General features: G+C 41.8%; 1 protein-coding gene and 1 non-coding gene across 2 annotated transcripts; one reads left to right on the top strand and one right to left on the bottom strand.

Moving 5' to 3' along the window:
* Nucleotides 1-149,957: 149,957 nt before the first annotated feature.
* On the bottom strand, nucleotides 149,958-150,033 carry Trnat-ugu (transfer RNA threonine (anticodon UGU)). Its single transcript has one exon. It is a non-coding gene; the product is annotated as a tRNA-Thr (tRNA).
* An 18,382-nt stretch (nucleotides 150,034-168,415) lies between these two features.
* LOC126191431 (sodium channel protein Nach-like) lies at nucleotides 168,416-287,738 on the top strand. Its single transcript, XM_049932340.1, has 11 exons — nucleotides 168,416-168,522; nucleotides 181,259-181,465; nucleotides 192,895-192,911; nucleotides 206,641-206,783; nucleotides 206,896-207,041; nucleotides 226,782-226,977; nucleotides 242,698-242,899; nucleotides 273,681-273,734; nucleotides 275,013-275,175; nucleotides 284,672-284,778; nucleotides 287,521-287,738. Exons 1-11 carry the CDS (start codon nucleotides 168,416-168,418, stop codon nucleotides 287,736-287,738), a joined length of 1,560 nt encoding a protein of 519 aa, XP_049788297.1.
* Nucleotides 287,739-288,358: the final 620 nt, after the last annotated feature.

Below are 288,358 nucleotides of genomic sequence, written 5' to 3'. Positions count from 1 at the left end.
CTCGGAGACCATGGTTGCGGGTACCCTTGACGCCGCATCACACACAGGAGCGCCTGCGATGGTGTACTCAACGACGAACCTGGGTGCACGAATGGCAAAACGTGGGGTGCCATTGGTTACACGTCTCGGTCACCTCTTGTTCGCATTGACGGCACTTTGAACAGTGGACGTTACATTTCAGATGTGTTACGTCCCGTGGCTCTACCCTTCATTCGATCCCTGCAAAACCCTACATTTCAGCAGGATACTGCACGACCGCACGTTGCAGGTCCTGTACGGGCCTTTCTCGATATAGAAAATGTTCGACTGCTGCCCTGACCAGCACATTCTCCAGATCTCTCACCAATTGAAAACGTCTCGTCAGTGGCGGCTGAGCAACTAGCTCGTCACAATACGCCAGTCACTACTCTTGATGAACTGTGGTATCGTGTTGAAGCTGCATGGGCAGCTGTACCTGTAGACGCCATCCAAGCTCTGTTTAACTCAATGCCGAGTCGTATCAAGGCCGTTATTACGGCCAGAGGCGTTTGTTCTGGGTACTGATTTCTCAGGATCTAGGCACCCAAATTGCGTGAAAAAGTATTCACATGCCAGTTCTAGTATAATATATTTGTCCAATGAATACCTGTTTATTATGTGAATTTCTTCTTGGTGCAGCAATTTTAATTAGCAGTAGTGTACTTTGGAGACAAAACACGAAAAAAGTTAATATCAAAATACACTGACGGGAAATTTTCGTAACACCACAATATCATTAATGTAGATTAATGAAATTTCGGGAATGCATTTGCCTAGGTCGCATAATTAAGTGGTTAACATTGCAAGATCACGAATTAATGTACGTGCTAGGTAAACCATTTCAAGTATGAAATGCTGGTACACTGACAACCAGTGTACCGCCAGAATAAGCATGAAAAAGGACATTCATTTTGTGGTACAGATGTCGGGTGTCAGATCTTGGGATGGAGCTCCATGCCTGTTGCTCTTGGTCGGTCAATACGGTTAACGCTGTTTGTGGATGACGCTGGAATTGTCGTCCAATGATGTCCAGTATGTTCTCGATTGGAGACAGATCTGGTGATCGAGTAGGTCAAGCAAACATGTTGACACACCGTAAATCTACAACAGCAGTATGTAAGCGAGAGTTATCCTGTTGGAAAACACTCCTGGCAATGCTGTTCTTGAATGGCAGCCACAACAGGTCGAATCACCAGACTGACATACAAATTTACAGACAGTCAGGGTGTCTGGCATAACCACGAAGGTGCTCCTGCTGTCATACGAAATCACACTCCAGACCACAGCTCTAGGTGAAGGTTCAGTGTGCCTAGCACACAGGTTGGTTGCAAGCCCTCACCTGGCCTCCACCTAACCAACACATGACTTCACTGGCACTGAGGCAGATCCAGCTTTCTTGAGGAAACGCAACAGACCTCCAACCTGCTCTTCAATGAGCTCTCGCTTGACTCAACTCAAGTCGTAAATGATGGTAGTTTGGGGTCAGTGGTATCAAGCTACCACCACCCAGAGCTGTCCTTGAAATAACCGATTTGTAATTGAATGAGATTTTCACTCTGCCGCGGAGTGTGCGCAGATATGAAACTTCTTGGCAGATAAAAACTGTGTGCCGGACCGAGACTCGAACTCGGAACCTTTGCTTTTCGCGGGCAATTGTTCTACCATCTGAGCTATCCAAGCACGACTCACCGACTCACGACCCGTCCTCATAGCTTCATTTTTGTCAGTACCTCGTCTCCTACCGTCCAAACTTCACAAAAACTCTTCTTCTGGTTCGCAGAACAGCTTCTGTGTAGTATGGAAAGTAGTAGACGAGGTACTGACAGAATTGAAGCTGTGAGGACGGGTCGTGAGTCGTGCTTGGGTAGCTCAGATGGTAGAGCTCTTTCTCCCGAAAGGCAAAGGCCCCGAGGTCGAGTCTCGGTCCAGCACACAGTTTTAATCTGCCAGGAAATTTCCATTTGTAATAGTTCGTTGTGTCACAGTGGTACCAACTGCTGCTGAAACTGCTGCTGCACATGCAGTGCAGTGAGTCAGTCATACGCCAAACATTATGGTCTTCCCTCCCAGAAATGCCACTTGACCGTCCGGAGCCCGGTCTTCTTACGACCGTAAGTTCTTGCGACCACCGTTGCCAGCAATCATGTACAGTGGCTACTTTCCAGGCACGTCTTTCCGCATTCATGCTTCTCGTAGCCCAATTACACGACCCCGTTCAAACTCTGTGAGGTGCTGATAATGGCTTCTTTGTCGCCTTCAAGGCATTCTTGACTATCAACAGCTCACCATGTCCAGTCTCAAAGGCAACTAACGCCCACGACTGTTACTGCGTGTATTTAAAGAAAATCTCATTTGCGTACTTGTGGTGACACGACTAGCGCCACTCTTATGCGACTGGCACGAAATCTGAACAGACATCATCTTTCAGATGCTGAAACATACCTACCAACTTTCATTTATATTGCACAACTCCCTTTTGGTTTCCCGATTTTTTCCGTTAGTATGTTCGAAAATCCTTTGCTTTGGAATTATCAGTGAATGTTCACGTCCATCGGCTTTCCAGGTTCAATCCAGTACCTTCATTTATCTATTCATCCGTGTGCTACATGGCATTGTGTTGCCAGAGAAACTTTTTACATTCGTCATTCCTCTTTCTTCACCTTGTCAACCGATTCGACCAATATTTAGTGCTGTGCATCGTCCCCGTTGCCGAGACAGGCTCCGTAGCACCACAGATTATGAATTGGGTAAGACCATATACTGCTCGTTCGGCTGAGTAGAGAGAGCACGTTCTACAGCCTTTCGAAGAAGAGCCAGGTATCAGCGTAAGGCAGGTGACCATGGTAAGTGGTACATCTCTAAGTTCAACATGGGGAATACTTCAAGAGCAGCTCGTCTATCCGTATCATCTTCAATGTGTGTGGGACCTACGCCTGCTGATCACCCAGCACGTGAGAACGTTTGGAGATGGCTTGTTGCGCGAACTGCCAGTTCTTCAGTTTTGTTTACACACGAGGCAATATTTGGAAGACCTGCAATAAGGAGTTTCCACAACCAACACATATGGGCTGACCGCAGTCCTCGTGCTACTATGCAGGCTATACAGCATCAGTCTAAGGTTGACGTGTGGGCTGAAATTGTAGATGACTGTCTGGCAAGGCCTTGCATTCTCACAGGATATTTTACAGGTGCTGCCTACAGGGACTTTATTCAGAACACCCTCCAAGCCCTACTATAAGATGTGCGCCTGCAAATAAGAAGAAACACGTGATTTATGAATGATGGAGCTCGAGCAAATTTCGGTCTCAGTGTTAGAGATGCACTGGTCGGTATCTGCCATGGCAAACGAATAGGTAGAGAAGGACCTCGTCCCCCCGACCTCAGTGCTTTGGATTCTTATCTATTTGGGCACCTCAAACATTTGCTCTTTGAAGCAGACCATCTGAAGGCAGAAATTTTTCATTGAAGTGTCATGGAATCTCGGAAAACCATTCGAAACCGTCAGGGAGTATTTTAAAGAGTACGACAGTCCGTGGTGCGACGAGGGCTTGGGTCTTTAGCAGCAAGACGAGGATATCTCAAGATTTTATTATAGTTTATGTGTAGACTTGCTCCAATCACCTAAATTGTAAATTTCTATTAATAACTCGAAAAGAAGGAATTTGTGACAAACTTTTACATGAACTCGTTCCGATCTAAGGAGTCTCTCCCCATTGTTTGTAACGAATATTTGAAACACCCTGTATACCCTGTCTCTGAAAGGTTTGAAGAGGGCGGCCACGAATTCCTCTCTTGTGTCAGTCTCTTCATCTCAGATTAACGCTTGTACCCTATGAACAGTATTATTTGCTCTGTTTATACCAATCTCTGTCTCCCCCCTTTCTTTTAACTTCCCTAGAATCCTCTAGTAGCATTAGATCCTGCAGCCTTAGCAGATATCCTATCATCTTATCTTTTCTTCTTGGCAGTATTACACATTTGTTCCTATTTCCACCGATTCCGTGAAGAACATCCACAGTCATTGTCTCATCAGACCATCTGATTTTCAACAGCCTTCTATAGAACCTCATCTCAAATTTTCGATCCTCTTCTTTTCCGATTTTTCCACAATCCGTGATTCACTAACATAAAATGCTCTGCTCATCTTCAAATTAAGGTCTATGTTTGACGCTAATAGACTTCTTTCGACCACATATACCCGCTTTGTCTGTGCTAATCTACTTTTTATGCCCTCTTTTCTTCGGTGGTGTTGTGTTATTTCGTTTCCAAAGTTTATCGTTAATCTCATTTCTCCTACTCCTGATTACTTTCGCACCTCTTCAGTTTACCCTCAGTCCATATTCTGTACTCGGAAGAGTATTCATTCCAGTCGATAGATCTGTAATTCTTCGTTTTTACTAAGAACAGCCATGTGATCAGCGAATCCTATCAATGGTATCCTTTCACCTTGATTTTTGATCCCATTCTTCTTTCATTTCCGTTGTTGCTTCTTCGATGTATAGACTGTAGACGGCGAGAAACTGCATCCCCGTCTTACACCTCTTTCAATCTGAACATTACCTTCTAGCTATGTCATTCTTTTAGTTCTCGCTTGATCCTTGTACCTACAGTATATTACCCGTCTTTCCCTACGGCTTACTTCTATTTTCCTCAGAATTTCGAAGATCCTGCACTATATTGCATTGTCGAACTTTTTCTCCTAAGTCTTGGTTCCATTATCAAGCACAACGTCACAAATGCATCGCTGGTGCCTTTACCTTTCCGAAACGGTTTAAGGAATTCCTAAGGAGTTGTCTATCTCTCGCAAGTCTCCCAAAGCTTTGTTAAACTCTAACTGTATTATTCTATCCCCGTTATATCCGTGTCGATGCCCATTTCTTTCTCTGGCACGTCCTCAGACATGTCCTCCGTCTCGTTCGCCCTTCAGTGTACGACTTCCATCTATCGATTCTCTCCTCTGCATTTAGCAATGAAATTCCAATTTCACTCCTAATATTACTGTCCTCCGTTTTAGTTTCCAAAAGACTGTTTCGATTTTTCTGTATGCTGCATATGTTCTTCTGACGACCGTTTCATCTCCGATTTATTCACTTTTTCCTGCAACCATTTCGCCTTGACTCCCGTGCACATCCAGTTTATTTCATTTCTATGTGACTTATATTGCTTATCTCTGTCTTTGCCTGAAGATTATTGTACTTCTACTTTCGTGGATCAACTGAAGTATGTCACCTGTTACCCAAGGTCTCTTCGCAGTTATCTTTCTCATACCTTTATCTGTCTGCATAATTTCGTGATCGACCTTTTTAGAACTGTCAGTTGCTCTTCAATTGTCCTACCTCTTGCGCTATTCATTATCGCACCGTCTACAGTCTTGGAGAACTTCAGAAGCATCTCAACAGTGTCCCATTGCTTTCCACATTGATCCTTCCCGACAAACTTCAGTGTACGCTTCATCAATACTAGACTGTGATATGGTTCTATATCTACTACTGGATATGCATTAAAATCCAGTATCCGAGTTTGGAGTATCTATCTGACCATGATGTAATCCAGGTGGGATCTTCTCATGCCCCAGTGTTTTTTCAAGTACACTTCCTCCTCTTGGATTTCTGAACAGTGTATTAGCTATTACTTGCTGAAATTAATTGCAGATCTCAATAAGCCTTTCTTCTCTCTCAGTCCTACTATCGAGACTATATTATGCAGAAACACTTTATTCTATTCCTTGCTCTTCTTCCAACATCCAGCCCCCCATGTTTATTATGAGGTTACTTCGAAATATAAATTAAACAATTATTATGGCAGCCTAAGTAAGTTTTATTGAATGCTTCATTATACCTTAAAGAGACATGTATACATGAGACTATTTTTCAACGTAGTTAGCAAGGTTCTTTAAACAACAATCGGGGTTTTGTACCAATCGTTCATTTCCTCTAGAACGGACATCCAATCCTTGCTTACTGAGCCATTCCAGAATCGCTGTGTGAACATTCTCATCTTTAGAAAATCTCTCATTTTTGCAAATCAGCTCCTCAACTGTTGGGGCGTAATTGTCTGTGGTCGATGTTCACGGATTTCCTTCCTGATCAGCAGCATCTATGTCTGTGTGGCACGGGTCAAATTGTTGGCACTGTTTGACTACAACTGGACACAGCATTGTATTTTGTTCATATATCGCCAGAATTTCACGGTGAATCTACTCCTCCCCTCCACAGGTCAAGATCAAGGCTATCTCTCCCCCTCCCCGCATCCCTCACTGCAGATTGGTTGTTGATGGAGACAAAGTATTGCCCCCTTAACCCTCTCCTTAACTGGTTCTGGACCCGCATATACTTATGTCGGAAAACTGTTCTTCCCTCAAAGTCAAAAGATCGGAGACGGGGTTCCAAGGTTGCTGGTAGCAGACACACAATTTGAGATCAGCTGGTAATTCAAGGATTTCCAGGTAGTCCTTGTAACAGAATCCTCACCCCCTTCTGCCTCCTCCAGAGAAATTTCAAGGTTACAGAGCGGATTTCTCCGTAACTTCGTGTTAAAATCCGAATCCCTTGTATAACCTATTATGGGGGCCCCTTGCCATGCAAAACGCAATCAGTCATAGAGACTAAGTAAAAAACTATTGTGACTCTTCTCGCAATCATACATTTTCTGTTCAAATTGTGCCCACCGACAGTCGTTGAGACATTATTATAAACAGTAATCGGCATTACTACACTGACTTGCAGCAGTTATGCTGTGACAGAGCCACCGCATCTTGTGAAGGCATTAAGCATGCTGCGAGCCATATGCGTGAGACACACTGCACGTGCCCATACGACCTCTCACATTCCTGTGTTTGACAATGTTGTCTCATCAAACCGGTTCGCCGTACCGTGCCCCATCCCGCCTTCCTGTGACAATAGCGCAGCCAGGGTGCCAACATTCTATACATCACCCCCCCCCCCCCCCTGCTACCTCCTAGGCTGCCAGCGCCTCCACCCTCACAAAGGCAGGGCCCCTGACAGACAGCTGCTGTCGCTGGCCGTTTCTCTGTCGTTTTGTGGCTCATAAAGTTAGTTACAGTAACACTCTTAAGTAAACATTGCTTTAAAGATTTTCGGTTTTTAAAACCAGAGATAAGCTTTAAGAACCGTGTAATTCTCTGCCGCTGTTGCCACCACAAGCAGAATGCTCTGTGTTCGACGGCTGCTGCCATGTATAAGTTTCTTAAAATTTCTCTCTCACCGTAATTAGACACCCTTAAATGTGCAATATTTCTATGTCGTATTTAAACAATTAACGTCATGTTTCATAGAACCATCACCATTCAAAAAAAGGAGATCGACAGTAAAGCATTTATACTGGCATTATTTTTAATAGCATAATTGCAGCATCATGTTGCTGACTTTGATAGCATAAATTACACCAAAAATGACACAGTCCTTAGCAACAAGAATTTAAATGTGGTTACGTCTACCACAGAACCGTTTTATGACAATATAACGGTGGTTAAAATCTATGCTTAGGTAAACAATCACCAAAAATCAGAGAATAGACAGTCCGTCATGTTAAAGAAGGTTAAGCTTCGTGCATTTAATCGTTATCTATACGACAAATTCTCCAAATTCATCTGTGCGAGCCACAGTGTCAAAATCAAAAATACCATTTCTCCTAGATAGGAACGATAATGTGAGAGCAAGAGGAACACTGCGCAAATTAAGCAAGAAATCACCTAAATGTCCTGTGCTCGTGTCACATAAAAGCGGAGTCGGCTTATGTTAAAATGGGTTTTCTGATGGGTCAACCACCTCAAATATTGCAGCAGCTTTTGGCTCATCAGCGCACGGGTTCAACATATGGGCACAGGACTGCATCCCTGTCTTACAATTTTTGATCGAAGTACTTCTCTCTTGGACTTACATTCATATCCGTATCATGAATCTTTGATTTCATAACCATGCGTAAATTGGAACAGTTTGGGTATCATCAAAAAATACTTACTTTTTTACCTTTACAAGCCACACATGACATTGTTACTAATCTAATTTACAGGATAAAAGGACGACTTACGCTGTCATACAGTGGAAACTATATAACGCTTCCATGAAATAGCCTGCTGACTACTAGTACTACACATTTATACATGCCAGAAATGAGGCACGTTATGCTTTCAGCTACCCGCTCTCAACTGAAAATCACTGAGACAGTGTAGCCGCTCCATCCTAGCATTTTAACTTCATCTTGCAGTACAAAACGCTTTACTTCTTCTTCTGATAATGCTGACATATGTATTCGCACAGTACATGACATTTCGCCACATATATCGTTATTTCACATCAAAATTATAGCAAACTGGCACCTATTTATCGGCATATTATAGCGAAATTTCAACGAAATACCCCATACGCCTTCATGTTACCGCACACTTGTAGCAAGATCGTACGAAAAATATTTGTTGCTGTTTTTCCAGTTTACATTTATGTGCCTGCATTCTCAGAGTATTGCATTCCTGGCTGGATATGTATCTTGGCATTGATTTCAATTATGTGGGTTCTATAAATAGATCCTGCAACATTCCAGTGAGGCTACATTTACCTATCTGTGCTATCAGGATGTCACATTCCTGGACATCCGAACTTCACAAACTGACCCGTACATCACTATGTTATAAAAATTGTAACAAATTACCCCTTACATTATAATGTCACAGCAGAATTGCTACAAAATGCACCATAAATCGCCATCTTACAGCAAGATTGTAACAAATTGCCCCTACACCCAATACATCACCATGTTGTAGCTAAAACTGTAACAAATTATCCCACGCTTCATCACTGCTACATGAAACTGTACAGATACATCGACACGTTTCTGCAAGGTTGTAACAAGTTGCCCTCCCCCCAGTACATAACCATGTTATAGCCGTAACTGTAATGAATTGCGCAATACATTGTTGTATGCTTCCTGCATTTTTTGTCTTAACTGTTTTCATTAACGTAATTCTCTAGAAGCTTAATAAGCCTAGTTACCGCCTTCAGTCTCAGTTCTCTATAATTAAATTTAATGTTCTTCCTATATTACACGTACTAGATCAAGCTCCCCCTGTTCCATGTAAGCTGCTGCAACACATGAAGCAGTATCACTATACACATCTAGTACATATGCCATGATTGTCTCCTATTTGCCTTCATTCAAAATCTGTGACGTCCTATACTATCGTTTATTAACACCATTACTATGGTACCAAGTGTTCTGACATCTGCAGAACAAAGTGTGGGTCTTACAGGAAAATTCCACTTCAGAGAAAAGGCGTTATTCATGTCACTTCTTACTTGCCTGACCTATATAATTTTGTATAGAATTTTTAGCTATGTAGTTGTGTTTATTTTGAGTCTGTGACGGAAATGATGAGGTTCTGCATGCACCATTTACACCTTTTGCTGTTGTTATGTCAGCCTGTGTGATGCACATTGATAACAGCAATCGTTGAGAGTTCTCTTCGTAGCCCTATACAATCCCTCTCCAGTGACAGAGGAAAACCATTAAAATTTCATAAATTTGTGTTGTAATTCGTTGTCTGTATGTACTATACTGTGTATGACCATTTTGTTTGGATAGTTGGAGTCACTCCTACTGTCGATGTTTTTCATTCGTTCAGGTGTTCACACTGTCTTACCCAACGTAGTTTTGCAAGAATTGCGTCGCAATTCTTTCAAGGAATACCATTTAAGTTCCACTGAGCATTTATGTTATATTTTCCTATGGGGTTGTATCGACCTGTTACAATCCTGCCGGCACCCCTCTGAAATCGATGTCTGTCGTCTTGCCTTATTGATAAGAGTTCTAAACACGAAAAAATATTCCAGAATAGACAACACTAGTGCACTATATACAGTTCCCTTTACGGATACATTCCATTTTGTCCCGACACCTCCATTCACTTTCTCACGAGCTCCAAACACTGGAACAATACTCCAAAATAGATAACACTAGTCCCTTGCATACTGCTTCCTTCACAGATGCACTGAATTTTCCCAGAATACTTCCGTTCTCCTTCCGTTGGACTGATTTTTTGTGATCATTCCATTTAATAGTGTTTTCCGTAAACATGTGCACAACATCCACAGCTAATCATCTAATATGATTCTTTCAGATTTCAGGTTTCGCGTCAGCGAATTGTTCCGATTACAAACAGTAACGCTTGCCGAACAAAGAATTTCACTCACACTGAATGTCTTCGTAGGTTTCTCATCGTGTCCTTTAAACACGCTAAAATTTCACTGTAACTTAAGCCAAGAGTTTCTATTTCGGAGTCTTGCTATTTACCAAACACAGTTATTTGTCCCTGCAGATCTCATTATTACTCACGGAATTAAACATCTTTTCATTGTATTTACGTAAAGAAATGAGTATTTCATATTTTTTCTACAATTTTTATTGTCCTTTGCATGGGTACTTACATTGTACATTTAACTTGGTGAGAAAATGTTTATGCCAGATTAACCCGATTTTGTCTGAAAATTTGCTACTGTGCAGGCTCAAACCTATTCAAGGTTTGGACAACAGGCATTACCCGTGTCACGGGGAAAAAATAGCACACCGTAGCTCCAACAAAGAAGCTTTATATTTTAGCAACTTTGCATTGAAGTATATGTCCATTATCGTTAGTTACAAATACGAGAGTCGTTCAATAAGTAATGCCCAGAGATTTTTAAAAAGTCATTAATATACATAAACAAACGTCCCTGTTGGTGCTTCACATTTGATGTTTGTTCAGTGCACTGGTGAAATTTCGAACATTTCTGGCAGATGGGAGAGCCGTAGTACAGCGCCAAAATGGCGTCCACATATGAACCACGTTACAAGCAGGGTGCTGTTATTGAATTCTTGTGTTCAGGAAACTAAGCCGCCGTGAACATCCATAAACGTTTTTGTGCAGTGTATTGTGATTCTGCAATTAATACGAGTACAGTTGGGCGACGGGTAAAGAAAGTTACAGCCTCAGGATATGCTGAAACAGAGCTCGGGAAGTCCTGCCACAGCCACTGCTCCAGGCGTCCAGAATCCTGTGTATGACATTATTCGTGCCGACCGGCCCATCACAACTCGACAATTGGCTCTACAGTTGTTGGTCAACATTGGAAGCACGTCTACACTGATCGAGACAAGTCTGAGAAACCGGGAACACATCGCCAAATTGAGTTTGACATCATTGCCTGCCGGCCTCGGTGGCCGAGCGGTTCTAGGCGCTTCAGTCCGGAACCGCGCGACTGCTACGGTTGCAGGTTCGAATTCTGCCTCAGGCATGGATGTGTGTGATGCCCTTAGGTTGGTTAGGTTTAAGTAGTTGTAAGTTATAGGGGACTGATGACCTCTGATGTTAAGTCCCATAGTGCTCAGAGCCATTTTGAACCATCAATGTCTCATCCACCTTATAGTCCAGACATGACACCCGCAGACTTCCATCTCTTTGGGCCGCTAAAAGGTTCTCTACAGGGAACACACTTCGAAGATGACGAGAGTGTCAGTTATGCAGTGAAAACATGGCTACGCCTACACGACAAGAGCTTTTACCGGCAGGGAATGCATGCTCATCCACGACGTGGGCGTACAACCATGGAACGTGACGGAGACTACGTAGAAAAATAGGACATTGGCAAGACATGTTGATGTATATTGGCAACAAATGCTTACTCTTAACAATAAACATGTTCTGAGGAAGAAAATCTGGGGCGTTACGTATTGAACGAACCTCGTACTTAAATTATTTAAAGCCAATGAATTAGGTGTCTCATCTAGGATCAAGAATTTCATTTTATAAACATAAAATAGGAAAAGGTAGGACAACTACACCTAAAATATTAAAACCATTAGAAATATTTACATTTTACTTCCAGTGGTTGTCTGAAAAGCTCATTTTAATTTTAATCAGTTCAAGGTCGTGGTTAAAAGTCCGTTTCCTTGCGTAATAGAACTTAAATACATGCACAATGTCATAACAACTGTTTGCTTATAGAAAGGCAATAATTACTTACGAAAAGTTAAAACTGCTATTTAGTGCTATGCAATGAGGCTTTGGTAGGTCACTGGAGGGAATTGGCACCACATCTGCACACACAAGTCACCTAATTCCCGTTAATTTCAGGAAGGGAGCGATGAGCTCTGAGTCACGTTCAATCACACAACATATGGGTTCGATCGGGTTCAGATCTGGCGAGTTGAGGCGGCACTACATCAATTGAAACTCACTACTGTGTTCTTCGAACCACTCCATCACACTTCTGGTCTTGTGACATGGCGCATTGTCTTGTTTGCAGATACCGCTGCCGTCAGGAAACATGATCGCCATGAAGGGGTGTACGTAGTCTGCAACCAGTGTACGATATTCCTTGGCCGTCACGGTGTCTTGCACGAGCTTTACTGGATCCGTGAACGCCTGTGTGAATGTTCCCCGGAGCACAATGGAGCCGTCGCCAGCTTGTCTCCGTCCCGAAGAATAAGTGTCAAGGATCTGTTCCCCTGACAGTCGACAGATTCGCGCCTTCCCATCGGTATGACGGAGAAGGTACTGGGATTCATCAGACCACGCCACGCTCTGCCACTGCGCCAACGTCCAGTGCTGACGGTCACGTGCCCATTTCAGTCATAGTTCCCGATGTCGTGGTGTTAACATTGGCACATGCACGGGTCTTTGCCTGTGGATACCTAACCTTTTTAGCGTTCTGTGCACTGTGCGTTCAGGCACACTTGTACTGTGCCAAGCATTAAAATCTGATTTTAGTTCCGTCACAGTTCGGCGCCTTTCCTGCCAGCCTGTCTGCACATCTACGAAGTCCGACATCTGTAATGAGGGGTGACCGCTCAACCCTAAAATGCCTGGACGTGGTTTCATTTCGATTTCGCCACGTGTTGAAGACGCACTTCTCGAACACCTAACAAGTCATGCTGCTTCCAAAATGCTCGTGGTGAGCCTCTGGGCCATCACAATCTGCTGGATGGCCCGCCTTCCCCATTCTGCATATGGACAGCATGCTCATCGATACTATGTGCACCGTGCATGTGTCTTTCCTCGCCAGGTGACACCGCTGTCTTCTGAACGGGTTTATATCGATGGTAGGTCGGTGGTCTTAATGTTCTGGTTGATCTGTGTGTACTGTGGAGAATAGGTGGCAGAAGACATGACATGAGTGATAAGGGTAACTAAAATTGAGACCAGATCAGGATTACGGAGGAAGTAGAAAAAGATATTATGGAAATGGACTAAAGAGCACTGACGTCAGAAACGATAGGGTGTATTTAAATTTCCCTCACTAGGTAAGGTGATGGAATTGGTGTCGTGTTTTCGGAACGTATAGGATACACACAGACGTTCACTGTTCGAGGGTTGTTCAGTAAGTAATGCAACACATTTTATCCTCGGCCAATTTCGGTTAAAAATGCAGAAATTGTTGTGGGTCATCGTGGAGTATTCCCGCTTCAGCCCTTAGAGTTTGACGAAGTTCCGATGTGTTGCGAAACCCAGAGCATCGCAAATATTTGCAGGCGCTCGCAAAATAACTACGGAGACCTAGAAGTGAAGAGAAACACGGTGAATCGTTGGACGAGGTGTCTGTCATCATCGCAAGGTGGTGCAAACTTGACCGATTTTTCGCGTGAGGACCAGCCGCTCACAGCTGTGTCTCCTGCAATGCTGGAACGTAACACCTTACTGCTCAACTGAACATATGTACCACTGTGATTTTGGAGTTTCTCCCGGCGTATTTGATAGTCAAAATATCCACGGGTGTACTGCCGGTCTATAGTGTCCAACGGGCACAATATTTCGGCGATCATACATGTCGCCATCATCATGTGAACTGACGGACTGAGCTCCTGTGAACGTGCCGGTACGGAGATCCGTACGCTATGGCTGCTCAGGGGGAACTGGGTTCGGTCGCGGCGGCGGCCGATTTAAATACCCTCCGCCCGCGGCGCACTCCCTCCGCCGTCCGAGGCCCACGTCACGGTGATGTCGTTTGCTAAGTACTCTTGCCTTTCTGAAGAGATGTCGTTCAGAGAATCATGTACCAAATTTTACTATGGTTATGCATCACATCGATTCTGCAGCAGCTAAGAGAATCAAGAAACGAGCCAGCCTCGCATTGGTACGTGAGAGAGTGCAATTCACCCGCCGGAGCCTTGAGTTTACCTCACAGGAATTACTCAAACTATATTTGCAACTGGCTAGTAATTTCACTTCTTTTTCCTGGGATTGGGTTGATGGTGTCACCTGGGTTGCAGCTGATTCCGCCCATAAGAAGGCAACGGGACGTCAAACAGCTAAGTTCTCACGTCTCCTTGACAAACCATCTCTGCAGGTTCCGTGCAAGACAGTCATCAATTTGAGTGGCATGGTATTGTGTGATGATGTGGTCTCGGTTTTGCAGAAAGGTCTCAACTTTGCTCCCACCCCCAAGTTCACTCCGGTCGCAGAAATTGTTAGTGCTGTTGAACAGGTTGCAGCTCGACTTCCGCCTGAATCAGTTTTGACGTCGTTTCCTTGTTTACGAGGGTACCCCTGCGAGAGTCACTAGAATTGATTAGTCAGAAGTTTGACGAGAAGACCACTGAATATTTTAGTGATATCTTGACTTCCACGTATTTTCTTTTTAATGGAGAATTCTACGAACAAACGGAGGGAGTCGCCATGGGTAGCCCACTCTCACCGGTGGTAGCGAATTTGTACATGGAGAACTTCGAGGAGGAAGCCCTGTCGTCATCCGAATGGAAACCTGCTTGCTTTTTCCGTTACGTGGACGACACGTTCGTCATCTGGCCACATGGTATGGATAAACTCCTTGACTTCCTTACACATCTAAACTCCATACACCCCAACATCAAATTCACTATGGAGACTGAAACGGAGGGTAAACTACCTTTCCTTGACGTCTTGGTCAAGAGAAGGGCTGACGGCACCGTGGGTCATGGGGTGTATTGGAAGACAACGCACACTGATCTGTATTTGCACGCAGACACCTGCCACCACCCTTCACAGAGGAATAGTGTACTTAAAACTTTAGTACATAGGGCGCGCACTATCTCTGACGCAGAGAGTCTACCCCAGGAATTGGAATATCTGAGAACTGTATTTCGAAAAAATGGGTACTCAGAGTGGCAGATTCAACGTACTCTCCGCCCAACCACTACAGCACAACCCGTGGAGATGGATGAAATTACGAGGGAGGAGGTAGGCACTGCGTTTATTCCATATACAGGCGCACTCTCGGGGAAAATCGCCCGCATTTTGAAGAAACACCGGGTCGGAACTGTGTTTTGTCCTCCGAAAAATAGATGATCTCGGTTTGAGGAAGGCCGGCGTGCACCAGATTCCGTGTCAATGTGGCAAGTCGTATATTGGTCAGACGATGCGTACCGTCGAGGATCGATGCCGTGAACACCGGAGGCACACTCGACTGATGTACCCGAGCAAGTCGGCGGTCGCTGAACATTGTTTGTCGGAAAATCACGCTATGGAGTATGAACGCAAGAGGATTCTGGTACAGACATCGATATACTGGGACAGCGTTGTTAGAGAGGCCATCGAAATTCGCACCAATGACGACCTCATAAACCGTGACTATGGCTATAATCTTAGCAAGGCTTGGGAACCAGCGATTGGCTTAATCAAGAGTAAATCGAGCAAACGTATAGTTGTGACGACCACGGCGGACAGAGCCATCACACCGACGTCATCTCAGACGCCGTCGCAATCTGTTCCACCGCGCGACCGTGGTGCGGGCCGCGGAAGGCGGAGAGAGTGCGCCGCGGGCGGAGGGTATTTAAATCGGCCGCCGCCGCGACAGAACCCAGTTCCCCCTGAGCAGCCATAGCGTACGGATCTCCGTACCGGCACGTTCACAGGAGCTCAGTCCGTCAGTTCACCTGATGATGGCGACATGTATGAAAGCCGAAATATTGTGCCCGTTGGACAATATAGACTGGCAGTACACCCGTGGATATTTTGATCTCTACCTCTGTTGGTAGAGCTGAACACACTTCTACCAGTTGAAGTACTAAAAGATGTGTGCCCCCTGGGTTCCTATCTACGTCACACAAGACCACAGAGGGCAACGAGGGACTGTTGGAAATACTTGCGAGTTACGAGGCTGACGGTGACAGTATCCGACAAAGATGTCGGATATTGGCACAGGTGATGAAACATTGTTTCATCACTTCGAACCGGAAACAAAACGGCAGTCCATGAAGTGACTTCACACCACCTCTCCTCCGAAGAAAAAATTTAAAGTCGCACCCTAGCTGGTAAAGTCATGACGACGGTCCTCTGGGACTCTGAAGGGGTTGTTCTGTTTGATGTCTTCCCTCATGGTGCAACGATCAACTCTGAAGTGTGTCGTGCTACCTTCAGGAAACTGAACAAACGTCGCCACAAAAATGCAAACGAACTGCCACTTCTCGGTGACAAGGCAAGGCCTCGCACAAGTCTGCCAACCCGAGCTCAGCTCGCACAACTTCATTGGACTGTTCCTCCTCATTCACCTAACAGCCTGGATCGCCTCACCTTCCGACTTTCATTTGTTTGGACCAATGAAGGATGCACTCCGCGGGAAGCAGAACGTGGATGAGGGAGGTTACCGATGCATCAAGTCGTTGGCTCTGAAGTCGACCAGTAGAGTGGTACCATGCGAGCATATGGGCTCTGCCAGTAAGGTGGAATAAGCCTATCGCATTGAACGTAGATTTTGATGAAAAATAGGGTTTTGTAGCCAATAAGTTGGTTCAAATGGCTCTGAGCACTATGGGACTTAACTTCTGTGGTCATCAGTCCCCTATAACTTGAAACTAATTAAACCTAACTAACCTAAGGACATCAGCACATCCATGCCCGAGGTAGGATTCGAACCTGCGACCGTAGCGGTCGCGCGGTTCCAGACTGTAGCGCCTAGATCCGCTCGGCCACTCCGGCTGGCAGCCAATAAGTGGGGAATAATATGGCGTAGTGGAATCCTGAATAAAAACAACCTGCTTTCAGAAAAAAAGTGTGGCATTACTTATTGAATGCTCCTCATGGAAGACGAAAAAAATGGTTCAAATGGCTCTGAGCACTATGGGACTCAACATCATAGATCATAAGTCCCCTAGAACTTAGAACTACTTAAACCTAACTAACCTAAGGACATCACACACACCCATGCCCGAGGCAGGATTCGAACCTGCGACCGTAGCAGTCCCGCAGTTCCGGACTGCAGCGCCAGAACCGCTAGACCACCGCGGCCGGCATTGGAAGACGAGGACGGAGAAATTTATGAGATGGTAAAGGTAAAGGATAAGGGTTAGTTTACAATATGTCATATAGGCCTAATAGTGAATTTGATAGGAGGGATATAAAATGATAGGTGGAGATTATGGGGATTGAAACTGAGGCTCGATTGTACAGATTAATGCCAGAGTTTTGAAAAAAGTTTACGCTGAGAGTACTGGTTGCACTCAGGAGGTAAACTAGTTATAATGTACTTGGAGTGTAACTGGGTGCCCTATTTTGATGCTCGTCAATTGTCAGGATGAGCATTACTGCAAAGGGCATTTGATTCTAATGCATTATGTTAGGGTGAAAACGTTAAATAATTTACTTTTTCTCTCTTAACAACAAGTGGGCAGGGTGGGTTCTTCCTTGGCTCGGGTATGAGGTAGAATGAAACAGCATTTTTACATAAGATAACATTTATTGAAAGTTTTGTACAACGGTTTCCTTACTGGATTGTTCTGGCTGGGAGAGCGGCAGCTGTGTCGTCTGCGAAGCCTCTGCTGCGTGAGCGGCGGCGCCTGGTTACACCTGGCGGTGTGTATCTCGTGTCACTGTTTCGCCCAGTTGACTGGAGACGCGCATCGTGCTGTGGCCCGTCTAATTATTGAGAACGAAGTCGTGAATCGGATGGTGATGCCTTGGATGTGGCGTCCCAGTGTTTCTCTTCTCTAAGCGGCCGCGTGTGTCAGTGTTGTGCGTCGGCCAGCGGAGCGGCGCGGCGGGGGAAGGCCAGTGTCCCGGACTCAAACAACATACTCCAGCTTGCCAGTCCTCGGCTGTCAGATCTTCTTCCCAGCTCACAGGTGACTGCTGATGTGAGGCTGTCTCCTTCCCGTCCTCACGAGTTACCCGGGTACGTAAAAATCAGTCTTCAAATACCTTCTAACTTCTGTCTTCTGGCGGCGAGGCTGCTGCTTGCTGTTCCATTACAGCAGCGGACTTGGTTCTTCTGTGTACGATGTAGTCTCTTCCTGCATGACGGTCTTCAGCACCGAAACTCAACTGAAAACTACTCCGTCGGGCCCACTGCGTCTCGCGTATTTATTTACTTCAGTTCACTGGAGGTGAACGACTTCATGGTCATTGCCTCTTCTGTCACGTTGAAAAGCTTCTCGAAGAATCTTCTTAACGTCGGTCATTGGCTCTTGGAATGTAGGCGAGGGCCTTTGATCACATGTGACAATTGAGAAACACGTGAGCTGGTCGGGTGATGCCCTGATGGCTGAATTGACAGCGTCTGCTTATGTGGGGAGGGCGATGGCTTCTCCTGAACGTGCTGACTTCACTTCTGCTCTGCCCGCTGTTTGCCAGTGTGTAATTCTTCTAAACTAAACTAAGCTTTTCATTTATTTTCTAATTTCTACTTCACTTTACATTGATATCACTAATTTATTTACCTATCTTAAGTACCACTCAACAGAAGTGACCGTTGGAATTTCTGGAGGACTGCAAGGGAGAAAGAGAGCTGACTGTTCGAACCTTTGACAGGTGTGCCGATCGCAGCGCCACCTCTCCATGGAGACAGCGGCGGCGGCCACCCACCTGTCTGAGGACGAGGCAGAGCAGCTGGTGCTGCGGGCGCTCGCCAGGGGCGCCATCGACGGCCACGTCGACAGGTCCACCCTCTTCGTGGAGCGTGTGCGGCCCAGTCCCGTCGGCGTATTACAGGTAGAGTGTTACTAGCGCACTTATCGTGAGCTTCAGCTTACTGTAGTCGTGTCTTACCTCCTGCTGCAACCAGTGGCTCATCATCATACACGCCAGAACCCAGAGATTAATGATAGGACGAACCAACTGTAGCTTCCAATCAATCAACGACTCCCGCTCCCCATGTACAAGCATCGTAGCCAGCTAACAAATACACTAAAATATCTTGGTGTCACCCTCGACCAGAAACTAAGGTGAAAACCACACCTACTAACATTCAACAGAAATCTCACAATAGATTAAAATTAGTAACGGTACTTAATGGCCGAACTTGAGGGTTACACTTCTCTACTGTCTTCCGTACCTACAAACCAAGCGAGGACTCGCATTTGGTAGGACGACGGCTCAAACCCACGTTCGGCCATCCTGACTTGGTTTTTTGTGATTTCCCTAAATCGCTTCACGCAAATCCCGGGATGGTTCCCTTGAAGTGGAGCCGCCGATATCCTTCCCCATCCTTCCCTAATCAGACCTTGTGTTCCGTCTCTAATGACCGCGTTGTCGACGGAATGTTAAACACTAATCTCCTCCTCCTCCTCCTCTCCCTCCTACTCCCGGCTACAAAACCATGATCTGACCCTATTTTCCGAAGAAAATTTTGTTGCATGGGTATCCACTCCATCAACGATCTATCAGTCTCTACAAAATCCTCGAACATCATGCACTACCCCTTGCTTTCCGCTCCGTTTATCTTTGAAAACATGGACCCTTTACCATCTCATCAAAGTCACATCTCTTCTCGCTCACATGGAACACCTGAGCGACTCCCATTTTTTAGAGCTCCAAGCGTCTCCTAGTATGGCACACGGAGCAATAGTGATAAACCTTTTAAAACACGTGACACTATTACGACGGTATGTTTCAGTTGACTCCGAATTTCACATTGTAATTGGTCATATGTAAGCAGACACATTTATCAGTGTACAATCTTTAGTTTTTTCCTATTGGCCATTTTCGACTGTGTAGTCATTATCAAGCAACCTACAAAACACACCAATTATGGAAAGAATAAAACATGTAACTTGATATAAAAGTCCAAAAAACTGGAAAACAATCCAAATGACAGATTAGTCGTAAATTCGACACACAGATCATATGTATGCAATACACGCAACGCAACAGAAGTGATTTATAAATTAATCCACGAGTATAACCACATATAAACGTTAAAACGAACTGTATCGAATATAAACAGAAAGTTTATAGGCTTACATCTGAGAGAATCGTTCAAATGGCTATGAGCACTATGGGACTTAACATCTGAGGTCATCAGTCCCCTAGAACTTAGAACTACTTAAAGCTAACTAACCTAAGGACATCACACACATCCGTGCCCGAGGCAGGATTCGAACATGCGACCGTAGCGGTCGCGCGATTCCAGACTGAAGCGCCTAGAACCCTCTGAGAGAACCATGTACAATACAGCTTATGTACGTATTTGACAACCAAGCACTGAAAATTTACATTATTCCATACATGAACCTCAACTTATTCTCTTGATACATCCGTGTTCAGATTGGAGTCTAATCAGTTGCTCTAAAGTATAATAAAGTTATTGTCAAACACAGGACACGTGTATATCTATAATACACTGAAGTGCCAAAGAAACTGGTATAGTCGTGCGTATTCAAATACAGAGCTATGTAAACAGGCAGAATACGGCGTCGCAGTCGGCATCGCATATATAAGACAACAAGTGTCTGGTGCAGTTGTTACATCGGTTACTGTTGCTACAATTCCAGGTTATCGAGATTTAAGTGAGTTTGGACGTGGTATTATAGTCAACGCTCTAGCGATAGGACACAGCATCTCGGAGGTAGCGATGAAGTGGGGATTTTCCCGTGCGACCATTTCACGAGTGTACTGTAAATATCAGGAATCCGATAAACATCAAGTCTCCGAGATCGCTGGGGCCGGAAAAAGATCGAGGAAGAACGGGACCAACGACGACTGAAGAGAATCGTTCGACGTGACAGAGGTGCAACTTATCCTCAAATTGCCGGGCCATCAGCAAGTGTCAGCGTGCGAACCATTCAACGAAACATCATCGATATGGGCATTTGGAGCCGAAGACCCACTCCTTTACCGTTGATGACTGCACAACACAAAGCTTTACGCCTCGCCTGGGCCCGACAACACCGACATTGGACTGTTGATGACTGCAAACATGTTGCCTGGTTGGTCTCGTTTCAAATTGTATCAAGCGAATGGACGTGTACGGGCATGGAAACAACCTCATGAATCCATGGACCCTGCATGTCAGCAGAGGACTGTTCAAGGTGGTGGAGGCTCTGTAATGGTGTGGGTCGTGTGCAGTTGAAGTGATATGGGACTCCTGATACATCTAGATACGGCACTGACAGGTGACATGTACGTAAACATCCTGTGTGATCACCTGAACCCATTCATGTCCATTGTGCGTTCCGACGGACTTGGCAATTCCAGCAGAACAATGCGACACCCCACACGTCCAGAATTGTTACATAGTGGCTGTAGGAACACTCTTCTGCGTTTAAACACTTCCGGTGGCCACCGAACCCCCCCAGACATGAACATTATTGAGCATATATGGAATGCCTTGCGACGTGCTGTTCAGAAGAGATCTCCACTCCCTCGTAGTCATAAGGATTTATGGACAGCCCTACAGGGTTCATGGTGCCAGTTCCCTCCAGCACTACTTCAAACATTAGTCGAGTCCATGGCACGTCTTGTTGTGGCACTTCCGCGTGCTCGCGGCGGCCCTACACGACATTAGGCAGTGTAACAGGTTCTTTGGCTCTTCAGTGTATATGCCTATGTATTATACATAGTTGAATGGAGTTATGAGAGGTATAATTGGATGTTTCGTTTCTGAAAAACACTATCTGCAACACTGGTTACAACGTCAGTGTAAAATAATCCTAACAACAGGAAAGTGATCTATGCAAAACATATAAAAAGAAGTATATGTAGATTTTATACTTTGCACTCACTTGGTATGTTTTGTGGGTTGCTTTATAATTACTTACAGTCTAAATTGGCCAATAGCAAATGTTCAAATTCAAATGTGTGTGAAATCTTATGGGACTTAACTGCTAAGGTTCCAATAACAAATAAACTGAATATTGTGCAACCAATAATGGACAATATTTTATTTTAAAAAATACTTATCACTGAACACAGATTCCTTTCCTTCACACATAAATGAAATGATGTAAATTAGGTTGGACAATGTTACCACATGTATAACAATGACTTAGTCAGCAACGAGGCGCGTATGTATTTTCAGTTGTATAAAAAAAAAAAAAAAAACAGGTAAGGCCACTTGTTTAAGTGCCTTGCAACATAGAAATAACTCAAACATTCTAACTGACAGCCAGCGAGAGTGTCTATATTATTAATGATTCCACACTTTATGCGTTTTAAACTACAAGTTTAGCTGCTTTTAGCGCCCTACAGAAACGGAATTTTTGTCCTGTGCAATTAAAATAGGCTTTTACCTATAATTCATCATACCTCCTACTATATTCTACCGTTATGTAGCACAGAATCTACGTCAAAGGTTCAAAAATTCACATTACTAGGTAATGATCCTGCGTGTGTCGGTTACATATTTTTGTGTAACCCCATTCACATTCCCACTCCACTAGCAGTGGTGCACTGACTTCGGGACCTTTACTAATCAGCCAAACATCCGTAAGGTCTTTGTATACGACACTAATCTCCGTCAATTTCGATTACTTTCAGTGCCACCACTTTTCCACCCCAATCCCTAGGTCTAGTGTTGTTACAAATGCCTTATTTCTAGTGGTTTCCCGAATAGCAACTCTTATATAACTTAAATTTGGTTGAAATTATCCCATATTTTAGCGGCCATTTTAGGGGTTGGTTTTAATTGTTTCTTCTTTTTTGTTTAATAATTATTATTGTTTTGTTATGTTCCACACATATTTTTGTTTATAATAGAAAGGCCTACGAGAACTTTGACCATATTTAAAGAAATCGCTTGCTAGAAACGGAAGAAATGAAAAAGTACAGCTTGGAAAAGCAGAGAAAAAGACAACGAAATAAATATAGTTCGCAATTTAACTCTATATGTGCAGTGAGACTGTTTGCAGTGTGCGAGTACTTACATTCTGAGTGATGCTGAGGAACTATGAATGAAACACGGTGTCGCCTGCATTTGATATACAAACTTGTTTGAAATCAGACTACTGGACAATTTAGTCATCGATCTTACAAATCGCGCTGTGCTGTTTACACGCAGTCCAGTCACAGCGATGTGACCGCCTTTTGCAGCGCAGTCTGCTGCGAAACGTGCTGGGCAGAGTGTCAGTGAGGTTCTGGAAAGTCAGGGATGTGAAGCCGTACTGATTCCACTGCTGTGGCCAGCTGCACTAGGCTACGCGGTTGAGGCTCCGTGGTGCGACCAGCCCGGTCGAGGTAACCCACAGATTCTCAAAATGGTTCAAATGGCTCTGTGTACTATGGGAGTTAAAATCCGAGGTCATCAATTCCCTAGAACTTAGAACTACTTAAACCTAACTAACCTAAGGACATCACATACATCCACGCCCGTGGCAGGATTCGAACCTGGGACCGTAGCGGACGCGCGGTTCCAGACTGAAGCGCCTAGAACCGCTCGGCCACAGCGGCCGCCACAAATTCTCGGTTGGGCTTAAATCTGGAGACTAGTACAGTAAACTCATACTGATGCTCTTCCGACCACGCACGTACACTGCGTTTCATTGTCCTTTTGGTAGATGCCATCGGAACGAAGAAAAACAAACTGCATGTAGACGTGGACATCATCCCCGAGCACACATACACAATTTAGTTGATCCATCGTGACTTCCAGAATGACGAGATCACCCAGGAAATACCACGAAAACTTTCCCCAGACATTAACGCTCCCTCCTCCGGCCTGGACCCTTCCGACGATTCTTGTAGGGTTCAAATGGCTCTAAGCACTATGGGACTTAACATCTGAGGTCATCAGTCCCCTGGACTTAGAACTACTTAAACCTAACTAACCTAAGGACACCACACACTTCCATGTCCTAGGCAGGATTCGAACCTGCGACCGTAGTAGCCGCGTGATTCCAGACTGAAGCGCCTAGAACCGCGCGGCCGCCGCGGCCGGCGATTGTCGCAGGATGTTTGCTTCTGTCCGAGGGGGCATAAAGCATTATTCATCTAGAAAGGAAACCTATCACCACTCAGTGGACACCCAGTTGCGAAAATGGCACGCAACTTCCAGCCTTCGCTGCCGACGAAGAGCAGTCATGGGTGCATGAAACAGGCACCTGCTGCAGAGTCCCACGCACAGGAAAGTTCGCTCAAAGGTAATTCAGGAGGCACTGTTCGGAACCCCTTAGTCTTTTTGGGTGGTCAGTTGCTGAACAGTTGCACGTCTATTCGTCAGTACACATCTCCAAAGCCGTCGTTCACCCCTGTCACCAATGGCCCTTGGTGAACCACAGTTGCCTCAGCGCCTGTTTTGGATATCAGCAATTTGTCGTGCTCGGTATACTTTAACCACGGCCACACGTGAACTGTTTACAAGTTTGGCCATTTCGGAAATGCTTCCGTCCTTGGTCCGAAAGCCTATGATCATGCCCTTTTCGATATAACTCACTCTTTTTTCGCATTAGGACAGCGATTGCACTGTTTTCCGCTTACCCCCTGACACGATTTATATACAATTCACTGCTAGTGTGGCCGAGCGGTTCTAGGCGCTTCAGTCTGCAACCGCGCGACCGCTACGGCCGCAGGTTCGAATCCTGCCTCGGGCATGGATGTGTGTGATGTCCTTAGGTTAGTTAGGTTGAAGTAGTTCTAAGTTCTAGGGGACTGATGACCTCAGATGTTAACTCCCATAGTGCTCAGAGCCATTTGAACCATTTCACTGCTAGTGCTGCCGCTTGCCGTCTGTGAAAGGTTATTGAATCTTGACATCCAACAAAGGTGGCGATCACATTAATGTAGCTGGACCGTGTAGAAATCTGTATTTCATACTACATTAAGCTGTGTCCACTGCATTTTTCATTGCTTTCCAGTTATCGCTCGAGCGAATTGTCGCAATGGTAAGGAAAGAACACGGCCAGTTTCCTTCCCCATCCTTCCCAACAATACTCAGCGCTCTGCTTTCATCTGCTAAGAGACGACTACCGTGCTATCGGCGAAAGTTATAAAACAACGAACACTTGTACGCAAAACCGTCTTAGATTTGTTTTTCGGCACATTTACTGGAGCACATAAACCCTCACAGTACATGTTCACATTTTTAGAAGTCAGGTACGGGTAAAGGTCACGCGAAGATTACGCTTTCATATTGAAGTACACACAACTTGAATTACACCGTATGCTGCATCGTCACTTTATACTATGTGTGAGTACTTTGAACGTACACAGTGGCCAGTGATGATTGTTTCTCTTATCTTCTCCCCAAATACTAAACTTATATTGTCTTATTTTTACTTGCAGCTCCTCCCTGACATCAAAAAACTGGACAAGTGGATCGAAAACATCTCCGAGCAGGACACCAGGTTCGCCGGCCAAATGGAAAGCATCATTTCTCTGTAAACCTACTAAATGCCTTCGGGGATAATAAATCTAATAGTTAATGTCACGATTTAAAATTCTGCACTAAACTGTACTATCATGTACGCTACAAAATCTTAAACTGTGGCTGGGTAATCTAAGTTCTGAAATGAAACCCAAAAGTAGGTAGAATTTCTTTCCTGCAAATAGATGCGTGCTAACAGCGGGTTCTTCTCCTGGGTGGAATATTTTTCAATAAGTTTTTACATGGTTCAGACTCTACATAAAATATTAAATGTAGGAGCGAAACATTTATCATGTATTTAAGGAAATACTCCACATCATGTTGCATTACGTATTCATTATCTGATCAAATGCATCCAGACAGTGGACGTTAATATGGAACGCTTCGACCCTGGACTCTGCTGGGGACATTTTCAGTCAGGTGTCTGTGGACAAGTGACATCGCGTTATTCGTCAAGAGCAGAAGGTAGTGACGTTTGACGCTGGCGTCTGGAGCGAAATCTACGTCCTAACTCATCCCAAAGGTGTTCCGTTGGGTTCAGGTCCGAACTCTGGGTAGACCATTGCTTTTGATGCTGCTTTATGACGGGGTTCATTGCCATACTAACAATCATCGTCTACGAGCTGTTCTACTGCACGCAGTACAATGCTGTACAATATGTTCGCATCCTATGGCATTTAGCGTTTTCTTAAGCGCTATAAGGGGTCCACTCCCTAACCACGAAAAACTCACTCATGCCATAACAGTGGCTCCTCCTTTCTTCACTGTTGGCACTACACATGATGGCAGGCTACGCTCTCCAGGCATTCGCCAAACCCGAACCGTTTCATCGGATTGCTGCAGGGAATAGCGTGATTCATTACCCCAAACCACTCGTTTCCGGTCACCCACACTTCTGTTGCGAAGCTCTTCACACCATCTCAACCATTGCTTAGGAATGACCGTAGACATGTGTCGCTTACAAAGAGCTATCCACCTACTGTACCCTGTTTTTTTCAACCTTCTGTGCATAGCCCTTGTGCTAGTTGGACTGCTGGTAGCACTCTGTAACTTACATGTGAATCCTTCCGCTTTCGCGTTTTCACATCACAGTCACATCACTAACAGTCGACCTGGACAGCTTTAGGTCAGTTGGAATGTCCCTGAAGTATTTGTTACTCACAATCAGGTAACATACAATGACTAGCCCACATTCGAAATCACTGAAGCCGGCCGGAGTGGCCGAGCGGTTCTAGGCGCTACAGTCTGTAACCGCGCGACTGCTACGGTCGCAGGTTCGAATCCTGCCTCGGGCATGGATGTGTGTGATATCCTTAGGTTAGTCAGGTTTAAGTAGTTCTAAGTTCTAGGGGACTGATGACCTCAGAAGTTAAGTCCCATAGTGCTCAGAGCCATTTTAACCATTTTGAAATCACTGAGCCCTCCTGACCAGCCCGTTCTGTTGTTAGTGATTCTCTAATGACAAACGATACTCCCCGACTCCTTTTATGCTGACGTGTTCGCCCCTAATAACATTTAGTGGTCAGTTCCGCATTACATAGGGGTATCCTCATACTTTTGATCAGATAGTCTATGCGATATAATGAGTGACGTCAGGCCATCGGCTGCTGAAGTCTATGTGCCGTATTTTTCTCTGTACAGTCCTTTTAGAAATGTGTTCCTGACGGCCTCTGAAGCAAGTCGGCAGCGATCTGCCTCACAATAGACTGTTAGTCGCCCCTTTTGACTCCGTGGAGGCAACGGAACGTTGTCAACAACGCGCATTGCACCAAATATCAGCTCATCTTCAATGTGGATTAACTCTTGACGTGTTGCCATGTTCACCACACATCTGCTTGTAACAGAATGCTGAGATATCGTCTCTTCACTCACGCCACATGCCCTCATCAAGCGCGAAAGATCGAGCGTCATACTCCCTTCGCCAGGAAAGTTTTATTTATGAGTTTCCAGCACTAAAAAGGAACAAATGTTGTTATGTTACCTGGTACATATGAGTCCTTCAAATGACTTGGCTATTTTGCCTCCCAAACTCACTAGGTGGCAGAGCTGTGCTTAGCAACACACTGTTTGGGTTCTGGGCGCATTAATTACCGTGACACAATGGATGCTGATTGTGAGAAAAGAGTGAACATTAAGTTGTTCTTTAAGCTCGGGAAATGTTAACTGTGGACAATGATTTAAGTAAGCATACGCAGGCGAGGCACTTTCAAGAAGTCGTGTTTTGGAGTGGTTACGTGAAGGTAGAAACTCAGTGTAAGACGATCCCAAAGCTGGTCGCCCGTCTACAATACATATCGATCCAAACATGGAGCGTGTAAGACAGTTTCTACAAGAAGACTGTCATGTAACTGTGCGTGCGATATCAGAACAACTTAATTGATATGGCGATGCGTGTCTTATTTTTTTACGCGTAGATTTAGGAAAACAGAAACGTAATGCAAAATTCGTCCCTCACGCTGTACAGAGGAACAGAAAGACGAAAGACGAAGAATTTCTGCTGAAGTACTCACTAAAGCCAGACGTGATCCTACATTTCAATTGAAGATTACTATTGGGGGTGCAAGCTGATGGTACCAGCATGACCCCCAGACGAAGCGTCAAAAGTGCTGAATAGTGGGGTCGAGTATCACCAGCCTCGAAAAAAGTAACGACAGCCTTCGAGGACAAAGACAATATTGGTCGCATTCTTTGATAGTAAAAGATTAGTATGTTCCTCGATGTCAAACAGTGAATCAAATACTTTACATCGAAGTCTTGAAACGTTTGCGAGAAGCAGTTCTATGTCGTCAGCCTGATTTGTGGCATTCTTGGACTCATTCTTACTGTATGACAAATGCAGGACCAAATACTGCTTTATCTGTTACTCAGTATCTGGCCAGACATTCGGTTATTACCATCCCACATCCCTCATATTCGCCCGACCGCTCACCTTCGCTTTTTTCTTCTTTCCGCGAGTGAAAAGACGGCTGAAAGGAAAGCTTTATCAAGATATCGCATACGTCCAACTAGCTGTGACATAGACTACAAGCATCGCAATTGAAAACTTCCATTCTTACTTCCAAGAACGCCAGAAACGTCGCAACTGTGTATACCGTAGACAGCCAAGGGGACTACTTCGTTACGATCTAGGGTCACTACTTGTTAAGTGCAATTATCTATTTAAAAATCTGTCCTGGAACAGTTCTGAGAAAGGGTATATCTTCGTCGCGCCACGGCAAATCTGCTTACGCAAACCTCAACATTTCCCACTGTAAATAGCAAATATGATCGTAATCAATGCTCTTCTCACGTCGTCTGTAATGCTCTGCTATCAGGAGTTCACTTCGCTGTCGCAGTTTCTTAACACCTCAGTACACACAGTGTCCAAACCAATACATTACTGGCCAAAATTAATTTGAAGTACCATGCCTCTTTTGATAAATTCGGCTCAACATAAGAAGTTTCAGATCCCGCTAAATCAATCCCTACGATCCTTTTGTAGCTGATTTTTCTTTTATTCTTATCAGAGATGAACCCAAGGCAACACAATCACTCTCACTCAGTTGCTCTTACAGCACAATGAATACAAATAAATACATATACCAACATAAATATGCCAATGTTAAATAATTCCACTGCGACGATAATTGCTAATAGTTAACTATTCGCTGGACAGGTGCTTCAGTTATTGTCCCTGTTGTTGCTAATATCACTAGATTTTCAATAAAAATCTAAGGTTGCAAATACTAGCTGCGAGCGTATATCCATTAAAAGTGTCAGGTTGCAAATTCTAGCTCCGAGATAGTGTTATTACTGTTTTTGTAATGGATATTCAGTGGAATATTAGTTTCTAAATAGTGACTTTACTCAAGTTACTTTTATTTCATATACTTTATTCCAAGTATCAGACAAATGTTGTTAAGTAATGTAGAATGAAGGCAGCGGTGGATTTAGAGTCACTTATACTTACACTCTCTAACGCGGTATTGCCGCTGAAGTGAAGAAACTTCTCTTCAGAAGATGACTGATCTATACGGATATGGCGACTGTGATCTCGTTAAGTAGCTAAATTAAGTACCAAAACTGGAAATAAAACTTTTCGGCTGTCGCAACGTGCCGTTTAGTGGCAAATTACACTGCAAATAAAAAAAAATTAATTTTTTCCAAGTAGGATGCGAGACGGAATGATAGGATAATTAATATTGTGAATTGATTTATAACTTCTAATATTGACGACTGCTGAACTGTGAGTTTAAATAGGAAACAGTCATATTACCATAATTTCGCCCTGGTTCCATTCCCGGGAGGGGACTGGGTGTTGTGTGTTCTTCATCATCACTTTCCTCACCACTGACACGCAAGTCGCCGAAGTGGCGTCATCCTTGCAGGTGTGAAAATTACCGAATCATCAGTTTAGTAACTCACAATTGCAAACTATTAACACAAATTCTTTACGGAGTAATGGAGAAACTGGTAAAAGCCGAGCTCGGGGAAGATCAGTTTGGATTCCAGAGAAATGTGGGAACACGCGATGCAGTACTGACCCTACAACTTCTCACAGAAGTTAGGTTAAAGACTGGCAAACCTACGTTTAAAGCATTTGTTGACTTGAAGGAAGCTTTTGACAAAGTTGACTGGAATACACTATTAAATTCTAAAGATAGCAGGAGTAAAATACAGGGAGCGAAAGGCTGTCTACAATTTTTAAAGAAGCTAGATGGAAGTTATAATAGTCGAGGGGCATCAAAGAGAAGCAATGGTTGAGAAGGGAGTGAGACAGGGCTGTAACCTATCCTCAATGTCATTCAATCTGTATATCGAGCAAAAATGAAACGAAAGAAAAATTTGGAGTAGGAATTAAAGTCCATGGAGAAAAAATTAAAACTTTAAGACTTGCCGATGACATTGTAATTCTGTCAGAGACAGCAAAGGTCTTAAAAGAGCAGTTGAACGGAAATAATAGTGTTTTGAAAGGAGGATAAAAGATGAACGTCAACAAAATCAAAACGAGAATAATGAAATGTAGTCGAATTAAATCAGATGATGCTGAGGGAATTGGATTAGGAAACAAGACACTTGAAGTAGTAGATGAATTTTGGTATTTAAGCAGCTCTAAAATCGGCTTAGGATAGTCTGCAGATTTACCATGTAGGTAAATCAGTGCTACAGTGGATTCTTCCAGGTTTATGGTTCAAATGGCTCTGAGCACTATGGGACTCAACTGCTGTGATCATAAGTCCCATAGAACTTAGAACTACTTAAACCTAACTAACCTAAGGACATCACACACATCCATGCCCGAGGCAGGATTCGAACCTGCGACCGTAGCTGTCGTGCGGTTCCAGACTGTAGCGCCTTTAACCGCTCGGCCGCTCCGGCCGGCTTTCCAGGTTTCCAGAGGCATAAAACATCACATGTATGAAGCTAAGTCTAACGATATACACTATGTGATCAAAAGAATCCGGACACCCGGTTCAAAATGACTTACAAGTTCGTGACGCCCTCCATCGGTAATGCTAGAATTTAATGTGGTATTGTCCCACCCTCAGTCTTGATGACAGCTTCCGCTCTCGCAGGTATTCGTTCAACCAGGTGCTGTAAGGTTTCTTGGGGAATGGCAGCCCGTTCTTCACGGAGTGTTGCACTGAGGAGAGGTATCGATGTCGGTCTGTGAGGCCTGGCACGAAGCTGGCATTCCAAAACATCCCAAAAGTGTTCTATAGGATTCAGGTCAGGACTCTTGTGCAGGCCAGTCCATTACAGGGATGTTATTGTTGTGTAACCACTCCGCCACAGGCCGTGCGTTATGAACAGATGCTCGATCGTCTTGAAATATGCAATCGCCATCCCCGAATTGCTCTTCAACAGTGGGGAACAAGAAGGTGCTTAAAACATCAATGTAGGCCTGTGCTGTGATAGTACCACACAAAACAACAAGAGATGCAAGCAATCTCCATGAAAACACGACCACACCATAACACCACCGCCTCCGAGTTTTACTGTTGGCACTACACACGCTGGCAGATGACGTTCAACGGGCATTTGCCATACCCACTCCCTGCCATCGGATCGCCACGTTGTGTTCCATGATTCGTCACTCCACACAACGTTTTTCCAGTGTTCACTCGTCCAATGTTTACGGTCCTTACACCAAGCGAGGCGTCGTTTAGCATTTACCGATGTGATATGTGGCTTATAACAGCCGCTCGACCATGAAATCCAAGGTTTCTCATCTCCCGCCTAACTGTCATAGTACTTGCAGTGGATCCTGAGGCAGTTTAGAATTCGTGTGTGATGGTCTGGATAAATTTCTGCCTATTACACATTATGACCCTCATCAACTGTCGGCGGTCGGCCTGTACGCTTTTATGTTGTATGTGTCCCTTCAAGTTTCTATTTCACTATCACATCGGAAACAGTGGCCCTAGTGATGTTTAGGAGTGTGCAAACGTCGCGTACAAACGTTTGACACAAGTGACAGCCAATCATCTGACCACGTTCGAAGTCCGTGAGTTCCGCGGAACGCCCCATTCTGCTCTCTCACGATGTCTAATGACTTCTGAGGTCGCTGATATTAAGTGCCTGACAGTAGGTGGCAGCACAAAGCACCTAATATGAAAAACATATTTTTGGCGGTGTCCGGATACTTCTGATCACATAGTGTAAAAGTCTGACAACAAGTGGACTAGGAGGGCTGAGATATGAAGAAGTGTGGAAGAACTAAATATTTAGAGTAGTCACAGGGAATAACACGATAATTTCATATGTTTAGTAATACTTTATGTCAAGTACACTATGTTTACATATTAAGTTGGTGGCACAGCTTTCAAACTTGTGGAAGTTTTGAGAATGATACTGTACACAGTGTTTCCACATCCCAAACCTGGTTTTTGTTTTAACCCTTGCCTGCCGTACACTGCCAGCTTCTCACAGTTCGACATCAGCTGTACTTATAAAAAGCTGACTGCTATCAATGCAGAGCTCACTTATCAACCTGGTCAAAGCATGCTCCCTGACGGAAAGAAACGAATGCAGGGCATCAGCATTTGAAGTCGGAACATACAGTATTCTGTTGATATTGTATTGGACAAGAACAGTACTCTAGATCAGTCGAGTGTCTCTCTCTCTCTCTCTCTCTCTCTCTCTCTCTCCCTCTCTCAATAATTATCAAGCAAATGGCTAGAGACATGTGTACATAGTGCTGACAGAATCACACTATTTCCTATCAATGCCTGAAAATCACTATAGCTATGAAATTAAATTACTCAGTTAATGTGTAAACTGCTTAAAAGTTCACCAGGTGTGACAGAGAAGATTCTCTTAGGAGTTTGATGCAGCTTTTCACAGTTGTACAGTCCTTGCAATTCATCTGTACATAACTCCGCGTCCTACATCCAGTATCATAGTCAACATAGTGAGTAGCAGGGGTGTCATGACTGCAATTATTAGACTAGCATTTCTATGAGGTACATACACCGTCAGACCAACTTAAGATGATTCAACATTGACGACAACAAACATTTATTTTTTTCAACAATAGATCCCCTTTATGAAAAACAGACAAGGAAATTCAAAGTTAATTTGCCATGTTAAATGTTCACACTTCAAAGCATTCATAATGTTGAATAATAGTCACTAAATTGCAATAATAATGGCCTTAATCAAGACGCATGAAGATAAGACCTTAACAACATTGGTCTTTAAAAATTTAAATACACCAGTAAACAGAAATAATTAAAACTGAGTTCTAGATAAAGTTCTGCAAACGAGCTCAAAACTAAGGGATTAGACTGACCCCCAAAAGATAAATATTAACTAGTGAACAAGACAAAACATTTCGCCTATACGGTTGTCCAAAGTGTTTGCAACAAATAATTTTAAATAATATTTAGAACAGAGGTACAGTATGTATTGAACATCACAATAGCATCAAAGGGGAAACTCCATGTAGCTCTTAATATTAGATGGAGGTCATAACACATAAAACTTAAAGGGCTCGATAATAGTAATACCAGAGATCACACCAGCTTTTAAAACATAGTGAAAACTTATATCAAAATTCAGAAACAGTTTGTTCTCTCGCATAAAACAATTGCGAAACAAACGCAAAATTTCAAAATACTAGATAATTCATTGGCCACTGATATGTGGTGTGTCTAAAAAGTTTGGTGAATGCTGTCAGACAACATGCAAACAAAAGATACAAAAAAGTGTTCTTTATATCCCTTCAAAATAGTCGCTACCCGCTACAACACACTCCTGACAACGTTCGTACAGCTTCTGGCAACCATCAGCAAAGTCCTCCTGTGGAATCGATCGCAGAAAAGCTTCACAAGATCTTTGATGTCATTCACGTCCTCACAACGTATACCTTTCATTACCGCCTTCAAGCGGGGAAACAGGAAGAAGTCCGCAGAAGCCAGATTAGGGGAGTACGGAGGGTGTTCAAGAGCAGTTACCATCTTCTGCGCCAGGAACTGGTGCACAAGGATCGCACAGAGTGCAGGGGGATTGTCATGGAGCAGCATCCATCTTCCAGTCCTGTGCAACTCTGGCCGAACCCGTATAGCGTCCCCAGTGCCATATTACGAAAAGACTTAAAAACAATATTTATAAAGAAGAGACATTCATAAATTGAATAATATTTTTTTTTTCATGTAGCCATAAAACAATAATTTCTCTGTCGAGAAATGCAAAGAAATGCAATGCAAAGAAATATAACAAAGTGATCTAAAGAGACGACAAGATACGCTCTTTTGTTAATTTTTTAGTCGTCTTCACTTCTTCTCTTGTCTTTATTGTGTATCGACGGACATCTTTCGAGTGCTGGCAAATGTAAGCATATTTGTATGTATATAATATATGTATGTATATAATATTTGTATGTATATAATATAATATGTATATATATATATATATGTATATAATATAATTTTTTAATATTATTGTGCACTTTTAATTTGTAAGAGGTGATCCCGATTTCATGTCCGCCTTCCTTGAATTAACCTACATTCAAGTAATTTACAGCTCAACAATTGCAGCGGCCGATGCAGCCAACGACGCCATTACGTGGCGATATTAACTTATGAAAAATTAGCGGAAGCGGAAAACTCGCCCGCTATTAACATAATATTAATTTTTCTCCACAGCCGCCCGACGTTGCAGAAAATACTTAGCTTTAAGGTTCTTATTTTCAGTACCATAGCCGAGACCCAGAGCCAGGACTCCGACTACAATATAATGGTTAACGGAGGTAAGAAAAAATACTCTCGCGCGTGTGTGGGCCGCAATTGTAATTAATAACTAAAGATCTTTTGCTTTAAAGTGAATTGACTAACCGAGGAAATTAATATGAAAAGTTTATTACATTGTTCAGCTTGTATGCTCATGTTTTAAGATGCCGCGAGTCTAACATTCATTAACGTAACAAATAATTTGAGATTAATATTGTTAAAAAGGAGAACTTCAGGAAGGCATTTAATCGTAAAATCAAAATTAAATGGAATATCATTTTTATTAAGGCCCACCACGTAAGTCGGCAACAATAAAATAATAATAATAATAATAACAATAATAATATATTAAATTACGACGGCCGACGGACGCGAGACCCGCCGGATAGGCTGTACAGCAATCGGTTCATAACGGACTGGCAAAATGCAGCGTTAATGGTTTGACCTACAAGAACAAATTCAGTCTGGATGAGGGTATAGTTGTCGAAGGAGCCGATCAACAGTGTTTTCATCTTCGATTTCAGCAGTTATCTTTGGTAGCGGGAAAGACGGTGAACACCACGACATCGATCGAAGTTTTGATTCCGGATCGAACTGGTAGCACCACGCCCTATCTCCCGTGACAATGGTGTTCAGAAGCAATGGATCCTGGTCACACACGGAAATGAAATAACCATCAGTTTCCATCCGCCTTGCTTTCTGCTCTACTGTGACCTTGTGCGGCACGAATCGGGAGCAGCTATTCCTATTACACAAATCATCGCGAACGATGGTGTGCACCGTGTCCTTGCCGATGCCCAATTCCTCCGCAATCAATCTGAGAGCCCGTCGCCGATCTTCTGCCAGCATTTGTCGCACTTTCTCGATCTTTTCTGGACTTTTGCCTGTCGATGGCCGACCTGAACTTGGCTCATCCTCAGTTGTTTCCTTCCCTTCACGGAAGGTTTAACCCATTCGTAAACTCATTTTTTGCTCACGGCTTCCCTCCCGTACACCTGTACCAACATTCCATGTGTCTCCGTTGCAGTCTTCCCCAATTTGTAGCAGAACTTGAAGTTTACACGTTGCTCCATTTCGCTATCCCACTTCCTCTCACATTGAATACATTCAGGTGGTCACAGTCTGTTTACAAAGCCAGTCACATGCAGGTTCAAATGGCTCTGAGCACTATGGGACTTAACTGCTGTGGTCATCTGCCCCCTAGAACTTAAAACTACTTAAACCTAACTAACCTAAGGACATCACACACATCCATGCCCGAGGCAGGTTTCGAACCTGCGACCGTAGCGGTCGCGCGGTTCCAGACTGTAGCGCCTATAACCGCTCGGCCACTCCCGCTGGCCTTTTATGTGGTCGTAGGTACTGTGCCAGGCCTTCAGCCGTGTATTAATATTGTCTGTTTTATGTTTAGTGTATGGCCTTCAGCCGACTTCATGACAACTGTTTTAAGACTAGGGCTTCAGCCGTGTTTTATTTAAAATTCTTGTTGCTCTGTATTTAGGCCTTCAGCCGTATTTGTTTCGGAGTCTGTGGCTTTAACATGTAAATCCTTGTCTGTAAGGTTTCACTTTAATTATCTTGAATTCTTGAAACGGCCTTCAGCCGTGTTCTGTAAACTTTTATCTTAAGGTGGTCTTTAATTATTCTTGAGTAATTGTCTGGGCTTTCACCCGACAAGATACTTCAAGTTTTCTTAAGGTGTTTTTGTTGTACTGCGTAAGAGCTTATCTATAAAGCCTCTCTTTTAGTGTGTAAAAAAAATTGTTTTGGGTTTTCAGCTGAAGAATTTGTTTGAATTTTCCTTAATACGGCCTTTAGCCGAAAATTGTAAATGCTTGGCTTCTGAAGAATTTCCTTAGCTGGTCTGAAATATTATTTCGGCATTTAGTCTAGAAGATATTGCAATTCTACTCTAAATCCTGGTGTTTTAATAGTTATCATTTAAACTTATTCTGGAGAAGTTACTTGGGCCCTCAGCCGTGAATTGACCTTCGTTGTTTTAAAGAAAAAACTGTGCATTGGTTTGAGGAATAAAGTTGTGTGTGTGTGTTCTTGTATAACTAACTGTAATTGATCTTGGCCCCTTTCCACAACCTGATCCGCTCTGTCCTGCGACAGCCAGGATTTCAGTGAGCACTATATTAACCATGGCAAATTTTTAAAGGGAACGCCCGCAAAAAAGAAACGAAAAGAAAAATACATACACAGAGCAGATGGCAATAGATTTGTCCTAGGATCGCAAGGAATCAAATAACCAAGGCGTGCATGATGATTCGAAGAATATAGACACGAAAATCTGCTCAGCCGCGTGGGATTAGCTGAGCGGTCTAGGCGCTGCAGTCATGGACTGTACGGCTAGTCCCGGCGGAGGTTCGAGTCCTCCCTCGGGCATGGGTGTGTGTGTTTGTCCTTAGGATAATTTAGGTTAAGGAGTGTGTAAGCTTAGGGACTGATTACCTTAGCAGTTAAGTCCCATAAGATTTCACACACATTTGAGCAAAATCAGCTAAAACAGCTTGCGGACCAGTAAATCGGTGCACCGAGCTGAACAACCAGATACGCACAGCATAGACGACCCTAACCTTTGCCTTCTACCCAGTGCTGGTGAAGAAGATTGAATGATGACCTGGAGAAGACGTCGTGCCGATCTGCACTGCATGTCCACTGCTCCAAGCATTGCTGCAGGCCCCAGCTTCACACAGCGCGGAGACTGCACGTAAACTGCCTGCACCGTGCTTTCCAAGGCCTCTCCCGACGCCACTCTGTGGTCGCTTTTGAAGTCTACCCGTGGCAATGATAACCGTACAAAGCAGTAACTCGCGCCACCTGTTGAGACGCCAGCTAGAAGCTGTTAGTAGTGAGAAGGTGAAATAAGTTGCCACATATCAGTCTCCACCAATCAAGCCAAAAACCCTGCCCCCCGTTTTTATTTATTTTTTAAGAGAGTAAAAGCAGAGTAACGAATCACTTTGCTAGTTTTTTATTTGTCTGACATGTACTTTCACGATATTGCCAGTCACAAGATTCTGCACTAGGAAATTAACCGAACTTACGATCTTAACAATTGCACAGGGTCCCACAAACCTAGGAGCAAACTTCCGGTTAATTCCTTTCCCCTGATTACCACCCATACATTCTGCACAAAAACCTCATCGCTAACTCGGCCGCAAAAGGGACATATTCGCTGATCATGTCATTTGTCTTGAAGGCGATGGGCTAGGTCGATGTCTTTCCTAGCTCTCTCCCCGTTTTCTTGAACCAGACAAGAGGTATTCCGATCGGGCAACAGATATTTTACATTCGACAAATCAGCCAGGGGAGAATTCAGGGAATAAGAAAATATCAAAATAGCATGAACTGCTTTCGAAGCCTCGTGCAGTGCTGAACTGATGGCAGCATTAATCCAAGGGTTGGAAGTGTCCCATTTGGCCTTATTCTTAGCGTTATAAGTAATTAAGGCAGCCTTAAGATTACGATTAATCGTCTCAGAAAAGGAAGGGTGAGGGAAGTAGTGGGTGGTAGCAATGTGCTTAATGCCATTATCAAACAAAACGGCTTAAACTGTCTTGAAACAAAGGCGCTGGCATTGTCACTGACAAGGGCCTTTGACGGTCCGAACTAGGTAAATACTTGAGTTAAATGACGAACAGTTAGCTAGACGGTAACCCCTCTACTGGGCAAAGGCCACACAAAACGAGAAAAGCCATCAACAACAACTAATATATAACAGATCCAGCTCTTATTCGTGGCAGGGAACCCACATAATCAATTATTACTTATAGGGTTTCGCTCCTCTTCGGAATGCAGTAAGCCTTTACGTGAGTTGCAACTGATCTTCGCCATTTGCAAGATTCATCCTCCTGCACCAGTCGGCAAATATCCTTATACAAGGACGGCCATGTAAGACGAGCACGAACCTTAGCAAGGGTTTTATAGAGGTCCAGATGACCACCTGGTAAGGAACTGCGAAAATAAACTACAGACGGCACGAGTTCAACTCGTAAACAAATCTTGCGGTCGGCTTACTTCGTAACTTCACGACAAAGTATGTCCTTTCTCATGGAATAGCCGGGAAGTTGCTTAGGCGCCAACAACCGCCTTCTTATAGGCCCCGAATGACGACTTCGGTCCTGCTTATTCCTGAGATCAGAAAATAATTGAGGTATCTCAGTTAACACGTTATAAACAGAAGAACTGATGGCTGAACAACACTCCCCGGATTCGTGGGAGCCATCCTCAAACATGTGGCTGAGCCTGTCAGTCACCTGGTTGTATTAACGCCTCATACGGCGAAGCTTGAAACGAAAAGCAGATATACGGATCGCCCACGTGGCAATCCTGCCAGTCTTTCTTGGGCGGACCAAAACCCAACTGAAGGCCAGGTCCCAACAATCTTCCTGAGGCAAAGGCAATAGATCATCTCTAACCTGAATCTTCCTGTAAAAGGACTGCGGCCACTCTGTCATTACACGCATCGTTATAGAGAACGAATTTCATCTCGAAATTAGGAATCGCTAATGCTGGTGGGTTATTTAGAGCTGTCTTAATCTCTTCGACTGCGGCCTGCTGGCTCTCTACCCAAACAAATTCCCATCCTTTCTTACGAAGATCGTTAACAGTGGCAGCTAACTGAGCGAAATTAGGGACAAACTTCCCAAAGTAATTGGTCATGGGGCGACGCCTTTCTTATTCTGAGGAGGAGGAAACTTCTTGAGATCGGAAGTACGTTCTTGATCAATTGCGATAACCAGATGGCCCAAAAGGAAATCTGCTGTTTGGCGAGAGTGAACTTAGTTGTCAAACGTTCGAACCGTGGTGAGCCACTTCACCTTCCCGCTGTGGATAGCTTCTAGCTGGCGTCTCACCAGGTGGCACGTATTAGTCCCTTCTGCGGTTACCGCTGCCCTGGCTGGGCTTCCAAAAGCGACTGCTAGAGCAGCCTCGGGAGGGATCTTGGAGCAGCGCACTGCAGCCAGTTTACCTGTAGCCTTCGCGCAGTGTGAAGCAGGGGCCAGCGGCAATGCTTGCAGCAACGGACACGTGGTGCAGAGCGGCACGTCGTCTTCTCCGGGTCGTCGCCCACTCTTCTTCGCCAGGACTGGGTAGAAGGCAAACGTTTGTTTCCCATATGCCGTGCGTATCTGGTTATTCAGCTATGTGAACAAGTGTCCTGGTCCACAAGCTCTTTTAGCAGTTGTTCGCGTTTATATTCATTGGGCCATCATGCACGCCTTTATTATTTGACTCTATGTGATCCTAGGACAGCCCAGTCTACTCTGTGTGTTATTTTAAGTGACTTATGTTAACCTGTTGGCCAGTGTTCTCCCTAAAAATTAGCCATGGTTAATTTTGTGCCCGGCTTTTGGAAGCATTCTGGGCCCATAACCCAGACGTTCGTGGATCGTAACCATGCTCTGTTACCATTGAATCAGGAAACTGGCATGAAAGGTCTAAGTCCCTTTAACTAACTTAATTTATACTTTTGACAAGAAACATTTTTTTTTTCAAAATAACAACAGGTCCGCTTAAGAAAATCAGATAGAAAAATTTCAAGTTAATATGTCGTGTTAAATTTACACACTTGAAACTGTTCAAAATGTTGAATAATGCAGTCACCGAATTACAATAATAATGGCCTTAAAGAAGATGCAAGAAGATAAGACTTTAACATTACTGGCCTTTAAAAAAATTTAAATTCGAAACAAATAAACCAGGCATTTCATCAAACAACTGTAGCATTATCTAAGCCTTATGCCACAGCCGATTGTAAGTGTACTTGCGCAAAAGGTCATTTGCTGATGACAATAGCAGTTTCACGAGATATGATGTAAAACAACCACACATGTGGACTTGTGGTGGTGAGGGGCCATTTTTGAGTTTCTGGGAAACTGAAATATGTTCAACTGTAGTAAAATATTTCTGACAATTGTCAAACTTACAGTTATATAAGCTCCAGAGGACGCCGATTTTATGAAGGCTACTGTGAAATATTTTGGAAAAAGTTTGAACTTGGCATGAACCATACGAAGTAGCACTGTGGTGGGAAATTGAGCTATTTGAGCGTCGCACAGAGGAGACTACATAACACTTCACCTTATACATTTACATGTTACAGCAAAACTACAAAAAAATTCCCCCAGAATTTTTAAAAAACTTCCTGCAAACTTCAACAGTTTACACATGTTTAAATAAAAATCGTAACAAAATGTCCCAAAAACTGTAACAAATTGCTCCAAAACTATAACACGTTGCCCCAAAACCGTAAAGAAGGTGATTGACCCTAGCGCAGTCGGCATGGTGACCAACCAAAACTGACAGGGCCGATTATACTGGAGCAATCTGCATGGTTCTAGGTTTACAATTCAAGATTGTCTTCCAAAATTGTCTTCCAAGATTGTCTTCCAAGATTGTCTTCCAAGATGACAACCCATTATGTCATCGATGAAGTCAGAACCCATCACAGCAATCCAAGCGGCGCACCTAAAGATACACTCACAGTCCAAAATGACTGTTCTAGGTTCTGAGGCGTTGCAGTCGCTTACTTCCACCACTCTTCCACACCGTCCTTTCATCAGGTGAACTTGATAAACACGTCCAGTACACCCTTGTGAAAGGCTGATGATCCTGAAGCATCATTAGAGGTCCATAACCATCACACAAAAAAACCTCATATAGTCAATTGTAAGCAGTAAACTATATCTCTCTCTTAATGCTTATTATTATTATTCATTGTGTGTGTGTATATATGTTTTCATAGTTTCCATGTATTTCTTCCTCCTGACATAGCCAATTCAGTACCTGGTACATCTAAGCAGCAACAGAAATCAAGTCAAGATGAAGACAGTCTCCATGACACAACATCTGTTATATCGGAGCAGGGGAGAGAATTACTTCGAGACTTTAAGTTTCCAAGACACCCAAAATATGAATCAATTTTAGAGCCACCAGCATTGCATTGCGTATCTGATACACTGGAGCAGAAATCAAGTCAGCATCCAAGTCAGGAATCAAGTCAGCAGTATCTACATCCAGAGCCTGATGAGTGCTAACTCAACCATCCAATGTGCAGTGTATTAGCATCTTGGGTGGCGGCCTTATACTATGGATTTTCATAAATTCCTGGCATGCATTTACAAAGCTAATCCACCAGAACACTTCAGAAAAAGACCTTGCTACTAATTTAGATGCATGGTTTGCTTCAGTACGCAGTATGTGTGATCCACCAACAATACTACCTAACATTACTTTAGTATTAGTGCATATTAGTAAGTCTTTCTATACCTTACTACACTCCTGGAAATGGAAAAAAGAACACATTGACACCGGTGTGTCAGACCCACCATACTTGCTCCGGACACTGCGAGAGGGCTGTACAAGCAATGATCACACGCACGGCACAGCGGACACACCAGGAACCGCGGTGTTGGCCGTCGAATGGCGCTAGCTGCGCAGCATTTGTGCACCGCCGCCGTCAGTGTCAGCCAGTTTGCCGTGGCATACGGAGCTCCATCGCAGTCTTTAACACTGGTAGCATGCCGCGACAGCGTGGACGTGAACCGTATGTGCAGTTGATGGACTTTGAGCGAGGGCGTATAGTGGGCATGCGGGAGGCCGGGTGAACGTACCGCCGAATTGCTCAACACGTGGGGCGTGATGTCTCCACGGTACATCGATGTTGTCGCCAGTGGTCGGCGGAAGGTGCACGTGCCCGTCGACCTGGGACCGGACCGCAGCGACGCACGGATGCACGCCAAGACCGTAGGATCCTACGCAGTGCCGTAGGGGACCGCACCGCCACTTCCCAGCAAATTAGGGACACTGTTGCTCCTGGGGTATCGGCGAGGACCATTCGCAACCGTCTCCATGAAGCTGGGCTACGGTCCCGCACACCGTTAGGCCGTCTTCCGCTCACGCCCCAACATCGTGCAGCCCGCCTCCAGTGGTGTCGCGACAGGCGTGAATGGAGGGACGAATGGAGACGTGTCGTCTTCAGCGATGAGAGTCGCTTCTGCCTTGGTGCCAATGATGGTCGTATGCGTGTTTGGCGCCGTGCAGGTGAGCGCCACAATCAGGACTGCATACGACCGAGGCACACAGGGCCAACACCCGGCATCATGGTGTGGGGAGCGATCTCCTACACTGGCCGTACACCACTGGTGATCGTCGAGGGGACACTGAATAGTGCACGGTACATCCAAACCGTCATCGAACCCATCGTTCTACCATTCCTAGACCGACAAGGGAACTTGCTGTTCCAACAGGACAATGCACGTCCGCATGTATCCCGTGCCACCCAACGTGCTCTAGAAGGTGTAAGTCAACTACCATGCCCAGCAAGATCTCCGGATCTGTCCCCCATTGAGCATGTTTGGGACTGGATGAAGCGTCGTCTCACGCGGTCTGCACGTCCAGCACGAACGCTGGTCCAACTGAGGCGCCAGGTGAAAATGGCATGGCAAGCCGTTCCACAGGACTACATCCAGCATCTCTACGATCGTCTCCATGGGAGAATAGCAGCCTGCATTGCTGCGAAAGGTGGATATACACTGTACTAGTGTCGACATTGTGCATGCTCTGTTGCCTGTGTCTATGTGCCTGTGGTTCTGTCAGTGTGATCATGTGATGTATCTGACCCCAGGAATGTGTCAATAAAGTTTCCCCTTCCTGGGACAATGAATTCACGGTGTTCTTATTTCAATTTCCAGGAGTGTATATAAAATCAAATTAACAAAAATGAACATAAATGACCGTCTGTCTTTCTAAACTGCTTCGTTTCACCAAAAATCTCAGACGTATTTATTACAATATGCAGTTCAGATTTCTAAAATGCAAATGGCGTTTAGAATGATTTACATGCTGAGTAATCTAGATAAAGAGATAGTCGAGACATATTTCAAGGAGGAACTAGAAACACTTACCTACAGACAGGAACATGCAGAATAAACATCGATCAAGTTTAAACATAGTTGTCCACGCGTAGGATACACACATATCTAGTAGAACAGTTCTTAATGTGAGGATCCGATGGAACCTAAAAGTTCAGCTATTTGCAGTATCAAAGTTTGGCGGTTGCCCCAGAGCAGTGAAAATATACAATGAGAAAACCTGGCAGTCCGTAAATTTTCAGTTTTTGTTGCACTTGGCGGTTTATTATTACACAAGGAAAAATGACGAATGAAAATAATGCAGTTAAACATTTTATTTGTGAAAAGTATTGATTGGTACTGAATTTATTACGACAAAAATGCTCCTACTCTATCTAAAATAGTATTCCGACACATAGCACATGATGAAACAGAAGGTATACATTTATCACTAATAGCAATGTGTCTGCATGGAAAGAATAGCAGTCCCACCTTTTCAAGAAATCGGTTGCGACACAGTTCAACGTTGTCGATAACCTCACACGTTGTTCAGATGACAATGTACTTCATACTTTAGGACTGACAACTCTAACAACTTCCTGAAGTTAATATTAAATTCGCTTATTGATATAATTTTAATTGATTTGTCTTTTTTCTGACATACGGTATCCATAAAATATTTTTTCACGAAATTTTCTCCGCATATGACTTCTGTAACATTCATACAGTACAGGTGACAAATTCTTCACAGGTCTTCGAAATTAATAGGAAAGCAATTACGATGAGAGGCCGCCTCCTTTATGGGACTCATGTATGTGGCACAACAGGTAAGATTACAAGCGAAGTATTCTGTGAATATTGAACAAAATCATTCGTCAATGTTTTTGAGCTGACTTAACAAAAATTCGAAATACTTCTCCAACGATAATCCTCACGTGAAATTTTCATTTTTTCACAGTGCTGTTCATTTAAACCCTTCCTGTACGCAAACGACACAGCCAGTTCCAGAGCCACCACTGTTTTGTCAGTAATAAATGACAAATTTTAAAACAATAGGAATGTCACATCTAGTGGGTATTTGTAAGACATAGAGGTGACCCGGTTAACAGCAAGACCGTTCAACCACTGAACCCAAATTATTCGAATTTGATCATCCTTCTCATGGCGTGTGTTATAGATTTTTGGGGAAGTCATCAAAAATGTGGGCTTTCGGAGTTTGTAGAGTGAGTGTCTCCGAGATGCGCAACGTGTTTATAATAGCTTCTCCCCCTGAACTGAGAACTTCTATGACACTTCTAAATTGGCAAACGATCATGTCAAATCTTTGATATCTTCTTTGAGTCTGCTCTTCTCTTACGTTAATCCAAACAGCTAAGAAGCCCTGGCTGACGAGCAATACATAAGTACATGTCATTCCAATATATGGCAGGGCTATGTTTGCAATACAGTGTTTGGTTACATGGCGCATTTGTTATGGTGACACAATGGATGCTGACTGAGAGCGAGGAGTAAACATTAAATTCTGCGTTAAGCTCAGGAAAGCCCTTAGTGAAACGTGGACAGTGATTAAACAAGCATACGGCGGCGAGGCACTTTCAAGAAGACGATTGAAACGAAAGCTTCATCAAGATATCGCAGGCATCCGACTGGCTGTGACAAATGATCTTACAAGCAATGCAGTTGAAAATTTCCCTGCTTGCTTCCAAGACCTCCCGAAACGTTGGCAACTATGTGTAGATAGCCAAGTGGAGTACTTCGAAAGGAAGTAGTATCATTACTTGGTAAGTGAACTTTTCTATTTTAAAAAAAATCTGCTCTAAAACTACTGTGACAAAGGGAATAGTTACCGCACATACAACAAAGTGCCACGAGAGTGGGAATGCGTTGGTCTGTGAAGCTCAATGACTACCCGTATTCGTCGGTGACTGTCACCAGTGTAGTAGGTTAGTGTAAACTTACAGCCATTAACCTGTTACTTCTATCTTATCGCGACGTGGAGAGGTGACGCAGCAACTTCGTTATTATGGGTATTTTCTGTCACAAGTGTATACATAATCGTTTTATAAATTAAATTTCGTTATCTTGTAGCAGCGCCGCGCGGGATTAGCTGAGCGGTCTGGGCGCTGCAGTCATGGACTGTGCGGATGGTCCCGGCGGAGATTCGAGTCCTCCCTCGGGCATGGATGTGTGTGTTTGTCCTTAGGATAATTTAGGTTAAGTAGTGAGTAAGCTTAGGGACTGACGACCTTTGCAGTTAAGTCCCATAAGATTTCACACACATTTTTATCTTGTAGCAGCTGTAACACTAGATTTCCAGGCACGTTACGTCATTTATATAAATGTATATACGGTGGACCTTTTTATGCTTCTTGCAAATACTGATAATTCACTTCACTTGAGAAAGTCAGGCTTAAACAAGTTTCGAAATTTCTTTAGTGAAGTGGTAGCACTTATTTAACCTATGAACACATGATAAAAAGCGCAGAAATGCCCAGGACACGCAAAAAGTAACTAAAAATCCACTGAAGGCACATATAAAATGACAACCGTAGAAATTGTCAGTACATGCAAAGAGTAATTAAAATTCCTTCAATATAAAAGATCAAACCCATCTAGAAATGAAACAGCATTATTGCACCAAAGAAAAGACGTTTAATTTGTAAAACGAGATAGCGACGCTGCGTTTGTAACCTAAAACAGGGATGACTGTAGATATCCTTCCTCTTCTTGATACAGATGAGTCATTAATACTTTATTTCTGCTCCATAACAGTCTCCAGTTATCTAGGAAACTTGTCATTATCTAAACAGCAGAACGCGATTCAGATAACTGAATTTTCCTAACTGAACGCATAACGTAGTGTATCCTACCTAGTCCGTCACGAACTATAGTGTATATCCATCTCACTGTCACTTAGGATTTCAGCGTAGGCGCGTCTGGAGATCCTTACAAAACTAAATCTGGAAGTCTTAAAGCAAGAAATTCAAAAATATAATTAATGTGAGTGATTGGGTGGTCATTTTTACTTTTTCTGGGCAAATATCATTTCACTTTAATAACTACTTACTATCATTTGCGACGGGTAACTGAATTTTAATTTTAATATTTATATTAAAAATTTTAAAAGATCCTGGTACAAGTAATATTCCATAAGAGAAAAGAAAAAAAAACGAATTTTCCAGTACAACGTTAACATCAGTACGTTCAATGGCGAAGAATTCTGAACGCAGGCTTTGCCAGTAAAGAGCTATTAGGAGGCAGTTCGAACTAATGTACGATTGTTTCAGTAAAGCCAGGGAACTGAGTTATTGTTTTCTTTCATAGCGGTCAGATAACTTATCGAACATAATACTCCGATTACGCCCATGAAAAGACGTACGAGGCAATTTCTGGTTTCCGGAAGGCGCTGTGGCGTAACAACCCAATGAGCTACTTGAATACGCCTCTGCGTAGACTACACACGACATTCTGATAAATAAACAGTGCAAAATTAACGTATCGTCTGTTTCTCTAAATTATACAAAATTGTGGCATTCACTGTTTCTCTTAAATTTTGCAAAGACGTCTAAATATTTCCAAGAACGTTCGTTATTATGAACAGAATAAAAGCGGGCTCAGTTTCACAATATATTGTTCTTAACTTTGGCTTGTGCTGTCTGCTTTCCTCGAAAATAATGTTAAATTAAACTTTTCTGGTGAGTGTAGAGCAGTATTCCCTTAAAACGGTTGCGTCGGCGAAGGCTGCATTTCTCTAAATTGTCTCATAGATGAACATGTACTATTCACAAATATTAAAGTAAAAATGGTATCAATAAAAAATTACTGATTTATTAAAATTATGTGCTCCAGATCTTTATGTTTTACTGACGAAGTTACGTCAGATTTGGGAAAGTAATCCTCTATTTTTGAAAGGTTCATATGCAAAACATCATCTTCAGTATATTTTGCAGATTGTTTAATGTGTTTTTAAACGGTACACCGCACTATAATTTCTGTACAGATTAATAAGAAAACCAGAGAATAACATTAATGTGTGTTAGGAACCAAACAGCAGAGAAAATAATGAAATAAACTAGCTACAAATGTGACCTTCGTTAACGTAGTGGACGATCTTTGACGGTAAGGTGGACTGTTCCACAAAATTTTATGGAAAGCGAAGTACTGATTACCACTTGTTACTGGATCCTTAGAAGACGCCCAGAAACAAAGCTAGTACGGATATACCACAGATGGACTTCCTAGGTTTCTTTCATTTTTCCTGTTCACGTGCGCACAAAACAGATGACAAAAACATGAAGTTAAAAACTCAGAAGTGATTGAATCAACACTGAAAAAGAACGAGATTCGACTACTAAGATGATTGTAGTACCGGTGCTGTCGCAACTGTTAAGAAACTAACAGGGCACCATGAAGAATGTAGGAATTCCTACATCTCAAGTTGTGTGAACTATCGATGTGTTCTGTTCTGTTGGTTACCTAAAGGAGAAAATGTGCTGTTTCTGATGCCCATACAGCTCTATCCTCTCGCTAGTGACCGTAAAATTACTAGCAGTTTCATGCTAGGGTGAAATCCGTTAGCATACGCTAGTAGGAGAAAAGGACCTCTCCTTCCATGACCGTCTCAGGAGAAGATTTTCTCGAATAGAATGTGCTAGTTTGAAAGACAGAAGCTCTGCTTAAAAGCCTGGTTTCGAAGAATATTCTCCCTCTATGTTGGCATGTTTTGTCACTAAACAATAGCGCCGAATGTTAATTTCATACAGTGGGCCCTTCCGCACAGCTATTAGTACATTGTCCTACGACTGCTTGAACTGCAGGAGGGGGCCGAACGGATTTATCGAACGAATGTTCACAAGAGGCAACGTAACGTACTGTGCAAGTTCCACCTACTACAATCATGTCGGCGCGAAATAATTGCAACCCTGGCAACACATAGCTATAGTACGGATTTTCGAAGACAGGGAGGAAACGGGACAGAGCTGAGACTTTTTTTCACAAACTGTAATTACTGCACTTACGTGTCGTTAGCAGCCAATACTCAGTCTTCAGGAACACGATTTATAATTTTGGAATCGAATTTCTTTGTTTGTTCTCACAGTGGAGTGACATGGCACATGGGTCTGGCCTATGTCTCATAAGTTCACATGGCATCGCAGAGAGCACAGCTCAACGCGTAAATTTTGTTGAGTTCTCCTTCCTTAGTGCAATGGATGTGGCAACAATAGTGAGGAATCGAAAAATGAAAGGTGAGAACTGTTAATCTTTTACTTCCATGATGAATTCAAAAACCGCAAGTAGGAAATTCTGGAGAGAAATGTCTGTTAAGGCTAGGTGTCTACTAGATGCGTAAATATGCGACAAGCGAGCGGCGACGAGAGCGTTCGAATGACTCCGGCTGCGGTCACGCCGGCAGCATTCGGCTGTTGCTGCGGGTAGCAGCTAGGGCTATTGACAAAATATCGATATTTTTCCAAAGTATATTGATATATTTATATCAGCTGGACTCTCGACCAGCATAGCGATATATCGATGTCAAAACCGCTATATCGAGTGCTGAAATGGTTCAAATGACTCTGAGCACTGTGGGACTTAACATCTGAGGTCATCAGTCCCCTAAAACTTAGAACTACTTAAACCTAACTAACCTAAGGACATCACACACATCCATGCCCGAGGTGGGATTCGAACCTGCGACCGTAGCGGTGGTGTTGTTCCAGACTGAATCGCCTAGAACCGCTCGGCCACACGGCCGGTTATATCGAGTGCCGATATTTTTATTTTATATTATATATTTTTCAGTATTGGTTAAAAACAGTCTTGGCTGCAATTTTTATTTTTTTATTTTTCAAAGACGCGTTTCGCCTTATTTAGGCATCTTTAGGTTATCTTTTCTAGACGGACGCGAGAGACACCAAGATCTGCATAACGCGTTCCCGTTCACAGGAGCGAATAACAGAATAATATGGGGGCTCAGGTAGTAAGATTGGAAGAATTTAAATATTTGTCACAATTGTCGGTACATATTTGAAGTAGTTGTTTTGAAATTGTAGTAGAGGGTATTTTTCCTTTCACTGTGTGAAGGAACCATACTTGAGCTTTTCATGACATCCAGTCTCTCTTTTTAACTGTGTGAAGCAAGTATATGTGGTCCAAAGGAGAAATCCGATTGCACTGGCGGAGTGAAAGGCATAACAAAATTGCCGATGTGAAGAAATAGCGCACCAGTTGCGTTAAAAACCATTTTCAGCCCAACTAGTGTGCTTTTCTTCCCATCGGTATTCTCATAGATCAGTTTCTGAAAATGATGAACAAAAATCTAAATGACATGATTGGTCTTTGCGGTGGGCGGAGACGTGTGAGGGGAAATGCTGACGTAATCGGCACTCGGTGCTACCAACAGAAACTGCAACGTTTAGCTTCACCATGCAATTTTGACACTACAGCTGCTAGGTCGCTGGCACCGGCAGAAATGAAAAAAACAGGGAATTCGACGTGAAGTGTTTCAGACAAATCCGATATGTGACGAAACCGAGCGAAGGACCCATCGGACACCTTTTATCGTGCCACTTACATGCAGTTACCATTGTTAGCTAAGTGGATATCGCTAAGCGTGAACGTGTTTCGTTTTCCTTTCAGTTCTTGCTCTAAGGGGAATAAACAGGCTGCTAGTTTGTTGATGTACAGAATATCTCATAATAAATGAATACTTAAATATACAGATCTAAAACCGTCAATATATTTACAATGTGAAGCCGATATTATTATGGGCCTGTACGTCGATATTTATTCCATCGATATATCGATACTTCTGGCCGGTATTTATAGAGCTGATAGATTATTATTTTTTAAATATCGATATATCGGAACTCCCGATACTTTTAAAAATATCAACAGTCCGAACAGCAGCGGTAGTACTGTTTCTGGCACTTGGGTTCCTTTCGTTGTGCTGTTGAGAAAATGGCATCGGCAGAAGTTTTGATAGCAGCTTTTTTTTTACTTGGCGTTCTTTATGGATTCACCCAAACAACTATCATCACAACTGATAAATTTGGAACAAGTTATCTGATGAAGTGGCTTCAGAATTAAAGACTACAAGTACCGAGTGCATTCCATTAATCTCTTATTTCTCTCACTGTCTTAAAACGAGAGGCGATAATAAAGTTGAAGTAGCATACCTAAGAAACAAATCTTACATTATTATGTCAGAAAAAGTTTTCAAAACTCTTTGATTTGCACAGCTTCATTTGAAGATCTGTTGAAGTTTCATCCTGTCTGATAAATGTCTCGTGCAGAATGCTCTATGTCTACTGTATCTTCCTCATCAATAGGTCAATGGCAGTGCTGTGGAGAATACGTACATTTCACAATATCGTCCGCAAAACTGGTGAAGTTTCTGTGGTGTCACCGCCAGACACCACGCTTGCTAGGTGGTAGCCTTTAAATCGGCCGCGGTCCGTTAGTATACGTCGGACCCGCGTGTCGCCACTATCAGTGATTGCAGGCCGAGCGCCGCCACACGGCAGGTCTAGAGAGACTTCCTAGCACTCGCCCCTGTTGTACAGCCGACTTTGCTAGCGATGGTTCACTGACAAAATACGCTTTCATTTGCCGAGACGATAGTTAGCATAGCCTGCAGCTACGTCATTTGCTACGACCTAGCAAGGCGCCATTACCAGTTACTATTGATGCTGTAAAACATGTACCGTCAAGAGCGATGTTCACCATTTATGGATTAAAGTTAAGTATTCCACAGCTACGTCCTTTTTTGCTAGTCTAATTTCCTTGACCTGTGCCAGACCTCACGCCAGCCTGCGTGAGCTAAAACGCATGCCTCTCGGCTTCCTCTCATACAGGGTTGGCTCTCTTGCCAATCCACAACAGTTTCTATTGGCTTACGAAATATGCTCCACTTAGCGCTCATTATGCCAAAAGCACAGTCAGTTAATCGTTGTGGTCTGTAACAGATTTGTTGAAATATTCATACCATGGATCTAAGACACATTCACTGTAACATTTGATAAAATGCCCCGATAATGGGTATGCCAATCTCCAATGAATACAAAAGGCAACCCAACTGATGTATTTCGTATTGGAGAGTCCGGCAGTATATTAGCTCCCATTCTTTAATCGAGCGAACATATACTGGAGGAATACAATGTACCACCTTCCCTTTCCTTCCGAGACCCCCAACATCGATTGTAACCAATTTCCCCTGAGGATCTGCAACTCCTTACAATACGATTGAATGAAAATTTTTATGCACTACTGGCCATTAAAATTGCTACACCACGAAGATGACTTACTACAGACGCGAAATTTAACCGACAGGAACAAAATGCTGTGATATGCAAATAGTTAGCTTTTCAGGGCATCACACAAGTTTGGCGCCGGTGGCGACACCTACAACGTGCTGACATGAGGAAAGTTTCCAACCGATTTCTCATACACAAACAGCAGTTGACCGGCGTTGCCTGGTGAAACGTTGTTGTGATGCCTCGTGTAAGGAGGAGAAATGCGTACCATCACGTTGGTCGAGATCCAATGACTGTTAGCAGAATACGGAATCGGTAGGTTCAAGAGGGTAATATGGAACGCCGTACTGGATCCCAACGGACTCGTATCACTAGCAGTCGAGATGACAGGCATCTTATCCGCATGGCTGCAACGGATCGTGCAGCCTCGTCTCGATCCCTGAGTCAACAGATGGGGATGTTTGCAAGACAACAACCATCTGCACGAACAGTTCGACGACGTTTGCAGCAGCATGGACTATCAGCTCGGAGACCATGGCTGCTGTTACCCTTGACGCTGCATCACAGACAGGAGCCCCTGCGATGGTGTACTCAACGACGAACCTGGGTGCACGAATGGCAAAACGTCATTTTTTCGGATGAATCCAAGTTCTGTTTAGAGCATCATGATGGTCGCATCCGTGTTTGGCGACATCGCGGTGAACGCACATTGGAAGCGTCTATTCGTCATCGCCATACCGGCGTATCACCCGGCGTGATGGTATGAGGTGCCATTGGTTATACGTCTCGGTCACCTCTTGTTCTCATTGACGGCACTTTGAACAGTGGACGTTACATTTCAGATGTGTTACGACCCGTGGCTCTACCTTTCATTCGATCCCTACGAAACCCTACATTTCAGCAGGATAATGCACGACCGCATGTTGTTGGTCCTGTACGGGCCTTTCTGGATACAGAAAATGTTCGACTGTTGCCCTGGCCAGCACATTCTCCAGATCTCTCACCAACTGAAAAAGTCTGATCAATGGTGGCCGAGCAACTGGCTCGTCACAATACGCCAGTCACTACTCTTGATGAACTGTGGTATCGTGTTCAAGTTTCATGGGCAGCTGTACCTGTACACACCATCCAAGCTCCGTTTGACTCAATGCCCAGGCGTATCAAGGCCGTTATTACGGCCAGAGGTGATTGTTCTAGGTACTGATTTCTCAGGATCTATGCACCCAAATTGCGTGAAAATGTAATCAAATGTCAGTTCTAGTATAATACACTCCTGGAAATGGAAAAAAGAACACATTGACACCGGTGTGTCAGACCCACCATACTTGCTCCGGACACTGCGAGAGGGCTGTACAAGCAATGATCACACGCACGGCACAGCGGACACACCAGGAACCGCGGTGTTGGCCGTCGAATGGCGCTAGCTGCGCAGCATTTGTGCACCGCCGCCGTCAGTGTCAGCCAGTTTGCCGTGGCATACGGAGCTCCACCGCAGTCTTTAACACTGGTAGCATGCCGCGACAGCGTGGACGTGAACCGTATGTGCAGTTGACGGACTTTGAGCGAGGGCGTATAGTGGGCATGCGGGAGGCCGGGTAGACGTACCGCCGAATTGCTCAACACGTGGGGCGTGAGGTCTCCACAGTACATCGATGTTGTCGCCAGTGGTCGGCGGAAGGTGCACGTGCCCGTCGACCTGGGACCGGACCGCAGCGACGCACGGATGCACGCCAAGACCGTAGGATCCTACGCAGTGCCGTAGGGGACCGCACCGCCACTTCCCAGCAAATTAGGGACACTGTTGCTCCTGGGGTATCGGCGAGGACCATTCGCAACCGTCTCCATGAAGCTGGGCTACGGTCCCGCACACCGTTAGGCCGTCTTCCGCTCACGCCCCAACATCGTGCAGCCCGCCTCCAGTGGTGTCGCGACAGGCGTGAATGGAGGGACGAATGGAGACGTGTCGTCTTCAGCGATGAGAGTCGCTTCTGCCTTGGTGCCAATGATGGTCGTATGCGTGTTTGGCGCCGTGCAGGTGAGCGCCAAAATCAGGACTGCATACGACCGAGGCACACAGGGCCAACACCCGGCATCATGGTGTGGGGAGCGATCTCCTACACTGGCCGTACACCACTGGTGATCGTCGAGGGGACACTGAATAGTGCACGGTACATCCAAACCGTCATCGAACCCATCGTTCTACCACTCCTAGACCGGCAATGGAACTTGCTGTTCCAACAGGACAATGCACGTCCGCATGTATCCCGTGCCACCCAACGTGCTCTAGAAGGTGTAAGTCAACTACCCTGGCCAGCAAGATCTCCAGATCTGTCCCCCATTGAGCATGTTTGGGACTGGATGAAGCGTCGTCTCACGCGGTCTGCACGTCCAGCACGAACGCTGGTCCAACTGAGGCGCCAGGTGGAAATGGCATGGCAAGCCGTTCCACAGGACTACATCCAGCATCTCTACGATCGTCTCCGTGGGAGAATAGCAGCCTGCATTGCTGCGAAAGGTGGATATACACTGTACTAGTGCCGACATTGTGCATGCTCTGTTGCCTGTGTCTATGTGCCTGTGGTTCTGTCAGTGTGATCATGTGATGTATCTGACCCCAGGAATGTGTCAATAAAGTTTCCCCTTCCTGGGACAATGAATTCACGGTGTTCTTATTGCAATTTCCAGGAGTGTATATTTGTCCAATGAATACCCGTTTATCATCTGTATTTCTTCTTGGTGCAGCAATTTTAATAGCCAGTAGTGTAACTATAAAACATTGTAACAGAATTTTCTGGGCATTTTAGACGACTGTTTTCTGCTGACATAACCAACTGCAAATGGGAAGTTCTGCATGTTATATAAGTACTTAACAGTAATTACAAAAATGCAATCGCATGTGGCCTGGCTGGAGGCAATGCCACAACTTTTTGGTAATTGAATCCATAACACTTACAACGGTTGTGAATCCTATTGTGAATATCAGAGCCGTGTCTCGGAAACTCCTTCTGGTTTCTAGGAACCTGTAACAATTCTCGTTTCATCAGATTTCGACAGCCTTTAAAAATGATATTTCATTTAAAAAATCTGTAGTTACTTGATTGTCGGTTAGATATGGAAGTTCCGCTTATTAATCATATGGCGAAATAGTCTCCTTGCGTACTGTCATTTGCCAAAATTTCGTTTCGAATGTTCAAACCGTTTACGCGATACCGGTATGAAGATTGTTTCCAATATTTCATTCTCGATTTTTCGCTGTCATGCAAGTTCGGGTCGAAGTGCGATCACTTTTCTGGAGACTGCTTATAGATAGCGATACCCTTGAAAGCTTAAAGAATAATTCAGTATGTTACCTACATTTGATACGCAGAAGATATGACCTAACATGAACCAAACGCAAATTCGTAAGGACCCCTATTTTTCAATGCAAATTTTTCGAAATTCTTGCAGCAGCTTACTTAATTTTAAAATATCACAGTAACTATGAAAAACTGAGCTAAACTCCGCCTGAACAGGCCATGAAGGCCCATAGGCACCGACCGGCCGCCGTGTCATCCTCAGATAACAGGTGTCACTGGATGCGGATATGGAGGAGCATGTGAAGAGCTTATTTCAATAGTGGTACAAGTCCATTACCTCCACTTTTCTGTCTATAATGCTTCTGAAATTAATTGTCCAAACAAACAGAAAGGAAGGTTCATTTCTAGCAAGATGCCATATGCTTCAATATTTCTGATATCTCAACTGCAGATTTTTCAGCGCTCATTTAACTTTAGGACTCTGTGTCTCAGAATGAACAAAAATGGACTTGTACCACTATTGAAATAAGCCCTTGATGTGTCAGCGTACTGCTCTCCGGGCCGTGTGTCACTTCACGAGACCGGAGCCGCTACTTCTCAATCAAGTAGTCCCTCAGTTTGCCTCACAAGGGCTGAGTGCACCCCGCTTGCCAACAGCGCCCCGCAGACCTGATGGTCACCCATCCAATTGCTAGTCTACCCCGAGGGCGCTTAACTTTGGTGATCTGATGGGCACCGTTGTTACCACTGCGGCAAGGCCGTTTGTCTCAGTAACTAACACCATTAACGAAATGATAGGTAGTTCATCACGAAGCTAACGAGTAAAGCTAAGATATTCGCTACAATCTAATTTTTTTCACCGAATACTTTCTATAAAATCGGTTGAGAAAGATAGCAGAAACGGTTTCACGGAGTTAAGGGTGCCTGTCAGTTGCCCCGCCCCTCTGTGTCACACGATACCTGGGCGCGAAGCAGCAGTGGGGCAGCTGCCCGGCGCGCGGCTCCGCTTTGCGCTGTTGCACCGCACCTCAATAATCCGGGACTTCGTGTTACTAGCCTTCGATCATAGGGCTCCGCGCCGACGACCACGGTGATGTCGTTTCTTCAGTTTCCTGATTAGCACAATACCCTTCACAGTTGCACCATGAGAGAGGACAACAAACAGAATAAGTCCTTCAGGGGCCCAGGATACCTTTTTGGAAGGTTAGTATCAACAGCCGTCAAGTAACGTATAAAATGGATGTTTGACCAATAGCTGCTTTTGAGTACTGATCTGTGTACACTTGGTGTACGTATGTTTGCTTCTAAAAGTCCTGTCTCGCATATTTATATTCATGAAATGCTATAACCTTATTTAAGTAGTGACAATTGTAATGTGGTGACTTAAACCGTTTTAACTCTTATCCATGAAGGTGGTCCATGACCGAAACCGGTTGATATTTGGGTTTAAAATAAAAGCAGCTGATAATAAATTTTGTTTTATACATGCCAGAAGACCGTCGCCATGAATTCAGCGGCTGGGGGCCTGGCTTTGAACCTTTTCTTCGGAAGAAAGGTGTTGTGGTTCCACTCCATGGATTGCAGTTTTGTTTCATCACCTGTCACGATGTTCAAGAAAAGATTGTCACGATGAGCCTCATAACGCGGTAGTAACTCTGCTCAGACGGTCCTTCGTTGCTCCCTGTGGTTTTCTCTTAGACGGCGATGGACACAACGGGCACACGCCTTTCAGCTCCCAAACTGGTGGACGACTGTGTGAACAACAGAGACGTCCAGTTGGGTAGCTGGAGTTTGATTGTGATCCATCGATCACCTCGAATGAGGGTGTCCACACGTTCCCACATTGCAGGAGTCACAGCTGGCACGCAGAGATTGGACCGGACTGCAGGACCTTGTTACGATGATGACAGACACCTCGCCCAACGACTCACCGTGCTTTTGTTTCCAGCCAGGTCTCCATACACACTGCGAACGCCTGTGATTATCTACGGTACTCTAGTTCTCCGCCAAAAGAAACTCAATACAGCTTTCTGCTTGGAACTCACCTCTGTTACAGACGCCATTTTCAAGCCGCCACCGACTGTAACTTGATGAAACTATAGAGGTTGAAGCGGGAATATTCCACCATGTCCCACAACGAATTATACATATTTTCAACCGAAACTGGCCGAGAAAAAAGGTGTTGCATTACTTATTGAAAGTACTTTGGTGTCTATTAACCCACAACTCATGGACGTTGGCGAATCCGCAAGATGGATGTCATGAAGTTTCGATTTTCCTGTTTACTGCCATACTCCAAGTAGTTTTCACATTTGATGGAAGGTGACTGATGATACTGCAGATGTTTCTGTTAAACCATATTTCTGCTTTTATGTTCCATTAATTTCAGGTGTATGTCCTTAACTTTTATTATATTCGATGCAGACTGTGATTTGCAAGTAACTAAGCTGTATTAAAACTTTTTTAAAATGATAAAGCCATTAGGAACGTCTCGGAAATATTTGGGGGGGGGCAGGGGGGGGGGGGGGAAGGCAAAGGCAGTCATTTCGTCTAGTAAGTGAAACATTAAACTGGTGGTGTCCTCTCCCACGGCTTCTATGTGGGACACACGATTAAAGCTTGTGACTTCCGACAACTTTCTATTTTGCTTTCTTTTGCCTGTGCCTTTTTACCCGTGGATACACAGTGTCGACATGGGTAATCGGATGTGTCAATGTTAGTTTAAAGGGTGGCTGGATGCCCTCCCGCCGCCACCCCGTACTCCCTGGGGAGGAACTAGTGTACCCCAACTGTCTACGACTAGAGTAATCCATGGGATAGGGAAAAAGTGTTCAGATGATTGCAAGCCATGTAACTGACGCGGGACGTGGGGACCAGCCCAGTATTCACTTAGGGGGATGTGGAAAACCGCCTAAAAATCACAGCCTGGATGGCCGGCACACCGGTCATCGTCTGTAATCCGCCAGGCGGATTCGATCTGTGGCCGGCGCGCCTACCCCAGTCCAGGAAGCAGCGCGTTAGTGCTTTTTTTTCTTTTTTTTTGAAAGCCCCTTAATAAAATGAAACTAAAAAAACCTAAGTGCCACCGCCATTTTTCATCCTATAACAAAAAAATCTGGTCCACTTCAGGTGTTGGCTCCTGGCTAAGCCTACTCCAGAGAGCTGCCTATATACCAGGGGAAATATGGGAAATCAAGGTTAGGGCTATCCTTACAAACAACAAAATCTTCCTTTTTTTTAATTTAATTTTTTCTTTAAATTCTGTTTTGTGTAGTTTTGTTGCGTATTTGATCAGAGGCCTTCTGCGCCCCGCTGGTAATATGTTGAGTCACGTCTTCTCGAAATTGATGTGTTCCGTTGAATTGTTCAGAAATGTTCATTGGTTCAATCAGGAAACCTTCTTCTCTCTTGGCTTAACACATTCCAGCTGCGAGGCGGCTCGTGGAAAGCACTCCCAAGGAAGTTCGAGAAAAATTGTCTGTATTTTGGGTGACGGACAACGACATAATGACGGTCATTGAAGTATGTCCAAAATTCGAGTACAGAGTCTACAGTTTGTCCAGATAGGTAGTGAATGGCATGTCCGCGAATCCAATTCACAGCATTGGTCTTTGTCCGAGGAAAATAGTCACGTTCTGGAAATAATAATGAAAGGGGAGTAATCCGATCCGGAATGTCCCGCGTTAGAAAAGCCACAATAAGTCGAACCAAGTGCCAAACCTCCGCCGCCGGTCCGCAAACAAACCGATGTTCATCATTGTCGGGCACTCCACACGTGGAACATAGAGGTGATTGGGCGAGGTGGATACGATGAAGGCGAAATTGGTTGATTTGCTTACCATTGACAGTTAGGTACCAGACAGATTGAACATTCGTGTCAAGGTAACAGGCGAAAACCGCGCGCCATACATGACGCCAGTCAACCTGGGGGAACTTTTGTTCAATCGGGTTAGGTGGACGACCTAATTGGATGACGTTGTATACTTCCCTGGTCTTGAGTAAAAGCGGTCTTGGTAAGGTGAGGCGTAGATAACTGAGTTCAAGAAAGAAGTACCGTATATAATGGAACTGGGCCGGAACATCCGAGATCATTACTGGGGCTGACAGTGAGACCGGCGAATATGCCGACAGGAGGAGACCAGTGAGGCTCGTTGGGCAACGTGTCCATACCGTCATCTGGGAGCTGACAAATAGGGCGCGAGCTCTATCCGGCACGTGAAACAGACCTATCCCACCTCGTTCACGGGGAAGAGTAAGGGTTGCATAGTTAACTTTGAACAACAGCCCAGAGCTGACGAAAGATGCCATCGCTGCCAACATGCGACGTGCCACAGTAAGCGGGAAAGGTAGAACTTGTGCTACATGGAGAACTCGGGGTGCGATATATACACTCCTGGAAATTGAAATAAGAACACCGTGAATTCATTGTCACAGGAAGGGGAAACTTTATTGACACATTCCTGGGGTCAGATATATCACATGATCACACTGACAGAACCACAGGCACATAGACACAGGCAACAGAGCATGCACAATGTCGGCACTAGTACAGTGTATATCCACCTTTCGCAGCAATGCAGGCTCCTATTCTCCCATGGAGACGATCGTAGAGATGCTGGATGTAGTCCTGTGGAACGGCTTGCCATGCCATTTCCACCTGGCGCCTCAGTTGGACCAGCGTTCGTGCTGGACGTGCAGACCGCGTGAGACGACGCTTCATCCAGTCCCAAACATGCTCAATGGGGGACAGATCCGGAGATCTTGCTGGCCAGGGTAGTTGACTTACACCTTCTAGAGCACGTTGGGTGGCACGGGATACATGCGGACGTGCATTGTCCTGTTGGAACAGCAAGTTCCCTTGCCGGTCTAGGAATGGTAGAACGATGGGTTCGATGACGGTTTGGATGTACCGTGCACTATTCAGTGTCCCCTCGACGATCACCAGTGGTGTACGGCCAGTGTAGGAGATCGCTCCCCACACCATGATGCCGGGTGTTGGCCCTGTGTGCCTCGGTCGTATGCAGTCCTGATTGTGGCGCTCACCTGCACGGCGCCAAACACGCATACGACCATCATTGGCACCAAGGCAGAAGCGACTCTCATCGCTGAAGACGACACGTCTCCATTCGTCCCTCCATTCACGCCTGTCGCGACACCACTGGAGGCGGGCTGCACGATGTTGGGGCGTGAGCGGAAGACGGCCTAACGGTGTGCGGGACCGTAGCCCAGCTTCATGGAGACGGTTGCGAATGGTCCTCGCCGATACCCCAGGAGCAACAGTGTCCCTAATTTGCTGGGAAGTGGCGGTGCGGTCCCCTACGGCACTGCGTAGGATCCTACGGTCTTGGCGTGCATCCGTGCGTCGCTGCGGTCCGGTCCCAGGTCGACGGGCACGTGCACCTTGCGCCGACCACTGGCGACAACATCGATGTACTGTGGAGACCTCACGCCCCACGTGTTGAGCAATTCGGCGGTACGTCCACCCGGCCTCCCGCATGCCCACTATACGCCTTCGCTCAAAGTCCGTCAACTGCACATACGGTTCACGTCCACGCTGTCGCGGCATGCTACCAGTGTTAAAGACTGCGATGGAGCTCCGTATGCCACGGCAAACTGGCTGACACTGACGGCGGCGGTGCACAAATGCTGCGCAGCTAGCGCCATTCGACGGCCAACACGGCGGTTCCTGGTGTGTCCGCTGTGCCGTGCGTGTGATCGTGATCATTGCTTGTACAGCCCTCTCGCAGTGTCCGGAGCAAGTATGGTGGGTCTGACACACCGGTGTCAATGTGTTCTTTTTTCCATTCCAGGAGTGTATATTGACATATCGAGCTCGTTGGAGAATATCTAGGGATCGAAGGTGATGGTCCATAAGACCTGCTGGGATCATTAAAAGGAGGCGTCGGCAGTTGATGGTGGCTGAACGCCGGAGATCAGATGAAAAATCTATTCCCAAACAGCGAGTGGTATCAACGGTGGTGAGAGGTGTAACGCACTCCACGGGAAGTCCCGTGCCAATGAACATAACTTGTGACTTACGTACGTTTAAAGAGCTACCCGACGCCTCACCATAAGTCGCTACCCACGTCAAAACAGCTCGAACCTCGTCGGCATTACGTAAACAGATGACTACATCGTCAGCATAGGCCGTGCAACAGAATCGGTAGCGATCTATGGACAACCGTACCAAACGTTGTCTTAGTCCACATAGCAAGGATTCCAAGGAAAAGGCGTACAAAATTGCTGATAGAGGGAAACCTTGACGTACGGATCGACCTATTTTTATCGGTGGAGTGAGTCTGCCATTGTACATAATCCTGGACGAGGCACCCCACAGAAGGCGCATCACGACCGTGATATCGGCGACTGGGAAACCCATATGGTGGAGAACGGCCGTAAGGAACGAATGGTCAACCCTATCAAAAGCTTGACTAAAGTCCAAAGACGCAAGTGCCCCAGAGAGGCGTTGTGCCTGGGTAACGGCGATCATATCCCTGTAGCGGCATAAAGCCGTGCGGATATTATTATCCCCTCCCAAAGATGCTTGGTCTGGCGACACAACATATCGGGCAACGTTTTTATGTCGTGCCGCCAAAAGGCGAATGAAGATTTTCATATCACTGTTAAGGAGGCTGAGGGGCCGATAATCACTGATATTGTAGCCACCATGCGGTTTATGTACAGGAATAATAATTCCTTCCATGAAAGCGTCCGGCACAGGTACTTCCGGAGACATCAGTTCCCGACAGATGGAGGTGAAGGTGGACTCTACCAAATCACGGTAGGTGCGATAAAATTCGAGGGGAAGACCGTCGGGTCCTGGGGAGCGATTGATGGTTCCTGCCTGGATCGCATCGTGGACTTCCTCATCAGTCACCTCTGACATCAAGTCAATTGCCGCATCTCCTGGGATACTACCGACGTTGAGCTGTGACTTCCTCGATCAACTCTGGGGAATGTGGAATTGCGGCGTATAGCTGCTGGTAGTGGGCGTGAAGCACATTCCCTATTGCAGATTGAGTTACGTAGCGACGCCCTTCTTGATCTGTTAGGACGTGAATCAATTTTCGGCGTCGATTTTGGCGTTCTTGGATGATATGGTACATCGACGGATGTTCATGAGGCATGCGATCAGCAGTATGAGATCGTACTATCGCTCCTTCCAAATGCCTTCGCATGAGATTGGAGATTTGGGCCTTAGCATGGTTCATCCTTGTATGGCGCTCAGGGGAGGCTGGCATCGTGGAGCATTCTCGTAGGATCCTGTAATAAAAGTCCATAGTGCTCTTCCTCCAGGCGACAACATCTTTGCCATACCGGATCAAAGTTTTTCTAAGAGCAGGTTTTGCACACTGGATCCACCAGGATATGGTAGACGGATACGTGGGTCGGCGTCTATTACATGTGATCTAAGTGCCTTCTATTAGAAGTCGACAGTCAGGTGAATTAAGAAGTGCCGTGTTCAGTTTCCATAAACCACGTCCGTGCCATACTGCCTGTCTTGTGAGAACAACATCACAGAAGTAAGCCGCATGATCTGAGAAAGCAACAGGCCAGATTTCAGCCGGTCGAGTGTGTTGAATTAGGGACGCGAGATGTAGATGCGATCCAATCGGCTAGAGGAATGCGCAGTGTAGTACGTAAAGCCCAAAAGATCACCTTGAACATGTCTCCACGTGTCAACAAATTGTAGCCGCGTGACGACTGTTTCCAGAGCTGCGCATAGTGAGTGACGCGGCAATTGATCCTGAGGTCGCTGGGTGCAGTTGAAGTCTCCACCCATGACCCAGTCATCGTGTGGTCCCATAAAAAGGGGTGTAACTTCATTCGCGAAGAAGGCATTGCGTTCAAGACGGTAGCTGGAGTACGACGGCGCATAAATGTTGACGATGCGTACACCACAGAGAGTAAGGGCCATACCACTGCCGTTGGGGAGGTATAGGACATCTTCGGCAGGAAGACCTTCGCGAAAGATGATGGCAACACCACTACCGGTGTCCGAAGCGGGAGAAAGATGCGCCGTGAAGCCATGCGGTGGTGAAAAATCGGCGACATGCACTTCCTGAAAAAGCGCAATATCTATGTCCGCATCATAAATCATATCGCGGAGCAGCGCTAGTTTGTGGGGCGCACGAATGGTCGCGAGGATAATCGTTGCGACACGATAATGCTGGTGCTGGAGTCCCACAGGCACAGGTGGGGCTTCTTCTTCAGGAGCGAGAGGTCGTCGATCTTGCCGGTCCGCTGAAGAGGCTGCTATTGTGGAGAGTTTGCGGGCGCGGGCGCAACCGATGGGGGCGCCCCATCATCAGCACCGTCCACCCCAGTCCCGTCGATCTGTGTGTGTTGGGGTTTATGGGCGCTCAACATCGAGGTCATCAGCGCCCCCGTCGATCTCCACGTCGTCTGCCCAGGAGATGCGGTAGGGCATCGGCAGTGCACATCATCCACGTGGAGAGGAGACGTAGTTTTCGTCTCATCGGATAGGCTCTCTTCAACGTCGACCTGTGGGGGCGACGGCGCCAGTAAAGAGGGGTGGTCGTTGCCAGTGGTCACCTGTGGCGGGCCGTTCGCATCAGACTTTTGGTCATCAAAGAGCGGTTTGCCGTCCATCTTCGGGTCTGCATCCCTGGTATCCATCCGTAGAATGGATTCATCAGGGGGTGTACGGCTACGTTTCTTTCTCTTTCGTGTCGTCCCTTGTTTTCGAACATGTCGTTCAGAGTCCGATTGCGGGTGGCTTTCGTCTGACTCCGGACCAGTCTGAAGGAAAGCAGAAGTAGGTACCACTCCCGGATCAACGTCCATCTCAGTAGCATTTTCAGTCACATTACTGCGAAGATTCGGCAGGTCAGGATCTGGCGTCGGTGGCACCTCAGAAGGATTCTCAGTAGCGATTGCATCCACCTGATCAGACGACGTCAACGAAGCAGGAAGACCCTGTGGAGAGGTGCTACCTTCTTTGGCAACCTTGGCATATGTGACAGGGATCTGAGTGATCACCGCTGGGGACGCTTCCTCTCCGACCGGCGTCTGAATCAGGCGGCGTCGCATGCAGGCGGATCTGACGTGGCCTTCTTGTCCACAACCTGCACATGTTCGGGGTTGGCCGTCGTACATGACAATGGCTCGCACCCCGCCAATTGTCAGATATGATGGTATATGTTTTTTCAGTTCAATTTTGACCTGACGCACACCATTAAGGACGTGGTAGGTCGTGAAGGTTTGCCATTTTTCCTCTACGTAACCGATGACGTTACCGTATGGTTGTAACGCAGAGACAACTTCGTCCTTCGGCACTTCAAAAGGTAGTTCAAACACCCTAATCGTGCGTTGACCATACTCTGCGAGTTCAAGTGTTACAGCTCCGACGTGACCATCAGAGTATTTGAACTTAAGTCCATTGGCATGGCGGCGAATAACATCTTCACACACCTCGGTGTTTGTCATTTTAATATAAACGACACTACTCATGATCGAAAAATGGATTCCGATAACGTGGTTAGGATCTAAACTTCTTCACGTATGAACGTTTCAACTTCATGTGCACGAGGTCGCGCGTGTTCAGCTGGGAAGGAAACTTTAAGGGTCGCACGGCGGTAAGCGCTCGACATGTTGTTCACGGTGGACGGACACAAGCCTTGAAGCTATGACGCGGAAGTAAACAACGCCTGCAGCGGAGCACTGGCCGGAGCGCGGGGCCGTCCGCACGCTGCCACGGCTGAGAGCCGACTGAGTGCTCTCGGCTAACCTGGCGCGTTTGTGACTGTTGACAACCTCTGTGAGATTTAATCTGCCCTTCTCGGCAAAGAGGGTCAACGTGTCAAACCTGACTTTGAAAATGTTACCACGTCTTACAAAATAGGCCAGACCTGAGAGAATTCGTGGTACTGTTTTTCGTGGTACCGTCAAAAACCTGTGTCATATAGTTGATTTTGGAAAGCGTGTACATATTTGCAGAGGCTGTGTTTTAGATGTCGTATAGTTTTCCCGCGCTATGTTCTTTGACGCTCGCTCGCGCCCTTGCGAGGATTTTCCTGGAGTTTTCAGCAACAGTATGCTTTATATTAGACCTATAATCGATACCTCTAAATTGCATGTGGGAGATCACATTTGGTTCTTCCGTCTTTTGCGAAGACATTCCACGCCTTACGCTCGTAATCATGGAGGTACGAATAAGGGGAGATGGCGCTACGTATCCCAGCCGTACTACGTTTTGAAGCCATGGGGGCGATCTCGCTGCCATGACACTCTGACCAAAACATTGCCAGTGTGCTATAGCGCTGCGTGTATTACAGTCGCTAATTGCACCATATACGCATGTAATGTCATCAGATTGGTTGTTTCAAAGTTTTTGTTTAAAATAAAATCTCGTGAAGGCGAAATTCCGCGTTTCTTCTGATTAAAAAAAGTTTTTAATGTAATATTACGAATAGCTAGCCTTCAATGTAAACAATACAATTTTGTTAATTCAGTAATAAACGTGTATCACAAACTAAATAATAGAAACTGAAAACTAAGTTAGCTATACCCTCCCTCCAAAGCCCCATAAATACATCTTGTTTGTAATACGTACTGGGAAATTTCAGTTACGTTACACTACTGGGAAACACTGTTCATTACCACCAATATTTACTGAAATACGGTACATAGAATGGCAAATCTACACAGTGTCCTGTTTAGGCCTATACTTTACGCCAGTTAATGTAGTGTTAGCTTTTAATTTGGCACATGATGAAAACAAAGTGAGTTACTCAACACTTCGATTATCGACGATACGTACGTATTATACTGAAACGTGAACTTGAAAACTAAGAATTTAATTCTTTGAATTAACATACCTTTTGCAAATGTTTTGGGTGTGTAGGGAAAAGTGATGGTGCCGGCCGCGGTGGCCGTGCGTTTCTGGCGCTGCAGTCCGGAACCGCGGGACTGCTACGGTCGCAGGTTCGAATCCTGCCTCGGGCATGGGTGTGTGTGATGTCCTTAGGTTAGTTAGGTTTAAGTAGTTCTAAGTTCTAGGGGACTTATGACCTAAGATGTTGAGTCCCATAGTGCTTAGAGCCATTTGAACCATTTTTGGAAAAGTGATGGTACAGCATTTTCTCGGAGCCTTACTGTTGAAAGGGAAGTTCGGTCTATGTCCTCTTCTCGGAAATGCTGAGAACATATACTGCTCCATTTAGACGCACGCCAATTCTTTCTCCTCACGGCATTCTCCCACAGAGCTTTCCGACTTTCATTTTTAGGAAATCTAAAATCATACAGGAGAAAAACACGCTATAGTACAAGTACCGATGTAGCACACGTTCATTCACAATGAAGTTGTAAAATCACACTTAACGAGTCAACTTAGACATTAAATGTTATTCCCTTCGATTTCGCATCATAATCAGAACGATTCGTACATCCGAACACCACACAAGTCACCATAATAGCGCAAAATCCTTCCAAAAGCGAGCGACAAGCCTATGCACAGAAGCTTACAACAGCAATGTCTTGGTCGGATTGAGATGGCTACCCTCGGCTTCACATAGCTTCACAGCTATGACGTCACGGCGTCTCCCTCTATTCTTACCTCCATGCTCGTAATGCTTGATTTAGTTTTGCTTAGCTTTGCACCTAACGCAAGTTGATTACCTGTTAATGCCTTCGCCGCGGAAATTTCACTTGTGATGACAATGCACACATCATCTACGTACGTCTTCAAAACGATATTCTGATCATGTATGAACAACATTCGCAGTTGTTTCTGCAGAGTGGCTAGCGGGGATGCGATGACAGCGGCAAACAAGGCCATCGACATTGGACAACGCTGCCTCACTGAACTCGTAAACGCAAGTTGCCTCATTAGCTGACCGTTAATCATGATTTTGGATGTTCTGTTCTTTAAAATAATACCAACGATGTTGACGAAATGTTGTGGAAAATCCAGTGCGGTCATCGTTTTAAGAAGCTGCTGGTAGCTCACCCTATAGAAAGCCTTCTCTAAATCAAGCGTCAATGACGCACTGAAGCCCGAGAACATCTGCTGTGGCTGTGATGACGTACACAGTTTGAATAATTGATCTTTCCTTACCCACACTAACTTGATATGGGCCTGTTACCCCATGCATTACCATTTTTAGTCTTCGAGCAAGCATACACTCCATAATTTTGTAACCAATACTCAGTAGAGTAATAGGTCATGGGCTTTTTATAAACACGCTGTGTGGGTGTTCCGGAATTTGCACCACAATTCCTTCCAGAAATTCCTTCGAGATTTCAGTGTCAGAGTTCATAAGCACACTACAAATGAGAGGCAATTTAGAATCATAAAGCGCCTGGAAAAAACGGTAAAACTGCTGGCGGGCCCTGAGGCGCCGGTGATTTGTTTTCAGGACTCTGCGCGATTACAGTTACCAGATCATCATCGTCAGTCTCTACTACAAGACTTCGAGATGCCGCAGTGCTAAGTTTGCCTTGAAGATTTTGTAACAGGTCTTCTTGTGGTTCGCAGTTATCACTACCGGACATAAAGTCAGCAATATGGCCATAGATTTCTTGTGTAATATCATTCTGTGTTATGAGAATAGTTCCGTCATTTCTTTTAATATCTATGGATATTTTTCTATGTGCTCTCTTCTTTTCACGTGTAACATTAAATATTGAAGTTTTTTCACGTGAAATGCCGGCTGACCAGCTAGGAGGTCTAAAGCTCCTTGTCACGGTTGGCGCGGCTCCCCCCGTCGGAAGTTCGAGTCCTCCCTCGGGTATGGGTGTGTGTGCTGTCCTTAGCATACGTTGGTTTGAGTTAGATGAAGTAGTGTGTAAGCTTAGGGACCGATAACTTCAGCAGTTTGGTCTCCCGTAGGATCTTACCACAAATTTCCAAAAAAGACAGGTGCAACAAAAGGCTCGTTCACTGTGAAATCTGTAAGTATTTTATATAGACGTAGTACAAAAGTTTAGAAATAGTTCGAAAAGCTGATAACAGATGGGGCGATGGTCTGTACGGTGTGCGGCTCGTTGAGTATCAGCGTGCATAACTAAACTCGTCTTCTGAAAGCAGTTCTTACCACCATATCACAATCTCTTTAAAATGTCCACCACTCACAGTACTGAGGTGTCGCAAACGAACAGTGAAATTTGCCGTCACATCCTGTAGTGTCTCAACAGAAATGGATTCAGGTGCGACACGGATCGCCGATTCAAGCGCGTCCAGCGTGGTGGGATAGTTCAAAAATGGCTCTGAGCACTATGGGACTTAACATCTGAGGTCATTAGTCCCCTAGAATTAGAACTACTTAAAACTAACTAACCTAAAGACATCACACACATCCATGCCCGAGGCAGGATTCGAACCTGCGACCGTAGCAGCAGCGCGGTTCCGGACTCAAGCGCCTAGAACCGCTCGGCCACAGCGGCCGGCGTGGTGGAATGGTCCCGGTAGACAGTGTCTTCTAATTTGCCCCACAGAAAGTAGTCATAAAGAGTCAGATCGGGCGGATATCAAGGCCAATCCATCCTTGGACCAGCAAATCTGCAATAATCCAATGCAATGTCTATTACTGGAGTAGTCTTCAAAAAGCTTAGCATCTGTTCGATGCGATGTGGTCTCGCCCCATCTTGCATAAAAACTCGATAGTTGATCCCCCAACGCTAGATGTGTGGAGACGAACAGTTCCCCAATTGCAGCGTAAAATTAACTAGTCATCGTTTCTTGCAAAAAAAGGGCCAATAATGTCTCTGCTGCACACCGCAGCCCAAACAGTAACTTTGAATACAGCTGATGTACATCTGCGAATTGTCGAACCTCAAAATCACCAGTTCTGTTTCTTCACGACTCCATTCAGATGTAAGTGTGCTTCATCTGTGAACCAGATGGAACCAACATGCAATCCTTAATCATCAGTCACAGTGAGAGTCTGGTTCGCAAAGTCAGCTCTCCGCCGTACAGTTCGTACAAGGTATGGCCTGGTGGCTTTGGGTTTTCAATGTAAATGTATGAAGCCTTGTGGCAGTATTTTCTGTGTGCTGGAACGCTTGGAGCCAGTCTCTGCTGCAATTCTTCGAACGGACTTCGTCGGATTTTGCTGAAAAATTCCAGAGACCGTGGAGACATTCACAGGAATAATCATAGTTTGCTTGTGACCAATAGTTCCTGCTATGTGATCAGCCACACTGCCTGTCCGTTGGTATTTGGCGAAGAACTTGCTAATGTTTTTCGCACTGAATCCTTATGAAATAATAAATCGTGTTAGAAAACTGCGCTTTGTCACCGTAGGACTATGTTCTAACCTGTGGCACTAAAGTACCAGAAAAACTCATTGTTCAGTGGATTCCGTGGATTCAACCTGTTACTTCGGTACGGTTACCTCCTCTCACGTTTTAACGGTGCAGCTGATCAGTGTGAGCCGCGGCACATTATGTACGAGTATAGACACTACGCATTGCGATTACAGCGCCATCTGCTAGCAAATTTTCGAACTATTTCGAAATATTTGTGTGAAATTCTTAAAGCTTTCACAATAAACATACTGTTTGTTGCACTCGTCTATGGATCTTAGTTTTCGAGATATTTAATTTTGAAATCAGGGACTCATTGGCTGGGTACCCACTAGCACACTGCGTTCTCTCATGGAATTGGAAACCTGACTGTTTTCTCTTCAACCAGGATCAGAATTTTAGATTTGATTCTCTTGATCGCGACTTAATTTTCGATAGCACGTTCTTTTAGACTGTAGAGATCCCACAGGCATAGGAAATAACATTCGACCGTTTTTCTTGTACCAAAAACCTTTTTCCCGTGAATAGATGATCCACATTTTCCTTAGTTTCTGACTCCCGCATTTATGTCACTGTGTCAAAGCAGAATTATAGGATGTGAACTTATTTTCGTATTTCTGCCACGTTTCGTGGAAACGCTCGCAACATTCGGCATCTTGCAAGTTTAGAACGTTTAAGACATTTAACTTCCAATAACTTCTAGGTCACTAGGGGCCCTATTTCTCAATCTTAATTGTGCTTATAAATGTAGATTGGTCAGAATAACTGGTGGTTCGCACCTCTGTCTGCAGGATATTAGTCTTTAGGCTGTTAGATACCAATACCCTGCCTAAGAGACATTTCGAGTAAATTAATGATGAAGATAAAACAAGGCGCAACACCCTTTTTCTGCTCTCACGTGTCAGTTAAACTGAACTCTTTAAACATTTATTATAATTCAGGAGACGTGTTAAAATTAGGGATCTGGTCTTTGGAACCTAGGATACAGTTAAAATCTGCCGCTAGAATGATATTATCATGATGCGCTCCGATGAGGGGAACTATCTCATATTTAAAAAACTCTGCTCGGTTGCGTCTTTCGCTGCTACCATATCCAACATACATATTAACGATCCTGGTGTTGTGGGTAATACAGGAGATCCTTCTATTTCTTGCTTTACTATTATACCATCCTTCAAGATTGTTGTTGTCCCCAATTCATTTCCCGTTCCCGCATTAATTACCGCGTTACACAACGTATTTCGTGTGGTTCGATGTGTGCCACTTCTGTAAGTAAAGCAATATCAGTACCTGTCGCATACAGAAAGTCTTTCAAGCTATTTGATTTCAGTGAACTGCGTATGCTGTTTATGTTCAAAGCTGCAATTCTATAGGGTTGAGATGGTTTCATAATATACCACGATTTATAAGTTATATATTTTTATCACCAGCATTCAGTGTTAAAGCTGTTAATAAGTATCCGATACATATCCTTCCTCTCTTACTTGGTTTGAAAGAGTTAATCGTTTATTTGAGGAGACTGGACTGCGTATCTGAAAGTTAGCGGAGTTCCTCTCATTTCATGATCGTCCGTGCTCTTTACTGCTCAGTTCTTCTGAAATTAAGATGCGTTTCCCCGTTGCACTGTGGCTTTCTGCGGCTCCTTTCTGCAGAGCTACACTCTTATCTTGTTCTGCTTCCCCAGGGGTGATTGCGTTTTCTCCAGCGGGTGTGTGAACTAGTGCATGCTTCGTACGGTGGGAAAATTTCACTGAACTTTCATTTAATTTCTTGGTTACTTATTTGATCTTTTCGCGCATTGGAGGAACAATTTTCTCAGCAGCTTGATGCGCAATCCACCCTTTCTTATGTCTCCTGAGGGAGCGGCTTTACAGTGAGCTTGCAGATTTTTCTGCTGCTCCTGTTCAGGGACAGAAATGTCCTTGTCAGCAGATGTTGCATTCGATTTCGGAATACTTTCTTGAACTGGCTCGATTAGGGCTTCCTTGGAATGTCTGAACGGTTGTGGTTCGGCTAGAATTACCTCCACTAATTCAGTCGCTTCCTTTGGAATACCGGTAACATTGTCAGTTTAAGAAGTAAGACGGGAGGGGGAGTCCAGTGACAGCCGTCGCGTACTTCACCGGCATGGAAGACAATGCAGCAGGTGTAACAGTTGCACCGGCCGACAGCTGGGACACACAATGCTATACATTGGGCACACACTGACCTGTTGAGTCACACTCTGTGCTCATTCTGGGCCGCCCTTCATGCATGGTAATAGCTTTGTAACCACAAATGTTAATATAAGATAGAATAACTTTCTGTAATTCGACTTTTAGTTGTCTGGTGCAATTCAGAACCGAGTCTTAGGTGAGTTCGACCACTTTTGTGGAATATTACTTTCCTATAAAATGTTACTACTGCGTTTATTTGCTCGCCTGGGTCTTCAAATGTAAATTCAAAAATCTGTACTGTTCTAATGTCAGAGTGCTTGAATTGAAAGTTTCCTCCAGTAGATCTGAAAATTCTATCACGAAGGTCGGCATTCTGGGGTATGACATATATAACAGTACTGAACGATCGAGAAACGGACACCAACTATATCATCACGACCTATCTTCACAACTTCTTCAAGAAAAGACTCAAATTCATAGGAGTTCTGTCTATCAAAGTTTCAAACGTAGGCGAAATTTAAAGTGCCTCTTGTAATTCGCTGACTCATACCAGCATCTTGTAATATTCGCGCAAACACAAACTCTTCAGCCAATGCCGGGATAGTTCCTTTGAAAGGACACAGCCGACTTCCTTCCCCATCTTTCCCTAATCCAATAGGACCGATGACCTCGCTGTTTGGTTCTCTCCTTCAAACCAACCCACCAACCAACAAACCCTTCACCAAAAAGAAGTAAGGAGTTCTCAGACTTACCATGAGTGAGCGAGACGACCAAAGCCCACACTAGACCATCAATCACACACGGCCCCTGCTGAAGGCAGACTGCAACCAGCTGAACTACCCGTGCATGAGTCACGACCCGTCCACACAGCTTTACTTTCGCTAGTATCTCATCTCCTAACTTCAAATCTACACAGAATTTTTCCCGCATAGTTTGCGAAACTAGTACTCCCGGAAGAAAAGATACTGCGGTGACACAGCTTAGCCACAGCCTGGGGGTTGTTTCTAGAATGAATTTTCAATCTTCAACGGAGTGTGCGCTGATTTGAAACTTCCTGGCAAATTAAAATATGTGCCAGAATCTGACTCGAACTCGAGACCTTTGTCTTTCGTACGAAAATGTTCTACTAACTCTTTTCTACTGCTCTATTTTATTTTGCTTTTTTTATATAGCGAAAAGGACAGACAAGTGACAATCCTCGCTACGGGTGGGAGTCGAAAGAAAACAATAATCTGCATCAAATTTCCAGAAGCACGTGGTGATTCGTCATTAAATCTTGAGTTCAGCCGGGTAAACTTAATTATCCCCGCCCACTGGGGTGGCACCCGTATTTTGGGTGTCGACCATTTATCGAAACATTGTGTGAGTCGTTGTAAGCGTGGGGACCAGTCGTCTTCTCAGTGTGCAATATGTCAACACGCATAAACCGTGTACACCTTCATCTTTCGGATCCACGACTCGTCTCTCTCCTGGGAACCCTAGCTATCGGGTGGGTTATGAAATACGATTCCTAGATAATTGGCAAAGTAAGTTCTGTATTTCGTATGACAATGTAAGAGGTCATGTTATTCTTGTAGATATATCGAATAATCCATCACAGACAATACTGCTAGCGAAAACATGGATTGCGTCTCATGTGCAGCGAGCTAGTTGACCTCATGCTGCTTATGTTTGGGAAAGAACGTCGTATCCTTCTTCTGTGTCAGTTGTGTGCCAAAGGAAGGGCAGTATACGACGCGTCAGCATCCAAACTTCCCTCGGCGCGCGGCACACTAAGCCATGTTCTTCCGTGTCCAACAAGCCACAGGTTATGCAAAGGGGAGAACCAACCAAATGAATGGCGTACAACCTGTTCCCTGTGACCTGCGGTTGATGAGGATATACCACGTCGATCGCGCTGCCGTTGACGGCAGTGGCGTATGCATTGCGCACGAGATACGTTGCCAAGCTCTCGTTGGATGATTGATTTAGATGACGTTGCTGCTGTGATGACTCATCAAACACTGATAGATCTCTTGAGCCGTGGGTGCTGTCGTGGAAGATACTTCAGGACAAACTTAATAATCCACAGAAAAAAGAAACGACGTGTACAATTGAAGGCGAGATGTTGCCATCGCTATCGGAGGTTCGAACGATGGCCGAAGAAGTTCATGTATCAGAGCTGATGTAGCTGAGTATTTTTGCAGTTGCCAATTCCGAACCACTGCTCTCAGATAAAGTGTCAAAGCTTTGATGCGCACGTTCGTAAGTTTGAGGCCACCGTCCGGAACGGTAGGGTTAACGTGTCATACTTGATCTAGAGTAACGTCCCAGTACTGACGAAGTACCCAAAGGCAGCCATGAGGCGGTCCACGATACCTCGGTAGGATCTGCTCTACATGTGGCAATTGTGACGCGAACGTTGGTGCACGCTGCACGTTGGACCATGTCATGGGCTATCAACTAATTGTTACTTATGAACAATCGAACATTCTGAAACAGCCGCCGATAACTTGACGCCGCTGACCGCCGTAAAGAACGAGTAAATGTGATCCCTAGGCACGGCAGCGTTTCCACCATCTGAAATGGTCCTCGCACGTGTTCCAGACCTCGTCCAGTGTGTAATATTCTGTTAACTACACTACCTGCCGCCATCTTTTAAATATTGAGACGTCCAACAGCCTGACGCACTTCATGTCCGGAGCGGACGACGAGAATCAGGTCGTCCGCTTAAGCACGACGGATGAATGAGGTCTCATGTAGCGTTATGCCAATGAGACAGCGTCGCATAATATGCATCAGCTGCTCGAGTGCCATCGCAAAAAGCACTATTGAAAGCGGACACCCTTGTCGCACCGAGTTGTTTATGTGAATTGAGCCCGCTTCCCGCCCGTTTACCATCACCTTTGATGTTGCTCCTCGTATCAGTTTCGTAACTATGGAAATGAAGACCAGTTGAAGCGCCATTCGTCTCATAATTGACGGTAAAAAAGTAATGGTTTACCCTTTCGAATGCACGATCAAAGTCCAGTGATATTAGAGCTGCTCGCATTCGACACGTGTCTGCAAGGACTATGATGCCACGATATTCACTTACAGCTTCGTACCCCTAGTCTTTCCTGATCAGGGGAGATAGCCCTGGATATCGCCAATTTAGGACGAGACGCTAGCAGTCACGCAAAGATTTTGTAGTCTTTGTTTAGTTAAGTGAACGGCCGATACTGATTCGCCCTGCGACTTCCCTCTGACTTTGGAATGAGAAGAATAAAACCCGTCACAAAGTCCGGCAGCACGCGCATGTCAGGGCGCATCAGCTCATTGTAAATCGACACCCATTGTGGCATCATCATTTCCACGAATTCCCTATAAAATTTTAACGTTATCCCCTCCGGCCCAGGAGATTTCAAAAATGGTTCAAATGGCTCTGAGCCCTATGGGACTTAACACCCAAGGTCATCAGTCCCCTAGAACTTAGAACTACTTAAACCTAACTAACCTAAGGACATCACACACATCCATGCCTGAGATAGGATTCGAACCTGCGACCGTAGCGGTCGTGCGGTTCCAGACTGAAGCGCCTAGAACCACTCGGCCACACGGCCAGACCCAGAAGATTTATGTGCTGCTCCTTTCTTGAGTGTCCCCATTGTTTCATCTGTGAGTGGCTCCATTAGTGCAACCTTATCCATCTCAGTCAATCTCGTTGGTAACTGTTGAAACGTGTGCTGTGTTGTCCGAACAAGACACAACCATGGCAAAAGCACCAGAGACGCACAGATGCGAGCTCAACTCAGCTCGGCCATTTGCCGGCCAAGTAAAATCTGTGAATGACCGGACGATAACGGACAAAAGCCTTCTCGGAAGATAGAAGAGCAGCTTCCCCCCCGTCGGAGGTTTGAGTCCTCTCTCGGGCATGGGTGTGTGTGTGAGTTGTCCTTCACGTAAGTTAGTTTAACTTAGATTAAGTAGTGCGTAAGCTTAGGGACCGATGACCTCAGCAGTTTGTTCCCATAAGACCTTACCACAAATTTAGACAGAGAACGTCGTTTAGTGAACTCTTAGAAGTGAAGGGAAAGTTGTAAATTTCATTTGCTATGTACTGTAAAGTTTACCTACTGTTATTTGCACTTAGCCATTGAGGACCTTTTTTGTGTTATATTACATGCGGTGTTGCAGACTTCATTATTCAACAAGGCACAAAGATAAGTAAACCTTTTAACTCATTTGTGTGACTTTGTACTAATTTGTCGGAGTGTTGTAGAACCTTCGTTCTCCTATTCTGTTACCTGACCCTGGGGCATACCTGTGTAATAGTGGCAGGGAGACAATGTCTTAGCAGTGTACTGCACCAGGAGCCGTTTCGCGAACTCACATACTCGGCCTACCGTAAAAACATTGGCAACTCGACCTCTGCAGTTGTACCGACGAGGCCTTTACAAAACTGGTGACGAGGGTTTACAAAATATCTCCAATTCCACCATGTAGTCCTTTGGCGCACCGGCTAAGAGGTGGTGGAAGTGCTCCAAAGATTCAGAGGCATTGTCCTTTTGTGTCGTCAGTTGACGTCGCTCTGAGTCATGGAGCACTGTGACTAATGATCATCAGTAACGTTTGTGTTTTCGCGACACGTGATTCATCGAGGTGCGTTCCCCAGCGATGTTGTCTAGACACCAATTTCCCGGACCGGGGTGCCTTCCAGTCAATGTCCCGTGATCTACAGGAGGCCTGCCTTGACATGATGAACTTCTGCTTGATGTTCTGGAGACGGATCCCGAAATGACAACTCAGGAAGCATTTTGTAACAACAACCAAACGTGTCCCTAACGCATCTCGTTCCATCCCGACCGTAATGTATAAGAGCTCTTCGTATCACCAGTTTAGCAAGTATTAACAGCCAGTGAAACACCGAGATGTAAGCAGGAAAGCGGTGTTGGCACGTCGTCCATACATCCTCGACACGCTGACGAAACTTGGGTTCCGCCAACAGTGACGAATTGAGCTTCCTCGTGCCGCGGCCTCTCCAGACATGTTGAGGAAGGGAGAAGGGGAACACAGACAAGACAGGTTGTCGGTAAGGGTAGCGATCCATCGTTCAGCATCGACAACTTTATCTCGTAGGCCAAGCGAAACATATATTCGATCAAGTCGAGTGCCTAATAAGAAACATATATCCATAGCGATTCATAAGGATCGTGTCCCAAATATCGATAATCCATTTTCCGGAATATCGCTTGTAGTTTACGAAAGGTATTGTAATTTGGAGTTCGATCCTTTGGGACCATTAAACAGTTGATGTCTCCAGACAGCAGTAAACGATAGAATCCGTCGGTAGATAAGATTCCGAATGATATTTCGCCCGCGCTCTTCTGTTTTCTGTTTTCTGTCCCGGATGGTGCGTGAAGATTGACGATACGGATCCCATGCACTTTTATCGACAGTCTCCTTGCCGAAGGTTTATAACCCACATCGCGAACTGGGATCCGTTCTTGGACCAATACCGCCGTTCCACTGTCGTTGTCTAAGTGCGGCGCTGTATAAGACATGTAGCCGTGTACTTCCTGGAACGCCGTAGTACTGACTTTCTGCACCATCAGTATATCCGCATCTGAAACATACAACATGTCCCAGAAAAGCATCAGGCGATTTAACAGTATTAACGTTAACTGTCTCTGTTTCGTATGCCTGGTTCAGCGAATACGTCATTCGGGCACAATGCTGAACTAGTGAAAATTTATAAAGACGGTGGTGTCATTACACGTCCTCAGGTTGCCCATCCGACGTTCTCAGGCGGCATTAGTTACGTTCAGTTGTGGATGAGGAACGCGTGTCTCTAATAAGGGGATGAGTCACATCGGTGATATCGCCGCGCCGCCCTGGTCAGCCCAGTCGGTCTCTACTCCTCTGTGGCCTGTACTGGAATGTAGTGTTCGTGCACACTACGTAGCGTCATCCTCCACTGCTGAAGGTTCGATGGACGGATCGTCGGAACGACACTGTTTTGATGGTAGCCGCTAGAAGACTTTGCAGAGGTGGCTTTTGATCCTGGTGTCATATTCATGCTTTTCCCTATTTTTTGAGAAGTAATAAATGTTGGTAAAGAGAAAGGACTTTAATGGTTGGTTGGTTTAAAAGAGGGGGAAAGGGGCCAAACTGCTAGGTCACCGGTCCCTTGTTCCAAATAAAACAATGCCACAAGGATGAGAATAAAACGACGAGACTGACAGCACAAAACGGAGAGAAAGGAAATTAAAACGACAAAACATATTACCATGGCTGGCTGACCATGAGAATAAAAAGCAGAAGCCAGTCACTCAGTAACAAATTAAAACCTCCACCCTAAAAGCAATAGCGTGGAGGACACACAGGGACAAAGGACATGCGCTGAAACTAAGATAAAACTACTGGGCAGTCTGGCAAGCAGGGTGAGTGGTACTCTCCACAGTTGATGCATGTGGAAGGTGGCGCACATGGAGTATCTGAGTGCAGTAGACGTCCGCAGTCTCGACATGTGGCGATCGAAGTGCAGTGGGAAGACATGTGCCCAAAGTTCCAGCACTTAAAGCACTGCATAGGGGGGGGGGGGGGGACTTACGGTTTAACGTCACAGTGGTAAACCATCACCTTGACCTTTTCAGGCAATGAACCACCCTCAAAGGCCAAGATGAAGGCACCGGTAGCAACTGTGTTGTCTTTGGGTCTCCTGTAAACGCGCCGGGTGAAATGAACACCCCTCCATTCTAAATAGGCGCGGAGCTCGTTGTTAGACTGCAAGAGGACATCGCGATGTAAAATGATCCCCTGGACCTTACTGAGGCTTTTATGGTGAGTGACAGAAACAGGAATATCACCCAGCTTAACACAGGCGAGTAACGCTCGGGACTGGGCTGGGGATGCTGTCTGAATAAAGACTGCGCTGTTTCGCATCTTGGACAGCGCTGTCACTTCTCCAAATTTATCCTCAAGGTGTTCAACGAAAATTTTAGGCTTCGTAGGTAGAAAGGAGTCCCCATCAGCTCTGCTACAGACTAAAAACCGAGGGGGAAACGATTTAGCGTCATACCTGTCGGCATTGTATTCGATCTTGCCCTTCTTAGAGAGTGCTGGCGCTGTATGGTCACCAGCAAGAGATGACTTAGCCCGCTTCATTGCGGGTCATCCGCTCTGATGCCACCCACTCTGATCAGGGGCTCTCCCCACGGGCGCCACCCGGGAGTCCTGATGCCCCAGGAAGACAGGCATCTACTCCTTGGCATATGTGGGGCGTTTACAGATCAGACATCAGCAGTGCGATCCCTGTGTAGTTAGGGGGCTACCACCAAATGGGCACATGACAGCCCCACCACAATGGACTGGCTACCATGCTGGATATTGGGCACAGAGATATCCAATACTGTCATGGGGCGAAAGAGGACAGGAGACAACGGAAGAAGATGACATACCCTGGAAAGTGTCCTCACCCAAATAGCTGAATTGCAGGTGGAGATGCAAAGCCATGACAGGAGATCGAATCTAAGGGCACTATGGATAACTCATTCACCATGTAAGGCGTCCTACCCCATATGGCCTGCGCTTCTGTAGAATTTGGTAAGAGGCAGGTCTCTGTTATCCTGATTCAATATCCTTTCGCTTTCCCAGTCCCGTCGCCACAGTCGAAAAAGCCGACTGTGCAACAATGCAATCTTTATTGCGCTATTGCCTTCACTAAAGGTGAGCAAGTCTTCTCTCTCTTACGAGGGTGATTTGAAAAGTTCTCAGAAACACCACGAGAGGTCAGCGCTAGCGCAACTGGTTATTCACGCGATATTCATTGTACTGTTGCCTGCAAACAGGTGCCACGTCAGTGTTCTTGGAAGAGAGCTGTGGCGGTGACGTGGCTCTTTTGTTGCTCCCTCGTAGTGATTTGCGAAGATGGAAAAAATCGAGATTCGAGCAGTGATTAAGTACTTCGTAAAGAAAGCTATGAAAGCAAAGGACATTCATGCCGATTTCCAGAATACACTGGGGGACTCTGCTCCTTCATGTTCAACTGTTGATAAGTGGACAAATGAATTTAAATTTGGTCGGGAGAGCCTAGATGACGATCCGCGCAGTGGTGGGCCAAGATGTGTCACTACTCCAGAAACCATTGCAAAAGTGTATAAAATGATCATGGAGGATCGCCGATTGAAGGTGTGTGAAATTTCTCATGCGTGTCAGATGTCATCTGAAAGGGTGTATTACATTTTAACCGAAGAATTAGAAAGGAAAAAATTATCTGCAAGATAGGTGCCGCGACTCTAGACGCGCGCCCGCACACATGTGCCGTCGCCATGGCAAAATTACAAGAACTAAGGTATGAATTGTTGCCACGCCCCCACTTATTCACCTGATATGGCTTCCATCTCTTCCCAAAACTGAAAATTTTTCTTGGTGGACGAAGATTCACTTCAAACGAAGTACTGATAGCTGGAGTTGATAACTATTTTGCAGGCCTGGAGAAAACACATTTCCGTGATGGGATCAAGGCACTGGAACATCGTTGGACCAAATGCATCAATCTATAAGGAGACTACATTGGAAAATAAAGGAATTTTCAGTGATGTACGTACATTTTTTCTATTCCGTTCCGAGAACTTTTCAAACCAACCTAATATGTTGTCAGTGCCAGTGGATGGCACCACTCCTGCCAAAAGATAAAATAAAACTAATATTTCCGCCCCTAGCTTGTTCAACGTGGCGGATACCTACAATTGGCGAACAAAATTAAGGACACAACAGAAGCACAACACATTACAAAGTCTTATCCGGTGTAGGAAACACGCTGGCATTCAAAACAGCCTCCACTTGTCTCTTAGTGGAAAAAACCAGGCCTTGTATGGTTTTCAAGGAAACTTTATACCATTCTTCTTGCGCAATAACGGCAAGTTCAAGTGAGGATGATGGAGGTGATAGCGATCGTGCATCCTTATCTCCAAAGCAGACGACAAAGGCTCAGTAGTATTGTGATCTGGTGACTGTGATAGCACGTGGATATACGACGATTCATCCTGGTGCTCACAAAAACAATTCTCGACGATGCGAGCTGTGTGAAGAGGGGCCCTGTCGTCTCGGATCGCAGCATCACCACTGAGAAACAAATACTGAACTAAGGGATGAAACTGATCAGCGTTAATGGTCACATATTCCTTGGCAGTAATGTGACCTTGCGGAGTAACCATAGGGCTTGTGGAACACCCCGATGTAGCCCCCAAATCATCACCGTACCTCCTCCAGAGACTTGGGCAGAACTGGGAACCAATGTGCAGCAAGACTCATTCAACCAAATAACTTTCTTCCGTTGCTCCACAGTCCAGGTGCTGTGGCTTCGTCACCGCCTTTTCCGGCTACGGGCATTTGCATCACTAAAGAGTTCTTCTGTAATTCCAGTTCGTCCTGCAGTTCCCTGCTCCTCCACCTCCCATTGTGTTGTTTTGATGCTGAGAGCGTTCGCAGGTTCGACATGCAGTTCTGCAGTGACCTTAGCAGAAGTCGTCTTCTTATTTTTGGTGACAATCATCTCCTGAATCAGCGTTCGTCATGGTCGCACAACGTACACTTTCGTCGACGTAGTGACTTAGCCGATGATGTTTTCCGTTTTTCCTGTATGCGACATAAATCTTCGATATGGTACTTCTTGAAAGACCAAACGCTTCGGCTATGTTCTTGACGAAGCACCCGCCATACGAGCACCAAGAATGTGCCCACGTTCGAATTCACTTAGTCCGAAATATGGCGCTCGTAACTCCACAGAACACTATTCTGACGACGAGTGACACTGGCAACGTGTTGAGGACATTGCACATGAGTCGCTCGTGGTCAAATACAACAGTGCAACCTGCAGGCTTGGCTGGCACCTGCATTTATCTTCAAATACGCATTTCGCGAGGAGTTCCTATATTTTTGTCCAGCCATTTTACCTTCTTGTGTGAATTCGTAAAAGACGACGGTTCGACGTCCAATTCCTCATGACGTTTTTCTAGAGCAGTGCCTCCAAACTTGGGGTAATTACTCCCAGAGGGATGAAACAAAATTTTCTGGGACCTAAGAACAGGAAGAGTTAGATTACGGTGTAGTCACGAAACTAAATTGTTTTAGAAAATCAGTGTCACTACCTTGTTTCGCCAACAACTTTCAGATAGGTAGCTAACACTAATATTGTCAAATATAAGCATTAACGGGTGACGCTATGTGGTGTAACCCACAACGAATGTGCGACGGGCGTTCAGTAAGTAATGCAACATATATATTTCTTAAAGCAAGTTGGTTTTATTCAAGATTCTGATATACCTTATTATTTCCCACTCTTTTGGCTACAAAACCCTTTGTTTCCACATGGGCTCCATTCAATGCGAAGGCCTTGGGCCGCCTTACTGTGAGGACCTGTATGCCTGCATGGTACCACTCTACTGGTCGATGTCGGAGTCAGCGTCTTGCTACATCAGCAACCTCCCTATCATCCACGTACTGCTTCCCACGGAGTGTATCCTTCATTAGGCGAAATAGATGGAAGTCAACAGTTGCAAGACCTGGCCTGTGGAGTGGATGAGGAAGAACAGTTTAGTGAAGTATCGTGAGCTCCTCTCGGATGCACAAACTTGTGTGAGGCCTTGTGTTGTCATGCAGAAGGAGAAGTTCGTTCGCATTTTTGTTGGCCACTAACACGCTGAAATCGTTTCTTCAATTTCCTTAGAGCAGCACAATACACTTCATAGCTGATCGCAGCAGACAGAATAACCCTTTCAGAATCCCAGAAGACTTCACTATGACTTTGTGCGCTGAGGGTGCGATGTTGAACTTTTTCTTCCGAGGACAGATGGTGTAGCGTCACGCCACAGCTTGTCGTTTTGTTTCCGTTTCGAAGTGATGAATCCATGTTTCGTCGACTGCGATGATGTTCGACAAAATATTGTCAGGACTAGCCTTGTAACGCGCATGCAATTCCTCACAGATGGTCCTTCGTTGCTCTTTATGGTCTTCTGTTAGACGGCGAGGAACCCAGGGAGCACACACCTTTGGGTACCCTAAATGGTGGACGAGTGTGTGAGCACTACCAACAGAGCCATCCACTTGTGCAGCGAGTTGTCTGATTGCGATCTGCTTATCAAAAGAGAGTGTCCACACGTCCTAACACTGCAAGAGTCACAGCTGTGGCTCTTCCAGCAGGTCGGAATGCGGGTGATAGGACATGTTTGCGCGACCTTGTTGCTGTGGTGACAGACGTCTCGCCCAACGACTCGCCTTGCTTTTTTCTCCCTGTCATGTCTCTGGAGACAATCTGCAAGCGTCTATGAACATCTGCGATGCTCTGGTTTTCCACCAAAAGAACTGAATGATAGCTCTTTGCTTGGAACGCATCTCCGTTACAGATGTCATTTTGAATGCTGCGTACAGCGCCGCGACCTGTTGTCGCTTCATAAAACCATAGCGATTCAAGCAGGAATATTCTACGATGTCCCACAACAGTTCTTATTTTTTCTACAGACACTGGCAGAGAAAGTTCTCATTTTTTCTACAGACACTGGTAGAGAAAAAAGGTGTACATAACTCATCAAACGCCCCTCGTATTAAGGAGTTTATTTGAAATTTACGTGACGTCTACGATGACAACCAGCCGCAGCAGGCAGCTTGCTTGGAGCGGTACCCTCATTACCACTTCCGCCGAGTTGTCGGATCGCTCCTCGCGCTTCTTTCGTTAATCGGTCGTTCTCTTGCCAAGCAAATCGTGAAATGAATGCTATGTTAGTGTATTAGATTTCACTATCTTCTCAATTTATTTCGAATTGTCAGACGAGAAGCACAAGCAGGTGAGTGAAATCTTTCTCATTCAAGTGCCAATATCGGTAATACACTGCTTATTTATAGCATTGCCTTTCGTTTACTAGTAGACGTAAACAGATGAGTTGATAACATTTAAATATGTGTATAAGTTTCCTTCTTATCTGCAGTTGTGGTGCCTCCGAGCAGTAATCGTAAAACATCACCAATACTGACATGCACAGTTACAACCTAAAAATCATTTCACATTAAGGACAGAACTCAGTTGCGTATGTGTTGCAAAGCAAAAGTTTTCACAGCAGAATATAAGTTGCACTCAGAGGTCTATGATTTCTAACACGGGCATAACAGTGGTGGGCGAAATTTAGGACGCGAAAAACTTTCTAGAAATCTGTGAGACGTGCTTTGTTAGAATATTGTCATTAACATAAAAATAAAATATTCACCATCATTACAGCCCAGTGAGTGTCCTTGCTTGTGGTCAAGGATACAACGAATGTAACATCTGGCCATGTCTGGAAAGACAATGAATAGTTTGTGACTAAATACCGCTGCCTGTCCGCCCCACTTTATCACGACGCACGTGCTGGACAACTCGCCACCTGAACTCGCCGGATCCACTGGTGTAGCCTGTGACCCCCTTAAAACTTTTTGTTGTTGATCATATTTACTACGCTACTTCCAAGTTGAGTAACTATCTATTGTTAGAAAAATTTGCACTGGATTATAAATGCAAAGTGCGATTCCTAATCTGAGGAAAGCAGAAATTGTCAATCTCAAACTGTCGTCTTTTTCTTGAAATGCGGTCCCCACGCCGTGTCAAGAAGTCTTTCAGAAACTGAGGTAGATATACATAAGGAATTTCTGAATCGCATTCCATCCTCCATTTTTGAGGTGTCAAGATGATTGTGCCAATTTCTTTTTCCATCTTTAGGAGCCTCACAAATCCACCTATGTTTATGAGCAATGTTGTTTCTTTTCGGCTGCGACACTTTAGTTACACACCAACGTGTACGAAATGTAGCTAAAATATCGGAACAATTTTTTATGATCGTGAAAGACCTATATTGCTGTCTCACCAGTGGAGATTCTCTTACGCCTTACGCATAATTTCAAGACGTCCAAACAAACAAACAGGAGTGCGTCAAGGCGTGTCCACACTGAGTTCGCCGCACCCAACACCTGTGTTAAAAGAAGGAAAATGTGTGGCGGATATAATCTTTCCAGAGTACTGCTTACCCGTAAGAATGGACGGTTCATAAATAATTTTCGAATGTCGTTCAAAGACTTTGAACATCTTTTGTATCTGAACCATGAATAATGGACACAAATTGTACAATTTCAACACCTCGCAAGAGAGTCTGGAAGTAACTTAACGTTTTCTGGTAGCTGGAGATATCTTTTACGAGTTTGATGTGTCTATTCAATATATCCAAAGCCATCGAAATTTGCACTTTTTTTGCGTCGTTGATTTTGCAGCTGACACCACTCGTAATCCAGTGCCAATCATCATTTTTTTTGTTTTTACGTAATAGTTATTGTTGTTAGGGTCCTACAATCCTAGCTTTTCTCCGTAAAGATACATAGGTTTTACATTTACATCCATACTCCTCAATCCACTTCCTGATATGTGGCAGCGAGTATTCTGTGTAACACTGTTACGTCCTACTTTCCTCTTCCAGTCGCGAATGCTTCGCGGGAAATACGATTGCTGGTAAGCCTCCGTATGAGCACCAATATAATTTACCTTCATGGTCTTTTCGCTAGATATTGAAAGGTGGCTACACTGAGTCACAGCGCCAGAGATTGCGCCAAAGAGTATTATTCAGCCGCCTCCACTGGCAGTTCTTGTCGAGATGTAGTAGTGGAGAGTGGTTGTTGAGAAGTGGTAGTGGAGAGTTCTTGTCGTGAAGTCGTAGTGGAGAGTTCTTGTTCAGATGTTGCCATATTGTTTTGATGCGCTAGACACCAGATGTTGTTGGATTAGGGATGCTGTAATATGCTTTTCATCAATATATATGAAGGTAAAAAAAATTCCTTTATTTATTATTTCAATGTCTTAAACAATAATGCCTCTTGGTGACAGGTTCAGTCAACAAAGCATCTGGCTCGTGTTCTTGTATTAGACTGTATTTCTGGTTTCTATGTGCAATTATAGTATTTCTGTTTTATTTAATTAATTCAGTGTAAATGGTATTTAAAATATCTTGTCTTATTGGGGAAGAACCGTGCCAGATGTGTACGTTGAATCACACTTCCACGCACAGAACAGTTACATTTGTGTTTTGTTGTTCATAGGTTTTATAGTTGCTGGGGACTTAATTAATTAATTGTGTTAACGGAAGTTTTGTTTCTTTTCTTGTTGTTATTCTATGCAGTCAGATTGCGTACTAATACCAGTCAGGGCCAACCGGTTACGAGACAGCGTAACCGGACAAACAGTAAAAAAATATTTGCATATAAGATTTAATTAAGCCCCCATGCAAGGGACAATCCTGGCAGGGTCGCCACGTGCATGGGGGCTTAATTAAATTTTATGTGCAAATATTTTTTTACTGTTTGTCCGGTTACGCAGTCTCGTAACCGGTTGGCCCTGACTGGTATTAGTACGCAATCTGACTGCATAGAACAACAACAAGAAATGAAACAAAACTTCCGTTAACACAATTAATTAAGTCCCCAGCAACTATAAAACCTACGAACAACAAAACACAAATGTAACTGTTCTGTGTGTGGAAGTGTGATTCAACGTACACATCTGGCACGGTTCTTCCCCAATAAGACAAGATATTTTAAATACCATTTACACTGAATTAATTAAATAAAACAGAAATACTATAATTGCACATAGAAACCAGAAACACAGTCTAATACAAGAACACGAGCCAGATGCTTTGTTGACTGAACCTGTAACCAAGAGGCATTATTGTTTAAGACATTGAAATAATAAATAAAGGAATTTTTTTTACCTTCATATATATTGATGAAAAGCATATTACAGCATCCCTAATCCAACAACATCTGGTGTCTAGCGCATCAAAACAATATGGCAACATCTGAACAAGAACTCTCCACTACGACTTCACGACAAGAACTCTCCACTACCACTTCTCAACAACCACTCTCCACTACTACATCTCGACAAGAACTGCCAGTGGAGGCGGCTGAATAATACTCTTTGGCGCAATCTCTGGCGCTGTGACTCAGTGTAGCCACCTTTCAATATACGTTCACTCTTGTAGGAACGTTTGCTCTCGGAACTTTGACAGTACAGCGCACCACGACGCAGAACATCTCTCGTGCAGCGTCTGCCACTGCAGTTGGCTGGTCATCTCCGTGACGCTTTCGCACTTACTAAATGAACCTGTAACGAACCCGCTGTTTTTCTTTGCATCTTCTCTAATTCCTGTGTCAATCCCATCTGGCTGGCTCTGATCACAATGGGACTTAACATCTGCAGTCATCAGTCCCCTAGAACTTAGAACTACTTAAACCTAACTAACCTAAGGACATCACACACATCCATGCCAGAGGTAGGATTCGAACCTGCGACCGTAGCGGTCGCGCGGTTCCAGACTGCAGCGCCTAGAACCGCTCGGCCACCTCAGCTGGCTCAAACCCATCTGGCACGGATGCCATACTGACGAGCATTACTCAAGTATTAGTCGAAGGAGCGTTTGTAACCTACTTCCTTTCGGAGGTAGTGGACTACATTTCCTGAACATTCTGCCAATGAATCTTAGTCTGGTATCTGCCTTACCTGCGATTAATTTAATGTGCTCATTACACTTTAAATCGGTCCTTAAGCAAATACCTAGATATTTTAGGAAGTTAACTGCTTCCAGTGATTGTTCTACGATAGTGTAATAATACAAAAATGAACCGATCTCGCTAGTTATGCGTAGTACGTTAGATTTGTTTTTACAGAGGGTCAACTGCCAAACCGTGCACGAAGAGTCGATACTTACCAGGTATTCCTACAATTTTCTAGCGTTACGATATCTCTGTATACAACAATGTTGTTGTGATCTTCAGTCCAGAGAATGGTTTGAGGCAGCTCTCCATGCTACTCTATGCTATGCAAGCTTCTTCATCTCTGAGTAACTACTGCAACCTACATCCTACTGAATCTGCTTAGTGTATTCATCTCTTGGTCTACCTCTACTATTATTACCCTAGATGATACCCTCCAATACTAAATTGGTGATTCCTTGATGCCTCAGAACATGTCCTACCAAGCGGTCCCTTCTTTTAGTCAGGTTGTGCCACAATTTCCTCTTCTCCAAAATTTTATTCAGTACCTCCTTATTAGTTACGTGATCTACCATCTAATCTTCAGCATTCTTCTGTAGCACCACATTTCGAACAATATCATGCGTGAAAGTCTCAAGGAAATTCCGACGCTATCCACTAGATAATTTATATTAAATTCGCGCAAAACTTCGAGCGTTTTTGTTTTGCATCTTGGTATTAAGGTTTCTATGGGTTTATTTATCGATTGTCATTTTTATTTGTAGTTCACTGCTGCTATTCGGGTTTACACATTGTCACTTTGTTATCTGAAGATAGTGAGTGCATCTGTGGACGCTAGAAAACGAGCCGGCCGCAGTGGCCGCGCGGTTCTGGCGGTGCAGTCTGGAACCACGAGACCGCTACGGTCGCAGGTTCGAATCCTGCCTCGGGCATGGATGTTTGTGATGTCCTTAGGTTAGTTAGGTTTAACTAGTTCTCAGTTCTAGGGGACTAATGACCTCAGCAGTTGAGTCCCATAGTGCTGAGAGCCATTTGAACCATTTGAAGCTAGAAAACGGTGTGCCAATTGGGAGGATAGGAACATTTCCGACATATTCTTCTTTTTGAGTTCAATGTGAGGCGACAGCAGCTGAGGCAGCCAGATACATTTGCGCCGTGTATGGGGATAACGCCAATCTATAGAGCACGGAAAAAACACGCATTTTTTCATTTTAAGTAGGATCGTTTGGAGATTAGTGACTTTCCACTTTCAGCAAGACCTTCCAGGTTTGATGAAGATGGTTTAAACGCATTAATCCATAAATATCCACGTCAGTGTACTCGAGAACTGGCAAATGTGATGAACTGTGATCACTCCACCATTATACGACATTTGCATGCAATGGGTAGGTTCAAAAATCTGGTGCATTGGTACCACATGCTGTAGCCCAGAATCAGAAAAATCAGCGTGTGGCGTCTCTGCTTGCTCGTCATCAATTATCTCGTGAACAACACCGACCTTTCCTATCCTATATCGTTACTGATGACGATAAGTGCTGTCTTAATGCTAACATAAGGAAAAGAAAGGAATGGTTGGGCCCAAACAAAGTAGAAACTCCCCGTACAAATAACTGCACTCACCCACAAAAGATAAAGTTATGCATGTGGTGGAATAGCGACGGCGTGGTGTACCACGAATTGCTTACACCAGGTGTAACCATCATTGCTGACATTTATTATCAATAACTGAGAAGTCTTGCAGACGCAGTCCAAGAAGAACGACCAGGAAGACTGCGTGAAGTGATGCTACTCAATGATAGCTCCAGCCTGCATTCTGCTGGACAGACAAAAACCACTATACAGGAGTTGGGATAGGAAATCATTCCGCACCTACCTTATTCACTTGATCTTGCAGCCTCAGATTTTCATCTTTCTGCGCTGTATCGAACAACCTTCAAGGAACTTCCTTTACAGATGAAAATGCGCTCCGAACATGTCTTCACGAGTTCTTCGCCTCAAAAGCACGTGATTTCTACAGTCGCCGAACCGAAATGTTCATCTAACTCAGTCAGACTGTTGTAAATAGTGAAGGAGAAAATAATATTCCTGGCTAACGTCTCTATTACGTGTAGAGTTTTGCTTATTAAAATTATGGATAAACGTTACGAACTTAAACACCAACCATATATATATTCTGCATACTAATGGTCCTGTAACATTCCCTTTCAGTGCGCCCAAAGTTGATTTTAATCTGAGTATTCCTTTCCATTGAGCGTGACATACAGTTTTAGGTTTGCTACAAGTCTCAATGCAGTCTCACAGCTAGGCTGATATTCCGTATTTTGTTTCCGTATTTTGTTCATTAGATGACAGTGCGGATGCCTTTCGGAAGTCAAGGAGCAATGCATCAACCTACGTGCCAGTATCTACTGCTTTCTTGGTTCCGAAAAACAACAGAGCGCTCTGGATTTCAACTAACGTTATTTTCGGATACCATGTTGATTTCTACAGAAGAAATTTTCGGTTTCCGAAAATGTCAAAATGTATGAGCATAAAACATTTCCGCAAGTTGTAGAACAGACCGACGTCTTTGATACGGGCGTGTAGCTTTGTGCATCTCTTCGACGACCCTTCTTGAAAACGGAAATGCTCCGCTCTTTTTTCCAATGATTGCGAACACTTTGCTTCTTCAGCGACCTACGGTAGACTACACTGCTGCTGCAGGAGGCGCAAGTTCTTTCGCATACTCTGTGTAGTATCGAATTGGCGTCCTGGCAAGTCCAGTAACCTTCCCACTGTTGAGTTATTTCAGTTACTTTTTTTATCCCGTTGTCACTTAATTCAATACCTTTTATTTTGATACCCATACAAAGATTTAAAGGAACTACAGTGCGATATTCCTCAGTGAAATTGTTGTAGAAAAGGACGTTTAGTATGTCAGCCTTCTCTATATGATTCTGCGTTTCGATGCCAGTAAGATCAGAGAGTGTCTAGACCAGAGGTGACCAAGATTTCGGCAGTGGTTCAAGTTCGGGCTCGAGTGCCATAGTACTCACTTGTCAGCCGCACTTCGCATTTCCCCCACAGCCAATCCGCGCTGAGCACGAACAGGGGAAAGAGGAAAAAATGGCACATGCGCCACAATTAATTGGCAGTACAGCCGTGATTCATCGTCACCGACATGTAAGTAGCCCAATGTGACGTTACCTGAAATAAGACTTGCAATCCGGCGGCCGAGCTTCCTCAGATGGGCCTTCCCGGCCATCAATGCCACACGATCATTCCATTTCATTTTACAGTCGTACAGCATAGGTCTTGGTTTTACATTTCACTACAACATAGACCACAACAAAAAAGTTTTCAGTGTTAAATAATTATTTTTGGTGCGCTCAAGACATAATACAATTTTTATCTGGCACAAACTGTTGGCATATGGACAGACGCGGACAATTTCACAGAGTTGCACACACAATTTGCCACGTAATCGTGACTTACTTAGTTTTATAACGGAAAAAAGGGTCTTTCACACAGATACGTCGATCAAAATACTGGAAAATCTACCTGAAATGTAGACGTCCTGCACAGCTGAAGATTTGTAATTAAAACTGGAATTACCTTGCAGGTCAATCAACTAATCTGCACATGCACAGGGCGGTTTCAAGTGAAACGGCAAACGGTCTCGAAAACAGATGTAAGATTGACATTGTCCTCAAAACCTTTATAAAAGTATCTTTGTAGTTCTTGCAAGGTCACAATGAATTCTTCAAATCTCGGGCTTTCTTTGACGCCAGTGAGCTTAGGGTACAGAACGGGTTCCTTCTACAACGCGAGTTTGTTTTTAAATGCGTCCCCATCAAATCAGAAAGAAGTTGCCTTGCGGAGTCCTACTACGTGCAGCGTGCAGGCAAGTCCACTTAAAATGCGAAATCTGCAATCTATTTTCGATGTTCTAATTTTCTTTCCTGTACTCCCTTTTTCTTCATAAATTCAATAACAGCGAGATTTAAATCGAAAAATCGTTCCAGGCATGCCCCTTGACTTAAGCAAGGTACTTTGCGATAATATACGAATTCTCCATACTCTTCGCCCATTTCCATTGACAACTGTTGCAACTGAATGTGGAATAACGGGTGCGACTTCAGATATTCTACTATTCGTATCACCAATTTCTTTAAGTGCTCCATGCCTCTAAATTTAGTATAAAGTGCTTGTTGATGTTCAGAACAATGAATTCCGACTGTCGATCGTTGTAATTTTTTGCTCTTCCATAGTCATCTAAAATTTTAAATTCTTTCTGCATGGTACCGTACTGTCGTTCAGTAGTAAATAAGCATTACCCATCGCTTATGAGAATTGACAATTTTCACCCCTCCCTTCTGGCATTCCCATTCATTTTAAAGAATTGTGGCGGTAGATCGCTAGATTGCCTCTTACGTGCAAGCAGCCACTGGGTCTGCGAACGTCTCTCATACCACGAACAAACAGCGCTGACACCTCAATTCCGCTGAACTCAGAGAGTTGTGTCGACCGCATGAGGCCGCACTGCAGTGCTAAACGACATGTCGCACTGTTCCGGGTACTCACGAGAAGGACCGAGTAAAGCCGAGTGACAGCCTGGGTCTTGGTCCACACACGCTGCGCACGTGAAGTCTGGGGCCGGCCCTGGTGTAGTCGATCCGTTTACTGATTTAACATAATCCGTAAACTTCTTAGGATTTTCTGTGTCGTAAAATACTCTTGAACTTCATCCACTGATGTACAACATTGTCAGTGCTGAAGATCAAATTTTCATGTTCACTACTCAAGTAAACTGAAATATGTTTGTTGTCCGTTTTGCTAAGGAGAAATATCTTCCTGCCTTTATTTAGATTGCTATTTACAATCGGATTCAGTGATACTATAGCGGCCTGATGATCACTGATTCCTCGTTCTATGTTGAGTGTATAAGTTCATGCCTGTTGGTAGTGTCCGATAAAACATTCGTCTTCGGCCACGGCCGGCCAGTGTGGCCGAGTGGTTCTAGGCGCTTCAATCTTGAACCGCGCGACCGCTACGGTCGCAGGTTCGAAGCCTGCCTCGGGCATGGATGTGTGTGATGTCCTTAGGTTAGTTAGGTTTAAGTAGTTCTAAGTTCTGGGGGACTGATGATCTCAAATGTTAAGTCCCATAGTGCTCAGAGCCATTTGAACCATTTGAGCTTCGGCCACATTCGGCCAAAAATCCCACTCTCAGCCAAACCTTCGGCTTCGGCCAAAATATGCTGAAGTTTTGCCCAAAGCCGATGGTTTCTGGCAAGCGTCGAAACTGAACTAACCGTTAGTACTGCGCATGCGTAATGACCACCTGACAAACTGCAAAAGTCGTGATGCTTTAACATACTTGCCATGGACTGCAGTACACCGTGTTGCGTCGGTCGCCCGCCATCGCCAGTAAAGACAAGCTCGTATGCGAATTACACTCCTGGAAATGGAAAAAATAACACATTGATACCGGTGTGTCAGACCCACCATACTTGCTCCGGACACTGCGAGAGGGCTGTACAAGCAATGATCACACGCACGGCACAGCGGACACACCAGGAACCGCGGTGTTGGCCGTCGAATGGCGCTAGCTGCGCAGCATTTGTGCACCGCCGCCGTCAGTGTCAGCCAGTTTGCCGTGGCATACGGAGCTCCATCGCAGTCTTTAACACTGGTAGCATGCCGCGACAGCGTGGACGTGAACCGTATGTGCAGTTGACGGACTTTGAGCGAGGGCGTATAGTGGGCATGCGTGAGGCCCGGTGGACATACCGCCGAATTGCTCAACACGTGGGGCGTGAGGTCTCCACAGTACATCGATGTTGTCGCCAGTGGTCGGCGGAAGGTGCACGTGCCCGTCGACCTGGGACCGGACCGCAGCGACGCACGGATGCACGCCAAGACCGTAGGATCCTACGCAGTGCCGTAGGGGACCGCACCGCCACTTCCCAGCAAATTAGGGACACTGTTGCTCCTGGGGTATCGGCGAGGACCATTCGCAACCGTCTCCATGAAGCTGGGCTACGGTCCCGCACACCGTTAGGCCGTCTTCCGCTCACGCCCCAACATCGTGCAGCCCGCCTCCAGTGGTGTCGCGACAGGCGTGAATGGAGGGACGAATGGAGACGTGTCGTCTTCAGCGATGAGAGTCGCTTCTGCCTTGGTGCCAATGATGGTCGTATGCGTGTTTGGCGCCGTGCAGGTGAGCGCCACAATCAGGACTGCATACGATCGAGGCACACAGGGCCAACACCCGGCATCATGGTGTGGGGAGCGATCTCCTACACTGGCCATACACCACTGGTGATCGTCGAGGGGACACTGAATAGTGCACGGTACATCCAAACCGTCATCGAACCCATCGTTCTACCATTCCTAGACCGGCAAGGGAACTTGCTGTTCCAACAGGACAATGCACGTCCGCATGTATCCCGTGCCACCCAACGTGCTCTAGAAGGTGTAAGTCAACTACCCTGGCCAGCAAGATCTCCGGATCTGTCCCCCATTGAGCATGTTTGGGACTGGATGAAGCGTCGTCTCGCGCGGTCTGCACGTCCAGCACGAACGCTGGTCCAACTGAGGCGCCAGGTGGAAATGGCATGGCAAGCCGTTCCACAGGACTACATCCAGCATCTCTACGATCGTCTCCATGGGAGAATAGCAGCCTGCATTGCTGCGAAAGGTGGATATACACTGTACTAGTGCCGACATTGTGCATGCTCTGTTGCCTGTGTCTATGTGCCTGTGGTTCTGTCAGTGTGATCATGTGATGTATCTGACCCCAGGAATGTGTCAATAAAGTTTCCCCATCCTGGGACAATGAATTCACGGTGTTCTTATTTCAATTTCCAGGAGTGTAGATTACCTACTTTGGTGTTTTAACATATGGTTGCGACAATTTTTATCTGCCCGAGAAGAAGAGAAGATTAAGTTTTTGAAAAGTATATAAGAAAAAACGTAAGTATTGTTTTTACAATAATTATTATGTTATTTACTTCTCAACAGTACTTCAAGTGTTATTTATTTTTTAATATCTGTTCTTCTTGGAATGTAATGAGCAGAACTAAAAAATTAATATACACATCCATATTAGAGAGTGTGGTTCTGTATGGAACGGAGACCTGAACAGTTAACCTGAAGCACATTAAAAAATTACAAGCACTAGAGATGGACTTCTGGAGAAGAACAGCAAGAATCTCCAGGGAAGAGAAGATAAGGAACACCGAAATAACAAGGAGAATGGAAATAAAAGAAAGAATATATGACGTAATGGATAGGAAGAAATTACAGTGGTACGGGCATGTACGACGAATGGAGAAAACCAGAATACCAAAATTGATACTTGAGTGGGAACAGGAGGGGAGAAGAATAAGAGGACGACCTCTGACCACCTGGCTCCAGAATGTACATCACACAATGAGGAGAACGGGCGCAGGGGAAGAGGACACACAAGATCGAAACACCTGGAGGAATATTTTGAAAATATAGTTTAAGAACGTTTATTCTTTGTATAGCAATTTCCAAGTAAATTATTATGTTGGAGTTAAGCCTATGTAACGAGGGAAAGCTCAAAATAATAAAAATAATAATATCTGTTCTTAATGTTATGGTTTTGGTGATAAGTATCACTATACCTCGTAAAGTTTTTCTGGTTCCCTGAGTTCCCTCAGTTCTTCTTGGAGCTCATGGAAAGAATCCGGAATCTACCGTAGGTCTAAGCACAGCTGCCAGCGAATGCGATTTGCAGTGTGCGACACTGTAATGAACAGACATTCAGTGTGCAGTGGACATTTAGTGAGTGCGCTTGACTTGTCAATGATTATATTCGTTCTGAGTATTGAAATAACACTGTGCAACAATGAAAATGTAAATCGAATGAAAATAGCCGATTCCTGTCAATTCTAATGTGTTGGTCGCGAATATCACAAAGACAATTCAAAATTAGCTCTAGTTTTCATTTTACACTGTTTTATTACGGTGAGAGAATTATAGACGGGTTTTTATGTTAAGTTTAAAATCAGATATTATAATGGTTTGTCAAAGTCATAATAACTATAATAACTAGTAACAATGGATTATATTATTGTCCTTGATCTTACTTGTGTGCAATATTTTAGATATAAACATTTTGATACCAATTTTAGTGATTTTTTTGTCTCTCTCCTCTTCAACTTCAGTGGCTTCATTAATGCATGTAATAATGTTTGCACATTTATTTCCAGATTAAGTATCAGTTGTTCAAGTTGACTGCTACTGAAGTGAACAACAATGCCACGAGTTTGTGTTAACTGTGCTAACATATTTTGCTAAATGTGTGGAGAAGTAACATTTGCTTCACAAAAACAGCAAATAACTGCATTGATTAAAAAAGCTTACATTTGTTATTTTGGATGCAAAATAAGTGATCAAGATAAACCCTGGGCTCCACATGTGATCTGCAACACTCTTGTCAGCAACCTCAGGAATTGGATGCATGGCAAAGGACGTTCAATGCCCTTTGCAGTGTCCATTATCTAGCGTGAGCCAACTAACCATGTCAATGACTTCTGCTTTTGTATGGTTCCTCCTATCAAGAAGGAAATTCTAAGAAGAAGAAGCGGACAGTGATCTATCCGAACAATTCATCTGCCATACGTCATGTTCTACATGGGGAAGGATTGCCAATACCTTAACCACCAACAGAGTACGAGATTACTTCTGATGGGGATTCTAAATGTCCTGAACTATGTACATCACAAGATCCAGAGTTCCTTCCAAATATATCAGCAACTGATGATCCACAAAAATGGTCTCAAATTGAGTTAAGTGATTTCATTAGAGATTTGGAGCTCTCTAAAGCTAAGGCTGAGATTTTAGCATCAGGATTGCAGCAGCGCAATTTTCTGGAAAGCAATGTAAATGTTTCTTTCTGCCACAGAAGAGAGCCACAATTCACTCCTTTTTTTAACATGCAAGATAGTCTTGTAGCATGTGTAGACATAAATTGTCTAATGAAGGCTCTCAGAATTAATTACAACCCTGATGAGTGGAGACTCTTTATTTATTCGTCAAAGTTGGGCTTAAAAGTAGTGCTATTACATGTTGGTAATGAGCTTCCTTCTATTGCAGTTGAGAATAGTCTACATATGAAAGAGTCATAACAAAACATGAAAATTTTACTAGAAGCCATCAAGTATAATGACTTTCAGTGACAGATTTGTGGTGACTTGAAAGTGGTTACAATGCTATTGGGTATGCAGTTACGGTACACTAAATATTGCTGCTTTGTCTGTGAATGGGATAGCCAAGCCCGTGCATCTTATTATAGTAAACGTGAATGGCCCACCAGAAAATCTCTTCAACCAGGTATAAAGAACATTACGAGTGAACCTCTAGTAAACCCTAAAAAGATTCTGCTCCAGCCCTTGCACATCAAGTTGGGTGTCATGAAAAACTTTGATAAGGGAATGAGCAAAGATGGTCACACGTTTAAGTACTTAAGGCAAAAATTCCCTTACTTAAGTGATGCCAAAGTAAAGGCAGGCATCTTTGTAGGCCCACAGATTGGAGAGCTTTTTGGAGACCACACTTTTGATGGAATCATACAAGGTGAAGGGAAGCATGCATGGGAATGTTTTAAGACAGTTTGTTTACAATTATTAGGGAACATACAAGCAATAAATTACAAGGAGATTGTAGATAACATGTTGTCATCTTATGCAAAACTTGATTGCAACATGTCATTGAAAATGCATTTCTTACATAGTCATCTTGACTTCTTCCCCAAAGATTGTGGTGCAGTAAGTGATGAACAAGGGGAGCGATTTCATCAAGATATTACCACATTTGAGAAGGCATCTGCCTGAAAGTGGAACTCTACTATTTTAGCAGATTACTGTTGGACTGCCATAAGGGATGTTTCTGAGTATGTGTACAAACGTCAAGCCAAGCGAAAACGGTCATCTTCTGAATTTATCTCTGAACAAAATATGTACAATAATTGTATATACTGCACATTTGGACATTTAACATTTGTAACCCTTTATGTACATTTGTAACCACTTACTTCATATATTTTCTTTTGTGCTTTACATAGTTCTGGTACAAAGTAGACTTACAAAGCATTTTCATTCATGTAATATTATCATCTATTTTTTCTTAATATTTTACTTTTGTACTTCCAGAATGGAACTGATATTTATCAATGCATAACACATAACATAATTCAAGTAATTATTCACTTAAAATTTGTTATGCTGAATCTTGGAACATGAATGCATACTTAGTTAATGAGTTATTTATACAAAAATGTAGATTAATTTTTAAATAAATTAGAGCTAAATATTTATGAAGATGTTGATTTTGTATCATTTGATACTGAAATAAACATAACTAACTAAAACCATGCAATTTATACACTTTCACTTCAAATTTATTGTTCAGTGTAATTATTTCCATGGTTTTAAGTGTGTCACTCATTGAATAGTTGTGCCTCAGGATAATTTACTTTTTTACATGTTACACATTCGTTGATATAAATATGTACCACATCTTATAGTTATGCTTTCATGAAACCTGTTTTTGAAACTTTCGAGCTGTTTACACCACTGCAAGCGAGGACTTCTAAGTGCAAACATCGCGCTTGTCGGCAATACTGCGAGGAAGCCATACTCTTGTAAGGCAGCGACATTTGTTTTCATCAGCCCTGGCCGCGTATCCCCCTCAACTCAGGAAACTAGAAAAACTTTGCAAGGCATATTTGTTAGGTTTATATGCGTGCGATATATATCGAAGTTAGATACGGCAATTCGATTGTGTCAACTCCATCATATTTGCTTGTTACCGACAACGATGGCAGAGGAAGAACAATATTTGAAAGACTGTGTGTGTCTTCTTTTTGGAATTTTTTACAAACATTTCTCAAAATGTACCCTGTTTAACCTTTACCAGGAAAATATACATATTAGTATTTGTACCGTTGCGATTTTTCACGCCGATATAAGGTTAAGTTATGCAGCTATTTTGCGCGACTTTTTAAAATTTTTTTGGTTCAACTAATCTCATAAATGACTCTTCCTAATCGCTACCAGAAAGTATGTATGTCAGTATTCTAAATGCTACGACTTTCTGCGTTGCTGGCGCTCGTTGTTGGCAATCGATATTCACAGGTGTTTGATGCATATCGCACACAGAGGGGCACGTGGCTCGCACTGACACGCGATAACTTCACAGTTATTCATTATTCTTTACACTTCCTTACCTATTTTTCAATTAAAGGTCAAAGATATTTATGTCTTGGTGTTGGCCCTGATACTACAGAAACAACGATTTGTGCCGCTTTTTGGAACCATAATTTTCGATTTGTTGCGACATGTATTCATCACTCTTATGCAATCATCAGTAGGCAATATTTAATTTTTGAAAATAAATGCATTTGTATGTACGAGCTGCTCAAAATATTCTTCTTGTGTCCCTTTACATTCAAGCATTAGAAGGTTAGGATCTTTCATCATTGTTGTCTTTAGGAACGAAGAGTTTTCTGCAAACTAACGAAAAAAAATGTTAATTTTAAACCGAAGAGCATTTATTTAGTTAGAAGAGGGCTCATATCTGACAAATACGTCAGGTGTTGCGTATTCTACTGCTCTATATACTTGAGGAACCAAAATAAGAAGTTCTGTTTTTCTTCAGCTTTACATACTTATGTGTTGAAGACGGTAGATGCTCGAATGTTATACCTTTCTGTTCAGTCAGGTAGTTTGAGCAGTACGTGAAATGGCGTACTTGTCGGTCTCACAAAGTTTCTTTTTGAGAAAAAACTGTGTACTTTGTTTCAGCAGCGTTGATTGCTGTTTGTGAGAATTTTAGGACAAACAATAAATTCGCAAGACATGCAGGTACCTCCTGGGACAACGGGAAGTCCGGAAAAGTAATACTTACTTACTTACTTACTTACTTACTGCATTGGCCACACAAACGACAGTCGGTCTTCGGCCTCACCAGTCAACCTCCTCCAGCGTCCTCAGTCCATGTCTTCTTCTTCAGATTCCCCAGCGTACTCATATTTTCTCTGACCTGATCAATCCATCAGAGTTGTGGTCTTCCCCATAGTCTTTTGCCTCTAATATCTTCCTCCACTACCTGATGATCTGGCCTTCTCGACGCATTACATGTCTATACCACTGCAGTCTTCTTTCTTTGATCACTGCTACGATGTCCATCGGGGTTGTACAGCTCCTGCAATCCACAGTTCTTCTTTTCCTCCATTCATCTTCATCCTTCACTGGCCCAAAAATCTGTCTGAGGATGGCATTCTCAAATGTCAGGAGTTTTCTTTCCATCTTTTGGGTGCTGGTTCAGGTCTCTGCTCCATATAAGACTACAGGTTGTATTATCGCCTTGTAGATCTTGGTCTTTGAGGATCTCGATAGAAGCTGAGACTTATTCGTACGGTAATTTCCTGGTCTCTCTCGTTCCTTTCATTGAGTGTAGCCCCAAGATATTTAAAGTCTTTTACCCTTTCAAAGTCTTTGCCCTCCACCTTCAGGGGTCTGTCATCATTTTCTCTGTCAACTATGAGGTATTTTATCTTATCCATATTCAACTTCAAGCCTGCTCTCATTGCCTTTTCCATTAATGTTCTTCTCATCTGAACCAGGTCTTGCTCTTTCTCTGCTATTAAAACTACATCATTCGCACAGGCCAGGGTGTTGATCCTTATTCCCAGCTGTATTCCTGTCTCTAGGCTTCCTACCTTTCTCAGGGATCTCTCCAGTACCAGGTTAAACAGGAGATGGGAGAGGCAGTCTCCTTGTCGCACTCCAGTCCTCACCTTGAACTTCTTTTATGTTCCCATTTACTTTCACCACGCATGCTGTCTCCTGGGTGCATATCTGTGTCAGTTTTGAGTTTTCTGGGAACTTGAGTCCTTTCGAGTTCTTGCCATATTGCTTGGCTATTCAGACTATTATACGCTTTTTGGAAGTCCGGAAAAAGGCAGTGAACATTTTTTCGGAATTCCCAGCTCTTTGACAGCACTTGCCGTATTGTATGTAAATGGTCTACATTTCACTTTCCCTTTCTGAAACCGGCTTGTTGGAATCCCAGTGCTTTCTCGACATGTGGTGTTAGTCGCTTCAGTAGCAACATGTTCAAGATCTTATAAGCTGTACACAGTAGTGTGATTCCTCTATAGTTTCTACATCTCATATAGTCTCCTTCCTTTAGCATAGGGCAGATGACAGACTCCTTCCATTAGGTGGTATGCTTTACTTCTTCCAAATTAAGCAGATTAAGTGGTATAGTCTCGCTTGTAGAGTAGCTCTTCCCTCCTTCAGCATCTCTGCAGGTATGCCATCTATTCCTGGTGCCTTCCCACTCTTCATCAGTTTTATGGTCGCTCTTACCTCTTCCATACTTGTTACTACCCCAATTGTACAGTATCTCTGTTTTCTATATACGATTCTTCTTCTTCATTTTCTGTTGTAGCACTCATGGTGTTTACATCCACATTCAGGAGGTTTTCGAAGTAGTTTCTCCGTTGCTCGATAGCTTTATTTCACCTGTGACTATCTCTCCTTCTTGACCTCTGATCATGTCAATCCTTGGATTGTATCCTTTCTTGAAGAACCTAACTATCCTGCAAAAGTCTCTTGTATTTCCTACTGTCCAGTCTTCTTCTGCTAGTTTTATTTTACTGTTTTATTTTACTGTTTTGTTTCACTGTTTTACTGTTTATGCTTTTCTGTTCGAAGGACTTGTCTCGCTTCTCTAGCTGCTTCCGTGTATCCCATCCTTGTTCTTTCATCCTGTTCGTTTGTCAGCCATAACAGTTTCGCTGCTTTTCTCTTGGTGATAGCATCTCTACACCTATCATTAAACCATACTCTGCTCTTCCTCCTTTTCTCCATTGGTTTCAGCACCTCACTTGCAGGTCTTTTAAACCTGTCTTGGTTTTCGACCATAACTTTTCAATATCATCTTTGTCTTCTTCTTCTTCTATGGAAGCAAACCTGTTTCCTATTTCAAGTGCATATCTTTCCTTAATATGGTTCTCTTTCAACAGGTCTGCATTTATTTTCTGGCCTGCTTCTCTTCTCCTGCTGTTAAGGCTTTCTGTCCTCTCCTATATGGTTGTCACCACAAGGTAATGGTCTGATCCTACTTCTGCACCTCCTTGGGATTTTATATTCTGGATAACACTTCTGTGTCTGGCATCCACAAGTATGTGGTCTATTTGGTTCTGAGTCTTTTGGTTAGGTGACTTCCATGTTATCTTATGGATGCCTTTGTGAGCAAAATAGGTACTCATTCTTAAGTTTTTTGAAGCTGCCAGATTGCCTAATCTCATTCCATTGTTGTTAGAGGAATCATGCAGACTGTGAAGACCAGCGTAAGGTCTCAAAATATCTTCTCTTCCTACTTTAGCATTGGCATCACCAAGGAAAACCCTCAATTGTGTGATGGTGCATCTTCATACACTGATTCTAGGTCTTCGTAGAAACCGTCTTTTTCACTGTCATCTTTATCTTCTGTAGCTGCATGGAATGAATTTGTTGTAGAATTTTCCTTTTATTCTTATCCAGCATGATATGTCCCCTTACTCTATTGGCTATTGAAAAGCCCACTCCAAAATGATGTTTACCTTCTTTATTTCCACTGTATAAGTAGCTATACCACTTTTCTTTATGCATTCCTTCTCCAGACCATCCCATTTCTTGCAGTGCCACTATGTCTAGCCAGTACTTATTCAGTTCTTCATTAAAGACCTTCACCTTTCCAGGTGAGAATATTGTTTTTACATTCCAAGTGCCACACTTCACTCTATGTTCGTTCTGTGATCTGCTGGGGTCGTTTCCATTGTTCCATACCGAATCCGTGGCTATTTCTCGGTGTTTCGTAACAATCATCTTTTTTATGGTGTGGGGGTGTTGGCCCCACGCCCAACTCCCAACTTGGAGAACATCCCATTTAGTCCGGATCATCACCTTTGACCTATCTGGTATGGGAGACCCTACTAGTAGCAAAGCCACCCTCAGCCTAGCTCTCAGGATCATCTGACCACGCAAGCCCCACCACCACGACAAAGTAAGAACACCATGAGGGGCCGGAAAAGTAATAATAATAAAAAAATATATTAGAAACAGTAAGAAATTAACTTCTCAAGTCCCCAAGAAATCAGTAATTTTAGAGAAGTTGAAAACAGCGCACAAGATTTTCTGCTTTTTGTTCTAGTAAGAATAACTTCGCCGTTGCGAATTTCCTTGCATTTATTAATCAGTATTTTAGTGTATAGCTTACTAAAAAAGGTAGTGGAAAATCCACATCGTAGACCGCATTGCCTGACGCGAAGCGAACATACGGAAATCCGTGTAGTCGACGAATACGGTCTAAAGCACTGTGACCACCCAATCAGCCGAAGATATAGGTCGACGTCTGTTGAATATAATCTGACGTCCGATGTCAGTGGCACTGTGATCATAACTTTATACGTGAGGTTGTGAGTTCGAATCCCGTGGATAAATGGGGGTGTGATGAGCACTGGCATTTATAACAGTAGAATGGATTTTTGTATGTATTTAAGTATGTTTATTACGCTGTCTAGTCGCCGTAGAAAAAGCTTCAGCTTAATTTTGAGCTAGAGATGGTTGGTGCAGTTGTTGAAAGATTTATTTGTTTAGTATCTTATCTTTCAGGTACATAATGGCTTCTATGAGACTAAATCCCACCTGGGAACATTTTTGGAAAAACAGTGGTAAAGCAACTTTTAAAGTATCTAGGATATCACTGTCTCTTTGAAGTGCCTTACCTAAAAAACATGACAAATATTTAAAAATCATTTGTCAAAACTTCATAAGAGTGAATGGGCAGCTTTTTGTAAGACAAATGAAAAACACTAGAATTTGATCAAAAAAGAACCAAAGACATTTAACTCTTTGCAAAACAAAAAGGCAGTTAAACAGTCTACTTTAACTGGTATAATGGAGAAAAAAGTAGCTCCGCCGTGGCTTGACAGTCATCCGGTATCGTTACGAATCGATAAAAGTATTATGGATCTTATTATCGTCGACATGCTACCAAACGACGTTATTGAAGGAGATGCAGTTCGTAGGCTCAATTTGACTGACCCTGACACTCCATCCAGGTAAAGGAAAGGTCTGGGAAATAGTTTGGAACGACTTTAATGGCAACGGCTTACGAAAAAGTAAAAGCAAAAGTCATACTGCATTTAGAAAAGGCTGAAAGACTCAGCTTTACCACTGACATCTGGAGTAATCCACCAAAGACGTTCTCATTGCTGAGTTGCACAGCCCACTTCATTAAAGGCCCCAATAGGAAAAAGTTATACTGTAAGTCAGTGTCTCGGAACAAGATCACATAGGGCAGCATATTTCAGAGACTCTTAACAAAATTATTGGCAAATTTAATTTAACAAATAAGATCCACACGGGTATCTGCAACAATGGTTTTAATACGCAAGCGGCCATATGTTCTGGAAACTTTGCTTATATTAGATGCTTAGCTCATACGCTGCAGCTTGTTATTCATGATATTATTTTAAAAGATGGTGCTGTAAGGGATATAATAAAAATATGTCGCAAAATTGCACGACGTTTTAGAAGAAGCGAACAAGCCTCCCGATATTTAAACAAGTTTCAAGAAACATGCGACCTACCTAAACACGTTTTGATTCTTGATATCGAAACCCGCTCGAACAGCACTTATTTAATGTTGGAAACACTCGTTGAACAAAAAACTTCTATTATTTCATACATGGCAGAACGCGGTAGGATAATAGATGTGGCCGAGCAGTTCTAGGTGCCTCAGTCTGGAACCGCGTGACCGCTACGGTCGCAGGTTCGAATCCTGCCTCGGGCATGGATGTGTGTGATGTCCTTAGGTTAGTTAGGTTTAAGTAGTTCTAAGTTCTAGGAGACTGATGACCTCAGATGTTAAGTCCCATAGCGCTCAGAGCCATTTGAACCATTTGATAATAGACGCAACTGTAGGAGAATGGGTACAAATAAGCCTCTGTATAACAGTACTTAAGTGCTTTCATTAAGCAACACTGAATATTTAAAGCGAATCTTCATCAGTATCTATAGTAATACCATTGACCGTCATTCTTAATTCAAAACTCACCGCAAAAGATGAAGGTCCTGAAAGTGTACAACTGCTCAAGATCCACTTGTGCGAGTCTGCTGATAGATTTTCTTACGCAAGAAATACTCCGGATTTATTGATTGCAATTCTAATAGATCCCCGTTTTAAAACGAAGTATATAACTAGAAAAAGCGAAGACTGAAATTTCATTGCTACGACAAAATGAGTCACTGTCAAGTCAAATAGCTCGTCTGGACATAGATGTTGATGAGCCTAGACCTTTCTGTTCAACGTCATATCCAGATATCGAAATCGCATACCCAAAAAATGATGACGATTTATGGGATTCACATGATAAACTTGCATTATCTGTCACAAGTGGCAACAAGCTGGATTTGGAACATCACTGTCCTCCTTTTTGAAGAACATCTAACATGTTTTTAAAAGAACCTTTGCTTCTGAGGAATACTGACGTTTATGAATACTAGGCTTCTAGTCCATATACATATCAACGCCCAATAACACTTAAATGTTTATCTGCTCCTCCTACTAGTGTTCCCGGTGAAGAATTGTTCAGCGCAGCGGGAAAGATATGTGTGGAGAGGCGATCTAACTTGATTGGTGGAAATGTGAACAAATTATTATTTTTAGCTTACAGCATTAAACTGTTAACTTCGGTTATTAATTCTTTTTCATTGATCGATATCAAAACGCTAATGGAAAATTAAGATTCATTTGCCTATTATTATGCGTTCTTCCAGTTGTAATTGTTCAAGTACTTTTTTAAGTAAATAAATACTACAACTGACTTTTTTTCCAAGTGTTGTTATTTCTGATGGACTGCAAGGTAATTTTAATCATCTCGTTAAATTGTTTATATAATATTTTTAAAAAATAATTATTTTATTCACATTTTACCAGTCTTGAACGAAATTTCTTGGGGCTATTACACGCAGTAGGTACTGGGAGATGAAGAAGCTTGCACAGTATAGAGTAGCATGGAGAGCTGCATCAAACCAGTCTCAGAACTGAAGACCACAACAACAACAACAACAACGTTATACCTTTGGCGATAGCTGATAAATCGGCTTCGGCCAGAAACACTACTTATCAGTGACCAGGAAATCTAATAAGTTATTTTCACGAGGCAGGTCTGCCATTGGTTGTTCAAGGTAACTGAAGACTTATGCTTTATACCGTGGTGGAGGACAGTCAATGAGAAACCCAGTTATTACTGGTAAACATGGTATGTGATTCGCTAATGACAACTTCACCAGAATGTCTGCAAGGAAATAGTGGTAGGTGCCAAAAACATGGCAGCCAGAAACAGTAAAGACTGGAGTGTTCGTATAAGGAAATTGCTTTTCAGGAAAGATTTGTAGAAATCCCAGGATGGTGTGGATAACTACGACTCAGACAAATATACTGAATACGTTCCTGAATGCAAATGCATTACTAAAGTTGTTGCTAATCAGGGAAAACTGAATACACTACTGGCCATTAAAATTGCTACACCACGAAGATGACGTGCTACAGACGCGAAATTTAACCGACAGGAAGAAGATGCTGTGATATGCAAATGATTAGCTTTTCAGAGCATTCACACAAGGTGGGCGCCGGTGGCGACACCTACAACTTGCTGACATGAGGAAAGTTTCCAACCGATTTCTCATACACAAGCAGCAGTCGACCGGCCTTGCCTGGTGAAACGTTGCTGTGATGCCTCGTGTAAGGAGGAGAAATACCATCACGTTTCCGACTTTGATAAAGGTCGGATTGTAGCCTATCGCGATTGCGGTTTATCGTATCACGACATTGCTGTTCGCTTTGGTCGAGATCCAATGACTGTTAGCAGCATATGGAATCGGTGGGTTCAGGAGGGTAATACGGAACGCCGTGCTGGATCCCAACGGCCTCGTATCACTAGCAGTCGAGATGACAGGCATATTATCCGCATGGCTGTGACGGATCGTGCAGCCACGTCTCGATCCCTGAGTCAACAGATGGGACGGTTTGCAAGACAACAACCATTTGCACGAGCAGTTCGACGACGTTTGCATCAGCATGGACTATCAGCTCGGAGACCATGGCTGCGGTTATCCTTGACGCTGCATCACAGATGCACCCTGCACCCTGCGATGGTGTACTCAACGACGAACCTGAGTGCACGAATGGCAAAATGTCATTTTTTCGGATGAATCCAAGTTCTGTTTACAGCATAATGATGGTCGCATCCGTGTTTGGCAACATCGCGGTGAACGCACATTGGAAGCTTGTATTCGTCATCGCCATACTGGCGTATCACCTGGTGTGATGGTACGAGGTGCCATTGGTTACACGTCTCGGTCACCTCTTGTTCGCATTGACGGCACTTTGGACAGTGGACGTTATATTTCAGATGTGCTACGATCCGTGGCTCTACCATTCATTCGATCCCTGCGAAAAACCTACATTTCAGCAGGATAGTGCACGACCGCATGTTGCAGGTCCTGTACGGGCCTTTCTGGATACAGAAAATGTCCGACTGTTGCCCTGGCCAGCACATTCTTCAGATCTCTCACCAATTGCAAACGTCTGGTCAATGGTGGCCGAGCAACTGGCTCGTCACAATACGCCAGTCACTACTCTTGATGAACTGTGGTATCGTGTTGAAGCTGCATCGGCAGCTGTACCTGTACACGCCATCCAAGCTCTGTTTGACTCAATACTCTGGCGTATCAAGGCCGTTATTACGGCCAGAGGTGGTTGTTCTGGGTACTGATTTCTCAGGATCTATATACCCAAATTGCGTGAAAATGTAATCACATGTCAGTTCTAGTATAATATATTTATTGGTCCAATGAATACCCGTTTATCATCTGCATTTCTTCTTGGTGTAGCAATTTTAGTGGCCAGTAGTGTAATTGTTTAAGCAAATAAACAATGATGTGTCCCATACGATAGTCCATATGAATTTCTGTGACAGTGTGATGGCAGAAATGGTAGGGGCCGTCCTTAACATTTTATACGTGCTGTAGTAAGGCGAAAAAAAATTAATTTTGTATTAGGCTGAATCATAGATTAATTTTGTTGTGTTATGCTTTACTATTGCACAAATTGATAATGCAAATGCTCCTATCATAAACGAAACTAGTTGGGCCTTTTAAATTTGCACTTTTGAGAGGCGTCACAGTAAAGTTTCATACACTCGCGCAGCATGTAAACAATTGTAAATCAATTCAAACCCATGTTAAGTGCACTCAGTTTGCAAGTAAACAATGGTAATTACGAATTGCCATATTTTTAAGAATAAAATTTTGGACAGAACTACCCATTTTAAAAATGTGCTGTTACGCAAGAAATATTTGATAGCAATGACTTATCTGAATAGAAAAATCTCAATGGATGTACTTGAAATATCTTATCTATGAGATTTTTTAAAACTTTACTGAGCAATTTCCCAAAACCGCCAACTTACCCCTTACCATATGTACAGTCGAGTTCTCAATTGTCAGATAAGGCATCTGAGATAATTTCAAGTTTCCTGGTTTCTATAACGAGCCTTCATCACTTGAGTCTTCCGGTCAGTATCTGGTAAGTAGAGATCTTCCCTAAAACTACAACGTGACCAGAAAATTTAAGTGAAGTTTTCTCCAAGTTTCCACTCAAAATGTTCCGCAACGGTTACTCCTGACGCAGGTGATCTGTTGCGTTTCAAGACCTTCAGCACCTAACTTCGCGCTTCCAGTCTATACTTAATGAGAACACATTGCCTCAACGCGAATAGAGTCAACGGGTCACTTCGCCTGCAAACAGAAAGCCGTTTATGGAATATGTGAAACGCTATAACTTCTCACGCTGTATTCCGTTTAACGACACAGCTCTAAAGTCGCTTGTCGCTGGATTCCCGCCCACAATGGCAATGCTCCGCATTGAATCTGAGAACCTCATTTCGGATAAGACTCAAAATGCCTGCGAAGTACTATCGCGCAAGCACCAGATTCAATATTCAGTGTCGCGGATTCCACACGTCATGTCGCGGACACACTTGAGTTGCATCCCAGACGCAGTTCTGTGACAATGAGTCGCAGTTTTGCGTCCCAGTGCGCCATAGTGTTAAGAATACTGCGCGTATGCTTTTATTATCTCCGTTTATCTCTTCCTTTTCTGTAAACATATGGTTGTACCACCTGACTAGTTCTTCTCTTTCATTTGCCAGGTAATACATATCCCAATGTTGACATTCTTGTAAAGCTTATGATGAACGTAGTACAGTACTATTAGTTATATTGACTTTGAGATTACGTCCAGACGCAGCTAAATATGGCATTAGCAGCACGTAAAGGTGTATATACTTCCGGCTACTGAAACTGCTTCAAAATAAATTGAGGCGAAATGTGTACGGCAGAATATAAGCAACCTTAAGTAAGTTGTAAATAGACGTAACCCCAAACTCTCAATTCAATAAACATTAGTTAATTATATTCTTGAATCATAATGTTACATTTTACCGACTTTTTTTTTTAGAAATTCTCTTAAGTACTTGTATGTTAGACAGCTTTTATTTATTTCAGGAGCCATGCCACGTAGAAAAAGTGATCGTGCTAAGACATTTTTCTGCAATAGGGCTTTACTACGATAGGAGATAAAACTTGAAAGTTGCGTGTTCAACAGTACTTTCGTTTCATTCGTACTATTGTTTTCTTTAAATCCTGAAATCATATTCATATTCATTTCGCAGAGATATCCTGCTATTGGTATCGATACGTCATGCAACCTCTTTGAGCTATCTCGTCGCGAAAAACCAATGTACATAAACTTCTCACCTCTGGCGAGTTCAGATTGTATAACATTACGGCTATGGCATCTTTAGATATATGAAAGAATTTTTTTGAATTTTTTAAAAACGATTAAAATCTACTAAACACTTTTTATAGTCGAATTAACTGTTTGTAGTTCCACTATTACAAAATCATATACATCCAGTTAACCGCCCTCTCACGTGTATACATCTATGATGAAATACGATGTGATCTAGAAGGTATAATAATGAGAAAAATAAGGCAATAACCCAGAAAGGCAAGGGAATAAATACTCACATAACTAATTTGACATTGTTTCGTTAAAAATCCACGATACCCCAATATTTGGATGACGTTCCAATTGTAAGAACCGCCTAATTTGGATAGTTACATGATGAACATCAAGAATTCCAATGAGTATCAGTTGCAGGCACTGTACATGAACACTGGGAGCCGCAGGTATTGACCTAGAAAACGTGTTGAAGTAAGACCACGGAAGAAAATCATACAGAATGACTCCATGTTAGGACAGAAACATGTACAAACTCACCAGTGATGAAAATTCAACATGTGCCAGCAAAATCCACATGTTGGAGATGTGACTCCGATTCAGGTAGGAAGGCCAGGCCACCAAACACCCTTGTTGACATAGTGCGATTGAAACCATTGGCGCGCAGAATGCTCGAGAGGAGAGGCCGATAAGAAGTACTATGGAAATATGCTGCTATAGGGTGCAAAGATAGAGACAGAAGAAACATAGTTACCTACCAACCAAGGCTGAGAACCGCTACAAAATATATCAAGGAGGAAAAAGGCAGTGAGTAACATAACAAATGCATGGCGTTTAGATTGATTCAGCCAATCAGCTGCGAGAGCAGTTGAATGGGCCAGGTCACCCACGAAGTCTGAATAGACTAGACATGTTATGGATGCCGATAAGTTGTTATCTGATAGGAACTGCTGTTTGCAGTTGAAGATTTTGGGAGATCATTATTATTAATACACAGTGTCTAAGATATATCAATTGGGGGTTTTACACTTTAATTTGCTATATTTCACATGCTGATTTGGTGACCAACTATGAGTGTGGATATGCAGTCAGAAGTGGGACAAGAGCGGTGTGGTCCCACTCTGAATTGTTGCCAAATTTATTCAACATGGCGAATCCAAGATGGCGGCCTAAGATATGGCAATGTTACAATGACGTCTTGGTGGGTAGTTCAACTTTTGGTGGGAATATAGGTCAACTGGGCTACCTCAACGAACCTAACCCCTCCCCTCACTCAGAAAATGGCGGGAAAATCAAATTTTGATGGAAAAAGGTCACTTGCGCTATCTCCACTAACCTAAGAAAACGGCAGGAAAACAAGTCACTTGGGCTACCTCCACTAACCTAAGTCACCCAACGGCCCCATCTTCCTTGTAATTGGTCGGAAAACGACTCAACCTGTGCTGGGCTGCTGGATAGGATGGATGTAAGTCTTCATTTTGCAGCCATGCTTTGTTTAAACAATTTGAGGCAGTAGCTCCATTCAGTGTGTTCACCATGAGGTCCAGAGCCCTACCGACCTAGTACACAGTACTGCCACCAGAGGGAGCTATCATCCCACAGCAGTCTGGGGGAGGGAGGGAAATGGTGGGAAAAGAACGCAGCCTGTGGTGGGCTGCTGGAGAGAGGAAGGAGTGTACTTTATTTATTTTGAAACAACTTATTTAGGGACGTGTTTCACATACTTTATTTATTACACTGATACAAAACACTTGCCCTGACATGCTGGGGGTCACAGTAACTAGTCTACAGACCTTCGAATTATTCGTAAATCCCGAAATAATGCAGTACACTGATGTACAGACACGAAAACAACACGTAAATTTTCAAAATGATGCATGTATAATGCTGTGCAAACACACTCACTAATTGTAAACTGTGGAAATAACGCATTGCCCAGCCTACAGACCTGCAAACTACTCGTAACTCACCGAAATAATGCAGTTCACTGATATGCAGACATGGAAACAACTCGTAAATTGTCAAGGTAATGCATGTAAAATGCTCTTCAGACACACTCACTAATTATAAGCTGTCGAAATAATGCACACAATTTACTTACAGACAGATTTCACATACTCTATTTATTGCACTGTTGCAAAACATGCACACAGGCGTGCTTGGGGTCACAGTAAATAGTCTACAGACCTTCAAACTACTCGTAAATAACCAAAATAATGCAGTATACTGATGTGCAGTGTTTCAGACAATGACACAGGTTCACAAGGAGTGTCAGTTGTGACTTACAGTATAGTCAGTGGGATATGGTCATCCTCCTACAGTACAAGTGATTAAACTTTAAACTGGTCTGTGCAGTGCATCCATACCTGTATATTTAATAGGATCACTACGTGTGCTCAATGATCAAACATGTATGTGGCCAGTTTCTTAGGACAATTCTGTGTGGGGGTGCATAGCACACTACAGCATCGGTGGCCTGTGGGGGAGGGGGGGAGGGATGATTCACGTTTCCTGCTAACGGCAGGATCCATCTGGATGGAAAGGCCTGTTGGGATACAGGCATGTGGCTGACTTACACGTGTCGTCCTGTAGACGACGGAATAGCGAAATAATACTTAGTATGTTTTGGACAGCTTTCGTGATCATGTGGAAATTTGAGAAGATTCAATATGGACGTGTGTTAGCTCTGGACCATTATTCCCTCCCATGTTAATAGTCTGGTTGACTGCTTCTGCACATTTCGCGCCATTATTTAGTTGAGATAACGTAGATTGTGTTGTGTGCATCTATCAGGTGAAAGATGGATGGAAGACACATTTGCCGATTCTCTAGACATGAGAAACACCTTAGTTGACTTTTCTCTATTTTTTTCGAGTTTTCATGTAAAAGTCTTTGCAGACAGGATACGTTTCTAGTTACTCAGTGGTTTACAGCACGCTCCACCTGGCTAATGTTTCGAGTTCCTACAGAAATAATTTCGAGTCTACATCTTCAGAATTATAGTGTGCGACCGATACTGCAATGCAAGCAATATTGCTGTGTGGTATCGCGTAAATGATATAATATTGTAGCAAACCATGTGGTCTTGTAATTCCAGAGTCTGGAGATGTGTGTAGAAAGCAAGTAAGCAAGCAGGTCGGGGTCAGAAACAGTAACGTCTTTGTTCCAAGAGAAAGCGAGACCGACTTTGTACAAGAAGTTGGAGAGTGGCTTTAGTCCACTGAGGGGACTCTGGTCACACATCGGAAGCTGATGACTGCGGTGGATGACTGCCCAAGCTTGCAGGAAATATTTAGTGCTGTGAGGAGTATATACAGTGTATGTGCTTATGCTGTCTGTCTTCGTAGTATAGGTACGAGTGTCTAGCGGTTTATATCTGTACACATGATGTAAAAGGGAGTTATTTTTTATGGTGCAGGATACGAATTGTGTTTACTAAATTGATATGCCACGTGGAGACTGGTTTCGCCCTGAAATATTCAAGCTTCTGTACTCAGTGGCAAAGCAGTGTGGTTGTGCAAAAGTCTTTCCATATTTGACGATCTGTAAGACATTTTTGCAGGGTTGAACTGTCATTGCAATATGGCGATCTGTACAAACTAGTTTTCCCACTGAAAGTCTCATCTGCAGAAAGAAAAAGGCGGACATTGCTTCCTCACCAGCAGCATCAGTAATGTAGCAGACAAATTCATTAAGAGTCAGTCAGCATGCTACATTCATTCACAAGACATCCTTTGTGCTGGGACATAGAAGCCTCTACACAGTAGAGAGAACGTTTGTGTTTCAGAGATGTTTGTTGAAAGCAGGACTTAACGATTTCCAGGTAACACGTGATGGACGGGGTGCCACGTTAGGACCATCACGAGGAATGCATTTGGCGTTATTCTGGTCTATTTTCGTAAACAGGTTCTATTAGGACAATAATTGCCATGCAGACAAGCTGAGACATCACGAAAGCTCTTACAAAAGCAACCGTTAGCTATTTCTGTGGCACTTTACAATTTTCGAGAGGTAGACTTGGCGCTTATTTACGTAGCCTTGTGATGTCAGTATAACGCTGAAAACCTGTTAGCTGCGCCTGCAATGGTGAGTCGCTATGGGAATATTTTGGGGGCGTTGCATCAGCCACACTGGACAATTAAACACGTGCATGGCTAGAGGCACCTCACATGTCCCGTTAGGATTGCTATGAACAATGAATCCTGAGCTATTCTAGGAAGCATTGCAACACATTTCTATAGCGTGTTCAGAGAGAGAGACTTGACTGTTATTTACATAGACATGTGATGTCAGTAAAAAATTGAGAGCGTTTTATCTGCACCTATAATGGTGAGTCACTCAGCAATTAGGTCTTCACTGGACCGCAGGAAAAGAGGCATCGCAGTAGCAATGGTAAACATGTGCGTGTGGCCCAGAGGTTTCTTGCATATGGGACGGCGTGAGTGGGCCGCCCGGCATGTGCGACTTGGGAGTTCTGTGGGGGGAGGGGGGGCGGGGCTGTTTTCTGATATGTCACGGTTGACCAGAGTTCGAAAGCGTTTTTTACGTGCAAAGAGTGTTTGTGCACTGCATTATTTTCGGCTGTTTAAGCATTGTGTTACACATGCATTATCTTTTAACAATTTGTGAGTTGTTTTCGTGACTCTTGCATTATTTTGTGAACAGGTGTGCAGGCTGTGCAATGCATTATTTCTACAGTTTACAATTAGCAAACATGTTTGAACAGCATTATGCATGCATTATTTTGAAAATTTACGAGTTGTTTTTGTGTCTGTACATCAGTGTACTGCATTATTTCGGCTATTTACTAGTAGTTTGCAGGTCTGTAGACTAGTTATTGTGACCTCAAGCATGTCAGGGCAAGTGTTTTGTATCAGTGCAATAAATAAAGTATGTGAAATACGTCCCTAAATAAATTGTTCCAAAATATAGTACACTCCTTCCTCTCTCCAGCAGCCCACCACAGGCTGAGTTTTTTTCCCGCCATTTCCTCCCCCCCCCCCCAGACCACCATGGGACGATAGCTCCATCTGGTGGCAGTACTATGTACTAGGTCAGTAAGGCTCTGGGCCTCATGGTGGACACACTGAATGGAGCTACGGCATCAAATTGTTTAAATAAAGCATGGCTGCAAAATAAATACTTATATCCACGATATCTAGCAGCCCAGCACAGGCTGAGTCGTTTTCCCACCAATTACAAGGAAGATGTGATGGTCGGATGACTTAGGTTAGCGGAGGTAGCTCAAGTGACCTATTTTCCCACCATTTTCTTAGATTAGTGGAGGTAGCCCAAGTGACCTTTTTTCTGCCAAAATTCGAACTTCCCGCCATTTTCTGAGGGAGGGAAGGGATTAATGTTAGTTGAGGTAGCCCAATTGACCTATCTTCCCATCAAAATTTGAACTTCCATTCATGTAGACGTGTACTATAAATCCCATGTGGCATATATCTATGGTTCGTTTCTTTTACCGGCCCCGGTGGCCGTGCAGTTCTAGGCGCTGCAGTCCGGAACTGCGGGACTGCTACGGTCACAGGTTCGAATCCTGCCTCGGGCATGGAAGTGTGTAATGTCCTTAGATTAGTTAGGTTTAAGTAGTTCTAAGTTCTAGGGGACTGATGACCTAAGATGTTAAATCCCATAGTGCTCAGAGCCATTTGAACCATTTTTTCGTTTCTTCTGAGGTTAACACAGAGTATTAATTTAGTGGCTCAAATGGCTCTGAGCACTATGGGACTCAACTGCTGTGGTCATAAGTCCCCTAGAACTTAGAACTACTTAAACCTAACTAACCTAAGGACAGCACACAACACCCAGCCATCACGAGGCAGAGAAAATCCCTGACCCCGCCGGGAATCGAACCCGGGAACCCGTGCGTGGGAAGCGAGAACGCTACCCCACGATTAATTTAGTGTTGTAGTTAGCTTTTTTGCATTCCTCAGTCCTTCCTTCAACGAATTAGTAATAAATATCCCGCTCTCTACACATATAACCTCAAGGTATTGAGAGGTGAGTTTTGCCGGTTTTTCTGGGACGGAAATTTGCTGTAGGTAATTTTTGTAATACACTCCTGGAAATGGAAAAAAGAACACATTGACACCGGTGTGTCAGACCCACCATACTTGCTCCGGACACTGCGAGAGGGCTGTACAAGCAATGATCACACGCACAGCACAGCGGACACACCAGGAACCGCGGTGTTGGCCGTCGAATGGCGCTAGCTGCGCAGCATTTGTGCACCGCCGCCGTCAGTGTCAGCCAGTTTGCCGTGGCATACGGAGCCCCATCGCAGTCTTTAACACTGGTAGCATGCCGCGACAGCGTGGACGTGAACCGTATGTGCAGTTGACGGACTTTGAGCGAGGGCGTATAGTGGGCATGCGGGAGGCCGGGTGGACGTACCGCCGAATTGCTCAACACGTGGGGCGTGAGGTCTCCACAGTACATCGATGTTGTCGCCAGTGGTCGGTGGAAGGTGCACGTGCCCGTCGACCTGGGACCGGACCACAGCGACGCACGGATGCACGCCAAGACCGTAGGATCCTACGCAGTGCCGTAGGGGACCGCACCGCCACTTCCCAGCAAATTAGGGACACTGTTGCTCCTGGGGTATCGGCGAGGGCCATTCGCAACCGTCTCCATGAAGCTGGGCTACGGTCCCGCACACCGTTAGGCCGTCTTCCGCTCACGCTCCAACATCGTGCAGCCCGCCTCCAGTGGTGTCGCGACAGACGTGAATGGAGGGACGAATGGAGACGTGTCGTCTTCAGCGATGAGAGTCGCTTCTGCCTTGGTGCCAATGATGGTCGTATGCGTGTTTGGGGCCGTGCAGGTGAGCGCCACAATCAGGACTGCATACGACCGAGGCACACAGGGCCAATACCCAGCATCATGGTGTGGGGAGCGATCTCCTACACTGGCCGTACACCACTGGTGATCGTCGAGGGGACACTGAATAGTGCACGGTACATCCAAACCGTCATCGAACCCATCGTTCTACCATTCCTAGACCGGCAAGGGAACTTGCTGTTCCAACAGGACAATGCACGTCCGCATGTATCCCGTGCCACCCAACGTGCTCTAGAAGGTGTAAGTCAACTACCCTGGCCAGCAAGATCTCCGGATCTGTCCCCCATTGAGCATGTTTGGGACTGGATGAAGCGTCGTCTCACGCGGTCTGCACGTCCAGCACGAACGCTGGTCCAACTGAGGCGCCAGGTGGAAATGGCATGGCAAGCCGTTCCACAGGACTACATCCAGCATCTCTACGATCGTCTCCATGGGAGAATAGCAGCCTGCATTGCTGCGAAAGGTGGATATACACTGTACTAGTGTCGACATTGTGCATGCTCTGTTGCCTGTGTCTATGTGCCTGTGGTTCTGTCAGTGTGATCATGTGATGTATCTGACCCCAGGAATGTGTCAATAAAGTTTCCCCTTCCTGGGACAATGAATTCACGGTGTTCTTATTTCAATTTCCAGGAGTGTATATACACTCTTGGAAATTGAAATAAGAACACCGTTAATTCATTGTCCCAGGATGGGGAAACTTTATTGACACATTCCTGGGGTCAGATACATCACATGATCACACTGACAGAACCACAGGCACATAGACACAGGCAACAGAGCATGCACAATGTCGGCACTAGTACAGTGTATATCCACCTTTCGCAGCAATGCAGGCTGCTATTCTCCCATGGAGACGATCGTAGAGATGCTGGATGTAGTCCTGTGGAACGGCTTGCCATGCCATTTCCACCTGGCGCCTCAGTTGGACCAGCGTTCGTGCTGGACGTGCAGACCGCGTGAGACGACGCTTCATCCAGTCCCAAACATGCTCAATGGGGGACAGATCCGGAGATCTTGCTGGCCAGGGTAGTTGACTTACACCTTCTAGAGCACGTTGGGTGGCACGGGATACATGCGGACGTGCATTGTCCTGTTGGAACAGCAAGTTCCCTTGCCGGTCTAGGAATGGTAGAACGATGGGTACGATGACGGTTTGGATGTACCGTGCACTATTCAGTGTCCCCTCGACGATCACCAGTGGTGTACGGCCAGTGTAGGAGATCGCTCCCCACACCATGATGACGGGTGTTGGCCCTGTGTGCCTCGGTCGTATGCAGTCCTGATTGTGGCGCTCACCTGCACGGCGCCAAACACGCATACGACCATCATTGGCTTCAGGGCAGAAGCGACTCTCATCGCTGAAGACGACACGTCTCCATTCGTCCCTCCATTCACGCCTGTCGCGACACCACTGGAGGCGGGCTGCACGATGTTGGGGCGTGAGCGGAAGACGGCCTAACGGTGTGCGGAACCGTAGCCCAGCTTCATGGAGACGGTTGCGAATGGTCCTCGCCGATACCCCAGGAGCAACAGTGTCCCTAATTTGCTGGGAAGTGGCGGTGCGGTCCCCTACGGCACTGCGTAGGATCCTACGGTCTTGGCGTGCATCCGTGCGTCGCTGCGGTCCGGTCCCAGGTCGACGGGCACGTGCACCTTCCGCCGACCACTGGCGACAACATCGATGTACTGTGGAGACCTCACGCCCCACGTGTTGAGCAATTCGGCGGTACGTCCACCCGGCCTTCCGCATGCCCACTATACGCCCTCGCTCAAAGTCCGTCAGCTGCACATACGGTTCACGTCCACGCTGTCGCGGCATGCTACCAGTGTTAAAGACTGCGATGGAGCTCCGTATGCCACGGCAAACTGACTGACACTGACGGCGGCGGTGCACAAATGCTGCGCAGCTAGCGCCATTCGACGGCCAACACCGCGGTTCCTGGTGTGTCCGCTGTGCCGTGCGTGTGATCATTGCTTGTACAGCCCTCTCGCAGTGTCCGGAGCAAGTATGGTGGGTCTGACACACCGGTGTCAATGTGTTCTTTTTTCCATTTCCAGGAGTGTACATTGATGTCCTCAAGCAATAATTTTTGCAGAATATGATGGTAATGCCTTCAGCTTTTGTAACAGCATGGGTGTATTATGTTCTTGAATTACATCTTTTTTCAATCACTTTGGTGTAGTGTTTTCTACGCTAGATCAATTTCAGATTAAAGTATTGTCATTACGATCAAGGAAAATCATCAAGTAGCACAGCGTTTACCTACATGCTAACTACATTACAATCACTAATTTTGAGAGGATTTTAAGAGCAACTACACAGTTTTGATTGTTAAATTGTGGCAGCTAATCATATCAATTTTCCGTTGCGCTGGATTTCTGTTAATGTGTGCTGGTGTGTTCACTTCTTTTGGGTTAATTATCAGTCAGGTTGTGTTTCAGTTTTGGTTATTGGGTCATGACTATTCAGATAATAGCGCATAGCTTCAGTCAATGTGGGCTTGTTCAGTCAATCAAGGCTTGTTCTAAGCATTCAGGGGTAGCAGATCAATCACAGCACAGTTCACAACTTACATGCTAATGAAAACTCCCAGTGTTCGCTGTACGATAAAGTGCTAGTAGTACAGATAATGAAACCCAATAAATGAAAAGACTCATTACATAGAAATCATGTAGAGTTCGCTGGAAAATATATTGTAATCTTCAGACGCCGAAAAGATTCACTGGAAAGTTCACTCGTGGATTCATCAGACCACTTTCTGTCTGCTGGTGTTAAAGCTCCGTTCAGCATCACTCTGCGAATCACTGAAACCAAGAGACCAAAACAATAGGAGAGAATGTCATCAAGTCTTGCTTATTACGTACTGTGAAGTTAGTTCTAGGATAGCAATATGTGGAAAAGATAAACAAGACATTGTTTCTAACAACATAATCAGAAGTCGTATCGAGGACATAGATTTTGATGTTTTGGACACGGTGCTCAATAAAATAAGATCAAGTCCACACTGCAGTTTGACAAATCGACCGACGTTGCCTCTTATTCCCACCTGCCTGTCTATGTTGTTCGATGCACAAAAGACGACGGCCTGAAAGAAGAAAACTTGTTCTCGAAATCGCTGGACGCTGCTACACGCGGCGAAGATTTTTCCCGATCAGCGAACAATTTTGTTGAGGAAAATCAGATGCATCTTCCATGCTGGGCGTTCGCTCGGGGTTCCTCACACTGGTGAAAGAAGTAGCTCCAAGTACGACGTTCAGCCACTGCATTATACTTCGTTCCGCTTTGGCAGTGAAAACACTCCCACCTGATTTGTTGAATGTACTCGACTAAGGTAATGAAGATTGTAAACTGCGTACGAAGCAGGGCAGCAAGCACAAGAGTTCTTGAAGAATTGTGCAAAGAGCATGGAGCCAAATTCTGGGTGTTCTTGTTCCAGGGAGAAGTACGGTGGGTGCCAAGTCTCAAGGTGATGCATAGAGAGCTCGAGCTTCGACAAGAAACTGCTTTGTTTCTGTGAAGGGCGAGAAGAAGACTTATATGCAAAAGTAACAGATAATATATTTATTTCGAAAGCTAAATATCTTGCGGATTTTTTTGTAGAAACAAATTCGCTTGACAGCGACTTGCAAAAAAATGCTGTGAAAATTTTGACAGTAGAAGATAAGTTGCCAGTTTCCATTTCCAGGCTGTAGGTTTATCTACGCAGGGCTGAAGTTCGTCATTTCGATGTTCCCAGAACTGACAGTGATACTCCACGTCAACAGTGAAAAATGCTCATTCACGCATGAAGTAAGTCAGCTCTTATCGCCAGTAATAAACTCTACCAGTAACTGTTCTCCTGGACTGGAGAACCGACTAGTAAGATTGGGTTTTAACTCCTTTTTCAACGAATGAAGGAATATTTTCACATAGCGAAGTTCAAGTGTAAGTAGAAAATCTGAGACTACACGAAGAGTATGCACTAAACATAGATTTCTCTAAGACAAAACCAGGAACACTTTGGAGAAAGATTGGTGACAGATATGCATCATTATCAGGAAAAGTCTTAAAGAGTACTAAGTCAATTCACCATAACGTATAAGTGTGAAAGTAGATTTGTAATAATAGTAGCAGTGAAAACAATAGCAAGAAACTAACTGAACTTGGAACACAATTCACGATGTGCATTGGCCGAGAACAAACTGAATATAAAAGAAAAATAAATAAGCAATACCAATCAGCTCATTGACAATTGATCTTAACAAAATGGTGTGTATTTTCCTGTAAGTTTAAAAACAGCGGTGTTCAAACAATTTTTTTAAAATCTAGATCTCGTTCAGAAGTCATATCACAAAGGCTGGGAACATTGATCTAGAGCCTGACATTCAGATCTCAAGTATCAATGCAAGGGGTACAGTTCTTTTCGAGAACAGAATATTTTATGTAGTCGTGTCGCTGAGAGGAGCCAAGTAATGAGCAGAAATCATTCAGCTGCTGAAAGCAATAACAGATAAACTACCGGGTTATGATTAGGCCGCTGAGTTCAAAGAAGTGCCCTAAAAGAGGCATAGAGAGATGTCACTACCGTTAATTTTCCCATTACCGAAATCAAAGTATGTTAGACGCGTTCACGCAAGAGCTATTTGGCAAACGTTTATGTCTGTGAGTTCATCCTGCGCCAGGCAGCGCACTAATAATAAGATTTTAGTAAAAACGCTTTGTTGTCGTCACATTCTGTGTTCAACTGGCGTAGCGTGTTTTAGAAATTACGGACGGGCTGGAGGAAGACACCCTTTAGTTATTCTCTTTGTTTGGGAGTTTGTACAGCGTTGAAATACTTCTTTGTGTGTAGTAACGAGCTCCCCGCTGTGATTTCCTTCTTCTGTTGGGCACATATAGCAGTTCAGACACGATTCTACTTCGAGCTCGAGTTCTCGAGTTTTCAAACCGCGAGTCAGACATACCGGTGGCCAACGCAGTGAAACGTCACCCGCTTCCCTTTCGGCTAAGAAGGTAATCTGCAAAACACCTTACTTATATTGTTCTGCCACGCATCACATTCCCTCTCGTTAGAACATTAGATAGTACGACAACTTGGGGGAACGATAAATATTTAAATATTCGCTTTTCATCTCACGAAAATGTTACTGCTTTTATAACTTATGGTAGAATACTACACATGATAGTGGCAAAGCTTCTTATTTCTGTGATTAGGACCACAAAAAAATATACATTATATAATTTAGTCTTCCAATTTACGAAAAGATGCATTCGAAGGTCGTGTGCCACCTTCAAATACAAAAGTAGCTTGTTTGGACGATTCGTCGTTTCTCCTATAGTTTTCTTACCCACAATTTACCATCTGCAAATCTAGTCCTTTCCACGGTGCTGATCCTGTCTTAGTTCTGCGTAACCACTGTAGCATGACGTTCACATATTATTTTTTAGCAAAGCGAGAGCATTTTCAAAATGCTTCTGGGTAAATCTAGGACGTGTAACTGGAAATCAGGAAATGATAGAATTTTAACTCAGACAAACATAGTACAAATTATTTTGATAACATTTCACTCAATACCGATAGGAGAGTAATAAAGTTAATTAGTACACATCTTAGATATGAGGCAACATTGTAAGCCTGGTGATACCTCATATATGAACACACTATTTCTACTCACGTGTTAGGAGCAGAGGTAGAAGAGAAAAATTCAACGAAGCAACTGATATGTCTTGAACATACTCATTCTTTGTGAAAATCAATAGAAATTTACTGCCATTATTCACTGACAGCGCTATCTAGTTGGCTCCTACCCTCTGCTCTAGTCCAGCTATTTATTTTGACACTCGTTATTCGCATAACAGTAGTCATCAGTAAGTTCTCACTGGTCTGACAATTTTATCATAATGATTCTCTCTCCATTAATTTGGAATATTCTTGCCAGCTCCAACACTTTCGTGGATACATTAAGTGTAAATGCCGTAGAAAGTTGTAGGTACAACATTGATCTGATTTTATGCCAGAACTCCTCAATTTCAAGTTGTAGTAACTGCTGTTTAAGAGCAAATATAAAGTCTTTTAGTTTTTCTGGCTCATTAGTAACTATGCTAGTAACTTCAGTTACAGTCACACTTAAAATACTTAAAAATACAGAATACTGGTCGATAGGTTACTGAACTTGATCAAAAATAATAGGAGGATGAGAGAGGACGTTCTAGACAAAAAATTCAAGGTGTGATAGCATTAGTTAAGTAACACAAAAAAGGGGTCGAAGTTTGAAAAACATCAGTGAAAATTTATTCAGCAAATACGATGTCTCGCAAAGAAGCAATATTAAAACTTAGTAGACTACCGGAAAATTAGAGCAAACGATGTTTCTTAACGAAGAAACATTGGCGCGAAATGCATCAACAACACATGGAAAAGCATGGCAGGTCTTAAAAGTAAAGTAAAATCACAGCTATAAGAAGGAACAGGCGCGGATCCAAGTGCGGAGAAGGTGGAGGGGGGAGGGGAGGGTTAGTGGAGGGTTTGGAGGAGGGGTCATTGGTGTTATGATCCGTCTCCAAAAGAAAAGCATTTTAGTGAAAGGGTCTGTATTTTTATAAATACAGATGTCCAGATATCTCAGCTAACTAACGCAGAATAAAGTGACATGCAAACTAGGACTCGAAAAGATCGAGAAATGCTGTAAATTGCAACACAGGGGAAACTTTTCAGTTTGCATGAGAGCAAGCCTACGTGGCTGGACAGATGTGACCGGCTGCAGAGGATTTGCAGCGAGCGGCAGTCTCACGACCATAGACTGTCAACAAGACACCCGGTAGGATTTGTAAGTAAGTTTCTGGTAGAGCAGGAGGTTGATTATGACAAGAGAGAAGGGAAAGACTCTCTGATAACAACGGAAGCCGCATCGGTGTACTGAGCCGTGGTGCCCATAAACTATAATCATCGAGTGATGGCCCATTTTCAAGTGATACCTACGAGTAGATCCGGACACAATCAAGCTACTGTCTGTACATACGAGAGCATTCAGTAAATAATGCAACTCATTTATTTCTGTAATCATGTTGGTTTTATTCGTTATTTCAATTAACCATATTATTTCCTTCTCTTTTGGCTACAAAATCCTATTTTTCAACATAATATCCGTTCGATGTTACGGCCAACGCCACCTTACTGGGAGGACCTGTATGCCCGCATGGTATCACTCTGATGATGGACGTCGGAGCCAACGCCTTGCTGCATCAATAAGCTCCCCATCACCCAAGTAGTCATTCCCGCGGAGTGCATCCTTCGTTGGGCCAAATAGAAGAAAGTTGGAAGATCCGGGCTGTGGGGTGGATGAGGAAGAACAGTCCAATGAAGTTTCGTGAGCTCCTCTCGGGTGTACAAACTTGTGTGAGGCATTGGTTGTCCTGGAGAAGGAGAAGTTCGTTTACGTATGCGAATTTCAGAGAGTGTATACCAGATACAACCTGACTGACAATCACCTTTCGGTTTCTAGCTACCAGTCATTCGTACAGAAGTTTAATGTAGCGTACCTCTTTAAAGCGCACTATCCATCAATAAGCCTCATTTTAGGAGAAGTATGCTATGCTGTGGGAAGAACTGTAGGATTTCATTAAGATAAATTTTAAATAGAAATACCGTTTATATTAATATTTTCTTTTTGTTCACCAGCACACGGAAAAACACGCGATAAAACTCGCAATAAAATCAACAGTGATTTCGAGCTCATAGGCAACGGCTTGCCAACTGTCCAGTTTCAAATTACGATTTTTTCAGCGCCCCATAGCTCTGGTCGTCGGTGAATCGCATTTATGAAATTCATAGCTCTCTCTCGTTTGTCCACCTATCTACTGCTGTAAGTAACAAAAGAGTATCACTACAGAGCTTTATGTACGTGTGCAAGCTTTTGAACAAAAGCTAAAAGATATTGTTTTCTCTCAGACATTTAATTGCAGCGCTGTTGGTGAGAAAACAAAGGTGAGAGCGAGAGGGAGGCGTTTACAGACAAGGATAGAGATAGATATCGTCTTGCAATACGAAATATTCTCCACCTTCGGTGGACGACACCATCAACTCCTTCTTCTTCTTCCTGAAACGTTTCTGCTTATTAAGGTCGTTTACGGAACCTCTTCCAAGTTTCTCTTTTCTCCCACAGCCTATTGTTCAGCATTTTCTCCCACTGCACTTCCCTTTCGTTCACATTATCCGTCACCTGTCCTCTCTATCTTGTTCGTAGTCTTCCAATTTGTCTCCTTACAAATTCTGCTCATCCTAGGACTCTTTTAGGAAGTCCTTCGGGTCCCCTTCTTTAATGCGGCTAGACCATTTAGGGCAGCAGTTCCCAAACTTTTTAGCTGTATGGAATTCTTTTTTTATAAAGAAAAGATTTTCATTATATTCGTTTAGCTGTCACAATTTGATAGAAATCAAAACCGAGAGGTCAATTTTAAAAAGGGATTTTTTAAATTGTTTGCCAGTAAAGAGAGAATCAGTAACCGGATTAAAACTACTTTATTTCGTCCTCAAATTACTATCTACATTCAATCTGTTCCTGTAATTACTTTGAAAACAATAAAGTTGAAAAGTCTCGTTCACATAGATTTTCACTTACCAACATTCGATTCATTTCAATACCTCATTGCAGCAGATGTCGGAGTTTCTCTTTCATCACGTATATACAACTGCACGATTATGAATGGCGTCTGCTCTTTCGGACATGTCCGAAATAACGGACACTACCCATTTAAATATATTGAGCAATAAAATTAAAGAATCACTTTTTCGAAAAGCCCCATTGCGACACGTAACTTTAAAATTTGACTCAAAGATGCCTTCAACCTTCCTTTGTAATGCTGCAAAAGATTGGTGCCCTGCGAAATCACCCTCGGACTCGGCGAAACTTAAAACAGAAAGGTGTCGACAGATGCGAAAGGAAGGTCACAACTAAGAAGCTCATGTGCCCTGTGAGGTGGGTTAATTACGTCACATTGGCACCAAATTTCACCACAGTTGAGACCAACGCCAACGTGGACGACTCACATGATGAGAAGGCTTCACTTTACCACGTTTCACACGTTTGTTGAGCATGTTACAAATGTTCCAGTCAGAAACCTCGACACCAGTGCAGCCTGGCGGCTGCTCAAGCGCCTGAACGTTTGGTAACCCCTTCGCTAAGCTTCGGGTTCGTTTGCCTACCTTCAGGCGTTAGATCAACAGCCAGGAGGAATTGGTGTCGTAGTTTCTCAGAGATACATTTGTAACTAGCTCTACAAAACTGTGCGGATCACACCGATGATGTTGGCAAATTGGGGGTTTATGAAGGACCTTTGTTATTCGACACCAATGCAGCCTGGCGGCTACTCTGGAGCCTAAGGGTTAGGTAACTCCTTCGTCACGCTTCCACAGCCTAACTACAGGCGATAGATAAACCGCCAGGATCAATTAAGTAACTAAGTTTCTGAGAGGTACATTTGCAACGAGCTCAACAAAGTTGTGTGGGTGGCACCGAGGGTGTTGCAAAGTGGGAGTTTTTAAAAGGACCTTTGCTGTTTTACTCACATAGATGTTGCACTCCCCCATTATTATGCCACAGGAGGGCGGGAAGTAGGTAGGTAGAGGAAGCATTTGCACCCTTTACTGCTTCGGATAACCTTCAGATTTCGTCAAATGATTCTGATCGGTACCTAGTGGTTCTAACTTACAAACGAGAGCAAAACTTATGGTCATGCTGCGCTCCAAAGGGATGAGATCACGTTCAATGGCGATGGGGTCCCACAGTGTGCATACAGAAGGGTTGAAACGTGTGAGGGTGTCAGCAGTCTCAAATGTCGCCTAGAACGTCTTCCTGTTGCTCATCGCACTGAGGACTGTCGTTTTCGACGGCGAAATGTGTGGGAATCAACGCACAGGGCAAAAGGCTCGTTTCACTAACGTCCTGTAAGCCATACCCTGCGGCCTTTTCATGTCGATTCTGATCGGCTGTGTGTCTTAAATGTGCCACCCATAAAAAGACCGCGAGATTTCAACGTTGGGTGCCACGGTTCTGAGCTCCGTCGCAGAGACGTCAAACGGAGTGAAATGTGAGTGGGAGAGGCTGTGACGAACTTCCCATCGTGTGTCGCGTTCACTGTGTTGTTGGGCTCAACTATGGTGAAATTTGCTGCCTATGTGACGTTATTAACTCGCCTTATAGCTCACATGAACTTCTGAACTGCGGCCTTTTCCTCGCATGTGTCGACATTTTGCTGCTTGAAGTGGTGACGACACAGGGTGCGATGCTTTCGCACCAGTATAGAGAATGGTAGAAGGCACCTTTGAGCGAAATTTCACATTTATGCTTTGCAATGGAAGGCAATTACAGCGTTTCGAAAAGTGATCCCTCACTTCTGTCGCGCAGAGTATATGCGCCTTGGTGGCAAATAATGATATCTCTTTGATCGACCTCTTGCGAAAATCAGGATTGGCCTCGAGTAGTGAGGGTAGTGGGCAGGGGATACTACGTAAGTAGTGTGTCACATATGGGAATCTGAGTTGGACAGGAAGAATGCTTCGATAGCCAAAGTGATTAAAGCAACCACTCGCGATATGTGGGAAATCTGGGTTCGAGTCCCATTCTGAAACAAATTTTCACTTTCCATTGGATTTATTGCAATTTCCGACTGCAGCTGGTGTCGTAATTTCTCTTCGGTCTTTCAGGCATTTGTTATATATGTTTCTTATTGTGACTTTCTTTCCTTTGAACAATTCTAGTCTAATCAGACTTTGGCATATTTCTTCCTTTCTAACAGTGTCACAAGTCTTTATATATCTATGAATTCACCTACTATATCTTTCCCAAACTCCCATTTCCTTTCAGTTACACGTGTAGCTGAAAATATTGCATCTGCAGTTGATCTTCTAGGTTGTACTTCTGTTCATTGTGTTTCTATCTTGTTCCTTTTCTGCAAAATCATGTTTTAACAAATCTTCATATAGTGGCACAGTAATGCTATTCCTCTGTAGTTCCCAAATATTACCTTGTTACCTTTCTTAAAAAAAATTACAATAATTACCTTTGTCCAGTCGTAAAGAATCTCTCCATATGTCCATAATGTTCTCATTATTCTATACAGCTATTGAATTCCAATAGATCCTGAGGCTTTGATCATTTCCATCTTGGTGTCATCTATACCAGGAGCTTCGCCATTTTTCACTTTTAATACAAATTTCTCTATGTCCCACATCTTTAGATCTTTTCTTTCTATTTTCTCTGTGATGGTGTTATTTCTTTCTGTCCCTCTATTTCATTCATTGTGTTTGTTGCATCCTATCTTTCATACAGATATTGGAAGTATTCTTTTCGTCCTTTCAAAACTTCTTCTTCGTCCCACATAGTTTTTCCATCTTTATCGATGACTTTTGAAGTATTTTCTATTTATTTCCTTCTGTTAACTAATATATGGTGTAATATCTGAAAATTACGCTGTTTTTATGTGTTTCTTTCTCACGGAGGAGCGCAAAGTGTAAAGAAGATGGACTCCTCTACTATTCAAAAATAGCTGCTCAATGGCCCAAGCACACTGATTTGTTGCTGTTCTCTGTGGGCAGTAAGCTGTACTATGTCTCGATCAAAGACATGTCCCACCTACTTTCCTCCCAGTTGTCAAAAAATAAAGGTCCAAGGTATTTTTGCCATAGCTATCTCAATTCTTTCATCAAGACACAATGTCAATTGTTCTGGCCAGGAACTGGTACACAATGTGATCAAAAGTATTCGGATACCTGGCTGAAAATTACTTATAAGTTCGTGGCACCCTCCATCGGTAATGCTGGAATCCAACATGGTACTGGCCCACCCTTAGCCTTGATGACAGCTTCCACGCTCGCAGGCATACGTTCAATCAGATGCTGGAAGGTTTTTTGGGGAATGGCAGTCCGTTCTTCACGGAGTGTTGCACTGAGGAGAGGTATCGATGTCGGTCCGTGAGGCCTGGCACGAAGTTGGCGTTCCAAAACATCCCAAAAGTGTTATATAGGATTCAGGTCAGGACTCTGTGCAGGCCAGTCCATTACAGCGATGTTATTGCCGTGTAACAACTCCACCACAGTCCGTGTATTATGAACAAGTGCTCGATCGTGTTGAAAGATGCAATCGCCATCCCCGAATTGCTCTTCAACAGTGGGAAGCAACAAGGTGCTTAAAACATCAGTGTAGGCCTGTACTGTGATAGTGCCAAGCAAAACAACAGGGGTGCAAGCCCCCTCCAGGAAAAACACGACATTTGGATTTAGATTTCCTCATCAGAAGTAGTCGTTAATTTACTATTATTTGGTTTAAGAGATACCGCCTCCGAATTTTATTGTTGGCACTACATACGCTGACAGATAACGTTCAACGGGTATTCGACATACCCTCTCACTGCCATCGGGTCGCCACATTGTGTACCGTGACTCGTCACTCCACACAACATTTTTCCACTGTTCAATCGTCCAACGTTTACGCTCCTTACAGCAAGCGCGCGTCGTTTGGCATTTACCGGCGTGATGTGTGGCTTATAAGCAGCCGCTAGACCATGAAATCCAAGTTTTTTCATCTGCCGCCTACCTGTCATAGTAATTATAGTGGATCATGAGGCAGTTTGGAATTCCTGCGTGATGGTCTGGATAGATGTCTGCCTATTACACATTACGACCCTCTTCAACTGTAGGCGGTCTCTGTCAGTCAACAGACGAGGTCGGCCAGGACACTTTTGTCCTGTACTGTCACTTCACGTTTCCACTTCACTATCACCTCGGAAACAGTGGACCTAGGAATGTGGAAATATCGCGTACAGACGTATGACACAAGTAACACACGATCACCTGACCACGTTCGAAACCCGTGATTCCCGCGGAGTGCCCCATTCTGCTCTCTCACGATGTCTAATGACTACTGAGGTAGCTGATATGGAGTACCTGGCAGTAAGTGGCAGCACAATGCACCTAATATGAAAAACATATGTTTTTGGTGGTATCCGGATACTTTCGATCACATAGTGTTTGTGCGGAAATGTCTACTGAGGATAAAAAGGTCTTAAAGTTGAAGAAGGCCCACCACCAGAAGCAACGTCCTTTCATCATATACAATGATTCTGGGTACCACCTAACCCCTGCAGCACGACGTGAAGGTAATGCGACTTGAAGTACCAACTGCCACGACACATACCTGTTTTCTTCCATAATTTAAGCAGGTATAATACTTTCTTCTTGAGCACTTGGGTGATTTTGACTTGAAGGAAGATAAGATCATTATCATTCATGGGACCGGTGAAAAATACATTTCAAGCGAATCAAGCAAAGATAATGCTCTGCTTCTTGGATTCACCACATTTCATGCACGTGTCTCTTCAGAAACTTGCTGAGAAGATACGTCAGCAGAAAAAGCACACCACAAGAGCTGCATATTCTGATGATGCTCAGCTTGTGCCAAGGAAGGAAGTATTTACTTATAAATACCTGGATCTGGAGGAAGAACTCCACGAAACTACATTGCCCACATAACCGCATTCCTCAGTAAATTACCAGGAACTGCCATAACAGATGCTGAGTTTGAGCACATAGTGAATTTTTGGAAGGAGTTCAGCATCTGTGATTTAGGGGAATATGCCGGATTGTACGTGAACGCCGACCCATGCCAGCTCGCAGATGTTTTTGAGAAATTCCAGAGTTAATGGGTGGGCACATACCCTCTGGATCCTACCTTCTATTTCACTGTGGCAGGGCTTTGTGGGCTCCAATGTTAAGAAGAACGTGTCAGCAGCAAACTGTCGACCAATATTGGCACCGGCCGCTGTGGTCGAGCGGTTCTAGGAGCTTCAGTCCGGAACCGCGCTGCTGCTACGGTCGCAGGTTCGAATCCTGCCTCGGGCATGGATGTGTGTGTTGTCGTTAGTTTAGTTAGGTTTAAGTAGTTCTAAGTCCAGGGGACTGATGACCTCAGATGTTAAGTCCCGTAGCGCTTAGAACCATTTGAACCATTTTGAACCAATGTTGGCATACTGCTCGTCTTCGAACACAATATTCGCAGTGGACTTTGCCAGTGTTTTCGCAGGTATGTCAAGGAGAATAACCCGCAAATGAGCGAGTAGGTGTGCAAGTCATCTGACGATTTAAGTTACATTCTTTTATCATATTTGTGACAACTGTCTTGACAGAGTGGTAACACCCGTTTCCGTAAGATCGCCGAAGTTAAGCACTGTCAGGCTTGGCTAGCGCTTGCATAAGTGAAACGATAATGGGTGGGAGAGTGTTTGTTGATCACATGTGCCTCTACATGCGTCCCCAGTGATGCTTATCAGCTGAGGATGATATTGACTATTGAGCCTTCCAAGACCTGTTCGGACGGAGTTCAGGGTCTTTACTTGGCTGTAAAATCTCTACAGACATATCATGCAACAATCTCTGCCGTTTGTAGGGTTCTGATGGCTGTCTTGGAGACAGAACTGACGTAACCTACCCGTTTAAAAGACGCACACAGTATCTTGCTGCTGTGTCTGGAGCACCTAGTCTCGCAAAATGATTGCGTCTCCGAGCTGATAACAACGTTGGGACTACAGAGACCTCCAAAACTGTTTTAGTTTGGGGATGGAACTTGTTAGAATCACCCGTAGAACTCCTTCAAGCAGCTTCGAAGGTTAAAGGAGTACACTGATGTAAACACCGAACAGAGCGCACTCGCTATGAGAAACTTTGAATAAGATGTCTATAAATTAATGAACAATTAAATTTTCTGAAAAAACAGAGAATAATGCGAAATTCATATAGTTTTCAGATAAAAATGGTTCAAATGGCTCTGAGCACTATGGGACTTAACTTCTAAGATCATCAGTCCCCTAGAACTTAGAACTACTTAAACCTAACTAACCTAAGGACATCACACACATCCATGCCCGAGGCAGGATTCGAACCTGCGACCGTAGCGGTCACGCGGTTCCAGACTGTAGCGACTTTAACCGCTTGGCCACACCGGCCGGCAGTTTTCAGATAGGAGGGTCGTTTACATATAAGTGATTACATCGCCCGGCCAAGTTGCAAGTGAGCAGAGCATCACAGATATTCATACAGACTTTAATAAAGGTCTAGTCGCTGTGAAGATGGCTAAGGTTTCAGTGCAGTTCATGAACCTCCCTATATCGGTATGTCTTTTCTGGACCTCTCCGAACTCCACATTCCACTATGAGTCTGCGAACCCCAACTTCGCTGATCCCAAATTACTTTACATGGATACTGACAATTTCCTCTACTGGGTTATAGGCTGCAGTCTATATGAAGTAATTAGACGCAATCCCAACAATTATACACATTCAGACATGCAACCATTAATCCTTATAGAACAATACTACGAAATAAGACCATTATTGGCCTGACAAAAATCGAGGCGAATGATTCGTAGATCAGGGAGTTAGTACGCTCTCACAATTGAGGATTACAAACGGTGCCAGTTAGAAGGCGATGGCGTCACTCCACATATGGTGCACCAGTTAGATCTTCGATCGCGAGGCCATGAGGTACATACTGCACTGCAGCTAGCTGAAAGTAGGGATACCATGTCGTGATGACAAATGATGCATCTCTGAAGACAGGACCAGAACTCTATCATACTCACACTGTTCACTGATGCTGCTAGTTCCAGTTTCCCATGTATTGTATACAGAAAAATGATGAACATGTAAATACTGTACATATAATGATCACCCCAATCAGAAAGAAAGTGCGAATATTGTACATAAAAAGAAAAATATATTACGAAGTACCAGGAGTGTTCAATAAATAATGCAACTTTTTTTTCTCTATCAGTTTCGGTTGACAAACCGCGTAATTTGTTGTGGAACATCGTGAAATATTCTCGCTTCAGCCTCTATATTTTCATGAAGTTCCGACATGTGGTGGTGCTACAGGTAACCTTCAAAATGGCGTCTGTAATGGAAGTGCGTTCCAAAAACAGAAAGCTGTCATTGAGTTTCTTCTGGAGAAAAGCAGAGCATCACAGATATTCATACAGACTTACAGAATGCCTACGCAGCCACGACAGTGCTGACACAACAGTTGTAGTACTCAAAGGCGTGCTCTTCCTCATCCACCCTACAGCTCGGATCTCACGACTTCCGATTTCCATCTGCTTATCGCATAAAAGGATGCTCTCCGTGGGAAGCAGTACGTGGATGATGCACCAAGATGATGGCTCTGATGTCGACCAGCAGTGTGGTACTATGCGGGCACACAGACCCTCCGAGTAGGATGGTGACAGGCAGGCGATCGCATTAAACGGGCACTAAGTAGAAAAATAGGGTTTTGTAGCTAAAAGAGTTGGTAATAATGTGGTTTATTGGAATAATGAATAAAGCCAATCCGCTTTCAGGAAAAATGTGTTGCGTTACTTACTGAACGCCTCTCGTGTAAATTGCATGTGAAACATAGTAGTATTAAGAGTCTTCTTCTCTCCACTGGTCCATCATAATTCATGCAACGGGGGGCAGGGGGGGGGGGGGGAGGGGGGCAGTTAGCTGTACACTAGGTGCAGTCACAATGGAGGGGTGGTATCTGTTGAGAGACCACACAAACGTGTGGTTCTTCAAGAGGGGCAGCAGTTTTAGTGTTACAGGAGCAACAGTCTGGATGATTGGCTAATCTGGCCTTGTAACACCAACCAAAATAATCTTGCTGTGATTGTCCCCCGATGCCTGAAAGCAAGGGGAAACTACAGCCGTAATTTTTCTCGAGGGCATGCGGCTCCACTGTGTAGTTAAATGATGATGACGTCCTCTTGGGTAAAATATTCCAGAGGTAAAATAGTCCCCCATTTGAAACTCCGGATGGAGACTGCTTAGAAAATGTCATCAGGAGCAACAAAACTGGCGTTCTGCAATAGAGCATGGAATATTGTACGCCATAAGCGGGCAGGTAGGTTAGAAAATTTATAAGGGAAACACAGAGGCTGAAGTCAGATGTAGTGGGAACTAGTGAAGTTCGGTGGCAGAAGGAACAGGACTTCTGGTCAGCTGAGTACAGCACTCTAAATGTCGCCGAATGCTGAGCAAAGGGGCTCAGGTTCGATTCCCGGCTGGGTCAGAGATTTTCTCCGCTCAGAGACTGGGTTTTGTGTTGCCTTCATCATCATCTCATCCCCACCGATAAGCAAGGCGCCGAAGTGGCGTCAAATCAAAAGACTTGCACCAGGCGAGCGGTCTACCCAGCGCAGCGGGAGGCCCTAACCACACGACATTTCAGTGCTATAAATACAAAATCAGATGGGATAATGCAGGAGTATGTCTAATAATGGATAAGAAAATAGAAAAGCGGGTAAGCCACTCCGAACACCGTAGTGATCGCATAAACATAGGCTGCCTATAACAGAACTGCAATGTCATGGCAGACATCAAAGTTTTTATTTCTTCCCCCTGAACATTAATTCCTGCTCCTAATTTTTCTTTGGTTTCCTTTGCTGCTTGCTCAATGCACAGACTGAATAACATCTGGGACAGGCTACAACCCTGTCTCACTCCCTTCTGACCCACTGCTTCACTTTCATGCCCCTCAACTCTTATAACTCCCATCTGGTTTTTCTACAAGTTGCAAATAGCCTTTCGCTTCCTGTATTTTAACCTTGATTTCTTCATAATTTCATGGAGAGTATTCCAATCAACATGGTAAAATGCTTTCTCTAAGTCTACAAATGCTATAAACTTAGGTTTGCCTTTCCTTGACCTGTATTCTGAGATAAGTCATAGGGTCAGTATTGACTTGCATGTCCCTACATTTCCCCGAAATCCAGACTGATCCTCCTCAAGACCGGCTAGCAGTTTTTCCATTCTTCTGTAAAGAATTCGTGTTAGTATTTTGTAACCATGGCTTATTAAACAGATAGTTCGGTAATTTGCACACCCTACAGGTACTGCTTCTTTTGGAACTGGGCATACACATTCTTATTGAAGTCTGAGGGTATTTCGCTCGTCTCGCACATCTTGCACATCAGATGGAAGAGTCTTGTATTGGCTGGTTCTCCCAAGGATGTCAATAGTTCTGACGGTATGTCGTCTACTCCAGGGCAGTGGTCCGACTTAGGTCTTCCAGTGCTCTGTCAAATTCTTCTCGTAGTTTCATCTCCCCCGTCTCGTCTTCATTTACGTCCTCTTCCATTTCTATAATATTTCCTTCAAGTTTATCTCCCTTGCATGAATGCTTCCACCTTCCAGTTTTCCCTTCTTTGTTTAGGACTGGTTTTCTATTTGAGTTCTAGATGTTCATACATTTGCTTCTCTTTTCCGCCAAGGCGTCTTAATTTTTCTGTAGCCGGTATCTATCTTTCCCCTAGTGACATATGCTTCTGAAACCTTACATTTGTCCTCTAGCCATTCCTGCTTAGCCATTTTGCAGTCCTGTCAAACTCTGTTTTTGAAACTTTTGTATTTCCTTTCGCCTTTTTTATATGCTGCATTTTCATGGTTTCTTATTTCATCAATGGAATTTAGTATCTCGTGTGTTATTCGAGGATTTCTACTAGTCCTTATCTTTTTACCTATATGATCCTCTTCTGCCTTCCATATCTTATCTCTCAAAGCTAACATTCGTCTCCTACTGTATTTCTTTTCCCCTGTTCTAGGCAACCGTTGCCTAATGCGCCCTCTGAAACTCTCAACAACCTTTGGTTCTTTCAACTTATCCAGATCGCCTCTCCTTAATAACCTTCATTCTTACAATTTGTTCAGTTTTAATCTAGAGTTCATAACGCAATAAATTGTGGTCAGAGTCCGCATCTGCCCCTGGAAATGTCTTACAGTTTAAAAGCTGGTTCCAAAATCCTGTCTTACATTATATAATCAAATTGAGAGCTTCTATTTTTTCTTCACTTCCGTTTCCTATTATGAAATTCCAGTCCTCCTTCACAATTGAATTTTCGTGTCCCTTAATTATTCGAATAGTTTCTTTATCTGATCATATATTTCTTCAATATCGTCATTATTTGCAGAGCTAGTTGATATATAAGCTTCTACTACTGTAGTAGTTGTTGGTCCTGCAAAAAAATCTCATCACTTCTGTCTCTATGCAGTTCATTTTTGGAACGCAACCTACGATCAGCTTAGAGACAGAAGTGGTGACACTTACTGCAGTACCTGACCATCATTTTGCAGGAGAATGCTCAAGTACGTACAGTGCAAGCCGTTACTAATTTGTTTGACTGATGGGACTGCTAAGTGCTATACCACCTACTGCACTCCCCTGACTTAAGCCCTCGTGAGTTCAACTCGATTTCTAAACTGAAGGAAACACTTCACGGCATTCGCTTCAGAACTGCTATAAATTCGTCGGGCAATAGACCGCGTCGCTCGAACTGTCAACACAACTGGCACTGCTAAGAGTATCCTGCGACTTCCACATCGCTGGCAACGGGTTATACACAATGCTGGTGACTACTTTTCAGGTCAGTAAAACTTTGAAACACCTATCTATTTTGTACGAGCTGTAAATAAATAGTTGCCATTATTAAAATTCCAAGCCTCTTAATTCATGCGGCGTATGTAAGTTGCAGTGCGGATCCTGTGAATCATTTTATATTGGACAAACTGGTAGAAGTATTGTCACCCTGACTGAAGAACATCTAGCTCCTTCTAATAGCACCGCTTTTGGACAGCACTTAAAAAATGAGGATCATCGGGTTGGTCCTATAGCCAATGCACTTGAGGTTTTGCATCACGCACCAAAACGTATGCAGTTGGATATTTTGGGGAAACTTGAGATTTTTTAAGAGCAAAATAAAGGAATTTAGATTAAGTGTTGAACGAACAAGTCGATTTTCCTGTTTACTCGGTTTTTTGCTCTGTTCCAAAATGATGTATAGTTCATATTCTCTCCCCCTCCCACCAACCCCATTGTTACTTCCGCCAACCCCTGGACCATGAACCTTTGTGCACTGGGGTTTTTCTCGCTGCCCACTTTTCCTCCACCCCATTTCCTTTCCCCATCCCCCCCCCCCCCTTCTACTAACTGTCTAATATTCTCGTAGCGACATTTTGCTCCCTGGGTCCATTGTCACGTACCGAATTCAGTTTCCAGCTCTTTTATCTATCTGACTACCGCCTGCAACTCGTGCCCCCCCCCCCTCTTCCCTTCGCCCCTTCCACCGCCCTTTCTCATTTCAGAAAAATACATTGCACATTTTACAGTATGTGGTTCGGTTCTTGCATCGTTATTATGTTCCATTGCTGATACGCTGAGGAGTACAAATCTTGATTTAAGTATGCACTATGTCTGTGGTGCTCGTTGGATAATAAGGTTTCTGTGTTTGTTGTACCTTTACGCTGCTTATACTCGTGTAATATGATGAGTACCGCATATTATTAAGGACGATTAACTGTCAGATTATGTCGTCTTCAGCACTAAATTATTTTAAAAAATTGTTTGAGTTCCTTTTTGTTAGCATGTATTATCTGTACAGTTCCTCCTGAATAACATATGATTTCTCTGTTGAACATGGTAGCTCTTATTCATTTCATTGCAAAGAAATGGCAAATAGTCGTTTCTGGTCCACTTGACCTCCCCCTTTTTCGTGACGTCTTCATCTTCACGCTCCTTCCTCTCCCCAGCTCCCGGCCCTTCATCCCCGCTCTCTCTCTCTCTCCCTTCCCTCTCCCCCCCCCCCTCACCCCCCAACAACGACAATCCCACCCTGCACGCCCATGGGTATGGTTATACTATGTCTTCCTCAGGATAGCAAAAACATTTTTGCTGCTTTGTAAAAAGACAACTTTGTGGTTTAATGTTTGGGGTTGAAGAAAAATATCCGCTACCAGTCACAATAAAAGGTGTTTATTCGTCACATGACCGGTTTCGGGCTTGCGCCCATCTTCAGGTGCTAATACATTCGTTTACATGTTTGTACTGTTGGAGATCACTGTATAAATACAAAAAATTATTTGCTGGTGACTACACAAATACAAGTGGGACAATTATAAGTGGTAAGGCAGCATTTGATGAAAATATATCTGTACTTACAAAAAGATTAAGCACCATTATTACAGTTATGCTGTGATGATAGTTCTGCCACCTAGTTATACACTTATGGTCATTTTCACGTCCATATATCAGGTATAGCTCCATATTACACTGCTATGATGTGCACTACACTATGTTTACATACAAACATGTGGGCTGTGGTCAAAGAACTTCGATGCAGCAGATGTAAAGATGTTGCTCACACAGAAACTCATGGGTTCTGGTCAAAGAACTTAGCCACAGGAAGTGCAAAGGTGTTGCATATATAAAAATTTAAAAAGCTATTATAGACATTTCTTTACACACATTATGACATTTTTTTGGTTCACATTTTTGACGGAAATCATATACTTTTATACCTATGAAAACAATTTTTCAGTTCAGAATAGCTATGAACTTATTGACCACATCAAAGACTTACCAATACCAGAGGGTGCCAAATTTGCTTCAATGGACATAGTAAACCTTTACACCAACATTCCTGTACATGACACTATTCAGATAATTAGAAACAACCAATTAAAACACAAAAAGCTATCAAAGGGTGAGATATGTGAACTCATTGACTTGCTAGAACTAGTCGTATCACACAATTATTTTATTTTTAATAACAAAATTTATAAACAGGGAGATGGTCTTGCAATGGGCAGTAGTTTGGCAGTAATACTTGCAGATATTTACATTAACCACATAGAAAATAAATTTTTCAGATCAGATAGTTCACATAAAAATAAAATAATATACTACAAAAGTTATGTTGATGATACTATTATCTTGTACAGTGGTACAACTGAGCAGATTAAGAAACTTGCTAAAGGCCTCAGCAGCATGCACAACAACATCAAATTCACTGTAGAACATCAAGTAGATAATGGCATCAATTTTCTTGACCTTACAATATATAATTTAAACAACAAACATGCTTCCAGATTTACAGAAAACCTACCACTAGTGATGTTGTCATTAACAACTCCTCATGTCACCCAGCACAACACAAAATGGCATTCTTCAGATCCACACTTAATCGTATACATAAAATCCCACTCAGCCTCCATGATGAACAAAAAGAAATTAACATTATAAAAGAAATTGCATGGAGAAATGGATACAACGCAGATGTAATTGATAAACTTAACAACAAAATCAAAAAGAAACAATCCACACCTACGAAATCAGATTCACAAGAAGGAAAAAACGCATTCACCTGCATACCATTTATACACTCCTGGAAATTGAAATAAGAACACCGTGAGTTCATTGTCCCAGGAAGGGGAAACTTTATTGACACATTCCTGGGGTCAGATACATCACATGATCACACTGACAGAACCACAGGCACATAGACACAGGCAACAGAGCATGCACAATGTCGGCACTAGTACAGTGTATATCCACCTTTCGCAGCAATGCAGGCTGCTATTCTCCCATGGAGACGATCGTAGAGATGCTGGATGTAGTCCTGTGGAACGGCTTGCCATGCCATTTCCACCTGGCGCCTCAGTTGGACTAGCGTTCGTGCTGGACGTGCAGACCGCGTGAGACGACGCTTCATCCAGTCCCAAACATGCTCAATGGGGGACAGATCCGGAGATATTGCTGGCCAGGGTAGTTGACTTACACCTTCTAGAGCACGTTTTGTGGCACGGGATACATGCGGACGTGCATTGTCCTGTTGGAACAGCAAGTTCCCTTGCCGGTCTAGGAATGGTAGAACGATGGGTTCGATGACGGTTTGGATGTACCGTGCACTATTCAGTGTCCCCTCGACGATCACCAGTGGTGTACGGCCAGTGTAGGAGATCGCTCCCCACACCATGATGCCAGGTGTTGGCCCTGTGTGCCTCGGTCGTATGCAGTCCTGATTGTGGCGCTCACCTGCACGGCGCCAAACACGCATACGACCATCATTGGCACCAAGGCAGAAGCGACTCTCATCGCTGAAGACGACACGTCTCCATTCGTCCCTCCATTCACGCCTGTCGCGACACCACTGGAGGCGGGTTGCACGATGTTGGGGCGTGAGCGGAAGACGGCCTAACGGTGTGCGGGACCGTAGCCCAGCTTCATGGAGACGGTTGCGAATGGTCCTCGCCGATACCCCAGGAGCAACAGTGTCCCTAATTTGCTGGGAAGTGGCGGTGCGGTCCCCTACGACACTGCGTAGGATCCTACGGTCTTGGCGTGCATCCGTGCGTCGCTGCGGTCCGGTCCCAGGTCGACGGGCACGTGCACCTTCCGCCGACCACTGGCGACAACATCGATGTACTGTGGAGACCTCACGCCCCACGTGTTGAGCAATTCGGCGGTACGTCCACCCGGCCTCCCGCATGCCCACTATACGGCCTCGCTCAAAGTCCGTCAACTGCACATACGGTTCACGTCCACGCTGTCGCGGCATGCTACCAGTGTTAAAGACTGCGATGGAGCTCCGTATGTCACGGCAAACTGGCTGACACTGACGGCGGCGGTGCACAAATGCTGCGCAGCTAGCGCAATTCGACGGCCAACACCGCGGTTCCTGGTGTGTCCGCTGTGCCGTGCGTGTGATCATTGCTTGTACAGCCCTCTCGCAGTGTCCGGAGCAAGTATGGTGGGTCTGACACACCGGTGTCAATGTGTTCTTTTTTCCATTTCCAGGAGTGTAGGTAAAATTTCATACCAAATTGCCAACCTCTTCCGGAAAACTAGTATTCAAATTTCTTTAAGCACTAACAACAAGCTACAACAGCACATCATCCACAACAGTAAGACAAACAACCAATGCCACCACAAATCAGGTATTTACAAATTTTTATGTGACAATTGCCCACAGTTCTACATAGCCAAACTGGAAGGAGTTTCACTATAAGATACTGTGAGCATATGGATGCTTTCCGGCTAAATAATTTTGATAAATCCACCTTTGCAATGCACCTAAAAGACCATGGTCACTCAGCCACAGCCATTACAGAAAACCTACAAATACTACACACTGTGAACAAAGGAAAGAAAATGAATCTGCTTGAAGAACTAGAAATTTATATCCACAGCTCCAACTCACCAGACCTTATTCTTAACGAACAAGTGGAACTTGAAAACAAATCCTATCTTCACATATTTCATGAAATATTCAAAAACAGAAAAAGTTATCCTCTGATATAATAACAAAGTAATATTCTATGAAATTTAATGTAGCAGTCATACAACAGTCCAAAGGTCATAATCATAATTTGTAATAGTCATATTGTAAACACAAGCTATAACTGGGATTCTATAATGTTTAATAGCTTTAAAAAAATAATAATATCATATATGTAACATTATTGTACCTCCTAGATCTAAGTTCTCTGACAACAGTGTGGCTCAAAACAGTTCTAGCTGTAATTTTTTAATTTGTAATTGCTTTGAGTAATTTCATATATATAACAACATTGTACTTCCTAGATCTAAGTTTTCCGTAAAAAATGTGAACCAAAAAAAACTCATAATGTGTGTAAAGAAATGTCTATAATAGCTTTTTAAATTTTCATATATGCAACACCTTTGCACTTCCTGTGGCTAAGTTCTTTGACCAGAACCCATGAGTTTCTGTGTGAGCAACATCTTTACATCTGCTACATCGAAGTTCTTTGACCACAGCCCACATGTTTGTATGTAAACATAGTGTTGTGCACTTCATAACAGTGTAATATGGAGCTATACCTGATATATGGACGTGAAAATGACCATAAGTGTATAACTAGGTGGCAGAACTATCATCACAGCATAACTGTAATAATGGTGCTTAATCTTTTTGTAAGTACAGATATATTTTCATCAAATGCTGCCTTACCACTTACAATTGTCCCACTTGTATTTGTGTAGTCACCAGCAAATAATATTTTGTATTTATACAGTGATCTCCAACAGTACAAACACGTAAACGAATGTATTAACACCTGAAGATGGGCGCAAGCCCGAAACCGGTCATGTGACGAATAAACACCTTTTATTGTGACTGGTAGCGGATATTTTTCTTCAACCCCATAAAGGAGCAGTCACGGAGTTCGACAGCATCCACTATGGATAAAATTCATTTATGGTTTAATGTTTGTTTTTACGTAGGACATATTATGAAAGGTTGTTCACGTAATTTGTAAAGGTTGATGTGGTAAAGTTTTTACGCTTGTAAATAGTCGGGAATGATGAAGATTTTTAATCTCCTGTTGTTTTGTTTTATTTTAATACTAACGTTGCTGTTCACATTTAATGATTTTTACGTGCCAACACGGCTGACAAATTTTAATACGCGTCGTAGCCGGTGCTGCTTTGTTGGTAAAGGATTTAAAAAGTAATGATTTTATTCTTGACTTGTACATGTTCACGTTTAATGATGTTTTACCCGCCAGCATGGCAAACAACTTTGTAATACGCACCGTATGTGGCGCTGCTGTCTATTCCTGGTCAGTGATTTTAAGTATTTGAATGTTTTTGGTAAAGATTTTAAAAAGCATTAATTTTATTGTTGACTTGTATGGTTATTGTATGAACTGTTGTATTCTTGATGATTGTAGTGCATTTTAATAAATGAAAAATGTTTCCTATATCCTGGTAGGACGCCCCCTTCCCGAGGGTTCCTTACGACAGCGGAAGGAATAAACTGCCAGTTGTCTGTATGCACTGTAAGTGTACATTGCACCTTCTTGAGCCGGCCGAGCGGTTCTAGGCGCTTCAGTCTGGAACCGCGCAGCTGCTACGGTCGCAGGTTCGAATCCTGCCTTGGGTATGGATGTGGTGATGTCCTTAGGTTAGTTAGGTTTAAGGTGTTCTAAGTTCTAGGAGACTGATGACCTCAGATGTTAAGTCCCATAGTGCTCAGAGCCATTTGAACCACCTTCTTGACATCTTAGTAAATGGCATTTTCGACTATGTTATGTAAGTCTGAAACGATATAGTCTGTGTATTTGGCATAAGCTTAAAAAAATTCGGTAGTAATTGTGTTACACAGAAGTGTAAATTTAAATGGGTCTCGGCCTGAATCTTTCCATCAATTGAATAAAAAGTAAAAGTTTGCAACTGGGACTGGTTTTTCGTTCTCTTGATTAACTGAAGTTGCTCGTCCAAGATACTGCAGCATACTGGAAGTTCGTAAATCTGTTGGTGTCTTGTGCAAGAAAACGGGGTGCGAGACGTGATGTGCACACAGTACTTATCGAATCTCTGCCACGTGATCCCGAATCCTCTGCACCAACAAGAGTAACTCTGTCTGGTCCGGCAGTGGTCCAAGGGCAAGAAACTCCACTGGGATCCTTAGCAGCTCACCATATACCATTTCAGCCACGGAGCCGCTGATATCATCCTTAAAAGCTGTTCGTAGCTGCAACACTGCCAGAGAGCAATTCAGTCCACCCGTCTTGGAGGCACATGAGGGCTGCTTTCAGCATACGACGCTGCCTCTCTGCCATATCGTTGCTGGCTGCGTGGTAACTGATGATGTGGTGGTGCTTGAATCCGCAAGGTTCAGCCAGCCTGCTGAATGGATTGGATTCAAAGTGTCTGCCATGGTCTGTCGTAAAGTGTGCAATGAATGCCTTTGCTGTTGTCTCACTAATATGTGTGGTAGTGGTATGGCCTCTATCCATCATGTGCATCTATCCACGGGTGTGAGCACTTATTCTTTACTGTCAGAATGCAGTACAAGATCCTTGATGTCAAGGTGGACATCTTCAAATCTCGCTGGTAGACCTGAAAATGCCCAGCCTCAGCATGGGTACTACATCCCACTTTACACCATTGATAGTGGAAGCAGGTGTGGGCTCAGTTGTAAGCTTCTTTCTGAACTAACGGCCACATGAAACGTCCCGTTATCATCTTGGCAGTGGTGTTCGCCCTTGGATATGCCGTACTGTGCTTGCTGTCGAACGCTATCCTGCGAAACTGTGGTGGGATTAGGGCCGCAGCCCCAGCCGAGAGACATCGCAGCAGAACTTGACATTGCAACCTGTACATCCACCTGCTGGAATGGCAGACTCGGAGGTCGATCTGTCAGTAAGTCTTGCAGCTGATGATCTGCCACTTGTACCTTAGCGCGATCGCCATACTTCAGTATTACAGCCACACCACATGCATGAGAAAGATTGTCAGCCACTATGGTTTCAGCACCTTGAATATGTCCAACATCCTTTGTGAGCTGGCTAACAAACTCAGTGTACCTGAACTGTCAAGATGAGCACTTATTGCTTCCGTTCTGGAATGTGGGTACAATCAGTTTGCGGTGTATGTATGCTGTCACTAGGCGAGTTTCGACATGAAGATGGAAGTGCTTCACGCTCTCTTAAATTGTCTACAATTCCCTATTACAGGTGCTCCAGTTCGTTTGCCGTGGCAGTAGATTCTTCGAAAAAATGTCTAATAACTACCAATAGTCGTCCGCTTTCTGGTGTAGCGCGTCTCCGATTGTGGTATGACTGGCGTCAATTGCCATAGCTGGCTGGTACTGGGTTGGTGAGTTACAGTGCTTGGTACAGGCTGTTCTGCAAAGTCCAGAAGACCTTGTCCATCTCTGAAGTCGACGCCAGTAAACGCTTTCCTTTGCTGACGGCTGGCAAGTGTACCTGTAAGAGGTGCCTGAAAAGCTTCTGTGGCTGGTAAATGGGCACGATATAAATTCACCAGGCCTAACAGCTGTTGTAGTTAGTAATTCTTCGAATGTGGCAGCCCTTGAAACAAAAAAAATGGTTCATATGGCTCTGAGCACTATGGGACTTAACGTCTGAGGTCATCAGTCCCCTAGAACTTAGAACTACTTAAACCTAACTAACCTAAGGACATCACACACATCCATGCCCGAGGCAAGATTCGAACCTGCGACCGTAGCGGTCGCGCGGCTCCAGACTGAAGCGGCTAGAACCGCTCGGCCACTCCGGACGGCGCTCTTGCAACAAAGCCAACTTTTCCGTCAATGGGTAGATTCCATTACGTGTCATTCTATAACTGAGAAAGGTCACTTCACCCGCATTGCATTTGTCTTCATTCAGCGCCACACCATAATATTGCAACCTTTGCCATACCTCTGTCACATGCCTGACATGTGATTGTGCGTCAACAGAGAATACCAAATTTTCATCAAGATACGAAAAACAAAACATCAATCCCTACAGCACGTCGTTGATGAAATGTTGCCAGGTCCGAGCTGCATTTTTAAGTGCGAAAGGTATGTGTAAGAACTCGGAAAGACGAAAAGGAGTGATCACTGCTGACTCGGGACCATCCATAAGTGCTACTGGAATGTGGTTAAGTCCATGTGGCAATCCAGGACTGTAAAAACTGCTGCGTCAGCCAATGCATACATGAATTCTCGAGTATGTGGTACAGGATATTTGTCTGGAACGGCCCTGGAATTTAATCCCTGGCAATCCCTGCACGGACGCCATGTGATATCCTTCTTCTGGACCAAATGTAGGGGGTCACCCAGGGACTCTCTGAACGCTGTATGATACTGGAATGCAACATCTCTTCAAAAACTGTTTTAATTTGTAGCATTTTATCTACAGCAATTCTACGAATGCATCATGCACCAGCGGTTCTGTGATTTTATGTTTGTAGGGTAACATTTTGTGCTTTATGCTATGTCGTAGCGTCAACTGCACAATGGTCCGTTGATGTACATTGCTGATACGACATATCCTACCATCTGCAGAACCTTTTAAAACTCCACTGACTTTGCTGCTGCTTACTCCACTTATGAGGCAGGTCTTACGTAAATCTACCAGCAGCACAAAATGTGCAAGAAGATCTGCTCCTAATATACGTGGGAAAATGGTTGTCGCTACAAAAGTTAACTTTAAGGAGTAGTGGAACCCATCCGAAATGCCAGTGCATGATATCGTTCTGCAATATTTTCCATAGTGGTTTGTAAATCCTCATAACATCTGGTTCTACTCGGTGTTCGCCGAAATGGCACCACCACACAACAATTAAAACGTTCTTCTGATACCTCCAGTCCTTGATTAATATGGGCAACATCAGTATACGCAGGTGCAACAACTACCGAGTCTAAAGTGCTGTGTGCGTGATCAGTTACCCGCAACAATTAAACCAAGGGCTGCCCCTCATGTGCTATCAAGGTTAAATTCACCTGTGGAGACAGTAGCTGTTGCCAGATGTGGATTATCAACTCTACAGAGACCACACTATCTTCCACCATAGCCCGTAAGTGTCTGCAGAATTTTGATGGGATTATGTCATCCCTTTGCTCATGATAAAGAGACTGCTTGAGCTCTTGTTCGGGTGACCTGCTTCAACAAGTGATCAACGCCATCTTGAGTGCGTGGTAGTTCTGTTGATGTATGTGTTTTGTGTGTGTGTGTGTGTGTGTGTGTGTGTGTGTGTGTGTGTGTGTGTGTGTGCGTGTATGTGTATCTCAACTTTATTGAAGCAGAAAGCAGCTAAGAACAACAACTCATTCAAGAACCAACTATAATTCACCCTTTGCACACTCCAAAGTTCGTACATGGCACTTCACTTGCGGAGATACTTGTTCCCACAAGACCAATGTACATGTCATAAAAATATTTGTTGTTCACAACAATTGTAAATAAACCCACAAAAAAGGCTGTTAATAAACAACGATAAAATATTGTAAAAAATTCTACTGCAAGATGCTGTTATTAATAACCGATATGCTAATTTGTGATATTTTTATTTCTGACCCTTTCATTATAGAGAAAATGTTATTATTACTTATACTTTGTTTACAACAAATCTGATCCTTCCCCCTTGGTTCATAGGCCTCAAATGAACAGTCCTTCGTAACTGACCTAGTTATAAAGAATGAATTACAGGCGGAGGTTGAATTTTATTGGATTAGGGGTTTGACTTCATTTCTTTGCCAATTTAACATCACACAACTATCTGACAACCACGTTACAAATATCGGGTTATATCCTGTGCCACATATAATTGCCTTAGGTGTTTGGGGAGGACGTGAGTGACCTTGCACAATAGTTAAGGTGCGTGGGTTGGATGGTGTTTCTCCATGGGAAGGGGAGTGAAGGTGACCTAACGCAGTTGCCTTAGTATGTAAGATCGTTAACTGTGCCACAACGGGCCATTGATAGCTACTACTTACGAGTTACATCGGTATCTTAATGCCGAAAGTGATGCATCGCCCGATTTTTATCTGTCCCAGAACCTGCAGTACTAAACTGTAGTCGGAGATGAATGAGATTCCCCAAAATTCTACTTAAATTGTACAAGGAATTGTCTGTTGAGGGCACATGACATTTTTTCTCACATGAATGAAGCAAAACTGCTGTACAGAAGACATTTCTGATGAGACATCTAAGTTGTTCAATTGTTATTGTAGTTCTCTGTAATGACAGCAAATGTTGCAGGCCTGTAATATGTGTGTTTTGTTTGAAAAGGCAATAAACAACATCGAATTTATTTTAGGAGTCGGCTGAATGTCATTTACTACCCTCGGTATCTCAACTGTCTTTTTTTTATCTACGGTTGAACTTTAAAGATGAATTCCCGTAACATACAATCTTTTGTTGGTTCATTCTGGCATAGGACCCTCCCTTTGTGATTTCGTCTCGTTTCGTGCGCATGCTAGGTATAAGGCAGCAATGTGTGTGTGTGTGTGTGTGAACATTGGTTGTCCGTGCTCTCCAAACGCGGTCGCGTGAGATGTGTGGCTTTGAATAATTTATTCCGGCAAACTATTCACGCTGCGCCCTCGTGTTACCAAGCACAGCAGTTGTATATCTGTGTCTGTCGTTATCGTTGTGGAGCTGCGCTCGTGTGAGACGTGCATGTTCGGAACTAATGGGTTCAGTCTATTTGCACCGCGTTTCTATGGTCTCAAAGTTTCAGTGTGAAGCTGTTGTATTGTGGCATATACGACGCTACTGAAAGTGAGTGTAGTTAAACTGGTTTTAAGCGAATCACAATTTCAGTAATAACTCGTACAGTCCAAGATCTGCCGTTAAGTGTTATCAATCGAATTCCTTACTGTCTACTTCCTAATGAGGAACCCCTTGACTTCGAGGTCACAAGTTCAGTCTTTAGTAAGGCCCATTTGAAAGTGCTGTATTAGCAGTTACGACAGGGAAAATATTGTCTGCTAAAGACTCGTCATGTGCATCATGAGGGCGATAGGGAACGAGTGGCGGGAAAATGCAGAGTCAACCTGTTGTGGGATGTATGCATTACTCTTTACAAAATGCACATCGTTGACATTCAAGAAATGTTCGAAACAAACCATTAACTTGCACCAAGAGCACGGAATGAACAATGGCACTTCACAGTGACCACAAAGGTTCACACCGTCAAGATCAAAGACGCACTCCTTGGGAGTTACAAACCACGCAGGAGTACAGCTAGGTATCCACTCCTAAGGAATGCATGTAGAATCATATTGGTGTAACGGGGAGATGGGAACTGATGGACTGTGATGGCATGCAACCGAAAGAGACACAGTCTGCGGTAGAGCTTATCCAGAAGCTGGCTATACTTTAATGTGCAGCTGCAGACAGTGCGCTAATATGTTTTATAGGCACGGAAAAAAACAAACATACGGAAGCTGAATTTGTCCAACGGTTCCAGGAGGTATGAATTGCAATGTCACACACTTTTCAGGAGACATACACTACTGGCCATTAAAATTGCTACACCACGAAGATGACGTGCTACAGACGCGAAATTTAACCGACAGGAAGAAAATGCTGTGAAATGCAAATGATCAGCTTTTCAGAGCATTCACACGAGGTTGGCGCCGGTGGCAACACCTACAACGTGCTCACATGAGGAAAGTTTGCAACAGATTTCTCATACACTAACAGCAGTTGACCGGCGTTGCCTGGTGAAACGTTGTTGTGATGCCTCGTGTAAGGAGGAGGAATGCGTACCATCACGTTTCCGACTTTGATAAAGGTCGGATGTAGGCCACCGCGATTGCGGTTTACCGTATCGCGACATTGCTGCTCGCGTTGGTCGAGATCCAATGAATGTTAGCAGAACATGGAATCGGTGGGTTCAGGAGGGTAATACGGAACGCCGTCCTGGATCCCAACGGCCTCGTATCACTAGCAGTCGAGATGACGGACAGGCATCTTATCCGCATGGCTGTAACGGATCGTGCAGCCACGTCTCGATCCCTGAGTCAACAGATGGGGACGTTTGCAAGACAACAACCATCTACACGAAGAGTTCGACGACGTTTGTAGCATCATGGACTATCACCTCGGAGACCATGGCTGCAGTTACACTTGACGCTGCATCACAGACAGGAGGGCCTGCTATGGTGTACTCAGCGACAAACCTGGGTGCACGAATGGCAAAACGTCTTTTTTTCGGATGAATCCAGGTGCTGTTTACAGCATCATGATCGTCGCATCCGTGTTTGGCGACATCGCCGTGAACGCACATTGGAAGCGTGTGTTCGTCATCGCCATACTGGCGTATCACCCGGCGTGATGGTATGGGATGCCATTGGTTACACGTCTCGGTCACCTCTTGTTCGCATTGGCGGCACTTTGAACAGTGGACGTTACATTTCAGATGTGTTACGACCCGTGGCTCTACCCTTCATTCGATCCCTGCGAAACCTCACATTTCAGCAGGATAATGCACTACCGAATGTTGCAGGTCCTGTACGGGCCGATCTGGATACAGAAAATGCTCGACTGCTGCCCTGGCCAGCACGTTCTCCAAATCTCTCACCAACTGAAAACGTCTGGTCAATGGTGGCCAAGCAACTGGCTCGTCACAATACGCCAGTCACTACTCTTGATGAATTGTGGTGTCGTGTTGAAGCTGCATGGGCAGCTGTACCTGCACACGCCGTCGAAGCTCTGTTTGACTCAATGCCCAGGCATATCAAGGCCGTTATTACGGCCAGAGGTGGCTGTTCTGGGTACTGATTTCTCAGGATCTATGAACCCAAATTGCGTGAAAAGTAATCACATGTCGGTTCTAGTATAATATATTTGACCAATGAATACGCGTTTATCATCTGCATTTCTTCTTGGTGTAGCAATTTTAATGGCCAGTAGTGTAGTTTGCTCTAAAGGAGTATAATTTTTACATGCAGGCCAGGATACAAGCAAAAACAAGTATTTTGACCAGTTATTGGTGAAAAGCAGTGCTCATACCACAGTCGTCTTATGCCCATTTTCCCACTCTTGCGCGCTGTGGCGTAAAAATTCCCTACTGCCTTTTCAAGGTCACGCACATGAGAAGGAATCGTACGGGGCAGAGCACCCTTAACTTCTCGCAGCACAATAAAAAACTTTACATCCAATTTACCACTCAGATTAACATGTCAGCATAATTGTATACTAATGTGTTAAGGCATTGGTGTTAGGTGATCTAGATACAACTCTCTTGGTACCTCTAATATCCAAGGTTCCTTTCATATGCATTTCCTCTTCAAATCCTATTGTTCAGAATAGAAAACAAATTCCTTACTGAACGGTGGGATGTGTTTGTTTATCTAATCCACACATTTTCGAGCCGATTCCGCAGTTTGCTGTGCATCGTCTGTCTGATACTTTGTTGGAAATTTCGTTTTCTTACGTCTGCCAATTCTGTAGCACTGTTTGAAGTTATGCAACCATCCACTGCTTCCCACGAAATCGCTGTTATATATATCTCCCACAGTTTGACGTGCGTAAAGTAGTAGGCCACTATCATGCACATCCCTTAAATCGGATAGAGCATCCTTGAAACGCGCAAACACCGATTTTTCTATCAAGTGCACCTTGTCCTCCTCTGAATATCCGTAGTTTTGCTTATGCACTACATGATCATATTGCTGCAGACTTATTTTAAATCTGTTCATAATTGCTTTCTTACTATGTTGCGGATCATCTTCCACGTAGTGCCCGCTGGTTGGCAAACGATTTCCCTTCACTACGTTTCACTGGAGAGGGGCTTGTGGCTCCCTATCTGACAAGGATGATGAACTACATGGTTCGATACTTGTTTCAGTATCACTTTCACTTGTTAAGCATGTATCGTCATCATTGTACTCTTCGTGTACATTGGCTGCACAGTCGAGCTGCAGCTCAATGTGGCATGGACTCAACAAGTCGTTGGAAGTCCCCTGCGGAAATACTGATATATGTGCCCGGTCGGGGCACACATTTTCACCTGTCCCCGACCGGGACTCGAACCCGGGATCTCCTGCTTACATGGCAGACGCTCTAACCATCTGAGCCACCGAGGGCACAGAGGACAGCGCGACTGCAGGGACTATCTCGCGCACGCCTCCCGCGAGACCCACTTTCTAACCTTGTATGTCCACACACTACATTCGTAGCGTCCCACCCTAACACACAGATTACACGTGGAAGGCATTCTTACCTAGTCCCGTAAGAGGTCGGGGAATATGTGTGCATCCGCACAGAAGAAGAAGGTCATGGCCGGTGTTGTCAGAACTATATACTTATATGGATATGGTGTCTGTTCTTTCGGACATGTCCGAAAGAACACCATATCCGTATTTGATGATTCGAGTGCCTGATATGCATAAATACGAGGGCTATTCGGAAAGTAAGGTGCGATCGGGCGTGGCATGAAAACCACAGTGGAAATCTGATGAAGCTTTGCACATATGTGTTGGGCTGTGTCTCTGTAGTATGTCCATCGATCGCATCACGTTCTTTTTTTCACTTCTGAACGCACAATGACCCGTACAGATGCCTAGAAAATAGTGTTTCGGGCCATGTATGAGGGCCTAGTGAGAAATTTTCGTTTGATGTCACGCAGCCTACGAAGCATAACTGTCATGGGTTTCCCTCTTCATGACAATTTTCAGCCGTGCTTTACAGGGGCAGTGACGCTCCTACAGTTTTTTCCAGGGTGAGCGTTTGATCAGCCACCGGACAGCCCGTAATTGACTCCCCCTAAGTTTCATTTCTGCTCACATGAGCCGCTGGCTATGAAGATAGCATTTTGGCAAAGACTGTGAGCTGTAGACGAGGACAGAGAATTGGCAGAAAGCACAGGCGTCTGCTTTCTAAGACAAATCTCGAAGTCGGAGCGCCGACTGTATTAAAGAAGTGGTTGGAAGGTGTAGCTAAATGTTGCAATTAAACTTTTTTTTAAATTTTCACAGAGGTTTCCATTTCGCGACCGATCCGACCTTACTTTCCAAATAGCCCTCGTACAGTATTTTCTTCAGCTCGCGAGCCGGCTCGTCAAGTGATACGACAAGACCGCTCCGAACGCATAAAGTCAAAACTACAGCGTTCATGGCGTTAATGTTTATGTGGTAGGCACCAGGATGAATGATACCCCTTTATTGACACGCCACCCCAACAAATTACGTCTCAAAACTCACTTTTTTGAGAGTACATTCATTTTATATTCACCTCATCTTCAGATGTTTGCAGTTACTTACTTGTCGTGATCGTTGTTTCTTTACCTACGACGTTTTACAGATATTGCAACGCCGCTAATAAAGAAACAATGTTCACAAGACTTAAATAAATGTAAACTTCCGAAGATAGGGTACCAAGTGTCTTGAAACGTCATCATGGGAAAATAAACGCCTATAAAAGCGACCGGTTGCAGATAATTCATTATAAATTTCCTTTAACCAACAGTTGTAGTACTCTAATACGTAGATTATGGACAAGAATTATTTAATAATGTGACAATGAGACAGGAAAATCAAATCAAATCAAAATGGTTCAAATGGCTCTGAGCACTATGGGACTTAACATCTGAGGTCATCAGTCCCCTAGAACATAGAACTACTTGAACCTAACTAACCTAAGGACATCACACACATCCAGGCCCGAGGCAGGATTCGAACCTGCGACCGTAGCGGTCGCGCGGTTCCAGACAGTAGCGCCTATAACCGCTACACTGGATCCCAACGGCCTCGTATCACTAGCAGTCGAGATGACAGGCATCTTATCCGCATGGCTGTAACGGATCGTGCAGCCACGTTTCGATCCCTGAGTCAACAGAAATGTCTGGTCAATGGTGGCCGAGTAACTGGCTCCCCACAATACGCCAGTCTCTACTATTGATGAACTGTGGTATCGTGTTGAAGCTGCGTGGGCAGTTGTACCTGTACACGCCATCCAAGCTCTGTTTGACTCAATGCCCAGGCGTATCAAGACCGTTATAAGACCAGAGGTGGTTGTTCTGGGTACTGATTTCTCAGGATCTATGCACCCAAATTGCTTGAAAATGTAATCACATGTCAGTTCTAGTATAATATATTTGTCCAATGAATGCCGTTTATCATCTGCATTTCTTCTTGGTGTAACAATTTTAATGGCCAGTAGTGTACATATTTAGCCAAAAATTCTTTTGTTGACTGATCACATAGGCGTGGGTTGTTTCTGTAACAGTGAATAAATTAAACCATTATTTCTTCCTTTATTTTATAAAGTTTAAACGTCTAAATGGCTTGAACTTAGTCTAGTGGATACTGCTGGAATTAGTTAGTGATGTGATTCTATTCTTGCCTCATCAATTGCTGCCAAACTTTGTATAGACAACCTTACAATCCTTTTCATAGCAGTAATCAACTCAGGCAGCACGTTAATCTTTTCAGTAGCAATTTTCGCTACCAAATTGAGCAAGTAGGTAAAACAGAATATATGAGTTTCCTTTGCTGTTTGCTCAATATACAGATTGAATAACATCGGCGATAGGCTACAACCCTGTCTCACTCCCTTCCCAACCACTGCTTCCTAGCCGGCCGCGGTGGCCGAGCGGTTCTAGGCGCTACAGTCTGGAACCGCGCGACCGCTACGGTCGCAGGTTCGAATCCTGCCTCGGGTATGGATGTGTGTGATGTCCTTAGGTTAGTTAGGTTTAAGTAGTTCTACGTTCTAGGGGACTGATGACCATAGATGTTAAGTCCCATAGTGCTCAGAGCCATTTGAACCACTGCTTCCCTTTCATGCCCCTCGACTCTTATAACTGCCATCTGGTACAGAAACCAGATGGCAGTTATAAGAGTCGAGAGGCATGAAAGGGAAGCAGTGGTTGGGAAGGGAGTGAGACAGGGTTGTAGCCTATCCCCGATGTTATTCAATCTATATTGAGCAAGCAGTAAAGGAAACAAAAGAAAAATTCGGAGTAGGAATTAAAATCCATGGAGAAGAAATAAAAACTTTGAGGTTCGCCGATGAGATTGTAATTCTGTCAGAGACAGCAAAGGACCTGGAAGAGCAGCTGAACGGAATAGACAGTGTCTTGAAAGAAGGATATAAGGTGACCATCAACAAAAGCAAAACGAGGATAACGGAATGTAGCCGAATTAAATCGGGTGATGCTGCGGGAATTAGATTAGGAAGTGAGACACTTAAAGTAGTAAATGAGTTTTGCTATTTGGGAAGGAAAATAACTCATGATGGTCGAAGTAGAGAAGATATAAAATGTAGACTGGCAATAGGAAGGAAAGTGTTTCTGAAGAAGAGAAATTTGTTAACATCGAGTATAGGTTTAAGTGTCAGGAAGTCTTTTCTAAAAGTATTTGCACGGATAAATAGTTTAGACAAGAAGAGAATAGAAGCCTTCGAAATGTGGTGCTACAGAAGAATGCTGAAGATTAGATGGGTTGATCACACAACTAATGAGGAGGTATTGAATAGAATTGGAGAGAAGTGAAATTTGTGGCACAACTTGACTAGAAGAAGGGTTCGGTTGGTAGGATATATTATGAGGTACCCAGCGATCACCAATTTAGTATTGGAGGACAGCGTGGAGGGTAAAAATCGTAGAGGCAGACCAAGAGATGAATACACTAAACAGATTCAGAAGGATGTAGGTTGCAGCAGGTTCTGGGAGATGAAGAAGCTTGCACAGGATAGAGTATCATGGAGAGCTGCATCAAACCAGTCTCTGGACTGAAGACCACAACAACAACAACATGAGTTTTTCTTCCAAATTATATTTTTACTGCCGTAAACATACACTCTGCGACAAAAAAAAAGAAAAAAGAACGACGCACCACAAAGAAATTAGCCGAGCGAGACGGAAATCGACAGATACGATGAACATGTGCAGACAGACAAATGACAACAATTTCAGAAGATCTGAATGATTTATTGAAGACATAGAGCTTCGCCAATTGAGCAAATCAATAACGGGTTGGTCGACCTCTGGCTCTTATACAAGCATTTATTCGGCTTGACATTGATTGACAAAGTTGCCGGGTGTCCTCCTGATGGATATCGTTCCAAATGCTGTCCAATTGGTGGGTTAGATCGTCAAAATCCCGAGATGGTTGGAGGGTCATGTGCATTCTGCTCCAAACGTTCTCAAATCGACAGAGATTCGGCGACCTTGCTGGCCAAGGTAGAGTCTGACAAACACGCAGACAAGCAGTAGAAACTCTCGCCGTGTCTGGGTGGGCATTATCTTACTGAAATGTTAAGCCCAGAATGTCTTGCCTCGAGGGCTACCAAAACGGGGCGTAGTATATCGTCGACGTACCGCCGTGCTGTATGGGAGCCGTGGATGACAACCTGCTACGAAAAGAAATGCCAACCCAGACCATCACTCCTGGTTGTCGGGCCGTGTAGTGGACGAGAGCCGGACTGCTGCCCCACTACTGTCAGGGAAGTTTCCAAACACGTCTTCGCTGGTCGCCGAGGTTCAGTTCGAAAAGAGTCTCATCACTAAACACAAATCTACTCCAGTCTGAGATTACAGGCCGAAGATATGTCTGTAGATCTGGACAGTGGTGGAGTACCATCTGCGCTTACATTCCAGCAATATAATGCCCACCTGCAGACGTCGAGAGTTTTCACTGCTTGTCTTCGTGCTTACAAAACCCTATCTTGGCCAACAAGGTCGCGGAGTCTAACCAACTGAGAATGTTTCGAGCATTGTGGGCAGGGCCGTCCAGCCATTTCGGGATTTTGGCAACCTAACGCGCCTATTGGACAGAATTTGGCACGATATCCTTCAGGAGGGCATCCACTAACTGTTATCATTAATACCAAGCCGTATAACTGCTTGCATGAGGACCAGATGTGGATGAACTCTTTATTCACTTGCTCAATTTCTGAAGGTTTTTCTTTTGAATCAATCATCCGATTTTTTTGAAATTACAATCATTTGTTTGTCTGTCATGTAAAACACATCTACCGACTTCCACCCCATTCGGATAATTCCTTTTTTAGTGTATTTTCTCCTGTATCAATCACTACTGCTAGTAATTTGCTGGTATATTTCCCCATTCTTTGCGAGTTTGTAATAACATGTTCGAAATATATTCACCTGCGTGTGATCCAGGCAACTTATACAATCCAACGGTAGCCGTTTCTATCTTATCGACATTAAAATAGTGAACGGTAATTCCCAAAAAAACGTCTGCATGTTGCAAATTGTTGCCGTGAGTATTAAACTGTCCACCATCTGAATTTCATTTTTAAGTACTTCTGAGTAGCTACAAATTGGATTTACAACATCGTATTGAATGCTTATCTTGATGCTACTTTGTAGTAAGGTGCAATGAGTTTCAGCAGATTTGAAAAACCTTCATTTCCTACAATTTTAAAAGTCGCGGTCATCGAAGCCTCGATGCAGCCGATTTACCTGCCGTTTCTGCAAATTGGCTTCCAGCTGCTACCGTCGTCTGGAGAATACAGAAAAATACAGCGAATTGCCGCTACACCAACGGTCCATGACGTCACCATCGACTTTTAATAACGAAAATTCTATACCAGCGTTTTAAGACCTTTTAATCTAAAATCTATATGTACACTTTATTGGCTGCTGAGTCTATTTGTCTGACCTATAACTTCCTTTTTAAATGCCTTAGTTACCCTTTTTATATGCTGTTATGTATGTCCCTTGCTTCTAGCATCAACCTAACTCTGTATACGCGTGTGATTAATTCTATGGTTATAATTATCGCATACACTGTGTACATTTTGCGATATGCCATGACATTATGCTTCACTGACGAAGGTACTGACGTCTGCTTGTTTGTGATATAAGCCAGTATTAAGTTTTTTGTAATGCGCTTCTTGTACTTTACATACATGTAGGGGAAAGTGGCACAAAATGACACAGAAGATCAAAAACGACGTAGTGGTTTTCTTTTTTTAAAAAGAAAAAAGTGGTGGCTATCGGGATCATAGTCCCTGGTTTACTTGATTACTTGTGATGGCTACACATCGACCACAAGTCAATAATCTCTGCGGCTTGTAACGCCGGAAATGCATATCCTCCTATTTCCATCTATTGTACTATTTTTTTTCCTTGCTTTGTTACCTCAAGATATGACATTTCTGTCTCTTTGTATATTGTAATTGTTTTACTATTTGTATATTTATGCATTTATGTCGATGTATAATTGGTTTGTTTCGTAAATATTATTTGTATTTTTACGCTGGGTCTTGCCTAGGGAAAGCTGCTATCGAACGATTACGTCGATAGGTCGTGTGAAGAATCAAAGTGTGTAGGATCTTTGGTAGTGTTAACTCTGCCGCATGGAGCGCAGGCTGAGAGAAGGAGTCTGGCGGGAGTAGCGAGTGGAGCAGGTGCGTGGTGTGACGCTCCCGCGAGTTGCCGCGCTTTCGGGGTTTGGCAGCATGTAATTGCGCTCGACTTGCGATGATAGTTTCTGACATGGTGTCGCGGACGGGAAACATTAACTAGCGCACATCAAGAGCCCGTTTCGTCTGGTGACCGTGTCGAGAAGAAGGCGCGCCAACATCCAGCTTATGCAACAGCGACGGCCGACAATGAGTGACTGTCGCCACCTCCTCGATCGACGGCTTCAAACCTTCAATCCACCAACAAGGAAGACTGGAAGCAAGTAAAGTTTTAGAACTGTATGGCAGACCTCAGCTTTTAATCTTGTTCCATTTGCCTCGCAAAATTACAGCAACTTAGCATGAACCTTTGTTGCTCATTGTCCCAATTGCATTACCAAGCAGGGTCCCTTCCTTTTCCGGAATGAACCCGAGTGTCATTGAAATTCAAACGCCAGCATTAAAGTAATATTCTATTTCACTGCTTTAATTTCAAAGTTCAGTTAGCTGGCTACAATATTCAGATTACACAAGCACAAATTAAGAGTGCGAGTTTTGTTACCATATTTTAGCTTACCTGTGACTGCAGCTCAGCTTGGTACGTACTAAATTTTACTATTGTTAATTGTTCAGAATCATTTAATTCAGGCTCAAAGTTAAATCTCTTCTTTCTAAATTGCGTAGATTCAAGTAGCTTTTGAAATGATTGTTGAGGTAGTCCAAGACTAACCGTATTTTACTGAATTTCGATGTGCTTCAGAAAGAAAGCTCACTATTAACTTCAGTCACTGAATTAACTTTCGATTTTCCGGTTTTATTAATTCTTTTGCTAAATTAAGTCAGGGTGTAGCGAAATTTATTACTTCTGACAAACTTTCAGTTTTCACACTACACGTGTCAACCTTCAGTTGCCACGCTTCTAGTGCTTATTATATGTGTAATAACCTTTCTTTTTCAGTTACTATAGTAATTGTCCTTAGGACTGGCGACCGTGATTTCCCCCAAATCTCAAATACCTAATTACCGCTAGTTAATTGTTAACGTAACGGCTGCACATTTACTGTCTTTATTAACTTTACCCCTTTTCAAAATTAATTTCCACCAGTTTCATTAGCACATTTCCTTTCATTTAGATGTAACCCTTTCCTCCCTCTTTACCGACAGGTTAACTTCGGTGATGATTGCTTTTCCAAAACTCCCATTAGGTACACGCGGTTTCATTTTTCACTGTCATTAAGGTCGGTAAGTGAGGGGGAGGTTACACGTGGCGACCTGGTGACAGGACAATCTTCGGATTTGAGGTTGTTCTGGACACGAATTTTGCATTGTGCAAATCTCGTAACAAAGTACTGGTTACGTACAGGCCGTTACGTCAGCGAGAATAAGTAGTGGGAGTAATCCTAATTATATTTGAGGTTTGGCATTTATATTGAAAATTATTAAAATGAGTGAAGGCAACAATTGCCAAAATTTGGTAGACTTGGATACGGAACAATCGGTCGAACAGTGGGAAACGCGCACCGCGGTACCCATTGTTCAGGGGCAGGCGGCTAGCATGAAAGACGCGACCGCCGAAACGCAACAAAGAGCAGAAATGGAATTCCACACTTTAGAAAATGTTTCGGAATCGGAAGTGAAAATCAAATGTGAATCCCTTGATGACGAATACGGGGGGACAATTAAAGAGGAAGCCGCTACGGAAGTAAAACCGGTAGTTTCCGGGAATTTAACTGATTTATTGAATGTTTTGATTAACGAAATCAAGAGTCAATCGGCAGAAATTAAAGCTCTGTCTGCCAAGCAAGAAGATCAGGCTGCCAAGCAAGAAGCTCAGGCTGCCAAGCAAGAAGCTCAGGCTGTCAAGCAAGAGGCTCGGGCTGCCAAGCAAGAAGCTCAGGCTGCCAAGCAAGAAGCTCAGTCTGAAAAAATTGAACGGATGCTAGACAATCAGAACAAAGCTATTAACGTTGTTAACAACAATGTTGGAGTTGTTAATACAAAAGTTGATAAAATCAAAGAAGATATTGTTGTAATTAATACCGAAATCGGTAATCTTAAACAGGAAATGATGGGCGTTCAGGCGGAAATTGCGAGCATAAATACTCGTTTTGATTCCGAAATTAGCAGAATCGAGAAAAGTGTAGGAGAAGCAGTTGCTCCGATCATCGAGAATAAGGTGACGGAACAAATTCAATTAGTGAAAAAAGAGGATCAACAGAAGGTGGAAACTTTAAAGGCTTTAGTGTCCGAAGTAGACACTAAAGTGAGGGAGCAGGCTAATACCTGCGAAGAGAAAAAGAGGGAAGTGGAAACGCTTGCGACAACTACTTGCCAAGTAATTACGAGAGTGTCGGAATTAGAAAAGAAACTTGACGAAAAACAGAGCTATGTGCCAATCTGTGCACATAGTTCGGAATTGTTGACGAAAGAGGAGCGGTTCGACCCCTTGAAAAAAGGCGGTATACACGCGACGGATTTCATTAAAAATTGTGAAAGAGTTTTACCCAAATCATGGACTAATGAGAGAAAAATTAATGCGGTTATTGATGTGCTGGCTGGTGATGCCAAGCGTTGGGGCTTAAACCTCAACATTACGAACCTGACTTTTGACGAGTTTAAAAATTTGTTTCTGGCTGAATACTGGTCAGAGCAAAAACAGCAAAGTGTCTGGCGCGAATTTGTCGTATCGAGGCCTTTCGATGCGAATTCGCGCGGTTCGATGAGGGAGTTTTGTGAGGGCTGGATCCGCAAATTGGAATATTTGCGTGATCGCCGCACGGAATCCGAAATAGTCTGGGAACTCTACAGAAAGCTTCCAGATGATACAAATCGCTACGTAGGAAGCAATTACAGGACAATAAATGATTTCCTGGAAAGAGTGGAGGACGAGGACAATTGGCGCAATAATCGCGACAGTGGTAGAGGCCGTGGTAACAACGGGTACCACAGCAACCACAACAATGATAACTATGGGAATAATGCATACCGCAATCTTGGCAGCAATAACAATAGTGGTTGGGGCCGTAATGACAATCGGTACAATGCAAATAATGACAGGAATGACGGAAACCAGTATCACACTAACGTGATACGGGCTTCACAGAATAGTAACAACGCCAGAGGGTGTGATCAGCCGCCTCAGCAGCATCCGAGGAGCGTATCTGCTGGGACGAGACAGGGAAACCATTAGCCGCGCCGGTGAGGGGCCGAGCGGGCGTGGAGAAATTTTGGCGGCCCAATAACAGGAGAAAACCCAAGTATCGTCGTTATGAAAATTCCGTATGGAATAATCAACGGCGGGAGAGTGTGCCAGTGTTAAGAGAAAAGAGTGTGCCCACAAGTAGTAGATCAGCTGTATACACGGCAGTAGAAAATACATTCGCTGTCAGTGAGAACAATTTAAGTAGTGTTCCGGAAATCGATCATAAAGTGGCAGCTGTAATACCCACAGCGGAACTGGAGATTGAGTTTAAGAATGATTCGCAATTGTTGAGAGAAGATCAGATGTCGGATAACACGTCCGTCATCGAGCGAGGGGATGCAGAGAGGGATGAGGTCTGGTTAAGGCAGTTCGGTCGCTTATACGACGAACTAAGAGATTATAGGGGTCTGTATGGGAGAAGTGTTTATGGGGAGCGCGTGCAGGATTTTCCGCGTCTCGTCCCGCAGGAAGATAGTGTTTGTGAAATGATAGAAAGTTCTGGCCCTAATCGGCAGACTTTACTAGAAATAGTTGATGTTAAGGGGGAGCACGAGCAAGATTCGTCGTGTTTCGTCCCGCAGGAGTTAGATGTTGAAGTAGTAACGGAAAGTTCTGGCCCTAACCGGCAGACCTTACCGAAAGTTTCAGTGGTAGAAGTAACCGACCCATCCGACGCAAACCTCCAGTTTAAACATTGCGAGAGTATTAAGGAGAAAGATTGCGAAAATTTTAGTGATAGCCGGACACGATTGGTAGAAAAGCACATAGATTACAACGTGTATGAGGTTAGAGCTGACATTATACGGTCAGACGATAGCAGTGTGGGTTGCGCAGATCTAGCGGAAGTAATTGCAGAAACTACTGGACACATTCCTCCAGGTAGATTGGCGGATGAGATTAATCTGACCAAAGTGGAATCAACGAAGGTGACGATTAATGAATTGATAGCAAAGCAACACTCACTAGTTGACGAGTTACAGGAAAAGGTTTCGGTATTGGAGGCGAAGCTACAGGCTAAGCCTCAGGACAAACGTGTTGAAATTAAAACTGTATGTGAACAGAGGCTGAAAAAGCCGCCAGATAAGCCGGATTTAGGGTCAAAGCCGGATGGTTTTTTCTGGAATGACCTGGATATAGACGAGGATTTACTGTGGGAAAATAAAGAAACAGCCGAGGACAAGTGTAGACAGATAGTAGTGTCTGTTAATATGCATGACCTACAACTAAACGTGTTGATTGACACCGGTGCAGAATTGAGTGCTGTATCTGGGAAAATATTTGAGTTACTGAAAGACAGACCTGGCATCGTAGTTATGCCAGTAGCAGGAGTGAAAATTATCGGTGCTACTGGGAAGGCCAGTAAACCGGTCACAAAACAGATTTTTGTCAACTTCGAGATATGTGGGGCACGATTTGAACAAGAGTTTGTCGTCGTGCCAGACTTGACTACGGAAGTAATTATCGGGTTAGATTGGCTATTAAAGTACCGTGCAGTGATTAATTGCGAAAGTAAAACTTTGACATGTACGTCACAAAATAAAACAATAGTAGTTAGTTTTGACGAGGCAGGAGACGGTGTGCATAGGCAATACCAGCCTATACACATTGTTAACTGGCCGGATGCTATTGACGTAGGTATGAATTTGAACTACTGTAATGTGAGGAATTTCGGCATTGACAAAAGTGTAGAAAGTGAATTGGAAGAGATAATCAAATTCCCTCCACGGATTGACATTAGTATTGGTGTGAAAAAAGATCGTTTGCGAGAAGTAATGAAGCTAAAAGCCGATGCTCGCATACGTCGTCATGACGCTAAAACGCGTTTTGCTAAGTTTGCAATCGGAGACTTAGTACTTGTAAAAGCTCATGAGAAATCGAGCGAGATAGACAATGAAATCTCTAAATTTAAGTTTGTTTATAATGGACCATATAAAGTCATTGGTATACCTCACACAAATGCTTATTGCTTAGAGTATCCAAGCTCTGGAAAACGATTAGGTATACGGAATATTGTAGACTTGAAATTGTACCAACCTAGGATCGATTAATACCACACAATGGGTAACTTGTATAGTATGTAAATATAGAGTGTAAGATTTAAGGATGTGCCATGTTACGATGCTTTTTCCTGACCTAGAGGTCATTAAAGAAGTCGTAATTAATAAGTAATTAATTTTGACTAAATAATTTAAGAGTAACTGATTAGTAAACATCTGAAAAATCCAAGCTGCTAGTTTAAGTTTTCAGCTGAGTCACAGTAGATTAAGGAATGTAAATATGATATTGTAACCTGCTGTAATATTTCATGAATGTGTGGTTTTATTAGTCATTGCCGATGTACTTAGACGCTGTTTTAAGTTTCAGGCTAGTACATGCGTGTCATGATGGACAGTGTTGAGTTATCCGCTGTGATAGTGTTTATGGACTCCTTGAATTACTCGGGAGTGAGTTTTTCCGAAAGAATTCAGTGAAACGGACGTTCTGGAAACGCCGTTACAAGGGCGAGTGAGATCAAGCGTGCCGCACAGGCGGGCGCAACAATACTTGCGAGGCGAAGCCGCTGTCGGCTCTTGTGCCGCCGTCGGCTCTTGTGCCGCTGTCGGCATTCTTTGTACTTGCGGGTACGGAAGGCGGAACTGTTTTTCTTCCTGGACAGCTGAAAGAATTCTACTGTCAATATTTATGTTTTATTTTATCTGCTGTATATTATTTTCTAGTTTAGCGTTAATTGGACATGACGAGAATTTTAATTATGAAAAGGTTACATAAAATTGTGTATTCTATGTAATTAATTATTAGTTTGCGTATTTTGATATACCTGTTTTTTATGACCATGTACTCTGATCGATTTTGCAAATAGTATTCCATTTCTTATAGTGTTACGAATTTTAATGATTTTGGAACAGCTAAACCATTTTCTATGTTTTCTATGAATTTTGATATGTTGTCAACCTGTTTTATTTTGTGCAAGATGACAGAGTGGAATAAGATTAGGAGTATCTCCACTCAATTATTATTGTATAAAAATTGGTTTATGTTTAATTAGACGAATGCTAAATTTTTTTGATGTTTTGAGCGTATGCATTTCCGCTGTTTCTTTTTTGGGACATTTTCTGAGTCTGTTTACGTTACACGAACATCCTCAGACAATGTGGGGCACGTGTAACGCCGGAAATGCATATCCTCCTATTTCCATCTATTGTACTATTTTTTTTCCTTGCTTTGTTACCTCAAGATATGACATTTCTGTCTCTTTGTATATTGTAATTGTTTTACTATTTGTATATTTATGCATTTATGTCGATGTATAATTGGTTTGTTTCGTAAATATTATTTGTATTTTTACGCTGGGTCTTGCCTAGGGAAAGCTGCTATCGAACGATTACGTCGATAGGTCGTGTGAAGAATCAAAGTGTGTAGGATCTTTGGTAGTGTTAACTCTGCCGCATGGAGCGCGGGCTGAGAGAAGGAGTCTGGCGGGAGTAGCGAGTGGAGCAGGTGCGTGGTGTGACGCTCCCGCGAGTTGCCGCGCTTTCGGGGTTTGGCAGCATGTAATTGCGCTCGACTTGCGATGATAGTTTCTGACATGGTGTCGCGGACGGGAAACATTAACTAGCGCACATCAAGAGCCCGTTTCGTCTGGTGACCGTGTCGAGAAGAAGGCGCGCCAACATCCAGCTTATGCAACAGCGACGGCCGACAATGAGTGACTGTCGCCACCTCCTCGATCGACGGCTTCAAACCTTCAATCCACCAACAAGGAAGACTGGAAGCAAGTAAAGTTTTAGAACTGTATGGCAGACCTCAGCTTTTAATCTTGTTCCATTTGCCTCGCAAAATTACAGCAACTTAGCATGAACCTTTGTTGCTCATTGTCCCAATTGCATTACCAAGCAGGGTCCCTTCCTTTTCCGGAATGAACCCGAGTGTCATTGAAATTCAAACGCCAGCATTAAAGTAATATTCTATTTCACTGCTTTAATTTCAAAGTTCAGTTAGCTGGCTACAATATTCAGATTACACAAGCACAAATTAAGAGTGCGAGTTTTGTTACCATATTTTAGCTTACCTGTGACTGCAGCTCAGCTTGGTACGTACTAAATTTTACTATTGTTAATTGTTCAGAATCATTTAATTCAGGCTCAAAGTTAAATCTCTTCTTTCTAAATTGCGTAGATTCAAGTAGCTTTTGAAATGATTGTTGAGGTAGTCCAAGACTAACCGTATTTTACTGAATTTCGATGTGCTTCAGAAAGAAAGCTCACTATTAACTTCAGTCACTGAATTAACTTTCGATTTTCCGGTTTTATTAATTCTTTTGCTAAATTAAGTCAGGGTGTAGCGAAATTTATTACTTCTGACAAACTTTCAGTTTTCACACTACATGTGTCAACCTTCAGTTGCCACGCTTCTAGTGCTTATTATATGTGTAATAACCTTTCTTTTTCAGTTACTATAGTAATTGTCCTTAGGACTGGCGACCGTGATTTCCCCCAAATCTCAAATACCTAATTACCGCTAGTTAATTGTTAACGTAACGGCTGCACATTTACTGTCTTTATTAACTTTACCCCTTTTCAAAATTAATTTCCACCAGTTTCATTAGCACATTTCCTTTCATTTAGATGTAACCCTTTCCTCCCTCTTTACCGACAGGTTAACTTCGGTGACGACTGCTTTTCCAAAACTCCCATTAGGTACACGCGGTTTCATTTTTCACTGTCATTAAGGTCGGTAAGTGAGGGGGAGGTTACAGGCTTCCATTTGGTGAGGTGAGATGTGAGACACCATTTTAGAAGCAGTGGAAACAAATATTTCTTTTAGAAAACTTTTGAAATTATGCAGTTTTGATTATCTTTGTGGAAGATTTACCATCAGAGGGAGAGCTTCTAGAGGTAAGTCTTTAAATCTGTAGCAATATTTTGATTGTGTGTTCGCTAGGTTCCGAAGTTATGACAAAATATTACACTTGTGTTGAAGAGGCAAAATGACACAGGACTACGTCGTTTTTGAATTGTTCTATAGTTCAAATTATGCGTTCCGGCGTGAAAGTCGACCGCCGGCACGAGTGGCGGCGGCCCAGTTGAAGACTAGCCCTTCTGCGAGCTCTACAGCAGCGACTTAGACACTGTATTGTTTTACTTGTATTAGGAGTTGTGTATACTGAAGAGATTTTCTGATTTTGTCTGTTACCCGTTGCTCGCGACACATCGTTGTAAATTCTCAACGTTAAGTGTTGTCATTCATCTAACTGTAATAAAAATGCATTTATACGATTTGCTTGAATTGTTGACTAGCGATCCGAGAAAGCAGGTTTCTAGGCACCCTATAGTAGACGAGTGGGCAGGACACAACATTATCGACTGTGAAATGCAGTATGTCTGCATATAAAAAGTCTATGACAAATTAAAACTATAACTAGCAATAGCAAATACTATTTTTTATAACTGAGTTGCAAGATTCTAAGTTTCTGGAAATAATTTCCCATATTTTTTGTTTATTTTACTAGTGCACATTGTTAATTAGACCTACAGTTCTAATAATTAAGATATAATGTATGTTTATTCTAAAATTTATGCTTACTGTAACAATTTAATAGTAAAAATAAAGGAACACCTCTGCTAAGAGGAAAGGTGTGTCATTTTGTCCCACAGCATAGCCCAAAATGACACATTGACAACATTTCTGAAGCTTTGAATTCCTAACACTACTTATTATTTAACACTGAATTCCTTATACACAAGCTATTCTAGAAACTTCAGTGTAATGTAACATTTATATAATTTTAATCGACTTACATGAGCTGTGAAAGACAATTAACTTCTGATGTGTCAATTTGGGCCACTTTCTCCTATGACCATGCTCTAACCATTTATGTTTTTCTAACTTTTTTACACTTACGATGATGATGGATGAATCTGTAGATATCAGTTAAATTCAATAAAATATTCCAATTGTGCCGTTGACGACTGAATTTTATTTCGAAAAAAGTACGTAGTACAATTACTGAGAAAATAACAGCTACGAATAAAATCATAAATTTGAAAAGGTTATGCGTCATCACAAATACAAAACTGGTTTAGAGAAGCGTAAACCTTTCGTTGCAATTTCTGATGCATATTTCGAAAAATTTCGTGAAGTTGAACTCAGTGCTAGCAGTAGAGACTTTTTAGACACTACATCTGAAATTCTACTTTGGTTGAGCAGCGGTAGCTACAAATGGGTGGGTGTACAATGTGAGACGTAACAGTCCATTGAAACCCATTTAAAACACGTATTTTTTCTATTCAGTTTGAAATAAACAGGAATCACTGATGTAAACGAAAGGCAGTGGTATAGGTAAACCTATATTTACAAAATTGATACAATGATTAAATTATAATTGTACTGAAGTATGTAAGTCCTGTAATTGGTAGAAATTTTAGGATTAACGTAATTAGGTGAAATCTGAAATATATGATCGGGTACATTGGTCAAAGTCATTTCTTTGAAACTGAGATGGATTTGTGTTAAAACAATAACTAAATTAAAGTCTGTGGTATTTAAACGAAAAACCAGCTGAAAGAATCAGAATTGATTACAAAACGTAATTAGCGTAAATGTTATAAGTGGTGTGTAAACACAGGTAGTTCTTTAGGTATTTTGTCAATAATAAATGAAAGACCTATATTGCCACAGTCAATCGGTGACTTGGAAACATATATATTGGTAGGAACATTTTCCGATCCATGCAATCTTTTGCATTTAATAAAAATAGTGAAGGTATTGCTCTTATTTCATATTTGAATATTTTCACACTTATGAAATGTTAAATGCGTCGAATGTGATACATGTATTGGCTTTATAAGTGCCAGTGCAACTGTTGCAATTTGTCATTAATGTTAAGACAACAGTTTTAATTGTAATTTTACTAAAAAACCCTTTATAACAATACCGAGGATTGTTCGGATTTATATATAAAGGGGCAGCCATGTTGGCATGACAGGCCAGTGTCATTAATTTCCATGCAAGAAGTATGTGATGACTTAAGGAAGATGAACGTCAGTGTTGTAAGCATTTCAGTACAATTATGAAGTGACAGATTAAAAGTTCTGAAACTTAACATTTTTATTTATTATTCATGGCGTAACAACCAGTTGCAGTTAACAACATGAGCCTGAGGTAGCAGCAGATTCACAGAAAATGGATGAGTACACCCTACAAAATTAGAAGCTTTGTTATAAAATAATAATTTCACAAATGTTAACAATGAAAACCGCACGTTTCATTTATCCTCTAGCTTTCGGTAAAGAAAGGAAGCTTAGAGTCCCGTGAACGACGAGGTCCTCATAAATGTAGCAAAAGTTCAAACGGCACAAGGATAAGGAGGGAAATCGGTCGTGTCGTGCAAAGGAAACCACGGGGCTGCGATAAGTGATTTCGGGGAACTGTGGGAAACATTAATGTTGTTACTGACCGGGTATTCCAACCCTCCAACTCTCCCCCACCCCATCTGCCCTCTTACCCCCACCCCCCACCGCCACCACCCACCCCCACCCCCTGCAGAATGCGAGTCACTTAACTACCGCGTACTTAGTCTGGTCATAGTGTAAAGTAGTATTACCACATCCGTTAACTAATAACAAGTTTAGTACTAATGGAGTGAACTACCTTCACTTTTTCATACAGTATATGAAGGAGGTTAAAATTTATTGCTTTCTATCTTTTCCTACAACACAGAAAGGGCACACTGCTAGATCCTCACAACAAGCTCACGAAGCTTGTAATGAGATTTGAAAAACGTCAGTACGTGACTTACGGAGTTAGACGTCCGTGAGCACATGAAAAGAAGGTGATTTTCGTGATTTTTTAATCAAGTTAAATAACAAGTAATGATAAATCTGATGATACAGTTTTATTCCTTACAGTTCTGTCTTTGAGAAATCATTTTTGTTTCCACTTCAGGCGGCCCCTGTAACCACTACTCCAGGTGGGAGAACCCCTCGCAGCCGGAATACTGGTCATCGGCAGGAATTCCCGAACAAAATAATTTTCTGCAAGTCATTTTCAATATATACCATAGATACAATAGTTGAAAAAACAAAATGGTGATGTGTTAAAATCGAGACAAAAGCATGCACTGAAATTATACTTCCTATGATACCGCAAAACAGCTACGTACGCGCATAGAGAATTCAATTTACAATGCCGCAATCGAATTCCTACCAAAATCGTATGCACCATTCTCAAGTTATGTTTCCCGCCAATCTGAAAAATACGGTTTCGAGAAACACTGATTTAAAGTTTTGGGTTATATTTTTTGTAGTTGGGTTAAATATACTAGTCAGTGATTCCTGGACCATACAGCAATCCTTCCAGATCTAAAAGGAGGTCTTCCTCCATCTTCTTCGTGACCATGGTGGCTTCTGTCACCCGCTGCTCTGCTCGCTTCGTCCGCTTTTGTGCAGAAGTTGTAACAGGCTGGCCCGATCAGAAGTTCGAACACGTTCATAATTTCCATAATTCCTGTTAGGCCGTTGTTGAAATTACATGTCGACTATCATTTTCCATTGTGAATGGTTTTCGGAGACACTTTTCCATAAAACGACTTGTAACTAAATAACGGTGTTCCTTGCGAACATGGAATGAACGCTACAATAAAGTAGACGTCCCAGAGAATGATAAGCCAAAAACTGGTTTTTCGAAATCTTTCGTGTTCGGGGTCTCTTGTTTACGGGAAGATCGTTCCTATCAATATGATAGCACTGCTATTACGTTAAGAATTCTTATTTGCGTGGCATAAAAATTTCTGAGCCTGAAGTAAATGCTTCTTGAATGAAGGCATTTTTGAAAAAGGATATAACGACCGTTATTTTCTTTACAGGCTTTCTAATGAAAATCAACGGCAAGAGAACCATGAAGATCGTGCATACACTGAGTCGGCATTTGTCCGAGTTCTGCAAGGCCACTACCCTGCACGGTCTGAAGTATATCACCGAGGAAGGCCGGCACTGGTTTGAAAGGTGAGGACGGCGAACAATCTCACTTGGAATGTCTGCCTCTGGGATACTATTAAATACCTAACACAACGTTAGTGGAATCATTGTAGAGGGCTAACATCACTAACTTCTGTGTGGTGTGTCCTTCTATTCTGGAAACAGCACGTTATTTCCTGACCTCGTTTAAAAAGTATTCTTGGTGAAAATTTTATGTCACTTGCCCATTTTAGAAATAAAATTCTTGGTGGAACAACTCGTTGTACACCATGAGCTGCAAATCAGACGCATTTATTTGCAGACCGGTATTCAGGCATACATACCATCCAGTGGCATCTGATACAGAGGGTAGACAACAAATGTACACAATCGATGGCGATATCGGAAGAACACTTTGTATACATTAAAGAATAAAAATAAAATTACTTACATATTGTGCATGCCTACATCAAACTAAATGTCTGCCAGGGGTAAACTCTTTACGATGATTATAAATTATGCTATTCTGCAAAACATGGAAACCCTGAGAATATTTAAAATCTAATTGAAATTCTCTACATAATCTCATTAACCATCATGTATCACCATTGTAGCGACCATTATGTCGTAATAAAAAACGGAATGTCTCACCTGTGGAGTACACAGACCGTTAATTATTCATGTTATAAAACTGTAAAACTCTAAATGGAAAAGAAGGACAATCTTCACGTAAACACGATGACCAGACAATTTCTTATAAGAGTTGTGTATAAAATACAATATCACTTGTCTCAGACACACTTCTAGGCACTGCTGTCAGTGTAAAGAAAATATGGAAATGCTAGTCAGAGCAAAGACGGTCGTTATACAGATCTCTCATTACCCCTGAGATCAGCGGACTGCACTCATTACATACAAGATGAACCGAAAGTCCGTTAACTTTTGCAGATTCAATACGTCACGTAATAATGTAGGTAGACAAGTAAAAATTGACTCATATGCTTCAAATGAAATTGCGTTTTATTGAAGCCAGAAATAAATGCTCAAAATGACCAACAGGTGGTGCTTGATAAGATACTAAAACAATAATTAGTAAAAGAATTGATTTTTAGCAAAGACGATGTTCTTTATACAAATGCTTAATAAGTCGGTCGCAATTCATCAGCGATACCTGTAGTCGAGGGACAATGTTGTGAACAGCACTATACGGCATCCCAAATAGTAAAGTGTACAGCTGTTAGTCGGAAATGATGTTTATTGAACTCAACCTCTGGCATGAATAGTCCAGTTGGAACTAAGTGCATATAAAAGTGTTTTTAATGTTTTAATTTACATTTACTGCCCTGAAGATGGTCACACAGTAACCGAAATCTAGATATCCCATAAACATCATCTCCGACTGATTGCTGCACCCTTCACTATTTGAAATAAATACAGTTGCTGGGCACAACTATTTGCCTATGGTGACAAATCTGGTAAGACTACACAGCTATATCAGAAGGTATGGTGCGAAGTTGCCATCCGATGTTATCTTTTAGCATTGCTAATGAGGTCGGACAATCGCAGTAGGCTTGAGACTTCAGGTAAGTCCAGAACTAGTAAACGCACATATTGAGGCCTGGGAAACTGGGACGCAAAGCACTATGCAAGTGGTGGCTCAACGGGAGTCTGATGGTTGTTTGGTTTTAAATTTTTTATTTTTGTTTTTTGCACTTTGTTTGCTACGCATGTATTTCGGTTTAAATTGATACCAAAATTATTAATTTATGTTGAGTGGTTTCCGTTTTACAAGCGTTTTAGTGAAACCCTGCAACGGACACTTTTCATGAACTCAACCTTCTTTTTACTCGCTAGTGACTACATGCTATAGTATAACTGTTTGAAAGCTTAGTTGGTAACACTGATGAAATACTGTTGGCAACAATGATGAAAACAGCTACCAGTTTACTTTGTTGTTTCCAGTTTTTTGTTTTTGGTGATTGAAAGTTAAGTTTGTTTACGATGTTCGTATTTCAGTGTTTAGATCTCAGCAAATAAATTTATACTATGTAAAAATGCCGCGAATACAAAAAAAGAAAAGGGAACGTGAGTTCAGTGGGGGGAAATGTAAGCAAAAACAGTTTTTGCATCGTGGTGAATCTGAAGTGGAAGTTCATTGTTGAAGGTGAGCCTAGGCCTAGTACTAGTACTGAAGCTGCTCGTGGTTCTGAAACAAGCTCTTCTTCTAAGAAGCTTACCCGTAACTTGGCTAAATATGAGATACATGGAAAAGAAGAAGGTTGCTATGATATTGTTAATATCATCAGTTTAGGTAGCCTAGTTAGCCAAATTGCGGTGTGCGCAAAATGTAAAGGATCCCTTACTGTCTCTACTGGAACCAGTCTAGGCTTACAAGTACCGATAGTAATAAAGTGCAGTGACTGTTCTTTTGAAGTGTCCACTACTGATTCTCCATGCTTACCAGACTAAACAATCTGAAGTGAATGTTCAGTTAGCCTACGCATTCCGATGTACTGGAAAAGTTAAAGAAGCGGCGAAAACTTTCTTTCGAGATGCTGCAAAAGAGGTCTGTGAAGAGAGGCTGCTGTTGAAGAAAGTGTCGGTGAAAATGATGGTAATAGAAACTTGACAGCAATATTTGACGGATCGTGGCAACGTAGGGGCCACACTTCACTCAATGGAATTGTAACTGCAATAGCAGAAAACACAGGCAAGGTAATTAATGTTAAAATTATATCCAAGTATTGCAGATGCGAAAACAGAATGACCAACAATCATGATGCTGATTGCCTAGCTAACTACTCTGGAGAAAGTGGAGTAATGGAGCTAAAAGGAGTTGTGGAAATTTCCAAGAATCGCTGCCGAAATACGGAGTGTGGTACAAGTATTATTTAGGAGACGGGGACAGTGCTTCTTACCCAAAGATTTATGAGGCCAAACCATATGGTCCCGACTTCTCAATTGAGAAATTGCAATGTTGCGGTCACGTCCAGAAGCGGATGGGTAGTCGCCTCAGGAAATTGAAACAGAAACTTGGGAAAACAAAACTTTCCGACAGCAAAACAATCGGGGGTCGTGGCCGCCTTACTGGTGAGGCTATAAATCAAATACAATTATATTATTGCCTACTTCCATGTTAGAGCTCATTTTATTACTTCTCTTCAAATCACATTAATCATGGAATGGAAACACACAGCAACAGAAAGTACAAGCGTGACTTCAAACATTTTGTTACAGGAAATGTTCAAAATGTCCTCCATTAGCGAGGATACATGCATCCACCCTCCGTCGCATGGAATTCCCGATGCGCTGATGCAGCCCTGGAGAATGGCGTATTGTTTCACAGCCGTCCACAATACGAGCACGAAGAGTCTCTACATTTGGTACCGGGGTTGCGTAGACAAGAGCTTTCAAATGCCCCCATAAATGAAAGTCAAGAGGGTTGAGGTCAGGAGAACGTGGAGGTCATGCAATTGGTCCGCCTCTACCAATCCATCGGTCACCAAATCTGTTGTTGAGAACCGTACGAACACTTCGACTGAAATGTGCAGGAGCTCCATCGTGCATGAACCACATGTTGTGCCGTACTTGTAAAGGCACATGTTCTAGCAGCACAGGTAGAGTACCCCGTATGAAATCGTGATAACGTGCTCCATTGAGCGTAGGTGGAAGAACATGGGGCCCAATCAAGACATCACCAACAATGCCTGCCCAAACGTTCACAGAAAATCTGTGTTGATGACGTGATTGCACAATTGCGTGCGGATTCTCGTCAGTCCACACATGTTGATTGTGAAAATTTACAATTTGATCACGTTGGAATGAAGCCTCATCCGTAAAGAGAACATTTGCACTGAAAAGAGGATTGACGCATTGTTGGATGAACCATTCGCAGAAGTGTAACCGTGGAGGCCAATCAGCTATTGATAGTGCCTGCACACGCTGTACATGGTACGGAAACAACTGGTTCTCCCGGAGTAGCACTCTCCATACAGTGACGTGGTCAACGTTACCTTGTACAGCAGCAACTTCTCTGACGCTGACATTAGGGTTATCGTCAACTGCACGAAAAATTGCCTCGTCCATTGCAGGTGTCCTCGTCGTTCTAGGTCTTCCCCAGTCACGAGTCATAGGCTGGAATGTTCCGTGCTGCCTAAGACGCCGATCAATTGCTTCGAACGTCTTCCTGTCGGGACACCTTCGTTCTGCAAATCTGTCTCAATACAAACGTACCGCGCCATGGCTATTGCCCCGTGCTAATCCATACATCAAATGGGCATCTGCCAACTCCGCATTTGTAAACATTGCGCTGACTGCAAAACCACGTTCGTGATGAACACTAACCTGTTGATGCTACGTACTGATGTGCTTGATGCTAGTACTGTAGAGCAATGAGTCGCATGTCAACACAAGCACCGAAGTCGACATTACCTTCCTTCAATTGGGCCAACTGGCGGTGAATCGAGGAAGTACAGTACATACTGACGAAACTAAAATGAGCTCTAACATGGAAATTAAGCGTTTCCGGACACATGTCCACATAACATATTTTCTTTATTTGTGTGTGAGGAATGTTTCCTGAAAATTTGGCCGTACCTTTTTGTAACACCCTGTATACTCTGCAGTAATGCCCTCAAACTTTCTGATCGCACCTTATACTTTCCATTGTCTTTTTACAGTATATGCTCCTATCAGATGCTAATTAAGGTTTAAATTATTCCATCTAAATAAATCTTCCCTATCAGGCCTTACTGTATCCACAATTTATCATTTTAATTAATTTATTCATCTGATTAAAATAATTGTTTGGCTATTTTCTCAATGAGCGTTATTCTGACAAAAATATCAATTTCTACTCACATATGTTCGGTATTGTGAAATCTGTGATTTAGTTTTGAAAAAGTAAACGCTGAAAAATTTGGACGTGGTTAAGTAATTGAAGGTAAGGGGGAGAAACGAAAGGAAAGAGAAGGGAAAGAACTAATGATGTCAACTGCACTGGAACCTTGCGGGACGAGGGAAAATGAGTGCCAGACCGAGATTTGAACCTAGCATTCTCTGCTTACTGGGCAGCTGCGTTACCCACTGCGCCATCCACACACCGAGTTTATCGTAAATGCGCAATTATCTCGACACGCTCCCTGGTCGACTCACATTCCCACCCACTGCCACCTATCCGCAGTTAAAGTCCATGTCCTCCATGCTTGCTAATTTTAGATTCCCGGTGGAGTTCGAATGAAAAATGTGCATCTGCCCTCGAGGTTGTTCATGTAATTGATTCGCCTCGATGGGCAACGAATCGACAGCCTTGAGTGCCGATGCACGTTACCTTCGACCTCCAATGGGAACCTAAAATTAGTGAGCGTGAAGGGCATGGACGGTGACTGCGGATAGGCGGCGCTACTTTGGAGTGTTTGTCGACTGGGGATCGTGCTGATAAACACTGTGTCTGGGTTCAGCAGGTAAGCAGGGGAGCCCGGTTTCGAGTCCCGGTCCGGCACACATTTTAGCTCGTCGCCGCTGATTCCGCACCAAATCCCCATGCACATGATATTTGATCTTTCTCTTTTCCTTTCCTTTCTCCTGATATCATTAGTTCCTTCGCTTTTCCTTTCCTTTCGCCCCCTCCACGTATTTTGAGCACACATACATTTAATTACGATTAATACAAAGTTGTTATACAATATATAAAAACTTTCCTATTTTTTGAGTTGTTATTAAGACAGTCTTTTGTACATAGAATGGTTTCTAGAAAGGACAGATGACTAGGTTTTAACGTGCCATTGACGATGATGTCATTAGAGACAGAGCACGGGCTAGGATGAGGAAGAAAATCTTATGTGGAATGGCTATGTCCTTTCAAAGGAATCGTGCCGACATTCACCTTCAGCGAACAAGAAAAATCATGGAAAATCTAAATGTGGGTTACCGCACGGGTTTAGAAGCGCCATCCTCCCAAATGCGAGTTGCGTTTGTTACCAAAGTGCAAAGGTATTCCTTGATTGCGTTTAAAGTAGGAATATTCGTGCTTCAAATGGCACGTAGTGGGAAAAAGTTGGGGAGGGAGGAGGGGGGTTGTTGGTCGCCATTCGAAGGCAACAAGACGGAACTCAGCTGAAAAAAGTTGAGAACCACTGCAGGAGATGTATTCTTTGAGTACGCTCGACGTCTTGTGCAAGAAGAATATCTCTGACAGCAAATAATTTAACGCGTGGAATGGCCGGATCGTATCTTTTCATATGGAGACAGGAGAATAAATGGAGAGAAATTTAAATTGCGATTTACTTCAATGTATATTAAACTTGAAATGTTAAAATTGGAATGTTGAATGTTAAGTGAAATTTTAATTTGTTTCACAAAGAAGTTGTTCCACTTAATTAAAAGTGCCTTTAAACGCATCTAAGCTTTCAGGGCTGTCCAGCTATGCCTATGTTTAATAAGTTTACTTGTATGATGTAGTTTCCTACAGTCGCCCTAAAGATCCAATGGCAGTGCTACGAAGTTGTAGCTGCCGCCTTCCGCATCTCTGCTGTTGCAGGCCGCTCTCTTGTAAAGTTTATTTATTTCTCACGTTATACGTACGTGACAACCTACACTCGTAGCACATTCTGGGATGTATGAATGCAGTCGTGTCAGTTTTGTGGGAAGAAAATATTAATAAATTACAGTTCCAATGCAAAGATGATCTATTGCGAAGGAACCGGATCACATGCAGGCTAGAACTAACCCTCACAAAGCCGCAGAGACGAATGTCTAATCGTGCATATGTATGTAAACTTGCACAAATTTCCAAAGTTGTTAAAATGATGAAATTGCTCACTTTTGAATAATTATTTAACTATACCATAGTTCTCTTTAACAAAACAACCACTTTCGTATTTCTGTTCAAGATATTACGCCTCAGCGTTTATACACTCCTGGAAATGGAAAAAAGAACACATTGACACCGGTCTGTCAGACCCACCATACTTGCTCCGGACACTGCGAGAGGGCTGTACAAGCAATGATCACACGCACGGCACAGCGGACACACCAGGAACCGCGGTGTTGGCCGTCGAATGGCGCTAGCTGCGCAGCATTTGTGCACCGCCGCCGTCAGTGTCAGCCAGTTTGCCGTGGCATACGGAGCTCCATCGCAGTCTTTAACACTGGTAGCATGCCGCGACAGCGTGGACGTGAACCGTATGTGCAGTTGACGGACTTTGAGCGAGGGCGTATAGTGGGCATGCGGGAGGCCGGGTGGACGTACCGCCGGATTGCTCAACACGTGGGGCGTGAGGTCTCCACAGTACATCGATGTTGTCGCCAGTGGTCGGCGGAAGGTGCACGTGCCCGTCGACCTGGGACCGGACCGCAGCGACGCAAGGATGCACGCCAAGACCGTAGTATCCTACGCAGTGCCGTAGGGGACCGCACCGCCACTTCCCAGCAAATTAGGGACACTGTTGCTCCTGGGGTATCGGCGAGGACCATTCGCAACCGTCTCCATGAAGCTGGGCTACGGTTCCGCATACCGTTAGGCCGTCTTCCGCTCACGCCCCAACATCGTGCAGCCCGCCTCCAGTGGTGTCGCGACAGGCGTCATGGAGGGACGAATGGAGACGTGTCGTCTTCAGCGATGAGAGTCGCTTCTGCCTTGGTGCCAATGATGGTCGTATGCGTGTTTGGCGCCGTGCAGGTGAGCACCACAATCAGGACTGCATACGACCGAGGCACACAGGGCCAACACCCGGCATCATGGTGTGGGGAGCGATCTCCTACACTGGCCGTACACCACTGGTGATCGTCGAGGGGACACTGAATAGTGCACGGTACATCCAAACCGTCATCGAACCCATCGTTCTACCATTCCTAGACCGGCAAGGGAACTTGCTGTTCCAACAGGACAATGCACGTCCGCATGTATCCCGTGCCACCCAACGTGCTCTAGAAGGTGTAAGTCAACTACCCTGGCCAGCAAGATCTCCGGATCTGTCCCCCATTGAGCATGTTTGGGACTGGATGAAGCGTCGTCTCACGCGGTCTGCACGTCCAGCACGAACGCTGGTCCAACTGAGGCGCCAGGTGGAAATGGCATGGCAAGCCGTTCCACAGGACTACATCCAGCATCTCTACGATCGTCTCCATGGGAGAATAGCAGCCTGCATTGCTGCGAAAGGTGGATATACACTGTACTAGTGCCGAAATTGTGCATGCTCTGTTGCCTGTGTCTATGTGCCTGTGGTTCTGTCAGTGTGATCATGTGATGTATCTGACCCCAGGAATGTGTCAATAAAGTTTCCCCTTCCTGGGACAATGAATTCACGGTGTTCTTATTTCAATTTCCAGGAGTGTACAAGTAAACTTAATTCTCAAATTCCGTAATGTCTGCCGTGCAACAATACAATTAGATCCGCTCCGAGAACACGTCTTTGTTATCCAGTATCTCAAGTCGTGGTAAATAGTATTGTTAATCCAGTGACAAGGGTGCTGTATCAGCAAAGAGTAGTACCGCCTACACAGGGTTTATTCTCTTTCTTTCGCTGCCGCAAATACGTTAACTTAAAAGCGCGCATAGCGCCGAGTTCGTTGAACACGTCTGTGTGGTAAAATATTCAGCACTGCTGATATACACAGCCCATTTCAAAATTAGCACATTTTTCATCTCTTGTATCATTACATGGTGCCCCTCGCGGTAATGAAATTTCTATAATAAACACATTTTGGTACTACTAAGGACGACTAAAGACAAGCACGCACTGTACTCAGTATCAAATGCTGTGAAGAACACAATAGCAGCAGATACAATGATTAAAGGCAGCATAAGACAACAAGCTACCGCTCAATAAGGTCGATGATACCGTATGTTCGGGTACAATAGAACAACAAGTTTTGCCATGGAAATTTAACTTTAAGGTCTCCCTGTTTGGGCAAATCTCACCGGAAAACCGTGGAAAACCTCGGGAAAGACTCGTCAACCTTCTGTTTGTCTGACTGCAAACCACTCAGCATCATATGAATTTCGCAGATAATTAGTTGATAAGTTTAAATTATTGATAACCCACACGGGTTTAAAACTGAAAGAGTAATTCACTTTCAAATCACAGTTACTGACATATCGGTACTTTATAACAATAACTGTCCTTTACATAATCAGATAAGTTTTTATAGCATTTGTCATTGTCCATTCATGTATACTGTGAGAGTTGGATGTAATTAAGAATGTTCAAACTGCGATTATTGAACTCACCGGTGGGATATGAAAGCGCCGTCGTCGAAACTGCACGACGGTTAGGAAGACAAGGTGAAGATCTCGATGGTTTGAAAGGTGGAAGATGGAAAGTACTTTTTGGTGCAGAAGCAAGTGGGATGGAACAAGAACTGGGATGATCATCAAATCTCGGAATCTTTTGGGGCTGATGATATGAAACCAACAAACATGTATCAGACTAAATCAATGAGTCAGTTCCTGAAAAGGAAACGCGTTACTCCAACTTGTGACGTTGTTACCCCTCCGGATCTTCCGAATCGGAAGTATAATTTACAAATGATAATAGATCTGAAGATTGTCAGAAGTCGATTGAGGTTTTACTTCGTTACTACCTCATTAGCTGTACAAGAAGGTTTTCCACACGTATGTCACAGATAATTCACGGAATCTAATAACAACTTTCCACTATTCACAACAGTTAACACCTCATCCAAGGTCTTCCGCATACGACTGGCATATTCACAATTCGTGCGTTTCGATCACTTGGGCTTTCTTTTCACTTATTTCACTTTATATTTTAATTGAAGGTTAGCATTGTCATTATAGACAGCCACTGCTTCAATAGAAGTTCACAGTGGTTTGTATCATGACTCAATGGAATTGCAACTGCAATAGCAAAAAACACAGGCAAGGTAATTGATTTTAAAATTTTATCCAAGTATTGCAGATGCAAAATAGAATGACCAACAGTCATGATGCTGATTTCCTAGCTAACTACCCTGGATAAAGTGGAGTAATGGAGCTAAAAGGAGTTGTGGAAATGTTCCAAGAATCGCTGCCGAAATACAGAGTGCGATACAAGTATTATCCGTGTATGGATGAGGTGTGTGTGTTTCCCTTTTCTGATGAAGGCTGAGCGAAAGCTTTAAGTAAGTGTCCTTTAACTGTGCCTCTCTGCAACTTAACGTGTCGTCTTTACGGTAAGTGGCAGCCTTATCTTTTCTTACATTGTGATATTCCTACCTGGAGTTTTCGCTCTTTATTACGAGAAATTAGTAACAGGCTCTTTCAATGGTGCTGCTTATTTTAGTGGTTCTGTATTCTGTCACAAGCGTCTGCGCTCGACTATCAGAGAAAACAGGCCGCGTGTTACCATACATTCACTGCAGAGCACATGTTTTGTCAGTTGCTGCAGTCAACTGTAGGAATGCATACCATGTAATAAAACGCATCCAACATACTGTTACGGACATTTATAAACTTTTTCATGCTTCTCCTAAATAATAAATGTATTGCATGAAATTAAGTGTGCTTTAGAACAACCTGTTTCAAAAATACCCGATGTTGTTTATAACCGCTGGCCGAGTACTTGCAGCATTGTTCAAACTGTATTCTTATGCTGTTGGTCCTTAATGATGGCTTGTGAACATATACACAAAGACAGTGCGGATTTAGAAATTTTGGCAAGAGGAATTTTACTAGAAATGATGATTAATTTAGTCTACAGCTACTTAATACTTACACATAATTTAAATAAATGTCACAGAATAGCGAAACTTTTAACTATTAATATCATTGCTATTTTTAGTATGGTATCATTAAAATTTGAAGCCTCTAACATACCCCTCCCCTCCCGCCTTCCCTCGGAAGAAAGCTGCTACATTCGTCACTGATCGGACCTTCAAAGAAACTACAATGCTCCTTGCGTGCCTCAACAAAAGGGGACGAAACATTGGTTTTCAATACGAAATTCATCCGACCACCGCATAATAGCCCAGAGTATTTTCATAAGTGGCTGATCATCTCCAACACTTCACTGTGAGTGCTCGTAGGTGCATTTTGGCAATTGTTCTTCATAATAAAAGCATTTTCTTCTTTAGCGGTGGTTATTCACAGATTTGCATATTCAACAGAATTTCTGTCTTGACTTGTTTCACTGGACCAGCTAAGGGCCATTGATGGTACAAGGATTTCCCAATGCTAGACTCGGTCGCTTAAGGTAACGGTTGGATCTGCACTTAAAACTCTTTTTGATACCGTAAACGTTTTGCACGTTGAAATAATGGATTTTTTTGGAAGTGGTGCAAAGGAGCAGAAGAGTCCTCAAAACTTTTGTGATAATGCTCATAAGGGGTGACCCGAAAGCTAGTTAACAATTACAAATGCACTAATTCACGGAATAATGTAGGGAAAGGGGTAAAACTTAACACATATGCCTGAAACTACAAGGAGTTTCACTGAAACCAAAACCTAGTGCAAACACTGGCTAACATATGACGTTGGACAGTCGATCTCAGTGACGCCGCATGGGGGTGCGTGGTACGCCGATACGTTGTAAAATCGCATCATCCCTAACCTCATATTGCTACACGCGTGAGAGATCTCTTGTGCCCATTGTTTGATGAGAAAGTTCTTTGTAACACATGCTCACCGTATTACCTGTCATTCATAAACAATGCCTGAGAGAGTATTCTGAAGAGCACTGTAAACTAACCAGTAGGTGTGGTGAGACATTGCGATTAGGTATTGTTTTTTAGCTTCCCTAATGAGGTCGGATAGTCGTGGTAGACATGCGACTTCAGGTAACACCTCAACCAATAATCACACGGATTGAGGTCTTACCATCCAACAGGTGTTAATCAGCCAGGCTAGGGATGATGCGGTTCTGTAAGCGGTGTCACTATTTATTAATCGAGGCCCACGAGAAAGACAGGCCGCGGCACGTACGTCACGAAGGTAGGCCGAGCTCGCTCACTCAACTCAGCAGAAAACCTGCGTTTCTACACATGTTAACTTGTGTTCTGTGTGTGTATGTGCAAACGAGAATTGTGTCTTCTACTGGAATCCATTATTATGGTATCTTATTGTTATTAATCCTACAATGATAGAAAGTGCACAGGCCTCTTAATACTTTGTTACGGCTGTACTGCGGCACAATAAAACTAAAATCATTTCTAAATGATTATCAGCTCCATAAGACACCACATCTTGTATGAAATGAGGACTATTTCGCAGAAGAGACTAAATGCTACAAACAAGCCGTTATACCATTTATGTCGAGAATTTATCTTAAATTTTGTTGTGCGACTAGTAGTCAATAAGACTTCCAGCAGCCGATGCAACTCTCATTAGTACATACACACCCAGGTTTAGAAACGCATTTTGTCTGCTGAGTTAAGCGAGCGAGCGAGCTCAGATCTACCCTGGTGACGTACACGCCGCAGCCTGTCTTTCTCATGGGCCTCAGTACTGCTTGTTCAGTGCCGTACAGTGGTCACTGTGTGCACGTTTTTGGGTTTCGATAAAACTCCATGTCATTTCAAGGACGTATGTCAATTTTTACCTCTCTACCCAGATTATTCCGCGAAATACTGAATTTTCTAATGTTAACGCACTTTTGCGTTGCTTGTATATGCCCTTTCCTCGGTTCAAGTAAAAATGTTTACTCTAGTTGAAAGGAACGAACTGTCTCCTACTCTCATGCCGATTTTCTCCTTATTCGGAAATTAACATCTGCTGGCCTCATCCACGTTTACACTGGTAAGTTCGCACTCTGTATAGGTCAACGATTGACTGTCGCTCTGTATGTTACAGGCTGCTTTGGCTACTTGGCTGTGCCGCTGGAGCAACAGCGGCCAGCATCCTGATCAACCTGGTGTGGTCCCAGTACATCACGTCCCCCACCATCACGACAGTGGAGTCAACTCACTACCCCATCTGGAACGTCCCGTATCCCGCAGTCACTGTCTGTAACATAAACAAAGTTCACCTCACCAATGCCGTACGACTTTATGAACAATCGTAAGTTGTAACCTGATTCTGCTGTAGCCAAATGTTGTTATCAGGTGCAGATTCAAGGGGGAGGAAACCGGGGTTCGTGTAGTAGCTTTTGTGCTGTCACATATATCAACTTCCACATTTCACAGTTACCTTTTGGAAAATAAAATAGCATGAAAGCAAAGTTTTTCGAAAATTGTGTAGAATTCTAGAACTTCCAAACCACAGGGGTTGGACAAACATTTGGAAACGCTGCAAGAAATGCATCCTGGAACAAAAGTGCAGGTGCCATTCTAGCCTGCAGGTTGGACTGTTGGTTTGACCATAAACAGCACCTATGCAAAATCTGGAATAAGTTGCAAGTGTCAATCGTGTTCAGAACAGTGGTCTGTGTGGCTGTATGTGCATAATGCTGGAGTTAAGTGAATTCGAACATGGTCAAATTGCTGGTGCTCATATGGTTGATGCTTCCATAATCAAGGTAGCCGAAGTGTTTGGTGTTTCGACAGACACCATATCGAAGATTTATACCCCATAAAGGAAAAGTGGAAAAATGTCATGTGCCAAGTCACAACGCGGACAAAAGCATGTTTCGAGGGACCCTGATGGACGGCCATTGCAGAAGAATGTAAAGAAAAGTAAGAGGACGACAGATGCAAAAATCTCTGCAGAACTGAATGTTGCACTCACAAATCTTGTCGTACCAAAACAACATGAAGGGAGCTCCGAAAGCAGACAATTGTGGAGCGAGCTGCAGTTCCAAAACCACTCATCAGTGATGCAAATGCCATAAAACCTCGACTATGGAGCAATAGAAGAGTATCATTTGGTCGGATGAGTCTCCTTTCACACTGTTTCCAGCCTCTTTCCGAGTTTACATCCCAAGGGTGAAGCATGGTGGGTATTCGGTGATTTGGGCAGCTGTATCGAGGAATCCATAGATCCCACGGTTTCTCTGCAAGGCTACATTACTGCAATTTTGGGTGATCATGTCCATCCCATGGTATAGTGTTTGTTCCCTAATGGTAATGTTGTGTTCCAAGATGACAAGGCCATTGTTCATATTGCACGCATCATCCAGTACTGGTTTCGTGAACAGGCAGGCCCAGATCTAGCAGGGGGCAAACTGGACTATCTGTCCTGGGCGGCAATTTCAGGAGGCACCAGATTCATATTCTTGAAGAAAAGAACCTTGTTTCACAATGAACCTAACATCCAGTGCACGTTGGTCTATCAATTATTCGTATGATTTTGAAACGCATCCCAGTTGGATTTTAAACATTTTTGAACACATTCTAAGTTGATTTCTGAACGAATCATAAGCTAATTTTTGAATGTGTTCTTAGTGTATGTAATGTCTCTGCCAGACAAATCTCCATAGCATCTAGAAATAAAAACTTTCATGCAGACAAAAGGGGACGGTGCTATATGAGCTGAGCCGAATAAACCCGAACGGTTGAATACCAATCGCTGCTTGTTTATGTGGTTGACTGGGTGTGCGAATTATCAGTGTCACTATAATTGTGAACGAGATCTTTAGATTCAAATTATCAGAGTGGACATAAACGACTAACAGGAATAACGGGTAAGAAAGGGTACACATTACCTTCTCGGTGTATTCAAGAAAACGAAATTGTGACAGAAATTTTTTTGCCAGATTGCTACACTACCAGATGTACAGTTCCTGGCTAGCAGCCGCTGTAAATTCTAGTCTCGGAATAGCGTGGAAAGCGCGTTGTACGCACACGTAATAATGCCTAACCGGAGAATAAACGCCGGATAACTGTACTTGTGATTCTGGCAGGTTTAGGCCGCATCCACAGCAGCACTGACAATGGTCGTCAGAGGTCACCCAATAACATCGGCCGACACCGTGGTCATAGAGCATACGATCTCCTTCGTCAGTTTTTGGCAGGGGTCAAGGAGGTTAGAATAGATTACGTTAGAATCTGTTCTGTGTGTGAATTAGGTTATATTTTTACCTTTTAGGGTGGGGTGGATACCATGACGCCTCTGTGCTTGGATATGAGTGCTGCATAGCGGCTTCTGCTATTACAGAAACGTCGAATGCATGCGAATGATCTTTCCTGCCTTGTAAAGAACGTGGCGAGTATTATACACTCTTTCCTCAGTTATCGCAATATCCAGTCAAGTTTTACGAATATATGAGCTGGAGGGCGAAACGTTCTGTTAAATACTCGAGATAATTCGAGAAGACCTTGAAAAGCAAGTTATAAACTCTCGTTTCGCTCTATTTATTTAATGTTGTGCAGACGTACATCAATTAACGTTTAATAGCTATCATTTAGTGCAGTGAGTAGGTGTGCGAATTATCAGTGTCACTATAATTGTGAACGAGATCTTTAGATTCAAATTATCAGAGTGGACATAAACGACTAACAGGAATAACAGGTAAGAAAGGGTACACATTACCTTCTCGGTCACTCTCTTTTCACTTGAAAAAATAATTTTTTGAGGTTATAATCTATGCCTACAGTTTCCACTAAAGATTTTGCTCATTTTTAGATGTAAAATGAATCTGCAATTTCAGTCCATAGATTCCAAACTAAATCCAGATTATGACATTTTCATCGTCAGGTTGCCACAGACTCACTCTTTCTTGTACTAAATTTATGAATTTCTCACACTCCACATAACGTGTGTGAGAATGTCGGTTAATTTGACCTAAGAAAACAAACTGATTTGAATTTCACCGATTGTCGTCCAAAGCCTGTCAGTTCGGAAGATAAAGTCGGTTATAGTGCGGCCGCGCACTTAATGGCGCACTGGTTGGAAAAGATGGCAGTCTCCGGTCGATGTCGGTGACGGCAGAATCCTCTGATACCGGAGCGACTGTGACCGCAGCCTCAGTGAAGTTAACAGGAGGATGAGTTTTGGCAATGACAGGAGAACGCACAGAATTAGTGATGACAACATTGTTTGTTAGAACGAGAAAGAAGAAGAAACGGGAATAGCACACAAATTATATGGAAGAATATGACGATTCCAAATGTATATAAAAATTTTCGTACAACTTCTTTTTGATCCCATGCTTGAGAAACTGGACGTTATCAATGAAACGTGAAACTATTTCCTAATAGAGAACTTTTTGTTTGTAGTAGGCCTAATAGGCATTTGCTGTTGGTAATTCGTGAATTATGTTCTGACTTGTTATTTATGTAAATGAGATACATAAAAATGACCATTTGTGCCAAAACAGTCTCGCTTGTTTGGCGTGTGCTACAATTGCTGCAATATTAGAAAGGCATATTCGTCCTATCTAGCAGACAGTGACGAAATAGACGTAATCAGATCGTGAAACCAAACCAGTTTTGGGTACTATTCGTATTAACAGCTTTTTCATTGTTAGAGAGCGACATTTTGATTTTTCACGTAGAAAAACGTTTGACGAACTTTGATGAGGTACCGGTAATAGATTCTTTGCAGAAAGCAAAGCACACTGTGTAAAGCTATAGCAAGATTAGTGAGAAAAAAATGCTGGCACCTAAGGACTGAAAAAGTGTGTACTGTCTTGCTTGTCTCTTATCTTTACTGGTTTTTTGTCCCCTACATTTAATTTTATATCACACAAAAGAGAAAAGTATTAGCCAATAGGCAATAAAGAGTGCAAATTTTCTGAAAATTTCTCACAAGTAATCCCACCCACTATTAATTGTGAGTTTTTTTTAAAGGGGGGGGGGGGTAGGATGTCGGATGTCAAGCCCGCCGACTGGGAACAGGAGAGACACTATAGTACATTTTAATTTCCACTGACCTGAATATAGGTTTGATGGCTTCCATGAGCTACAAGTTTTTTTATCTGAATTTCTAAATGTTGAAGTAATTTGTTTAAATGAACACTGGCTTAGTAGTGATACCATAAAAATCTTAAATAAAATTGAAAACTTCAAGGTAGCTACCAGCTTTGTAGGATAAATAAGTCACGAGGAGGTTCATGCATACTCATTCATTCTGATTTAGATTACCATGTAAGGTGTGACTTCAATTGTTTTAATGAAGAGTGTATTTTTGAGGGTTGCTGTGTTGAGTTAAAGGACTTAAATGTTGTTATAATATCAATTTATAGAATCCCAGGGAAGGTGACAACTGGGCATTTCCTACGTAAATTTCAGAGTTTGTTAGAATACCTCAGTAAAGAAAAGAGGAAAAAAATTGTGGTTTCTGCTGATTTCAACATCAATGTGTTGAATGAAACATGTGAGGTATCAAAAATTACAGACTTAATTAAAAAAATATGGCTACAAATTAAATTTTTCTGAATCTACAAGAGAAAATGCTCAGTCAGCTACATGCATTGACAATATTTTAACAAATTTACGTATTTGAACCCCCCCCCCATGAACCATGGACCTTGCCGTTGGTGGGGAGGCTTGTGTGACTCAGCGATACAGATAGCCGTACCTTGAAAACTTCAAGGTAGCTACCAGCTTTGTAGGATAAATAAGTCACGAGGGGTGACGGAGGGGTATCTGTCGAGAGGCCAGACAAACGTGTGGTTCCTGAAGAGGGGCAGCAGCCTTTTCAGTAGTTGCAAGGGCAACAGTCTGGATGATTGACTGATCTGGCCTTGTAACAATAACCAAAACGGCCTTGCTGTGCTGGTACTGCGAACGGCTGAAAGCAAGGGGAAACTACGGCCGTAATTTTTCCCGAGGGCATGCAGCTAGAGATGGGTCGAACTCGTTCATTCCCGTGAACTACTTCATTCATTTCACTCTTTGCCGTGAAGCGTTCAAATGAAGTAGCTCATTCATGAAGTACGGAAGCCTGGCGAAGTTGCCCAGTTCGCCGCGGCTACGCTCGCTTCGCCTCTCTCGTACAATAAAGCTTCGTAATACTTCACAATTTTACCAACAGATGGCTACAACAGATGGCCGAACAGACACACTTACAGAGTCTGAGCTAACTTAAATAGAGCATGGTCGAAGGGGACAAACGAAAGATAAACAGAGAAGCCTGTCACATATAAACAAGGTATTACATTTAATTTTGCTCGACATTTTCTCATGAAGCGCCCAAAAAAGTCTTTATCTGCCAAGTGAAACATTATTTGTTGTATTCATGGACTGAAAACTAGGGCTACCAACGAAATGCAGTCCAATTTTATGTTCCTTTTAAAATTTAATCCAAAATAGAATGAGTATGTTTACCACTGTCACAAAGTCTATATATCTACGTTAAGTAATGATTCAGAAGTTTTCCTGTAGATTTTATTTTTGTTGAGAATAATAACCCTCCAGATTCAAAACGTAAACTGTCACCTGTAGTCATTAGCACGATTTCAGGTGAAATCCCTCTTTGAGTGTTATTAACAAACCTTTTATTTTCATGTTGGCTGTGCGTGCTCACACAGCCAGCCTCTTCATTTGTATCTGTAATATTCATTTGTCCGCAAGCGCTGCCAACGGTAGGCTACCGATAGACGCGAAGTATAACTGAACTGCACAAATAGTCACGGGTAATGATGTCAGCACTGCAGAAAGCAGCTGACGCTGCCTTCCCCTCGCCCCTCACATCCAAACCCATCGCAAACGTATCGTTTCCCACAAACGCCGCGCGATTCGTCGACAGGCAGTAGAGGGGAGAATGAGTGACGTAGCGCCGATGTAATGGGATGAGGGAGAGGGGAAGAGAGTGAGTGAACTAGCAAAAAGTGTGGAGTGTGTTATCTGTGAAGAGTTTGAAGTACCAGTTCATTGAAATTGAGTGGTTAGTTCACACTTCACTGGAGTGAAGCGTTCATTTGAACGACTCATTCGCGAGCTCCCCATCACTACATGCAGCTTTACTGTATGATTAAATGATGATGGCGTCCTCTTGGGTAAAATATTCCGGAGGTAAAATAGTCCCCCATTCGGATCTCCGGGCGGGGACTACTCAAGAGGATGTCGTTATCAGGAGAAAGAAAACTGGCGTTCTACGAATCGGAGCGTGGAATGTCAGATCCCTTAATCGGGCAGGTAGGTTAGAAAATTTAAAAAGGGAAATGGATAGGTTAAAGTTAGATATAGTGGGAATTAGTGAAGTTCGGTGGCAGGAGGAACAAGACTTCTGGTCAGGTGACTACAGGGTTATAAACACAAAGTCAAATAGGGGTAATGCAGGAGTAGGTTTAATAATGAATAGGAAAATAGGAATGCGGGTAAGCTACTACAAACAGCATAGTGAACGCATTATTGTGGCCAAGATAGATACGAAGCCCACACCTACTACAGTAGTACAAGTTTATATGCCAACTAGCTCTGCAGATGACGAAGAAATTGAAGAAATGTATGATGAGACGAAAATTTAATAGTCATGGGTGACTGGAATTCGAGTGTAGGAAAAGGGAGAGAAGGAAACGTAGTAGGTGAATATGGATTGGGGCTAAGAAATGAAAGAGGAAGCCGCCTGGTAGAATTTTGCACAGAGCACAGCTTAATCATACCTAACACTTGGTTTAAGAATCATGATAGAAGGTTGTATACATGGAAGAACCCTGGAGATACTAAAAGGTATCAGATAGATTATATAATGGTAAGACAGAGATTTAGGAACCAGGTTTTAAATTGTAAGACATTTCCAGGGGCAGATGTGGACTCTGACCACAATTTATTGGTTATGACCTGTAGATTAAAACTGAAGAAACTGCAAAAAGGTGGGAATTTAAGGAGATGGGACCTGGATAAACTGAAAGAACCAGAGGTTGTAGAGAGTTTCAGAGAGAGCATAAGGGAACAATTGACAGGAATGGGGGAAAGAAATACAGTAGAAGAAGAATGGGTGGCTTTGAGGGATGAAGTAGTGAAGGCAGCAGAGGATCAAGTAGGTAAAAAGAAGAGGGCTAGTAGAAATCCTTGGGTAACAGAAGAAATATTGAATTTAATTGATGAAAGGAGAAAATATAAAAATGCAGTAAATGAAGCAGGCAAAAATGAATACAAACGTCTCAAAAATGAGATCGACAGGAAGTGCAAAATGGCTAAGCAGGCATGGCTAGAGGACAAATGTAAGGATGTGGAGGCTTATCTCACTAGGGGTAAGATAGATACTGCCTACAGGAAAATTAAAGAGACCTTTGGAGATAAGAGAACCACTTGTATGAACATCAAGAGCTCAGATGGAAATCCAGTTCTAAGCAAAGAAGGGAAAGCAGAAAGGTGGTAGGAGTATATAGAGGGTCCATACAAGGGCGATGCACTTGAGGACAATATTATGGAAATGGAAGAGGATGTAGATGAAGATGAAATGGGAGATACGATACTGTGTGAAGAGTTTGACAGAGCACTGAAAGACCTGAGTCGAAACAAGGCCCCCGGAGTAGACAACATTCCATTGGAACTACTGACGGCCTTGGGAGAGCCAGTCCTGACAAAACTCTACCATCTGGTGAGCAAGATGTATGAAACAGGCGAAATACCCTCAGACTTCAAGAAGAATATAATAATTCCAATCCCAAAGAAAGCAGGTGTGGACAGATGTGAAAATTACCGAACAATCAGTTTAATAAGCCACAGCTGCAAAATACTAACACGAATTCTTTACAGACGAATGGAAAAACTAGTAGAAGCCGACCTCGGGGAAGATCAGTTTGGATTCCGTAGAAATACTGGAACACGTGAGGCAATACTGACCTTACGACTTATCTTAGAAGAAAGATTAAGGAAAGGCAAACCTACGTTCCTAGCATTTGTAGACTTAGAGAAAGCTTTTGACAATGTTGACTGGAATACTCTCTTTCAAATTCTAAAGGTGGCGGGGGTAAAATACAGGGAGCGAAAGGCTATTTACAATTTGTATAGAAACCAGATGGCAGTTATAAGAGTCGAGGGGCATGAAAGAGAAGCAGTGATTGGGAAGGGAGTAAGACAGGGTTGTAGCCACTCCCCGATGCTATTCAATTTGTATATTGAGCAAGCAGTAAAGGAAACAAAAGAAAAATTTGGAGTAGGTATTAAAATCCATGGAGAAGAAATAAAAATGTTGAGGTTCGCCGATGACATTGTAATTCTGTCAGAGACAGCAAAGGACTTGGAAGAGCAGTTGAACGGAATGGATAGTGTCTTCAAAGGAGGATATAAGATGAACATCAATAAAAGCAAAACGAGGCTAATGGAATGTAGTCGAATTAAGTCGGGTGATGTTGAGGGTATTAGATTAGGAAATGAGACACTTAAAGTAGTAAAGGAGTTTTGCTATTTGGGGAGCAAAATAACTGATGATGGTCGAAGTAGAGAGGATATAAAATGTAGACTGGCAATGGCAAGGAAAGCGTTTCTGAAGAAGATAAATTTGTTAACATCGAGTATAGATTTAAGTGTCAGGAAGTCATTTCTGAAAGTATTTGTATGGAGTGTAGCCATGTATGGAAGTGAAACGTGGACGGTAAATAGTTTGGACAAGAAGAGAATAGAAGCTTTCGAAATGTGGTGCTACAGAAGAATGCTGAAGATTAGATGGGTAGATCACATAACTAATGAGGAAGTATTGAATAGGATTGGGGAGAAGAGAAGTTTGTGGCACAACTTGACCAGAAGAAGGGATCGGTTGGTAGGACATGTTCTGAGGCATCAAGGGATCACCAATTTAGTATTGGAGGGCAGCGTGGAGGGTAAAAATCGTAGGGGGAGACCAAGAGATGAATACACTAAGCAGATTCAGAAAGATGTAGGTTGCAGTAGGTACTGGGAGATGAAGAAGCTTGCACAGGATAGAGTAGCATGGAGAGCTGCATCAAACCAGTCTCAGGACTGAAGACCACAACAACAAAACAACGTATTTGAAGATGGATATAAATTTTATCTAGACCTATGAATTTCTGATCATTCAGCATTATTCATTGAGCTACCCAGAGCAGGTTGAGAAGTCCCATGTAAAAAGGCTTATGTAAAAAGGATCTTCAACCAAGAAACTTTGACTCTATTCCATGATAAGCTCAAGAAGACAGAATGGCACTTTGATAAAAAGATTTCATGCACAGCAAATTTTGAAGTATTTCTAAGGGATTTTCTAAGTGTTTTTAATGAAATGTTTCCACAAAAAACTTATTTTAATAAAATGACAAAATTAAAATGTATCACGAAAGGTATAAAAAATCTCCAGTGCTAAGAAAAGGCAGCTACATAAGGAACTAAGACATAATAAAAAAATTGAATTTATTGAATATGTTAAACGATACAAAAGTACATTTAAGGAAGTAGTCAAAGCAGCAAAGCAAATGACAAATAATAATTTAATTTTAAAACATGAGAATAAATCAAAGGCTGTGTGGTCAGTTGTAAAACACAAATTAGGTATCAAAGCCTCTAGACATGGAATTAGTACAATTAAGCTTGAAGATGAGATCATTGTAAATCCGACTCAAATTTCAGAATTCTTCAATGAGTTCTTCATTAATGTAGTGAAACCAGAGGTTAATGTTGCAGATTATGAGAACAATGTATGTCCCTTTGGACTAAATCATAATTCTGAATGCCTCACACAATTCAAAACAGTTTCAACAATAGATGTAGAAAAAATTATATTTAAACTAAAAAACAAAAATTCTGCAGGTTGGGATGAAATACCAGCAAAAGTCCTTAAATTTGTGTGTAAAATAATAGGATACCCACTATCTAAAAAAATAAACCAATCCTTTGAACAAGGAAGCTTCCCAGAGGTGCTGAAGTATGCAGAAGTAAAACCGTTGCTCAAAAAAGGGGCAGGAGAGGATATGGGGAATTGTCGTCCTATCTCCCTCCTTCCAGTCCTATCAAAAATCTTTGAAAATGCTGCTGCTATGCAGATTCGAAATTTTATGGAGAAATATGAAATTATCACGGAAAACCAATTTGGTTTCCAGCGAGGCAAAGGTACTACTGATGCAATTAACAAGTTTATCGACAAGATCAGCACATCATTAGACAACCATAATAAAGTTGCAGGAATATTTTGTGATCTCACAAAAGCCTTTGACTCTGTAAATCATGCACTGCTCATCTATAAGCTTGACAAGTATGGGATCAAGGGTAATGTTCTAAATTGGCTCACTTCATACTTATCAAATAGGAAACAAAGAATGATTGTCTCATCAAATACAGCAAATTTTTATTCAAAATGGAAAACAGTAGCCCAAGGTGTCCCTCAAGGCTCGATACTAGGACCTATTTTGTTTTTGTTCTATGTTCATATGATCTCAGTTTGTTTTCACTCTGCTTCTTAATTGCCCATGTTTCTGAGCCATAAGCAAGTACTGGGTGTATCAGCATTTTGTTAAGTCGGCACTTAGTGCCTCGTCATATAAGCTTGGATTTAAAATGTCGCAAAATTCCAAAGTAGCATCAGTTAGAAGCACTTATGTGAGCCATAATTTCAGTTTAGGTGGTGCCATTTGCTTCTATCTTTGAGCCCAGATAGGTGAAACATTCCAGTCACTCAAATGTCATTCCATCAAGGGTTATTGTGGGCTGTAAGAGTTGGTTAGTGCCATTATACATATAATTCCCAGGCTCGTCTTCTCTGAACTCAGTTTTAGATCTGAAAATGCACTTTGTAGATCTCTAAGTGTTCTGCTCATTAAATCAAGTCATCTGCCTATCTCCGCAATTGTACAGATAGTTCCTCTTATCTGAATACCCAATTTGTGTACCACTTTTACAAGTTCCAAGTTGAAAAGTAGGCAAGAAAGCCCATCTCCTTGCCTTAGCCCAGTTCGAGTGGGAAACTGAGGTGACAGCATTGACTGCACTCGCACGGTACACTGGGGATACTTTAGGGTGACCTCTATTAAATGCACCAATTTTCCAGGCACTCGAAATTCCAGGAATTCCCTCATAAAGTTTGGCCCAGTTTATTGAGTCATATGCAGATTTAAAGTCAGTGAAAAGATGGTGCACACCAGCATTGAATGCATTGGTCTGTTTCCTTTCTTTGCTGTCACTTAGTTTTATCATCAAATCTAATTATTCTGATAGGTTCCGTGAAATATTCTCTTCCCTTAATACTCTCGTAAACAGGTTGACCCATTATGTTTGACCAGACATCATGTACGCTGACAAAGTTGTCCTTATTTTCACACATCAGTATCAGTATTCCTATAAAGGCATGCAATTCTTTCTCATTTGTAGTTGCTTGGTTGGTTGATTTGGAGGAGGAGACTAAGCAAGGTCATTAGTCCAGTGGATTAGCGAAGGATGGGGAAGGAAGTTGGCCATGCCCTTTCAAAAGAATCATCCTAGCATTTAGCTGAAGCAATTTAGGGAAATCACAGAAAACCTACATCAGGGTGGCCAGATACATGTTCTCACTTGTAGAAGTAATGGTGAGTTTAACTGCTTCTTCAGTTGAATGTTTTCCTGAAACATCCATGATATCAGGTGTAAAAAGTAACATCAAGACTTCTTCAGGAGAATGGCAAATACAGGCTGGAATTATCCCTGCCTGTTACCTTACTATATTTGCAAGATACCTCTTAGGTATTCTGAGCTGTGTGGTCACAAACCTTCTTTTAGATGCGGTCAAAGCCACATCCTGATGGTCACAATATGAAGCTACATTACCTTCATTGCCTGCTCTGTCTGTAATGTATACATCACTTTCTGAATCTTAATCATACTCCATAATGCCATCTTCATTTTCACTCCTTATGATTCACACACTGTATTATTTAAGACATTTCTGAGTCCTGATGTGAACAGCAAGGAACTGCACTAGCTGACTGGAAATATACAAGATAAATAACAGCTGAATGTCATCAACAATCTCTTCCTCAGTAAACAGACTGACTGTTGAGAATATCAAGAATACTAACCAACAAAACATAGACTTGCATTGTTGTGGAGATAGGAAGTAAAAAAGTTACACAGAAAAATATTGTATAGCAAAGAAATTAAAGAGTTCAGTTGAACCCATATTAAAAGTTCCAATTTTTTTCTTTCAAAGGAGGATTTTTTTATAAAATTTATTGATGCTAAAGTTTCATACAGTATTCAGTAAGCAATGTCTCACAGGGAAAATGTATGACATTTACTTGGACAGAAGCTAAACAACAGAAAAAGCTCTGAGTTCAGTGAACCCCCTCTTAGGTGTCCTAGGGCTAAGATTAAGTGTCTCTGGCTTTTCAATAACACTAGAGCTAAAGCACAACATGAGACATCCTGGACTACTGTCTGAGCAATTGGTGTCACAGTAGGTTCTTTATTCTGAGCAGCCACAAGTGCCTCATTCATAACAGAGGTTGGTAATGGTTCAGTCTCAGAAATGGTTTTGGTGTCAGGGTCAAAATGAAAATCAGCTACTGCATCAATTGTTGGCAATGTACTAGTTTCAGAGACGGCACTCTTATAACTAGAAATGGATGGCAAGAGCTGATCCAGGTTCCATATGAATGTTTCCAGTAAGATATTTTACAGTGTAAATAACATTTTTCTCTTTCCTAAGCTACCCTTTCTCCATGCATCAGGTTCCATATGAATATTTCCATTAAGATATTTTACAGTGTAAATAACATTTTTCTCTTTCCAAAGCTACCCTTTCTCCATGCATCAGTTTTAATTCCATTTTTCATGTGTACAAAATCTCTCACATTGAATGTATGACTCATATCTATTACTGTATTAACTTGGGTCTGATCTTTGGTTGGATGCCAAATGATTTGGTTAAAATTGAGTCCTTAGCTCCCTCCCAGACATAAGTATGGCTGGGCTTTGGTCTGTGAATGCATATTCTGCATTCCAATATACAGGTAACAATGTATACAATTTATCATGATTGTATGTTTCATCAAATGTACTGGCTTTCTGTGCATCCTTAAAAATTTTGATGTCTCACTCAGCTTGGTCATTTGAACTGGGATGGTAAGATGCAATGCTTAAATACCTAATTCTGTTTTTTACACAAAATGATGAAAAGTCCTTACTGTTTAAGTGGGCCCATTGTCTGACACAGTCACTTTAGGCAGGCCACACTGAGTGAATGAAAGGATTAATGCAGCCACTAGAGCCGATGTGTTGGAAGAGGGAATCTTGATTACTTTTGACCAATTGCTGTGGACATCCACTACTATTAGATACATGGTCTTACAAAATTCTGTGAAACCAATATGAAGCCTCTCCTGTGGTTCTGTAGGCCATTCACACGAATGGTAAGTGGCCTTGGCTGGAGCACTACCAACTCTAGAACATCCACTGCAAACAGCTGTGACTTTTTCTATTTCTTTATTTAGTCAAAGCCATCATACATAGGTTTGACTACACACTTCATTTTTGTGATTCTCAAATGGCCCAAGTGTATTTCTGTTAAAGTCTTAGACTACAAGGGATTACAACTCTCTCCCCTTTAACAATATTATGAGGCTTCTTCAAGCAGAGAGCATCAAGTGAACTTACAGTCAGGAAAAGCACACTGTTGTTGTGGAAAACAAGAACTCATGAAGCCACAATGCTCACTGAAAGGTTCAACCTGTAAAATTTGTGGAATGCAAGGGCGTGTTCCAAAAATCTACCACAGAAAAGGCAAGCAGTCTACAGTCAACAACTTGGGGCCCAAAGGAAACCAGTGGGGGAAGAAACAGAGTACTCATTGCAATGCTTTGAAATCTTTTTAAGAATGTCTGGCATCTTAGGTGGCCATTGATTATTTTTCAAAAAGAGTTCACCACAACATATAGTATTTTATCTTTGACTGCCTCTTCAAAAATTTCTTTATCAGGGACACTATCAAGCATGAGGAAATTTACACATACAGCACACTCATCAGATTCAATCTGCCCAAGTAATGCCAATTTTAATAAACAGTCAGCATTACAGTTATCTTTAGTTTTATGATATTTAATGTCATGATCAAACTGAGATAAAAATTCATCCCGTCTTTGTCATCTTCTACCGCAAATGGAAGACAGTGCAGCTTTGGGACTGAAATATAGATGAGTGGTTTATGATCTGTTATCACCGTAAAGTGACTCCCTCTTAGGTACAGATCACACTTTTTTTACACTCTGGTTTCCTTATCCAAGATACAATAATTGTATTCTGCTAAGCTCCATGTGGAACTAGCAAACATCAGAGGTCTGTCAGTACCATCAGGAAATACATGACAAACACATGCACCCTTGCCCAGCAGCATCACAAGCTAAAAATAGTGGAAGTGTTGGGTAATGACACAAAATTTTGTGTGACAGCAACATACATTTAGCATCTTTGAGAGCTTTGTCACATTTTAGATTCCATTCAAACTTTGGTTTTTCACGTATGGATACAGAGGACTTAAAATTGTTAACAAGTGTGGCAAAAATTTTCAATGATAGTTCATCATACCACAAAACGATAAGATCTGAGTTCCAATTGTTAGCTTTGGGGCTTTCTGCACAACTTTCACTTTTCTGTTAGTAGTGTTCAGTCCACTTTTATCAGTCATGCCTTGTTTAGCACAACTTAATGGAACTGATGTTTTGCTGGGGAGAAAACTGTGATGATAGTATCATCAGTATAGGAGTGTGTTTTCTAAAGACCAAGATGAATATTATCAATTTTTACTTGCCATATAGCTTGGGCAGACACCATTCCAAAACCTTGTAATAAACTTATATAGGCCCCAAGAAGTAACTAGGGTCTGCAGATCTTGAGATGACTCACTCATTCCTAACATGAATAGATACTATTTATGTCAGTTTTGGTGAATTTCTCTCCTCCTCCTAGCTTATCAAAAATCTTATCTATCTTTGGTAAGGAATATTGAGGAATGACAAGGTTATGGTTAACAGTAACCCTAAAAGCCCCAGAAGTCTTACATTAGGTGTTTGTCCTTTAGCCTGCTGTAGGACAGGCACCATGGGTGTAGTCAGACTGCCTTTGGTTAACTTCTCATCTAGCAACTTTACAAAGGTTTTTTTTCCAACCATATTCTGTATTTTATTGTCTACAAAAAGTTGGTGATCTAGGGGAATTGACTTGGCATGAAGGGCAATGAGTTGAGTTCCTACTTTCAGCACTAGGATATCTTTGGCACAGTCTGAGATCCCTGTCTTTTTTGTGAAAACCTCCAAAGTTCTTTCATTGGATCTATTTCTGTGTGTAAAACTTCTTATTTTTCACTTGATGTATTTTGACAATACTGTCCCACTTAAGTGGGATGGATGTAAGTCATATTTAAATTGATGGTGGATGAGGGGGGGAGGGGGATGAGAAGAAAGGGAAAGGAAGGGATTACTGATGTCAGCTGCATCAGGACATTATACTGAATCAGCAGTGATGAATGAAAATGTGTACCTGACTGGGATTACAATCCCAGTCCAGGATGACTTTTAATTGTCCACCGGTTCCACTTAATGTCCTGATTCAGCTGACAACAGTAATCCCTCACCTTTCCTTTCCTCCACCCACCCCCTCCTCCCCCTCACCTTCAATTTACATATAATGTAATGCAGCTGTAGATTCCGCATGGTGTCTGTTCTTTTGGAGCTAGAAAATGAATAGCTTACTTTGTCAACTTCAGTGGCAACATAAACCAAATATACATAGCCCTTCACATGTGTGTTATCATAGTGAATAATTTTTGTGTTGACTTTGCACAACTTTTCTTTAGGGAAATATTTGCACCATTCCTTATATTTCATACAATCATACAGGTGACATCTGCACCTTATCCAACACAAAAGGAATTTTCTTTCCATCTGCAATTAGCTCCCCAATGCAGGCATCATTATCCACTTTTATACATTAGAACTTCATCTATCACAGTGGAACACATATCGACTCCTTGTACATATGATGTTCTCTTCATTTAGATCACGTTTTGGTTCACACTTATTTTGATCTACAGCTATCCAGCCTTGACATTTTTAGCACTACTTGATGATTTTCCACCACACTATTTGAATATGATTCCTCTGAGTGAGTATCAGAATCCTTCAAAAGCAGCCTCTACACTTTCCTGGGTTTTGTCTCATTACCTGGATTATCGTCTTTTTCCTTCTCCCACTGGCTTCCTTTGGGCCCCAAGTTGTTGACTGTTGACTGCTTGCATTTTCTGCAATACACTTTTGGAACATGGCTTAGCATTACACAAATTTTACAAGTTGAACATTTCAGTGAGCATTGTGGCTTCATGAGTTCTTGTTTCCCACAACAACAGTGTGCTTTTCCAGACTGCAAGTTCACTTGATGCACTCTGCTTGAAGAAGCCTCATTATATCGATCAACATCAGTTTCAGCAGTTTCTGTAATCATTCAGTAATCAATCAGTCATGTCCTCTGGCTTCTTAACGTATGCTAGATCTGTGATGAGAGCTGCATACTCAAATCCAATGAGACTTAATAGGTAGTTAGTTTGAAGGTTGACTGGAATCTTGTGTAGTTACTTTATTTTGTGGACTCAGGCCTTGCAATGGCACCGACATTACCCACAGACATGTGAATCTACTTTGCTACTTCCTTCTCCTCATGTTCGCCATCAATGTCTGACATGCTGCAATCAGTGGTTAATTCAGATGTTTGTTATATTTCTCCACACATTCTATTTCAGTGAATAATGATAAACAAAGGCATGTACATTGATTTCTTCTTTAATTTCCCATTGCCAGTTTTTAGGTTGCCCAGTAATATACAGATATGAAAACTACACACTTTACTTTGCTATCCCCAAGCTTGTCACACACAAAAAGACTACAACATAGATAATAATAACATAGCAAAGAACCTAGGAAGGCAACTTAAACTAACGTAACATGAACAAATAACAACAAGTAAAATAGTTAAAGAATTTTGGGTACTATCCTCACATTCACTTTTATATTGTATATCCGTTCTACAGTACTGTATATTTTGTGTTTGTCTCATGAAGGTAATACAGCCTTTCAGTCCTGTCTCACAACTTACTAAAGATCACAAACAATTAACTTATGGAGGCATAAATTAACTATTCTTTACTATGGTATTGATATTGTTTGTATGCAGACATTTGTTGTAATATAGAGAGAATGCTTCTTTTATTAGCCCCCCTGCCCTCCCCGCCTGCTGCCTCCCCCAAGTGTCAGCAATACTTTGAATTAAAGCTGACTCAATCTCCAGCATGAATAACTGTTAGTGTCATTTAGTAGTAGAGGCTCCTGTGACCACAAAGTAGGCTGAATGTTTTTGGTATATTGGCAGAATTAACTACATGTTAGAGACAATGCACACTCTTCATCTCATTGCATGCCATCTTTATGGTGCCATGCAAGCTGGTTCTTTTGGCCATTAGGGGTTTTTGAGAGAGGTTCCACATACATATATGTTGAAAGCTTTCTCATTATGTGCAATCACGCTGAACTAATCATTTTATGACTAAAAGGCTTGATGGTGAACAAAAACTTGTTCTCATAATTGTGGGTTATGGAAGACATCTTTTCTAGAGTTAAATCACAAACTTACAAAAGAGTTATTAAAATAAAATTGAATATTAACTGTCTCACTGCAGCACTATGACAAAGATAGACTTTAAATTCAAAGGAGCAGAAATTTGATCTCTGTAATCTGATGCTTGTAAATTTGAATTACAAACTAGATAGCTCAAGATGATTTGTTAATATTGCTGATGTAGATGTAACAGATTATCACAGCAAAGTAAATCCCTTTGGCTTTAGTGAAACTCTGAAAACTTTACCAAAGTCTTAGAAGTTTCTGTAGAGGATGTAGAAAATGCTATTTTAACATCAAAAAACAAAAAATCTGCAAGTTGGGAAGAAATATCCACCAAAGTTTAAAAGTGGTACACAATAAAATTGCAAATCCATTAGCTCAAATAATAAACCAATGTTTTGAAGAGGGCTGTTTCCCAGAGGTACTGAAATATGTTGAAGTCAAACCACTGTTCAAAAAGGGATCAAGGGAGATCATTGAAAAATGCCATAGATGCAGTGAACAGTTTCATTGAGAAAATAAGTACACCATTAGCCAAGAGAAATAAGGTGGCATGAATTTTCTGCGGCCTCACAAAGGCATTTGATTCTGTAAACCATGCATTGCTTACTTGCAAGCTTGAAAAATATGGCATTAGCAGTAGTGCCCTAATTATCAAACAGGAGACAACGAAACTTCCTGGCAGATTAAAACTGTGTGCCCGACCGAGACTCGAACTCGGGACCTTTGCCTTTCGCGGGCAAGTGCTCTAACAAAGAAGTAAAGCTGTGAGTACCGGACGTGAGTCGTGCTTTGGTAGCTCAGTTGGTAGAGCACTTGCCCGTGAAAGGCAAAGGTCCCGAGTTCGAGTCTCGGTCGGGCACACAGTTCTAATCTGCCAGGATGTTTCATATCAGCGCACACTCCGCTGCAGAGTGAAAATCTCATTCAGGAGACAACGAGTTAGCATCTCTTTAAATGGCACATTTTTTTTTTTCTGACTGGAAAAAGATATATCAGGGTGTTCCACAAGGCTTCATATTAGGCTCAGTCCTATTTCTCTTCTATGTTAATAACTTACCATTAAATATCAGCTCTCCATCAGTTCTGTTCGCAGATGGTACTTATGTATTAGTTGAAGATCAGGGTTCAAAAAAAATTCCCAAATCTGTGATCAGTACCCACTGTACCTTAGAAACTTAGTTTCAGCTAAATGGGTTGATTCTAAACATATATAAGACACATATGATGCAATTCAAAACTAAACAGTCAAGATGTGAGCAGATTAAGATTGTTCACAACAACCAAGATGAAGAAGAAGTTAACTCAGTCAAATTCTTATGTTTAAATGTTTTAAAAATGTGAGCTGGCAAGCACACATTAAATACCCTGCAAACAAACAGCAACTTTGTATTCACAATGTAAATATCATCAACTGCAACTGACAGGGACACAAAAAAGCTGCTTTGAATCCATTATTGCACTGCAAATCATAAAGAACCATGTCATCCATTATTTATAAAACTTAAAATATTAACTCTGCCAACCCTGTACATATATGAGATTATTATATTTTTGTACATCAGACATGAATTATTTGAGGGAAACCATTTTGTCCATTCACATGATACTAGAAACAAAGAAAAATTTATGCTCCCCAGCCACTAACTCAGGCTGTATACTTAGGGACCTCAATACATGGAAATGAAAATTTGTAATAAATTAAGATGGAACAAGTTAATGTAGATGCATTTAGGTCCACTTAAAAGAAAGCTATACAAGGCACTGACCCTGAAATGTTATTACTCAGTGGATGAATTCATGCAGGATAACCTGGAAATCTGAACTGGACACAATGTGTTACATACTCCAAAAAATATCCTTATAGTGTTATCATTTATTTTAGTGCTATTATTTATTAGTGTAAAAATAATTGTGACTGCATTATAAATTGATGACATGTCTCCTGTATGGATTGCAAATGTACATCACGACATGAATGAAACACAATTCACAATTCACTGATTCAGAAGAAGACATTACAGTAAAACAAATAACAAGTATACACTATGTAACAGGTCTCAAGGAAGTTGCACCAATACAACTGCCAGTAGTCTCTTGGCTTGAAGTAGAAGCAATCTCTTTCATATCACATAGCCAGGGACATAATTAATGTTTTTAAAGTTGTTTCTTTTTCAGTTACTTAGAAAATATTTCCCATAGGAAAGACACACAACCATATGAATGTATTGACTTTCCTCTGAAGTTATACATAGAATTAGTACAAACAAAAAATTCATAGGCATCATCTTGTAGGTTTCTTTTGTCTGTATGGAATACTTCTTTTGAAATATTAAATACTGTTTTTAGCTTAATTTTTTGTGTAAGTGATGCTTTTTTTAAGACAATTCAGTTGCTTTATTTGCCATTGACCACTTTTACATTGACAACATGATATAATTACAGCAATCAATTACTATTTTAATTAATGTTCACATTATATGTACAAATTATTTATCCTACATTAACCATTTGTACATAATTTGATTCATAATCTTAAAACTCAGTTTCTACTCTATAGGTTTCGAAGCACTCTCTTAAACTGTAGACTGGATTGTCTATTAACCAATTATACAACTTATGTTTAACATTATTGAGAGGTGTATTAAGTGCAGAATGTGGCAATTTATTACAAAATTTCATGCAGTACACTTTGTGACACTTGCCTGTTTTTCTCAGCCTATACCTAAGTATGTCAATACTATTTTTGTCTTTTGTGTCATTACATTGTATATTCTCTCTAGTGCTAAACCCCATTATGTTGTTTTTAGCATATAGATATGAAGATTTGTCACTGTCAATATTTTGCTCTTAGTGTATAAAGGATGGCAGTGTTCACTTGGACCAACCTTACACAGTATTCATAGCACCTTTTCCTGAATAAGTAACGTTATACTGACACGACCCAATTAACCCAATAACAACAACCCATAAGATATGTGAGACTGAAAAACTCCAATGTAAGCTGTCCTAAGATATTTACTATGCACTAGATAGCAATTTCCCATGTGAAATAAGACACCCAAGATATCTTTTTTGTAGACATAGTTAATGTGGGTTGCCAGTTCAGTTTGGAATCAATATGTATTTCAAACAGTTTTAATGGTTTTGATTCTATGTCTTTAGTTAATCCTAGCTGTAGATTCTGAGTTTTCTCTGGATTATGCAATAGTTTCTTAGATGACAACCAATTTAGTGTTTAGGACAGGGCATCATCTGATCTCTGGTGTGACCCTGACATAACTCAATCAATAGTGATTAAATTTGTATTGTCCGCATAGCAGATAACCGAATGAAGCTCAACCTAATGTGGCAAACCATTAATTGTAACAATGAAGGAGAGCGGCTCAGGAACAGAACCATGAGGCACGCCAGATGTGACTTTCTTAAAGGACGAATGCCTATTTTTAATTGACACAAACTGTCTTCTATTATTTAGATAAGATTTAATGATTCCTTATGCTGTGTTATTTATACTGTAATATTATAGTTTGGCTAGTAAGATGTCAAAGATGGTACTGAAAGATACATTACTCAAATTGAAGAGCTCAAGAGCGACTGTGCTCTTATTTTCAGATGCAGTTAATGCCTAATTAATAATTTCAAGGACTGCAGAAGTGGTAATTTTTCCTTCTCGAAAATCATGCTGTCTATCAAAGAGGGTCATATTTTTCAAAGTAGTTAGTAAGATGTATGTGAAAAATTTGCTTCAGATATTTTTGAAAAGCTTATAACAATAGACACTGTACTGTAGTTCTTAGGGACATACATTCCCCCCTTTTTTATGCAGATATAACTTTTGAAATTTGAGTTACACACAGAAAATTCCAGATTCTAAACATTTATTTGTAATAAAAACAGTTTTCAAATAAGATGTATTGTCCTCTTTATTGTGTAGTTAGGTAGCCAGTAGCAGACTATACTTCCCATGTTTGAAAATCCTGAAATAGCCTTTACTATATCTGTGGGTATTTCGAAAAAAATGCTTCTTTACAGATAAAGAGCTTCATCACACTGTATGATATCATTTCAAATAACCAATCAGCCTACCAACTAGGTAAAAACACAACAGATATTACAAATGAGCCTACTGAAAAAAATTACTTCATCATTAAACAAGAAAGTTAAAGTTGCAGGAATATACTGTTATCTTACAAAAGTAGTTGGCTCTGTAAACCATCTCCTGCTGCTTTTCAAACTCAACAGGTATGGAATAAGGGATATTGCTTTGAAATGGTTTAGATCAGATCGCATAGCTAGGATGCAAAGAGTAATAATCATATCAAGTGGAGCAGATTATTTCTCAGAGCAGAAAACTGTTTTTACAGGGGATTCCTCGAGGCTCAATCCCTGGATCAATTTTATCCCTGTTCTTTGTAAATGACTTGCCCCTCCATATAAATACTCACCTAACCTTGTTTGCAGATGATGCTTCTGTCCTAATTGAAAATGAAAATTCTGACAATATACCACAGAGTGTCATAAATATGTTAAGGAACTTGGAAACATGGTTCAGGCAAAATGCTTAAGGCTAAACATTTTTAAAAAACCATATGATGAGTTTTAAAACCATACATTAAAAAACAAAAGAAATCTGTATTACTCAGAATAATAAAAAAAAAAAAAAATGGGAGAACTTTACTCGGTCAGATTCCTAGGAACAAATTTAGACAGAAATTTGAGTTAGAATTCACATGTAGAATACCTACCAAATAAATAAAACAGTTTTGCAATTTACAATGGAAATTTTAGCCAGTGCCACTCATACTGAAACAAGAAAAATAACATACTATAGCTACTATGAATCGTTCATCAGATATGGCATATTTTTTAGGGAAACTCGGGAAATGTACGAATTTTTAAGTTGCAAAAAAAGAATCATTCATAACATGTACACCTGCACAGCCGAGGACACCACATTGACCATTATTTAAAGGTTGATATACATATTTAGGATGATTCTTTTACTACACAGCAGAGCTGACCTACTAAAAAAATCCATTTTTAACACTCATACAACACAAGACATAAAGAAACCTTTATGCTCACCTCACATTGCTTAAAATTATATGCTCAGATTCCTCAGCATACACAACAGCAATTCACAACAACATAAAAGGATATAATATAATGAATAAGAAGCTGAATATTTTAAAAAGCAAGTTACATGTTTTCTAATTGAAAGATGCTACTACTCATTGGAAGAATTCACGAAAGACAAAGTGATACTTTGACTGGAGCCCTAAAATGTAATTTGCTAGTTGTAGTGGATGCAAATTATGAAATACCATCAGAAATAATCTTGTATAAATTCCTCAATGAGTAATATTGTTAAGTCTGACAAATTTTAAATAAGTAAATTCTTCACCAAGTAATATTACAAGTGTGACTAAATTTCAGGTAAGTGAACTGTAACGTTGACATGTCTTCTACACATGAGACTTATGTTCTGAAATTTTGTACATTGTGAGATGAATAATCCCAATGGAATTTATGCCATGTAGGAAACTGATTAGCGAATAGATCAGATGCTGAAATATTTGACTAATTAATTTTTCATCTTAATTCATTTTCTGTGATAGTACAGAATGTATTGAGCTGTTCTGACTCAAACAGAAGGTCTTGGATTTCTGTAGAAGTGAATTTATTTATTTATTTTTTATGTCCATGTACCATTCTGTACAATGGTATTGGTCACATCATATTTACACGATGTTTGAAAAATAACAAGTTTCAAAATTACACAGCTACATGCGTACAGCTGTAAAATGGCTGATTTCTTCAAAAGTAGCCTCCAAAATACAAACATCTAAGAAAATTATATACATACATAATTACCAAAGATTAATCAATTTATGTTTTCTGAAAATTTTTACATATTTGCACAGTTACATATGAAACAGTACATTAATTTTTAGCTTCAAGGTATTTTCAGCACAGTAGGGTCAAGTTTTAATCAAGTGACATTTTAGTTTATTTTTGTAAACAGGTATGTTACCTGGCAAACTGTTGTGTAGATGGCATCCTGCTTTTGCATAGTCTTCGTCAGTTAATGTGAGCTGATTTCCTTTGATATCACAATTATTTTTATTTGTTGTGTTGTAGTTATGGATATCTCTATTTAGCATTGCAGATGGTTACTTTTTACACGAATAATTGTTTCATGTATGTATAGTGATGCTACTCATGATATGTTTAGTTCCCTGAATTTATTTCTGCAGAAATCTCTAGGATATAACTTTGTAGCTTTAGTACTCTTTGTATGTGCACATTTGTAGAATTTCTCCAGACCAGGATACCACATGAAATTTGTGAGTGAACCAACCTATTGTATGTTGTTAGCAGTGTTAGTGTGTCTGTTGTCCTTCACATTTTTTCATTAGAAATTTACTTGAATTCACTTTGCAACAGATATTAGTTATGTGCTTCTCCTGTGTCAAGTATCTATCCACTGCAATGCACAGTAATTTATAGGTTTCCATCTCTTTTAGAGCCTAGTCTCCAGGCCTGATAGTAATATTGTTCAGATATTTTGTTTCCATGAATTTTCATGCATGTGGTTTTGTTTACATTTATAAAAAGATTATTTCTTCTGAAATAATTGTATTCATTTTCCATATTTAGAGAAACTTGCTTCTGCCAAGTCTGTTTAAACACTGCTTATCACAAATCAAGTTTCATCTGCTTACATGACAGCGTTTCCACCTACTATTTTGGGTGGATCATTTACAAACTGTGCACTACAAATTCAGCTACTGCTGTGTTAGTGGATCTACCCTTCCTAAACTCATGCAGGGCAACGTTCAAAGTATTGTATTTTCTATAAAAATTTCTATTCTGTCTAATTACACTTTCTATTATACTATTCTTCTGTTATAATATCGCAGGCAGCCTTGCATTTATCCTGGGCTCTTTCTGTGTAATTTTCATAAGCAACTTGTCCAGCAAGTTGAAGTTTGGCTTAATAACTTTTTTTTAGGCAACAATACTGTTCTGTATTACAGTTGCAATTATTTTTATACATTTTTATTTTGTACAGTTAAAGTATCTTTTACCTCACACAAGCAAGATCATCATTGTGCCATTTAAGTGTTTTAATGTTTCTGCCTGGTTTAGTACTGTATCTTTTCAGTGGTGAACAAGAGTACCACAAGTCAATACATGTTTCAGATAAATTATGAAAGAAAGTTTCAGTAGTTTCTTTATCTACACTGTATTCATGAACAAAGTCTCAGTTTGTGTTTCCAAGGAAGCCCTGAACAGCTTAATACGTCCCTCTTTCTGATCTCTAACCCATGTCATGCATTATTTGCAGCCACATGATCATTATTTGACTGTGCGTAATGGTATGTAAAGAGTAGTGGATCATGTTTTGAGATACACCTACAAATTATAGTTGGTGTAATTTACAGACAGTTTACATGGTCTGCTCAACTTTGCTGTATATTCTTAGAAAATGGTTCAATTTTTGAAACCGGTTTTATAATGTTACCAAATAAAGTGGTCACTATCATTATACTTTAAATTGTAAGAGATAATATTACAAAAATAGTGTCAGTAAATTAAATACTTGAAATTCAGTACAGGAAAAGTGCTTGTTCTTCACAGTATTCTACTATTTTGTAGTGCTTAAGTGGCCAAACATGATCTGCATGTATCTCACTTCCAAAAAATATAATAACAGGAATAATTAAGTGAAGTGATGCATGCTGCTATTGAGTGATGAATAACAATTTCTTTTTTCATTTACAATTACTTCCTATTCCAGAGGTATTCAGGACAAACTAGAGGAAGATGAGTATTATGGATTTGTTCAACAACTGGCTGAAATTATCCAACCAGAGAAAGTAAATCAATTTCAACACAATATAAGTGAACTAGAACAAACATTACAAGAATACAGCCTTACTATGGAGACACTGATGTTGAAAGTATGCTGCTAATTATTCTCATGTTTGACATGTTTAATGGAATTATTCTAGCTATGCTAGTGTAAACTACAGTAAAATAACTTTTTTATGACTTCTTTTTATAATTTTACAGCTTACACAACCATGTTCATCTCTCATGGTGAAGTGCAAATGGAGAGGAGAAATAACTCCATGTAATCAATTATTCACAATGCAAAAGTCTGATTCTGGATTCTGCTGTTCTTTTAACTATTACCCTCCAGAAATGGATACTGATACGTAAGTCCACTGTCTGTGTTTTATGTGTTGTATGCATTGAGGTACAAGGTTACTGAAATCAAATTAACTTCAGTAATAAGAAAAATGATGCACCTGTAAAAAGAAAGGAAGAATCATTTGGTTTTGCTGTCTGGGACACACTGAAGGTTAGTTTCAGTTACCTAATCAGAAAGGGTTTCCTTCCTCTACACACAGTATCCCCCTTTCTTGCACTGTCTCTTATGTGTATCTTTTGGTGATAGGACACTGTAGTGGAGGTGTAGTGTGGTGTAAGGTTTGTGTTCTATGATGAAGACAGGAAGAAGAGAAAGAAACCTGGTGCTGACACATAACCTACTACTCATAAATAATACCAAGGTGGCTCCTGAATTTAATGACCCTGTCCAGTGGAAGGATTGTCAACAGTACCACAAGCTCTCACTCCAAGAAACATAGTGGAAAGGTTTTGATATTTTGAACTTTACACTGCCACCTCCTCCTCTTGCTGCCCAAATGCTGGTGATGAAAATTTCTTCCATCTTCAGGATTCAGACCAGCCATCTCTGAATTGAGCACCATTGTAGAGGCATGTGTGACTGCCCACAGCTACAGAAGCAGGTTAAGATTATCAGTATTGGTATTTAAGAAGCTTATGTGTTCTTTTTTATTGAAGTTAAGTTCAAATGGATACACAGATACAGAAACATTTATGTAGACTTTTGTCATATTGGGAAATAAATGTTAATTATCACCAAAAAATTGGACATTACCTGTCAGATGAGAGAATAGCCATGTAATGAGGTAAAATATATAACTGTCCAAATGTAAATGACAGAATCTAATTTTCTAGTGATAATTTTCTTCATGTTCATTTTAGTTTTTGTGTGCTTGCAACTTATAGCATAAAGTGTGCATCTTGTACCTGGTAATTTAACTGTAACAAAATTAAGTAAGGAAGAAGTCACTTATAAGGACTGTGTATGATATCAACTAAGTTGTTGTTCATAGAAGCTACGTTACTTGAAACAACAATATTTAACAAATGATAACAAAACTTGCTGGTAGTTACAAACTTTCACATGCAAACTTATAGGATCAAAATTATGCAGATGAGTATATGAGGTGAGGAATAAATGGTTGAAAATGAATATTTCAGGTAGTCTTGAATAAGAAAATGGTGATGTACATGTTAGTAAACTGCTTATGATTCATAAGGAACAATTTACTGGCACTTTAGCATTGGTGGTGCTACGTTAACAAACAGTTCAGCATCCTCTGTTATGTTTCATCAGTTAACCACTTTTTACAGTTTGTGACTGATTATGAAATGTGGAGAATTACTTGCTGGTGCATATTTATATGATGGTTACAGCATGATGTAGTGTCCATAAATATGAATGAAAGGACAGAGAAAAATTTCACATAGGAATCACCCAAATTCAAAGAAATGTTTTATCACAGACAGAAACAATAAATAGGTGATTCACACCTCAGAGACAAAGAATTGTTCACATAGTAGAATTTCAGGCGATCTTATTGGATTGTGTGGAAGAAAATCCATCATTAAGCACTTGTCAAGTTACATGTAAAATCCACACTACTGAGAATTCAGTGTGGAAGGTATTGGTAGAGCAGCAATTGCCCACCTGCTACAAACAGTTTTTGCAAGCAATGGGGCATTATGATTTGAACCGGAGTCTAATTCTGTCAATGGATTATCCAGTGCAGTATCTTGGTGCCAAGCTTTCAGATACCACACTTATCTAAGACCACTACTAATGATTCTCAATAAACATATGAATTGCAATTGTGTAAGATTAACTAATAGGACATTATTTACTGCCACCCTGTTTTAATGGTGCATTTTGCCTGTTTTTTAACAATTATGGAAAGGACACATTGCTACTCACTGTAAAGATGACACATTGTGTTGCAGACAGATACAACAAAAGGACTGTTACACACTGAGCTTTCAGCCAAAGCCCTCTTCAGGAAATAAAGGAAAACACACATACATTCACACAAGCAGCACACCTCCTGCATATCTGACTGCTATCACCAACCACTCTGCCCAGAATGCAACTTGTAATGGGACACACTCCTCTAGAATTGCATTTTTTTCTTTATAGAAATATGTGATACCAAAAAGTACTTTAAATCTTGTATAGGTTAAAATTATCTCAGCTGCTTCACTAAAAGAATTTCATACAATTTTGTATACAATGAATTATATTTCCAACTGAAATATATAAAAAGAAATAAATTTGTTACCCTCTGTGTGTACGGTTAAAATTATTTTCCTTTCAGAAATATTTGAAACTGAGGGAATATGGAATAGTTGTAGGTAAACAACTAGAATTCTCTCAGATACAGATTTATTCACACTTAGCTTCTACACAGATACAAGTCCAGAGGCTAACTGCCGTTAACGTCCAACATCCTGTGCCCAAAGCCCTCTCCTCAAAGATAGCACACTTACACACTGAACAAATATCGATATTTATGGCGCTCTACGCCACATAGCCGCCCCCCCCCCCCCCCCCCCACAGTATGGAGTACGTCTCTGTGAATTGGGGGGGGGGGGGTGAGAAGTTAGGAAGGTAACGTACAGTTCTTCTGCATCAGGCGGAAGCGGTCGACTGGTAGGAGACCGGGGGGTGAAACCCAGTACGTCGACGGCGAAATCAGCAAGCGACGCCGGCGGCTGAAGACGACGTCCCGTCCTGGAGTGGAGGTGTAGCACTTCATCAGCCGGCAGGCGGAGAATCACCTTGCCAGAAGGCCTAACAAAGGCACGCAAATTGCCACACGCAGCACTTCTGCTCAATTTAAAGTGGTGCACCACACGAGATTCTGCACTTCCTCCCTCAACGTTGTCACACGCGAGTACCACACACACCGTATCGCCATCTACGACAACAGATAATTTACGTATGTCATCAGGGTGTACATGTGTTGTAAATTCTTGTGTGGCACCTGTACAAGCAATGGTAGGGAGGCAGGGAGGTGTGGGAAAGCCTGCTAAGAGGGGGGTGGCAGGTGCACTGGACTGCGCAGGAGACAACCTTGGCGATCAGCTGACAGACGAGGGAGCATGACCGAAGGCAACGAGGAGCCAGCATGGCTTGAACAGCGTGACAAAGAGCTGTCACACAAAGATGGTAACACAATGGTAGAATCCGAGTGGTTGGTAGTTCGACTGCGAGAGCTGTGAGGAGTGAAGCCCCGAAAAGATTGGCCACTCGAATTAGATGAACGCGGAGAAGGAGTAGTGCTCGGCAGAGAAGCACGCTGTGGAGAATCAATACCTGAATGCATGGTATGGGAAGATGGATGGCCATTCTAAGCAGGAGTGGAAGAAATAGGGGCAGAATCAGGGAGGTTCACCTGAGGCTCAATGAAAGCTGGTTTCACTCGGTTGAGTGAGACCGTGGTTACAGAGTCTTTTATGAGGAGATCCATGTTATTCTCAGAGCGTTTGATGACCTTGTAAGGACCTATGTAGGGCGACTGAAGTGGGGCTTTGACTGAGTCGTCTCTGAGAAACACGTACTCACAAGAGTCTAGCGTGCGCGGTACGTACACACGCGGAGGTGTATGAGCAGCCGGAGGTGGCGGCTGAATTTTGCTGCAGTGCAAGCGCACCCGCTCGAGAAGTGAAGGGAGTTCAGAGGGTCGTGGAAGTGGGGTGGGAGTGACTAATTCTCCAGGCAAAACCAGAGGTTGGCCATACACAAACTCGGCTACGGAACCCTTGAGGTCTTCCTTGAAAGTCGCACGAAGGCCAAGAAGCACGAAGGGCAGTGCCTCTGTCCATAGTGAGTCATGGCAATGCAGGGCAGACTTTAAGGTGCAATGCCATCGCTTGACAAGCCCATTGCTTTGGGGGTGGTATGCAGAAGTATGAATTTTGACAATACCACACATTTTACATAGCTCAGAGAAAACTGAAGACTTGAATTGTCGCCCCTGGTCAGTGGTGAGGTAAACAGGTGAGCCAAATCTAGAGATCCATGAATCTAAGAATGCTTGACTTACTGTCTCAGAGGTAATGTTCGGAATAGGCACAGCCTCAGCCCACCGAATCATCCTGTCAATAGCTGTAAACAAGTAATGGAAACCCTCGGAGGGGGGCAAAGGGCCTACGACGTCGACATGAACATGGTGAAACCGGCCTGGCGGTTGGGCAAAACAGCCAAGGGGTGGGGAAGTGTGCCTGGAAACTTTGTTCTTTTGACACAACATGCATGCCCTTGCCCAAGACTGACAGTCACGGCGCATGTCTCTCCAGACAAACCGTTCAGCTACCAGACGGGTGGAAGCTTTGACACCGGGGTGTGCTAATGTGTGTAGTTTGTCAAAGACCTGGCATTGAAGGGGCTTGGGAATGAATGGCTGCAACATACCAGTCGATTCATCACACCACACTAAGTCAGATATGCCAGGGAAAGTAGAGCGTACCGGTTGTAGAGAGGAGCTGTGGTCCGAAATTAACTTCATGGTATCGGGGTCTGCCGATTGCAACCGAGATAGGTCCGTTAGGTCAATTAAGGTTGTGACAGCACCAACACGCGAGAGAAAATCAGCAACCACATTGTCCGCTCCTCGGATGTAGCGAATGTCATTTGTAAATTGCAAGATGTAACCAATGTGATGAAAGCGTCGTGGGGGTGGATCAGCCGCAGGATTTTTTATGGCAGGAACCAACAGCTTGTGATCAGTGAGCACATAGAAATCTCGTCCCTCAACATCAGTTCTGAAGTGTCTTATGCCCTCGTAAACTGCAAGTAATTCTCTGTCGAATGCTGAGTATTTCTTCTGCGCGTTGTTTAGCTTTTTTGAGAGAAACTGCAGGGGGGGTCGTAACATCGTTGTATGTCTGACTCAGTACTGCGCCGATAGCATTGTCACTAGCGTCAGTAGTGATAAACATTGTGGCGTCCGCACATGGGTGAGCAATAGTGACAGAGGAGGCCAACAGCTGTTTGAGTTCGTTAAATGCCTTGTCCATGGTACCTGGCGGGTGCCAGAAGTTTGTGGGCCAGCGAGAGCATCTGTGAGAGGAGCCTGCACCACAGAAGCAGCTAGAAAATGTTTTCGGTAATAATTAACTGTTCTGATGAGCCTGCATAATTCCCTATAGGTCTGAGGGCGTAGCATCTCGAGAACAGGCTTGATCTTGTCCTGCGGTGGTGTCAGACTGTCCGATGACACAAAATAACTTAGGAATGTGACAGATGACTGGTGCAATTGAGTCTTTTTATTGTTCAGTTCAATACCAGCGGCTGCTAAAATATCTGTCACAACTTGAACACGCTCCTCACTCTGTTCCAAAGTAGAAGCAAAAACCAATATGTCGTCCATGTATACGAAACAAAAGTCTAGATGGGATAAAGTTTGATTGATGAAACGCTGCCACGTTTGGGGGGCATTTTTCAACCCAAACGGCATAAATTTGTATTGGAACAGCCCGAAGGGAGTGGTTAGGGTAGTCTTTTCAATATCCTCTAGAGCCATAGGAATCTGATGAAATGCATGCTTACAGTCCAAAACAGAGAAATACTTTGCACCTGCGAGTGCATGATTGAAGTCTGCAATGTGTGGGACCCGATATTTATCAATGATGGTGCAGGCATTTAAATGCATATAGTCTCCGACCATACGCCAAGTCTTTTGGTCAAACAGAATAGGACTAGCCCAGCAACTGGAAGAAGGTTCAATTATTCCCTTTTGTAATAGATCATCCAATTGTTCTTTTGCAATTTTCATAAATTCCGGCTTGAGGCAGCGTGGGCATTGCGATATGGGCGGCCCATCGCTTAGACGTAACCGATGAACTGTGCCGTTAGTGACTACTGCAATACGTGGCGCGGCACGACAGTCAGATGTCCGTGATGCGGAGCAGGCAGTCACGGACGGGCAAAGCTGTGGCGCTGAGGGCACGGAAGTACAGGTGTGGCAACCGCTCGTAGGCTGCGTAACGGCCGCATGCGTGTTAACATGGGCGAGGTTGGTACACTGGTTCTTGGTAGTGGGCTGTGCCGCTATGAGCGCTGTAGGCACGAGTGGGCATGGCCAAACAGCAGATGGCCGTAGTTCATTGCCACAAGCTTGGCAAGTTAATTGTCCATTCGAAATGCAAGGAGCATGAGCACTCGGGCATACACTATCATTACAAAAGGGGGTGCTGACACAGTTTACAGAGTTCACAACATTGTCGTTAACGTGCGCGGGCACAGGAACACCAGATTGGCACGGACTGACCTTGTCTGTAGCCGACAAGTCGTCTGCTTGTAGTGCCACGAGGCGTTATTGTGTGGAGGCCAACTCGTGGTGTATGTTGCGGAGATGCAGCAGCATTTCCGTATGTTCCATTTGCAACTTCGAAGACTTGGCGCACTCCACTAGCCACTTGTTTGTCCAAGCCTGCAGCTCCAAGGATAGGTTTACACACTTCTTAGCACAGCACACATGTTTGGTGTTAGCCGAACTGTCACTTGGTGGAGCGAAAGGAATATGTTTGTTAATGGGGCGGGGGGGGAGGGGGGGGGGTAAAACACAGTATTTTGCACAAAATCTAGTGACAACTGATAGTGCTTGAGGAAACCAATTCCGAGAATAGGTTCTTCAATTGTTGACACTAGAAACATCCACTCCAGCTTGCACTCGGGCGAAAGTTTCACTGTATACAAAGTGGAACCCGAACACTGTAGGGTAGACAAGTTCACTGCACAAAGTACTGTTTTGTGTGGTTGCACTTTATTGGTTGCTAGGCAAACCGGCAGCAAAGAGACGTCTGCACCAGTGTCTACCAGAAAACATACACCTGATCGTAAATCGCGAACATAGACTCGACCACACTTACTGTTGTTGTCCAAAACGGAGTGCAACGTGGGATGGTGCCCATTGTTTACATCGGAGGAGGTGGCACCGTAGCCTACCTGCGGTTGGAGTTTGGGTAAGAACATGGTGACTGTCATTTGCAAGCTTGCTCCCCGAATCTCGTGTGGAAGAAACAGTAAGGTTGGGCAGGCCTGTGCTCCTGTGGGTAGTTTCTAGGTGAACGGAGTATGTGCCCCAGAGTCTTCCATAGAGGCCGATGCACTGTCGTTGTGGGGAGTTGAAGGTGCAGGCAGGACGGCTAGTTTAACGAACTTGTTATTAGCAGCACCAGACAAGGGCGTGACGTCAGAAAGCGTCTTAGTGCGGTCACGTCCAGAATGCAGTGCACGGAGTTCACGTTGCCTGGCGGAGTATGCTCTGTCGGCGGCGCGTAAACTTTCATTTACTGGCCTATCTTCATACGAAGAGATTGCAGTCTGGACAGGCAAAGGCAGCTTTTCAGTCCAGATTTCTGTAATCGTGTCATCAGGCATAACTTGCTCATCGACGAGAAGATGGATGCACCGCCACAGCTGGGATGGAGACCTGTCGCCAAGACACTCTTCGTAGATGAGCTGTCGCACATTTTCTCTCCTGGTTTTAGAGACGCGCTCCAGTATCGTCAGTTTCGCCACAGCATACTTCCCTGCTAGGTGGGATGCTTTGACCAGATCGTAAATTAAATCAACACAGTTGTGAAGATGGTTCATGAGGCAGGCGAAGCATGCGTCGGTGTCCAAAGCACAGACATTGAATGTTTGCTCAACCAGGTTAAACCAGAACTCCGGGTGAGCAGGTTTGAAGTCTGGTAGTTTCGGCAGATTCAGCACTGCAGTCACTGCAGAGGTGCACCTATTACTTCGGACGGAAGTAGAGCATGCAGAAGATAGTGAGTCTGATTTATTAGCGTCCCGTAATGCGGGAATCGCGAAATTCACTTGACACCTAGGGGGGGGGGGGGGGGGGGGGGCGCCTGAGAAGCGACGGACGCTCGAACGGTGTGAGGATCGTAGTCAAAACGTGCATTCTCATTGACATGGTAGCTTGGAGAGAAGCCAAAAGTACTTAAGTGCGCCGGTGAATGTCCGTTATGCACACAGTATTCACTGGACCGTGAGTGGTGGGGCTGGTTGTAGATGTCGGAGTAATTACTGTCCAGCCTAGAATTGTTGACTTGATTAGAAGCAACACAAGGATCCCACACACGTCCACTAGGTTGCACACTCAGTGTGATATTTGCTGTTTGGTGAGCATTGAACACCTGTTGACTATCCGGCGCGGAAGGATACACACGTGGCGGGAACTGATTCGAGTTTGAATTTACTACTGGATTTTCCAAAGTAGCAAAACCTCGCTCGATGCCATGAACTGTATTGAATTGTGCGTTCGACACAGGAGTAGGAATGTTCCGACCAACACTCTGTGGAGAACATGTGGGAAGGTCTAGGCTAACAAAGCCAGAGTCCACGACCGTTGGCGGTTGGAAGAAACTGGCGGCACTCGATGAATTCCACTGCATGTTCTGGCTGAAGGATTCCGAAGACTCTTGCGGATTGTCCACTATGACGGCAGGAGTGCTGGAGAGATGTTGCTGAAATCTGGGCAGCGGTGAGTGCTGAAAGGCCATTGTCTGGAGCTGAACAGAGGCCCTTGTGATCGCGGAGAAACCCAACGCGGTAGGCGCGTAAATAACCTTCGGGCGGTAACTCGGACGCGTATTACACAAAAAACGGGGTCACCGGTGAGGGAATATGGAATAGTTATAGGTAAACAACTAGAATTCTCTCAGATACAGATTTATTCACACTTAGCTTCTACACAGATACAAGTCTGGAGGCTAACTGCCGTTAGTGTCCAACATCCTGCCCAAAGCCCTAAGCCCTCTCCTCAAAGATAGCACACTTACGCACTGAACAAATATTGATATTTATGGCGCTCTACGCCACAAAACTATGAAATATCTGAAATACTTAACATTCATATTATTAATTGCACAATCTAACACTAGTTATTAAATTTATTACTGGACTAATTTATAAAATAATGATATAACTAGGTAAATATTCTTCTTTTGCCATGAAAGTATGTAAATTCTTTTGCTTTGTAAACTCTCTGGAATATTGTGAGTACTGCAGATTGTTAATAGTAGTGGGCAAGCCTCTGATGGAAACGCATGTGTTTTTAATTTTGTGGTTTTATAAAAAAGGAGATTGTGAAGTCAGTTTGAAATAGAAGAATGGGATAAAATAAAATAAAATCATAGCAACACATAGTACTTCATCAATTATTTAGTCTTTTGGAACTCACAACATTATAAAAAAATTACATCCTCAAGAATGTACTCCTAGACATGAGAACTGCAGGAAATAAGAAGAGAAAATGAAGATAAGTAAAAAGTTTTTCTTTTGTATATCTTATGTCTCTCAAAGCTTTTGAAAATAATAAAGAGACTAAGATGAATTTAATGATGATGTGTGGGAGGGTAAGATTACAAACTATTACCTTGAATGAAAATAGCAATTGGAGTGGGACATGGAAGGGAGAGGGGTCACAGTGTACAGGTGTGAGTGTGGGGAGGTGGGGGGGGGGGGGAGGAGAGGAGAGAAAAGTGCTGTCTGGTGGAACATGCAGGGACTGTCAGGTGCCAGAATAAGGCTGCAATATGCAGCATTGCAAGGTTGTGGTGGAGGAGGGGGAGAAGGAATAGGAAGCATGAAAGGAGAGGAGCAGAGAGGAGAAAAGACTGGTCGATGCATTGAGAGAGAGTGGAACACAATGATGGTGAGGGGACATGAACTGGAAGGAGGTGATAGGACAGAGGAGGGCAGAAACCTTAAGGTGGATGGTGTGGGTACAGTAGGTTACCATAGATTGAAGCCATACAACACATCCTCCACTTCTGAAATCATCCTGGCCTCAAACAACAATAATGTACCTTGCCCATACCCTCCACCTAACAGTTTCTGCCCCCTCTGTAGTATCATCTCCTCTCTGTTCTCATCTTCTACCATCATTGTGTACCATCCTCTGCCATTGTAACCACCAGTGTTTTCTCCTCTCTGCTCCTCTCCTTTTCTGCACTTTCTCAGTATCCAGTCAATAAATCTAAGCCTGCCATCTGCTTTATCTACAACTGAACCTACATGGTCATTCCATTTCATGTCCCTACAAACTGTTACATCCAGATATTTGTACGAGTTGGCTGATTCCACCTATGACTCACTGATAGTCGTAAAACAGTATGTTTTCTTTTCCTTTTGTGAAGTGCACAGTTTAATATTCATGAACATTTAAAAAAAGTTGGCAGTATTTGCTCTACTTTGAAATCTCACCAAGATTGGACTGGGTATTTATGAAGCTTTTCTCATGTAGTACCTCATTATAGGTAACTGCACCCTATGCAAAAATCTGATCTTATGGTTAATGTTGTCTGCTTGGTCATTAATACAAAATGAAGGGTTCCACTACACTTCTTAGTGCTAGTTCTGAAGTTGTTTCTAGTTCTGTCAATGACTCTTCATTCATCTGTGTTTCAAAATGTACATCCTTTCTTTACCAAGAAATTCTAAGTCCCATCACAAATTTCATTGGATGCCCTATATAATCATACTTTCAATAATAGGGATTAGCTTGGTACCCAGTCATATACTTTCTTGAAGTCAAGAAATACTGCATCTACCAGATTGACTAGATCCATAACTTATAGGATGCCATATGAGAAAAGTGCAAATTGGATTTTGCATGACTGATGTTTTCAGGATCCAGGGTTGGTAGCATGGAGAAAGTCATTGGTAGCATGGATAAAGTCATTTTGCTGAAGATACTTCATTGTGTTTGTTCTCAGAATGTGTTCTATAATTCTACAGTACATGGACTTCAATGACATTGAGCAGTAGTTTTATGTATCACCTCTGCCACCTTCTTGGAGACAGGTGTAGCCTGTGCCCTCCCCTAATGAATGGGCGCAACTTTTTATTCAAGAGATCTACAGTATATTGTGGTTAACTCAGACACAAATTCTCTATAGAAACTGACAGGGATCTTATTGAGCCCTGGTGCCTTGTTTAATTTGAGGTATTTTTACTATTTCAGAGTACCCCTGACATAAATATATTTATATATAGTTCTACAGCATCAAAGGATAGTACTTCTGTATCTTCATTAGCAAAGAAACGTTTGGAAATTGAGTTCAGTATTTTTGTTTTTGCTTTGCTACTCTGTGTCACCCATGGGTATCTGGACACCAACTTTGGTGCCACTAACACTCTTTGCAAATGATCAGGATTTCTTGAGGTTTTGTGAGAGATCTGTCAATAAAAAGGCACTATGGCAGGATTCACATATTGCCTTCTTGGCAGCCAAATGTGTTTCATATAGCATCTATCTTCTGTAGTCTTTTGCTTTATTTTATACCTGCTATATGATATTCATTATTTCTTTGGACATTTCTTTACACAGTCAGTTTACCATGGGAGATCCCTTCCATTATAACTTTTCTACTATAAATATATCTACACTGTAAAACTAAATATATCTACATATGAGCCACAGTTCTACATGCTCCTGCCCAGATGTAAATATTTGGATTTTCTCTCTGAGATGTGACACTAGAGCCTCTTTATTCAGCTTACTGAAGATATGAACCTTTTTACTTGTTTTATCTGACCTGTGTACTTAAGTGATCATTGTTTCAACAACTGACTCATGGTGACTGATACCAGTTTCAAAATGTACATCCTCAAAGATGTCAGGTCTACTTATTGCCAATAGGCCTAATACATTTCCATCATGAGTGGGCTTCCAAAGTATCTGTTCTAGATAGTCTTCAGAAAAGGCATTTATTAATATTTCTGGGAATGTCTTTATGTGCCAAGCACTTACAAAGCTGCAGCTAATAGATGCTGTTGAATTGTAAACATACTCTTTGAAGCCTGAGAGTTCATCAAGAAAATAATTCCATAACTTAGATAGGACTGAATGTGAAGATCATAAACAATGACTTCTCACTACTACAGGACTGCAGAAATCTTCAGGCATAACACTGTTGACTTAACTTGCTATATTCATATTTATATCTCATTTTAGATTATATTGCAACCACAAAGCAAGAGCTGTACTTTGGGGTGCTTTTGTAGGCTTCTCCTCCTTGATGGAAATTGTGCTTTCGGGTATTTTATGATCTTTTGTATATTATGATAGTCTTTCATGATGTAATAATAAATACATATCAATGTTTCAGTAGCATCTTGCTTTTAATGAGAAATTATTGTACTATTAAGTCAGAAATTTTGGTACAATAAAATATTTTCTTCATTTAAATGTATGTTTTAGTGAAATTACTTTATATAAATGAAATATTAATATAAGGATGTATGTTGTAGAATGAAATCCTCTGAGAAAACTGTTTGTATCATTTTCAAACTGTATTTTGTGAACATAAATGCTTACTTTTGTTCCAAACATCATAGAATCATAGCAGTTGACTCTATCATCCCACTACTATTGTGACACATATAAATGAGACTGTTCATGTTACTTGGGAATTATTTGTGGTGGAATATTAGTGCACAACTGCGTTGTGACATTGAACTGTGTGCTTATGCTCTGACTAGTTTAATCAAAATTGATGGCTTCAGGGCAATTAATGGCAGTATGCTACAGATGTGTTCTTAACGCCACACTGGAAGACACACACAGTTGATATCCTGTGCAGTTTCCTGGAAAATGATGGGTGAATCAAGGAAATCAAACAGAGATATGTCTCCAGAACTTTAAAAGGGACCACCACTAATTTAGCACTTTCCTCTCAAGCCCATGTGGATCTGTTGAAAGCAGTTGCCCAGGCAGTACATAAGAACAGTAATGCTGCAAAGAGCCCATTTGGTGTGTGGAAACAATCAAACTGTAAGAGCAAAAAAACAAGTACCCAGCAAATGTGAAACCAAACAATCTACTGTACGTGTCTCTTCTAGAACAAGAAAAGTTCCAGAGAGAAGTATTGATTCTTTTTATAGCTACCTCTGGGGAATTCACTTCATCATCACCATCTGGATCCAGTGTGATCAAGAAACTATCCAGAGATGTAAGTTATAGTGGCTCACCCTCCTCTAACATTATCTTTTTTTTTTTGTAGAAATAACCAATACCATGTATATTCCCAATCCTGGTATAGGTGAACATTCTTAGCTCTTTAACTGAATGAACATTATATGATTTTGTATATGATGTGTTATGTTCCAGGCTAAAATGTGTAACAAGAAATTAATTTGTTACAATCAATATGTACTAATGGTTAATATTACTCTTTTTTTTAAGTATTTGACATTATGAAATTTCTGGCATACTTAAAATTCATATTATTAATTGAACAACCTAACACTAATTATTAAAATTACTTCTAGACTCATTTATAAAATACTGATGTATTTTAGCAAATATTCTTCATTGTAAGCTCTTTTGTTTTGTAAACTCTCTGGAAATTGCCAGTACTGCAGAATGTAAGTAGTGGTGGCATGCCTTTGATGGAATCAGATGTGTTTTTGAGTGTGGCACTGATAATGTAATTTGTGGAGTGATAGAAGTGAAAATTGAAAAGTCGGTGTGACTTTGAAGCATGAGGTAAAATAAAAAGAAATTTATAGCATCAGGCAAATCTTCATCAGTTATATTGTCTTCAGGAACCCAGAACATTAAATCAAAATTTCAGCTGCAAGAATGTCACCCTAGACAGGGCTTGGAGCCAACAACAGCAACAACAACGAGATAATGAAGTTGAGTAAAAAGTTTTTTTTTGTATATCTTATGCCTCTTGAAGCTTTTTAAAAGTAATGAAGACACTAATAGAACTTTTATGGTGATGTGTGGGAGGGTAAGATTACAAAGTACACAACCTGCAAGTGACAGAAGAATGTACAAGCAAAGTGAGAAAGCTGGTGTGCTGCTGCAGAAGAATACAGACCTGTCCCTTTGTGAGGTTAACTCATTACTATTTGTACAAATAAATATCAGATATTTAGAAAATAAAACTGATGCTCTCAGTATTTTATTAGCACTGAATACGAATTTTGTATTATGTACTAATGGACACAGGCTAAGTGAAGATCAAGTGCAATTATAAGAACCATCCGATTTTCACTTAGTAATGAGTTACAGTAGTTGAACACAACATTATCTGGGAGAGGGGGGGGGGGGGCTCAGTACATGTTAGTAGTGTCATAGTTTTGCATAACAGTGTTCTTAGTGTTCATGATTATTGTAGAGAATATGCACTGGAAACAGTGGCAATGTTCTTGCCCCTGTTAAAACTCATAATTGTGCCTGTACATCACACACCAGTATTGAAGCATTTCCACAGGTCATACAGAAATTGATACTACACTTTGGGAATTGGCCTAAATACAGGATTTTAAATTTTTGTGACATAAATATTGACAGGGCTAAATATACCTAAACAACTTGATCTACGCAGTATTCTAAGATCACAGGACCTCCTATTGCATTAATAATAACTCAACAAGACAATCTGCCTGCCTTTTAATGTATTTAAATCTATGTGTTAAAATTAAAAATTACAAAGCCTGTACCTGACTTCAGTGAAAGTAAGTACATTAGGCTTCTGAATGAGGAGAACATTGGTAACTATAGAACACAGCTGAAGATGACAGACTGGAATGGTATTCTACTTAAAAGTACTGATATTGCAAATCTCTTTACATTATTCATCAGCATACTGGCATATACATTCAAAACTGGTTGCCATAAAGTAAAGAGAAAAAATAAGGGTACCACCAGGAAACATGGTATCACATTTGTGAATAGCTGGTTCACATCTGATCCAGAAAGGCTTAGAACTCTGTTAACGATTTCCTAGAAAAGCAGGTGACAATTCAAAGACTGTTTTGAACACCACAGCACTTTATTAGTAATGGTCCTGTTGAATATGGTGTGCCGATGCCTCCTCTGACCTTTCAACTGAATTACTCAGCCTGCTATAGGGGACCTACAGTTCAATGTGGATTCTGACCCACAGTGCAGCTCTGTATTTTTCACATAAAAAAAGCTAGGGGTGGAATAAGTAATAAGTGACACATAAAAATCCGAGGATTGGCCAAGGATCAAATCTGAGGCCTTTGGGTTTGTAGCCTGGCACTTTGACACCCCAGCCACTGAGACACTAATGTTTTACTATGACAAATCAAAGAATAGTGAATCAGAAAGAGCAAAATACATATAGTCAAGGAACAAGTACAAGGCAGAAATTAGATTAAGCAAGTTCAAGATAAATGATGAGTATATTAATAAGTCCCAAAATATATATAAAGCAACCTGGACTGTTATCAAGACCCATATGGGTAGAAGTAAACATATTAGCAGAAATAGCTCCTGTAATTCTCTTATCACACCAGATGATTTCAACACAACCTTTATTAATGCTAGCAATATGGACAACACAGCTGCAACTAAACATTGCCATAAATATGAAAACATCCATAACTCAAATCATGGAACCACCTTCCCACAAAATTTTGGAGACGTAGTTCTTGCTTGTAATTGGAAAAAGGTGAAAGTAAGAGAGAATACAACTGTAATAGCAAACTTAAATTGCTTGGAATCAGAAAATATTTATGGTCTCTCCAATTCTGTGATCAAAAAAACTGTGGATGCAGTAGTACATCTGCTATGTTGTCTTACAAACCAGATGTTTGTCAGTAGCTGTTTCCTTTCATCCTTAAATATGATTATCATTACTCTTCTGCATAAAAAAAGTTGGCAAGTCTTACTCTAGTAACAATTGCCCAACCTTTCTCATATCCATACTTTTGAAAGCAGTGGAATACTGCTTATAGCTCGAAAATGGTCAACATCTGGTCCAGATTGTCAACAGCAAAAGCAGCGGAAAGCGTTGTTTCATTTGTACTATGATAATTTGAATCAAGATTATCTGTTAATGTTAACCTTTTGGATTTCAGCAAGGCATTTGACTCTGTGAACCATAGGTTTCTGCTAGAAAAGCTCTACTCCTATGGCTTTAAATGCTCAGAACTATCTCTGATCAGAGTTACAGAAAAATAATTGTGTAGTTCAACAATATGAGGTCAAATGCCTTGGATGTTGTGAGGGGTGTGCAACAGGGTTTTGTGTTCAGACCTTTACTCTTCATTATACACGTAGAAAACTGGCCCAGCATTATGTTGTGAAAATCCAGACTTTACAGGTATGATATCACTTTTGTTACTAATAGGAAAGGTTCGGGAGTATTACAGCAGAAAAATAGGGATCATCTCAGAGCAGCCAGTAAGTTCTTCCAAATAAATGAATTGTGTATTAATCATGAACAAACTGTAAATATTCTCTTTATCTTATGCATTAAATATGATGACAAAAACTGTGCTTCAGGTAAACTTCTTGGGATGCAGCTTGACTTGAAATTAATGAAGAAGAGTTGCACCACTCACATCTATATTAAGCTAGCACAAGTTAGATATTTGTTAGGTAAGCCTAAGTCTTGTGATAGTGATAAGTTATTATTCAATGGATACTGTGCCTTTTTCCATCAGCTATTTTGTTATGGGAGACAAAAAAACCCTGGAACATAAAAAAACTGCCAATAAAGGAAGTCAGATGCATCTGTGGCATCAGAAATAATGATTCTTGTAGACCAAATTTCAAAACATTAAAAATACTAACAAGTTACATCTCTGTTTATACTGGTACAATACATACAAAAGAAAACCAACACACTCACAAACTACAACAACTTGTTCATGAACATATCACATGTGTAAAACAGCAGACTGACTTAAGGAAACTAAAAATACATGATGCAAAAACTATTTCACTTGTTGCCAGTACAGGCACACAATGTCACTGAGAATGTTTGAAAACACCACACACAAATGTCTTAGACAAAAAGCTTTTTATAAAATTTGCCCTATATGCGACCTTAAGTGCTAATATAGTTTAATTTCAATTAAACTTACATATGTAAATCCATTAAATACTTCATATGATGTGAGATGGACAACTTTGTATCTTTTTCACCACATATGTTATTTATGTAATGGTATTTGTAAGTTTGTATTTATACACAATATGACATTGATAGCATTTCTAATGCTTAAAGATGGATAGTAAATAAATAAATAAATAAAATAATAAATAAAAAGTATTGTTCCTAGTTCAAATCCATCAAGTACACATTTGATGCAGATTGTACGACCTTTATATCTCAGATCAACCTGTCATTGATATTTATATCATTTAATGCTATTTAGAATTTAATTCTTTAGGTATGTAATCCCAGCACACGTATGCTTACTAATCCTCATGTGACATATTGGTGCAGGATTTCTATCTTTTCTTTTCGCAGTTAATATAAATCAATTTGACGCTAGTTTAAATCTTGCAAGAGTTTTCAGTTTCTTACTTATTGTCATGTGATATTCTGGTAGAGGACATTTTTTAACTTTTCTCAGATTTCACTGTTATAAACTAAGAAGGCAGTGTAGCCAAATGCCATATAAGTCTCCACATTGAAATTAAACAAGCAAAGAAGTTAACATAGTAAACAAAAATGTTCTGGACAACAGATAACATTTTCATCATTATCATTTAACATTTACTTGCTGATAAGGGCCTCCTCTAGACTTTTCCATGCATTGCAATCTTCTGGAAACAATTATGTTTCTCACACATTTGTTCTATGTCATATACCTACTCCCCAGAAGGTTGTTGCCTCAGCCTTCCTTATCTTTAGAAATCTAGCGAAGAACAAGGATGTAAGAAAGGACCACTGTTGCTCTCTATATACATATATGATTTGGCAGGCAGGATGGGCAGCAATCTGCAGTTGTTTGTTGATGATGCCATGGTGTACAGCAAGGTGTTGAAGTTAAGTGACTATAGGAAGATACAAGACAACTTAGACAAAATTTCTAGATGGTGTGATGAATGGCAGCGAGCCCTAAATGTGGAAAAACAAAAGTTAGTGTGGATGAGTAGGAACAGCAAACCCATAATGTTCAGATACAGTGTCACTAGTGGCCTCCTTGACACAGTCAAGTTGATTAAATATCTGGATGTAATGTTGCAAAGCAATATGATGTGGAATGAGCATGTGAGAACTGTGTTACAGAAGGCAAATGGTTGACTTTGGTTTATTGGGATAATTTTAGGGAAGAGTGGTTCACCTGTAAAGGAGACCACATATAGGATGCTGATGTGACCTATTCAAGATTACTGCTTGAGTGTTTGGGATCTGTATCAGGCCAGACTGTAGAAAGACATCAAAGCAATTCAGAGGCAGGCTGCTAGATTTGTTACCGGTAACTTCAAACAATGGAGATGCTTTGGGAACTCAAGTGAGAAGGCAACATTCTTTTCAAGAAATACAACTGAGAAAATTTAGACAACTAGCATTTGAACCTGACTGCTGAATGCTCCTAATGCTACCAACGTACATCACACTTAAGTACGACAAAGATAAGATACGAGAAATTAACGCTCATACGGATCTATTTGCAAGTGGAACAGGAGGGGCAATGACAAGTAGTGGTACAGGGTACCCTCTGCCATGCACCCTTCAGTGGCTTGCAAAGTACCTACATAGGCATAGATGTAGATGTAGAACTTCCTTGATTCATCCACTACCCATTTACCTGGATACTTGTTCCACTTCCCTTCATTTCCTTTTCAAGATAAAAGGGTGCCTACCAATACCATCTATCTCCTTTGCCCTATGATTTCATGGGGCTGACATAGCTATTCATGAAAGTCCAGTATACATAAAATATATGCAGTAAAAAAATTATAGTTGTTCTCATGACATCACATTTTTGACTTTGCCTGCTCACAGTCAAACCACCATCGTCCAAGATAACTAAGACTTCAGGTTACAGTACAGATAAGCATGACACAACTACAATTTCATAAAGGCTTCATATGCACATCAACTGACTTTACGAATTCACAATCATACTGTCACCTTCTAATGTAATCTAGACCTTGGGCTGAGCTACAGATCTGTATGTCACCACAACCTAGATGCCAAAAAATAATACAGAAGTGAAATAAGAATTGTCTATCTCAGTCCACATGTGAAGACACACACCACAACATCATTACATCATGGGTCAAATGTTATGTCTAGTATCTGCAGCTCAGTCCATCCCATTTTATCACCATAATTAAATCTTCTCTGCAGTCTGTTCCATAATCCATTTGTCTGTTTGCTGTCACTCTTTGTAATTCCTGACACCCATTTATCCACTGTTTGTTGAGCAACTCTCCATCTTTCCAAACACCTCTTTACCTTAATTAGAGTACCAGAAGCACATCTGATAATTTTTACTCTCCTGTTTACTTCACAGTTGTTTGTCCAGGCAATGACTTCTACTGGTCTAAATACAAAAACTCTTCATCAGGTCTATGACTTCATAGTTAACATGTAAAAGGTGTTCTGTACATTATTTTAGTTTTATTATATTTTATTTTCAGGAGTCCTTTCAGATTTGCTGTACTACATTTTTCTATTCACTGTTCAAGTCTATGTGCACTAGGCCTTACATCTTCTCGAAGACATTTATGAATAGTTTTGTTTAATTTAGCACATGATATTGTACTTCCTTATTGCCTTTCTTTATCTTTTACTATCTTCCTGAGAATTACCTAAGGACCATGTAATGTTCCTGCCCTTTGCAGTTCACAAATAAATTCTATGATAAAGTAAATGTTGATGTTTTTACTGACATTTCACTTAGTATTCACTATAGTTCACATTTAAGATAAGTAAGCACAAACTGAATAATAGTTTTATAACAGAAACAAACAAGTGCATGTAACAATGAAAAAGCAATATGTTTTTGTATGCCTCCATTTCAGAAATTCATACCTTCGTGTGAATGGAGCTGGATATCTCACAGGGTTAACAATGTTGATGGATCCACGACTAGAGGACTATTATGCAGCTCTCTTTTCTTTTTATGGGGTGCAAGTATTGGTACATTCCCCTCAGGATTATCCAGATATATCAGCCCGAGGACTCATAATAGCACCCCAAAAAGAAGCTTTTCTCCAGGTAAAAAATCCTATTTATCTCCACTGCAGGTAGGAAAATAATATCATTTTAAGTGACTATTATTAAACAGGTATTCATGTATATTATAATCAATGTAATATTATCTTCATGATCAGTGCTAAGGAGATCAGTCACTGAGCAGTAACAGGTTTGAGTTGTCGAGAGGCGTGCACCCCTCCACTCCCACCTCACCCCCTCCCTGCCACATACAACTGTGCATCTTGTGCCACTGAACACCTGTGCATCTACATTGTGCCAGTGGAGATTGAGATCAGAAGGATTATGGGAGTGACAGATGTGTTGCAAGGATAGCTTCCCTCTGCATAGTTCAGAAAAGCTGTTGCTGGAGAGAGGGATCTAAATGGCACAGGTTATGAGGCACCCGTTGAACTCAAATATGTTAGGCTCAACAGCATGTCATGTCACCGGGTGGTCAACTTTGTTCTTGGCCACAGTTTGATGGTGGCCATTTACTTTTGTGGACAGCTGGTTGGTGCTCCTGCACACATAAAATACTGTGCAGTGATAGCAGCAGAGCTGGCATATCACATGGCTGCTTTTACAGATGACACTGTCGTTAATGGGATAATATAAGCCTGCAACAGCACTGGAATAGGATGCGATGGGTTGATGAATTGGGAAGTTCTTGTATCTGTGTCTTCCACAGGCATACAGCCCCTATTGTAATGGGAAGGGAATGGGAGTGATATCGGGATGGATGTGTAGGTTGGGTGGGCCTTGGAATACCACTTTAGAAGGGATGAGAAGGATCTTGGATAGGATGTTACTTATTTCCTGGCATGACAGAAAATCAAAGCCTTGATGAAGGATATGTTTCAGTTGTTCCCATCTCGAGTGATGTTCCAAAAAGTTTGGTGACAGGCTTATTAAAAACACAGAAAAGTTAACATAGTGGTTTTAATGCTTCAAGTGTTCTTCATAGTCTTTCCACACATGAGTGGAATGCACAGAATGTTCATAGAACCATATTGCTACATTATGATTTGTGAGACAATGATATTGACACACTAAAGTTGCGCATCTACTACTTAACACTGACTCCTCACAACTGACTGGTCTAATTCACATCTCTTGCTTACAGTTGTTAGTTCCAGATTCCACTACAGTTACTGTGCTGATGTTGCTTAAATGCCAGGATTAAAATCGGTCTAAGAACTTTTTGCATGGATGGTTTATATGAGGAGAAATTTATAGCCAATGCTAATCAAAGTGAAAACAGTGGAATGTTCAAAGGAAAGCTTAGGCTCATGCTATGGAAACTTCTCTGCAAGTCAGCAAGAGAAATTCTTTTTTTACTTTTTCACCTCACTGTCTTTCTAGTGTGTTTTTTTCTTTTTTTTTATAATAGAATAAATATTTGTTTAAAATTTTGATGTCAATAACGTTACCTCTTTTTCATGGCTTGGCATGATAGATGCATGTCACATCTGTATTATGTCAAATCATGGTTTTTGAGAAGTATTTGAAAACTGTAAATCATCACCTCCTTAAAATAATATTGTCTATGATATGTTTACAATTTGTGTTTCCATTTGCAAACAGATTCAAATTTTTATACATTCATGAACAATTGCAGTAGAGAAAGGTTCTATGTTGAAGAGAAAGCACAACTAGCAGAACAGTTCAGCATGTCCTGTGAGTGGAAGTTTCCAAATCTCATTCTGGCTGTTGTACTAGTGGTGGACTGTAGACTGGACAAGAAACGTGATATTAGTGCATTTTTTGTGAGTATTTAATGTATGCATTACTCCTCTCTAAGGTTATAGAGGCTTTGGACTTCTGAGATCCCACCACCCAGGAGTGTATTGTTAATATCTTCATTTAGGATAATCCACTACTGAGGACAGTAAAATCTTGGTATCTGTGGTTACCACTGATTGTTGCAGATTGAATCATGAGATATGTAGGCCATAGCAGAGCAATTTTTTTACTAATTTATGGACAGGCAACAACAAATAATATTTACAATCAGAACCCCATCCTTGCTGTGAGATGAAGAAGCTTCCACACAATATGTGCACTACTACTCACTGCAAGTCACAGGACACATGCTCCTAAGGCACGGAAAAGAGCCACCTGGACTGATTAGTTGCAATAGACTTCAGGATATTGCAATGGTAGTTCAGAATTTAAGTACATTAAAAGCCAAATGTGGCATAGCATAGCTTCCTAGTAAAGTGCTATTCAAGCAGCAACTGTTATTGTACTTTTGTGAGGGGTGCTTACATGGATTTAATAGTGCCTTTTATGTGTCTGGTGCTTCACTGACAGATGATACTAGACTTGCTGTCTGATCATCAGCATCTGTTTATTCACATACAGGCACATCATATCACTATTGAATTGTAATCACATAAAAAATGATCTGAGAAACACACCATGGATTTAAGGATGCTCGTTTGGTCTCAGGTCACTTCATCTCAATCGTATTGAGCATTTATTGAAAAACTGAAATGGAGATTCCCACCTTGGCTCCAGAGCTCTGACCAATTTCTGTGAATAGTGGCTGGCAATTAAGAGGTCTTGTATCAGAATGTCTTCTCAGTGTTTTCATTGTCTCCTAGAGTCCACACCAAGTGTGCCTCCCCTGTCATGATTTGGAAGGGGGTGCTGCATTCTACAAGATAGAAAATTTTATTTCAGCTGCTCTTAAGTGTGATAACTTCATTAATAGAATTCCTCTCAATGCATCTTAAAATTATTTTAAATGTACACTGTTTTCATTGTAATTAAGCTTTCAAGTGTTGCAAAATGATAAAATTACCAAACATTCATTCAGGACATAAATATTATGCTGAACAAACTTTCCATGTATCAATATTCACAGCTGAATGTTATTTGAGTGAACCTACAGATGAATAATAAATAAATCTAGCACTTTTCCTCTTCTCTAACATATTTTCCTCATTCTACACCTTATTCAGTACCTCAATTTTTGTTGTCCTCCATTAAATCTCACTACTAACAGGCAGGTCTTCTTGTACTCATACACTTAAAATTCATTGCCATTTATCTGCTACTTCTTTTGCTGTAACTATTCATTTTACTTCAGCCATGGTACACAGGATTTTTACCTATGCTTACTGCCTCCTGTTAATGCATGACATGCTTTCAGTTTCTGCACTGTAACACTTTAACAACATTAGGCAATCTTCTTTTGCTTCAGATGCAGCTATATTCTGCTCAGCCCCTATTGTAATGGGAAGGGAATGGGAGTGGTATCGGGATGGACCAGGATGTTGTGTAGGTTGTGTACTTTGTTCTTAAACTGGATAATGAGACAGAAATTACATCCATGTTAAATTACATCTTCCTTCTTTGCCTGACTGAAACATCCAGACATTACATACTTGCCATTTTGGAGCTTATTCTATGTACAATGCCCCAAAATATTATTATAGGGATACAGACACTCTGCAGCAGTGTGTGTGTGTGTGTGTGTGTGTGTGTGTGTGTGGGTGTGTGTGTGTGTGTGTGTGTGTGTGTGTGTGTGTGTGTGTGTGTGTGTGTGCGCACTGATGTGAAACTTCCTTACAGATTAACACTGTGTGCTGGACCAAGTTTCAAACTCAGGACCTTTGCCTTTTGGTAGCAAGTGCTCTACCAACTGAACTACCCAAGCATGACTCAGCCTGTCCTCACAACTGTACTTCAACCAGTACTTTGTCTCCTACCTTCCAAAGTTCACAGAAGCTCTCATGCCAAATTTGCAAGACTAGCATTCTCGGAAATACAGGGTGTTTGAAAAAGAACTCCCTAGTTTTAATGTGTCCTAGGATCTGTAAAAAGCGACACACACTATTCTAGTTTGTGGTGTTTGATTCATCCACTCTTCAGGTTTGGCTCCTGGCTCCCCTGCAGTTGGCAGTTCTGCTTGACCTTGAGACAGCACCAGTACTGTTGTATTCCTCTGTTCCCTCAGTTCAGTCCAAGTGTGTGTTCAGTGCAGTGCAAAGCAACTCAACAACAATGTCTGCTCCACCAATCAGTGGAACAGTTAATCATCATAACTGCAGAATTTCGGGAGGGGGGGGGGGGGGGGCTGAGCATCCCCATAAAGTTATTCAGCGTCAATGTGGTGACTCTCCCGAAGTTAATGTCTGGTGCGGTTTGATGTAAGATCGTGTGATTGTTCCTTTCACCTTTGTATAGAAAACAATAAACAGGGACGTTTACTGTGAGATGTTAACAGAGTACATCTTTCCCCAAATGGATGACATTGAGGCAGAGAAGGGGCATGTTTTTGTCCAGTAAGATGGCGCCCAACCTCATTACAGTAACCATGTGCGTGCGGCTCTTGACACTCACTTTCCAGGAAGGTGGATAGGCAGGGCAGGCCCAATAACTTGGCTGCCATGAAGCCCCGACTTAACCCCACTGGCCTTTTTCTTTTGGGGCCACATGAAAAATGTTGTGTGTAGTGAAAAGATCAGAGATATCAATCATTTATGGGAAATAATTGACATGGCATTTCAGACAGTTACACCTGAAATGTTGGTGAATACATGGCGAGAAGTAGAATATTGTCTTGACATGTGCAGGGCAACAAATGGATCCCATGTTGATGTCTACTAACATTAAACAAAACTTGAAGGAATTCTCTTTCATGATACTTACTCACTGATGTAATTTTTCATTAATTTTGCCATTGAATTTATACTTTAAGTAGGGAGTTCTTTTTCAAACACGCTGTATTACCTTTCTGTTGGATACCCCATATTAATGAGCAATTACCCATACTACGCAAACACATGTAAACTATGTGACAGAGGAAAACTGTATTCATTTTATTTAGATTTTTTCTTATTTCAGTTGCAAGTGGCATTTACGGTAAATAACTGCTCATATACCATTGTTTACACAATAACTTATATAATATTATATTCACATGGGAGTGGTATGTAGGAAAATAAAAAGTGTATTCTTGGATGTTGAAATTAAAACTGCTTCCTGAAGTTTTCTAGGTATTTTTGTAAGACTTCAGCCATCCACTTGATCCAATTTTTCAGCATCCTAATGAAGTGTATTACAGACAAAAAGGAGACTGCTTACAAAACCTTCATCCCGCTGAATGTTTGCTGCAGTTTATCAGTCTTGCAAACTTTGCAAGCTTGGTTACCAGAAGAGATCAAGAAGATTCAGAGAAAAACTGCATCTTTAATCTGCATGAAAGTGTACACCATATATTCTGGTAAGAGAGTTATTTGACAGATGCCACAGGCTCTACATCACTCTTCATATTCTGGAAATGAATATCCCAAGATGAGCCAAGAAATATTATTTTATTCCACATATTCTTGGATGTCTCTTAACATACATGATAGTAAACTCCCTGGAGCATAACAAGAAACTTATTTAATGTCAGTTGTATAATTACACAGTGCCATACACAAGGCTTTTATGTCATTTTGACCTGAGTAATACCAAAGGAAATTTAGAAAGAAGAGCCTTTCCTTGCACTGTTACTGATCTGCTGTTCACATTTTTTGCAATACATTACTATATGTCATTAATATTTCCTTTATTTATTTTGGAAGGAGGTGACCGGAGAGAGGCCAAGTGACAGTGGGGAAGTTGTCAGCACAATGGGTGCAGGGGCACATGAAGAATGCAGATTGAGGGGATGGCCCAGAGTGGAGGGGAGAGCCATCTGGAGCTCGATAACAACTGGACAGAGGGAGACAGAGGGCAGTGGGAAGGGCATAGCCACAGTGTGTGCAGGAGCATTGAAATAATCTACACCAGAGAGAAGGATGTGTGTTACCCAAAAACAGAGACATGTAGTGACGTGCTGTCCTCAAGAGAAACAGGTCAACCATGGCTGCATCGGCTGAAAGCAGTGGTTAGTATTGGCACAGCAGTTAGTATTGGCAGGCAGTGTCGGGCTCAACCATGAGAGGACAACATCATATTTGACTGAAATGGAGCTAAGGGATGACACTAAGACTTGGACTGCATGCCGGGCAGTTGTGAAGGTGAAGCATCACCCTGGATAAGGAGGCTGGCCATGGCTGCACCAAGATGAAGGTGTAGAAAATAAGCAGCATGCAGCTGGGTGGCAGTGGAGTCATGGTGCTGGGTGGAGAGGGCCCGCCATGGCTGCGGCATCATGGGCATAGCATTAGGTGTGATGGGAGTGAATACAAGTGGACACCCAAGTGCCAAAAGCCATGGTGTGCCACTCTCTTGAGGGAGGTGAGCCATGGTTGCATCCTTGTGGAAGAAACACAGGAGGATGGGAGCAGTGTTGGACTCACAGCTAGAGGAGGCAGAGACTGGGCAGCAGTTGAGGTCAGGTACAGCAAGAACAGGGGGATGTTGGAGGTGCCAGATGATGTATCCTGGGCTGTGCTGCTCCCATGAGGAAGACCACCCATGACTGCATCTTTCTGGTGAAGGCATGAAATGGCTGGGTGTCATTGGGTGCAGCTGAAGGAAGAAGACATTTTGGCCAGGCAGGATAACAATGCCAGATGATGCCAAGGGCTGGAACATGTGGACTTGACCCTTGTCACTAACAGCTTTCCAGGTGATGCCGACCACATGGGAGGGGTCGACCATGGCTGTGGTGTGAAGATCAGCATTGGGCTCAGCTGAAAGTGGGTGGCAGGTGAGCACTGGATGAGATGAGTTATAGTATGTACAGACAGTAGCCTTATCACTAGCTTGAAACCAGGCAGGGCCACTCTTGAGAGTAGGGCCAGCCGTGGCTACTGAAGCATCAGGCATGACCAGAACAGGGTGGAGAGTGGGTGACAGAAAAGACCAGGAACTGGAACCAGCACAAGCACTGGAGTCTGAAGAAGTACTGATGCTAAGTCTATTGCTGTATCAGCCCTGATACATTGGCAAGTGGTATCAGCTACCTGTGATGAACTGTCTCTGTTGAGCTCATTTTGCCACAAACAGTTACACCAGTGATGAACCATCGCACGTGACACTGTTTTGCCACAAGCAGTGCCCTCCAGAACACAATGGGAATAGCAAACAACAGTATTCTACATGGGCATGACAAGTAACCAACTGCCCACTTGCGTAAACAACCACTGCCAAACTGTGACAAACCTAGGCTTATTACATTTTTTTGAATGCTAGTCAGGACATATTACCATTTTTTTTAATCCAGCCCAGGAAACACTTTTTAAACAACTTAAAAGTCCTAAAGTTCAATGAAACATTAAACTTCATGTATTCATTTGTATTTTTCACTAGTTTTAACAATAACTACCTTAGTTTATTTCACCCAGTATCATCCTGATTTTGGTTCTAGCGGATGAAAATTTTGGGTCACATAACTTTTTAACCAGTTTGGAGGTGCACTCTGATCTGAAACTGAGCTCATGTGTAGCAGTGTGGTATGAAAATGCAGAGCTTTAGAAGCACAATCCAGATCACTGTTACTGCCATTTTTCACTTTAAAATAACTCTTATATTTAGCAAAGGCAGTAGCATTAATACCATTTCTATGTTTATCTGTTTTTGTGTGGTCTTTAACAACACCCTTTCCTTTATGAGTAACAGGAAATTCTCCAATACATGGTGTACTGTAAACACTTTTATTGTTACTATCATTACTCAGCTTCAACATTTTTTATTCCTATTGCAAGTTAACATTAAACACACACTTTTATTGTACTATTGCTAAATGATAAGACAAGAAACCAATAGAGATAAAATGAGAAAAAATGTGTAAATGATTTACTTCACACGCAAAAATAAAATAAATCCACAGCCCCTACTGTGCTGCCAAATGATGAAGTGAAAAGCTGTTCTGAACCTCCCCATGACATCAGTGGTTGCCCCCACGTCAACTGAGAGGGGTACAGCCATAAAAGAATGTTTAAAAATGTGAACTCTAACATATAGGTCTAAAGCTTTAAAAAAAAGTCCACATTAGTCAAAAAATTCTCAAACTCTAACCATTTTTATAGCCACAGACAGCACTAAAAAACCAGAACTGTCTGAGCTAATACTGGATGTATGGTAAGCCTAGAAAATCATAAACTTGAGCACTCAGTAGCTGAACATGCTGCACACAAAAACACAAATGACTTCAACAGCTGCTTCACTACATGGGTCACTAGGATGATCCCTTCCAGCAAAGGTTTCTCTGAACTGTGGAGTTGGGAATTGTACCTCCAGTATATCCTGCATGTTTGCAATCCTACAGGCCTAAACTTCCACCAACTTGTTTCCCACTGTCTCACTCCACCTTTTCTTTTCTCTCGTCTGTTCACACCACTCCTTCCCTATCCAGATCATATACTGCATTGTCCCACCACCACTCGTCCTCCTCCCCATCCCCCATGTGGGCTCTCTCTCTGTCTGTCTGTCTCTCTCTCTCTCTTTTCACCCCTCTCCATTACTCTCGCCCCTTCCTGTCTCCCTCTTAATCACAACCTTCCTCTTCTTTTCTCCTGGATTTTGATGGCAAGAGTATATTTTACCCAAATCTACTACCACTGAACATCCATTGAGCAATTCCTGTGACTGAAAGAATAAGATGATCATTTAACTTTCTCCATCTATATCTGTACTCCACAAGCCACCTAGTGGTGTGGGGCAGAAGGCACTTCTGGTACCACTATCATATTCCTCTTTGCCTGTTCCATTTGTGGATCTTGCTTGTGAAGAATGACTGTCAGCATGCCTGCAAGTGAACTCTAATTTCTCTGATTTTCTTGTCATCATAATTTTGCAAGAAATGTTTGAGAAAAAGTAATATGCTTCTTGAGTCTTCTTAGATTGTACACTCTCAGAATTTCAATGGTAAGTTTTTCCATGATGGAAAAAGCCTATGGGATCTGCCTCTGGAGATTGTTGAGAATCTCTGTAACGCTCCTGCAATTACTAAATGATCACATGATGTAATTTGTTGTTGTTGGATGGGCCTTCACTGTATCTTCTATTTGCCCAACCTGGTGATGTTCCCACCCATGTGAGCAGTACATAAGAACCAACAAAAGAGTCCTCCATAAACCACTTATATCATCGATGAGTTAGTTTTCTTATTTGAGGGCCTTACATTGAATCTCAGTCTTGGATGTGTATTACCTTACTGTTATTTCTTTGTGGCCATTTCACTTTAGGTCACTCCAGATGGTTATTACAGGTATGTTATTGTTCTGTTTCTAGCAATTTTTTGTGAGCAGTGTTATGAAACTGTAATGGAGCTCTTTGCCTATTTGTGCACAATATGTTGCATTTATTTACATTCAGTGTCAACTTCCAGTTCCTCCACCAATCATTGATTGACTGCAACGTCTTCTGGCAATTATTTGCAGTATTTTGTCACTGAAAACTTCTTGTAGACAACTACCTTATCTAGAAACAGTCTCATACAGCTTCAGATTTTGTCAGATTGCTTATATACCTCTGCGTCTGTAATGCCCCTGTAAAACTCCATTGGGGTACTCTCAGAATTGTGTTCTTTTGTATTTCTCATTGGTCCTTTTTAATAATTCTTGTACAGTAAGTACATTGAGATATTACACTGATCAAATCTTATGCCATACCAGACAAACTCTAAACAAACAAAAGTAATCACATTTTCTTGAATATAACAGTCTTTACAAAATATTGCTAAAAAGAGTGACATATTATATCATTTTCATCATAGCAAACCATAGCAGCAATGCAACTGTTCAGTTAGCTACATTTACACAGGGTCCAACAAATTCAGCTACAGTTTTATACTTTAAAAAATCTGTTCAAATTTCTCACTATCATTATATTACTACAATAACAATGTACAGATTTATGTCTTTAAACTGATTGATAATCAGCTACAACGCAATAACATTTCTGAAGTAGGCAGGCATGAACATCTGTTTTCATTGCTGAAATATCTCTGATTACTTTGATGTCAGTAGGTGGTTTGTTGTATAACTCTCTTCCTGGCAGCATGGTTCATTTTGTTTTGATATTATTTTTGAATACTATGTTTTGTGAATGAATACCCTCATTTGTAACTTCAAATTTGTTATCATTATCTGAGATTTTCCTAATGAAATTTATTACTTGCAAAACATAGAGACAAGACAAGGGAAGGGCTGGTAGTTTTTTCAAATAAAGGTTTGCTAGAGATTATGGGAGCTACACTTTTGATGGATCATAAAATTCTCTTTTGGGCTGTGAAACAACCTTTTCTAGCACTCAACTTTCTCCAGAAGATTATCCATATCACAGCAGATATTCTGTTTCAGCAATATATATATTGTATTTGGACCCACTCAGATCTTTCTGAATTAGTACTCCAAGAAACTTTGTGGCATTTCTTGTGAACATATGCTTATTCTGTACTATGTTGAGATTCATAGTAACTCTTCTATGTATTTGTTAGAATGTTTCCAGAAAACCAGTTTGTAGTGTGTGAGATTCATGTTTTGATTTCATTCCATAACTCCTGTTCGGCTGTTCCTTGTAGTAGCACATTTGCTTTGTTTGAGAATTTAATGTATTTGTGATGTGGGCTGGTTGGTTCCATGACATTTACATTAAGCAGAAACAAAACTGGTCTCATCATGGAGCCTTGTGATGCACCATAATTGAACAAAATTTTCCTGAGTAATAGGATTTTATGTTATTCCCTTATTGGAATGCAAGTACAACTATTTGTTCCCTATTTTGTACATAAGATTTTAAGCACTTACAGGCTGGTCCCCAAATACCCAAACACTCCTGTTTTGTAACATTCCTGCACACTGCCACAAGCAGCACACCACCTTCCCCCACCTCTATCCTGCTATCTCTGCCCCTCCCCACATCATGCCTCATTATTCCCCTCACCACCCATGCCAGAGTGCTGCTCAATCCCTACTCTATACTGTGAGTAGCAGTCAGTCCTTATCAAATATGAATTTCTTAAACCCGTATAATAGAGTTTCTTCATTATTTTTTAAAAAGAATGATAGGGATGATAAGGACCTTGTTTGCGAATGTCAACTTGGGGCACTTCAACAGCTGTCAATTTCGTATTATTGTTAAGTTCTATCTGCAATAAAGCACTGAATCCAGTCACAATTATAGCTCATTACTCAGCAGTAACATATTTTTTTCACTAGATGAGAGTGGAGAACTGTATTCACTGCCTTCCAAAACTCAAAGAACATAACAACAACCTGGACATTACTGTCTGATCATGCCTCTCATGGATGAACAGAGTAAACTAAATTTTACAAGACCTCTGTTTACACAATCAATGTTAATTTTTAGAAGAGATTTTTTGATAAAATGTGTTCCATAATTATCCATTTGTAATGGGCTCTGTTTCTCATACAGCCTTTTGTGGTATACAGCTATCTGATTTTCATTACAAACAGATAACATTACAAGATCATAATTGTATCTATCATATAACTTTTTTCTTGCCTCTCCTTTTTGGTATCTGCTCCAGCTCACTTGTTGATAACATTTATTTAATTAAGAGTACAGTTGTATGTGAAAGCATTAAAATAGACTCTTACATTCAACAATCTACTTGGAAATCTAAATGTGGAAACTTATGATAATAATGGTGGCATATACAAAAATATTGTACATGCACTGAAATTGAACTTTGTTTCAGCAGAATAACTGGGAATTGGTAGTTTACTACTCCATCTACATCTACATCTACATCTACATTTATACTCCGCAAGCCACCCAACGGTGTGTGGCGGAGGGCACTTTACGTGCCACTGTCATTACCTCCCTTTCCTGTTCCAGTCGCGTATGATTCGCGGAAGAACGACTGTCTGAAAGCCTCCGTGCGCACTCTAATCTCTCTAATTTTACATTCGTGATCTCCTCGGGAGGTATAAGTAGGGGGAAGCAATATATTCGATACCTCATCCAGAAACGCACCCTCTCGAAACCTGGCGAGCAAGCTACACCGCGATGCAGAGCGCCTCTCTTGCAGAGTCTGCCACTTGAGTTTGTTAAACATCTCCATAATGCTATCACGGTTACCAAATAACCCTGTGATGAAACGCGTCGCTCTTCTTTGGATCTTCTCTATCTCCTCCATCAACCTGATCTGGTACGGATCCCACACTGATGCGCAATACTCAAGTATAGGTCGAACGAGTGTTTTGTAAGCCACCTCCTTTGTTGATGGACTACATTTTCTAAGGACTCTCCCAATGAATCTCAACCTGGTACCCGCCTTACCAACAATTAATTTTATATGATCATTCCACTTCAAATCGTTCCGCACGCATACTCCCAGATATTTTACAGAAGTAACTGCTACCAGTGTTTGTTCTGCTATCATATAATCATCCAATAAAGGACCCTTCTTTCTATGTATTTGCAATACATTACATTTGTCTATGTTAAGGGTCAGTTGCCACTCCCTGCACCAAGTGCTTATCCGCTGCAGATCTTCCTGCATTTCGCTACAATTTTCTAATGCTGCAACTTCTCTGTATATTACAGCATCATCCGCGAAAAGCCACATGGAACTTCCGACACTATCTACTAGGTCATTTATATATATTGTGAAAAGCAATGGTCCCATAACACTCCCCTGTGGCACGCCAGAGGTTACTTTAACATCTGTAGACGTCTCTCCATTGATAACAACATGCTGTGTTCTGTTTGCTAAAAACTCTTCAATCCAGCCACACAGCTGGTCTGATATTCCGTAGGCTCTTACTTTGTTTATCAGGCGACAGTGTGGAACTGTATCGAACGCCTTCCGGAAGTCAAGGAAAATAGCATCTACCTGGGAGCCTGTATCTAATATTTTCTGGGTCTCATGAACAAATAAAGCGAGTTGGGTCTCACACGATCGCTGTTTCCAGAATCCATGTTGCTTCCTACATAGTAGATTCTGGGTTTCCAAAAATGACATGAAACTCGATCAAAAAACATGTTCTAAAATTCAACAACAGATCGACATCAGAGATATAGGTCTATAGTTTTGCGCATCTGCTCAACGACCCTTCTTCAAGACTGGGACTACCTGTGCTCTTTTCCAATCATTTGGAACCTTCCGTTCCTCTAGAGACTTGCGGTACATGGCTGTTAGAAGGGGGGCAAGTTCTTTTGCGTACTCTGTGTAGAATCGAATTGGTATCCCGTCAGGTCCAGGTCCTTAGAATATATCTGTTTCAGTAGCATTATTGTGTGTGACTTATTCTAAGACTTAGTTATCCCTTACATCCTTCTTTATTTATTCTTAAAATGGTCCACTTATTCCCTTTTCATTTTCATCCAGACTCAGTCAACCTGTGAGACTCTGCTGGTCTTCCCCTCTGTCCTTTCCTTATCTATTTGCAAAGCATTTGGTATACTAATTTTTTCCTTTGCTAATTAGTTCATGTACTCTGTTTTCATAACCTTCACCTCTTTGGCAGCTATGCATTAGATGCTGAAGACATCAGACCATCTATGTTCTGCTTTAAAGATTACTTTATACTTGTTGCAGCACTTTATTTCCCTTTCTATAAATGAAACCCTATTTTCATTATTTTTTAAAGCATTCAAATGTTTCTCCTTCTTCATTCTCTCCTCTGCCTGAGAACAAGCCGTGTGTGCATCCAAAAACTCAAAGTACTTGGAGTTTCTGCTGGTCTCTACAATATTTGTGTTTTCAACTAAACAAATAATGCATTTAGCTTTTGTGCTGTATGTTAATATGCCTAGTTAACTAAAGTACTGGTATTTAATAGTTTTAGTAAAATCAACCAAGGGGTTTCACAAGCGTTTCTTCTATCTGTATGTACGTAAGCAGAATAATGTTTTTTTTTTTTTTATGATTTGTTGATACCAATGATAAGATTTTGTACATGATGTAAATACACTCCTGGAAATTGAAATAAGAACACCGTGAATTCATTGTCCCAGGAAGGGGAAACTTTATTGACACATTCCTGGGGTCAGATATATCACATGATCACACTGACAGAACCACAGGCACATAGACACAGGCAACAGAGCATGCACAATGTCGGCACTAGTACAGTGTATATCCACCTTTCGCAGCAATGCAGGCTGCTATTCTCCCATGGAGACGATCGTAGAGATGCTGGATGTAGTCCTGTGGAACGGCTTGCCATGCCATTTCCACCTGGCGCCTCAGTTGGACCAGCGTTCGTGCTGGACGTGCAGACCGCGTGAGACGACGCTTCATCCAGTCCCAAACATGCTCAGTGGGGGACAGATCCGGAGATCTTGCTGGCCAGGGTAGTTGACTTACACCTTCTAGAGCACGTTGGGTGGCACGGGATACATGCGGACGTGCATTGTCCTGTTGGAACAGCAAGTTCCCTTGCCGGTCTAGGAATGGTAGAACGATGGGTTCGATGACGGTTTGGATGTACCGTGCACTATTCAGTGTCCCCTCGACGATCACCAGTGGTGTACGGCCAGTGTAGGAGATCGCTCCCCACACCATGATGCCGGATGTTGGCCCTGTGTGCCTCGGTCGTATGCAGTCCTGATTGTGGCGCTCACCTGCACGGCGCCAAACACGCATACGACCATCATTGGCACCAAGGCAGAAGCGACTCTCATCGCTGAAGACGACACGTCTCCATTCGTCCCTCCATTCACGCCTGTCGCGACACCACTGGAGGCGGGCTGCACGATGTTGGGGCGTGAGCGGAAGACGGCCTAACGGTGTGCGGGACCGTAGCCCAGCTTCATGGAGACGGTTGCGAATGGTCCTCGCCGATACCCCAGAAGCAACAGTGTCCCTAATTTGCTGGGAAGTGGCGGTGCAGTCCCCTACGGCACTGCGTAGGATCCTACGGTCTTGGCGTGCATCCGTGCGTCGCTGCGGTCCGGTCCCAGGTCGACGGGCACGTGCACCTTCCGCCGACCACTGGCGACAACATCGATGTACTGTGGAGAACTCACGCCCCACGTGTTGAGCAATTCGGCGGTACGTCCACCTGGCCTCCCGCATGCCCACTATACGCCCTCGCTCAAAGTCAGTCAACTGCACATACGGTTCACGTCCATGCTGTCGCGGCATGCTACCAGTGTTAAAGACTGCGATGGAGCTCCGTATGCCACGGCAAACTGGCTGACACTGACGGCGGCGGTGCACAAATGCTGCGCAGCTAGCGCCATTCGACGGCCAACACCGCGGTTCCTGGTGTGTCCGCTGTGCCGTGCGTGTGATCATTGCTTGTACAGCCCTCTCGCAGTGTCCGGAGCAAGTATGGTGGGTCTGACACACCGGTGTCAATGTGTTCTTTTTTCCATTTCCAGGAGTGTATGTAATATTTTATACTGTGCTGTACTTTGACAAGTCCATGAATGTGATGATATGAGTGCTAAATAAATAAAATACAACTCAAAGTACTGACACAAACAACATTTGGCAGTGTAGGTTTTCTTGGCCAGCACTTACAGTCTTGGTGATTTTATTTGTATGGGCATTATACCATGGTCTAAGACATGTTTCTATGTCCAACATTAAGTCTCCCAATGATGAAGACATCCTCAGATGCTATAAAGACTTCACTAGTTGATTCTGGACTCACATAGCTCAATTTTGAACTCAAACATGCTTGTTTGGGTACGAAAAACAACTAATGGTGTCTTTATAGACTCCTATATCTTCACCACTACAAGACAATACATAAAGTACAGCAACATGCCTTAAACTATGGCATAACATCTATACAACTAAAATCAGCAATGACACAAGCAACTTTCTGTCTCAGTTGTTCAAAAACACTGTCCTTAAATTTTTTTACATTTTAGATCACAGCAGAATCAACATACAGCACTCCAGCTGTAAGAACACTGAATATAGACCAGCGCCAGTGTCTGTTTGAAGATGAAAGTGGAGAAAACAGAAATTTAGGAAGAGCTAGGTACTCCTATGGAAATTGTGTAATTTATTGTAGAATGGAACATCTTAGAAAAATATGCAACTGTACACCATATTTCTATCCTTCAACAGGTATGTCAAAGTCTCCACATTTTTATTTCAATAAAACATGGTGTACTGGAAGACACAGTTGGATAAAGCAAAGACAATTTTGAGAAATTTTCTGACAAGGAGATGTTTTTTAATTTTTCATCCATTCACTGAAGAACTTTCTTGACCAGTACATAGAGGGAGACTAAAAGTCTATGCAACTTTACTTGCTAGGGCTTACATTATGTGTCCAAAAACATGAATTGTATTTATTACTATAAATTTAGTAGTTGCAGAAAGCTGATTGCACTGTGAGAAATATAGTGGTAATAATAGTTATAAATAATAATAATGATAATCTTCATTCAACACAAATGATACAATGATTACTTTTCTGAAATGGTGAGCTGATAACAAGTGAACATACATTGAAGAGCCAAAGAAACTGGTACACCTGCCTAATATCATGTAGGGCCCCCGTGAGCATGCAGAAGTTCCACAACATGATGTGCATGGACTCGACTAATATCTGAAGTAGTGCTGGAGGGAACTGACACCGTAAATCCTGAAGGGCTGTCCATAAATTCGTAAGATTACAAGTGAGTGGAGATCTCTTCCGAACAGCACGTTACAATGCATCTAAGATATGCTCAATAATTTTCATGTCTGAGGAGTTTGGTAGCCAACAGAATGGTTTAAACTTAGAAGAGCAATCCTGGAGCTACTCTGTAGCAATTCTGGACATGTAGGGTGTTGCACTGTCCTGCTGGAATTGTCCAAGACCCTTGGAATCCACAGTGAACATGAATGGATGCAGGTGATCAGACAGGGTGCTTATGTAGATGTCACCTGTCAGAGTCATATCTAGACGTACTAGAAGTCCCATATCACTACAACTGCATGCACCCCAGCACCATTACAGATCCTACACCAGCTTGAGCAGTCCCCTGCAGGCTTCATGGGTTCATGAGTTTGTCTCCATACCCATACACATCCATCTGACTGATACAATTTGAAGTGAGACTTGCCTGACCAGGCAACATGTTTCCAGTCATCAACAATCCAATGTTGGTGTTGAATGGCCCAGGTGAGGTGCAAAAATTTGTGTTCTGCATTCGTCAAGGGTACACGACTGGGCCTTTGGCTCCAAAAGCCCATATTGATGCTGTTTCATTGAATGGTTCACAAGCTGATACTTGTTGTTGGCCCAGCATTGAAATCTGCAACAATTTGCAAAAGGGTTGCACTTCTGTCATGTGGAATGATTCTCTTCAGTTACCATTGGTCCTGTTCTTACGTAATATTTTTCCAACCGCAGCAATGTCGAAGATTTGATGTTTTGCCAGATTCCTGATATTCACACTACACTTGTGAAATGGTTGTATGGGATAATCCCCACTTCATCACTACCTCTGAGATGCTGTGTCCCATTGCTCATGTGCCAACTGTAACACCACATTGAAATGCACTTAAATCTTGATAACCTGCCGTAGTAGCAGCAGTAACAACCGTGCCAGACACTTGTTGTCCTACATTTCCAACTGCAGTGCCGTATTCTGCCTGTTTACATATCCCTGTATTTGAATATGCATGCCTATACCAGTTCCTTTGGTGCTTGAGTGTATATAGACTGTTTATCATATATTTTACAGCAACCTGTGATATGACAAAACAAGTTTACAAGTAACTTGCTTGTATGCAAGACCTCATTTGAAAGTACAAAATTTTCACCTTTGCCACTCATAATTATTTTAGATATTTATTTAAGAAATGGCTGGAAATAAAAATTGGGTGTTACATGATTATATTGAATAATACTAATACACATGGATGGCACTTATGTAAAATTTTCTATATACTGTGCAAACCAGATACACACATCTACAGAGTACTGTGTGTTGGTAATCAACATTGATTTTAATCTGGCTTTAAATTTTGCTGTGGGAAGGGATGTGACTGAACTTTTCAATACATTGGCAAATCTCAGTCCTGATACTGTGGATTTCTTTGACACAATGTAGTAGTGTGGCTTATTAGAGGAAACTAATCTGTCTTTCCGTATTGTGTTTGTGCAGGTCACAGTTTGCATTTTGTTAAAGAGTTTGGCCACCATGATTGATTTAAAAAATGCGTATATTTGTAATGGTTGATATCCCAGCATTTGGGAATAGATTATGGCACAAGTCTTTTGGTTTTGCACCACAAATTATTCTTACAGCCTTTATCTGTAAATTTAAAAGCCTGTAAAGGTTTGCTGGTGTTGTGGCATTCCATTGTTCTATTCCATATTTTGTACTGGATAATATCAGTGCATGATAAACAACTCATAGTTCACAGGTATCATTTCAGTTTCCACTAAGATACTTATTGCAAAGTTGTTTGTAGCTAGTCCACTTGCCAGAGAATGGACGCACATAAAGCACTGAATTTTATCTTGTATTGTTATTCCCAGAAATTTCATATAGTTCTCTTTAATGTTAAATCAGTTCCAGTTCACAATTGAGTTTCAAAATCTGATGGTCTTATAGATTTGAAATCTGTGACTGCTGTTTTCTTGCTGCAGACAATGAGGTGACTTTCACTGAAGTACTGAATTAATTCATTTGTAAAACAGCTGTACAATGTTTCCAATTAGTCAGAATATTTATGCTTGCACACAATAAATGTATCATTAGCATTCAGATTTATATTTTGGGAGCAATAAAGTAACATATTTACATAAATAAGGAAAAGAAGTTGTCCAAGTACCAAGCCCTGGGGTACCTCGTATTTTATATCAGTAATGTGTGTGCCTCTCATCATTTTTAACAATGAAACTACATCCTCTTGATTAGGTAAAATTTTAATTATATCATGAACAATTCCTCTGGTACCTATGTTCCACAATTTCTCTAAGATTTTTGTTATATTGACATAGTCCATGTTTCTTCAAGATCAGGGAATATACCTGCAACATATTCCTTGTTCTTGATAGCAGTTGTGACCCAATCAATACACTGTGAGTAGCTACTGCAGTTGACTGGCATTAATAAAATGATTTTGCTTTTCAAAGATTAGATTATGTTAACTTTAAAATGTGATAATTCTACTGTATATTATCTTTTCTATGATCTTTGAGAAGACACGGAAGATTTCCAGTCTGTCACCTTTCTTGAAACTCATGGTTACCTGGGCTATTTTCAGTGTGTAAAAAAACTTCCCAATATTAAGATGCTATTAACTTCAATGGAAATTGATTCAGATATATTGTCAGTGCAGGACTTTAATGTGCTTATATTTTGTCCGTCATTTCCTTCAGCCTTAGCATTTCATAATGCCTGTACTACTCTTTTTATTTCATTTTTTTTTTTTTTTTTTGGGGGGGGGGGGGGGTTACATACTGTGTGTAGAATAAGGAGAAGTACTGCCCTTCAAGTTAATTTATGGTTATTGAAATTATATTTACCAACATAAGAAAGATATTCGTTAAAGATATTTGAAATATGCTGCTAGCATTTTATTATAGTATCATTGTGGTTTCTTATGGAGCTCATTAATGAAATTATCATTTCTTACCCAGAACCTATCTATGACATTCCAAACACTAGCAGTAGTAGGGGCCTATAGCATCCATTATTTATTACGTGAGCTACATTATACTTTTTGTAGGTAGGCCTGCTACTACTTACTTATAACATACATGATACTTACTGAATGCTTCTTTCAACTGCAAGTTTTCTTGTTTTTCTAACATTTTTCATTGTAAAGTATTAACTCCTTCCTTAAGTGTGCTTCATCATCTATCCAGGTACTATCATGCATATTTTGATTATTTTTCAATGTTACGGTTTTCATTATACATGCAATGTCAAAACAGTGGAAGAAGTCATAGCAAAATTTTTGTTTCTGTTACAACTTGTGTCAGTCTATGCAGCATTTCCTAACATGTTGAGATTTTTGAAACTGTTATTATCTAATATTCTTTTTTTTTACATGTCATTTCATTTTACTGAGTGAGGGGTTTATTTTACATAGACATTGAAATTCCAAAGCATGTGATGGTCAGAGATGTAAGTTCAAAGACAACTGTCTTACAAGAAGGCCTAAAGTTATCCATGTTAGTTAGGATATTATCCACACAGTTGCAAAACCCTGCCCTCACTATTAAAAAGGGTAAGTAATGATGCTAGCTAGTTACCTATCTAGATCTGTCCTCAAGGAACCACATTAAGTTAACTGTAAGCAACAGAGACAATAAACAATAATGTTCAGCCAACCAATGGATCAACGGGTGGGGAGAAATTACAAAGTTTCATTAATAATGCACAAGAATGACTAACAATGAAATGAAATTCACAGGTAAGAGACAAATTCCTGAGATTATTGGCACAAATTGATTTCCTTGTCAAGTAATTAAGTAAAAATTTACTCCATATGTAAGAACAATAATAATAAACAAAACCAAACATAATAAAATTAGCAAAGTTTAGGCATGTGATGTGAAGATCATCGTTCTAATGTATTAAATTTTAACTGACCCAAATCCATAACTTGACAACAGTGATTGCTCATCAGAATTGTAATTGTTGTACAACTGTACCTGCCTCCATTATCTAGGTAGAACCTAAATCTGAACTAATGGAGGGTTACTAAATTCATCACAACCTATTCTGCCAGTGATGGCTGTAAGGCTCCCCATCATTGAGTATGAATATGCTAGCTATTGGAGGTGCCGATGGCTATCTATGTGCACCTGCATGCTGTGATTAGCAGTATGCAAGGAGCATTTACACCAAGTTCCCACCCCGCTATTATTTCTGAGGAGACTCACCAGGTGTGGTGGTGAAAGGATCGGTAAGTGAGCACATGGTGTTTGATTCAGCTCTCACAGTACAGCATGTAAGGTGTGGAAAAGCCAAATGCAATCAATATTCTGGATTGACTTTTTGTACAGCTCTTCTTGTGATGCAGCCTGCCTGTTTTGCTTTTCCAAACTAGGTACTGCACCAGATCTTGGTCCCCCCTCACCCCACCCTCCACCCGTGCTGTTTGCAGAGACTCAAAAAAAGTTCCTTCTCTGCTGTGGCAGTGAGTGAATTGAATGCATTAACTCACTCTGTCATGTGATGTATTATTTTTCCTGTAGTGCATAGCAATCCTTAAAGTTAAGCTGTTGGAGGAGATTTTCCAGTGGTTTGGCTTCACCCGTGTAACACAAGGTGGCCCACATAGCCACGGAACCACTGGTCATGAATCCTCTAGAATACCACTGTTGACATCTGGCTTTATGCTGCTTTGCCACCCCTCCTATCGATGGTGAAAGTGGTTCAGGTCAGTTGGCTCACCAGCTACACCTTTCTTGCTGGGCCCTGATGCCCCAATGTCCTGCCCTCTGTGTTAAATCCATTCCCTGTTGCTCCAGTGCTCATAATTTCTACATTAATTTGTACTATTAAAAAAAAAAAAAAAGAAACATACAGGATGATTCTTACAAACATTTAAATATCCACAAAGTGACATAGATGATACTGAGACAAGTAATTTAATGTAAGATACAAGGGGCTACAGGTGTTGGGAAATACCCCTAAAAGGAGACAAATGTTGATCTTGTGACATCACCAGATGATGTACCTTGTCACACGTGAAGCGATTAGGCTTGTCAATTCTATCCTCACCAGTAGGGACAGTGCTATACATCACTCCACTAGCTTACTCTGTTTTCCAACATCTTTTTTAAATGAGACCTGTTTTAAATGTGTAAGCAACAAAATTATTGCCCTCACTGTAACCAAGCAAAAGCTGTTTTTATTTTATGTGTACTGCCTTTTGTCCCTTCTTTTCTTGTACACAAACTTTATTTAGTAAAGAACACATGGGTCATTCACTACTAGTAATGCAATTCAGAAGCTCATACTTATTTACTTGTGACACAGTAGGGTAGATTTTTGTTGTACTGTACTTTGCAATTAACCAGCAGAGACTGTGAGACCTGTAAATTAATATTACCTCAATGTAAACACATCATTCTCTAATGTAATACAAAAAAACACTTACTTCCAGTCATAAGACTCTAGCCCTGAACCTTGTGCACTAAAGTTGTTCACATAGTCTGGCAGTTTCCAGTGATGAGAGGAAGAAGTGTGGTGCTGTTGTGCAAGACTCACATGCCCCCTTCATCATTGGACTTACTTGGAGGTGCTTTGCCAATCTTCTTCTCAGGATATCCAGCTGCAATGATCTGCCCAACTTCCTCTCCGATGATATGATCCTGTTTGGAGGAATTTTCTCTACTCTTAAAGTGATCGCATACACTCAGGATACTTTTCAATCAACCCTACTATATTTCACTTCCAGAAACAGAACACCACATAACAGTTTCACATCAATGAATCATATTTCATAAATCCAATGATTCCCAGTCTGTCATAAGCTATTGATTACTTTTACAATAAATACTGTCCCAAAAAGTCTCTCAAGGTTCTCCCAAGTCCACCATCCACAACTCTAGAGAGTTAGTAAGTAAGTAAGTAAAAGTAAGTGTCTTTTCTTTTCTTTTACACAATTCAACTGTTCACAATGACTGACATAGCACCATCATGGAGTAAGGCATGCTTGCTCCTAGTGCTGGTTATGTAACTTCTGTGACGAGTGAGGCAACCAACTATTCACCTTGTGGCATTCTCTTGACACAAGTCAACCCTGCACACACAAAAAACCAGTGGGAGGTAGACACTCTCCCATTTCTCATGCTCATATGTAAAACATCGGGTGTTTGAGATGGTGGAAAGCGGAAGGTCTTTAGAATTTGCGTCGAAATTCTCGAGCCACTACATATCCCTCCCCTTAGCTCAAATACTCGATATTTTATACATATTCAATATGTACATTGACATCATACTTAATAACAATCCACTTCTTTGAGATATTCAGTTACTCCATAATTCTAGATATATATGTATTTTTCATAAATTTTGAACTTCACAGGATAAGCTCCCTCTTTCAATTCCACTCATAAATTCAAGGTGTTGTGTACCCTTAAACATTTTATCCTTTACCTTTAATCCTTCATACCGGTTCCTGTGAGATCACCGAAGTTAAGTGCTGTCGGGTGTGGTCAGCACTCGGATGGGTGACCATGCAGGCTGCCATGTGCTGTTGCCATTTTTTGGGGTGTACTCAGCCTCATGATGCCAATTGAGGAGATACTCAACCAAATAGTAGCGGCTTTGGTCAAGAATACCATCATAACGGCTGGGAGAGCGGTGTGCTGACCCCACGCTCCTCCTATCCGCATCCTCCTCTGAGGATAACACGGCAGTCGGATGGTCCCAGTAGGCCACTCGTGGCCTGAAAATGGAGTGAGTACCTTTAATCCTTCATGCTACTCCTTCCTTTGTTTGTGTGGACTAGTGCTATCCTATACAGCTTTCTGTAGTCTGGAGGAACTCTAGTTAAAATAAAAGTGTTCCCTTCTTGGACATTTGTAAACCTGAAACTTAATGAGGTTATTTATGCATAGAATTCAAACTTACCAGACTCAAAACATGTGACTTCTGTCACAATACTGCCCTTTTTCCCTTTAGGAACAGTACTTATATCGTACGTTAGTTGATCCTAGGAGTACCCTTTCTCCTTCCGTTTTGGTAGGTACACCCCTTTTAACTTCCTAATCTATCGTATGGGTCAATCCCCTTCTTGGTGCCCCTGTCTGCACAGTATAGGTCAGCCTCTCTTTGTTCTGCTTATCTGCCCTTTTTTCCATTCACTAAAATCTGGGAGCACCCCCCCCCCCCCTCTTTTATCCTTTGTGAATGGACCCAATGGTTCATTGCCCTAGTATACACCTTCATGTATACTATCACTAAATATTGTCTGGTAAAATTAAAAATCTACTTCAATCTCCAATATTGCTCATTAATACTTCATTTTGTATCCTAGAGTCGTCCTTTACTTTTCAACCTCTCTACCATACCTCTAAATACCATTCGTTACTTAGTGTATATACTTAGGTTATCAAAGGGAATATCATCTTTACTTAGGTTATCAGAGGGTACCACTATTCAACAAGTTGTCAAGTCATTCTTATTTATATACATATGTATTTTTAGAATTTGTCACTATAGAACCATCACCTATAGTACCATGTGCTCATGTTTTACCATGTGCACGTACTTCCCCCTACAACATTTGATGTTCTTACAAGCTCTCAAACTGTACTTTTCTTGTTTGTGTCTTTGTGTTTCTTTGTGTGTATGTTGATGTGTGTTCGTGCAGTCTGATCCTTCAGCCTACTTATTTGAAATAAGTTGAAGGTTATAGAAAACCATGGAGAATGAGGAGGACTTCAGCAATAGAAGTGTATGTATATGGAAAGATAGACTGGTACTCAATAGAGAAGTAAGAAAGGAAAGAATAGAGATGGTTGCTAAGATCGAAGGAGTAAAAGAAGATAGCCCCAAAGACAGGAAACCCTTCCCACCCCCACCCCTCCCCCCATCCCCCACCCCCTTCCTCAGGATCCCCACTTCACCAGTACTTGAGTGAGAAGCCGGAGGAGTATGATGTTAAATGTCTCCTGCAGAACGGACATTCTCACCTTCACCTTTGAAGTCCCTGAAGAAAGAAGGTATCGGCCTTCTGGTTATCCAACTTACCACTTCGGTCATCTAATCTAGCATCAGTTCTTGTCTCTGGTTATCTAATCTAGCATCCAGTTCTTGTCTTTGGTTATCTAATTTAACGCTTAGTGCTTTAATTAAATTTGCTACCTCAGTCCAGTCTGGCAATTACTTTGTTACAGTCATTACAATGGCTGGCTCTGAAGTTTCTCCAGCTTTCTGAATATTATTCATCTCTACTTTTCTTTGACCTCATAATCATCTAACCTAAATTACAATATTGTGCACAATAACTACACCTACAGTTGATTGTCCCAAGGTTCTTTCAACTTTACCAAACAGTTATTGGTTTTTGCTCACCCATCATAGAGGTCTAGGCTGCATCAGTAAGCAGGCATAGAATCGGCATCGGTGAGCAGCACAGGCACCAGCAGCATTGAACAGTGATTACAGTGTCAGTGTCAGCAAGTGGACGTGAAGTCAGCAACAATGAACAGCAGTTGCAGATGGCGACAATGGGTGGTTACCGCATTGGCGTCGTTGGCAGGATACTGCGTCGACGTTGGGGGCTGGTTTCTGAATCGGCGTCGGCTGGATTGACATATGTGTGAGGACTACTTACTTCCCCACACCAAATCTTCTTAGTCGAACTATTCTCTACATCTACTTTTGTTTGGTGCTTATTAACTTTTTCACCCCTTTTTTCTTTTAGGCAGAATCCAATTCTGCATAACAGTTTCTTTGTCTTGTTGCTATCAGCTGCTATGGTAACTCAGTGTCTTCTTATCTCAATTTCTGTCGTAAAATTCCTGCTTTTTGAGTCCTGTCACAGTCACCACATTCTGGCGGTTTCCGGAGACTAGAGGAAGCAATGTGTGCTGATGTGTAAGACTCACACACCCCTTCATCATTGGACTTACTTGGAATTGCTTTGCTGATCTTCTTCTCAGGATAGCCAGCTGTGATGATCTGCCCAACTTCTTCTCCAGAGATATGATGCTATTTGGAGGAATTTTCTCTACTCTTAAAATGATTGTGTGCACTGAGGATACTTTTAAATCAACCATACTATTTTTAATTTCCACAAACAGAACACCACATAACAGTTTCACATCAATGAATCATATTTTGCAAATCCAATGACCTCTGGTCTATCAGAAGCTATTGATTACTTTTACAGTAAATACAGTTCCAAAAAATTTCTCAAGGTTCTCCCAAGTCCACCATCCACAACTCTAGAGAGTTAGTAAGTAAAAGTAAGTGTCTTTTCTTTTCTTTTACACAATTCAACTGTACATAATAATGACTGACATAGCACCATCACAGAGCAGGCGCACTTGCTCCTGGTGCTGGTCATGTAACTTCTGTGACAAGTGAGGCAACCACTTGCCTGCGCCGATCAACTGTTCACCTTGTGGTATTCTCTTGACACACGTTCACCCTGCGCACACAGAAAACCGGCACGAGGTAGACACTCTCCCATTTCTCACACTCATACATAAAATATCAGGTGTTCAAGATGGTGGAAAGTGGAGGATCTCTAGAATTTGCATTGAAATTCTCGAGGCACTACAGTTCACTGAGAGTCAGACAACATGAATACCTGACTTGGGTTGAGATGATCATGTGCGATAGAATGAAGATGTGGCCCCATGTGTCTTATATTAAATCAGTTTTCTCAGCGTCAGATACATCATTTCAGAGTTTTTCAGTCATTAATAAGAATCACCCTGTATATGTGATTGTTAGAGTGTTAGTAGGTAGTATTATATAATTGGTTAGTAACGACGCATTATCATTCTCTTTTAGTCAAGTGATATTTTAAATTTATGTACATGCTTCACATCATGCAATTCATGTTCCAGATTTCTCCCTAGTATGGATGCAGGCATACTATGCTGAACAACCTAAATACAAACAATATTACACAATAAATGGTCCTGAATCTCTTGGTGTTGACGGAAATACAAATTTACTTTCATTAAAACCCCTTGTCCAAATCCTTCCATGGCATGGACACCAACTACTCTATACCAGTGCAGGTAGACCATAAATATGTATGTAAATCCTCCTCAATAACCTTCATCCAAATGCTTCCATGGTGTGAACACCAAGTATTTTACACTATACTATTCCATCTTTCCTGACATCCAGGACCAACCAACAAAACATGTATTAGTGCTCACGATACACTGAGTAGCAGAAACTTTCCCAATTCTCCTAACACTCCACTTTTCTTCAATTATTCCTTAGACTTGCACTTTTACTGTGGAATCCTCATAATGCCCTTACTTCACAACAAATCCAAAACCACCTCCTTCATTCTCATTACCCTTCTTAATTATCTACACTAACTGTTTGTGGAGAAAGAATATATACATGATCTCCTGCATATGTTACCTTATGACATGATGAAATATCTCTACAGAAAAAAAGTAATGATCACTTAACACAATTATAAAGACATTTTCACAAACATTTATTATCTCACTGTGAAATTTGTCATAGCAAAACAAAAATGTACTGATATCCTACAACTATTTATTTTCCCAAAATTTATATCACCTTGTTCCTAACACTCCTACCCATATATGCACAAAATAATTACCTCCCGCTTGCACTTCAGTTATATCACCTTGCTTGTCTCCATATTCTATACTGCTCATGACCTAAAATTGGACCTTCCTCTTCTTCGCTCTTGTTTATCCTAAGTGCACTCTCTGTCTCCTTCATCCTCTTGTTGTGCATTCTGTCCTTCCAGTTCATTTTTTGATGGCTCACCATCTCTTTTGCTGCATGACCTAGTGTGCAAATAATTAAACAATCCTATTATACTCTCCAGTTTGCTCATCTTCTGCATCACTATTATTTTAACTTGGCACCTCAGTGTCAACATCTTCCTTCTCCTCCCACAGCAAGGTTTCCCTCATATTTATGAATCATTTACATTGACTCGGCTCAATCCAGTTTCTTCTGCATGTCACCGGTCATTGCTGTGATGGACCTCCAGTGTGATTTTTATTTCGTGGATTCAGTTGTCTGATTTCAATTATCTCCCTGTTGTTTATTTCTGTCTGGTTCTTGCCAGTTTTCTATGAAATATGGCCCATTGTTTGGTTTATAGAAATTGCTTGCTCCTCTATTTGCTGAGTAAGGGCTCAATGGAATGCACTCTCCTGGCTGTCTGTTCACATTATTCCTTGTGTTGTTATTCCATCATGATGGTCTGCAAAAGTTATTGTGAATATTATTATTCTCTTGTTTGCTCCTTCTCTCTCATGTTTGTCTCTCATCAAATGTGAATTCTAATTTGTGCAACACATTCTTGGAATTTCAAAATTATCACATCTACCAGTCAGTACTTGGTGGTATCTAATCAGTAACTTCATGTAGAAAAATCTGATGATTTCACTAGCACTACAGGACATGTCTAGGAACATGTTCTTTCTCAATAACATGTTGAAAAACTATACTGGCTCCTCTGTCTTGATGCCTCAAAATCTTTACACATTGCTATCTTTTGCTTAAATCAAACAGTGGAAACTCCAGGTAGGAATATCAACAACACAGGAAAACACAGAGTGCTACTTTCTGTAAAGAAGACACAAGTTGCAGACAGTTTAATTGTGCCTGTCTGCAACTTGTTGTGCCTTCTTTACTGTACGTAGCTATCTGTCTTTTCCTACATTGTTATATTTTGCTTAATTCATTCTTGTGTTTCCCTTGACCAATAGATCATAAGGAAGGCCTCCCTAAACTCCCTGTAAGATGTGCACGTAAGTCTGATTGGCATCATCCTTACCACCATGTCCCTAAAAATGGCTCTAAACACTATGGGACTTAACATCTGAGGTCATCAGTCCCCTAGACTTAGAACTACTTAAACCTAACTAACCTAAGGACATCACACACATCCATGCCTGAGGCAGGATTCGAACCATGTCCCTCTCTAAACGTGTACACAAAAAGTATTATTTATACTGTAGTATAATCACAATGGTGGCAATGGCAAATCAGATTGAGAAAGCCCTGTCTTGGGAATTGAGTACATTCTCACCATCCTTATACAACTGAAATGATGTATGGAAAGGAAGCATCTGAAATCAAACACCTCTTCCTCACTGGCACCTGTCTTAGTTGCTGTTGGTTATACTCTGTTCTCTTCCTACCATCTTGTATTTGTTGTGAACTCATTACTGCAGCTTGCCCTTGCATTAAAGTTATTTGTTTCTCATGTTTGAGTCTTCCTCAGTGGCATACATTTGTGTTTCCTCCTCATGTATGCCTCTAATCCTAGCACTCATGTTGCTTGTTTTCTTTATCTGCCAACGTATTGATTTCTTCACTATTGCTCCATTTTCAATTGGAGTAGTAGCAACTGAACTTCTTTTGATAGTGCAGCTGAAGCTGTGTTTGAACTGTCTGACCTCATACCTCTTGTGCAAATCTTGCTCCATCAATTCATGATAAAGTGACACTAGCTGTCCCATAGTTTCATCTAATTTGCTGATAATACATTCTTCAATATTGTCTATCTCCTGTCTTTTCTGTCCGCTTCTCCTGCTATTAGTGCTTACTGCTAATCTTCTCAGGGCCTTGCTCTATGACTGGAAGTTATTCTAATTGAACATTAATTACTTCCTGCACCTTTTTTGTCTCCATAGCCATTCTTTTAGATGCTTGCACTTCTTTCCTAGGCTCTGTAGCTTAGTCTTTTGCGTCCTTCACTACATTTCTGAACTCTTTCATTTCTGCAGCTATTATCCATTTTTCCCTCATTTATTTTATAAATGTTTTAGTTTCATCTCTGGCTTCTTTCTTTATTTCTTCTGATCTTGCCTTCATTTCTCTTCTTGTCCTTCCTGCTTCCTTTATTGCCACACTAGCCTCTTCTGCAATTTTCCTACTTTCTTTTGTTTCTGTCTTAGTCTTCTCTGATTCTGCATTGGCTTCATCCCTTGCCTTTTTTACCCTTTCCATTGTTTCTTTCCTAAGCTCTTCTAATTTTTGTGTCAACTTCTTGATGCCCACTTTCCAAGCCTTACTGATTGTCTCGCCCATTTTCTTCAAATATTCTAAAATAGAGCAATCTGTGCCTTCCTGCTGATGATATCTTCTACTTGGAGTTGATACCTGCACTGATACCTGAACTGAGTATGAGAGTGCGGTGGCACATCTGGCCTATCACTCTCCCGCACATCGTACTCTCTGATGTTTTTGCTACAGTGCAAATGTGCCTTGACACAACTATGACCTCTTCCTCACTATCATAACCCACATTGCCTCTTAATTCCATGCTTTCTTCTCCCCCTGTCTCATTTTGGGTGTACTATGAGTTGCCTGTTCCATTGGAAAAATGATGTGCTTCACATCTTCCCTATCTTGACTTTGTTCTGTGTTTGTTACTTGATTAACTTTGGCCTGGCCCCTTGATAATCTTCTCTGGCTTCCTGTTTTCACTCAAACCATGAACTACTCGAATATGTTTGAGAAAACCTAACACAATAAAGTGCAATTAAAAACAATGCCTACCACACATATAAGCTCATCCAAAAGTTACCATGTTGTTGTCAACACCAATTTTTTTTTCACTGGATGTGGAACAGAATTCACAAAACAAGGGAAAAGCTGTAGGAAAGGTAAATCTGTTGAGTATTTGTGCCAGAAACTTAACTTAATATTGCAAAAATACTGTTCTAATGTATCTCAATATTCTGCAATGAAAAACAAATTTCATTGACTACATTTCTAACTTCATTGCCTCACAAAAGAGCATAGAAATACTAGAAATCCTGACAGGGTTGCTCATATATGCAAAAGCCCCCCTTAATATTAAAAATAGAGAGTAATGATGCTAGCTAGTTACCTTTTTAAATCTCTGCCCAAGGAACCACACTAATTCAACCATGCACAGTGGCAATAATAAACAATAATTTTTGTTCCAGCAATGGATCAATGGGTGGGTAATAATTACAAAGTTCAGTCAATTATGCATTCCGAAATGCCTTCACAAAAGAAGACAAAGTAAATACTCCAGAATTCGAATCAAGAACAGCTGCCAACACTAGTAATGTAGAAGTAAATATCCTCAGAGTAGTGAAGCAACTTAAATCACTTAATAAAAGCAAGTCTTCTGGTCCAGACTTTGGCTTGATGAAAGATCCATACCCAAAGACTGGAAAGTTGCACAAGTCACACCAATATTCAAGAAAGGTAGTAGAAGAAATCCAATTAATTACAGGCCCATGTCATTAACGTCAATATGCAGCAGGATTATGAAACATATATTGTGTTTGAACATTATGAATTACCTTGAAGAAAATGGTCTACTGACAGTCAACATGGTTTTAGAAAACATTGTTCTTGTGAAACGCAACTAGCTCTTTATTCACATGAAGTGTTGAGTGCTATTGACAAGGGATTTCCAGAAAACTTTTGGCACTGTACCACACAAGGGCTTGTAGTGAAATTGTGAGCTTATGGAATATCGTCTCAGTTATGTGACTGGATTTATGATTTCCTGTCAGAGAGGTCACAGTTCATAGTAATTAATGGAAAGTTATTGAGTAAAACATAAGTGATTTATGGCATTCCCCAAGGTAGTGTTACGGGCCCTTTGTTGTTCCTTATCTATATAAACAATTTTGGAGACAATCTATCTTAGGTTGTTTGCAGATGACACTGTCATTTATCGACTTATAAAGTCATCAGAAGATCAAAACAAATTGCAAAATGATTTAGAGAAGATATCTGGATGGTGCAAAAATTGGCTGTTGACCCTAAATAACAAAAAGTGTGAGTTCATCCACATGAGTGCTAAAAGAAATTCTTTAAACATCAGTCACATGATAAATCAGTCAAATCTAAAGGCTGTAAATTCAACTAAATACCTAGGAATTACAAACACGAACAACTTAAATTGGAAGAAACACATAGAAAATGTTGTGGGGTAGGCTAACCAAAGACTGTGTTTTATTGACACGGCACTTACAAAATGTAACAAATCTACTAAGGAGACTGCCTACACTGTGCTTGTCTCTCCCCTTTTAGAATACTGCTGCACAGTGTGGGATCCTAACCAGATAGGACTGATGGAGTACATCAAATAAGTTCAAAGAGGGGCAGCACATTTTGTATTATTGAGAAATATGGGAGAGAGTGTCACAGAAATCATACAGGATTTGGGCTGTACTTCAATAAAGGAAGGCGTTTTTTGTAGCGATGGAATCTTCTCACGAAATTCCAATCACCAACTTTCTCCTCAGAATGCAAAAATATTTTGTTGACACTGACCTACATAGGGAGAGATTATCACTATGATAAAATGGGGGAAATCAGAGCTCATACAGAAAGATAAAGGTGTTCGTTCTTTTCACGCGCTATACAAGACTGGTATAATAGAGAATTGTGAAGGTGGTTCAATGAACCCTCTGCCAGGCTCTTAAATGTGATTTGCAGAGTATCCATGTAGATGTAGATTTAGAAGAATTCATAGGTAAGTTAAATCCATGTGTTTATTAGCACTAACTGACTTCCTTTAAGCAGTGTCAAGTAATTTGGTATAAACTTACTCCAGAAGTAACAACAATAAGCAAGAAAAAATAAAGTTGAAATGACTTATGGCTGGAACAGTTTAGGAAGGAAAGTACACAGTTGTAACTTTAGCTCTCTAACATATTAAATTTTAACTCACACAAATATGTCATTCAACAAAAGTGACTGCTTATCATACTTCAAACAGAAGTGAAACTATTGTGCAACTGTGCCTGCCCTGTGGCCAAGTATAACCTAAATGTGAAATTGTGGAGGGCTACTAAATTCACTGCAATCTTTACTGCTAGTGCTGCCTGGAAATCTCACCATCACTGGAGTGTGAATGTGCTGGGTGTTGGAGATACTGATGGCTCCTTAAATGCACCTGTGAATATGCCACTGCTGCAGTGTCCTCAGGTGAGATGTGAACCAGAAGTCTGCTGTAAAAAGTCTCTTCCTGAAGTATCTTGACTGAAATATTTCCCAGCTGCCTACAGAATCCAAATTGTCTCTACCGAGCTGGCACAGAGGCCAGAGTCCTCTCTGCAAGTAGAGTCTGACGCCACCCTGCTCAATGTAGACTCTGAAGTGTCTACCAAATGTAGAATCTGAAATTTCAAAAAAGGCACTGACCACATCGGTACTGTGGATGTTTCCTGCATCTCAGGAAGCTGTTGCCAATCAGAAAAGTAATGTTATTGTCCCACTGATGACAAAATTAAGCTGACTCACTGTGTTCGCACCATGCAGCCCTCCCATTCAAGTGTACTGATGCCTCAATTCCACAAACTTGCATCTAAGAATTTTATGTCAGCCAATCTAGCTGCCTTATTTTTGGTGCCTTTGGTATGTTGTTTTCTAGTGCATGAATATAAAACAGAAAAGAAAATGCTGGGCTGGACACCAAACAGACAGCCAAATCATGTAACTATGTGTAGTTTTAGAAAGCTTTAAAAATCTGTATTTCCCCTAGAAAGTTCCTCCCAAGAATGGCTCAAAACAAACTGGCTTTGTTTTTAAGCATTTGCCTACTGCCAGAGAAATGATGTCCATAGCAGCAAAAATGTTAGCTGAGGGCACGTGGCTGACAATGACTCTCCAGGGAACAGGCAAGCAGCTATCTCCCCTAGAAAGCTCCTTTAAAGAATGGCTCAAAAAACTGGCCGTGTTGTTTAAGATCCTCCTTTCACCCAGGAAGTGTTTCACAGGTGTCTGAGGCAGTAAAAATTGTAGGAGAGGGTGCCTAACTAACGACAGCTCCGCAGGAAGCAGGCAGCTCACAATGGCTGCCTGCACAATGTCCGTCCTGCCTACCTAAGCCCGGCACCTGAGACCGGTGTTTCTCCTGCCTCCTAAGCTAGCTAAGGGTAGGACAGTTCTTCCATTGAAAAGTCCTGTCTGCTCTTCAGCTGACACAATTAATTGAAATCATCTTAGACCATACTTGGTATGCAGGCTAGGAATATCTACAAGTGCAGAGATGAATGAAAAGGTTGGTTGGTTGGTTTGGGGAAGGAGACCAGACAGCAAGGTCATCGGTCTCATCGGATTAGGGAAGGATGGGGGAGGAAGTCGGCCGTGCCCTTTGAAAGGGAATGAAAAGGAAGAAATCATCCATGCAATCAGTGTTGTTGTATTGTAATTGAAAACGAACATCCATTTCTGATGTCTCCCTGATTTTGATGGGATTTCATTGAAATTTAATTAATTTTCACATCAACTGACTTTAATTTGGATATAAAAATGTGGCTAATTTCCATAAAAATGAATTATGGAATGAAAAGAAATGAGGTATACTGCTTCGATGCTTTTAACAGTTTTAGTCCTACCTACTTCCCTACTTGGTTCTAGAATCAGTGAATTTAAATTAATTTCTTCTAGTAATAGCTGTAATATTTTCATGCTGTTATTATTGGTTAAAGAATTAATATTGATATCAAGAATTATTATTATATTTATCAGAAAAAGCAATTTTTCCCCAGGGTATTTAATACCCATTGCTACAAGCAGTTGTTGGAGATCAAATTAGAAAAACATGTTTACTTGCACATGAAGATCTGTATACACCCACAATTTTAATATGTTGCTTTCCCATCTATAGTTTATTGCAGAAAGTTATATGACACATAAAGAACTTTCATCTATAGCACTGTAATCACTACCACTTATTGTTGACACTGCATAACCACTAAGCTTGACCTCCCTGCTGAAGGCTGAGCAAAGACCCATTGTTAATGGGTGTATGGTGAGAAGACATCAGTGCTCAGTAATGACTAAAATATCTGGTTAATTGATACACACTATGGGGTGCAAATCATTGAGCTTATTTACTTGGTTTCTAAAGTTTTGGTGGGTAATCTTAAAACTGTATAGGGATTTCTGGATCATGTCTCTAGACATTTCTGTCAGTATCCCTGCTCCACACTGATATATTCATAATAGCTGAAGCTGATGGCATCACAGTCCATGGCATATTGTTGGTTCAGAGCTGCTTGGTGGGAGCTTGCTGTATTGTTGCATTTGGACCTACGGGTTCCATTATCGGTGTGTGACTTTCTGATCTCCCTGCTTTCAACAATATTAGGTCTGCCCATGACACAGGACAGGATTTTCATTACATTATAATGTTTAAGTTCTTTTGACATTGCACAAACACATGGATTGGCATTGAAATTATTGCAGTATCTGATATGTATTACTGAGAGACAGATCATTTCTCTACTTCCAGTTTTGGGGATAAGGTCTGAGATTTCTCCTCTCTGATATTGTTCATGTGAAATTTTTGATGTATGTAATGCTCCCTGCAGAATCATTTACTTTTGACTGTGCTTTTTTTCTTTAATTCTGAGCATAGGTTGTACAGTCATTTGTTTACCCTCATTACTTCTAGATATACAAACTACCAATATGTGAGGTCATATGTAACTGGAACATCAATTATAAGCACTTTCTTCAGTGTAATGCCATGTAATGTGTCTCTTAAACCATTTATTAAGTTTTGGCTGTTGTTTTCAGTTACCTAATTTTTTTTCCTGTTGTGACATTCACCTGATTTATTTCCTCATTGATTGTCTTTGATGCCAACGTATGCATTGCTACACTGGCTGAAAAAAAGGGAGGGGGGAGAGTGGAAGTTCAACACTAACTACTTTAAATGATGTAGTCAACAGGTATATATTTGTGTTTCACAGTTCTTTACTTTCACTGCTCACAGCCCCACATTAATACACAGTTATATGGCCAGTGCAGTATTGTTTAACTTTTGATAAGTCTCATTAATAGGTTGCAAGCAAACATCAACACATTGCTACAATAGTTTACTGTTGAACATCTACGAGCAGTAAAAACCTAACCACACAGTTCTTGCTACATAATACAGTATGTACTGAACAGAAATTGTCATTGTTTTAGCACACAGCCCATTACACTTATTTCACAGTTAAGGGATGCATTGTTGTTGATCTAACCAATATGGGTTCCTTGTCTGAAATGCAGCCGTGAACTGACTGTCTCAAGAGCAAAAATTGGGCCCTTTATATCCTCATAATAAGAGGCACTGAAACTACACATTGTTTGATGTTTAATTTACAGAAATTACAATTAAAACTTAAGTCATTAAATTAACTGAATACATCAAAAAATTCTGTCTTTTTAACAGTTTCTTCTGCTACAAGAGTTAGGCCAAGTTATTTGTTTAAATGATGAAATTAACAGATATTATTATGCAAACATTACTTTTGACAAAACTGTTAATTACTTTGGAATTAATTAAGGGATGGGTTTGCTAAGATGTTTTTGAATAGAGACAAATAGTTGTTCCTCCAAATGTTTATAATAAGTACAGAATTTATATTTGTTTATAAGTCAACAATAGAATTTAAGTTACAAAACACCTACTGATTTCACCTTATAACAAAAGACGTTAACTATGAATAGTCAAAATAAATTAGAAAATCAATTGCACGCATAAAACTAAGCGCAAAATTAGATCTGGTTTTATATTCTTTAAAACTGAGAGCCAACCTTTCTCTGTTAACATAGTCAAGTACGTTAACAGTAATTAGTCAAAAATGAAAAAAATGAATTTTAAGGAGTCAGATGGCCAAACAAGAGGGGAAGTAAAAATATCCCAGCTTGCTTTGTCAGACTGTGATGTAATGACATCATCAGAATCAGATATTGTACTGCAGTTTGTAATGGTCGCCTGGTCGTAGATATTGCTAATTGCTATAATCGCACTATTTCACTCCCATTTACGGAGCTTGATAGCACTTGATGTTAGGTTGGCGCCATTAAAATGCATTGTGTTGTGGTAATCACTGCTACTTGCTGGATCGCTGCTGTCTCTCGATGCTGATGCTGGCTCTACATCTGGTTGTCTAGGGTTAAAAACATGAGGTCCCGTGTTTTTTATGTGCTTTTGATGATAAAGAACGAACGAAACCAACAAATATGTAAACTTCAAATTTTTATTACTCTGGTGGCCATCTTAATTCCACTGTCCACCAAAGACCATGACTCAACACAAAGTAGAACTTCTGTTACATGTTCTTTGCATTGTTTATCCACCTCAAACAATAACACACAAACACACTTTACCAAAGTGACATTCCGACTGCCTCTCGACCATTCTTGCTGCTTGTATTTATAACATTGTCAAAGAACTACTAAAAAGAGATATAGTTTACAAGTCACATGTACATCTGTTATCATAATTTGTACTGAAAAGTTATTAATTTGCATCGAGTGACATAATTTAACATGTTATTAAAATGACAGACAGATTTGTTGACTTGACAGAATAATTCTTTGTTACAAAAAGGCCGTTTTTTAGAAGTTTGTCAATTGACTTCTCTAATTTGCATAAATAAGTAAATAACATGAATTATTAAGAATTACATTGGTTTTCGTCTAAAATAGGATTGATTTCGTGAATACTGAGTGAAAACGCTCCTAGTGAACAAATAGGTTTCACTGGGTGATTTTTATTTAAGGAGATTCAAAATACATCAGTTGGCCACTATTTTTCGTACTTCATATTAATTATTTAAGATGAACTTAGTGTTTTTACATGATGACATTTGCTGTATCAGTGATCAAGTGATATAAACTTTTGTGTGGGTCAGTTACTCAGTATAATTTAATGGGTTGACTGTTTATGCAGACATGTTATGCAATCATTGTTAACATACACAATAACTTTTCTATAATCATAAATACTCGTTAAACTGGTTGAATTTGGAGGGTATCGCATACTTCGGTACAGTAAAGCCTTTAATATGTTCCGTTACAAGTTGGTATCTGCCTTCCATAAGATATCCTTAGTTTTTGGCTTAGGATACACGTATTCTGCACATTTAATATTTATATTTTTGTTCAGAATACTTGACAAATTATGTCCCTGACATTGTTCAGAATTACGTACTTAACAATCATTTAATTTTGTAGCTTCAAGGTTTTTACATACTGGTAATGATTTTTGCTTTTATTACCTATTCTGATAGAATTTAATGATTTCTTGGCTTGATTAACACTACTTTGTTTTGTGGTGAATGTTGCTCATTTGGCACATTGTTCACAAAATCCATTTATGTACTGCATTGCTCAATGAAACATCAAAATATTCTGTCATTTTTCTGCCCTTTCCCCTAAATTTTGAAAGTGCCTTCTATATTATGAAATTTCATCTTTAAAGGAATACAATTCTCACAGATGCAGTTGGAACAGCTATGGCTGGTGATGCTCTTGATAGTCATGGGACATTCCTAGCAGCTTTTACTGATGGATTGGTGGAGGAGACAGACAATCTTTTGTAGTAATGCATATGCGTTTGTACTTCCAGACAATTATCTTCCAGTTTAGACTATAAAATGATAAAGACTCTGGAAAACCCTCTTACAGCCCATTTTCTTGAGCATCATAATATCCCAGACATTAATTAACAAAAGTTAAATCAGTAAATTAGTATGGCAAAAATCATGAAAGGTAGAACTTTGCGAAATCCATTTACATTTCATTTTTAGGTAGGCCTGTCTTCTATTTTTATCCAGATCAAATGTAGCATGAAGCCCTGAAGAGGATACAGAAAGAGCTTCAGAAACATTAGGTTGAAAGAAAACATATCAATTAAATTGATGTAGCCTCAGGACCGCATGAAGGTACAACAACCAGAGGCTTGAGGGGCATACCCTTTCCATCTAAGTGATGCCTCAGTTAAACTCCAATTAAAATTACTTTTGACTAAAGTTCTTGTTATGGCTACAAGAACACACAGTTAATAGTGAATACAACACTTTATTACTTCAAATATACTGCTACAGAAAAAACACTTGTCACAGAGTAGCTGCCCTAATAGTCCTAGTCACATTAGCTGAAGTAAACATCAGACAGAGTACAAGGCTTGCTGGGCCCGACTCTAAACGCTGTTAGCCAGCCAGTAGAGTGCAATATGGAGAGGAGAGGCTGCGCGTGCATTTGAGATTGGGGGCTCTGCTCGCCGGAGCACCAGCAACTTCTGTGGTTCACTGTGCAACTGTGCGTCTGGACGTGAGTGTGGAATCTTAAGTGGGTCTCTGTGCCATTCCCCCTTTGGGGGGCAGAATGTCACTGATTCTCCGGGCCATGAGTGGATGGCTGTGATGTGGGCATAGTGCTCACATCCATGGAAACCTCAGAGGCATGAGGGGAGAGTAACTCCTGGTTTGTGGAGACCTTGGGATATGGATGAAACTGGCCAGCATGAAGAGTGCCCAACACCCTTTGTGTGAGCATGAGATGACTGGACCAACACCAGGCCAAGACAGGATCCGTGGTGATGTCCAGCAGTGGTAGAAAAGGTGGGGGTGTCTAAACCACATGTTGAGGTCAAGTAGGAGACATCAAACTGGCAAAGGGTGTGTCCATTGGCTGGAAGGGCACCAGAGCAGCTTCCACAGGCTGTGACAGTGAAGGCTCATCAGGCAGTGCTGAAGCAGGCAGAAAATGAGGCTGTAACTCTGATGTATAGCAGGTACTGAGTGACTGGCACACCAGCAAAGATGGTGGTATGGCCAGGAGGTGTGTGTGGGTGCCCACCTGGAATTGGAGCTGATTTTGGTGGTGCCAGACATTGCAGTATCCCATGGGGAGAGTGTTGACTTGATGTCCAGTCTGGCATACAACAATTGCCATTAATGCTGGGGGCACTGACCAAATCCATGTGCCCAGACTGCTGTCCCTGGTGGAAAGTGTGGTACTGTGGACAGGATGGTGGGTGTGAAGCTGGGTGGAGGAAGTGGAGCAGTGTTCATGAGTGGAGCCTGTGGAGAAATGCAGTAGAGCTAAAGCATCCAGTAACCATCAGGAAAAACAGTAACGCCTCCTTGGTGTGAAAGTTCCACAGATATTGTTTTCATTTCGGCCTTAAAGGTGCAAAACATGCATTCAGCCTCCCAGTTGGATTGGGGGGTGAAAGGGAGGGGAGCAAAAATGTCAAATACTCTAGTGCACACATAATCATGAAATGCCTGGGACAGGAACTGAGGTCCATTATCAGAAATGAGAGTAACTGGGACACCTTCCACAGAAAATTATTTTGAGAGAGCCTGAATAGCAACCATGGTAGCACTGGACCACATATGGAAAATGTAAAAATCCATCAGTGACAGTCAGCCAACACATTCAAAACCAGACCTACAAAATCCACATGCATGCATTCCCAGGGCTGGCTTGCTGGAGGACATGGGAAAACGAAGCCTTAGGAGCCACCTGCTGACTAGTGCACTGGGGACACACGGCTACCAAATGCTTCAGTTCCCAGTCATTGCTTGGCCAGTATACATTTCTGCAAACCAAGACTTCAGTGCAGGAAACACCACAGTGGCCCTCATGCAATGGCTGTAAGACCTCCTGCCGCAGATTCCTGGGAATGACCACCCTGTGGTCTGTGTCATACAAGGAGAGGAGGAGGACTCCATCTAAGACTGAGAGATGATGGCACAAGACAAAATAGTTACAAAGCAGATTGTAAGTGCAGCCCAGAGGATCAGATGACCAACCTTACTAGACGAGATAGATGATATGCTTGAGGACAGGGTCAGATGTTGTATCCTTGGCAAGCTGGGTACTAGGGACTGGAAAACCATTTATCGCCTGTTGGGACCTGACATCCAAAAGGAAACAGATGAGCTCCTCTCTATCAAGTTCAGGTTTCAGACTAACAGGCAGCCTGGTCCATCACATACAAGCACAAGCTAGGTATTACCACAACTCTGGCTCGGTTCTTACACGACAGGCTGCGTCGCAACATGGCACTAGCGTAAGAGGTGCCAATGAATGTCACAGTTCGCGTCGTAAACAGGCTCTGCGTGTGTGGTAACATTATGTCATTAAGGCTTGTACATAATTCTAGAGATTACTGTATCACATAAACATACACAAAACTTATGAAAGCTGCAGACCTACACGATTGCACATCTGCCTGGTCACATATAAGACATATCGAAAAGCAAATACAAGTTTCATGAGAACTGCAGAATTACAAAAATGTACATCTGTCTGGTCCTATACGTAATACGATCATACATAGATATTTTATGGGATCTGCAGTGTTATACACAGTACATCAGTCTGGTGATATATGAAATCTACCAAGAGTACATACAAATTTTAAGAACATTACATGGTTACACAGTGCATACCCGTCTGGTCATACATAAAAATACCAATAAAACAGGCCACGGCAGTTATAAATATCCCTTGGGCAAATACCGAATCTGTGAAATGTTACACAGATGATGGAAGATATCACCCAGTAAATTTCTTGGCTGTGTGGAGGGACACTTTTGTTCATGGCATGTCGGATGAAGCGCAAATAAAATATGTTAAACGGCATTTGGAGGGAGACCCACAGTCTTGGCCAAATATTAAATGTAGTTCATGTGAATTGTATGAAGAGTTCAAAAAGTTTTTTTGAATAAATTTTGGAGCGAGGCAAAGCAGATGCGGATCCAAAATGAATTCTTAAACAGGCCAAGTTACAGGTATGGTAATGGGATGATGAGAGATTTTTGCAAGTGCAAACCTGGCAAGCTTATGTGTGTGAAAAATCCGTTGGGGGTTTTAACAGAAATCAACACATTAAAAAGGCAATTACCCAAAAATTTGCAATGGGATCTTGTCCATAGTCCATGTGATTCCATGGATGAATTTGTGGAATTTGCAGAAAAATTAGAGAGGGCTTTTAAGTTCAAACCTCAGAGCAAACTGGGTGGTAGTTATCGAAATGGGAATACAAATAATCATCACCAAAATAATAGACGTGAGAGAAATCAAAGCAATTCTTAGGGAGATAATAGCTGGAATGAGCAGAATGGTTGGAGAACAAACAGGAGTGATAACTACTGTGAATGGGATCTGAGTAAAGAATGCAGATTTGAAGGGAGAAATTCATGCGAAGTGCAATCGTGTAACAACCGGTCAGGAAACTGATGTTCACCACATCTCAGATCTGGGGATGGTGATCTAAACAGGTGATGAAAAGGACTGTAGATAATGATAATGGTAGAAATGTTGATAGTTTTGTAGAAAGGCAACAAATATGTATTTTGGAGTATGTTGAAGAAGAAGGTTATATAGGTGGCTCTTTCATAAAAGCAGGCGCGAACAGCAGAAGCAGAGATTTGTGAGAGGTTTAAGTAAAAGTAATGGGAATAAATTTGCAGGGAATGATGTAAGTTATGAATTTGTAATGAATGAGTGTGTGAATTGTGATGAATGGAAAGATTCAATGGTTCAAAAAGAAGTTAAAGAGGAGATGAATTTTGTGAAAGCAAACTGTGTGGAGAATTCTGAAGAGGTATTAGCAAACAGTAGCAATTGCAATAGGGAAGGTGTTGTAGTAGAAAGTGTTTGTGAGTCGGCAAAAAGCATCGATGTTCATGAAGGTGGCATTGCTTTGGTCTCACCAGCTACAAGTGAGGGTGATTTTGTCTCAGCGGAATGAGTTACAAAGGGAGGCTTAGCATTGGTCTCACCAGCAGTTGAAGTTAAAAATGTATCTGCGGAGGTAGATGATTTCTTTTTAAAGAAGCAGAGTAATGGTAATTTATGTAATGATCTAAAAGCTACTGGTATTGAAACTCTGGGGGAAGGAATTTACGTGTTTCTAGTCACGAATGAAGATGAAATGAAACTTATTGATGAATGTGTGGATCTAAGATGTTGGTCAGAGTATGAATGTGAGAATGCATGTAAAGTAGGAACAGGGGTTAATCTGGATGAAAAGTGTATGGAAATGGCAGTGTGTGCTGGTTTTTGTCCTATCACAGTGGAATGTAGCAAGTCTGGATGTCCCAAAATTGTACAAGACAGTAGCAGCAATTTGTGTAATGTAGTGGCGGAGGATAAAGTTGTGTATCATTCGCATAAAGTTAATTCATCAGTGGAGGAAAGTAAGGTTTTTGATGCAAATTTATGTAGTGATTTAAATGGTGTATCAGCAGATAAGGTTGCTGAGATGAATATTTATGGTGATGATGGCTTAAGCATCGATGTATTATTTCATAAAGATAAAGTGTTTAACAGTGAACTGATGTGGAATTTCGTTGAAGCTGCAAGTGTCAATATTTTGGTGGGGAAAAACAGTACAGTTGTGCAGGCTGTGGATAGTGAATTGGTGAAATGTGTGGAGGAACCAACAGAAAACTTAGAGAGGGCTGAAGTAAATAGTGTGGATGGTGATAGTTTGTGTAATGAAGTTTGTACAAATTGGTATATGAAGGAGGAGTGTGATTCTAGTGAGACTGATTGGTGTTGGTACGGTAGAGTGTTATGGGTGTTGCTACCATATCTGTGGAAAAGTGAGAAGTTTGAAATTGCTAAGGCTATATAGAGAAAGGGCAGAAATGAAAAGCTGTTCTAATCTGTAATTAGTGGTAGTAAATTTGGAGGGATAATTTATGTATTTATTGGGGATTCATTAGTAATTTGTTAGTTTGTTATGACACGGTACGTGTGGAAAAGGGGGGAAGTTCAGGCACTGAGAGTGTGTGGAGGTCAGTGACCTTGTGGATTTAAGTAAAATATGTATTGATATATGCTTTGTATAAGAGTGTGCAAAAGAATTTAGTGGTCAATTTGAAGGGTATTACAATTGTAATTGTAAATGCACACAATTTTTGGTGGAGGTAGGAAGGATTGATTACAGTCAATTAAATAGAACTTATGGGAATTTGAGCTCACTATGATTCAGTTGATTGCCTTGTGACTTTGTTCCTAAAGTATCGTTTTCAGCTGGAGGGAATCCTTAGCAAGGATCCTGGTTGGTTTTGGGAAATGGTTTGTTGAGGGCTTTATACTTTTGGGTTTCGTTGTAGACAAGTTTGTCATGATAAATGGTGGAGCTCAGAATTCAGAGGCAGACATTATTTCTGTGAGGCACTTGGCCAAAAGACTGATGTGAGTTGATCAACACTTTGTGCTAAAATCCGTATGAGCATTTGTAGGGTGACAGAAAAATTAGTGCAAGAAGGCACCTTAGCACTGAGTAAGTGGCACAAGAAGTGCTTACAAAATCGGGCATAAGTAAAAGTGCATTTAAAAATTTTATTTCTTGTCCAAAAAATTATTTATGCATAACTGAAATGCAGGCATTTATTTAATATGCCGTTTCGTTCATAATTTTTGTTAGTTCAAGTTTACTTCAAAATTCATGCTAGATTATGCATTGAAATGCAGGCATTTATTTAATATGCTGTTTCATTCATAATTTGTGTTAGTTTAAGTTATTTCAAAATTCATGCTGCTCGCACACCACTAAAAAAGAATTTTGTAAACACTATTGGCCTTGCATTTTAGTCACTTAATTCTGTTGTTTTAAATTTGTTTAATATGTAATTGTATGAACTGAAGGGTGCTACTTCTGAACATTCTAGCAAGCCAGAATGTTAATAAGTGGAGGTGTGTGAGGTAACTGGCAATTTGTGGCACCCTGGAAATATTATAAGTTCGAAGTTGGCATGGTCGCGCAGGAGTCTCTCGGTGGGCCGCGGCCCAGCAGCAACCACGTGGTGCCGAACATTAGCTGAGCATGAAGGGTAGCCACAGCACATGGTCCATCAGCCACATGACTGGGAATTCCATGGTGATGCTGTGTCGATGAAGGAGACATGCCGGGAGTGCCAAAGATGGTGGACTTTGTGAAAACATAATGGCAGACATTTCGCAGTTCATGCAGAAATTAATAATAAGCAGAGGAAACATGACACCTTATAAAGAAACATGTACATTACCATTATTTGCCCAATGATTTTGATGGTGTAATCAGATTTTCAATATCTTTATTAGTTTAAAGTTTAGTATCAGACTGTAAATTATACAAGTAACACCCAGCAATGAACTTCCAAAATCTAAACGGTTCATCCAATTTTGTCAATCAACATGTCTTTAGAAAGCTATTAGTGTAAACCTAAACTGGTATAAATTACAGGCATGAAACTTTAATAGTACATGAATTATTGGAGGTCAAAGTGGCCGATTACTATCAATCGCGTCAGGCCATAAGTACTCCACAGTTACACGAAAAAATGGTAGCATCATGCTTATAAATATATTTATTCATCTATGTCTTTGTTTATATCTGATGTACACTATTCATGAAGAAATTGGTCAGTCATTTACTGTGTTTTAGAAAGCACAGAGACGTTAGGCTACTAGCCTACTTTTGCTTGCCATTCTTTTGATATGTGTCTATTTAATTTGCTTATGTATTTAATTATGTGTGTTAGAGCGTGTTTATGGTTCAGTCATAGGAATATTTATTTAATTTCAAGTTATTTAAATGTAAATCCATTATTTCAAATGTTTGTGAGTGTGTGTTGGCTTGATGACATGACGGAAGCACTATCGCCAATCACAGCACTGGTTATTAAGGGAGGCGACTACTGAATTGAATGGAGAGGCAGTTCAGAAGAGAGCAGCATGAGGGACAGTATGAGAGAGGACATGAGAAGTGCTGGGCATGATGGCACACTGGACACAGGGTCGCGAGAGAGACTTGGAGAGTGTGGAGTGGTTTGGGCATGGTCGCAGCAGATACAAATACTTTGGAGTACTGACTTGTGCACTTATGAGATTTCCTTGGCATCTACAGTGAAGACATAGTGTGCATTTAGAAGTGAATATCTTGTGAGCTATGTTGTTGTTCATAACTAATTATGTGAAGTAGGACTCTATTGTTTCCCTGTTAATCAACTTATATTTTATTTAATTGCTGGACCATTGACACCAATAAGTGTTTTGCAGAAGTATACCACATTCTCAAAAGTACTTCTACTATTGTACTCATCATTTAAAGTTGTTAAGATAGTACCTACAGATTTTATTTAATTGCAATCTTTCATTTATAAAATTCACAATTGCCGAGTGATAGGAACCTTCGACCATTCGATTCATGTGTGTATTCATATTGTATACTGTGGACTCATCAGTATTTGGCTTGTAATGTGGCAACTATGTATCCCAGCCTCTAGACAGTGAAACCACCCAAAACTTTTTAATATTTCAACTCTGAGCCTGTGGGTGTGTAGTTGAGGGCCACCACATTATTTCTTCATTATTATTATTTGAAAGCACGGAGACATAACAGCAACATGAAAAAGGTAGATTGCTACTCACCACATAGAGGAGTTGTTGCAGACTGCTAACCATTTAAGTTTTCAGACAAAGAAGTCCTTCTTGCAAAACAGAATGTTTTATATGTTATATTCGTATAAACACGACTGATACACACATGGGTGCTTTCTATGGCTGCTGAGGATGAGTCAGTCCCCAATGACTGGAGACAGTAGACATGTGAGTGTGAGTCATGCTCGCATGAATGTATGTGTGTTTTGTTTCCAAAGGAGGACTTTTTTGTCCAAAAGCTGCCTGTCTACAACTCAGTGCCTCTTCTATGTGATGAGTAGCAGCCTATCCTTTTTGTATTGTTGTTATGCCATACTGGATTTTCCATTGTTTACTATTGCACGTAACATGATCACAAAACAAAATTAAAGTATGTAGTGTAGTGAATGTTGACTGCAGTATTTCTTATGATACTTGGAAATTTAATACCAGACTAGCATAAACTAATGATTTTGTAGAGTAACAGACAGTCATTTCCAGAAATACATGAGAATTCTGCAATGAATAAGAAGTCTGTACTTCAGACTCCACAAGAGATGAATCCCCACAAACTGCCCCTTCTTGAAGATGCTTCAGGCTCTGGTAGAGTAATGGACATACAGATTGCAGCAGCATGTAAATTAAAACTGTCTAAAATTAAAGGTGGGAATCATACAGATAAGGTACCCAGATTCTGGGTGGAATGATGTGGGAGGACAGGAGTGGGAGTGCAAATACTCTGTCTTAGCCCCACTTGTACACACTTATATGCAGATCTCATATTGAAAATAGTGGGATGATACACATACACAAGTCAGTATTTCTAGAGATAACAAGAATCAGACATAAAGAATGAAATATGCGATGAAATATAATTTACCTAGCATATCTTGCATAAATTTTTCTGGGCAATTAAGTAATATGTCTAGCCATACTATTTATCCCATACATAAAAGAATTCTACAACTTTAAAGTAAATGCTTTAATACTCACCATCATCACAAAAATGAAAAGTAAACTTAAAACTAATGTAGTTTGTTTTAATATTGCAGGAGACACCAGGCAGTGTGGGCTGCTAGATGTTAAATGTCTTGCTGAACACAGGCGTGAGTACTATAACATTTGGTTACAACTTGTCTGCTGAATGACACAGAGATTTCTTCTTTGGCACAAGACACTTTAATCCTACATATTACACAGTCATTGTTCCTGCTTCTTTTTAATATTTTCTTTCTTGGTTTTAGGGAAAGTGAGGATGCTAAGTGCTGGAGAAATATAAGAAACAGTTGAATTTTTAACAATGCTGTCTGCTTTGTAAATCACTTTCCTCTGACTTTCCTACATATTATTTCTCAGAACCACAAGTAAATAATTGGAAATGATTCTATAGAGTGATTTTTTTCTTTTCTGCATCTACATTTATGTCAATACTCTGAAAACCACTGTGAAGTGCATGGCAGAGGGTACATCACATTTCACTAGTTATTAGTATTTCTTCATGTTTCTGTTCTAAGCATTACTAGTCAGTACACTTAATTAATAACATTTGGTCATCATGATAGGATGAAATGTTTACTAAATCACTGAAGGTATTTAGAAAGAAATGTTCAATAGCTGATGTACTGAATGGCTAATGTAACTGAAATTCTTGTTTAAAAGTTTATTGTGGGAAATAATCAAAAACTGTGTGTCAGCAGCTTCATATGTCCCCAGTTCATACTATTATACAGAAAATTTTGTGTTTATAGTTCCACAAATAATGAGTTTTCCATTAAATCGCCACAGTTTGTTACTATTCTATCTAACTGTTTGCTGAAACTTAAGATTAAATGTACTTATTTTTATGCTATTTCTATACGTATTTTTCTTCCATTATCTACTTTCACTATTTATTATATCTACAACATAATTTGCAGTTCTCTACATAGCTATAATTATTCAGATTCACTGTGTTCTCCATTTAGTTCAGCAATTGCCTAAATTACATTACAGGGATTCCACATCAAATCCACTGGCAGTCTTTATGGCTATGAGAAAAATTTTGATATCACTGTTCTTTACCATTATAGAAGCAATAAATTTAGCCTTACCTCTATTATATTCCAGTGCACATATTATCTGAATTCTGTTTGGTAATTTAAATCTCATTAACAATTTCAGCATTAATTATCCAAACTTAAACAATCACGTACTTAGGCTATGAGATGGATTAGTCAATTCTATAACTTATCATGTGATATGAAGAATGGAAGTTTTCTTTTTTCATAAATGTCTTGTGTGTGTGAGATCTGAAAGATACCTATAATTTTAAAACAATTTTTAAAACTTCTAACCAATTTTATTGGTTAGCTATTGTTAAATCATGTTTGTTCCTAACTTTACAGGTATTTTCACCAATCTCAAGCCACCCATATTTATTCCTGGCCTTGTTGATGGTCAAGATGGCATGAGTTGTGATTGTCATCCATCCTGCACAGACATCAACTACAGAACAGAACTATCTCAAGGCCAGTTCTTCAAGAGTGAATATGACAGGACACATTTCTTGTAATTTCTGCAAAATGTCTTGAATTAGTAGCTGATACGTGCATAAAAGAGATCTGGCTATTCCTGTACCTTAGATATGGAGACAAGTTTTTGTTTGAATTCTTTTTTCACTGTAATGAGACAATTTAGTTTTGCAAAATGCTTAATTGACAGCTAGCTCAGTAGGTAAATGTCAACTTGAAAATGGAAATATTTACGAAACATCCCTGACCCTGAGGTTCCCTTTGACAGTTGTATGGCAGTACCTTATGCAAGCAAAAGATATTGAGTAGTGGTGACTTCAGTACTGGATACTGAACTGTACTGTAATTCATAACTGCCTTCACCCACAACTGGGTGGGGCTGGTTGACTGGTGCTTTACTTACATTTATTGTTTCATTCCTCCTTTTCCTCATCTTGTAGCTCATCCATTTTTACCTGCACTGTTAACCTTAGTAGCAGCATCTCCATTAGAAGTGGCTGAAAAGTTGGTGCTGGGAATAATCTATAGTCAATGATGCAGGCCACATCAAAAACTGAAATTCAAACAAATTATTTGCCCTTGGTTGGTAAGTAAACTAATGTTTGTGGCCAATTTACATCTTATCTACTTTAATTATGCACAGATAAATGAGTAATCACATACTACACTCAGCGGACATCCTACAGTATTGTTCAGGTGCAGTAATCTAACCACAATGTAGTCAGTCACAATTGTTTCTGTGTGTCAAGCAAATAATTAACCCAGTCACTGTAATAGTCAGTCATTACACTGACTTTCCAAGCAAATAATCATACCAGAACAAATAAAATTTGCACAATCAGCATCAGTTTTGCAGACAACACTGTTCATTACATAACTCCACTGTTACTGTTGGTGATAATTATTACTGTAGTTTAAAAGAGTCAGTGAGAATAATTACATACTCAAAGTTCAAGTAATCATTTGAAACAGTGACTAAATTATTGAATAAACTCCTGGATGCAAAATTTAAACAAAATGTGGTAAATTTTCTTACTTGTAATCTTTCCTAAATCAACTGCAGTACATTTCCTGTACTGGCGGACATATATGTAGCTCCATTGAAAACTCACCCCTAACTGAACTTCAGCTGTAGTAACATGGCTTGTACCATGCTCCTTTTATAAGTTTCAAATAATTAAAATTGAATTTTCAGAGATTATAATTAAAGATTTACATTCCTGAGTAAATGAATAGAATATGAATATGAATTTTCAGATACAGTAATAATTTCTATCGAATTATACCAGTTGGTTTGTGCAGATATTTGATTCTACTTCAGTAACTAAGTCATACCTAAGGATGTGAATCACTTTGAAATTAACTGAGTGCAGGTATTGCCAGTATATCTTTGGTGTGATTGTATGAATACTTAATTATAAGGGCTGCTCAAAAAGTTTATGTCTGAAGACATTACTGCAGCGTATATGCAACAAGTTATGATTCCAATGTGAATATATATGTGCTGACATGTAGGCATGGGATCATTGTGATCCTGACATTTTTTCAACATCCACATGGTATATGCAGAGATATGAACTATGGCGATGTTATTACCAAATGAATCCAAACAGGGATCAATATGTTGTTGTTCTTTTCATGGCTGCCAAGGAACAAGCACCAGTAGACATCCATTGGAGAATGAAGAATGTGTATATGACAGCATGTCCCTTGAAAACCAATATTGTGTAATAGTGCACCTTTCATGCTGATTATTATTCAGCACAAGACTCTGGTCGATCAGAGATGCCAGCCTCATGCACTACAAACCAATGGCATTTGGTTTGTGGGGTGCTCAACTGTGCAGTCATCAGCACCCGTACAAAGTACCAATCTGTACACAGTCCAATCAAGCGACTTTCATGAATGATGATGAAATGATGAGGACAATACAAACACCTAGTCCCCCAATGGAAAATCCGCAACATGGCTGGGAATTGAACCTGGGAGCCCATGCTCCAGAGACAGCAACTCTAGCTGCCAGATCACGAGCTGTGGACATTACAGATCAACACAGGTGGGAGACACTAAACCACCAACTTATAATCCTGATCTCTCCAAGTGTGGTTATCACATCATCAATCCCTTAAAAGGGCCTTGATGAGTCAGTGATATGTGTCTGATGAGATTGTGCAGTAAGCAGTTACAGACTTCTTCATTCAGCGGGTCATGGTGTTTTACCAAACAGGAATCTTCAACCTGCTGCATCACTGGGATAGTTGCTTAAATACTCATGGTGATTTTGCCTGACAGGTACATCAATTCTGGACTGTACAGCCTTCAAATGGAAACTTTTGATTGCGCCTTACATTTCTACAACTTTTTTGTCTACTTTTTCATGGTGACAGAATCTTCTCACGAAATTCCAATCATCATCTTTCTCCTCCGAACGCGAAAATATTTTTTTGACACTGACCTGCATAGGGAGAAATGACCGCCACGACAAAATAAGGGAAATCAGAGCTCGTACAGAAAGATATAGGTATTCGTTCTTTCCATGCACTATACGAGATTGGAATAACAGATAATTGTGAAGTTGGTTCCATGAACCCTCTGCCAGGCATTTAAATGTGACTTGCAGAGTATCACTGTAGATGTAGATGTACTTTATCAGAAAGTCAGTAATTGCGTATATGTTTAAATATGTACAATGATAAGAAAACTCAAAATTACTGATATTTAATGATTAACATGGTCTTCAGCTAAACTGATTATCTTAATATACTCCTAACAATTAAAAAAATCTAGTAGACAATAAAGATAAGTTGAATTAGTCCTGAGTCAATATCTGAGACTGTTTTGTAATGAAGAAATTTAATATAAATGATAATATTGAAGATACTAGAAAAAAGGTAATATTGTGGGAAGAAAAATGTAAGAGATGGAAAGAATCCACATGCTTGGTTACAAAGTCGTTCTCTCTTCACTCTTTGTAGAATAAATATTCTAGTGTTTGAAGGTACATTAACTCAAAAGATTTGTCATAGTATCTTCATCTGCATGTAGATATGAACTCTGCAAACCACTGTGAAGTGCATGGCAGAGCATACACTTCACCGTATCGCATGTCAGTGTCTTGTCCTGTTCCAATTGCATAACAAGAGTTGGGAGAATGACTGCTTAGTAGTGTCTATATGAATTCTGATTAATCAAATCTTGCCTTTATGGTTGCTATGGAAGCAATACATTTGAGGCTGAAGAATATTTCTAGATTCTTCACTTCATACTTGAAAATGAAAGTATGGAAAATAAGATAGATTTTTTTGTTATAGTTCAGCAACATGTTATACATCTCAAGTGAAAAAAGCATCCCAAGCTGAGATTTTTGATCTGTTTGTGTATCACTGAACTAATTCATGCTTGTCATGTATGAGGTATTTATTTAATATGTGTCAATTAACTCCTGTTTCTGATGTGTGTGAATCATAGTCACTTGTTTACATAGCAAACTACGAGTTATTGTAAGCTTGAGAGTTTTGTTTGCTGTGAACTATTTATATGAATTTTCATTTCTTGGTTTTTCTGGGGTGATTTTTGAGCCCTGTTATAGTGTATTCAGGTGAAGAGCAAATGCTTTGGTATATTGGAAGGACATTTATTAAAATCAACCAAAGGGATTTGCAAGGCACCATATCTTATGTTTCACCATTCTGCTTACAGAGCATTGGAGAAATGCTCTGTAATAATGTGATGATCTGCTCCTTCCTAGTCAGATGTACTCGATCCACAAAAGTGGGCTCTCATTACCACCATAACATATTAATTTCTGTAGCAAAATTTTATGTTTGCACAGTCAAAGGCTGTTGAAAAGTTACAGGAAATACAGTTTTGATAATTTTGTTCTGAATACATACATAGTCTTTTTCATGGAACATTCCTTACAGTACTCAGACGAAGAGACAATTAATGATTTCTTAGAAAAACGGATCATTGTTTCTCACCAACTTTTTCCATTAAAGAGTTGAATGAACTTATGGTTATGAAAAAGGTCTGTAGTTATGTGTTACTTATTTATTCATATTTCCATAGATAGGTGATGATGATGCACAGTTCAGTCTATCAGCAAACAAGCAATGAATCATCAACAGTGTCAATATTAAAAGGAAAATGAAATGTAGTGTAATATCTGTGTGATGCGAGTATTTCATGTCTTTGTTATGTGTTTACAATTGAATCTTTGGCCAGTCGAACGGAGGGTACTCGTCATTGTCACAAAACTGAAATAATGTGAATTTGCCCATTGTTTGTGTGTTCAATGAAAATGACAGCCAGTGTTGGTGATTACAAAATACAAGTGGAAAAACTGAAAGCACCTGAAGACTGGGCAAAGTGGAAGTGGCACGTGTCAGTGCTGTTGCAAGCATATGCACTTGAAGACATTGTAAATGGTATGTACAAATGTCCTGAATTGCCACACAGTGCAATGTGGAGAAAAAGGCAGCACATCAGCAGTGGTTGAAAGACAATGTGAAAGCAGCAAGTTTACCAGCAAGTGCACTAGGAAAATCTGTTGCCGAGCTCATGTTATTATGCATTCATGCAAGTGAAATTTGCGACACATTACATGCATGATTTGGATGAAGCAGAACACAATGTCTGATCATATTGATAGAAGCATTTTTTTGTGTTCAGCGTGACGCCAAAGAGGACATTAGCACACAAGTCATGAAACTGCAGAAGCTTTTTGTGGATTTGAATGATGAACTGCATAAGCAGAATGAAAATGTTTTGTTTGAAAGAATTTTAAATGGTCAAATTCTCTCCACATTAGGCAAAAAATATGACAATTTCAAGGACCTGTGTGACACGATTCCATCTGAAAATCAAAGTGTGAACCTTTTGATTGAAAACCAGTGCACAATTGAATTGTGTGATCAAAGTATGATTGAATCAGCTGTGTTTGTTACACCTAGTTGCCCTAAAAAGAAAATTCATCAAAACAAAAGTGATGGTATCACTAGTGAAAAATCAAAAAGAATACTGAATGTGCAAAATGAAGATTTCCTTTGTACAAATGTGGGCAGGTAGGCTACTGGGCACCAAAGTGTCCAACAAAAAAGACAGATAACATGGAAAAGTATGTTTCATTTTTGTTGCATGCTTTTAGGGCTCCCATTGAAAACTGTGTTGAAATAGACAGTTGGTATTGTGACAGTGGTGGCACAAATCACATCGCTGAAAATAAACAATAATTTGTATCATATACGAAATTCACCATCCCTGAAAAGATTTCTATTAGGAAAAGAGGTGTGAGCATGTTGGCTCATGGACTGGGAACTGTGAAAATTCAAATGCAGTTGAATAATGTCAGAAAAATTGGTGAATTGGAAGATGTACATTGTTTCAGAAGTGATTGGTCACTTGTTCTCTTCAAAGCAGTTGTACAAAGAGGTTTTTGCACCAGACTTGATGACAAAAGTGTCGCAATTAAGGATGAAGTGACTAGGCAAACAATGATGACTGGTCATGTCAGCCATGGTCTCTATGTTCTTGACATATGTGTCACTAAACCATTGCAGCTGGCTCAAGTGAATTTGGTGATATTGTCAGATATGCTGCAAGTTTACCATGAGAGATTTGGACATCAACACAAATTACATGTGAAATGCATCTTGAAGCAGGTGAACATCAATGTGGATGGATGTAAAGAAGAATTCTGTGATGGATGTGCGCTCGGTAAAATACATAGACTGCTACTCAGGAACAGAATGAATCGACCAATGGTTACAGGTGAACAAATCCATGCTGACATAAATGGACCTATGTCTACAGAGTCTCTCAGAAAAGCTTGCTATTACCTATATTTCAAAGATGATTTTAGCAATTTACATAAAAAAATTTTTCTCAAGCAGAAGGGTGAAGTCAGCACAGTCCTGGAACAGTTCCTGAATGAAGCCAAGACAAATGGTCATGTTGTCAAACAGTTCAGGTGTGATGGCGGAAAAGAGTTCAATAACAATAAAGTCTCAAAATTTGCTGGCAAGCAGAGGCATAGAGCATTGCATCTCTTCACCTAACACACCACAGCAAAATGGTGTTGTGGAAAGAGAAAACCACACTGCTGTGGAGTGTGTACATTCTATGTTGAACCCCAGTAAATTGCCAAAAGAACTGTGGGCAGAAGCATGCAATACTCTTGCATATTTTTTAAATCACATTGGAAAGTCCTCTACTGAAAACAAACCTCCTTGCAAACTGTGTTCTAGATGACCAGTAGGCAACCTGGATCTGAGAATCTTTGGAACCAGAGTTATGTGCATGTGACTAAGAATTTTCATTCAAAATTTGATGACAAAGCTGTGCTTGGACTTCTGGCGGGGTTCATAAATGAAGAGATGGCTTTAGGGTCTGGATTCCATCTCACAGAAAAGTTGTACTAAGTCATGATTTAAAATTCAAGCCTTAAGTTGTATGCCATCTGCACACCAGTGGTGCTGAATTTGAAGTTGTTGGTGAAGACACTGTTCAACAGAGTCAGCCTAATCAGACTTCTAATGAGGAAAAGGAATCATAAGCTGTCACCCATGACAAAAGAATAGAAAGAGTAAGTAAAGTGTAAGAAAACTCGGAGACAACATCAAGTTTCAGAGGAAGTAATAAAGAGGAAGAAGATTTGGATATGGTATCAAGTTCTGGAGGAAGCAAATTTTTGAGTGAGAAATGAAGAAGCAAATGCGAGAGGAAGAAACCAGAATGGATAACCACTGGAGAGTGCATGTACATGGCTGGGACTCCCATCATCAGGGACAAGGATCCAAGCTCATGCACAGAAGTTTTGCAGTCTAGCAATAAAAATCAATGGCTTGAGCCCATTCATGAAGAATTAAAGTCCCTGAAAGAAAGTAATACTTTGGATATTAGTCGAGTGTCCAATTGGTGTACAGATTTTGCAAAATTGATGGGTCTTATGGAAGAAAACTGCAGAAAATGGGGAAGTTTGCTTCAAAGGTTGACTTGTGGCCAAAGAACATTTACAAAAACAAGGAATTGACTATGAAGAAATGTTCAGCACTGTCATGTGTTATGATACAGTTTGACCTCTGTTGGCAGTGGTTGCTGCAGAGAAATGGAAGCTCAAACAGTTTAATGTCAAAACAGCTTTTCCTAATGATGTAGTCAAAGAATATGTATACATGGAACAACTTGAAGGTTTTGAAGATGGTATTGGGCATGTTTGTTTGCTGAAGAAAAGTCTGTATGGTCTCAAACAGGCACCACATTGCTAGAACAAACATTTCCTAGACTTCATAATGAAGGCTGGATTTAAAAACAGTGCTGCTGATCCATGTCTCTTCTACCATCAGAGCAACAAGAACTGTCTGTATGTTGCAGTCTGTGTTGATGATGGTTTAGTTGTGGGCAGCAACAGAACAGATATTGAAGAGTTCATGAAAATGTTGATGCTGGAGTTTCATACAACTAGAGAGTCTCTCAAGATCTTTTTGGGTATGAAGATACAGCAAAATGAAAACAGGTCAATAGCAGTGAACCAGGAAGACTACACAAAGGAAATTGTGAAAAGATTTAGAAAGGATGAGTCTTATTGAGTTTCTACTCCAATTGGATGTGAAGTAAATAATGTCAAAAAGAAGATCACATCCAAATTTCCATATCGAGAGACAGTGGGCTGTCTGATGTATTTGACTACAGTTTCAGATCCAGATCCAACACTTCAAGATTGGAATCAAGTAAAACAAATTTTTAGATACTTGGAGAGTACTGTGGACTATGAAATGATGTACAACAACAAAGAGAGGTTGAAAGTCTACAGTGATGCTGATTATGCTGCTGACAAAGACACTAGATGTTCAACAACAGGTGTCATCACAACTATCAGTCATGGGGCTGTATCATGGACCAGTCAGTTACAAAAGACAAGTGTGGAAGCAGAAATAATATCAGCCAGTGATGGGGCAAATGAGCTAATCTGGTTAAAAGGCTATTGTATAAATTGATTGGAACTTCCAAATAAGTGAAACCTCCTACACTGGATGTTGACAATGCAAGTACAGTAAAACTGTCAAAAAATGAAATGTATCATCAAAAATCAAAGCACATAGAAGTCTGTCACTTCTATGCCAGGGAAAGATTCTTGAATGGGGATCTTGAATTTGAACACATAGATGGGACCAACCAGTTAGCTGATCCACTAACCAAGCCACTGGAAAGGGTTTCACTCGAGATGCTGCATCAAAGAATTGGAGTGCAGAAGATTAAATCCATGTGGAATTCAGTATTCACTTTTTATTTTTCTTTGGAGGAAGGGTCAATATTAAAGGAAAAATGCAGTTTAGTGTAATATCTGTGTGACACGAGTTTTTCATATCTTTGTTATATGTGTACAATTGAATCTTTGGACAGTAGATCGGAGGGTACTCATCTTTGTCACAGAACTGAATGTACGCGTGTGCGTGTGCGTGTGTGTGTGTGTGTGTGTGTGTGTGTGTGTGTGTGTGAAGAAATGATTTTCAGTTACATGAACATTGTTGTAATCTCTTTCATAGTTGTTAATTTGTAGCAAATACTTGTTTATGGTATTTTCTGTATCTTCTGACTTACAACTAATTTATCTACATGTGATTAGTTATGTTTCATTAACTTGATTAGGAACTGTTCCTTAAATCATGTAGCCAAGATTTAAATGTCACCTACAGCCAAAACTTTAAAAAACATCTGCTTCTTTCAACTGTAATAAATAGCTGCTGTTTGATCACTTTTTGGTGGCTTAATATTTGTTTGATTACACTGGTATTTTTCAAAGAAAATAGTTATCTGCACTGGTATCTGTAACAGTGGGGGTGTATCTGTATTACAAAATTTTCATGCAGCTTTACAGGGAACACTGCTTCATCAACCTCACAATTCACCATAATAAAGTAAAATTGGAAGTCCATAATATCACATATTTTCCCAAATATTTTTTGTTATATTTTGTACAAATAATTTTAAATGAGCAATTTATACTAAATTATGGTGATACTCTCAGAATAAATAACAGTGAAACTTTCACAGATTAGACAGAAATGCCAATCAATGCAAAAACAAACCAATGCCATTTCACCTAGGGTGTTGTACCAAAACTTGCTTGGATGTTGATGCTGATAGCTTTTTGTGCAACAAACACTGCAGTTATGACTATGCTATTATCATAAAGGAGCAGGTTGCATTGAAGTATCAACCTGGTTCAGCGGTTGCACAGAAATAGGTGGAATAGCTGAGAGGTTTAGTTTTCAGCAGAAATATTAGGACTATACAAGATGAAGTAGTATTCACTGTAAATCTGCATGAAAAGTTGTTGTGTACTGCAAACACACCCCTGTTGTTATGGGTAACTATTTTCTTTGAAAAATATCAGTGTAATCAAATAAATTTAACAGATATCTTCTAAAAGAAAATAAATGCTACAAGAGGAGCAGTAGATCATTTAAAGGCTTGCAACCAAAAATTAGCTTAAAAATGAAATACTAAAATAGAAATTATTTTTCTGTTTTCAGTCATGAAATCAACATAACAAATCATTCAATTCTGCATGTATACTTCAAGGATATATCATCCATTCGTTACAGAAGAGAAGTGGCCTACAGCTGGAATGATCTACTAGGTATAGAACCAGTACCACTTTTTCAAAGATACACTCACTTTCATGGTAAAACCTCTCTTAGATCCACAAACCATGAGACGTGGAAATGATGTGTGCATCTGAGGGTGCCCTGATAACACTGTGACACATGGCATGATGATGTGGATATGAAGTAGATCAGAAAACTGTGCATGGGTTAATGGTGCCTCTTGTTGTGTGAGATGTTCCATTTCCAGTGACATACAGGGTGTCAATATGTGGTGTGATGTGTCTGAATAGCAAAATAACACAGCTCCCTTCTATTGCTAAACAAGTGTCCAATGAAGGTCATCAGTGGTACATGGTGCCACGCTGTGGCCCACAGTCCTATATTATCCTGTATAGTTTAGTCAATTGTGTGAGATGGTTATCCTAGAGTCTTGGTGTCCTCATGTTAAAGGTACTTATTCGTTAGCTCAGTCCTGTGAGATTGGGCTTCACCATCCACCGTATGTACTGAGATTTATACGTGACATGAAAAATACTTTCACTCAGTTGAGTGTCAGCTCTTTACACCCTAGCCATCATAATTTCCCCATGAAACACTTACAGACAGATACATATTCCTAAAATGATATTGTCCCAAATTAGAACACTGCCATGATGATAATGCCATAGGAAGTTTCCTTCTTATGAAATTTTATCCACAACAGTAAGATGCTCCCTAACACACAGTGTGCCCTGCCTATCACCCACCAATGATCCAACAATAAATAATATCATGAAAATATCTTTGCTGTGCCAATCATGTTTCACTACTATTTGAATGCAATCTGTAGGATGCTTACGAGATGTAGTCAACACTATATCCTACATATGTACACACATTGGCCATTGCAGGACTGCTATTTCACTTCTTACTACTGTGATTTGTACGTCACATATTTCCACATTGCCATTAAATGTCAGCACATACACTCCTGGAAATGGAAAAAAGAACACATTGACACCGGTGTGTCAGACCCACCATACTTGCTCCGGACACTGCGAGAGGGCTGTACAAGCAATGATCACACGCACGGCACAGCGGACACACCAGGAACCACGGTGTTGGCCGTTGAATGGCGCTAGCTGCGCAGCATTTGTGCACCGCCGCCGTCAGTGTCAGCCAGTTTGCCATGGCATACGGAGCTCCATCGCAGTCTTTAACACTGGTAGCATGCCGCGACAGTGTGGACGTGAACCGTATGTGCAGTTGACGGACTTTGAGCGAGGGCATATAGTGGGCATGCAGGAGGCCGGGTGGACGTACCGCCGAATTGCTCAACACGTGGGGCGTGAGGTCTCCACAGTACATCGATGTTGTCGCCAGTGGTCGGTGGAAGGTGCACATGCCCGTCGACCTGGGACCAGACCGCAGCGATGCACGGATGCACGCCAAGACCGTAGGATCCAACTCAGTGCCGTAGGGGACCGCACCGCCACTTCCCAGCAAATTAGGGACACTGTTGCTCCTGGGGTATCGGCGAGGACCATTCGCAACCGTCTCCATGAAGCTGGGTTATGGTCCCGCACACCGTTAGGCCGTCTTCCGCTCACGCCCCAACATCGTGCAGCCCGCCTCCAGTGGTGTTGCGACAGGCGTGAATGGAGGGACGAATGGAGACGTGTCGTCTTCAGCGATGAGAGTCGCTTCTGCCTTGGTGCCAATGGTGGTCGTATGCGTGCTTGGCGCCATGCAGGTGAGCGCCACAATCAGGACTGCATACGACCGAGGCACACAGGGCCAACACCCGGCATCATGGTGTGGGGAGCGATCTCCTACACTGGCCGTACACCACTGGTGATCATCGAGGGGACACTGAATAGTGCACGGTACATCCAAACCGTCATCGAACCCATCATTCTACCATTCCTAGACCGGCAAGGGAACTTGCTGTTCCAACAGGACAATGCACGTCTGCATGTATCCTGTGCCACCCAACATGCTCTAGAAGGTGTAAGTCAACTACCCTGGCCAGCAAGATCTCCGGATCTGTCCCCCATTGAGCATGTTTGGGACTGGATGAAGCGTCGTCTCACGCGGTCTGCACGTCCAGCACGAACGCTGGTCCAACTGAGGCGCCAGGTGGAAATGGCATGGCAAGCCATTCCACAGGACTACATCCAGCATCTCTACGATCGTCTCCATGGGAGAATAGCAGCCTGCATTGCTGCGAAAGGTGGATATACACTGTACTAGTGCCGACATTGTGCATGCTCTGTTGCCTGTGTCTATGTGCCTGTGGTTCTGTCAGTGTGATAATGTGATGTATCTGACCCCAGGAATGTGTCAATAAAGTTTCCCCTTCGTGGGACAATGAATTAACAGTGTTCTTATTTCAATTTCCAGGAGTGTATAATATTTTTCACAAGAAAATGCTCCCTTACATGGGCAGGAGTGTGTTTAACCTTTTATTTGTATGGATTTGCCCCATTTAACATACATGTTTGTCATTTAACTTTCCTTTGTGTGTGTGTGTGTGTGTGTGTGTGTGTGTGTGTGTGTGTGTGTGTGTGTGTGTGGAAATAAAAAAACATAAAACTTCAAGTCTTTGTATCAGTCAGTTACATAGAAATGTTGTCTTATGAAAGTTGCCAAAGAGTCTTCTCTGACTAAGTAAACTGGTTAATTGAAAAAGGAGTCAACTTCTTTTTCATTTATTATTATTTTTACTTTTTTATTATTTTTATTTTTATATGCTACAGAAACACATCTGATTTTATTTATTTTCCATGTTCCAGCTGCATTTGGAGGAATTGTGGGTCTATGCCTGGGCTGTAGCCTCCTCAGCCTATTGGAGTTGCTTTACTTTTTCACTCTGAGGCCAGCATGCAAGCTGCTGAAAGACAAAAGTGCAAACACTATTCAAGAAAAGGTTTATCCCTTTTATATCAGACAGTCTCCAGATAATTCTGTTAAAAAGAAGCCGAAAGTTCTTGTTCACAACTGGTTGCCTTAAGATTAATGTCAGCTTTAGCTCTTATTCTGAAGACAGCATTCTCGATTGTTAACAGAATGGAAAAATGCTTTGAAAGTTTTGCACATGATATTAAATACTTTTTATTTGTAAATGTAATGTTAAACAATTACATACCATGACTCTGTCTGTCAGATGTCAAAGTAGGCATGCGGAACTGAACATTTCCATTATAAATATGTCATAAAGTTGTTACTGTCATACTGACTATATGGCACTTTTAAAACAGTGAATCATTTCCATGTACACTGAAAGTAAAGCTGCAGCTGTAGTAGTATAAGAGAATAAATAGGTAAAAAAGAAGTCTCATCATGAAGAGTCTGACACTTGCCTGTGTGCTCCTAATGTAATAGTGAGAGACTAAGTATACGGAAAATCACAAGAAGATGGAATGTCTGAACAGTATTTACATTCAGGAGCCCGAAGTCAAACATTTGAAATAAACACATTTAAAAGTAGAGAAAATATTCATAATGAATGACTTTCCTTGACACTAATCTTCATATCACTGAAATTCACATTCAAACCTGTCCATATTTTTTTAGTCCCCAATTTATATCACAACAATCATTTATTAACACTTCACTGAATAAACTGAAATG

This window comes from Schistocerca cancellata, chromosome 1 (genome assembly GCF_023864275.1).
Source record: "Schistocerca cancellata isolate TAMUIC-IGC-003103 chromosome 1, iqSchCanc2.1, whole genome shotgun sequence".
Taxonomy (NCBI): Eukaryota; Metazoa; Arthropoda; class Insecta; order Orthoptera; family Acrididae; genus Schistocerca; species Schistocerca cancellata.
This window is presented reverse-complemented; position numbering and strand designations above follow the sequence as displayed.

Bases quoted from the DNA above. Each gene is read 5' to 3' on its own strand.
- LOC126191431 (XM_049932340.1), top strand. From the start codon at position 168,416: ATGAAGATCGTGCATACACTGAGTCGGCATTTGTCCGAGTTCTGCAAG. The intron at 206,784-206,895 runs GTATGCTGCTAA...ATAATTTTACAG, and splicing joins TGGAGACACTGATGTTGAAA to CTTACACAACCATGTTCATC. The intron at 226,978-242,697 runs GTAAAAAATCCT...TTTACATTTTAG, and splicing joins AAAAAGAAGCTTTTCTCCAG to ATCACAGCAGAATCAACATA.